Source organism: Nyctereutes procyonoides, unplaced genomic scaffold (genome assembly GCF_905146905.1).
Source record: "Nyctereutes procyonoides isolate TBG_1078 unplaced genomic scaffold, NYPRO_anot_genome, whole genome shotgun sequence".
Classification (NCBI taxonomy): Eukaryota; Metazoa; Chordata; class Mammalia; order Carnivora; family Canidae; genus Nyctereutes; species Nyctereutes procyonoides.
The window spans coordinates 38,899,655-39,188,012 of NW_026575051.1; the positions used below are offsets into that span (position 1 = coordinate 38,899,655).

The following is a 288,358-nucleotide window of genomic DNA, read 5'->3' on the forward strand; positions in this document are numbered from 1 at the left end:
AAGTTCAGATGTGAACTCTATAGGATAAAACTATTTTGAGTTGTGGAAGTTGTTATCTTTTTTCTCATGGTGAACTTCCATGGTAATTCTAATTCCTTTCCCATACTTTCTCTCCCCACTTCAAAAGTTATAGGCCATTGAATGAGTATATCACAATTTGTTTATCCATTCAAATGTTAATTGACATTTTGGTTGTTTCCAGTTTTGGACTGGGAACATTTTTTGTGGCAAGATATACATAACATAAAATGTATCATTTTAACCACTTAAGTATACAGTTCGGTGGCAGTAAGTACAGCCACATCATAGTGTAATCATCCCCACCATCCATCACAAAAACTTTTCATCTTCCCAAACTAAAACTCTGCACATATTCAACAATTATTCCATTTTCTTCTGTCCCCTCAATCCTTGGCAACTTCCATTCTAATGACTAATGACTACTCTAGATACATCGTATAAGTAGAATCATACAATATTTGCCCTTTTGCAACTGTTTTATTTGACTTGGAATAATGTCTTTGAAGATTGTAGGATATGTTAGGATTTCCTTCCTTTGTAAGGCTAACTAATATTTCATTGTATGTATTTACCACATGTCATTTATCCATTCTTCTGTTGATGGATGGTTTCCTTCCACATTTAGATTATGTGAAAAATGCTAGTGAACATGGATATACAATTGTCTGGTCAAGTCTCTGTTCTCAGTTTTTGGTATTATGTACTCAGAAAAGAAATTGCTGAATCGTATGGTAATTTCATTTAATTTTTTCAGGAAATTCTATTTTCCACGGTGGCCACACGATTTTACATTCTCACCAGTAATACACAAGCGTTCTAATTTCTCCACAACCTCGCCAACATTAGTTATTTTCTATTTTTATTTTCATAATAACTATCTTAATGTTATTAAGTATGAGATAGTACCTCATTATATTTTTAATTTGCATTTCCCTAAAAAAATAACAGCAAATTGCATTTCGTAGTGGTTAGTGATGATAAGTATCTTTTCATGTGCTTATTGGCCATTCACTGATCTTCCCTGGAGAAGTGTCTATTCAAGTCCTTTGCTCATTTTTTTGGTAAGGTTTTGCTTATTTTTCTTGTTGGAACTGAAGACTTTTGGATTTCTTTCTTTTTTTTCTTATTTTTATTTATTTTTATTTTTTGGATCTCTTTCTGCAAGGGTAGAATATTTTTTCTTTACCTCTGTTATTTCTGTACTTATGTTTGTATGTTTCCTTTCATTGTTGATCTGTGAAAGTATTAATCTTATTTTAAACACAGTAATGCATTTTTAATGTTCTTTTTTAAACTTGTTACCCACTATTGTTATACATTTGAATCAGAGGAAGAACTGTAGATTATTAACTGCAAAAAGTTGAATTAGAATTTTTTTTCCACATATAGTTTTTGAGGGATTTGAAAAACATATTTATTATGGTCACTTTAAAAAATATTTGTATAAGTAAATACTAAGGAAATAAATATCCAATACATGAATATGAATACTTCTAAGTGAACATAATCTAATTATTCCAGAGAGATCAGTAGTATATAAGAAAAGAACAGAACATCTGGCAGAGATGTCCAGATAGAAAGGTGGGGAGTGGTGGGGAGTGGTAAGAGATAAAGCACACTGGCTCCACAAATACTCAAAGTGTTGTTCTATTTTATCAAAAATCAAAAAGCTTTACGGCAAGATTTCTCAACCCCAACCTTATTGATATTTTAGATTAGATAATTCTTTTTTTTTTAAGATTATACTTATTTATTCATGAAAGACATACACAGGGAGAGAAGCAGAGACCTAGGTAGAGGGAGAAGCAGGCTCCTCCACACTGGAAGCCCAAAGCGGAACTCAATCCTGGGACCCCAGGACCACGTCCTGAGCCAAAGGCAGATGCTCAACTACTGAGCCACCCAGGCATCCCCAGATAATTCTTTATTATAAGAATGTCCACCAGTGCCTTGCAGGATATTTATCAGTATCCCTGGTTTCTACTCAAGAGTTTATTTATAGCATTATCCTCCTAGACATGACAATCAAAAATGGCTAAGGATGTTGCCTAATGTGACCTGAGGGTAAATTTTTCCTGGTCAAGAACCACAGCTTTAGGGCTGTGTTACTTTAGGGTATGAAGTATACTTAGGTGATTTCTCAATAGAGAGAAAGTGGGTTCCCATTGGCCAACATCACATCACACTCCGGTCATAGGGTAATGTAAGGTATTTAAGCCATATAGACCTTTGCTTGAATGATAGATGGCACTACAGCTTTACTCAACCATGTTACCTTCCAGGCTTTTTTCTTTAATTACTACAAACAAGGATAGTAATGCTGTGTAACCACTCTATATATACATGCTAAAGTACACAGAGAAAGATCTAGAGAAAGTGTAATGGAAAGACTTAGAAAAAACATCTAGTCAAATTAAGTAGGATATTCTAAACTAAAGGACACAGAAGAAGTTAATATGGTGATGACACCTGGAAGATTAACATCATCTAGGGCAGAGAGATACTTCACCCTAGAGGTAGGTTGGGAGACAATCTGGTGGTGATGGAACTGGTGGGAAGATACATATCTGGGGTTGATAATACAAAAAAGGAATGAAGTAACATCAGAACTGCAGAAGGCCTGAGTTCTTTCTTACAGATGTAGCCTTACATATGTACGGTTGGGGTCATCCTACAAATAGACTTGCCAGAAAATATGCTGGAAACTTTTTACCTGAGCCAGATACCTGTCATCAACCCTAGAATTATTTTATGCATGATATATAGTCAGGCTTGAATGAACTTATTTATTACCAGCCTCCCCAAGCTGCCAGAGCCTGGTCCAAGTAGATTCAAGAATTCCTAGGTATGGAACTAGAACCAAGGCAATTTACCCAGAAGTCTATAAGAGTCATGCTAACAGATCTTTGACCTACAATTGAATCTCAGAGAGTTTTGCTTTGAGAATTAAATAGAATTAAATGAAACAGTGTGAGGGAAGTTTCTAGTTCATGAAAAGTAGCTTAATTATTATCATCATTACTGTTATCATATTATTGTTGTCTTTAAAGTAGTACAGTGCAAACACTTGGCATCAAGATTACTGGTGGAAATGGGTCCCCAGCACTGACTACTGGACTGTCTTTAGCAATAATCTTGTAGAAGATCAGAAATTAGACTGTCTTTAGCAATAATCTTGTAGAAGATCAGAAATATTCTAGAGAATATTATTTTATTATTTTAAGATTTTTATCTATTTATTTGACAGAGTGCATGTGTGCACAAGCAGGGGGAGCAGCAGAGGGAGAGAGAGAAGGTAGCCCACTGAGCAGGTAGCCCAGTGTGGGGCTCCATCCCAGAACCCCGAGACCATGACCCAAGCCAAAGGCAGATGCATAACCAACTAAGCCACTCAGGTACCCTAGAAGAAAATATTTAATGAATTATTTCTGCTTGACAACTTTTTAGCATGTGTCCAGCAAAGAAATAATTGGGGAGTAAGAAAATCTGGATAATTTAAGGAACAGAGCAAGATTTTAAAACTAAAAGAAATAGAAGTATCATTTAGGTCTTTAAAAAAATGTTCAGGAACATGTGTACTCTGATAAGTTTAGTGATTTCTCTTTCAATATGTTCCTATGGTCACTAAATTTCTTAAAGCAGATTTTTAACAACATTTTGAGTAGAATTACTTTGAGAAAGTGGAGGAAGATGATTCAAGATTTCTTCTCAGAATTTTAGTTCTGCAGTTTGTGAAACTCAAAGGATGAGAGGCTGTATAGTCACACTTCGTTTTAAACTATGACAGCTATAGTTAAAAGTACTATGTGTTTACTTTGTGTAAACGGCTAATTAACATGACATGACTTGTTCTATACTTTAAAATACTGTGTGTTTACTTTGTGTAAACCGGGCTAATTAACAGTAAGTGATTTGTGAGGTTTTCTCCAGAAGTTGCTGATAAATATCAAGGAAAATGATTTAACTTAATCTTCATGTATCACTTGCAAATTTCAAGATTATCTTTAGCACCTTCTTTCTCATCTGGTCACAAACTAAAAATAACAAATTGCTATAAAATCAGGGGAAAATGAAGAAATTATGACATTTCTGCATTTAATGCTAATGAGCTATCAGAATCATAAACTAATTTTGTTAAAGTAGATACAATTGATCTGTCTTAACAACTTATTCCAAGAACGTGGAAAGGAAGAAAACTAAGATTGTCACAAGAGAATTAATCATGAAGTGTCCAAAATGGAGTAAAACAGAGGTATGTAAAGTCACTTAGTGTTGCATAGTAGGTCCCAGGCCAAAGAAAAAACATGTGTCATTTGGAAAGAGGGTGAACAAACTAGGAGAGCTGAAGAAGAGGTGAGATGGAGAGCCTATACTAGCTGTGTGTACAGGTCATTGCTTCCCAAAGTTGGGATGTCTTGGCCCAATTCTTCTGGCATCTCTGCCCTGCTAACATGTACCTACTGTGAAGGCAACTATATATTCTATGTCATCCAGTATATAATTCATTTATCTAATCCCCTTTGCTCTAATTTCATGTTCATCAAGCCACTATTTAATTATAATCTGGTATTATAAGCATGCTAGTGTGAATACATGGATTCCTGTGAGAACTGCAAAGAATAAATTGTGGTTCTATCTTACACATTACAACTTGTGAGCTTGAGAGACATAGATTTGCTCCTAAAAGATGTATGACCCTCCTTCAGAGACTGATAGATCAAAGTTCTGATCCTGAATAGCAGCAATCTAGCCTCCAATCTGTGGTGGATTCACTAAGATTAATGCCACTTGGTAATGTTTCTTGACAGCTTCCAGGTGGTTTCCCTAGGTTACAGCCAACTTTCCAACTTCCTGAAAACATCTACACAGTATATTAGCAGTTTTCTTCAGAGAAACTAAATAAACAGGCATATTGATATTACTCTGTATTCATGAGTACTGATTGCAGTTTAGCTCCCGAGACTACTTTGGTACTTTTCCATGCTTCTCATATCAGCTCATTCTTCCAATTTCTCAGGGAAATATTTCCCATCTTTTTCACTCCCCAACAAACATCCCTTATCAATCGCTTTCTATGGATAACCTTCCTTCACACTCTCCAACAAAAACAGAAGACACTGGCAATTTACTCATCTTCTCATTGCTTAATCCACAAATTTATCTTAACCTGTGGCTATTTCAGAGGAAGGGGTCTTCTATTCAGTCTCAGAGGTGCAAGTCTTTCTACCAGGGGTCAAATTTATATGTTCTTGGATTTCATCCCAATCAGCATTCTTAGGATTTTTGTTCCATCAAGTATCCTGCCTCCTTTATATCAATCTCTGATGGCTCTACTGGGCCCTCCCTATCAACATTCAAATATGCTTTCTTTCTAATTAAAAACAATCGAAATAAATAAATGAATAAATTAAGCGATAAGCTTATCTCTGCACCCCATATGTCCCACCAAACCATTATATGGTCTCTCTCCTTGCTTTCATAGCCAAGCTTCTCCAAATAATGACCTTGGATTCTATCCCTCTCCATTTCTTGCCTTCCTTTTATGCCTTGACCCATTATATCATAACATCCCGATTAAGCGCTCACCTTGTATAGTTAACACTGACTTCAAAGTTGTTGCATTTAGAGAAATGTTATGTTTTTCATAACAAGGGATGCCACACTATTTAAGACAGTGAATAAACCTCCTCTTGGGATATTATTCCCTTCACTCCTGTGCCTCTCCACTCTGCTACTCCTCTGGCCCTGTTTTTAGGCTCCTTGTTTTGTTTTGTTTTGTTTTGTTTTCTCCTCTACCAATATTTAGAAGCGAACTAGAGAAGATGGACTTGAAGTCTGAGCTAATTGAGATTAATTCCTAACAACAGCAGTTGAGTGGAGGTTAGGGCCATTCCTGAGATGGGAAATACTAAAGGAAAACAAAAATTCTTAGAAATGGAAGGAGGAGCCCTTTACAATGGATTTTGGTCATATTGGTCAGCATGTGAAAAAAGGGATTGGAATTCAGAAAACAGAGTGGAGATGGATAAGTGTAAAAATTTTCTGCTGGTAGATAATGTTTGAAAGTCTGCAATTAACAACATTATCTAGGGAATGAGTACATGGTAGTGCCTAGTAAGATGGCCTGATACCCAGTTCCAGGACATTCCAAAATACAAAGTTTCATAAATGGTATTTAGAGACTGGAAATGGATAAGACCACCTAGGCAAAATATAAGGATTCTAAAGATAAGATGCTGAGGATCAAGTCCTGGACCCAGCAAAATTTAAAGGCTGAACAAAAAAGGAGACTCCTGAAACAGAATGAGAGAGAGTAGCCAATGAAGTTTAAGTATATCTTGGAGATTGAAACTTCAAGGAAAGAGAAGGAAGTGTTTCATTTGAGGAAGGAGAGGGTGGAAGGAGACGAAGGAAAAGAAAGAAGGAAAAGCAGAAGGGAGAGAGGGGTGTTATAGTTTGATTTGCGTCCCCAGAAAAGATATGTTGAAGTTATAATCTCTGGTACTTATGAACGTGACCTTCTTGGAAAAGTCTTTGTAGATGTATGGAGTTCAGCTGAAGTCATAGTGGGCTAGAATGGGTAGCTTAGAAGGGGAAATTTTGGACCCAAACGGAGAGGGAAGACAGCCATGTGAGGAAGAGGCAGAAATTGGAGCGCTGTTGCCACCAGCCAAAGATCTCCAAGGATGCTCCAAAGATTGCTGGCAACTACCAGAAACTAGGGAGAAACAAGGGAGGACATTCCTCAAGTGCCTCCAGAAAAGAGTGTGACCCTGCCTACAAATTAAAATTCCAGCCTCCAGAGGATACTGTGAGAGGATACATTTCTGTTGTTTTTAGTCCCTAAGTATATGTTAATTTGTTAGATAGCATGAAGAGACTTGAGTAAGGGAGAGGAGAGGCTAGGCAGGGGAGAGACAGGTAGGGGGCAACTCGACTAGGCTCATGCTGGAGGCTCTGTAACCAGGTTCACAGAAATCCCAGATGTGGAGAAATATTACAGACAAGATATTAGCCAGAGAGAAGGGAAGGTAACAAATCCACTTTGTTTGTTCTGAATATAGATGAGATATATTCATAATATTTACAAATCCACCTTGTTTGTCAAATGTTATAGACAAGATATTTACTAAGTTCTCTGGTCAGTGTTCTATAAGACTAACCATAAAAGCCCTCAGTGGCAACCCATTTGGAGCCCCTCTAATTCTAAAGAGCTCCTTTTTTCCCCTTTCTGTTCTCACATTCCCTTAATAAACTTTTACTTTCCTTCACCTATTGTCCAGGAGATTCATTCTTAGACTTAGTGAACAAGAACCCTGCAACCTTGCAACAAAACTAATACAGCAATGGAAGAACATCAAGTTGACGTTTACAATGTAACAGCATTGACAAAATTTTTCTCTCTTTGCAGGGAGGGATACAAGTTTTTATTTGATTTCCTGTATATAATTATGTATTGTGTTTTGTAGTCATTGGTTTTCTTCCAAAAACTTCAAAATTTCCTACATTTTAGTGAATGTTAAAATAGAAATTCTTTCTTTATGTCCTTGAAACAAAACTCATTGCAAAATAAAGTACATTAAGTAAATCAGGGGAAGAAGAGCATGAACTCTGTATTCTCTAGATACTAAATACATTTTATTTTCCTTTTGTGCATCATTCATGCCATGTTTCACAGACTTCATGAAGACCCACAGTTTTTGAAAGTGTTCAAGAAGCGTTAAAGGATGAAAAGATCTTATAGAAAATAACAATAATTATGACTTTCTTTGCTTTTGCCTCTCATTTTCTGCATTGAGGAGGAACTCAAATTATGTGTAGTTACAGGAATGCTGGTCCTGAATATGAATACTAGCAAAGAAAAAACTCTGATTCACTTTTTTCAAGTTTAAATTAAGAGCAATAGTCATTTCCAAAGAGTAGTATGTGTTTCTGATTATAAATGAAATGCATGACTGTTAGATGCAATTTAGAAGTCCAGATAAGTACAGAGACAAAAAGGATGATCATTCACAATTCCTACCACGTTAAACAAACTCTATTAACAGTGGAGTGTTAGCAGTGTTTCTAGTACTTTACCTATGCACATAATTTTTACCATGGTTTAGTTTACACTGTATATTTACTTTGGAGTCCTGGGTCTTCACTGATAATATTGAATTCTAAGAATTTTTCCATATCACAAAAAGATTTTTAAATCATTTTGATACAGGAAAGCTAGGTTCTTGTCTCACAGAGTCAAAGAATGAATCTCGCAGACAACAGAGAGTAAGCAAAGTGACAGAAGTTTATTAAGCAGAGAGATAAAGAAAGCTCTCAGAAGTGAGAGGGGTCCCGACAGGGTTGCCACTGAGGGCTTTTAGTGGCAATCTTTTATTGAGAACCTAGCCAGGGAGCCCATGGCCTTCAGATTCTTGTGCAGTCTTGGTTTGCACAGGGACTATTGGTAACACCTTAATGACATATTTGTGGTCTGGTGAGTTTCTGTGATTACTTAGTAGCCATTAAAAGGAGATACTCCCTAATATTTTGGAGCTAGGAAGCCAGGTTTATTATTTTTCTGTTTTTACTGTCTTTGTTTTCTTGGGATGAGTAGGAGCCTGACTTTGGGCCTTTTGGTGTCGGGTTTATGGCAGCCCACAGATTCCTGGGAGCCTGATTGCGACCTTTCCCTGCCTAGCTCCATCTGCCCCTAACTTGTTCCTACATCAATTTTTCATGGTGGAATAGTATTCTATGGTTTAGGGCTCTCATAATTTATTTAACCACTCTCTATAGTAACATATTTAGGTATTTTGTTTTGTTTTTTACATTATTAAACATGTTGTGATGAGTACACGTAGATATTTCAGTGCCCACATATTTTGCTATTTCTTTAGATGTGGAATTATGGCTTTGATAGTAATAATATGTTGAATGACAAGTATATTAACATTAAAAATAAAAATAAAAAAATTCTTAATGGCTTTTATTTTGAGGAGATATATATATATATATATATATATATATATATATATATATATATCCTAAAGTTTCCCAGGAATCAATGCCAATCATTAGCTCTCAGTAAAGAACTTCTGCACAAAGAGCTAAGATACTCCTCCACCCCCATTTCGGAATGGCAAAACAGAATACTCTGGAATCCACAGGCACTAACTGATGAAATATTGTCATCTTCTATTAATTTAGGAAATACCATTACACATGGAATTTCTCCATAACATGCCATTACAATTACAATTGAAACTGGTTCTTATTTCTCTTGCTACCAGAGTAAGCCACTCAGCTGGGATGTCTAAATTATTTGTGCAAAAGGAACTGTGGATATGTGTATATAATTAAACTATGAACTTCCACAACCATTGAAGAATGTTTTTAATTATAATCTCTGGGTGATTGCTTTGCAAACCACATAAATTATTTAATTTGAAAATGCATGAATGACCTTAGACAAATCACTTGACACTTTAGTTTCCTGAATGTAAAACAAGTAAGATAATAATTTGTGAGGGGCAAATGGAAACATGTGAAAGAATTGACTCATTTTTAAAGTTCTCACTCCTACCATTATAAACAAATGTCTAATTATCATAATTTGAATATTTAGAATTGCCAGTTCTTCTAAATTCTATCTACTGTAACACTACTTCTAAATTGTTTTATTTTTTCCCCATATTCTTACATAAGAAGAGAGAAAGTGCCAATAACATATCAGTTATACTTCGAAATTCATAAAATCTTTATGTGAAAAAAAATCACTGAAGCAGTACTACAGGGATATTACATTCTGGGCTACTGTTAATAACTCGTGTGGAATATTGGAATATTCAACAAATATAGCATATCAAATCCATAATCATTCCCAGAGGGATTGTCAGAGTAGTTTTTTTCCCCATCAGTCTAATAAAGTTGACAGGAAAAAAAGCTAAATTCATAAAACATCACAGTATAAACTTTCCAGTCTCCTGTAAACATATTTTAAAAACAATTTAGTAGTTTGTTTCCAATCAAATGATAGAATATTTATCTGATCTTTGGAAATTTTATTCAAGATGACAAGATTTAACTTAAACAAGAATCCATAAATTGAGAAAAATATTTTGTAGAAAACTCCAATAACTTAAGTGATTTGATTGACATAAACATAGAATCTGTTATATTGGCAAACAAGCAGCTATAATGTCTCTTTTTTCAAAGAAAAGTTCTACCAAACAAAGTTATTGTGTCTTAATGGCAACTATTCTATTGATAGAAACTTTAAAATCTGCTACATTCCTTAGGTGTTGTGCTGTTATAAACAGGTCTTTATTAACAAGTTTAGTGAACAGTAATCCCAAACTATCTTGATTTACATTATTCTAGAATATTATTTAGAATATTAGAATTTAAAATGTGACAGTTTTAAAGCTTTCCTACTACCTTTGTCTTTTTTTCCTTTAATTTCTATTGTTTTTGTCATCTCTACTATTTTTTCCATTCAGTAATCTGGTTGCTTACTTTGTGACAGCTAATCTTCTAAACTAGAAGTTTTAAAGCAAATCTTTTAAACCAAAGCTTGTAATTTTCTCATTTGAATTGCTTTAATCACAACTCTATATGGCCCACATTAATTTTACCCTTATGAGTCTGACTTCTTTCAGCTATATCACATGAACAAAGTTACATGTCGTGTGTTTGTCCATAAATGAAAAAAAAAAAAAAGATTCTACTCAGTTCCTCTTCTCATCTTTCCCACCCATTCATTATTGTTACTGCCTTCAAGCAAGCAAATCAGTGAGAACCTTTGATCATTTTTCTTTCATCTCACTTGGCTGAATTTACTTTTCCCTTCAGGAAACTTCTAAAATTTATCCTTTCTCTGTAAAGCTATCGCTGGGAAAAACCTCACATATATTTTAATGTTACGGTTTTGGTTCTTGCAAATTTCTCCTTCATGATATATATCCTATCAAACCCCAGGGTGGATAAAATATCTATGTAAAAGTAATTTATTTCCATTAAAGTAATCATTTAATGCATTCTCTCATTCTTTCAGATTGCATAACTATTGCATTTTTTTTCATTCTTAAGTTGTTTTTAATTGTACTCTTGCCATTTGTTTTTTCTAATCAATTTCTTTATTGGTTTTGTTTTTCATTTGGTATGTATCTCATTTCTCTCTTCATACCTACTTATTTCTGCTGTTAAAGCAATGAAGACAGTTTGGGTGGTACAAACTTTATTTAACATTGTATGAAGTAGGACAGTCTCCCTTCATAAAACTGCCAGATGAGGCAAAGGCAAGAATCTTTCATAAGGTGAACAATAGCAAACAAGGAAGAAGCAAATAGAAAATATCTGATTGACTGGAGCGACAGAGTCAACCTTGCATTGAATCTGTAGATTGCTTTGGGTAATATAGACACTTTAACAATATTTGTTCATCCAATTCATGAACATGAAATGTCTTTACATTTGTTTGTGTCATCTTCAATTTCTTTCATCATGTTTTATAATTTTCAGAGTACAGATCTCTCATCTCATTGGTTATGTTTATTCGTAGGTATTTTTTTTGGTGTAATTGTGAATGGGATTATTTTCTTAATTTATCTTTCTACTACTTCATCAAAATAAAAAGCTTCTGTACAGTGAAGGAAATAATCAAAACTAAAAGAGAACTTACTGAATGGGAGTAGATATTTGCAATGACACATCTGTTAAAGGGCTAGTATCCTTTAAAAATATGTAAAGAACTTATACAACACCCTAAAAACAAATAACCCAATTAAAAAATGGCAGAAGATGTGAATAGGCATTTCTTCAAAGAAGACATGTAGATGGTCAACAGACAAATTTAAAGATGCTTAACATTACTCATTAGTGTTAAAACAAATTTTGGGGCCTGAGATGGAGCTGCCCAGATAGCCATGTTAGGCACTTAGATAACTTTTGTACTTCTGTAAATGCTTCTCCTGATCATAAATGTAGCATTTTCAGTCATCCAATCCCCAAACCACAAGCCAACTCTGGGTTCTATACTTATTTCCTCATTCCCTCTCATCCCAAACAAAGTAGGGTACAAGATGGACAACAGACAAATGTAAAGATGCTTAACATCACTCATTATCATGGAAATGTAAATCAAAACGACAGTGAGATATCACCTCATACCTATTTTTTTTTAATTTTTATTTATTTATGATAGTCACAGAGAAAGAGAGAGGCAGAGACATAGGCAGAGGGAGAAGCAGGCTCCATGCACCAGGAGCCCGACGTGGGACTCGATCCCGGGTCTCCAGGATCGCGCCCTGGGCCAAAGGCAGGCGCCAAACCGCTGCGCCACCCAGGGATCCCCACCTCATACCTATTAATATGACTAAAATAAACAACATAAGAAAAAAGTGTTGGCAAGCATGTGGAGAAAAAGGAACCCTCCTGTACTGATGGTAGGGAATGCAAAATGGTGCCACCACTGTGGAAGACAGTATGGTAGTTCCTCAAAAAAATTAAAAAGAGAATTATCCAGTATTTTCACTATTGGGTCTTTATCCAAAGGATATGAAAATACTAATCCAAAACATATATGCACCCCTGTGTTTATTGCAGCATTATTTACAATAGCCAAATTGTGGAAGCAGCCTAAGTGTCCATTAATAGATGAATGAATAAAAAAGATGTGGTATATGTATACAATGGAATATTACTTAGTCCATAAAAAAGAATGAAATCTTGCCATTTGCAACAACATGGATGGACCGAGAGGATATAATGCTAAGTGATTTAAGTCAGTCAGAGAAAGACAAATACTAAATTATTTCACTCATATGTGGAATTTAGGAAACAAAACAAAGAAGAAAAAGGAGAAACAAACCTAAAAGCAGACTTTTAACTAGAGAGAACAAACTGATAGTTACCAGAGGAGAGAGGAGGTTGGTGGGGCATGAGTGAAATAGAAGGGGATTAAGTGTACACTTATGATGAGCACTGAGTAATGTATAGAATTGTTGAATCACTATATTGTACACTTAAAACTAACATAATACTATATTTTAACTGTGCTGGAATTAAAATTTAAAACAAAAAGAAAAAAAGAATAGTACCTATTTAATAAGATTGTTGTGAAAATTAAATGAGAGACTAAGCATAGATGCCAGAAGAGGTTTTTTTTTGGAAGGCATCTGGGAAAGATCTTCCTTAATCTTAAATGAAAAGAAGTCAACTTCTTCCTAGCCAGTCTTGAACAAGAAACTATGTAGCCCCAAATCTTTATGACAGCTGGTTGATAACCACAGGATCTGGCTGAAACTGACACTAGGGAGAGGTGAATGGAGAGTTTGAAAGAGTCTGGTTCCCTCAAGACATTGCTCAGCTGCTGTAACAAATAATTCTGAAATCTACTCTAGTTATGAACATCCTGTCATGCTATTTGTACTTATTTTTTAAGACAGTTTGAGTTGAGGTTTCTGTTTTTTTTTTTTTTTTTCAAATGAAGACATTTTAACTAAGCATATTTGGTGAGTTAGAGAATTCACAAGGAACAGAAGTGCCATAGGCTATGGGGGCATAGGTCAGAGAGAATCCAAGTCAAAAGTGAGCCCTATAGATACCTGGATTACCCAAGTCTGTGGACCACTGGAGGCCAATGCAACCCAACTCTTGGAGCTAGCCCAATGAGTCCCAGGAGGCATATTGCAATGCTTCAAAAAATAAAATCAGTAATACAGTAACAAGATTATATTATTTTAGTAAATTATTCTAAGCCTAACCTATTCTCTGGTTCTTAAGAGCTATGCTGTGGGGACTGGTTTTGTTCTTATAAATGAGAAATTTTTATTGCTAGCAGTTAGTAATGAGGATTGAGGCACATATAACAGAAGAAAAGTATTGTTATAATTTTAGTTCATGAAGCTTTGTATTTATACTTTTATCAATAAAAAAGGAGAATGGACTTTAACTTCAAAGAACAGGGGCACCTGGGTGGCTCAGTGGTGGAGCATCTGCCTTTGGTTCAGGTCGTGATCCCAAGGTCCTGGGTGGGATCAAGCCCCACATCAGGCTCCCCACAGGGAGCCTGCTTCTCCCTCTGTCTATGTCTCTGCCTCTCTCTGTGTCTCTCATGAATAAATAAATATATTCTTTAAAAAAATAAAGCAGAATCTGGAAGGTTTGGGTTATCAAGGGATGAACTCTTTAAAGGACATTTAAAGGATGTATTTTTTTCTTTTGCTTACTGTATCTAACATAGATATGTTAAGCTTATAGCTATTTGTTGAATCAATGAGTAAAGAGGATTATAAAGCGAGGATCAAAAGAGCCAAACTTGTGAAGCCATAGAACTGGCAAAACACAAAAAATGAACAAGCAAGCAAACCTTGTATTCAGACCGCAGTTAAGTGTTGTGTCTATTAGAACACTATGAGCTACTTACACTCAAACATGTCTTTGGTAAAAAGATAATGGACACATGCACTGATGTTCTGAAAAATCAAATCTATTTCTATTATAAAGAGACAGGAAACACTTGCCAGCAGAAAAATCATTTGACCTAATTCAAAATTTTAATGTATTTCTTTTTTACTTTCAAGTTTCTCTTTTCTGCTACTGCTCAAAAGTAGTCAGACTCCCTACAAAGTATACAGCATTTTTGGTAACTATATTCAAGGCCTTTGCTACATTGAGTGAATTTGATTCTCCTTTATCTTCCCTGGAGCTAAGCCAGTGGTAATATTCTACTCAATAGTCTACTCTGGAAAGAAAAAAAAATTCAAAAAAATTTGGATAAAATCATTATCCAAACCATTTATTATTAAAAATTCAGGAACAGTAAGTTATCTCAGCAATTTTTTTATTTCTCCTAAAAAATGTCTTCTAAGATTAATACTTTCTGAATGATTTTTCCCTTGTATCCCAGGCTTTCTTTTCTAAATGTGATGAATAACTTTGTGTGAGTCTTTTCACTTTACCTGTAACAAAGCTGCCAAATAGCAAAATAGAATTGATTCAAACAGAAATGCATTCTTTTGCTTGCATTCCTATTTTGAAAAGCAAATATTGTATAAAGGAAGTGCATTTTTTATTAAGCTTTCTTTCTTTCTTTCTCTTTCTTTCTTTCTTTCTTTCTTTCTTTCTTTCTTTCTTTCTTTCTTTCTTTCTTCCTTCCTTCCTTCCTTCCTTCCTTCCTTCCTCCTTCCTTCCTTCCTTCCTTCCTTCCTTCCTTCCTTCCTTCTTCCTTCCTTCCTTCCTTCCTTCCTTCCTTCCTTCCTTCCTTCCTTCTTTCTTTCTTTCTTCTTTTTCTTTTTTTGTAAGCTTTCTTTTGATAAGCCAGTATGAACGGATGTTGGTAGTGGAAATTCATATCAAAAAAAGCAGCTCGTCTGTGCTCGATTATTAAATTTTTTAGACTTTGTAACATGCTTATAATAATGCCTGATCACAGAGCATGTGCTCTGTATGGAAAACAAACAATATAGACACAGTAGCAGAGTCATGGATGTATGGTAATGAAAGGCCTAAATTCAGGGAAAGAACCATAAATTTCTAAATTTGTGATATACTAATCACACGAAAAAATGTTATTTTTATTTACTTTTGATAACAATTTACCATATAATGTTATTTATTTTTACTTCCATATATATATAAGTATTTTTTTATTATTTGTCTTTTAATTTTTAGCAAACATTATGTCTCTGAATTCTGTTCCAAAAGAAAAGGATGCCTTGGCTCCCCTCATTGATGCTACCACTAATTCCTTTCCTCATCAGTCATTAATAGAGACTCTAAGAACTAGCCATTCTCAAAGGTTAGTCTGCATAAGAACCACAAGGGGTAGGAGCACTTCTTAAAATATAGGTTCATTCCTCTTGACAAGACGGGGTTTAATATGGGTCCAGTTTTAAAACTTCCCCAAACAGCCTCTCACCCTTAAATAAGACACTATCTTTATTCTTAACTATTCTTTAATCACCTCTAATTATTCGGAAATTCGTTCTGTGTACTTCAGTTTAGTTTAGCAAATATTTAGTAGCCATCTACAATGTACAAGACACAACCCTAATACATCCTTATTTTGTTTACACTATAATGGAAACATTTTTCATTGACTATTTGTATTTTGTCTTAATCTACAGTTCAAAGCAAATGAAAGAATTATAGCTTATCAAATTTGATATTAAAACATGACTATTTAATCATATTTCATATTTAATAATCTGTACTTTTAGATTGATTCAGCAAATTAATTAGCTACTTAGGTGATATAAAACTTTAATGTGTTGAGTTATGAAATTTTAATATAGCAATTTTTCTGTTCATAGTTATTGTATGCTTCTGGCAATAATTTTCAAAGTACAAAACACTTGTACCTAATTTTCTCTTCTGTTGTTCTGTCCTAAATTTAAAAATAATATTTCAAATCCAAACTTCTAAAATAAGTTGAGCTTGTGGACATGGTAAACAAAAGTCACAATCCAATGTATTGCCCAGAAAAAAAGTTGAATACAGTATCATAGATGGTCTAAAATTAGAATGATACTACCTACTTTCCCCACTAATACACATACATTCATTCACCCTGACATTATTCACATATTACCGATGGCTCTAATGGACAAGCACCACAATCATTCTGTAGGAGTCTTGAATATAGTAGGGGTATTAACATGTCTTATTTATCTGTTAATGGCTGTTAACATATTGGACATTTTCTGTGTGCTAGACTCTTTGTTGTGCTTCAAGTGAATTATTCTCATCCAATGTTCACAATAACACTATTAGCACTTCATTTTGTAGATATGAAAAGAGACTTGGAGAGGCTAAGTTTTCCAAGATGGCACAGCCAGTGAGAGGCAAAGCTGGCATTTGCATTGAAGTTGTCTGACTCTAGAATTTGCAGATCTACTACAATGTTGAAAGGCATCAGTACCTTTGAAACTCTCAACTCAGTTGGTGGAGGGTGAGTAATTAATTAGGTAGAAGATATGTGCCTTGATCTTAAAGCAGGATTGGATTTCAAATAGGATTTTCCATACATCCCTTAACATTCTCACAAGGCATGTCTGTCTTATTATTCACATTCTAAAGATGTCTGGACAAGAGTTCATATAATCGACAGAAGAATAAACTAGTTCTTAATATTGCAGCTTACCAGACTCTTCAACCTCCACTGTTATCTCTTACTATTGTATATAAAAACCTGAGTGACTTTTTTACTTTTTATCAGGACTCACTACATTTACTTCATCAAAATATTTCAAATGGAAATTAGATGTTTTAAAAGACATGAACACCTATTTGGAGCAACACATTAAAATATTAATACTTGCACAGATTTGATTTTAAAAGTGGTTTCTAGAATATTCTTACTCCTTAAGTCTAAAACACATGCATAAATATTTCAATGAACATTTTCCTGTTTTTTTTTTTTTTTTTTCCTGTCCTCTACAGAGATGCTAAAGTAAAGCTGTGCACGGGGCTTACAGCCAAAGCCAATATGCTGGGCCCCTCAAAACTGGAAAAGATCATTGTAGATGTCAGAGACTTCTTTAATAATGCACAGAGACTTAGCAACTCTATGAAGTGTTAGGACAGGAACAATTGTAAATGAAGTTTTAGCTCTTTAAAAATACGTTTTCACATTGTTGCTCCATCTGTTCCATTAATATGCCCTATCAAACTGAAAACGAACAAAAGGAGAGGATTTGCTTGAGGATGGATTTAAAAGCAAGAGCAAGAAATGGATGAAGACAAAAAGCTTCTGATGAGTTTACCATGGAAGCAAACACTCACCTCCAGCTGGGATTTTAACATTTGTTTATCTGGATGAGGCATTAGATAGTATAAAAAGCAATCCTCAATAGGGTAGCATTTCTAAAAGATAATCAAATAGTGAAATCATTGAGGACAAAGAGCTTTAGTTATCTCAAGATACAGTATCAGACCTTCAGTTTTAACTCTTAAAGTGAATTATTATTCATGAACAAAAGCTACTGATTTTTCAGCCTACCGAGAACATCTTGAAAGGACAGGTAAGAATTAGAATAAATAAGAATACTATAATTTCTGATGAGCCTACAAGTGCCCAAAGATCTTCGCATAATAAATAATTGGAGACAACTTTTGTAGCAGGGAACTGACTACTAAGTAAGAAAATGAACATTTAGATGTTAATTTACCACCATTGCTCAGTTTATTTTAATAGCATATATCAGGGATATGAATTGAAAAGTTTTGGGGGATTTTGTTTGTTTGTTTCAAAGAGATAGCTATTTAAAATTACAGTAGATACACTTTGACACAAAACCAGGTATACTAGACTCCATGAGGCCTAGCACTTTCTCCCTTGTTTCTCTTCCCTTGGCATAACTTAGCTTGTCTTATCAGAATTCACTTACGATATTGTCTTTTTCTAAAAATAGCCACTTGTAACTCCCTCTCCCAATCTCAGCCTGAAGTCCATTCCTGTGCTGCCCACAACACCTAGTGTCTGCCCCACTAAAACACATGCTACACTGTGGTGCTTGATAACTGTGTTCCCTGAGAGGCTGTGAGCTCCTCATTGGCAATTTCTTCATTGTTTGCCTAGTGCTTTGCATGACCCCTTACAGGTGTTCAGTTTTCCAGTACTGGTCACCGAGAACTGAATATACAGTGTTTCTAGTCTCTCCAAGGCCCCATGGCACAGCAGTTTTGTATATATTCCAGGAACAACTAAGGCAGCCTGATTATTAGAAGCAATATGCCAAAACACTTCAAGAGCAGTAATAAATTAATTACTTAAATTCTATTTACATTCTGCATTGTATATTTATCAATTTTTCTTGTAATAAGGTCATATGTGACTTTCTCTTTTTTAAAGATTTTATTTATTTATTCATGAGAGACACAGAGAGACAGAGAGGCAGAGACATAGACAGGGAGAAGAAGCAGGCCTGATGTGGGACTCAATCCAGGGACTCCAGGATCACCCTCTGGGCCAAAGGCAGGCACTTAGCTGCTGAGCCACTCAGGTGTCCCTAACTTATTTTTTAAACAAAGACCGTGGAAACTTTTTTTCCTAGAAAAATAGTGGGAATTGTAGAGGCTATGCAGAAGGATAAAGAGACAACTTCAGAAATTTGAAGCAGATTGAAAATTAGTAATATGGTCTGAGGTGCGATTAGAATTTCAGGGCAGAAAGAAGTTTCTGAGGTCATCTTACCCAAATCCTTTATTTTACAGATAGGTAAAGTGATTTTCCCAGGGTCACAGTGCAATAAATAGCAGAATATAGATGGAATTCCAGGTGCTCTGACTCTAAATCCAATGTCTTTTCCAGGATATCACAGACCCTTCAGCAGTAAAAATAGAAACTGCGAGTTTCTGGCTTTAAGTCAGCAACCAGACCAACATATGTTTATTGCTTTGTATAATGTAAATGAAGAAAACATCTGTTGCCATTTGTGATGCAAATTCCTTCCACCATAATAAAGCAATACCACTGGAATCAAATGAATAAGTCTTTACATAAAATCATTTGGAAGAGGATATATAAATGAATGAATGTGGGCCAACTACTAGAATACATAAAGATATGGTTTTAAGGTACTTTTTAAGGTACAGTTAGTTTCAAAAGTCACGCACAGGGTTTGTGTGTGTGTGTGTGTGTGTGTGTGTGTGTGTGTGTGTGTGTGTGTGTGTTTGGGTTTGGGTTGGAGGAGGTGGAGGGGCAATTGTTATTGCTGGAAGAAGCCAGATTGTGTCTACTCAGAGAAGCAAAGGGAGGGTCAGAAATGGGTTGGACCCTTAGTTTTGCTACTTAAAATGCCTGAGTGGCTTTGGGTATGTCACTTCACTTCTGTGATTTGTTAATGGAAGGCAAATTAAATAAGAATATCTATTTCATAGGGTTGTTGAGAAGGTCCTTAGTAAAGAGTTAGGCATCAATAAACAATACATAGTGTTGTTACTTGTGATTGTTTTCATATTTCAGATTTGCAGCTTAAACAGTCTTGGTTGAAGTTTGTACCCAGACAATGAAGCAAAAGTAATATGTATAATTTGTCTTGAACATAATAACTATGTAGATTCCTTTCTTCCTCTTCTCTTGGGCTGTATATCATATAAAAAACTTGATACTGTTGGTTATCCAAGCTTCTCTCTGAATAAAAAACTGGATTTTAGATAATCGTAGCAGAGCTCTTTAAAATTTATGCTTTGAGGACACAAGAAAGGTTATTTGTAGTGGTTGTGTATTTTTTCAATTTCTACTCCACTTTCTAAAACGAACCTTATTTGGAAGAGATGTGCTCAAAGGTAATGGTTTTCCATGTGATTTTGGAGGCACAAAGCATAGGCAAGTAATTGGGAAAACTTTACTAGAAAAATTGTGTTCTTTTGGGAGACCCAAATTTACTTATGAATTCTTATTACTGAGAATAAAAGGAATTGAAGATTTTCTTTTGGATAGCAGTTTTCTGTACTCATTTGCTAATGCACAGAGAAAACACTGCAATATGAATTACAGTAATCTATTTACTTTTATATTTGGAGCTGGTAAAAAATCTCTATGTAAGTAAGGTAGAAAAGAAAGTGATAATAATAGCTAATACTATTTAAAACAGTGTGTGCTAGGGTGCTGGAAACTGAGATGCTATGTAAGAATTATATCATTTATTATGAGTACAATTATCATCGTCTCCATTTTATAGATCAAGAAATTGGGATCTTAAAAGCCAAGCAAATTTACCCTGGGTCACTTGCTACTCAGAGGCAAACTAGTGAACCAAACAGGCAGTTTCCATTCAGAGCCCATACCTATAATCACTACATTGTATGATTTCTATCAATGTAAAAAAAAAAAAAAAGACATTCATCTCAACTGAGGATAAAACAGATGTATTGCTAGATAAAAAAATATAAGAGATGGGCTTTTCCTCAGTGAGTTTAATACCTATCTTCCCGACTCCTTAGGCAGCTTATATGTCTTACTGTAGTTGTCTATGTAGTCCATTCTACACTCCTCCTCCAGGAGATTTGCCACTACTCTGCTTTCTTTCTTCCCAGAATATACGTTTTTCTTCTTTCAAATAATCTTAATGTTCCTTTCTTTAATGTTACATCTGAATTGTTTTACACAGATTAATATTTCTATTATTAAATAAGATCAGAATATTGTCACTTTAAAATTTTCCCATTATTAAATCATTTTTGTTTGCATTTTTGACTTACTAGCATTCAATTTTGAATATTTCTGCCTAATTCTTATATTTTGTTCATTTAAAATTAATGCTTTAAATATGCATCTATTTCATAGCACCTATTTTGCCTTAACTTTCATTGCTAGCGTGTGTCATCTAGTCTTTCATTAAGTCACTCAATGGCAACAGAGCAGTCCACGCTTTTGCAAGCTTTCTTTCATTTTCATAGAAGCCTTTCTTTTACGTGACTCTAAAGACCCTTTTCTAAATTGGTAACATGCTTAAATGATTTCTAAGATTAGCCCAAACTCCTTTTTTCACCTCATATTTTCATAGAGCATCATTTTTTCCCTAATAGACCTAAATCCCTTCCATGGTGTTTTTAATTCTGGTAGATTAGCCTAATTTGTTTTTTATATCTTTTCACCAGTTCAGGTGGTAAAACTGTGCATCCTTTCAATAAAAAAACCCACAAAATACTGAAATTCACTAATATTTCCTCAGAGGAGTACTCTGAGGAAAAAAAACCCCTAAAACTGAGTTTGGAATCACATAAAATAGAAATCAATATTCATATGAAAAAGAATTATTCACTTTACACATAGATTGGGGGGGGCATATTTCTTCTAAAAACCTAATATTCTCTGTAAATTCAAAATATAAATTTTCTATAAAATACTTTTAAAATTCTTCTTGAATACAAATGTTTAAGTAAAGTTAACATACTTTAATTTGGGGAATAATTATTTTTACAGTATGTGATTTTAGGTATGTTAAAGAGATGTTATTCATAGTTGTAAAAGCTTCCTTTCCTCAGCCATATTCTTAATCTTTCCACTTTTCTATAATTCTATACTTTAAAATACAAAATTAAATGCCTTAAAAACATATACTGGTTATTTTTTTTCATGAATTTGATGTGGTTTAATCGTCTTAAACACTTGGAAACTTTTATGGATTTTGTTCTTCTTAAAGTAGATACTAACCATTTTGACAAAGGTTGGGAAATGCTATAAACTGTTATCTGGACTATGCTAATAATTATATAAATAACAGTATAAATTATTAATTTTGTGTTAACAGTAATTGAATTATTGAAGGTAATGATAGGCAAGATTCATTCTGTACTATAATGTTAATTCTAGTGACCATGAGATCATAATCTGCTGAATATTATGTTAGGGTATTAGATCAATTTGAGAAAAATTTTGGCCATAGAATAGTGAGTGGTGACAAATGTGGATATGAAATTAAAGTAGGCATTAAAGTTGTCAGGTAGAAGTCTAACCAAAAGACCTGGCTCTAAAAAAGTCTGACACAAAAAACTCATAGAATTAGCTGTCCCAGATACCACTGAGAATGTTAAGACATTAGTGGATAGAACACTCTGAATAAGGACTAGAATTAAAAGCAGCAGCTAAAGAGGGACCCAGCTAAAGAGGGCTTCCTCGTTGGGCTAGAATAAAAGGATTAAGTTTATTCACTTTGGAGTATGACAGGATTGTGTAGGAGTCCTAGCTATCCTGTGTACAAACTGAATGTTGTTGGATGAATGAACCAACCTAAATTTTAGTTTCCTCTTTATAAAATAAGGATTAAAACCAGTACTTGGCCCATAAGGATTTTGTGAGGATTAATTAAATGAGGTAACCCATGATTACCTGGCATATTGGGGTTGTTCAGTTTGCTACCTATCTTATCTTAATGGTAAAATTTGGCTTCCTTACTAGACAGCAAGACCATTAAGGACAAGTACTTTTTAATACTTGGTATGTAATATGATAAATGTTTCTGGAATTACTGAATTGAACACAGCTAATAATTTTCTCCTGTGTAAATGGGTGTTGACCTAGGGATTATTGAAGTTTCTGTTTCTTGATAGAAAGGCTTACTACTGTTTCCATAATTGTATAAGATAATGCAAATTACTTTTCTAACAATAACATTTTCTAACAATAGTTTTTTAAAAACATACTTTACATTCTTATTTGAAATTTTCAGATACTCTGCTCTTTATGGTTAAAGTAGTCATTTAAAATTAATATTGTTTCTTGATTATGTTTTTTAAAAGATTTATTCATTTATTTTAGAGAGAGAAAGGGCAGGTGAGCATGGGTGAGGAGTGGCAGAGGGGGAGGGAGAGACACACGTGAGCAGACACCACGCTGAGGGCAAGTGGGATGTGGAGTTGGGATCTCATGACCCTGAGAAGACCACCCAAGATCTTGACCTGAGCTGAAACCAAGTCTGTTGCTCAACCAGCTACACCACCCAGGCACCCCTCTTGATTACACTTTTTGCATTCACTTTATCCATTTTACTTATTTTAGATTGACATTAAACTGGCTAATAATAGCTTAGTATTCTCCATTTAAGGTTTTATATTTTGCATAGAGGTAAACCATTTTCTATGTTTTTATATGGATCCTAAACATTTCTACATAGGTACCATTAATCTTTCCTCTGCTATGGATGGATTGGCATTTAATGAGCTTGTTTTATTGAAAAAAAAAAACTGTGACATGAGAGAAACATAATTTTCTAAGATTCTCTGCTGTCTCTTTACTGAAGCCCCCTTCAAATATTCTGCATTTACCTGCAGTGAACAACAGGAAGAGATAAGAGAGCTTAGATACATCTTTACACATTTTCACTTTACCCTTCTTTATAAACTCTTTTAGAAAAGTTGTTTGGGCCATGGCACACATAGCTGAATTGCAACATTTCTGGAAAAGTAGCTGCTAAAAGGCACAGATTAAATATCTTAAGATACTGGAAATCCATTTATTTCTTTATTCAACAAACATGTACTGATCATTTATTATATATTCCCACTAGGGATGAGTAACACAAAAACTAGTATGAAACGTTGCACAATTTTCATGAAACTTATTTCCCATTATACACTTTTGTAAGATTCATAACCACTCCATCTTCAGAAGCTCAAAGAAAATTGTAAATATACTCAGGTTAATAAATATCTATGTAAGGCTTAATGAGAAAGGGTACACCTTTATTAAAACTGACTGTAGTTTTCCAATAGGATTTCGGTGATTGCACTATATTTTGATAGTTTGTTTACCCATTTGCTTTAATTACCACACTACACTTGCAAAGGGCAATAATCATGCCTCACTCAGTGCCTGGCAGAAGGTAGTTCAATCCAATTTGCATAATGAATGAATGAGTGGAATTGATGCGCATCTCACACATGCAGTACACAAGGCAACTTTGCAACATTTCCCCTTTTGACTCTTGATTATCTCTGTGATAGATGAACTAGGATTGGATTTTACATTTCTCAAATAAGAACTGTAAATGCAGTAAATCATTAATCTAGTGTTCATTAATTTGGAGTTCAAGATAATTCAGTCTGGGCTTACCTGAAATTTACCTCTGCAGGACTGATGAGGACTGATAGATTAAACTAATTACAATAGACTTAAAATCATGGACTCCTTTTAATGGGCAGATGGTTAGAACAGTGATGCTTAACATTTTAAAGAAACGTACAGGGCAGCCTTGGTGGCTCAGCTTCGGCCCAGGGCGTGACCCTGGAGTCGCAGGATCAAGTCCCACATCGGGATCCCTGCATGGAGCCTGCTTCTCCCTCTGCCTGGGTCTCTGCCTCTCTCTCTATCTCTCATTAATGAATAAATAAAATCTTTAAAAAAATTACAATAACGGATCGCAGGCAAATGTATGTCTTATTAAAAAAGGTTCATCCACTTAGGAAAATAGGCTCAACAGACCTCCACGTAGAAATGATCGATAATTGATTCTATAAATGTGTGTTGAAACTTCTACCCACTAGCCACCACGCACTGTGTGCAATACTAAAGAAGACTACAAAAAAAAAAAAAAAAAAAAAAAAAAAAAAAAAAGCCTGTCCTCAGAATACTTAAAATCCAGTTGGGATTCTAAAATAGGTAAGAATGTTAGATCGAGGTAAAGGAAAAAGTGACTTGAGAATATAGATGAAAAATACAGCATAAAAGGTAAAAAGCGAGCAAATTCACTCTGTACTAATCATAACTTTCTGTGAAGAACAGAAGTTTAATTTCACCTTTGGAAAAAAGGACCATTGTCTCGGAATTCTATCTTTTCCTCAGGTCCCGGAGGTGCCCCCTCCCCCACCCAGGCGACTCCTTCCACCACGAGTCCCTGTGAGGATCTCTTCTTCTTCACGGTCGCGATTCCACCACTTTCCGGCCAGCAAACCCCAGGGGGCACACTCCTTCGCAAAACGGCGGGGCGTTTCCTCTTCTTCCGCCGAGCCCTCAGGAAAGAAGTCCGCGACGCCGGGCCGAGCCTGCTCGGGTGAGCGCGCGCCCGTCCGCGCCCGTCCGCGCCCGTCCGCTCCCCCGGGGCCGAAGCCCGCGGTTGCCAACCAGCAGCCAACCGCGCGGCGGGCCGCGCGGGCCGCGGGGCCTTCTGGGACTTGTGGTCTCTGGGCCCCGCCCCCGTTCGCCTGCCCCGAGGCTGGAAGGCAGCGCGAGCTGGGCAGCGTTCCAGGCTCCGGGTCTGCGTCTGCGCCCGGCCGCGAGGGCAGGCGCTCGGGCTCCCCCGGCCCCTGGTCAAGCGCTTCCTTCCCCGCCTGCACGGGCTCCCCGCGGAGGGCGCCCTCCCTCCTCTGCAGGAGCCCCGAAGGTAGGTGGGGAAGCGCCCCGCACACCTCCGCTGTCCAGCCTGGTCGGCCTCGCCCTCCGCCCAGGTGGCCCGGCCGTGACCTGAGTTCGCGCCTCTCGCACCGCCGTGTGGAGTTGCGCACACACTTGGGGTTTCTCTTCACCTCATTACGTCGATCGCGCCTGCACCGGAGCTTCCGGGGCACAGAAATTCGTGGGTGTCTGTGGCGTGTTCCACGCCTCTCAGCGTATTTAAGTCTATTTGACCATCAAAATAGTTCCCGAGGCTTCAAGGAGAAGGCAGGGCCTGTGTTTAGAAGCCGTTGGTGGAGTTGGCAAATCCATTCAGTGAGTAGATCTTTGGTCACCCGCTTTCTGTTGGAGGAACTGTATAAAGTGCTGTAGGTGTCAGAGATGGCGCACGCACGCCTTCCTCGCCCCAGGGCCTCACAGGCTTGCGCGAGGGAGGAGCAGGTGATTGCTGAAGGAACCTTCAGAGGAAAAGGTGACGTTGCATGAGAAGGATCTGACAAAATGCTGTGGGACACAGAAGCTTCGTGGAGAAGAGAAGGCGGCACTTGAAGGAGGCAGAAGTACCAGATATTTGGGAAATAGGGGAAGACGTTAGGAATTCATTACAGATGAAGGGGTTAGTAAGAGTAAAGGCAACATGGAAAAAACAGAATGTCTCAGTGTGTCTGGACTGTTAGAAGTGGCAGGAAAGAAGACCGGAGAAGTAGTTTGGACTGAGTTATGAAAGGCTTCAGGTAGCTTCCTAGTCTGGAATCACAGAAACATGTGGACTTGAATTTCATTAGGGCCTATAGATTATATAAGGAAAGGTATTGTTTAATATTCACAAAATACTTAAAATGAAAAAACACATAGTGACGTGGACTCTGTTCATGAGCAGGATATATTTTTTCAGTAGCAATTTTTTAAAAACGATTTTATTTAATTATTCATGAGAGACGGGGGGGGGGGCATAGGGCACAGGTAGAGGGAGAAGCAGGCTCCCTGCAGGGAGCTGTGTGGGAACATGATCCCCACCTAGGATCATGGCCTGAGGCGGAGGCAGATGCTCAACCTGCCGAGCCACCCAGGCGTCCTAGTAGCGGTGTTTTTGTCAAATTATTTACACACACACTGATGACTTTCTTGGGCTTGTTTGTATTGCCTTTTTCCTATTTAAAATCCTGAGAGGGGATCTCTGGGTGGCACAGCGGTTTAGCGCCTGCCTTTGGCCCAGGGCGCAATCCTGGAGACCCGGGATCGAATCCCACATCGGACTCCCGGTGCATGGAGCCTGCTTCTCCCTCTGCCTGTGTCTCTGCCCCCCCCCCCTCTCTCTCTCTTTCTCTCTCTGTGACTATCATAAAAAAATTATAAGAAAATAAAATAAAATAAAATAAAATCCTGAGAATTTACAGTGTATCATGTGGCCGCAATGAGATTCAGTCACTTGGCAAAGATTTGTGAGCTGCTATCCACTCTTCTTGTTTTTATTTTGGAAGACTTACTGCTTTAAAAGGGTTTTAGATCAAGTGCGATAAAGAACGTGTTTAATTTGGAACATGTATAATCTGGATGACTTTTTTCATGAATGATGGAGGGAATACCAGTATTTGGAACTGGCTTTCCAAAACAAGTATTTTGGAGGCTTTGTGAAAGCTTAGAAAATGCTATCCTAAATATGTTTTCTTTTTGCGTATATAAAGATGTTAGGAGTCCAGTATATCGTGGGAAAGATCAGAGAGAATAGTTTAGTTCTTTCGCGGGGCAATTGCATGTCACCTGTATGTTAAACTACTTGAAAAAGATACTTGAAGTTGAAGGTCAAGAGTCACAATTTAATAGAGCCAGTTAAATTAGGCCTGGTCACTTTGGAGCTTTATTGAGGGAAGTGCATGACTCTGCACTGTGAAGAATAGATTGGAAGGAGTGAAGAGATCAGTCAGAAGGTTGATGCGGTAATGAAGACAAGAGGTATTAATGGTTTGAGGAAAATATAGACACATCTTTAGATTCGGTTATAGAATTGACAGGGAATTGAATAGAAGGATAATTAGGGGAGAAGTGCCACTAAAGTTAGAGAGCAAAGTGTTTTAAGAATAGAGGAGTGGCCAATAGGGTCATATTAGTGGTCTGATGGTGCTGAGGAATAGAATGAGGATTTGTGAATAGACATAAGGTTTAGCAATTATGATGTCATTTGTGACCTTGGTAAGAACAGCTAGGTTCAGCAGGGGGGTTAAAGAGGGCTTCTTTTCTTTTTTAAAGCTAGGAGCAATCTGAGCTTGGTTGTATGTTGAGAGATAAAAGTCAGTACAGAAAAAGAGATTGTGAGAGCAGAGAGATGGTTGGTAGAGATGATAAGGATTGAGGTGCAATTAGGGTACCTTCTTAGAATATTGTGTATGGTGTGTAAGTACAGGAAGATGTTGATTTTTTTTTTTTGAGGAACATATCAAAGAATAACCAGAGCTTTCTTATATGCTTGCACAGTACCTAGGATCCAGCTTGCTAACCTATTGATTCATTCATTAGGTCAGTCATCTGATATTTTTTCAGATGTATTAGGTGTAGGGATTTCTCCTATGAGCAGACAGATAATGAGCTCAACGGAACTTGCTTGTCACTGAGGGATGTAGACATTAAAACTAATTAAAGAAGGAGTTATCCAGTTGTAGTTGTGGTAACTGATGTGAAACAAGAGTATAGGAAGTTAAAAGTGTATGTATAAGAGGGAGTTGCCATGGTCTAAGGAAGGCATTTTCAAGGATAGAAAGGTACCTAAGAGATCTCTCCTCCTTTCCCCATTCTCTTTCTGGTGTCATCTCATTCTTGGTTCTCTGTTTGTTGTTGGGCTCAGTCTCTTTTCTTGAGCACTTGATGTGTATTTTATCAGTGGCTTGGTGGGGTGACAAAACTTTCAGGAACCAAGGCTTTGCAAGGATCTTTCTCAGTCTAGTTTTTGCTGCGTTATAGTGACTAAATGTGAACTAAGTGTCCGTTTAATTTTATTCATGCTACATTGATTACCATTAGGGAAAGAAGAGGGCTTTTGGAATGGCAAATCAACGGTCAGCCACAGCCACCACTGACTTAGCCTCTTAACATCTTTTGGAGGAACCACAACCAGTATGGATCCTGTCACTTATTAGAAGTTTTTGGTAACAGCCAATGAAAGCTAGGTTTTGTTTTCTTTCATTTAAAATGTTAATGTTCTCTGGGACAAGTGATTGGAGAAAAAGCATCCATTTATGTTTCCGTCTGTAGGAAAGTGAAGGTACTATTGTTGCTATGATTTTGCATTTATATAGCATTTGAGTGTTAGCTAAGTGATTTTCCTTTTTTTTAAAAAAAAAAAAAGATTTATTTATTTATTTGTGATAGACATAGAGAGAGAGAGAGAGAGGCAGAGACACAGGAGGAGGGATAAGCAGGCTTCATGCTAGAAGCCCAACATGGGACTCCATCCCGGAACTCCAGGATCATGCCCTGGGCCAAAGGCAGGCGCCAAATTGCTGAGCCACCCAGGGATCCCACTAAATGGTTTTCCAATCAGTTTTTTTGTTCAATTTAAAAGATAACCTAAAGTCACCCTGGTCCAAATTTGTTTGGTATTATTTAGAGAAAAGGATCTTTTGTAAAAAAAAAAAAAAAAAAAAAAAAAGGGCCTTCTATGATATGGAAAAACTCTGATCAATCAAAAGACTAGATATAATCTAAGACAACGTGGACATTATCTGAAGACAGCTCTCAATAGAAGACATTAGCCACATGATACCTTTTTTTACAATGAAAGAAGACAAATAAAAAACAAAAAGAAATAAAATCCTGCAGGAAGCCAACCCTCTCATGATTTGGTTTGTGACTACAGTATTCAGAGATGTTTTATGAGTTCTTACATCTATGTTCTTAAAGCATTAGGTTTTATTTAGAGCAAATGTTGGCAAACTTTTTCTGTGCAGGGCCAGATAGTAAATATTTCAGACTTTTCAAGGCCATGCTGTTTCTGCAGCAACTGCACAACTCTGAAGTTGTAGTACTAAAGCAATAGACAATACATAAGAGAATGGCCATGGCTATTTCAATAAAACATAGTTTATACAAACAAGGCCACCCAGATTTGGACTGTGGGCCATCGTTTGCCAACCTTAGATCTATAGCACTTCTGAGGTTCTTTTACTGACTAGGGTGTTACAGATTGGAATGATTGATAATCATCTCAAATCTCTATGAAGGCAGAGATGGACTTGTCGTGCTAACTGTTGTGTCCCTGTGTCTAGCACAGTGCCTGACAGGTAAGACATAATTAAACATATCTGTTGAATGAAGGAATGAGGAACAAGGCTACTGATGGAAAATTGCCTGACCAAGTTTGGGTAGATGGTTCTATATTCATATTTTCAGGTTCTGTAACATGTATTCTATGGTACTACAATTTTGGGTACAGCAAATATGTTGCAGCTGAGTGCTTAGTTCAGAGAATAAATCCAGGAGGATGCCTGAAGAATCAAAAAGAGCCAGTGATACAAAGTGATGGTAAAGAACAGTAGGTCTATGAGTCCACCAATAAAAATGAATACTACATCCTTTAGAAGGGACCTGAGAGAGGGACTATATTCCAACTTCTTACCCAGGCTAGGGCTTTCATTGTTTTCCCTGTTTTGTGTGCCTTGCTAGCATTTGTGCTGTATATTCTCCTCTGGTCCTCCAGATTTCTCCACTCCTCCATCCTGCAGGTTCATACCAGGACCTGCTCCCTGCACAGTCCTAACAATGATCCTATAAGGTTGTCCTTTCTCCACCATACTCTCTCTCCAAGTTCTGGTAACTGCTTCCTCCTCTCATCCCTTTAAGGCCTAGAGGAAATGAAGGATGACTTTGCCCCTTTCTGTTGTTGCTGACTCTCAGGTTATTGTGTTACCCCCTTAAAAGTTGCCCACACTTTAAGAAACAGTCCCTTTATTAAACTCTCTTCATATTACCCTAATTGTGTTACTTTTAGCTTTCTGTGTGGACCCTGTGGTTATGGTGTTCATACCACTTTTTCAAAGGTACCTATCATATGCAACTGAATGACTTTTAAGCCCTCCATAGTCAGTGACTATGGCTTTTATTTCTTATAAGCATAGGATCTCAGGGTGAAAGTGGTCCTGGAAGGTGATCCGTTTAACTTCTCTGTTCAGTTTGGGTAGATTCAGCTCCATTCTTATCAGAGTTTGTAGCACCTGAGCACTTTCCACAACAAGGAATTTACTCCTAATGTTCTCTTACATGTCTTTAGACACATCTGACTGGTAGGATTTGCATATATAACTTCCACACACTGTCCTTGTCTTGTTCCTTGGGGTTTCATGGAATATGTCCAATTTCATTCCTCTGTTCTTCAGACAGCAGGTTTTTGAGTTCCTTTACCATCTCTGTTTACAAACAGGGTGCCTAGAACAGAATCTCTTTTACTACATGCTGTCTGAGCTTAAGGATGATAACTTTCTTGGAAGGGTTGCCGCCTCCAATGAATAGGAGAAGCATTAATATGTCCTCTTTCCTTGCTTTGCAGATATAAGAGGGGATGTGATCTGACTCCACTGCACTGCACTCCACACTCCCCACCTCTGCTAATTTAAGTGTTAAATGTCATACGAACAACTGTCTTTGACAACAGCTTAGCTTTTTCCTTTACTGAGTTTATATTTAAAAGCTATCAAGGGAGTAATTTACAAATTGTAGGTCTTGAAAAGGACTACGTCTACTATCCAGTTTTCTTTTGCTTTTCTTTAAATCTCAAAAGCACACTGATCATCCTTTAATTACTTTAGGGGGCATGATTTGAAATATTTCACTGAACTTTTTATTTAGGTTTCAAAACTGAACAGCATATATCAGAGACTCACAGATCTTTTAGAATTTTGTCCCTTTTTTTCTGGGCATTCATTCTCACTTATGCTCATTGCTGTATCTCTTGCATTTGGGAAATATAACAAAATATATTGAAATGCAGTATTTTCTGGTTAATAATCAAACTGACTTTAAGGAAATGTTCTGAAGAAGGTTCTTAAGTATATCATTCATGTATGTCAATTTTTATAATGAAAGTCCAATTTATTTTTTAACAAGCTTCCAAAATATCGGTCAGCTTAATTCTTCCCTCTGACTCATTCAGTGAGTTCATTCCCCGTTTCAATTTTGATTAGATTGGTTTCACCGTGACAGAACTCAGGAAAATAAATCCTCTTATATTTAATGTGTGCTTTGGTTTAATCTGGATGAAGAGAAAAATGAAAACAACCCATTAGAAAGTAATGTTGATTGTTAGAGAGATATGACTTTCTTAATCTTTAATATAATTGTCTGGAAATAATATTTCAGAGGCTGCTTGCTGATTGCTTCTTTTCCTATGCCTTTCTTCTGTTTTCGCGAGTATCTGTTTCTTACAATATTAAAAAACAAAACATACTTGTGATTCTTTTCAGATTCTTCAAATGGGTTTTACAATAGTTGGTTGTTTATGATCCATTTCTTTTTATCTTCTGGAACAATGGTAGGAGAAAACCATTCTCTTCTGATCTGTTTGTGTACTTTATCTAAAGTTCTATTATTCATGCATTAGCTTGTATTTTATTTATTTTCTTATTTGTTTGCCTCCTCCAGTAGAAGAAAGCTCCTGAGGGAAGGGGCATACTTCTCTCAAATGCCTGGCACAACCAATAAATGGTGCTGAACGTTTGTTGGCAGAATATAAATTGATCATGGCCAATCCAGCATTTTCTTATAAAAGAAAGAGGGAACAAAACACTTGTGTAGTTCTCAAGAAGTTGCTGCTTCCTAAAAAATTATTTCTCTTATAAGTATGGCTCTTAAAGAATCTCATTTTTATAAAGATGATTTTGTCTTTTAATTAAAAAAAATCATTCACCGGGATCCCTGGGTGGCGCAGCGGTTTGGCGCCTGCCTTTGGCCCGGGGCGCGATCCTGGAGACCCGGGATCGAATCCCATGTCGGGCTCCCGGTGTATGGAGCCTGCTTCTCCCTCTGCCTATGTCTCTGCCTCTCTCTCTCTCTGTGTGACTATCATAAATAAATAAAAATTAAAAAAAAACTTTTAAAAATCATTCACCATCCATTTATTTGATAATTATTAAGTACTATTTTGTGTATATAATGAATAGATTTTAAAAATTATGTATATTCCCAATAAGCTCGCTTCATCAAAATCAATTTCCCAAAACCAAAATTATGTACTTTAAATGCTGCATCCATGCAAGTAACTGTAGTATAACCGTGCATTGCAAATGAAGGAACCGTTTCAGCTCAAAGACCCCATAGTGCATTTCATACTAAATTGCTGATGGTAAATAATAGACAAATTCCCAGTTTCCTAGTAAACTCCAAAAATAAGACTCCTGCACAAAATTGCTGAGAAAGGCACTGCTTCAGAGTACATAGCAGGAAGTTGGCTTCTTTAATTATTAATGTGCTTATCTCATTTCCATCACTCATTGATAAAAAGCTAAGATTCAGTATAGAATTAAAGCAACGACTTCAGAGAATAGGTCATATTGTCTGAGTAATTGTGTTGTCAGCATTGTTTTGTACATATTGTACTTCCCAGTAATTTCGGTACGTAGTTTTGACTGGGGTCCATTCTTCACCAGCCATTCACCACTAATACTGGAATTGTATTGAAGTCTTCCCTCACTTTGTCTCCCCATCTCCAGTCTGACAGCAAACCCTACCGTTCCTCAAACATCTTTCAGAGCCTCTCGTCTTCTGTGTGCTTACTTTCAGCATCCTGGCCTCATTCTCCTTCCAGCCCTTTGGTGTGTGATGAAAGTAGTCCCGAACTCCTTCCTACCCAGGACAGTCTTCTTCCTGAGACCCCACTGGGATCATTTCACTTACCCACTCAGAAGACTACACTTCTTTCCATCTATCCAGTCAGCCCTTCCTGACTAACTCTCAAGATCCCAGTTTCCCTATCTTATATTATTTCTGTTTATTCCTTGAAATGCCATATTCTTTAGCCGAGGAGATCCATGTCTTCTCCTGTAAATACATATACCATTATCTGCTGTATGCTCTTACTGTCCACTCCATCTGAAATGCTCTTGTGCCCCCTTTCCCTCTCTGAATTCTATTCATCCTTCAGATCTCCCAGACCTGCCCTAGAGGTCCTTTCTCTTCCTGTTCATGTTAGCCCACGTGTGTCTCTTCTCTGAGCTTTTAATAGATTTGTGATCAGACCTATGGAAGTAAAGACTTGGGAAACAGTGGGAAACAGTGGGTCTGGGATTGAATCATGGCCACATACTAGTCTCAAGTAGAACAAGCATTGCATTGAGTGTTACTTGTGTACCTTATGAATTCATCGGGGTCATATGCCTTAACTAGTTTCATCTCAGTAACTTTATACATTAAATCTATCTTGATTCCCATTTTACAGATGAGCAAACTGAGGTACAGAGAGGTTGAACAACCTATCTAAAGTCACTCAGCCACTAAGGGGCAGAGCTGGAAAGCTTGGCTCCTCAACCTGCTCTCCTACCTCTATGCTATTCTTGCCTCATCAAGATATATTTGAGATGAGTTTTGATGGGGATTTTTAGGGTTGACTGATACTCATATTAGTCTTTCTTGTCTCACTGGTCAGTCTTTGGAGGAAAAAATACCTTATCTAACAGAGTTAGTGCACCTGTGTATATATATGCATATATATATATATGCATATATATATATATATATATATAGTGTGTGTGTGTGTGTGTGTGTGTGTGTGTGTGTTTTGCTGAGGTGGTGACAAGCTGAGATGGGCATTGAGGTAGGTACAGGATGACCAGAGGACCATTCAGGAGGCCTACTCCAGGTTACACTTAATTCCTACTCCCAAGCCCAGAAACTAGATTGTAGAAAGAAGGCATGCAGAAAGATGAACATTAGAAAAACAGTTTTTCCACTTGTTAACTAGATATCCTTGAGAAAGCTGCCCTCTCTGAACTTTAATTTCCCTAGCTCTGAACAGTGATACTAAATTGTACATCAGAGAAATATTAAATGAGATAAGGAAATGAAGAAATTAAATGAGGTACTGGATGTAAAGTGAATGCATGGTGTCCAGTATCCAGAGGTCTCTGAGAGATATCTATGTTTTCCTTTGAGGCTTCATACTCTAGCCAGGCTTATGGATTTCCTCATCCCTGCTGATGCTCTCCCCTTTGCCTGTATAACCAAACAGGCCCTTATTTCCACATTGCTAAATCTTCTTAACTTCTGCTATCTTCCCTTAGGTATTGTCTTCTTCATGAAACTTCCTGTGATCCCTTAGCTGTCATAAATTTCCCCTTTCTGTGAAGTATTTCACTTCCAACTCTTTATTATAGTCATTCTTGTACAGTATGGCTTAATCTTCCACACTGAGCCCAGCGTTAGAAATGATAAAAGGTGAAGGCATAGTCCATGTCTCTGATGAGCTCAATTGCTATCAGGTAGGGGAGAGAGACCCCCATGACTGTTGATACAACCTTGTGGTGAGAACATTTCCAGAATGCTATGGAAATGCAGATGAGCGTACAGTTAGCAGAGCCAGGATGAGGAAGGAAGGAACAGGTAATCTAGAGGATTTCAGACTAGGGCAGTTTGACTGGGCCTTAATGGATGAGTAGAAAGTCTGCAGGCAGGAGGTGGGGAGAGGATGTTTCTGTTAGAAAGCAAACATCATGGACAAAGGCGCACCATCCTGAGAGTATATACTTTGGAAGCCATAGAGTCCTCTGTGGCTAGATTGCCCACAGGCAGTGGAGAGAAGTAAAGCTAGAGAGTAGCAGCATTTTTGGTTCTTAACAAATCAGTTGCATGACTAGAGATCTAGCTTAAAAGTAATTTTGAAAAAGAATAGATTTTTAATTGTTTCCTCATTATGCCCATTTGAACCATCATAGAGCCTGACTGTTCAACAACATATACTATTGTGGGCACATTAAGAGAAAGGTTCAAATGTTGTGAATGATTATGTTCATTGCCAAGTTGGAAGTTAAATGCTGGGTGTCACTGAAGAGGGGTTTTGACCAGTCAGAGAGTAACCAAAGGAAGCTATCAGAATGATAAGAGGCTCAATATTATGTTATGTATAGGAGACTTTACGGGTTTTTGCTTGCTTCAGATCTTTGGAGAGTGATTCAGAGAAGTGGGCTTTATACTGTTTTGCTTCCAAAGGTGGACCTGGGATTCATAAGCAGAAGTTACATCTGGAAGGAATTTCTAAGAACTGATTATTAGGTAATCCAATTTTTAATACTCTAATGTCCATGGAGACTAGATTGGACTCCTGATTCTGTCATTGGTTGACAGACTGGATCATTTCTTCCAGCACCAAGCTCTTGGGAATCTGTGACACATGTTCAACATAGCTCTGATATTAAATAAATTTTATTATACTTAAAATCTATTAGAATAGATTATCTATGTCAAAGTATGCTAATTTAATGTGTCTACATGGCAGACAATATAGAAAGATAAAAGTTTTAGAGTCAAATTGTATCTTCATTTCTTACTATGTAATTTTGAGCAAGTTACTCCCTGAGCCTGTTTACATGTCGATGAAGCAGGGATAGGCTTATTAGAAGGATCAAATACAATGATGGATATGAATCTATATACTGTATACTATATATTTGCCTCACGCAAATACTATTTTTAAAAGTATATGTCTTACTATGACTTTCTAACAGCACTGAGCATCCAGAAATAAAATATAGTGACATTGTCCAAGTATTTTCTTTAAAAAAAATTTATTTTTTTATTTATGAGAGACAGAGAAGGCAGAGACCTAGGCAGAGGGAGAAGCAGGCTCCTCGCAGGGAGCCCAATGTGGGACTCGATCTCAGAACTCCAGGATCATGCCCTGAGCTGAAAGCAGATGTTCAACCACTGAACCACCCAGACATCCCACCCAAGTATTTTCTAAAGTGGAGACTTCCTTTTATCATTGAGGTCCAGTCTTCAAAGTTTTCTCAATGAATAATAAATGTCAGTTTATCCAGAAGGACACAAAAGTAATGGCAAATTAATCTAAAATCATAACTCACTTTATACCATTGCGAAGCATCTCCAGATTCCAGCAGATGGACACAACGTTCTATGGTTATTTCTCCTTTATTTTCTATGAATACAGACATTTATTCATAAAATACTTGGCCCAGATAAGAAATATCTGGAATACTTGTGCTCACTAAGAAGTAATTTAAAAGTAACAATGAGTTTCATAGTTTAACTCCTTAATTTTCACATAGAAAGCATACATAAATGTGAGTGCATGTGTACGTACACATGTACACTTGGGTACATACATATACACACATTAAATAAAAGTGCATATTGTTAGGTATTCTTTCTTATGCTGAAGACTAAACTTTTTATTATTTCAATTAAAAAATGTTGATTTTTCTTTCATTAATTTTAAATTGGTGTATCAGCTGTATAAAAGATGAACTTTTCTGTATATTTCCTGTTAATAGAGACATAATATGAAATTATTACTCTAAGAAGCTGACTGTTGGGATCCCTGGGTGGCGCAGCGGTTTAGCGCCTGCCTTTGGCCCAGGGCGCGATCCTGGAGACCCAGGATCGAATCCCACATCGGGCTCCTGGTGCACGGAGCCTGCTTCTCCCTCAGCCTGTGTCTCTGCCTCTCTCTCTCTCTCTCTCTCTCTCTCTCTCTCTCTCTCTCTCTGTGACTATCATAAATAAATAAAAATTAAAAAAAAAAGAAGCTGACTGTTTAAGTATTCATTATTACTGTCAGTTTCATCATGTTGTAATTTAATATGCTGTTACAATTCAGCTTTGGACATTGAACTCTTCTTGCTCATGAATAAGAATAAAGATAGAGATGGAGAAATTTGTACACGTTACATATATATAATATATATACACACACACACATATACATACACATTTTCTACACAGGCTCTCCAGTATATGTACCTGCATAAGCTAAATATCATTGAGCTTTTACTGTCTGCCAGGCACTGTGTTCAGTACTTTACATGGATTTTATCTCATTGAATTCTCTCAATAACCCCTATGAAGCAGCTTCTGTTATTTGCCTCCTTTTTCAGATAAGCAAATTGAGGCTTGCCAGGGGTTAAGTGCACAAAGCTTAGAAGACTGGATTTTAGAGAAGCTGTCTGATTTCCCAGCTGGAAATTTTCACTGTACACTGCCCTGCCTGGTGCTTGTGTAATCACGGACTCAGAATTGAGTAAGACCAGTCAGTCCACATAGCTTTCACATCAGTTTTGAAATCTGTCTTCATCTCAGAAAGATAGCCATTCAGCCTCTGCTTGAGTAACTCCAGTAATTGGAGTTTTATAACTTTGCAAGACAGCCTGTTCCATTGTTGGATAGCTCCTGCATTGGATATCTTATTCATCTATTTATTGGAAACTTGTCTCCCTGTAATTTCCATGTATTAGTCCAGGTTCTGCCTTTTGGTGGATTATTGAGCTCCTCTCTTCCCTCTTTGGTCTAGCATCCTTTCAGATGCTGTGTGCCTGGAGTCTTCTCTGGCAGTTTGGTGGTCAGTCTCCAGAACCCTTACCCTTATAATCACACTTTCTGACAGTCCTGTCTAATCAATTGTTGCCGACAAGTTGTGGTACACAGAATTGGACACAGCAGTGTGGCAATTGGTAAGCTGGAAAGACTTTTGGACTGAGAGGTAACCCTAGGTTAAGGTATCAGCACTGTTAACTGTGTGACATTGGGCAGGTGGCAATAGAACTGAGCTTCACCTCATTTGTAACACAGGAATAATAACTGCCCTACTGTACAGCATTAAATTGAGGGTCATCACCTTCCCAGTGGTGCCAAGAAGGTGGTCTGTACATAGCCCTTGCCTCAGGCCTGTTAACTGCCCTCTATTTGGCCTGCTCTTCTGTGCCCTTCCATGTTAGCATAACTGCTTCCCCTCACTTCCCTTTGCATCTTCGCTCAAAAGTCAGCTGCTAATTGCGGCCCTTCTTGACTACTGTATTTAACATTGTAACTAACCCCTTACCTTCTCTCTCCATCTTACCTGCATTAGTTTGCTCACCTGTGTTTTTTGCAATTTCACATACATGTATTTTACTTACTTAAGTCCTGATTCCTCCCACTAGAATGTAAGCATTGTGAGCTCAGGAGCTTATCTGTTTCCATCACTGCTTATTCTCTGGACATAGCAGGCGATCAAAAAGTACTTACTGAACAAATGAATAGATTACCATCATGCTTCTGTTTCTGATGTGGTCTGACCCTCAAAAAAGCACAATGAGATGCTTCCCAGTTTTTTTTAACAGAAGAAAAGTGTAACTGGCATATTTATAAATTGTTCTTTTAATGTTTCAATTTCATAAGTTAATTGGTCAGTTAATTTCCTTGTGCTACAAGGGTATTTTCTGACAAAATAGTTATCTGAGCTGGACTCCTGGGGTGAAATATTAGAATTTTCAAATTAAGAAATGTTATTGAAAGTGAAAAAAAATGTAGTTTATCATTGTCTTCAATTTCTAATGAAGCAGGATCACAGTTTGGTGGGTATGCATTTTTATTTTAAAGTAACAACAGCTCACTGAATTTCCTGTTTCTGTGCTCACTGTAGCTATTCACCATCCTGATTTCTGATAGTGTAACTTAAAACCACAAGACCTTTGTCTCAAAGTAATCACAGCCCTAACTAAATTTTTGGCTGTTTCTGTGTTAATATGGGTTTTTTGAGTTAGTGGGTGAAGGGGAATTAACAGGACAAAGTAGGCAGAAATGCAGATGTTTTTAGGCCCTACAAATGGGAGAGAAGGGCAAGAGGGATGCTGGGATTTCAGCTTGCCTCCCAGCTGGAAGAGAGTCTAGGAAACATGTTACCTACTCAGGGTTGAGTTAGGAAAACTTCATTCATCTATTTAAAGTAGATTGTGGGGTTAAGACTACTGGGGTTGCAAGGAATGCCGAATTTCCAGAATGATTGCTGTCTTTTGTGGGTTAGTGACTTGCACATGATGCTCGTTGGTTGCCTGCTCTTAATGGACTGAAACACCTGAAGTCAGCAAAACGTCTGTAACAGGTGATTTGTCTATTGGCAGGCTGAAGAGGGAAGAATTTCCTCACAGCAGAATAGTGTCGTGGGATATGGGGGGGGGGGGAAGATACTCTTTCTTTACCCAAGAGAGTTGACTCTAGATCTATGAATTATTGACATGCTTTCTTGTTGTTGAACATTTGCACGTCTACTGAGATCAAATAATACTGTCACCAGTGAGTACTTTGTCAAACTGTTCTGAATTTAATCTGCAGAATCATTTTTGATAAGAATGCCTGAAAAATCCCACAGCTTCTTATTTAAACTTACTTTCAATTTGCTTTAAAGTATATTTTAATCACAAAGGAACTTTCAACAGAATGCTATAAATCTATCATTCCTAAATACCGAAGTGTTGCAAGTATACTTGGCATGGGAGAACAATGTCCAAATGAATGGATTTTATTTATATCCCATGTTTTAAATGAGAAGGGGGATATGTTTTAGAAAAATCTGTATTTGTGGTAGATCTATGAAAATGTCTTTATGATTTTACAAAATATATGAGAATTAAACAAAATAATTCCACTAGAGACACCATAGGTTCAAGGCCAATGTAAACTTAATTAATAACAGCAATCATGAAAAAAGCTTTTGTTAAGTGAACAGTTACCCTTGCCTAGGGAAGTAAGCATTTTGGGCACAGAATTGACTAATTGTTTTTCTGGTTATATCAGAAGTGCATTTGGATTCAAGCTTACTAATTGAGTGTCAAGGAGGACATTGATCAATGGAATGGTTAAACTAATAAAATTAGGAGAGCACAAAGTTAGGAATTGTGTGGTTCCAAGACTCATTTCTCCCCTCCAAATAAGTAGTAATGTGATAACATAACTACAATAATAGTACCACTATCAGTAGTGGCAAAAATAACAATGCTTGAGTGCTTACCATATGCCAGGTGCTCTCTTATAAGCTTTACAACCATGTCTTACTTTAGTCTTTAAACAGTCTTATGAAAATGTTATTAATGTATTTTTAGTTTTATGGGTAAAGTTAGATGTGGAAATTACTTTGTCATTCAGCTGGCAAAGGACAGAGCTGGATTCAGCTTGCAGTCCCTGCATTCTGAAGTCTGGGCCTAAGGTCCTCTGCTACTCAATCCAACCGAGTTCAGACCTTCTTGTTTGGAATGGGGGAGTTATTGGTGGAGGAGTGAAAAAGGGGAAGGCAATATAGTCCATGAGTTCCAAGGAACTTAATCCTACAGGAAAGGAAAGACAAAAGCAGATGGGTACTGATTAAGAGCCAGCATCAGTGTTTCAGGTGACAGGTACTCCAGTTGTTGAGAAAAGGGAGAATCATGGGCAAAAATAGGGAAGGCCCTCTGGAAGAAGTGGCCTTTGGCTTATGCCATAAGTGAGGTAGCAGCTTTTTGCCACAACACATTGTATTCTTTGGTGTTAAAGTTCTGCTAAGAATTATATGAATGGCTCCCTAATCGATTTTTAGCTTTGTTTATCTTTAAAGGGGTTTTGGGATCCTTTAAGAAGTTAGTTCTAATATGTGTGTATGGTTGACCCTTGAACAACGTGGGAGTTGGAGGCACTGATCTTGCCATACAGTTGAAAATTTGCATAGAACTTCCAACTCCCCCAGAACTTAACTATGAATAGCCTACTCCTGTTGACTAGAAGCCTCACTGATAACAGTCGATTAACACACATTTTATATGTTATATACATATTACATGCTGTATTCTTAAAGTAAGCTAGAGAAAAGAAAATGTTATTAAGAAAATCATAAGGAAGAGAAAATGCACTTAGAGTACAGTGCTATAAAAAAAACCATGTGTAAGTGGATCCATGCAGCTCAAACCCATGTTGCTCAGTGGTCAGCTGTGCTTTCAGTGTTGCCGTTCACTTCTGAAAATGGGTACAATTTATTGCCTATCCCTTCTAAAATGTGCAAGCAGATAATAAGCTAATCTTAGTATTAGCGTCTTAGTACCAGCTCATTCATGTTGTCTTCTGTATAGATGTGGAAGAAACAGTTCAGCGAGTTGTTTAGGAAGAACTGGAAGTGTTCTATAAGATAGAGCAATGCTGTATAAAGACAACTTTGGATATTTCAGGGTCACACCGCAATAAATACTTTCTTCAGCAATTGTGTTGGGCTGACTGTATTAACTACATGAATTCTTTATTCAAATCATATCTTTGGGCACTTACTTTAAAATCACTATAAGATCAATAATCCCAACAGAAAATAAAATCTAAAATACATATATGCTATAACATCTTAAGATATACAAAAAAGAATAAAGAATAATACAGCAAACATCAGTATACTCAACTTCCAGCTTAAAAAACTAGATTTTTACAAGGTAGAAGAAACCCTTCCTCTTTCTGATTTTAGCCGCTCCTCCCCGGCAGAAATAATTATAATGTTAAATGTAAAATGTATCTCCCAAATTTCTTCGTACTTTTTATACATAGTTATATTTCTATATATAGCATTATTTATATTAATTATATCAAATTATATGCATTTTTAATTCTTGCTTTTTTCTTTTACTTAGGAGACTCATTCATTTTGATGTGTATAGTTCTCCTTCATTCATTTTTTATTGCTCAGTAGTACTTGATTGCATAAATATACCACAACTTATTTAGCTATTTTTCTAGCAAGAGATATTTAGATTCTTTATAATTTTTATTATAATAAAGTTTGAAGAGTTTTGAACATGTCTTTTTGTGAATGTATGTGACAATCTTTCATATATTTGCAGACCATTTTCTTTTTTTTTTTATTTTTTTTTTTTTTTTTAGTGTGACAAATGTTTATTGAGAGCTCACTAGGTGTGAGACCATCTTAGAACGCTTGGCAACCACCGACAGACCCAGCCACTCCCCTCAAGGCTCATACAGCCCAAACCACACTGTGTCCAGCCCAACACAGGGCCTGGTGTGTCCACAGTCCCTGACCTCACTGCCAACTGCCAGCCTGGTGGCTCTTCCTTGGGGTCCCAAAGGCCCCTAAAAATCAACATGAGTTAAACTTGTCTTCTAACTGGTCACCAAAACTTCGCAATTCTACGTCTTAAAAAGCTATCTTGTTTCATCCTTCCCCCTACCCCCGACCCCATACCCTCACTGCCACCACCCAGGTTCATTCCAATTGACAGGATCCATGTGATTCTCCCCATCTTCACGGTCACCACTCTAGACCAAGGGACATCAATTCCTGCCTGGACCACTTCAGGAGCCTCCCGCAGCTTTCCGGGCTTCCTCCAGGACCAACCTCCCATCCATTCCCCACAGAACAGCCAATATCTAGGGACTCAAGTCCCATCATTTCCTTTCCCTTCCTTTTTTTTTTTGCAGACCATTTTCTTAACTTTTCTGTGACTTGCTCATTTATCTCTTTTGCTCATTTTTTCTTTACTGACTCACAGTCTTTAGATGTTATGATTATTCACCCTTTATTGACTGTATGTGTTGAAATTTCTTTTCCTAGGCTGTGGTTTGTCTTTTAACTTTTTTGCTGTTCTTTTCATGAACAGACTTTTTAAATTTTCATATAGTAAAATTTGTCATTTTTTTCCTCATTATCATTTACTATATGTCTCTAGTTTAAGAAATCTATATTGGGGAAATAAAATTTAATTTAAAGGTGCTCCTTAAAGCTAAAGATGAAAATATCAAGAATGGCCTTCTTAAAAAAATGAGAGTCGGGGATCCCTGGGTGGCGCAGCGGTTTGACGCCTGCCTTTGGCCCAGGGCGTGATCCTGGAGACCTGGGATCGAATCCCACGTCAGGCTCCCGGTGCATGGAGCCTGCTTCTCCCTCTGCCTATGTCTCTGCCTCTCTCTCTCTCTCTCTGTCTCTGTGTGACTATCATAAATAAATAAAAATTAAAAAAAAAATAAAGACTTAAAAAAATGAGAGTCAAAATTGGGTCACATGAAGTTAACATATCTTTTATCCCAATATCAGTTTATCCAAAACACATCCCACTGTTTTACCATATCTACTAGGTATAAATTTTCTGTTCACAGTTAGTGTTTTGTTTTATAAAATGAGAGTTAAGGAGGGAGAAGAAGCCATGGATAAAATATCAGTATTCACAGAATTCTGATTATCAGTGGATATATGAATAAAAACATTTCACCTACAGTAAAGAGATCACTCATATATGTGCATGTTCCTTTGAAAGCACGTAGTATGAAAGCTCATGGTAACCATGAATAATTCAGATGGGCTTTTGCTAACCATGATGGAAGAGGAAGCAGAGGCTTTGGATACAATGTCAGTAAAGTAATCCTGAGGTTTTCATTCTTATGGCTGTTTTCATGGCCTTTCCAAGCTTCTCTACTTACTCATCATCATCTTTTTGATAAGTTTGATCTTGTGTAGTGATTTAATGACCTTAGTTACACAGTCATGGTCTAGCCAGGCCAAATAGAGCTATCAACCATGCAATTTAGAAGCTAAACTACCTTGACAACTTGGGTTGTCAATATCCAGAATTCCTGAAATCTTTTTGTCTTTCCTGAAACCACTCGCAAATACAAGGACTTTTAATGGGGAGATCCTCATACAAACCATTGTTTTATGTCTTGATATCTCTTAATTTACCTTTCATCAGGATAGCAATGATTTATCTTCATTTTTATCATCACTGGTCATGAATTGTAGCTTTGCTTCACTATGAAATGGTTGTTAACTATTGTAATGATTTACTGTTAATAATAAAATTACTGCTGATTTCAAAAGAGGGTAAAAAACTCCAGTGAAGAGTGATATTTACATGCTTTGTAGTAAAACAGTGATGTGGTTTGGATGTTGGCTTGGGGTATTCCAGGCATTCTCTTTCTTAGAAACTGTTGAGTATGATTTAAGAATTTTTGAGTAGAGAGCCTAGACGTTAGGATGACCCCATGGGTGTCATCCCTTATACTCTGATTTTATGATTTTTTAAAAAGATTTTATTTATTATAGAGAGAGAGAGAGAGAGTGTGTGTGTGTGTGTGTGTGTGTGTGTGTCAGAGCGTGAACAGAAGGACAAGGAGAGGGAGAGGGACAAGCAGACTGTGCTGACTGTGGAGCCTGACACCAGTCTTGATCTCATGACCCTGATCATGAACTGAGCCGAAATCAGGAGTTGAACGCTTAACCTACAGAGCCACCCAGGCACCCCTATACTCCGAATTTGGTTAAATCTCTTATCAGATTGAAGTATGGTTAATTTTTAACTATCCTCTGCCCTTTATCCCCTCTTCCATTATTATGGACGTTAAAGAAAGCAAGGAATACATCTAATTCATCTTTGTCTAACCAGATTCTAACACAGTTTTGGCTTCCATTCTTATATATACTTAATTTGTTTGTGGAACTGAATTGCTGTCACTGAGTTGCAGTTGCCATACAACAAACAGAATGGTTGTTAAAAGTCTGACCGCATGGTAATCTTTATGTGTAAAAATATAAGGTTAGGGGTCTATAGAATGGCAATTACTTAGGCTTATGGTAAAGACCTTTGGGTCCCTTCACTTTGCTTACCCAAGAAAATTCTATGAGAAATATTAGGAGGCTTATCTTAAGATAATTGATTCTGGGGATATAATGTACAGCATGGTGACTATAGTTAAAATCTCTGTATCATATATTTGAAAGTTGCTGAGAGACACGTAGGAAACACTTATTAAATGTTGGGTATTATCAGTTTTGGGGTTGGGAGGAATGAAGCTCTGGTTAAAGTAGGTTTTTACAAAGTTGCGCTTTACAGGATATGAAGCATCTCTCCTTGTCAGCAGTCTAGTCAGATATGTATTGTTCATATTCAAAGTGGAGTTTAGACCTTTTCATTTAACAGAGTATTAGGGTGCAGTTCCAGTATGGGTGGGTTATCAACAGCCAAGGCACATGGGAATTTCAGGGGTGGCTGCTGATATACAGCAAAGAGTATGTGCCCTGATATTAGACTTGAGCTGTAGGATTAAGGATGAGTGTATAAAAACAACTTTTTGAATTTCAGTTTCCTAGTATGTTAAAATTGAAAAAAAATATGGCATAGAAGAGTGGAAGGTAGAAATACTTCACAAGTTTATGGTGTAATAAAGAATGAAACTGCCTAAAATAAGAGCACTTTCCATTGTTTGTTTTATTCTTGCTTTAGGGCTGACAGTCATAGCAGTTGGGAATGGACCATTCCTTAGAGAAGGTAATTAGAACCTTTTGAATGTGCTGTTATTTTCAGGGATAAGATATGACAGTGGATCTTCAAGTGTAGTCTTCAGACCAGCAGCATCAGTATTACCTAGGAATATATAAGAAGTGCAAATTAGGGCTAACTCTAGACCTGCTAATTTAGAAATTCTAGTGGTGGAACCTGGGAATCTGCATTTAATGAGTCCTCCAGGTGATTTCAAGGCAGGTTCAAGTGTGAGACCTACTGAAATAGGATAGAATCAGAGGAGGAAATACTCATTCTGTTGTTTTTTTTTTTTTTTTTGGACTGCTTTTTATGCATTCATGAAGAGCCACGTTTCTGTGTGAATTATCTTTCTACCTGTTGCTTTTTGTTGGCCGTCCAGTCTCTGAAATGTAGCAATAGATACATGTGGTCAAAGTGGTTAGTTTTTTTACTTAGCCTTTTGTCATGTTCTTCCTTTAAAGGATTTTTCCACGGAGGGGGACACTTGACGGGATGAGCACTGGGTGTTATTCTGTATGTTGGTAAATTGAACACCAATAAAAATTAATTTATTAAAAAAAAATAAAGGATTTTTCTTGTCATTTACCATTAGGTGGTAGAAAAACATTGGGGCCACTGCACTTTGGATTATTTTCTTTCATATATACACAAATCAGTAGCCAAAATTTTGAGGGAACCTCTCTTCAGATTTCCAGAACTCTTACTCTATATGATATAATAATACTCCACCCTGACCAATTCTTCTATGTCTGACCTCTGAATTCCCATCTCAGTCTTAGTTCACTGAGATAGTCAGGATCTGCCTGGGTTCCACCTCCTTGTATTGTGGCGTGCAGACTGCCTTCAGGCTCTCAGCTGGTGCAGTGTGGGACTCACCTTGTTCGTATGCCTTCTGTAGAAGATTATTATCCTGCACTGCTTTCTGTCCAATATTTGAAAACTGTTGATGGTGTATTTTTTATTTTGTGTTTAGTTGTTTTATGGTAGAGTTTAAATCTGGTCCTTTTAAACTCCATCCCTGTAGAAATCCCGTGTTTCATCAAGGTAAAATTCACATACAATGGAATGGAGAGTATTATGTGTACCATTGATGGCCCTGACAACTTAGCACACCTGGGTATCACACTCAGCCTCATATCAAGATATAAAACTTTACCAGAACCCTGGAAAATCCCGTCAGCCTTCTTTCCAGCTAATCCCCTTGCCCTTCCCCATCTTCCCATAATGAAACATTATTCATATTTTGTCTGCCATTGATTAGTTCGTCCTAGAACTTCATTTAGATGGAAACTTCGAGTATGTACACTTTTGTGTAAATCATTATTTACTCAGGATAATGCTTTAAGATTTATTTATAGTGTTAAATGTATCAGTAGTTCATTCCTTTCTATTGCTAAGTAGTATTTCATCGTATGGGTATACCAAATTTGTTTATTCATCCTGTTATTGATGAACATATGGGCTAGTTCCAGTTTTTACCTATTATGAATAAAGCTGCTATGAACATTCTTGTGTAAGTCTTTGTGACATATGTTCTTATTTCTCTTGGGTAAGAGGGTATTCATGGGCTATAGGGAGATGTATGTTCAACCTTCTAAGAAACCTTAGAGTGGAAGGTGAAACCTTTTCCAGAGATGGTTATGCCATTTTGCATTTCTACCAGCTATAATGAAAGTCCCAATTGCTTCACACGCTTTTTACTTTTAGCTCTTCTTGTGGATGTAAAGTGGTGTCTCACTATGATTTTGATTTCTGTTTTTCTTATTGGATAAGAATAATAATAGTGTTGAATACTTTTCTTTATGGTTATCAACTGTTTATCAAACTATTTAGTTTCTTTTATGACATATTTACGTCTTTTGACCATTTTTTAGTTGGATTGCCTCTTTTCTTAATAATCTGTTGAAGTTCTATATATAGTTGTATCCAAGTTCTTTGTCAGGTATAAATAGTGAATATTCCCTCCTAGTTTGTGATTTTGCTTTTTGTTTTCTTAATGATGTTTTTTGATGACTAGCAGATTTAATTTTGAGGAAGTCTGTCAATGTTTCTATACTGATTAGTGCTTTTTATGACTTTTCTAAATCGTCTTTTCTGCCCTAATTTACTCTGTTTTCTTCTGGTTTTAGTGTTTACATTTAAGGCTATGATTCAACTAATTGTGTGTGTGTGTGTGCGTGTGTGTGTGTGTGTGTGTGTGTGTGTAAGATCTGAACAGATGGCAATGTCATTTTTTCCATGTATTTAATTGTTCTGGCATTATATGTTAACCATACTTTAAGCTTTACCAATTGCCAAGGTGCCCTTATTGAAAATGAATTGACTGTGTAAGTATGGATCTAGTTCTAAACTTATTTTATTTCATTGATCTGTTTGTCTGTCTTTATTCTAATGCTACCTGATCTTGATTCCTTTGCCTGTATGTTAAGTATTACAACAAAGCAGTTGTAACTTTTTCAGCTTTGTTCTTTTTCAAGCTATTCTACAATAAAATTTAGAAATAATTTATAAAGTTCTACAAGGAAGTTGATTGGAATTTTGGTTAGGATTGTGTATAGAGGTCAACTTGTGGAGAATTAAGATCTTAGTAATATCATATCTTCCAGTCCATATATATATATAATTTACTTAGAGCTTTAGTTTTCTTGGACAGTATTTAATAGATTTCAAGGTAGAAGTCTTTCGCATCTACTGTAAAATTTAATCCTAATTATTATTTTTAAAATTGTAACTTAAGTTGATTTTATGTAAACATATAATAGATTTCTGCATATTGATCTTGTGTCCTGAGACCTAACTAAAGTCACGCAATTCTAGTAGTTATTTCTTTTAGGATTCCTGAGGGTTTTCTGTAGACATTCATGTTGTATGTTAATAATAGAATTTTACTTTTTTCTTTCCAATATCCCTATATTTTTCGTTCTTTCTGTATTTCACTGTTATCTCTATTAAAGTATTTAGTAGAAATGAGAAGAGTGGCTTTCTCTGCTGTGTTTACAGTCTTAGAGGTAAAGCATACACTGTTTCATCATTAAGGATAATGTTTCCTGTGGATTTTTATAGGTCTTTCTGGAATGGCCTGCAGCTTCTTCTGATATTCCTTAATTGGTTAGGGGTTGTTGTAGTGGTACTCAGTGGGACGGGAGGTAGGTAACATGCATACGGTCGAATTGACAGGTTCTTTGTGGAGAAGAGCATTGTATTGCTACAGGATGCACATTCTGTGGTGCCTCTGTCTGATTCTGGAGGATACAATGCCATAGTACTAGGTTTGGAGTCTGGGCAGAAGCCGGTGGGAGCACACTGTTGTAGTGAAAGCTTGAGGACCAGTTCTGAGTGATGGCTTACCTACAACAAAGACTATATTGCCTCTGTGTATTCGTTGTCTGGGACAAGGTGAGGAGCTGAGATTAAAGGGATAAAAATTCAGAGGACATCATGTGCTAGAAGATGTCGAGAATCAAAGTGCTCAATATTTGTGAAGTAGTCTTTCTCTTTTAGTAAGCTATTTTAGGCTAGTAAAAAGTATAATTCTGTTTTATTAAATGTAAATCTAAGTGGAATGTAAAAAATATATTAGATTTATTTGTAAAATGAAGCCGTATTAGAAGCCATGAAGCCTGGGGATCCCTGGGTAGCGCAGCGGTTTGGCGCCTGCCTTTGGCCCAGGGTGCGATCCTGGAGACCCGGGATCGAATCCCACGTTGGGCTCCCGGTGCATGGAGCCTGCTTCTCCCTCTGCCTGTGTCTCTGCCTCTCTCTCTCTCTCTCTCTCTCTCTGTGACTATCATAAGTAAATAAATAAAAAAAAAAAAGAAGCCATGAAGCCTTGTCATTTGCTCTCTGAAATTCATGGTGGTCACCTTGGTGAGATTTAAATGAGAAATAGATGAGAAGATTTAGGGTACTTTTTCTGCCTTAAAGAAAATGTTTCTGTGGGGCTGCTCCTACTTTCTGGAGTTCATGTCTTAGGGGTACATAGAAGGGAAATAGAATAAGGTATTATGTAATAGTAGTTAGAAAGCAAATCTTCTATCCTAATGTGTCATTTATAAAATAGGACTTCTTTGAATAGGGCCATTTACTTTTTCCAGGGGACTCCACCTCACCACGTCTCCTCCTTGGTCTTCTGTGCTTCTTGCACCTGGGGCCCTGGCTCAGCTAGTCTCCAGAAGCCAGCTGTTCTTCTCCCCTGAATTGGCTGAACCTCTCTCAGTTTCCTCTTCTAGTTGTTTCTTTGGCTTCCAGTTTCATCCTATAGGCTTCCTCATTTTATGACACCTAATTTTTCCATTTCCAGGGTGAAGCCTCATAAAAATTCCAAATTTGTGAAATTTCTGGATTTGAGTTCTGTAGATCATCAGATGTTTTCAAATATCCTGTGAGAACAAGATGTTTGTTTTTGTGATAAGGATTATGTCCATGTCAGTGTGTGAAATACCAGTGTAACTAGGAAACACATAAAATTCTTCTGAATTATATTTTAAAGTATGTGTTAGTAGGAGATACCAGGTTCTTTTCCTTTCTCTGGATTTACACAGTGGAGGAAGATGATTGAGGATTGTGCTATATGTACATGACTTTGCATTTCTTAATCAGTGTACTTTTTTGCTGACTTATAAAATGTGATGCACCCTTTCCACGTGAAATTCTGCAGCATTCCTTGCTAGAATCCAGAGAAAACCTTTCCTGTGACAAAAAAAGAAGCACTGAGGAGTCAAAAGGGAAGGTGGGGATTTACATAAAAAGAAAACAGTTGTTAAGAGATTCTGTAAACAATTAAAATCTATGATTAATTAACTTTTTAGCACGAGGAAAATGATAGGTAGTTAGCCTGTTTTGATAGAAATGAAAAAAAAAAAAGCAAGTGTCCTTTTATCTTTACTAGCCTCTTGTCATGAAAAGATTCTCTTTGCTGGGAAGGATTTTAAAGGCCCCTTAATAATTAAGTGGAAAGATTTGAAATCTTGAGTAACTCCTGATTCTTTTATGTAAAATTTCACATGATGTTAATCTGCTGAGCACTTCACAGTACAGTGTGTGCTGAAACTGTAACAATAATTAGAGAATTTTTCAGCTGGATCTAATCCAAAAATCAGATGTCAGACCTTGTCCAAACTTTACTGAAACTAATTATCCGAAAAGTCTTATAAGTATCTCACTGTTCAGGCATTGCCAGAACTCTGCTGTACCCCAGAGTGGTATTTGATAAATGCATATTCTATCATCATAGCATGTAGGGACTTCATCCTATACTCATTTTGTCTTATCATATCATTTTAATGATTTAGGGAATGTTCTTCAGTTTCTTGCTTAATGGGCAAGACAAGTATTTCTTGTAGGGTTCACATGAGATAAAATCTGGCTTTTTCCCTTATAGCTTACTCTCTCCTGTAAACCTGTATATGAACTAGATTTTATGTTTCTTTAATTTTCTTAAGAATTATTTTGGTGAGAGCATTTGACAAAATACAGCATCCATTCCTGATCAAAACTCTTCAGAGTGTAGGGATAGAGGGAACTTTCCTCGATATCTTAAAAGCCATCTACGAAAAGCCCACAGCAAATATCATTCTCAATGGGGAAGCACTGGGAGCCTTTCCCCTAAGATCAGGAACCAGACAGGGATGTCCACTCTCACCACTGCTATTCAACATAGTATTGGAAGTCCTAGCCTCAGCAATCAGACAACAAAAAGGCATTAAAGGCATTCAAATTGGCAAAGAAGAAGTCAAACTCTCCCTCTTCGCCGATGACATGATACTCTACATAGAAAACCCAAAAGCCTCCACCCCAAGATTGCTAGAACTCATACAGCAATTTGGTAGTGTGGCAGGATACAAAATCAATGCCCAGAAATCAATGGCATTCGTATACACTAACAATGAGACTGAAGAAAGAGAAATTAAGGAGTCAATCCCATTTACAATTGCACCCAAAAGCATAAGATACCTAGGAATAAACCTAACCAAAGAGGTAAAGGATCTATACCCTAAAAACTATAGAACACTTCTGAAAGAAATTGAGGAAGACACAAAGAGATGGAAAAATATTCCATGCTCATGGATTGGCAGAATTAATATTGTGAAAATGTCAATGTTACCCAGGGCAATTTACACGTTCAATGCAATCCCTATCAAAATACCATGGACTTTTTTCAGAGACTTAGAACAAATTATTTTAAGATTTGTGTGGAATCAGAAAAGACCCCGAATAGCCAGGGGAATTTTAAAAAAGAAAACCATAGCTGGGGGCATCACAATGCCAGATTTCAGGTTGTACTACAAAGCTGTGGTCATCAAGACAGTGTGGTACTGGCACAAAAACAGACACATAGACCAATGGAACAGAATAGAGAATCCAGAAATGGACCCTGAACTTTATGGTCAACTAATATTCGACAAAGGAGGAAAGACGATCCACTGGAAGAAAGACAGTCTCTTCAATAAATGGTGCTGGGAAAATTGGTCATCCACTTGCAGAAGAATGAAACTAGACCACTCTCTTGCACCATACACAAAGATAAACTCAAAATGGATGAAAGATTTAAATGTGAGACAAGACTCCATCAAAATCCTAGAGGAGAACACAGGCAACACCCTTTTTGAACTTGGCCACAGTAACTTCTTGCAAGATACATCCACGAAAACAAAAGAAACAAAAGCAAAAATGAACTATTGGGACTTCATCAAGATAAGAAGCTTTTGCACAGCAAAGGATACAGTCAACAAAACTCAAAGACAACCTACAGAATGGGAGAAGATATTTGCAAATAACATATCAGATAAAGGGCTAGTTTCCAAAATCTATAAAGAACTTATTAAACTTAACACCAAAGAAACAAACAATCCAATCATGAAATGGGCAAAAGACATGAAGAGAAATCTCACAGAGGAAGACATAGACATGGCCAACATGCACATGAGAAAATGCTCTGCATCACTTGCCATCAGGGAAATACAAATCAAAACCACAATGAGATACCACCTCACACCAGTGAGAATGGGAAAAATTAATAAGGCAGGAAACAACAAATGTTGGAGAGGATGTGGAGAAAAGGGAACCCTCTTACACTGTTGGTGGGAAGGTGAACTGGTGCAGCCACTCTGGAAAACTGTGTGGAGGTTCCTCAAAGAATTAAAAATAGACCTGCCCTACGACCCAGCAATTGCACTGCTGGGGATTTACCCCAAAGATTCAGATGCAATGAAACGCCGGGGCACCTGCACCCCGATGTTTCTAGCAGCCATGTCCACAATAGCCAAACTGTGGAAGGAGCCTCGGTGCCCATCGAAAGATGAATGGATAAAGAAGATGTGGTTTATGTATACAATGGAATATTACTCAGCCATTAGAAACAACAAATACCCACCATTTGCTTCAACGTGGATGGAACTGGAGGGTATTATGCTGAGTGAAGTAAGTCAATCGGAGAAGGACAAACAGTGTATGTTCTCACTCATTTGGGGAATATGAATAATAGTGAAGGGGAATATAAGGGAAGGGAGAAGAAATGTGTGGGAGATATCAGAAAGGGACACAGAACATAAAGACTTCTAACTCTGGGAAATGAACTAGGGGTGGTGGAAGGGGAGGAGGGCGGGGGGTGGGGGTGAATGGGTGACGGGCACGGAGGGGGACACTTGACGGGATGAGCACTGGGTGTTATTCTGTATGTTGGTAAATTGAACACCAATAAAAATTAATTTATAATTAAAAAAAAAAAGAAAAAAAAAGAATTATTTTGGTGAAATTTTAAGGGTATACCATAGAAAGGTGTAAGTTTAGAGGGAGTAGATTCACTGGAAGTAGACAAGAAAGGATGTGTCACAGAGTTAAGAGAGACTGATGTAACCTTCAAGTTAACTATTTAAATTCCCCTCCTAATCCATTCTCCCACTAGTGCCATGCTCCCTAGTATGTAATTGATAAAAACTTACTAATGAGAACCTGGGTAGCAACCTTCTGTGACTGCCTGACCTATATCAATATATTCATTCACTCACTCACTCACTCACTCACTCACGCGCTCGTTGACGTATTTAGTTGCCAGTCCACATTCATGGCATTGGGAATACAGTGGCTCGTAGCTTCCTGGTTGCTCATATTGGACAGTTTTTAAAGTTTTTCAGCCACACCTTCAAAATCCACTGTGTCCTTTGCATTAGTGGAAGGAACACACCAAACTTATCTGAATAAAGGAGCATGCATCTATTTGATGACATGAAAAGGCCTGAAGTCCATAGGCTTTGTGGAATTTGGGGAAAGCTGATCAAGGATGGAGATTAGAGAATTTAGGGGACGAAATTCTCATTCCATTGGGCCACCTGGGTGGCTCAGTGGTTGAGCGTCTGCCTTTGGTTCAGGTCATGATCCTGGAGTCCTGGGATCGAGTCCTGCATTGGGCTCCCCATAGGAAGTCTGGTTCTCCCTCTGCCTATGTCTGCCTTTCTCTGTGTGTCTCCCATGAATAAATAAAAATTAGGGGAAAAAAAAGAATTCTCATTCCATTAACTGTGTTTCCTCAATTCTGTAGACACTCTTGACAGTTTCAAATTTATGAGTATGTTGAATGTGCAATTATTTCATTCTTACCCCACACTTCTTCCAACCTGGAGTTGAACTGATGGTGTGTTTTACAGTTGAAGACCTTCTAGAATTGGGGACGTGAGTGCTACAGGCTGGAACTTCTCATCACAACCATAAAATGACTTGAGGCTTCATTCAAAACTCATCTTCATTTTCCCTATAATTTGTAATTTGAAAAATATAGAATAGGGAAAATTTCTGTAGGATTAGTATTAAGACAGTTTTTCCTATTGTATATAGCATGTATATAATGTTTATCATGGAAAACTTGAAATTCTAGAAAAGCATAAACAAGAAAATGAAATCAGACTTCTTCAACTCATAGTCAGTGTTTTGTTTGTATTTTGGTGAATAACCCTGGTCTTTCTCCTTCCCTCCTCCTTCCCTCTTTCTTTTCTTTCCCCCTTTGTTTTCCTCCCTGCTTTGTATCTCTAAATCTATCAATATATCAATCTCTGTTTATGGATCCTCCATTCCCCCAAATTTCCTAGTTTACTCTATTTATTGTTTTATGACATCATGAGGGAAGTATTTTCCCATAGTTTTAAATATTAAAAATTTTTTTTTCAATTTAATTGTATATTACAATTTAATGCATCTCTATTGTGAGATATTCAAGCTGGTGACAGATTTTGTTTTGTTTTGGTAATTACAAATATTCCTGTAAGATCATCTATGGGCATAGCATTTTGTATCTAGCCCTGGTCATGTTTTTAATATCTTAGAACTTGTATTGGTGGTCTAACAGGGGATAAGTATTTTGAAGGTGTCAGATACACATTAGAGAAATACTCTTCTGAATGGTTACCTAATTTAAATTTCTTATATAGGAATGATCTGGAGTTTTTAAGTTCATGGAATTTTAATCAGTGATCTTGGAGAGGAAAGAATTTAGAATTCAGGATTATAATTCAAAACAGTTTTGATAGTTTAGAGAATTGGTTAGTTGATACAAATTGAAATTCAATAGGGGAAAATGAGGTTAAGAAAAATAAGGTAGATAAAAATTGCCCAAATACTGTTTGTAGAGTATCTATTTCTTCATGCACTGCCTGAAGGAGAATACAGGGGTCATAAGGAATGTGACTAGATTTCTCTGTAGCCCAATGGGGACGTTGGCTTGTTCCCAAATGTAAAGAAAAAGAAAGCTCATTCGAGCTAATGCTGTATTCTAAAAAGACTGTTAAAATTTTGTGTTTTCTACTGTTAAGAATTCAAAGACACTAAATACCTTCTTGGGGAACATTTAATGTTCATTTTAATTATTTATGTTAATCATTTGAGCATAAATTGAATTTTAAAAAGACTATCTGAAAGTTACTACTGATCTTTCCTCAATTAAGTAGAGAATATGTTTAGGAAGCTCTTATTTTTTTCCATGAAATTTCAGGGGAAATAGAATTATCTTTACCTTGCAAATGGTACTTTGAGGATAGGAATGCTATTCTTAGATAAAAATGGCACGTGTTTATAAACACACAGATATACACACACACACACATACACACTCTAAAATACAAGGAAGCAGTTTAAAATGCCTGCTTCTGCTTGGTTTAGGTTATAGTTCTATATCTGTTTTGAGTGTAATTTATGTGGTCGAAGGCTGTACCAACATATGTATTAGCAATCATTTCTGTTCACTTGTGATACAGTTCTAATTATTGTTCAGACAAGGGACCTTGGGATAGTTATAATCCAGAAGGACTTTATATATAATTTGATCTTTTTTTTGTTGACTGACATTCAGAATGATTTTAAGACCCTAAACAAATCATATGTGATGACTTAAAAATCAGAACATTTAATTAATCAGCTTGCTTAAATCAATTAATTAAATATCTTTGCAAGATGACAGGGAGTTTGCTCTGTTTCTGTTATCCAGAGAATTTTGTCCTCTTATGCTAATAAATAGGGTTTTTTTCTTTTTAGTTTTTAGCCTAGATTTCTACCATTGATAATTGAAAGTCAGATCCTTTTCTAACCAAACGACTTTAAATTCACTACTTATTATTTTCATTATTGTTATTATTGTTATTTTTAGTGCTGATCCATTTAATGGTAGGCTTACTTCTCTATCAAGAGGGCCATCTGTGCTCTGTGCCCTCTGCACATAGGTGCTTTCCTAAAGTATTGAGAGGCAGAGAGTCTTGGCTCCATCACTGACAAGCAGATGAGGGATGAACCAGACAAGTGACATGGTTGCTGTGAAAGCCAAAATAAGTGCAGCTATAATTTTAATTAGTTTGTTCATCTTAACAGCATCTAGTCCTGGGTATCTTATACAGCTGTGAAAGCCTAAAAGTGTAGCAGCCATACTTTGCTTTTGGAAATCTCTTCTCTTTTTTTTTTTTTTGAAGACTTTTTTATTTATTCATGAGAGACATACAGAGAGAGGCAGAGACATAGGCAGAGGGAGAAGCAGGCTCCTTTAAGGAGGGCTTGTTGCGGTACTTGATCCCAGGACCTGGGCATCACAACTTGACCCAAAGGCAGACATTCAACCACTGAGCCACCCAGGTGTCTTTGGAAATCTATTCTTGATGAATTTTTTTCTAATTATAATTTGGTATATATTTCATTGCCAAAAATTAGGAAAATTTAGAGAAGTATCTGTAAGAAAATAAAAAAATCACCAATAATTAATGTAGTAGAGATAGATCCTATTTACACTTTTGTATATCCCAATTTTTACATAATTGGGATCCTACTATACACATAATTTTTTGTCCTCACTGTTTTTCCACTCAGCATATCATTAGTACTTTCTCATACTAATAAAAAATATCTCCGAAAAACCCTATTTTAATAGATAATATTCATTTGAGTGGTCATACCATTATTTACTTAACTGGTTGTTGGTCCTAGTTTTCAATTATAAATTATTTTGTGATGAACATTTCATACATGTTTTTGAGTTGATCTCTGATTATAATAAGACAGTATTATGCTTCTTCTTAGGTTGTGTATTTTCAGTGCTAAACTATAGAATATCAGATAGGTACACAGTTCTGTAGGTGGTAATAAACCTGAAAATATTTAATATGGTGGTATATGAACTGTTCTTTGAAGAATGCGCAGCCAGGGTTTTGTCAGCTATGAGAACCATGGTATTACAACTGGGGAAAATTCAGGAGCAGAGATGTGGATGGGAATGAGCTTATTACGCAGTGTGCATCTGCTTGTATGAGCATGATTTAACCACAGTGGAAGGAAAGGTTTGAGTAATTGAAGAAAATAAAGTTTGAAATGTGGAGTAAAGATTTGAATTTGTTAGAATAGATGTGGCAACCAAAGGTCCTAAATTTTCTGGGACCATTGTACTATTCATAACCAATTTTTATGTAGCACATTTTATGTGCAAAGCTCCCCCTTGTGGAGGCCCACATGGGGTTTATACTTCAGTATGAGCCATAGTATTCATTCAGTGAATGCAGTGGTCTGTCATGTGTTCACAAATACATTTCTAGAGTAAGACTGGGATGCAGTGCTGGTTTGGAAAATCTGCTCGTGGTGGCAATTGGAAATCTTTGGAGGTGCAGAATCAAGGCACAGCCACAATTTAAATGATGCAAATATTTTAAAGATTGTTCTTTAGTATAGATTGGAGGGGCCTGGTTAAAGGCAGGAATAGTAGCAAATAGGTCATGGTTCATGAAGGAATGCAGGACTGAGAAGCAGGGACTACAAGACTTTAGCAAAATGGGTTGGAGGAGAAGGGTTTACATTTAAATGATTGAGTCTAGTGGTTCTGATTACAGAGTTGACTCCCTTCAAAATGTAAAAGCCTCAGTGCCCTTCCCAGATTTGCTGGATCTGAATTTTGGGGAGATGGGACCAGATATATACATATGTATTTATTTTAAAAGCTTCCTTAGAGACTCTGATATGTGCCTCTGGTTAGAAAACACTAAATGAATTAATGTGTGTTTTTTTCCACCCCAAGAATTTGTCAAATTGCCTGAACTGACTCTTTTCAATTTAGTACACTTAATATGCATGTGCATGCATTTTTGTTTTGCATATTTTTTCATACTCTCTAGTTCCTGAGAAATTTTTTTGCCGTTATTTGGTGTCAAGTTGTATTACAAACTTATTAATTAGTGTTACTCTGCAAAATCAATTTTGAGCAAGTGAAATGCACTGCAAAAATTAAAAGAAATTTCTACAGCTTTTTTTCTTACTAACTGATAGGGACAAAAGCCAGGATGGATGATCAAACATGGTATTTGAGAACATCAAAGCTGGCTCTGGCCTTGGCAATTATCCGCTCAACACCAGCAGACACAAGCAGCAGAGAATACACAGAGCACCTTGCGAAGGTGGTGTCTGAGCAGGAGTCAACGTGGAGATCAAAAGTCCAGGTCTTGGAAGCTGAAGTTCTGCAATTACGCCACAAACTTCTTCTAAGCAGAATGTGTGCAGAAGTGTTTAAGAATGGTGAGTATATATGTATATAAAAAAAAATAAAACAAAAGAGTGGTGAGTATATGAAAATGTCTTTGGCAATATATTATTCTGGGTTTTTAATTTTTTTTAATTTTTATTTATTTATGATAGTCACACACACAGAGAGAGAGAGAGAGAGAGGCAGAGACATAGGCAGAGGGAGAAGCAGGCTCCATGCACCGGGAGCCCAATGTGGGATCCAATCCTGGGTCTCCAGGATCGCGCCCTGGGCCAAAGGCAGGCGCCAAACCTCTGCACCACCCAGGGATCCCTATTCTGGGTTTTTTGTTGACTTTTTTTTTTTAAGATTTATTTATCCATTTGAGGGAGGGACAGAGGGAGAGGGAAAACATCTCAAGCCGACTTCACCTGAATGTGGAGCCCAGTGTGGGGCTGGATCTCATGACCCTGAGATCATCAGCTGGGCTGAAATCAAGAATCGGTAGCCCAACTGACTGACCACTCAGGTGCCCTTTTATTGTTTACTTTTTTAATTTAATTTTTAAAAGATTGAGTATAGATGACACACCGTGTTACATTAGTGTTAGGTATACAGTTTAGTGATTTATTTTTTTTTTATAAATTAATTTTTATTGGTGTTCAATTTACCAACATACAGAATAACACCCAGTGCTCATCCCATCAAGTGTCCCCCTCAGTGCCCGTCACCCATTCACCCCCACCCCCCGCCCTCCTCCCCCTCCACCACCCCTAGTTCATTTCCCAGAGTTAGAAGTCTTCATGTTCTGTCTCCCTTTCTGATATTTCTCACACATTTCTTCTCCCTTCCCTTATATTCCCTTTCGCTATTATTCCTATTCCCCAAATGAATGAGAACATACACTGTTTGTCCTTCTCCGGTTACTGTGGCCAAGTTCAAAAAGGGTGTTGCCTGAGTTCTTCTCTGGGATTTTGATGGAATCTTGTCTCACATTTAGATCTTTCATCTATTTTGAGTTTATCTTTGTGTATGGTGCAAGAGAGTGGTCCAGTTTCATTATTCTGCATGTGGATGTCCAATTTTCCCAGCACCATTTATTGAAGAGACTGTCTTTCTTCTAGTGGATCGTCTTTCCTCCTTTATCGTATATTAGTTGAGCATAAAGTTCAGGGTCCACTTCTGGGTTCTCTGTTCTGTTCCATTGATCTATATGTCTGTTTTTGTGCCAGTACCACACTGTCTTGATGAACACAGCTTTGTAGTACAACCTGAAATCTGGCATTGTGATGCCCCCAGATATGGTTTTCTTTTTTTAAAATTCCCCTGGCTGTTTGGGGTCTTTTCTGATTCCACACGAATCTTAAAATAATTTGTTCTAAGTCTCTGAAGAAAGTCCATGGTACTCTGCGCCTTTTGATGGGGTCATTAAGCCCATTCACGTTCAGAGTTACTATTGACAGATATGAGTTTAGTGTCATCATGATATCTATTTAGTCCTTGTTTTTGTGGATTGTTCCACTGACCTTCTTCTTAAAGGGGAGTTTTAAGAGTCCCCCTTAAAATTTCTTGCAGAGCTGGTTTGGAGGTCACATATTCTTTCAGTTCCTGCCTGTCTTGGAAGCTCTTTATCTCTCCTTCCATTTTGAATGAGAGCCTTGCTGGATAAAGTATTCTTGGTTGCATGTTCTTCTCATTTAGGACCCTGAATATATCCTGCCAGCCCTTTCTGGCCTGCCAGGTCTCTGTGGAGAGGTCTGCTGTTACCCTAATATTCCTCCCCATGAAAGTCAGGGACTTCTTGTCTCTTGCTGCTTTAAGGATCTTCTCTTTATCTTTGGAATTTGCAAGCTTCACTATTAGATGTCGAGGTGTTGAACGGTTTTTATTGATTTTAGGGGGGGATCTCTCTATTTCCTGGATCTGAATGCCTGTTTCCCTTCCCAGATTGGGAAAGTTTTCAGCTAGGATTTGTTCAAATACATATTCTGGCCCTCTGGCCCTTTCGGCGCCCTCGGGAACCCCAATTAAACGCAGGTTTTTCTTCCTTAGAGTGTCATTTATTTGCCTTAATCTGTCTTCGTGGTTCTTTAATTGTTTATCTCTTTTTTCCTCAGTTTCCCTCTTTGCCATTAACTTGTCTTCTATGTCACTCACTCGTTCTTCCACCTCGTTAACCCTCGTCGTTAGGACTTCTAGTTTGGATTGCATCTCATTCAGTTGATTTTTAATTTCTGCCTGATTGGATCTAAATTCTGCAGTCATGAAGTCTCGTGAGGCCTTAATGCTTTTTTCTAGAGCCACCAGTAGCTGTATAATGGTGCTTCTGAATTGGCTTTCTGACATTGAAGTGTAATCCAGATTTTGTAACTCTGTGGGAGAGAGGACTGTTTCTGATTCTTTCTTTTGAGGTGAGGTTTTCCTTCTAGTCATTTTGCTCAGTGCAGAGTGGCCAAAAAGAAGTTGTATTGGAACACGGGGGAGTATCACTGGTCCGTCCAGCTGGTCTTCTGGGGGAGGGGCCTGCTGTGCTGATTTTCAGGTGTTAGCACTTGGGGGAGCTGCTCTGCCCCTGCCTGCTGCCGGGCTCAGCGGGGGTTGTTTACCCCGCCAGGCCCCAGGAGGAACAGCAGCAGTTGCTACGGCAACTCTGGAAGCCTGGATTCAGCCTCCGCAGGAACTACGGGGCTCGGGCTCGGGGCTCTCGGCTCTCCGTCCGCAGGGCCTGGAGGCTCCGGGGCGGGGCCGCTGATCTGCTCAGCTCGGGGCAGGAGCGTCCTCGCTGTCTCGGGCCCTCCCGGCCTCTGCCTGTCCCGGGGGAGGCCGGATCCTGGGCTGTGTCCCGGCGCCCTGTGCTCCGGGGCCTGCGCTGTTGGATTCGCGCTCCTGCCCCGCAGCCCCCTCCGCAGAGCCGCCGCCCGAGCCCCTCCGAGCTGCTCCGGTCGGTCCCGCCGTGCGCGCTGCAGCCCTTAGGGAGCTCGGCGCACTCTCCCGGGGCGCAGGTGTCTGTTAGTGTCCCCGGGAGCCCGAGGGCATCCCCGCCCTCCTGGGTCCTGCTCCAACTCCCTGCGAGCCCCTTTCCGCCCGCCCGGGAAGGTTGGTGCAGCTCCTGCTCCTCCGGGACGGGGCTCTCCTGTCCTGGGGACACTCGCCCCGGCCTCAGCCCGGCTCCTCCGGGGCCCCTCCCCCTCGGAGGCCTTTTGTTTCTTTATTTCTCTTTCCCCGTCTTCCTACCTTGATAGAAGCGCGAACTTTTCTCACTGTAGCATTCCAGCTGGTCTCTCTTTACATCTCAGGCCGAATTCGTAAATTTTCAGGATGGTTTGAAGGTTATCTAGGTAACTTGGTGGGGACAGGTGATTTGGGGACCCTGCTCTTCCGCCATCTTGCCCCTCCCCCCTACAGTTTAGTGATTTATATGTTATGTTGTATTAACCAAAAGCATGGCGACCATTTGTCCCATTATGTTGCTATTACAATATCATTGACTGTATTCCTTATGCTGTGCCTTTTATTCCCAGGGCTTAATCATTCTATAACTGGAGGACTGTATCTCCCTCTTCCCTGCACCCATTTTGCCTAGTCTCCCAGCCTCCTCCCCCTCCTCACAACTTCCTCCCCCTGGGAACCATCAGTTTGTTGTCTATATTTATGAGTCTGATTCTGCTTTTTGTTGGTTTATTCTTTTTCTTTAGATTCTGTTTGTGATTGGAGTCATAAGGTATTTATCTTTCTCAATCTGATTTATTTCGCTTAGTGTAATACCCTCTAGGTCCTTTCGTGTTGCCTAAAATGGCATGATCTCATCCTTTTATATGGCCATGTAATAGTCCAGAGTGTGTGTATGTGTGTGTGTGTGTATGTGCATGTAACATTTACCTTATCCATTCATCTATTGATGGACACTAAGGTTACTCCCATGTCTTGACTATTTTAAGTAAAGCTGCACTAACATATGGGCGCATATATCTTTTCTTGTTTGGATTTTAGTTTTCTCTGGGTAAATATACAATAGTGGAGTTACTAAATCATATGATATTTCTGTTTTTAATTTTTTGAGGAATCTCCATACTGTTTTTCACAGTGGTTATACCAATTCTGTTTTTTTTTTTTTAAGATTTATTTATTTATTTATTCATGACAGACACAGAGAGAGAGAGGCAGAGACACAGGCAGAGGGAGAGGCAGGCTCCATGCAGGGAGCCTGATGTGGGACTCGATCCCGGGTCTCCAGGATCACACCCCGGGCTGAAGACACTAAACTGCTGGGCCACCAGGGCTGCCCACCAATTCTGTTTTTATTTCATCTTCACAATTATTTAGAAATTGTTTAGTTTCTTAAACCTAGACTTCTTCTTTTTGCCCTATAAAGATTTTTTTACCTATAGTCATTCATTAAAAGTTTATTGTTACTACCCAATGAATGAGGCTACATTAGATGCTGAGATGAAGAGTGAAAATATCTAGATGTGAAGGCAATAATGTTTAAGCTTACTGGATACAATTTAAAATCTCATTACTGAACCTTACTATTTTACTATGTATGTTATGTTGAGTTTATATTAAATAATTCATCTAGCAGTCATATATCAAGTACCAGCTATGGACCAGATATGCAGTGGGTGATGGGACCCCAAAAAACACATAAGAGGAGGTGCTGTCCTTGCCATTAAGTACCTACCATTTAGCAGGGAAGAAAGATCTATAAATAATTAACCCAGCAAGATAAATGCTTTAATAAAGATATTGACAAAGCAAAGAGCAAGAAGGCATTCATTCTGCCTGGTTTTTGAAAAGACTTCTCAGGTCTGGTCCTCAAGGATCTATCTACTAGTTAGTGGTCACAGAGCATGCAGCAAGAGGCAGGAACATGACCAAAGGCAGAGCAGTAATGTTCCATTTAGGATACTGCTAGCATTACTTTGCAGAAGTGGCCAGAACACCATGAGGGAGAACAAAGAGAAGTGAATTGGGACCAGATTCAGAAGGGCCTTGAATGTCAACCTAAGGACCATTTTAGTTTATTTCCTATCAGTAAGTTGATGGTACACATTTTATTGTCTCCCTAGGACCTTTGTGAAAGTGAAAATAGGGAACTGTAAGTGATTATACTAGGACAACAGGACTCACCTGAGCATGCTGGAACATGTGGTCACTCCATTCATCAGCAATCATATAACTTTTTTGATGCAGAGGATTGACTCTCATATTGGGATTGGGGAATAATTCTGGTGATTTATCAAGAATGTAAACCAGATCATGTGACTCCTTTGCTGAAAACCCTTCCCTGGTTTCCAGTTATGTTTCACATTAGATTCAGGCTTGTGCTCATGGCCTGTGATGCTGTGGATGATTTCACCTCTATTTACCTCTCCCACTTTGTCTCATATGACTTCTGCATTATTTACTCTGCCCCAGCCACCATGGGCTTCATTCCAGCCTTAGACCTTTGTTATGTTCTTCTCTTTGAATGTCTTTGTGGCTGGCTTCTTCCCTACCTAGAGATCTTATTCTAAATGATACCCCTCAATGACCATTGTATATACATAGCACTTTCCACTAGTTTTTCTTTACCCAAACATCCCCTGTAGATTATTTGTTTGTTTATATAATTGTTACCTTATCTCCTGAGCTAGAGTTTAAGTTCACTGAGGAGTGGGTTTTGATTTGCTTAGCACTTTCTACTCAGTGCCCACCCCAAAGCCTCACACACAGCAGGTGCTCAATAAATATTTGTCACATGGAAGTGGGGCAGAGAGGATGTTTCTGACCATAGCAGTGATTGGAGACAAGGAGACCAGTTTTAAACATACTTACCAAATCCCATATGAAGAATGATGGATTGAAATTGATCTATGATAGTGAGAACTAAAAGGAGGTCAGACATATATGCATGATTTTTAGAATAGGCCTTCAGATATTTGTGAATGGTTTCAGAGAATGATTAAGGGACATAGAGGCATTTGGGATAATGAGGTCTCCATTCTCAGTTTACTGAATTTATTGCAATGCTTTGAATCTGGATAGTGAACACTGAAATAAATTTATAGGATAAAAAGTTCAGGTTTGTCTGAGTGTAGGCCATTCCCTCAATATACAGGGATTACATAGAAAGAAGGTAGAGGGATGGTCCTTAAAGTCAAAAGGGATGTGTAGGCTGTAAGTAAATATATAGACTTAGGATCCACTGACATTTAATTCATAGTTGAAGTTCTAGCTAAAGATGAGACTCACGGGGAGAATTGAGCCAGGGGTAGGAGCATTGGGGATCCCAACATCCCAGAGGTGGGCAGAGGAAAAGCAGCCACGGAAGGAATATGATTATCACATTAGGAGTGTGCAGGTGTGGTACACAGATGATTGCTGTGGTAATAGGGTACTCACTAACTTTAATTTTGGGTATTATTGGGAAATATCAGCTAATCTAATACCCAGATATTACTAAAATCTCATTATTATGTGAACAAAAATGGTGTTACACAATTCGTAACCACATTTTGGACTCTCTGGAGTTTTTCTAGGTAATGGGCTCTTTTTATTCAGTGAATGCAAATGCAATCAGTAATTTTTAATTATTTTATGTGCAGTTATATGATTAATATAATGCCTATACACATAATACTTTCCAGTGATTTTAAACAGACTCTTATAAACATCTGTGATATCAGAACTGTTGTTTACTGTCAAGGGTCTGTTTATACCCCTGCTCTAGTGGTATGGATGATTGGTTAGGAACATGAACATGCCTGACAGTGAGAGCCTAGGTGCGAACTCGTTCTCACACTGAAAACTTGCACTTACAGTGCCTGTGAGAGAAATTTTCAAATACCCTACAATTGAAATCAGTTTTACTTGTAGCAGGAGCAATAGGTAAAGAGTTTCTGTGCAGATGTTTGCAAGTTACTTGTCTCTCCATCTGTTTGTTAACTTAAACTTAAAAAATGAGGAATAAATAGATTAAAATAAATAGAGTCACTATTAAAGGGGAAGGAACAAAACCTGACAAGGGGGAAGATATTAGATTGAGAAAGAAATAAAGAAGGAACACAGTCATTATTCAAAGATAGGTAATTTGAAAGACTGATGTGGCTTACTCTAAGAAAACTCCATACCTGAGAATCAAAACTATATTATAGATATATTTATATGATTGATTATTTTTGTCTGGAATTTTCAGAGTTGCTTTGCATATGCAACCTTTCTCAAGTGTTTAGACCCTCAGTAAATGTTGAATGGAATGCTTCTTGACAGATTGAGGGGGTGGAGAACTTAATTTACAGCATCAACTATCCATTGAAGTAACTGAGCCACCCAGAATTCAATAAAGCAGAGCTGAAATGGCAAAGTAAACAAATAAAAAATTATGATGTAGTGTATATACAGCATTTCAGGAACTCAGCTATTTCTTTATTCTGATTTATTCTACATCTTCTTAGAAATATACTTCTTTATTGCATTTATTAAAGGAATAGACTATACACAGAAAGGATAAATATAACGTGCTCTTAGAATTATGCCACATTGTAATTTTACTTACATGCTCCTTAGTAATGGGAGAAAGGATCAAGGAAGCACAGACAATCCAGTGACACATTTCTCAAAATCATTTTGGGTGATGTATGGCAGGCACGGTTAGTTGTCTGCTCAATATCTAGCTTCCTACTTCCTTTCTAAAGCACTCCAATTTTATTTTGGCAGAGATGTGCTTATTCCCAGTGGGTTAATCCATGAAAGGCTCAGATTTGTTTTGCCAATATTGTTCTAAGGTTGGGCAGGGGCCAATGAAAGGTAAAAAGCAATCTTCTGAGCCTTTGATAAAGATTTGCCTCTTTGTATAAAGAGATTGGTACTCATAAGAGAGAGCAATTAAATTTTTTTTTAACCTCAGCTACTTGTTTTCTGCATGCAGCACTGCCAATTGAAAATAAAATGCCTGGATCTGGGGTAGTCAGTTTGCAACTGTGAGACAATATTGACAAATTAATGCCAGCATGCTAAGGATAGTGAAATAGCTGGATGAAAAGAATGTGGGTCCTTCTTGATATTGCTGAGCAATCAGAGCAATGCTGGGATTATTTTATTAGGAAAGTTTTAAAAAGACGAGGGTGTAAGCCACTGTAATCCATGTGTTCCCTTCCTTGTATCTGAGCACATCCTAATTTGTGGAGGTGGGGGAAGGGGTAGGGGTCATGAATCGTTTAGAACCGCACTATACTTTTTTTTTTGCCAAGAGTCTTCTTGAACTATAGGGGAGAAAATGAGTGAGAAAAACTATGTTCTTTAATCTAGAACAGCTTCCTGTTAAAGGCAGCCTCATAATATTGGCAAGAGTTTCACCTGTGTCTGAGTAGGTAGGCAAGGGAGACCCAGAGCATCGAGATTGGCCAGGAAGAGGTTATTGGCTGTTCTTAAATGTTGACTAGGGATTGAATGAGACATGGTGTTGGGAGCAGGGCCTTGTTAGTGGGTATAATGGTACAGAACTTCAGTGAGCAGATTTAGGATTAAAACGAGTGTGTGTATGTGTGTGAGAAAGTAGGGCAGGCAGGGGAATCTGGACAGTTACAATTAAATAGTAATTTAGCATTCACAGGAAGGAGGTATATAGATGAAGTGTCAGGTCTGTGCTTTTTCCCCTACAATTTTATGTATTCAGTGTCTTCATAAATGATAGACTACTGGGTAAACAACTGGCTAGAGTGAAAAGAAAGAGAAAATGAAACCAAAATAGTTTAATGATTTCCATGTTTATTTAGTAAATGTTCATCGAATACAGGGCTAATTGTGGAGTGCTTGGGGATGGGTGGTGGTGGTGTGCACAGCAGCACAATTATTTTCAGCTGGACTTAGCTCTTCTGTGTTTTAGGTCCTGGGAAATAACTGGCCACATGGCTTTAGGAGCTTCCCTCCCCTCTAGCTGACAGTGCTTAAGTTTATCCACCTCCTTGCCTGTTGTCCCTTTTATTGCCTTATACTCTCAGGATCAAATCCTTAGCATTTGCCTGCCCTAGTCCCTACTTCTCATGTTGTGTGAATCTGGATTCAGGAAAATGCTTTTAGCCAGATCAGTGTTAACAGGGGTCAGCAGGGGCTGGCTATCCTGGTTGCCGGTGTACACCTTGCCAGATCCAGCATGGAGCTCATCTTTGTCTCCCAACTAGTACTTTTCTGGTCCAGGCCCACTCAGCCTCTGTCCCACCCCACCCTGTCCCGAACCACATACTGAGGAGACATCACAAATAACTGACCTCCAGTCATAGTTTTGGAGCTCAGCGTTTATATGTTGGGGCCTTCATTGTTCTACAGGTGCTGAAAGAACATGGGAAATGAATGCATAAGCATTTCCCGTCTTAGTTTTTACATAAGCTTTTATAACAAATTGTCAAATAGGATGAGGATTTCCTTAAAATTGCAGTTGATTTAAAACATACATGCATAATGTACATAAACATCAGGAAACATACTGTTAAATTAATATGGATTCTAATGAAAGGTTTCAAATTTAAAGTATAGTTATAAGGCAGCCCGGGTGGCTCAGTGGTTTAGCACTGTCTTCAGCCAAGGGCCTGATCCTGGAGACCTGGGATCGAGTCCCATGTCAGGCTCCGTGCACGGAGCCTGCTTCTCCTTCTGCACCCACCCCCCTTCTGTGTGTGTCTCTCATGAATAAATAAATAAAATCTTAAAAAAATAATAAAATAAATTTAAAAATATAGTTATAATTACATATAAGGCATGCTTTACTTGTTATATATAAAATTGAATTAATCTTTTGATATGAGAGACCATTAACATACAAATAAACGAAAGTTAAGTAGTTAAAAAAGCTCAGAATCTTAAATGGCTTTGATAGTGACAAGGCAACTGTTTAGAAATGTAGACATCTCAGTTATCATAAGATGAGCTGGCTCTGGTAGGAAGGGTGGGTAAGATAGGGAGTGGGAAGGGCCACACATGTACCAGCTAGGTCCTAGGCCTGGAAGAGGCAAGCTTCAGAGGTTGGACTCCGGTGAGGGCAAGTTCCCACAGTGTGCAGTGTTCCAGATGGACATTGTCAGCCCTGCCACATCTCTTCCTGGCACCCCACTCTGAGTCCCACTGTGTGATACAACCATCTTTTTCTCCTAAGCTGGCTTCCCAGAAGGTATCTTGAATGTCCAGGTAATCTAATTAGGGCACGTCTACTTCTTATGTATCTGTGGATTCTTCAAACTTCTGTCCATTCCACCACCACTCCCTTGGTCCTTCCTGATTTATCTCAATTAGACTCCATGTTTACAGTTGCAGCCTAGACACTTTCAAATCTGTGTTGCAGCCCAGACTCAAGTCTTCTCATTTCTTTTAGGATTAATAAAAAACTCTTAAAATAAGCTACGAACTTCTCCACAATTTGATGCTTGCTCCTTCTCGAGCCCACCCTGTCATCACTATGTCCTCCACATTCTGCACTGCAGCACATGAAATGTCTTTCACTTACTTGAATCTACCTTGTTCTCTTCCAGCTCTAGGCTTTTACACCTGTTGCTTCTCTCTGTAGGAGATAGTCTCCCAACCCCCTTTGTCTGGTTGTGCATTATTCTTTTTTTTCTGACAGTTTTAATACCCTTTCTGCCTTTGCTGACTGCCTTCTTAGACAAGATTAGATTCTCCTGCTGGGGGAATCATACTATTCTGTATTTTTCACAGCATTTGTGAGCCAAATTATAATTGTTTAAGCAGTCTGTCTTCCCTGTAGGACCTAAACTCTGTGCTTGCAGGAGTGTGCTTTTCCTCATCACTGCTCTCTTTCTACATTAGCACAGTGCCTGGCATGGGGTGGCAGGGTGCTTGGGGTTATTTGTTGAATGAATAAGTTTAGACATGGTTTATCTGAGTGTTAATACCTGGAACAAAGGGGCCTGGCTGATCTGTCATTTCCGGGGATCTACAAAACCTCTACAATGCTGGGAGGAGGATCAGGAGGGCAAGACCAAAGCATACTAGGGAAGGAGCACTAAGGTGGGATGAGTATCAAGGCTCCTACCTTTGAGAGCCATGTATTCATACTGTAGTTTAGTCAGAATCGAATAAATGAAGAAATGAAGAGTGACAATTTTGGGTTCTCACCTATGGAACAAAAGCTAAAACTATTCTAAGTTCCTTTGCATTCCAGGATCTTTTCTCAGTGTAATTTTTTTAATAGTTTAACATGTAGTAAAGTTTAATCTGTTCCATGTACTTAGGATTATATTTATTTTTTGCAGGTTTTGTCTACATGTTTAAATGCCCTGCTGTTTGTATGTATTTGATTTTTTAGATTCTGTTAGAAATCTAAAGGTACCATTGAGGATTTTGAATTTGATATTTGAATCCTAAACATCTTAATTTTTTTTTTTTTAGAATACAGTGTGGAGTAGAATCCAGTCAGATAGCTGTGGTCTGTAGTTTAGACAGGGAAAATTAATGGAGTAATATCAATTCCATTATCAAAGCAAGAAGGAAATCAGGTAAATAGGGTAAACAGGAGTAGGCTTGAGATCCTGCAATACTGATAAGCTCCCAGGTGATGTTGATACTGTTGGTCTGAGGACCATAGTTTGAGTAGCAAAGACTGAACTCTCTTGGGGTGGAGTTTGTTTGTGAGGGAAAGAGATAGGGTGTTAGTTGAGGAGGAGGCAAGGTGGAGAGAAAGTGTTTTTGTTGTTAAGATGGAAGAGATGTCCGCACACTGGTACTTTGGTAGGAAGGAATCAGCAGAGAGAGGAAAGTGAAAGAATTGAATGGGAGAGGATACTAACAGAACAGAGGGGCTTGGGACCTGAAACCCAAAAGAAATACAGAGCACAAGTGGTGGGCCTGGCCCTGGACCTCAAGCCGGGGATGATATGTTGTTTTGAGACTCTTTTGAGGAGTAGGAGTAGGTGCTTCTTTATTCATGCTCCTGCTGAGTTCATCCCTGGCAGCTGTCCTTCAAAGTTCACTTTTGTTCCCTTCTCCTCCTCCAGTGTCCCTTATTCTTAAATCTGACTATTGTTTTGTTGTTGTTTCTAGCTGCTTTTTGATTTTCATTCTGGCATTACTTTGCGTGCTGCTTCAACTCTTATCTGAGCCATCCCCACCCCCTGCCTAGGTTGTAGAAAAAGAAATGAGGAAAGGAGAGTTAAGTAACATGCCAAAGGTTAAAAGAGGAGGATGTGGAGTGGAATTCTTGTAAAATGCTAGAACTCTCTAGTACTTTAAGGTGCTTTCTTAAACCAGTGGTTCTCAAAGTGTGATCCCCAGACCAGCATCATCATCATTAGGTGAGACCTTGTTAAAAATACAGATTCTCAGAGCACACCCTTTACTCACACAATCAGAAACTCTGGGGGGGGGGGGGTGGGGTGAGGATCCCCGGGTGGCTCAGCAGTTGAGTGCCTGCCTTCGGGCGTGATCCTGGAGTCCCAGGATGGAGTCCCACATCAGACTCCCTGCATGGAGCCTGCTTCTCCCTCTGCCTGTGTCTCTTGAGAATCACTGGTTGAAACAAATTAAAGTGAACTATATATTCAGAGAACATAGAAAGACTTCTCCAGAAAATGAGTTGATAAAGACCTATCCCCTATCTAAACTATTTGAGTGACAAATCAAGAGGGATTTGTAGGCCAGCCTCTGCAAGATTTCATAATACCAATGGATAATATTTGACCCTGGTTGCCAAAAAATTGAGAAAGTGTTCTTTTAGAGCCTAATAGAGCTGAGGCAGAAAGTAGAAATTAGAGAAAAGGTGTAAACAAAAAATAGTAACATTAACATCATCCTAACAACTATGTTTCATACCATTCAATGAAGGGTGTATATAAATATAATAGGATTCCAAGGAATGTGTACGGTTGATTTTTGTTCTAGGAAAACTTCTCTTCCCTCTTTGTCCCCCTTCCCCTCTCTCCCTCCATCTTTACTTCCCACATCCCTTCCTAATACACACTGATATGCTCTGTTACAGAGGAGCCTGGATATATATTTCCTAGTATATAAGATGTGCAGTGATATAAGACAGCCCCTCCCCTTTCTGCAGAAGAAACATCCTTTTGAATATCTATTTCAAGTAATTTTAAAGACATCTTGTAGGGGAAATTTTGGGAATTAGAAATGCAAGAGGTTGTATCCTAAAAATCAGTAGAAAATCTTAAATTCTGATTAAACTATACTATTTTACCAATCCTTAAAAAGTACATAAAGTAACATAGCTAAAAAGAAATATATTGCTGTAAATGAATGCTAGCATGCTGTAGGCAATAAGACAAAACACATTTACTCATAAAGTTTTGTATCATGCCCATGGAAATATAAACACACGTACTTGCATTATATTCTGGGTCCTACCGAGAACTAAATAGCTAACTTCGGTACAAAATGAATTTGAATGAATTCCTAAATTGACTGTGAACATGAAGCAAATGTCTCAGTCAAAGTGGCAGAAAACCAGCAGCAAAGTGCAGTGCCTGGGAGTATGTGTAGGGGAGGTGCCATGTACTTGGGACCCCCTTGGCTCTTCTGTGATTTCTGTAGTAGCACTCATTACAAGGAGGGGCAACATTACTCTTATCTCATACTTCAGGGAAATGGTGGTCTTTTCATTCAAGTTTCCTGTTTTGGAAACATCATTTATGTGAATATTAAAGTTTAAATTGCTTGTTAGCATTTCTTTGAGTGTGAGAAAATGCATCAGAGAGTGCTCAGCTTAGGGTATGTGTGCTGTGAGGGAGACACAGGTTGTGAGCTGTTCTCAGCCTTCAGCGAGTCCATTGTTTCACATCAATTATTTTATAGTCAGTGTGTGATAATTTTTCTTGTTTTCCATCTCTCTCATTTCTCTTAGAGTCAGAAATGTTGCCTGTGTATCTTTAATACATCCAGACCATGTTTGCCAAGTTTTATGCTTGAAATAAACAAGGCAAAGATTGTGTCCAGAGAAAGATGGTTCTTAATGCTTGCACAAGCCTCGCTATAAAAATTCCTCATTACTCTTTTGATTAGTAAGTCACGTGAAAAACAAAGGCTGTGTTGCTTTTGTGCCCTCCCTTGGTGCTTGATTCAGTGAGATCTTTTACACAGTTTTTCAAAGTTGTTTCTGGGCTTGATAAGGCTAAGTTGTTTCTGGGCTTGTTTCTGATGAGGCTTATAAATATTTGTAGCAGAAACAATTTTCATGAGCTAAGGCAGGCTTTTCTATGTAAAATGCAATGTAAGATGTGAAATGTCAACATTTTGTATCAGTTTGACAAATAATCACATGGTAAGGAAGTAACTGATGAAAATTGAACAATGCTTCTGATCCTTCTATATATTTTTTACTGTATTTGAAGTTTTTCTAATTCATCAGTAAAGCAGATCATGTAGAATTTGGGCATCTTTCCTCCCTCTCATCATTATGCTAATAACAGATTCCTTTTCCCATGGAATTTAGTGTCATTTATCCATTCTTTCTGTAAAATAATATTTTGAAGAAAATAACCTTATTTTTCAACCCAGGTCATACAAATTAGATGGCATTTCTTGTATTTTAATACTTAATTTTGCTAATAATTGTGCCTTTAATAACTCCAAAGTTATTTCCACCTGTGTATTTTATGAAGTGTTTATCCTCATCTGATTATTTTTTATCCTATGAACCGCAAGGTATCTCATCATATCTGTAATTTCCAAGCAGGAGTTAGTCCAAAGTAGGCCAAGTCTATGCTGGTGGGCTGCTTTGTGTGGCTGTGCAGCTCTCTGATGTCTGATGGGGCGAGTGATACAGCAGGAGCTGGACCCAGAGAACTGTATGCCTCAGTGATCTGTACTTTTCCAGTTCCTCTGAAATTTTTCTTTAAAGAAGTGCCTTGACTATGCACAGGCATCTATGATTATGAACACACTGATAATAAACTTAGCCGCTCAATTACCTTTTTAACAGCAAATCCCATACAAATCTAGGCCTTTTGTACCTGTAGGTCCATGTGATAAAGAAAAGTATTAACCAGAGTTGAACTTTTAATTTAAAACTTTATTTTTGTTTTTAAAATGTCTTTGTGTGTGTGTGTGTGTGTGTGGTTTAAGATCATTTTATTGAGGGGCAAGAGGCAGGGAGAGGTGGGGGGCAGCTACAGCCCCCCGGCCCAAACAGGGGGAACAGACCTCCTCCCCACCCCCTGCCCTGCACGTGGCTCCCTCTATACTATGGGGGGACTTTGTGCAAACTCTGCCCAGGGGCGGGGGGAGGGTGGAGGGTGGGTGTGAAATGGCAGTGACTGGGGCTGGCAGCAGCGCTACTGGCCACTGGGTGGCTTGTAGGGCTCCAAGAGGAGGGCAGAGAAGGTGTTGACCTTGTCCGCCCCTCTGCACCTCGTGGGGCAGCAGGGGCAGCTTCATAATGTGGAAGTCTTCATACAGGTCCTCCATCTGGTCCAGGTACGTGGCCTGAATCTTGTGGTGGGCCTCACACATCTTGCAGGGCTTCTTGGGGTCAGGGAAGACGAGGTGGTTGACGATGATGTTGTGGGTATCGATCTTATATTTGGTTAGCTCCTGGATCAGCCTCTCTGTCTCGTACAGGGACAGGAACTCAGCAATGCACATGCAGATGAAAATGGTCTTCTCAGGGTCCTTGAACTGTTCACCGACGGAGCGGATGACAGGCAGTGTCTCCTCAAGCTTGGAAGCTAGTTGGTCTGCGTTCATGTCCCCCAGGCCCAGCATGTTGCACATCTGGGAGATGAAGGGGCTGATCTGGTTCTTGATCTGCATGAGGCGGTCTAGGCCCCGCTCCATGATGGTGGGGAAGTTGAGCAGCCTCAGCGTGTGGCCTGTGGGCGCCATGTCAAACACCACCACTGAGAAGTTCATGCCCTTCACCAGCCTCATGACCTCTGCATAACTCATGGCCTCATCAATGCCAGGGAAGGTGCTCATGGCCTCCTGCATCATCTTCTTGCCCATGCTTAGTATGTTGTCCTCTTCAAAGAACTCGTCGGGCAGTTCAGCCACACCAAGGCTGGGGTCAATCTCCATGGCGAAGAGGTTGTCATAGCCTTTGACCTTGGAGAACTTCTGGTCAAATGCATCAGAGATGTTGTGGGCTGGGTCAGTGGAGATGATCAGAACACTCTCCTGCCCCTTGGATAGCTGGACGACTAGGCTGCAGCTGCAGGTGGTCTTGCCGATGCCACCCTTGCCCCCGATGAAGATCCACTTAAGGCTGTGCTGCTCGATGATGTTGCTAAGCATGGGCTCCAGTGGCTCCACATCAGGTACATCCTCGAACTCCTCTGCCTCAACACCCCACCCGGCCATTCCTGCCGCCATCTTGGAACCCTTAAAATGTCTTTCTGAAAGGCTTTGCCTCCTTAGTGTTGGTAGACATAGGCTAGAGTTCTAGGCAGTGGCCCTGAACCCTAACCATACACTAGAATCACCTGGGGGGCTCTTAAAAATCCCAATGCCCGGGTTTCCCCCTAGGTCAATTATATCAGAATCTCTGGGGGCTGGACTAAAGCATCAGTATTCTTAGACTGTCTCTAGGTTATTCTAAAGTATAGCCAGGATTGAGAACCACTGGTTTAAGGCAAACATTTATATTCTGTATTTAATTCACATGCCCTTATTACTAGTTTTCATTGTTAATCCCACCTAGTTTTAATTCCCTTATTTTACTAGGGTTTTCTCTGTAGTATGCTGCAATCCTTTATTAGAAAGAGTAGAAGACCTTGGTTTTGGCCCTTTGAGGGGAAACATCTGATTAATTTCCTGTAGTGTCCTTTAACGTGAGATTTGAGAGCATGGATGGCTGGTGCTGGTGAGAGGGGATAGGGGTCTGTGGACAGCTGGGGGAAGGGTCTTTCTTTAGTTGTCTTTGGACATGTTTGGATGTGCTAGTGGCATGGATGGATGGGTTTAGAACTTAGTTGTTATGCTATAAACCTTGAGGTAACATGGTTGTAATTCATGATTCTGATTTTAATACTGTTAACAACTTTACCAAGATTCTCAGCTGTTGGGGCATCTGGTTGGCTCAGTGGTTTAGCATCTGCCTTTGGCTCAGGTCGAGATCCTGGGGTCCTGGGATCAAGTCCTGGATCAGGGGCTCCCCTGCAGGGAGTCTGCTTCTCCTTCTGCCTATGTCTCTGTCTCTCTCTGTGTGTCTCTCATGAATAAATAAATAAATTTTTTAAAAAAGAAGCTATTAAAAATTACTTAATTAAGAAAATATCTTTTACATCTGTAGTAAATATTTTTTTTCCTCAAACTACTTGAAATTTTCTATATTTATTGGAAAGTAGCAGACACTCAGTTTTTATGGTATGATTATCATGGAATTACTGACTTACCAAAAGACATCTTGGAAGTAAATAGAAATGATGTGATTGTAACCACCATTTTGACACATACACATTTGAATAAGGAAAGGGCAATGCCTAGAGCACCCTGCTTAATATAAAACAATTTAATGCACGACTGAATAATCCTTACCAAGGTCAAGCATGCAGGAAATGCTCAATGTTTAATTTAAGAATGCACATTCATAAATGAAGGAAGAAAGATCCAACAAAGGGAAAGGAAGTAGTGTTGATGGGAAAGGTTTTGGATGATGATGAGAAGGATAATGACAAGCAGATGAGGTTAATGGGGAATGCTTGGCACCAAGCTTCCTAACACATGTACAAAAAATAAATACCAGTTTCCTTCCTCATTGGTCCTGATAGTCCTTTTTTTTAAATATTTTATTTATTCATGAGAGACACATGCAGAGAAAGAGAGAGAGAGAGAGGCAGAGGGAGAAGCAGGCTCCATGCAGGGAGCCTGACGTGGGACTCAATCTTGGGTCTCCAGGATCAGGCCCTGGGTTGAAGGCGGCACTAAACCACTGAGCCACCTGGGCTATCCGCCCCTGTAGTCTGATGGGAATTGGCTTTGATTGCTTAGCAGCAGAACCTTTTTTTTTTTTTTTTTTTTTAATTTTTTGGACGTGAGGATTTTGTTGTTTAATTCTGTCTTTCAAAGACCTGGATCTGTCTGGTTTAGCAAATTATACCAGGGGAAAGAAGAGAACAAAGGTTTAAGGGTGTGTGAGGGCTTTTTCCTCCCAGTAGTACAATTGTTCTTAGTTCCAGTCCAGTAGCAGAAGTGGAAGATCCTCAGGCCTGGCAGTCTGATTTCTTTTGGGAGTAAACTGCTCAGAAAATTTTGTAGGAATTCAGCTGATATCCTGTTTAATTATTTTGAGAGATACATTAATAGAACTTGATTTTCATTCTCTGTGTCTGTATTGTTACAGGAAATTCTAATCTCCTGTCTGTCCCGTTTTGACTTCTCAGTCATAAAATTTTCAGTGTTCTCCTTCCACAATGGACCCTATGATTTCTCTCTTGTGAGGAAAACATCATTGCTCCTTGACTGTTTCGAGAGCTTTCTATAGGTCTATAGGTTGCCACTTTATTTTTTGCCTCTGTGATTTTTCCTAAGATCAGTTAAAGTTATATTTTAAACAGTGCATAGTTTTCTGTTGTCTGGGAACAGGTTACATTCAGATTCTTTTCCATTGTGAACCCAGAATCTTTTGTCAGCCCTGTACCCTACTCTCCTACACCCCTGGTTTCCCTCTGTTCTAGCTATACTTTTCTGAGCCATTGCTCAGGCCTCTCCTTCTGTGCCCTTGTTCATGCAGCTTCCTGGTATGAAAGGCTGCTCCAGTGAAAGCACTGTGATCCCATGATACCTGTCCTGTAGGAAATCTTTCTGGCTTTTCCCCAGTTTGAACTAATTCCTTTGTGTTTCTATCCCAAATGACCTGTACCTCAATACCTCTTCTTCCTTTTAAAGATTTTATTTATTTATTTATTCATGAGAAACACAGAGAGGAGAGAGAGACAGAGACACAGGCAGAGGGAGAAGCAGGCTCCATGCAGGGAGCCCGACATGGGACTCAATCCAGGTCTCCAGGATCACGCCCTGGGCTGAAGGGGGCGCTAAACCGCTGAGCCACCGGAGCTGCCCTGGGTACCTCTTCTTGACACTAATGCCTTTTGCCATTTAGTAGAATTATTTGTTGGGCTGCCTTTTTTTTAGTTCTTGGATGTTAGGAGGCATACCAATTAAGTATATGACTTTTGGCCTTATCTATATGTTCTTATTTACCATTTGGGTCCCCCTAGCCCTTATTCCAATGCTTTTACATTGGAGCGTTCAATATAGTAATGTAGTATGTGTTCTGTGAAATCATCTATTCTGACAAGGCAGAATTTATTTTGTTTGGTTTGTTTTCTCCCTGAAAGGTGTGTCTTAATTTCATTTTTAATGTTGAGATTATGTTGTCCTTTGGTCAAGTTTATTTAATTTCCTAGGCCACTGATTTTTACAATAAGTGATGGGTGAATGAACCATAATACTAAAGCTGTGCTGTACTGCTTTATAACTTGGCCTCACAAGTTATGAAAACCAGAACCCCTGAGAATGGACTTTATTTTCAGGATTATCGCAATAGTAAAAATCAGTGGAAATGAGTTTTGCTTGGTTGGCAATAAGGTGTCTGCAGAAAATTGACTCTGAGCTCTCCTTTTTTTCTACTCATAAGACTATATTTCAATCGTAATTGACAGTATAATTGACTACTGAGCTGTCTCTGACTATGCCTCTTTTTCAGAATTAAGAATATTTTTACTTTGTCTCCTCATGCTAGAGAACACACTGTATGGAATTAAGTGTATGACTTTTGGCCACATCCATATGTTCTTACAAAGTTGTCATTTGTGGCTCTACTGACAGACTATACTTAAAAATAAAATGTTAGCTGTGGGAATGCATATGTCTCCAGACTGTTGTATGTGAGTGATTCTTGGTCTTCATAACAAGCCTGTAATTAATTCATATACTTAAGGCATATGATGAGCTATTTTTTTTAATATGATGAGCTATTATGTCATCTGTCAAACATTGTATTCCATGTGAAATGAAAGGGACCTAATTCCTAGACTCAAAATTGGCCAATTACAGTATTTTTCTATTTCAGGACTGTCAGTCTGAGAGTATTATCAATATTTTCAAGTCTTGTGAGTTTTTAAAGGGGTCATTTATGTGATTCTACATTGAAATCTTTTGCCTCTGAGCTTTCATGATGCTTTTTTTGTAATGGTTTTATAAAATTCATTTAGCAGAAATGGCTGATTATGAGGTCAAAAAGTATTTTGCAATAATTTCTTTTTGGTACCTGCAAGATTCATTGTCAGATTTCTTTTGGAGTGACATCTCTGTATGAAAAGGAGTGCTGATTTCTGAGCCTTCAAAGGTCAGTGAGGGTCCTGAAGCAGGTTCCTCTCACCTGGGTTCTCTCACCTGGGTTAACAGACATGATGGAGACTGCTAGCACTCTGAGAAGATCGACATCAAGGCTTTGAAAGGCATCCTTTGAAAGGATGATAGGTGTGTGTTATGGCTTAGAATCTCCAGCACTTGAGAGAAACATTATCTTTAGTCACCAAAGCTGAAAATTAAAGGGGATTGGATAAATGTTTTGGGGAAGCCTAACTGTGTGAAGCTATATGTTTAGCATTACCTGGGAACAGACTGATTTAATGATTCTGAAATAAATAAGAAGGGGGTATTATAAGGTACTATTTCCCCCTCATGGGTATAAATAGTATTTTAAATGAAACTAGCAAAATAACTGTGATTGCCTCAATTTTGTGTTTTATTTACCTCTTTATCATAGAAAGCAATTTCCTTAGGATCTATGATCATCAGTAATGTTTTAGAGTAAAACACTGATTCTAGTCATGCACAGTATCTATTTGATAGTTATTTTTTTTTAAAGATTATTTGGGAAAGAGAGCATGCACACAGGGCCATGCATGAGCAGGGGTAGGGGCAAAAAGAATCTTCAAGCAGATTCCCCACTGAACATGGAGCCTAACATGGGGCTTGATCTAATGACCCATGAGATTGTGACCTGAACTAAAACCAAGAGTTGGACACTCAACTGACTGAACTATCCAAGCACACCACTATTTAACAAAGCCTAGACTTCATGGACTGGTTTCAATATATCACATGTAAAAATTAATAATAATAAAATCTTGAAACCAAAACCCATAACCATGAGCCTATACAAGGCAGGCTTTAAAAAACATTCTAGTCAGAGGAAGGCCTTATTTCCAGAGATGCAGTTAAGGCTCAGGCTTAGACCATCCCTGGAGCACTTACCTGGTTGAGATCTCTTTCTGCTTAATCTGAACAGATGTACATCAGTTACACAAAAATATGTTTGACTCCATATTAGGCAGTTCAGTGGCCACATACAGGCAGTGCCTGTAATCATAGATTTACAAGTTGCATGGTACTTTTTAAGATGGGTGTAATTTAGAGAATGGAATTGAAACATGAAAAAATTGGAGAGGTGAATTAAAATGAGAGACTTCTCGTTATGCTTATGCAGGTGTGATATAGTAAACATTATAATTTAGATGTGGATGCTTATGGGTCAGAAGATTACAGGTAACTGAAAGTCAGTTTAAAAAACCAACTTATCTTTTTCAATACAATATTGAGGATCTTCTAAAATAGCTCAAATAGTCAACAAGTAAGTACTTAAATATATGATGTCTACTCAGTACTGTGCTTGACTTTCAAGGTTGGAAAAGAAGTAGTTTACTTGCTACCTCTTGTGAGTTTACTATCTGGTTAGAGAGGCAAGATCTCCTGAGGTAGACAGATAGAAGGACACTACATATTATGTATATAGTTTCATTTGGGGTTATATTTATTCATGGTTTTTCATTCATTAGTTGATTCATTTCTTCAACAAAAACTGCTCTCTGGGGGTTGTGGTAAAAAAGAGAAGAAACAGAATCGATATTTCTGTGGAGAAGTTAGACAAAAACAAACAAACTGACAAGCAGGAAAAGTTCTGAAGAAGCTGTGAAAAAAATAAACCAGGTTGAATGCCTGTGGATGGGGCAGGGCTGCTAACAAACTGGGTGGTCAGAGAGATTTCATTGAGAAGGAGGTTTTTGAGCAGGGTCATCTGAGTGGCCCCTGAGGCAGGAACTAGCTTGTATATTTACTGAGCAGACAAAGAGCAGAGGGAGTGAGATGAGACCAGACAGAGGCCAGGAGTACAGACTATGCAGAGCTTGTTCCAGTAGGTAGGACTTGAAGCACAGTGGGAATCCTTTGGTGAGCATGAAGCAGGAGCTTTGAACTTTTTGCTGTGGTTGCTGTGTGGAGAATGTAAGTGGGAGGAGAAGCAGACTGCTGTGTAGGAGTCCAAGGCTGTGGTCCATAAGGGATGTGACACTGGCTTAGATATGGTTGGAAGGAGACAGCTAGAATGTATAAGGCTCTACTTTTACAAAGTAGAAAATACAGTGGCAGGGATGTCCTTGAAAAGGAAATAGAATACCAGCTGAACCCTGAAAGATTAAATGTGAATTAAACATGAATAGATAAAGAGGGAAATAGACATTTCTGGAAGATTTGAAGATGTCATGAATGATCCACACACTCCTCTGCTGTCCAAAGAAAGCAGAACAAATATATATATTAATCTAAGATAGTGGTTCTTACACTGCAGTCACCTGGGGAGCTTTAAAAAATATTGATATCTGGGTTCTACCCGAGATTCTGGCATGATGCTCAGCATGGAATGTGGTCTGGTATTGGAATTTTGAAATGTTCCAAAGTCACTTAAATGTGCAGGTAAGGTTGAAAACCACCACTGTAAGATCTCATAAGTAGGAGACCTGTAGCTCAGCAAGAAACACGTGAAGCAGGCTGAGTGCGTAAGTTTGGGAGTAGTGCAAAGCAATGTTCTTGAGGTTTACTCAATTATGAGACTCCCCTGAGATGTTTATTTAAAATACAAGTTCCTGGAGCCATCTCCTGGAAACACTGATTAATTGTACCTAGGAATACTTAATTTTAATACGTTTCCCCTATGGTGCTATAGGTTGGGAAAAATTGCACTGGATAAAAGATCCCAGTGATTCTGATTTTTGATAGAGTAAAGTAGATAGACACATCAGTGAAAATGAATGCCAACCTCAGTTGTCTAGCAGGGTGGGCTTGGGGGACCATGCTGGCTTGAAGGTAACATGTCAACAGTACCCATGTGAGCTGTTGGAACTCTGGTCAAGAGCTGAAGTCAAAGCAGTGACATCAAGGGCTCAGTGTAAACAAATTCAGGCAAATTCTTTCAGAAAGAGACTTGGTCAAGGGGAGCTTGGAGATGTGTATGATCTCAACAGGAAAGCTAATAGGGATCAGATTGTAAACTGCTGTATCATTGGGCATTCACAACATTGGGAAGCCAGTGAATGGGGTGTATTGCTGATGTCCATGATTGTATTGTTTTTACCAGCTCTACTTGGCATTCATAACATCTACACTGATGAATGCAAGTTATGCAGGTGGATTCATTGGTTCATGTGGTAAAAGGTTGAATTTTCATGGGTTTGATGTTATTCTGTAGGTCTGTAATATATGTGTTCATGGTTTCTCAACATGACATTTCCTGTTTGTTAGGAAATGAAATTAGGACTGCTTTTTACTTATACTGCATATCTTTGCCCCCAAATGACTGAATCCAAAGAGAAATTGCTTTTTCTTATCAGCTTCTAATTTTGTCCTAAAAACTCTTTCCCATTAGAGTGATTCTGTTGCTCATTTATTCAGCCCCTTTTTCTCTAGTAGCTGTTCAGTATAAACAATGTGGAGAATGTAGAGAGATAGGTGCCCGTAGAATCAGACACTCTATTGGGAGCAAGATCACATCACTAATTACACCCAACGAGACTATGGTCCAGAGAAAGATAGTGATGTGTAGAGGAGAGAGAGTGATTATTTTGACTTAAAGAATAGGACTTTTGAAAGTCTTTTTGGAGGATGTTGCTGATTTGAAGGATGGGTAGGATTTAGAAAGCTATGAATACTAGGGTATTTCAGGCAAGAGGGAACAGTGTAAAGCACAGACATAGGAATCTGCTGGCAAATGATCTAATTTGACTGTGGCATACAGAGCATGAAGAGGTGTTCTGGAAAATAAGATGAAAAACTAGGTTGGAGCCTATTAAGAGGTGTGACAGTGGAAAACATGCTTTATTCTGTAGGCAGCGAGGAGCCTTTGGAGATTTTCCAGTAGGAAAATAGAAGGAAAACTAGCATTTATTGGGTGTGTGCTATATATGTGCCAACCAGTATGCTTTCTGAAAGTGGTTCCTTTAGGTGATCTGACACATAGGTTATTTGGGCACAGTAATTGGGCATTGGGTTTAGGGTTGCTTGGAGGAGGGAGGAGCTGGAGACAGGAACAGCCCAGTCATTGCCCGTATCTTACATGTAATCATTTTGGCATGGGGAAAAAGGAGATAAAATAAAAAAGGTGTTTATTGATATAATAAATTTCTTTTGAGATCTCTCACTCAGTATTCCAGGTTCTGAGATATGGTAGTAATAAACCAGTCAGTCCAAGACTGTTGTGGAGTGCAGATTTTGTGGGTGGGACAGGTTATACTGGTAAGAAATGATCAGGTAGTGACAAGTGAGATTTAGAGAATTAAAACAGGGAGATGTGACAGAGACTGGTGTGGTGGCTTCTTTAGATTGGGTGGTCACATAAGGTCTCTCTAAAGAAGTAACATTTTAACAGATACTGAAATGATAACGAGGAACCAGCCTTGAGAAAATTGGGGTTCAGAGTGGGGAGAGCATCCCAGGCAGAAGGAATGGCCCTGAATGGGAACAAACTTAGTGAATCTAAGAACAGAAGAGTGAGGCAGGATCAATATTACTTGTCATTGGAATGTACATGGGGATTTAGGAAGGAGTCAGTGTTGACCCTTAGGTTACACATGATGGAGACAGGAAATGGTAGCGGTGTTTTCAGGGAATTGGGCCAAGTGGAAGTGAAGGATGCAGTTTCTTTTGGACTTACGTGTTTTAAAGCGCTGAGACCTAGGGACTTGAGCTTGGGAGAGGAGGTAGGATTTAGAGGTAGAAATTTGAAAATCATCTGCCTGACAGAGTTCTTTTCGGCTCTAGGAATGGTAGGGGCGCCCATGAAGTTGGAATAGGAAGAGAAAGTCAAAGACAACAATGAGGAAGGTTTAAATTGGCCAGGTCAGTGGCTTGGGAGAGAGAGATGGGGACAACCAGGAAAACTCAGAGTCTGGGCACTCAGCATGGGAGGAATTGCACTGTCAAGTAGTCCTGGACCAAGCTGACACACAAATGCAGTGTTTTGTCTTGTGAACGTAATGCAGTGAAGACAATTCTGTTAAGATGAATCATTCCATTGGCTTATAATTTCATGCATTTGACATTGCTGTCTCTCTTGGTATTCAAAACTAGAATTATGATGCCAGCTGCTGGAGTGGGATTAAATAAAACTGCAGGCTTTTCTTTGTCAGCATTTCTCAAATGTGCTTTGCGATATGGTAAAATACATCCTTCCAGAGGCAGAAGACAAACAATTCCTTCAAAGTGAAACATTGTCATTTCAGAATTGTGTGGTACTTTAAAATAGCAGTTTCTGTTTGACCACCAGGTGGCGTGAACACTACTTTTAAATTGTTTGGTTCATCAATACATATGAGTGACTATTATTAATACCAAAAAATCATAGTTGGTGTTGACAATTTATATATGCCTGAGATAACATTTCAGTTCATTTGAAGAGATGCAATTTGATCTCACTTTTTGTTAATATATATATATTCTACATATTCACACCACCAACTATGTAGGAGGGCAGGCATCAGGCAATAGAAATTCCCAGATTAACAAACTCTGTGTCTGTCTTCAAGAATCTCTCCCTTCCAAGAACAGGTTGATGAGTGCAGTAATGGAAGTATGTGTAAGGTCCATGATAGCCCAGATGGGGAATGATTTCCTCTGCGTAGGGCAGAGCAGGGAAAGTTTCACAGAGCATTTGAATCAGGATTTGAAGAATCAGTCCATCTCTGGGTTATTGTATCAGAACATATCAGTGGGAACACCTTGTGCAAATGCAGAATTAGATGAATTAGTTTGGTGTTTTTTTGTAAACTGTAAGGGTTTCATACTACTTACACATAAGTAAGAGTGAGGATGGAGACAAGGCTGGAAAAGTAAACAGGGTCCACACAGTGAAAGAATCTATGGGCCAAGCTGAGGATCTGAGAGGACTCTTATCTGGTAAAGGAAGCCTTTGGAAGGTTTTAAGGATGATAATCCTGTGATCAGATTAGTATTTCAGCAGGATGACTCTTAGGTCAGTTTAGAATATGGCCTAGAAGAAGACAGAATCAAAGGCAGGTCGATCAGTTAGGCAAGGGTGTTGCAGTGATCAATTCAAGAGATATGATGGTGTGAACTAGAGCAGGGGAGGGGAGAAGGGAAGAACAGGTTCACATATGTAATGATGGTTAATTTTATGTGTTAACATGACTGGGGTCACCTAGTGCCCAGTATTTGGTCAAGTGTTATTGTAGATATGTCTGTAAGAGTATTTTTAGACATGATGAACATTTGAATAGGCTGAGTAAAGCAGACCACCTAGCCTAGTGTGGATGGACTTGATCCAATCTGTTGAACTCATGAAGAGAACAAAAAGGCTGAGTAAGAATGAATTCCTTCTTCCTGACTGCTTGAGTTGGGGCATTGGTCTCTTCCTGCCTTTGAACTTGACCTGAAACATTGGCTCTCCTTGGGGCTCGAGCCTTTTGGCTTTCAGACTGGAACTTACACTGCCAGCTCCTCTTTATAGGCCTTTTTAGTCTCACTGGAATATAATGCCATTGCTCTCCTAGGTCTCTGGCTGGCTGACTGCAAATCTTAGGATTTTTCAACCTCCATAATTACGTGAGCCAATGCCTCATAATAAATTTCTTTTCTCCCTCTCTTGTGTATATATCCTATTGTTTCCATTTCTCTGGAGGGTCCTGACTAATACAGGTACAGAAGGTAGAATCAGCAGGACATGGCATTTCAGTCTATGTGGATGGTGGAAGAAAGTTGCCCAGGGTGATCCCTCAGTCGGGCCTGGTGATTAGAAGAATAGTTTTGCTCTTGGCTGAAATTGGCTGTATTATGCTGTACAAACAAGAATTGTATGTTTATGTGTGCAGTGCATGAGATGATTTGTACAGTTTTATAAACAAAAAGTTGATGGAATTTTAAAGGTGTATGGATGTTTTTTAGATAGCTGGTTCTATGGGTCTAAATTTATAACTAATGTAGGGACTGTAGAAATGGGTGACAAAAGGCATCAAGAATTGATGTGGATGTGACAATTTGGGGTGCAGCAGAAAATACATTTGATTCAGGGGTGGGATGTGTAGCTGGTGGGCACAGCTCTGTTTTGTTGAGTATGCTTGAGATCTACTCATAAATGGTAAGTGGGATTAGGATGGAATTTAACAATTGGAAGAAGATGAAGAAACAAAGGTCCAGTGAAATGGAATTGTAAGCCTGAGGTCCGGGGTATAAAAGAGGGACTATAGGGTATTTTAGACAGGATCTGTAATTTTAATTGATATTTTATGCACTTTTATATATGATGTCATGCTTTAGCATAATTTAGATTCTTGGTATCTATTATCATTTAAAAATAATAGATAATATTTCTGAGCATTTAATATGTGCTGGACTCTGATCAGGATCTGTGTATATGTACTTTACTGTCTCTTTAAATCTAATGACAAATATGTTAATTAGATTATCTCCAGTAACTTGGAGAGAAATTACAGTCCTCAGTCCCTTCAGCCCAATAACAAATTAAGAGAGAAACATCATTTGACTCCTGCTTCACCTTAGTCCCTTCTGGAAAAACAGAAATTACAGAAAGTTGCAGTAGCATGGCTTCATTTTCTCTTCTCTCCTTTGGGTACAATGCTTTGTTAGTCAAGCTTCAAGATTTATTTTGAGAAAAGTCATCCAAGCAAATGAGTAGAATCTGAGTAGAATGAGTTCTGTAAGACCCATTTAAAGAGCCAGGGGTATGTACAGAAGCTGGCATGGGAACACACAAGCCTTTTGCTGTGGTTAGAAGATGATTGGACTTGGAACCGAGTAATTGGTTTCACTTCTCCCTCTGTGGCTTTTCTTAGACCTCTTAATCAAGTTGAGCCTGCATTTCCTTATTGGTAAATTAGGGATAATAATAACACATGTTCAAGGGTTGTTGGGAACAATTGAATTATTTGATGTGAAAGTGCTTTGTAAAGTGAAATGTGAATATGAGATTCTTCTATTAATTTTGACCGAGTGACTTTAATACTGTAAGCCATATTGCATGAAGGCTCACTGTGGTCCTTGCTGGTGGAGTTTATGCATTACTTTAGGGCACCGAGAGGACATTGCTCTATGTGTGGTTTCCCACATTGGCATCTTCAACATATGCCCTCATCAGTCTTTTCTGCAGGTGTAGAAATGAAGCAGCCAGGGAGTGTGATGGTCAGTGTATATTCCTATGCCCAGAATACATGCACTTGTAGAACTATTCCTGGCAAATATGTACCTATCAGCACTTGAAGGAGATGGGATGGAATGGTTATGACTTGCCAGGAGATAACGCCAATGAGGAGTAAAAAGCAGAAACAAGAAAACAGCTTTTTGCTTCCCAGTCTAGTTGTTGGTAGAATTTATTTTATGTCTTCTGTAAAATCATCATCCATGAAGTTCAGCTTACCTTGATGGAAAGTTGAGTAGGTTCATGAAATATTTAAACTTATGTTCACTTCCTTAGTGAAGAACCATTTTGAATTCCATGAAAGAAAAATATAATCTATCTAAATAATTACTGTAATCCCTCACCCTTTTGTGAAGGGTGAGAAGTCATTTCAAATACTTATTCTTGCTCATAAGAAAAAGAAATTGTCTGGTGGCTTAAAATGAGCAGGCTGTGTGCCTGTTTTAGTATAGAAATAGTCACATATAGTTAAATGCTTCACCAATAGTTCGCCGTTTGGGTTACCACCACATTTATGAACTTACTGCGTTTTCCCCTTACCACAGAGTACAGATACTGTCGTGATAATTAGCAAGCACATAGTTGCACATTTCTGGTGGTTATAGCAGACATTTGTTAATTGAATGAACTCTAAATCAAAGCCTGATCTTCTCATTTTGCTTCATCATCACCTTCTATTTGTATTGAGGGACAAAAGAGCAACAAATCAGATTTCCAATGTAAGATGAGGAGGGTTCCTCTTATCATTCTTCCCATGCCCTGATCAACCAGTATCCCCTCATCTCTAACTTTAAAAAATGACTCTGGTGAATCTCCTTTAACTTCCTGTATGCTAAGGGTATTTTTTTTGTATTCTTTTTTTACATCTCCTATACATTTTCATTCTCTTTCTTTTAGCCTCAAAGGAAAAAAAATTACTTCTGCATCCTGTATCGTTAAGTACAACCTATCCACTCGGGTCTTTGACTCAGTCTCCCCCTGCCTTTTCCAAGGCCAGGCCTCACCTGGCTTTTTAAATTTTTCTTATAACTCCAAATTTTGCTTCTGTGTTGTTTTTTTCTTCTTAGTCTATAATTGCTCAAGCTTCTCCTAATTTGACATGCCACATTTGCCTGCAATTACTCTCCCATTTTATATTTTCCTGATCCAACTCCTCAGAAGCCTCGGCCAGTCTTCTCTGACTTTCTGCCCAGTCATTCCTATTGCCTTCTGGCCTCTGTCCACCACCCTGCCTGAGCAAGGCTTTTGTGGATCCAATCACTGGTGATTTTCTAATGAGTAATTCCAACATATTTTTTTTTTCAGCTTTGTATTTTATGGACTTCTCTACTGCATGTAATTCTCCTTGAAACTTTGCCCTTGATTTTCATAACACAGTCATTTTTATTCTTTTTGTACCTCTTTAATTGTTCCTTCTCTGTCTCCTTAATTATTTTTATTCTCTAGTCAGCCCTCAAATATTGATACTCCTCAAGGTCCCTCTTTGATCTGTTCTAGTCATTTCTCATGCTCTTTCCAAGTGATCATAACCATTTTCATGATTTCATATACCACCTACATACTGATGACTCCTAAAAATGTGTTTTCAGTCTGGACTTTTTCCCCACCCTTAGGCTCATGGGACCAATTTCTAGGTCAGTCTCTTTGCCTAGAGTTTCTCCAGTTGCTTCGCAGTTTATAAGACCAAACCTGAACTCCCATCATTTCTCCTAAGCCAGTTTTTTTTGTCTGTGTTTTTACCATTTCAATTAGTAGTGCTGTCATTTACCTGGTCACCTGAGTCAGAAACAAAGGAGAAATTTATTCCTACCTCAACTTCATTGCCCATACCTAATCAGTTTGCTGGCTTCTAGATTATATTTTGATGTTTTATATTTGTTTCCTTGGTCAGCCCCTTCCTTTCTTTTCCACAGCAACTGCATGGTTCATTTCTTTCATCATCTGATATTACGACATCCTTCAATGTCTCATTGTGTCCTCCTCAAATCTGCCTTTCATGCAGCCAATAGAGGGAGTGATCTGTGAAATGAAAAATAAAGCCATTTCTCTTTCTTGCATTACACTATTTAGTGTCTTTCATTGCTGGCAGCAATATTTCCCAGCCTTGGTTTCATAAATATATGCATGTACTTTAGAACATTCAATGAGAATTTCTCAATTTTGTGTGTATATTTTACTGATAATCATTTTACAGACAGTAACCTTATTTGTGTTTATGATGGCATCTCTGTCAAAGAATGACCTAAAATTACTAGGTTAGCTTTAACTGCAGTATCTCTCAGTCAGTATCAGAAGATTCTGATCCTTCCAAGGATCTATGAGATCTCACTCTACCTATCCATCTATTTATCTCTCTTGATACAGATGTAGGTTTGCTTGAATAATTATAAGTACACACACATATGTATAAGTTGTTTACAGGTACTTATTTTTATATATCAGGTATACATGTGGATGTGTAATTTTTCCAAAGGGGTCTTACATTATTTAAGTTTGAATTACATTCACTCTTCCTATATTCTAAGCCTATTATATGCCTTCTAAGATCTTTGATGAGCTGACCTCTACATATTTCTTTCTTTTAGTATCTTGCTTCATATTTTCTGTAAATGAACATCAAACTACTTATGGCTCCTTATACACACAAATGCTTTTATTTTCCTTAAGTCTATGCTTTAGCTCTTACCTTTTGGTATATGGAATTATCTTCCTGCATTCCCCTAACTTTTAACTTGGAATGCCTACATTTGCTTTATAAACTAGTTCCACCATCACCTCTTCTAAGGTGCACTAATCCAACCAGGGCACGCTGTTCGGTGGTCCTCCTGTTTTCCTAGTGCCCTGAGCACATCTCTGTCTCTGTATACATCTTATTGCCCTGTAGTTAGTTACCTGTTGGAATCTCTACCAGTTACCTCCTTCAGGTCTTGTGGTTTCTTCTCTGTGTCTTTCAAGAATGGCACATAGTTGGATGAGAGATAGTGACCTGAAAAAATATGGGGGAATCACCTTTACTTTCTACTGGAGCTCATTCTATAGTCAGCTTAAGCAATTTCTTTCACAGTTTTTCCTCTTTTTGATTTTTATGCTACTAGTTTTTAAATGTTTAGTAGGTTTTTCCATGCTTCATTTAGTATTTTAAGTATTTTAAGTTAGAAAATATGTCTAGTTTTATTGTTGTTGTTGAGAAAGAACAAGCACAAGCAGGGTGGTGGGGGGAGAGGGAGAGACTCCTAAGTAGGCTCTACATTCAGCATGGAGCCCGACATGGGGCTTAATCTCACAATCCTGAGATCGTGACCTGAGCCAATTTCAAGAGTTGGACACTTAACCAACTGAGCCACCCAGGTGCCCTTCTCTAGTTTTTATATGAAGAAATTGACAGATAGATAACACTTATTCCTTTCTGTTTCAGGAGACTCAACTTCCCAGTTGCAGGCTCAGGAACCTGGAAGTTCTGAAAATACATTAAGTCAGCTGGAAGATTCTGGGTGTGATTTATCAAATGAGGAGAGGAGTGAACCTTCAGAGATGCCCCAGCATTTTGTGGAGAGCTGCACCCCCACACCCTTTCTGCCCCTGCCCATTGTGAAAAGACATGGTGCCACTGTGGAAAATCCTCTGTTTTCCCACATGCAATTCTTGCAACGTCTACTTGAACTGAAGAACTTGACAGAATCAGGGAGTCTGAAAACAGACTTAAGCCACTTTGAAAATGACTTTTCCACAGTATCTGATTCTGTTTTTCAGTTGCTGGATGGCCTGATCACTTTTTACCGTAAACCCAAATTTCCTTTTTCAAGCTTTTGGGCAGATGCTGTTGATACTTTAGCTGGATTGATCAGTGATTGTCACTTATCTAATCATATTCTTAAAAAGTGTTCCAAGAAGTTAGAAGAATTTGAGAAAACCCTACTACAGGTTATTTTAAGGAGCAACCATTTAAATCGGGTAAGTATTAAATCTCTTATTTTCATGAAATAATATGCCAATAATTTTGGTAAACATTCCCATTGGATGTTGATTGCTGTCCCTTAAGACTTGTGGTTCAGAGGCTCCAGGTAGACCTTTTGCAGCCATCTGTCATGCCCCCTTCTCTGGCCTCTGCTGCAGCATCGTTCTATTATCCATAGATGGCTCTGCTTCCAGCTTGTGCTTCTCTACTTAAGTTATCTTCCCTGTTTTTTATTGCTGTCCTTGAATTCTTATCTTCTTTTTCCCCCTTGCCTATATTTACTTCCTATTGCTCATAAAGTCTCAATATTTTTCAAAAAACCACTAGCATTTAATGGTTTCCCAATCTATAACTTCTATGAGTGTTAAATTCCTCATGATGGATTACCTGTACTGTATTGAATTTGTTCTTTTTCTGGCATTAACTACCAGATGCCTGGAGGTCAAAGAATATTTTTCTTTTCTTTTAGAATTTCCATTGTAAGTGGCATAATGCCCCACGGACCCTCTGCAGTTGTGGATTAAATGAGTAAATCGGCTGAAGAACACTAATATAGGGCTTTATTTTTTTTTTTCTTATTTATTTAAGGTAACTTAGTAAGGTTGACTCAGGGATTCTTTTTTAACAAATGACATTGAGGTAACCTGCTGTTGTTTTGCTGTTTGACTTGAGACATAATGGATAGTTTCTTTTTTGTATTACTTCCTATCTTCCTTAGTATCTGATCCTTTGTTTGGGAAACTCCAAATGTATTCACATTTTAATTCTTCTAATTGACTACTAAAAATATCACGAGGAGACTAAAAGGTCTATCTTAACTTATTAACCGGTGTTTCACTGCAGGAAAAAAATTGTTAGACCTTGTTTCTTTTGATACATCATTGTCAAGTGTTTGTCCTTACTGCCATTATCTGAATTTTGTATGGTGTAGGCTTTACCTGAATTTTTAAAACTAACAAAATTTGATCTAATACCCTAATTTGTTGCATATACATTTGTTCTTCTCTGTTAATGTATGGTTTGACCAGTATTATAGAAAACATTATGATTAAGATTTTGGCATTTGTGAAAGGTGAATTTTCTGTCTGGCAACCTGAAATTTTTTTCTACCTGATATGATCAATCAGGAATTATATATCAGATTTTTCATAGTAGTATCTGAGGTATATAATCTGTTTTCCTCACCATTAATAAATATCTCATATTTAGGGACGCCTGGGTGGCTCAGTGGTTGAGCGTCTGCTTTTGGCTCAGGGTGTGATCCAGTAGTTCTGGGATCGAGTCCCTCATCAGGCTTCAGGCATGGAGCCTGCTTCTCCCTCTGCCTGTTTCTCTGCCTCTCTCTCTGTTGTGTCTATCATGAATAAATAAATAAAATATTTTTTAAAAATATCATATTTAATGTTTAATCTTTTTGCATATTTTTGCTTTCTTTTAAAATTACTTTAAAAAGGTTTTATGTTGACTTGGAGCCTTCCAGGTACTGGCATTTATATTTTTTATCAGTTAACAGATTGATGCATATATATTTTTCAGTCTATTGTCTTTCACTTAAGGATTAGAATACCCATAAGTAGCCTTGAGACTTGGATGGAGGGAGTATGTAGAAGCTTGTGATGGTATGGGTGGATCTGAAGTGTATGTGCTGTACCCAATTTGCCTTGGTGCAAGCTGTTGTTGAATAGTTGGTCAGCAGTGGGGGAGTGAGTGAATGAAGGGCTTTGGTCTTTTTCTGGAGAAGTAATTGTTGCATGTAGTGAAAGTAGAATCATAAAATTGCTCACTGCATTTAAAATTAAGATGGTGATTCATAAATAAGTTTTAATGATATTCTCTCTGGGAATTTTTTTTTCTTACCAGTAAAAGCTTCTTAGATTAAATCATACAAACTTTTGTTGTCTTTATTACCATCATCATCATCTTCCAGATATGTTCACAAAGCTTATTTTTTTAAAAAAATGACTAATGATTGCTCTTTGTAAGTGCTTTTTTCTGTCTTTTTTTTTTTTAGTTTCAAGAAAGAATATATTCTGATATGAAATATAGGATAGCTCCTATTGCATTTTTTATTGTTACTATTTTTGATTAATACAAAATGCCATGGTTTAGAAAAAAAATCTGCTTCTTTGGGAAAACCTTGTTTCCATGATTGGAAATGTTTAAATTGTATTGCTTAGAAACGCCAACCCTGCTATTCATTTTGTTAAAGTTATGTCTGTGCAATGTGCTAGGAAAAGTTGTGGTATGAATATTTAATAGTCTGACAGGGATTTCATGTATTTATAAATCATCTATAACCAGGTTTTAAATAAAATATATATTTTTTACATATTCTCAATACATTTAGTAGTAAAATTATTATGGCCATAGCTTAGTTTTTCTTTAACGATCAACAAGAAGTTGGCGTCTTTCAGAATCTTAAGGTTATTAGTGGGAATGTCAGTTATGTCAGGGCTATATATATTAAGGAGATAGAGGATTGAAATGAGACACCATGGAAATTGTTTTGAAAAATTCCCTAATTATAGTTTGTTTGAAATTATTAAGTTTTGGGGGAAAATAAGTTTTGGGAAAATACATGTATGATTTGTGATTTTTTCAGATTTGGATAAATCCTATTTATTTTTGTGCTATAGTATATGCTATCTTTACTTAATAACAAATTTTTAGGAGTTGTTATCTTAGTATTATGTCTATATCATATTTTTAGGATAACTGTGAGTGTGGAACTAGAAGGTAAAATCCACAATGACATATTTGACAGGTGTCTTGGAACCATATGGCTTACAGAGGTCTGCACTAGGCTTGCTCTGGGGGTCCTGGGAAGCAGTCTTGACTTCACTTGCCTTCTGCTTATAGGCCCTGGTATGGTATGTTCTTCTTTTACCTGCCTCCTTGCCTTGGGGTCAGGAATGTTTGCCTTTGAGATATTTAATGCCCTTTGTTTGATAGCCTGACCTTTCCTGTATTTCCAGACCTCAGAAAATGCTTATTTCTACGATCAGTTATTTCTTCCACTTATTTTTTCATAAGCCTGGATACTGTCATAGAAGTTAAGCACCAGAATGATCCTTATGATTCTATTTAGATTTTGCAGGGTCTCTGCTTAAATTTTAATTTGTTTTGAAGAGACAGGAAAGATTATATTAAGTTAAATATGAAAATCTATAGTTATCTTTGAGCTTTTAGGTACTTAGCATATGTCACTAAATCTTACAGATACACTAGTGAGTTACTTAGAAAACGTTCTCTTCAATTTCTTATTTTTTTTAAATTTTATTTATTTATTCATGAGAGACAGAGAGAGAGAGAGAGAGAGAGAGAGAGAGAGGCAGAGGCACAGGCAGAGGGAGAAGCAGGCTCCATGCAGGGAGCCTGACGTGGGACTCGATCCCAGGTCTCCAGAATCACGCCCTGGGATGAAGGCAGGTACTAAACCGCTGAGCCACCTGGGCTGCTCCAATTTCTTATTTTTTAAACCATAAAACAACTCTTGGACATATTAGTTGTGAAATTGAAAAAAAAATTGACTCCCAAGCAGATATTAAATTAGAATCTTTTGTATATATGGTAGTCAGAATAATGATCTGCCAAATATGTTCACATCCTAATCCCTGAAATCTGTAAATATTTTAAGTTACATGATGGGATGAGGGTGGAAAATTAAGGTTGCTGATCATGGGATGAGGAGATTAGCCTGTGTATCCATGTGGACCTAGTACTCACAGGGTTTTTGTAAGTGAAAGAGGGAGGCAGGAGAGTCCATGTCCGAATTGGACAGAAACTTAAAGATGTTGGCTTTAAAGATGAAGGAAGGAGCCATGAACCAAGAACTGCAGATTGGAAAAGGCAAGGAACTGGATTTTTCTTGAGAGCCTTCACAAAGAATGCAGGCCTGGCAACACCTTCAGACTTCTTTTGGCCCAGTGAGACCCACTTCAGACTTCTAACTTCTAGAACTGTGACTAAATAGATTTATGTTGCATTATGCCAGTGCAGTTGTGGTAGTTTGAAATGGCAGCAACAGGAAATAATACACGGTGCTTAATACTTTTACATCCATTATGTCATTATATATTTATAAACAACTCTGTGAGATAGGTATGGTTGCCATTTGTTAGATAAGAAAAATGAGGCTCAGAGAGATTTGCCCAAGGCCTCCAAACTAGTTAGCCCTGTGAACACTAAGCACCTACTGTTAGAGTTGAATGTGGCACTGCTTTCCCTTTTCATTCTTTCTTCTCAAAAACCTCAGATTTGGTAAAACTGAACCAGATTATAGGATATATGCAGATATTGCTTATATAATCCCCACTGCTATGGTCTGTATGTTCATCCCTTCCTGTCTGGATTCCTGAAAGGAAATTAATTTCCTTTCAGCTTCCTGACTCACCTGATCCTCCTCTAACCCATTCTCCTCAGCACTGTCAGAGTGATCATTAAAAAATGCCAAAGATCCTTTAGGGGCTCCTCTTGGACTTACAAGAAAGCATGCATTCTCTTGATGGGCATTGAGTAATGTATGGAACTGTTAAATCATGGTGTTGTACACCCGAAACTAATGTGACACTGTAAGCTACACTAGAATTAAAGAGAGAGAGAGAGAGAGAGAGAGAGAGAGAGAGAAGACGGAAGCAGGCAAGCACACATTCTTCACCGCAGCCCGCAAGGCCCTTCTCTGCCTGGCCCCTATCCAGCCTGTTTGACATTGTCTTTCTGTGTTCCCTCCTAACCATTCTTCACTCCAGTCAGATGGAATTATTTGTAGTTTCAAGTACTTTCTCTTCTCTTCCTAGTACCTGTCAAGTCTCTTGGCCTGGGACAGCCTTCTTCTCTCTGGTTAGTTCTACCTATCCTTACAAATTGAGCTCTAGGGTTAGCTCCTCAAAGAAGCCTTCCCTCCCACCCACCTTCCAACTTCTTTTCCTTTTGCAGGTTAAATATCTCTCATGTAAAATCACCACAGTGCGCATAACACTGTCCAATAGCTACTGACTTGTTATTCTCCTCCACTAGAATCTGTATTTGTGGCTATATGCCGGGCCTTCCTCCGTTTAGATCCTCAGGGCTCACCTTGGTGCCTAGCAGTGGGCTGAGGGCATCTCATTATAGCCTGGAGAGGGTGGAAGTACTAGGCTTCCCAGTTGGCCTTTGCTCATGTGAGTGGGGTGGGGCACAGTGTTTTTTCTGTGGCGTTTGGCTGTTTGTTTGGAGATTATCTCTGAAAGCCTTCCATCCTGCTAGGCAGCCTCTTCTCTGCCCTTTGGCTTTTGTTGTTGTTATTTTTGTTTTGTCCATGCCCATTAACATTTCTAGGTCGTTGGCTTTTTTCACTCCAAATCTGGGACATATGAGGCAAAAGGAAAACCATGGAACTTACCATTTTGTCCTTTTGTCTTAAGCTGGTCTGTTAATCTTCTCAGGTTTGACTTATAGATAATGTCCAGAGTTTTCAGTTGTACTTAGTGAGAGGAGTGGAGATAAGTAAATCTACTTCCCAGGAGTGGAAACCTATGAATATATTTTTATTTTTTTTCTTTCTTTCTTTCTTTCTTTCTTTCTTTCTTTCTTTCTTTCTTTCTTTCTTTCTTTCTTCTTTCTTTCTTTCTTTCTTTCTTTCTTTCTTTTTCTTTCTTTTCTCTTTCTTTCTATTATTTTTTATTTATTCACTAGAGACAGAGAGAGAAAGAGAGAGAGGCAGAGACACAGGCAGAGGGAGAAGCAGGCTCCATGCAGGGAGCCCGATGTGGGACTCAATCCTGGGTCTCCAGCATCAGGCCCTGGGCCAAAGGTGGCACTAAACTGCTGAGCCACCCGAGCTGCCCTATGAATATATTTTTAAAAGTCAGACAATATTCTATACTTACAACAACAAAGAGCTAGTCCTGTGGCACACCCCCTCCTTAGTATCACCCCTCAGAGACCAGCACTACCAGATCTTGACTCCCATTCTGCCACCATTACACCTGTGTTTTTAAATAAAAGGGGTACCCTGCTGTTTCTCAGATTTTCTCTTTCTTTCTTTCTTTCTTTCTTTCTTTCTTTCTTTCTTTCTTTCTTCTTTCTTTCTTTCATGTATGTATGTATTTAAATTTTTATTTTAGGTAGGCTCTACCTCCAATGTGAGGCTTAGACTCATGACCCCGAGATCAAGTGTTGGATACTCTACCAACTGAGCCAGCCAGGCACTCCAGTTACTCTCCTTTTTATCTGTTCACTTTGTATCATGGAAGAGAAAAATTTATGTCTAATGTAGCTGCCCTCCTCTACCTACTCTCCAGACATAGGTTTTATCATAAGTTTCAGCTAAATCAATATTACATATTTATGCTATTATAAGTATGTAATTTTATTAGCATGGAGATAGATACTACACAGTGATTTCATTTCCTATTTGTACAACTTTTTTCTAAAGATAATTGCTCAGAATTACTTTTTTCCCCCTATTTGCTTAGTTTTCTATGTACCCATAATTGATTCTTCTTTCAATCACTGTGATAGGGTTATAAACATCTTCTCAGTGTGGCCAAACAAATTAAACCATTTATCAGGTCCATCTCTGTTTAAAGAAACATGTCCAGCAGCCCTCCATCTTCCTGTTCTAATCTGGGCTGATGTTCCCTATGTTTTCTGCTCAGCATTACGCCAGGGGCTTCTTATCCTTTAATTGCCACCTTGGAATTCTCTGCTGCTTACTTGTGTTGGATCTCATAGTCCTGGATTTCATATATTCTGTTTCTTGGTTTATAACTTCATTTGGTGATGTATATTCTTTATGAGCTAACTTAATATGGGTTTATGGGTTATAAACTTTTAAAATATTTGTTTATTTAAAATATTTTATTCTAACTTTAAACTTTATTGATGGATTAGAATTGATTTCCCGGTTGGAAATCAATTTTCCATTTTAAGACATTTTTCTGCTAACTTCTATGTTCGGGTGTTGCTAATGAGAATTCCACCATAACTGTGACTTTAATTCCTTGAATGTGATTTAGTTCCCCACCTTCCTGTATTCCCAGAAGCATTTAGCATCTCTCTTATTTCCATTGTTTTGTAACTACAGGGTGGTGTACCTCAATATGGGTCTTTTAAAACTCCTTTTCATGAGTTCTTGGTGGGTTTCAGAGTCTGATATTTCATGCTTTGGTTCTGATTTTCAAAAAATTTTCTTGTGTATTTCTTTTTTATTTTTTTTGTATATATATTTTATTGGAGTTCAATTTGCCAACATATAGCGTGACGTCTAGTGCTCATCCTGTCAAGTGCCCCTCAGTACCCATCACCCAGTCACCCCAACACCATGCCCATCTCCCTTTCCATTTCCCTTCCCAAACCACCCTTTGTTTGTTTCCCAGAGTTAGGAGTCTCCCATGTGCCGTCACCCTCACTGATATTTCCCACTCATTTTCTCTCCTTTCCCCTTTAATCCCTTTCACTATTTTTTGTGTTCCCCAAATGAGAGAAACCATATAATGTTTGTCCTTCTCTGATTGACTTATTTCACTCAGCATAATACCCTCCAGTTCCATCCACGTTGAAGCAAATGGTTGGTATTTGTCATTTCTAATGGCTGAGTAATATTCCATTGTATACATAAACCACATCTTCTTTATCCATTCATCTTTCGATGGATACCGAGGCTCCTTCCACAGTTTGGATATTGTGGACATTGCTGCTATAAACATTGGGGTGCAGGTGTCCTGGCGTTTCACTGCATCTGTATCTTTGGGGTAAATCCCCAGTAGTGCAATTGCTGGGTCATAGAACAGTTCTATTTTTAACTCTTTGAGGAACTTCCATACAGTTTTCCAGAGTGGCTGTATCAGTTCACATTCCCATCAACAGTGCAAGAGGGTTCCCCTTTCTCCGCATCCTCTCCAACATTTGTTGTTTCCTGTCTTGTTAATTTCCACCACTAACAGGTGAGGTGGTATCACATTGTGGTTTTGATTTGTATTTCCCTGATGGCAAGTGATGTGGAGCATTTTCTCGTGTGCTTATTGGCCATGTCTATGTCTTCCTCTGTGAAATTTCTGTTCATGTCTTTGGCCCATTTCATGATTGGATTGTTTGTTTCTTGGGTGTTGAGTTTAATAAGTTCTTTATAGATCTTGGATACTAGTCCTTTATCTGCTATGTCATTTGCAAATATCTTCTCCCATTCTGTAGGTTGTCTTTTAGTTTTGTTGACTGTTTCTTTTGCTGTGCAGAGGTTTTTATCTTGATTAAGTCCCAGTAATTCATTTTTGCTTTTGTTTTCCTTTCCTTTATAGATGTATCTTTCAAGGAGTTGCTGTGGCCACGTTCAAAAAGGGTGTTGCTTGTGTTCTCCTCTTGGATTCTGATGGATTCTTGTCTCAGATTTAGATCTTTCATCCATTTGGAGTTTTATCTTTGTATATGGTGTAAGAAAATGGTCTAGTTTCATTCTTCTGCATGTGGCTGTCCAATTTTCCTATCACCATTTATTGAAGAGACCATCCTTTTTCCAGTGGATAGTCTTTCCTGCTTTGTCAAATATTAGTTGACCATAGATTTGAGGGCCCATTTCTGGGTTCTCTAGTAGGTTCCACTAATCTATGTGTCTGTTTTTGTGCCAGTTACCCCACTGTCTTGATGATCACAGCTTTGTAGTACTACCTGAAATCCGGCATTGTGATGCCCCCAGCTCTGGTTTTCTTTTTTCAATATTCCCCTGGCTATTTGGGGTCTTTTCTGATTCCACACAAATCTTAAGATGATTTGTTACAACTCTGTGAAGAAAGTTCCATGGTATTTTGATAGGGATTGCATTAAATGTGTTAATTGCCCTGGATAGCATTGACATTTTCACAATATTAATTCTTCCAATCCATGAGCATGGAATATTTTTCCATCTCTTTGTGTCTTCCTCAGTTTCTTTCAGAAGTTTTCTTTAGTTTTTAGGGTATAGATCCTTTACCTCTTTGGTTAGGTTTATTCCTAGGTATCTTAGGCTTTTGGGTGCAATTGTAATGGGATTGACTCCTTAATTTCTCTTTCTTCAGTTTCATTGTTAGTGTATAGAAATGCCACTGATTTCTGGGCATTGATTTTGTATCCTGCCACATTGCCAAATTGCTGTATGAGTTCCCGCAATCTGGGGATGGAGTCTTTTGGGTTTTCTATGTAGAGTATTATGTCATCGGTGAAGAGGGAGAGTTTGACTTCTTCTTTGCCAATTTGAATGCCTTTTTTTTCTTTTTGCTGCCTGATTGCTGAGGCTAGGACTTCTAGTACTATGATGAATAGGGTGAGAGTGGACATCCTTGTCGTGTTCCTGATCTTAGGGGAAAGGCTCCCAGTGTTTCCCCATTGAGAATGATATTTGCTGTGGGCTTTTCATAGATGGCTTTTAGGATGCTGAGGAATGTTCCCTCTATCCCTACACTCTGAAGAGTTTTGATCAGGAATGGATGCAGTATTTTATCAAATGCTTTCTCTACATCTGTTGAGGGGATCATATGGTTCTTGTTTTTTTTCTTGTTGATATGATCTATCACATTGATTGCTTTACGAGTGTCGAACCAGCCTTGCATCCCGGGATACAACCCACTTGGTCATGGTGAATAATCTTTTTTTTTTTTAAAAGATTTTATTTATTCATGAGAGATAGATAGAGAGAGAGAGAGAGAGAATAAGATATAAAATGTTTATGTCTTCTTTGTTCCCTGCTTTGCCTCTGTTTTCTTCTGGTCTTGATTTCCCCATCTGGTTGATCACCATTTTTTTCATTTTTAAGGCTTTTTGGTGCCTTGAGTGAACCTGGGAAGACGGGTAATATGTAAGAGAGTCACGTGACAAATAAGTTGTAGAAGCATGCTGAGTGGTATGCAAGCTCTTCCAGAAGAGGCAGTGAGGTAGGAGGAAGCCTGGAGAGCCCTGGAACAGGTTTGCTTTGGGAAGGAGTAGAACTTAGCAGTGAATGAGCCTAACTGATGGAGAAGGGCCAGGTCATGAAGGCTCTTGATGTTATGTTAAGCACTTGAATATCTTAAGATATACAGTTTAAAATTGCATGCATGATTTTGTATGTAGAAGCCTATGCTCTTTTTCCTAAAAAGTGCTTATAGTTTTTATAGAAGGATATTGTGATCCTCAAAAGTAACAATGTCTGGGAAATCATTAGAACTGGTTGACACATCCTGCTCAAATAAATCTTTTTTTCTCATCTAAGTTCTACCCAAATTCCAAAATATGGCTCAAATTTCACTTTACTCTTAAATTATTTCTTATCAAACTGATCCTGAAATGGGCTTCTCTTCTAAACTTCTGTGGTGACTATGGTCTACATTATTCACTTTTCAATTTGCCACACGCTGTTTTATTTAAGCTTATCTAGTATGGCTTGGATATTTAACTTTTCATATGTTTTCATCAGAGAGATTAACAGGTTAAGTTAGAATCCCCAACTTTTATTTACTAGCAGTGACCTGAGACAAATTAACTCAAGTTCCACATCTAAAGATGAAGATAATAAATATGATTATTTCCTAGGGCTGTTGGAGATTTTCGATGGGCAAATGCAAATGAAGTGCTTGGCCTAATATTTGGTATCATATAAGCAGCTAATATATATTTCTTGTTGTTACTTGTATCTTGAGGAAGGGTCGAATCTTATTCTCTTCATTATTGCTAGTACAATGCTGAGCTCATGTTGGAAGCAAAATGAGGCATTTTTTGTATTGAAAATAAGACGCTGAAAGTAAATGACAAGTTATGGTTCATATGTGCCTATAACTTAAATACCACCTTCTGACTTTTGGTCAAATTTTTGTGTATAGTACCTTCCTTAGCAGCACCTCTGTCTTACTGGCACTGTAATAGCATTCCTGAAGTGCTTCTGTGTACCAGGTAGCTAATATCATCTGGTGATGTCACTAATTATCCATCCACAGTTGCAGCTTCCCACTGACTGATGAGCTGAGTAGACATCGTGGGCTTTTTTTCTTTCTATATTAACTATAGAAAATCCATTGTACATTAATTATTTGAGTGTCATGGTTTCACCTACCCTTTGCATCAGTCCCTTCCTGTAGAGCTATATTGGGTTGCATCTCTCATATTGTCATTGATTTTATAGTTGACAAGTCCCTCTTAGACAACCATTTTTGCTTAGCTCACCAATGATGCGGCCTTCAGAAAGCATGGGGTAAATCAGAAGATACATTTCATGAAATCAAGTATCTTGTTTCACCAGTGTGAACCTCTTTAAGTTGTATTTTAAAGCTCATTCATGCCATGATTATATCAACCAGTAGAACATACTAACTTTTAATTTAATTCTGTTCAGGTAGCAACATTTGTTATCTATTTCTCTGCTGTGAGTTAGGACATCATTTTAGTAATGACGTAGGCTTTTGCTCCTGAGCTGACTTTTCCAAAGAGCCTTATGTTCTGCTGCTTTTGTTTTGTCATAGGTGTTCATCAGTTTCTTGCTGTTTGCCTTAAGGATTTTAAAGGCTACTCACAGTGTGTTTTGTTCTCAGATATTCCTGGGGAAATAAAAATGGAATTAAAGGTTAAGGCTCCATGCTCCATTTCATCTTCATGCAGAGCTGTATTTAAATAAAAAAATAAAAAAAAAGGAAAGAAAAATCTGGGCTAATGTTCCTGCAGTTGTACTTTAATTTAATAAGCATTTACTGAAACAAGTTGTATCATAAACTCAGATCTTAATACTTATTTTGACCACTGCATCAGTGTATAAATCAAACATTCTTTGGATTTTCAGAAGTGTTTGACTTTCAGTGCACACACAGAGGAAGGAAGAATAGACAGAGCTGATCTCTGTTCAGTTAAGGTATACTTGATATTCCAGTATCTCTTCCTGAGATCATTAACAGCAGTCTACCTTCATATTATACTTTATAGTTTGTAATACTTTCACCTGGGATTTATTACTGGTTCTGACAACAACTCTGTGTCCTGGTTGTTATTATTACCTTCAACTCATAGGTGAAAAATTTGAGGGCAGGTGGGTTAAAAGACTCACTGAAAGCACTTAATTAACCAGTCATGGAAGACCTGGGTCTCAAACCTGTGTGTCCAGCCACAAATTCTTCCCTCATTCTACTATATCTCATTTCCATCTTAACTGAAAGAGTAATTTTTGTATACTTTTGTCCCAAATCCAAAAGAAATGAATTGACTTCTATTAATGAGTTAAAAATTATTAGAAATCAAAGACCTTACCAATATTTATCATGATTTTATGAGAATATTTATAACTTGCTTGGATAAGTTACTGCATTTTATTTTGTGCAGAAATTTATGTTTACAGAAAGTGTAAAAGAAAATAAAGTACTGTGTATTACATTATAGGATCAGCTGTTCCTCATTTTCTTTATTGGCTATAAATAACAAATCTGTTGAAACTTTATAATCGCATGTAGAATCTAGTTTCTAATTGAATATAAACTATGTGCTTTTGCCTGTGTCTACATAAAAATACAAATGTTTTCATCTCTGCTTTAACAATATTGTGAAATACACTTTAAATGTTCTAGAAGCTTTATAAATGGGATTTTGAAGCTATCATTTTTTAGTTCAGTTTTTCCATTGAGTTCAAAATCTGCTTAGAGTAACCCCCTCCCACTCTGCCTGTATTTATCAATAGTTATGAGTTGGGAAAACTTAAATCATAGCTATCAGATGTGAGGCCTGGAAAAATCAAACATTTCTGAGAACATGAAATTGCCTCTCATTTATTTATAGATGTAATGGTTTTACAGCAGAACATTTTGAGCATACAAAGATTAACCATTAACCCACTTACTTGTTTTTTTTCCATGGTACTTTTCTAGGGCTAGGTCTCTAAAGTAAAGGGATTCCTCTCATGTGCTGGGTGCTATCATAGATGCTAGATATAGTCTGGTAGACGAATGGGATTAGTCCCTGCCAAAGGGAACTAATGATCTAGATAGCCACTGAATAAATGAACAGGTAATGTAAACTGATACAACAGGTATTAAAAAAAGAAAGAAAGAAGAAAAAGAAGGAAAGAAAGAAAGAAAGAAAAAGAGAAAGAAAGAAAAAGAAGAGGGTACAATGGGAGAATAAAAGAGAAGACCTAATTGAAATTAGTGAGACTTGGAAGGTTTCATGGAGGAAGTAGCTTTAAAATAGAAGGAGCAGGAGTTTGGGGTAAGGACTTTCAAGACAGTGGTCATAACTTGTTGCTCAGACAGGATGAATCTGAGTAATTTCTTGAAGGGGGGCAGTGTGCTCAAGTTATGAGAGTGAAAGGCAGAGAGCTGCATAATGCATAGAAAAATACAGACTGCAATGTATTGATAGGTTGCCTGCTATATTAATTTCTTAGGGGTGCTGAAACAAATTACCACAGACTTGATTGCTTTTAAAACAACAGAAATTTTAATTTTTACCCTTATAGTCCTGGTGGCCACCTCTGAGGTAAAGGTATTGACTTGGCCACGCGCCCCCAGAGATGCTAGGGGAGAAGTAGTTCCTTGGCTTTTACAGCTTCTGGTGGCTGCTGGTATTTCTTGCCTTGTGGCTACATCTCTGTTTCTTCCTCACACTCCCTTTCCTACTGTGTGTCTAATCTTCTTCTGTCTCTATCTTCTAAGGATCTAAGTAAGGGCATTTAGGGACTATGTAAACAACCCAAGATTATGTCTTCCTTTCAAGATCCTTATCCTAATGGCCTCTGCAAAGACCCTTTTTCTAAATAAGATGGTGATATTCACAGGTTCCCCAGGACTTGATGTGGATATCTTTTGGGGACCAGTTTTTACCCTACCACAGCTACACAGCGTTTATTTTTCACTCTTACCCTATGATTTTATTAAAATAGCTATCCCTTTCAGAAAAATATAAAATACCTATCCCTTTCTCCATACAGGAGAGAAGTGCATCTACCCCCATAAGCCCTTGGTCTAAGGCTAATTCTAATTTCATCTCCCAAGCCAGGAATAGGCTTCTAGGCATTTCAGACCAATGAGGCACCACAAGAGTCTTCTTTTAGGCTTCTGGAAAAGTTACTCCTCATTTTCTGAGAGATTCCCAAAAGCAATTCTCCATCTTTTTCTCTGCCTAGTGTCTTGTGAGGGCATAAAGCTAGAACTCTTACAGTCATCCTGCCCCCATCTGAAGGGCAAATATAAAAGGAAAGTAAAGCCTAGAGAATCACAATAAATCTGAACCAGACCCAGGTTAAGTCAGTCGTGCAGCCAACTCAATCTCTGCATTTTCAACCAGAGGAGTCAGTGTATTTTGTTAGCATTTAAGATGGTTTGAGTTGGAGTTTTTGCAACTTGTAGCTCAAAACCCCTTTTGGATAGGCCCATGGTAAGGGTATGGATTTTGTTTGATATATAATGGGAAGTAATTGATGTAGGTTTCAGAACCTCACTTTGGATACAATTGGGATAATTGATTAGAGAGACAAGAGGTGGAATTAGAGAAACCATATAAGTCATGTAGTAGTTCACAGAGTGTGGATGGTGGTTTAATCTATGATGATAGAAGTAGAAATGAAATGGATGTACATATTTGAAATCTATACTAGAGAAAAAAATATATATCCTGGAAGATTTCTCATTAAAGTTGATAGATTGAGACAGACGTCTGATTTGACTACTACCATAATTAAAACAATAATAAAGGACTTGTCTTTAAAAGGCATAGCCATGGAAAATGAGAGACCAAACTACAGCAACAAAATATTACAAACTAGAAAGGACTGGGACAAAATAGGTAAATGCCTTATCAGATCCAAGAGAACAGAATCAAAAGGAAGAGTTAAGAAAGCTATTAACCAACCCAATTTACACAGTAGAATCTATCAGAAACTCAGAAATTAACTCTACTTGTTACTTCCAGAAAGGAGGTCAGGTATGGAGGATAAGGAGGATTGGTCAGAACTGTGCCTCAGAAGTACTTAGAACCCTGGATCCCCTCTCCTACTTCATATAGCAGGGGTATGCCCCTGACACAACTGAAAAAAGACTAAAGATTTGGTTTTTGTAAATAGTTTTTTTTTAAGGTATTTAATTGGAGAAATTACACAGAATAAAGGGTGAAGGTACTATATTTTAAAAGTGGAGATTGGGCAGCCCAGGTGGCTCAGCGGTTTAGGGCCGCCTTCAGCCCAGGGCCTGATCCTGGAGACCCAGGATCGAGTCCCACGTCGGGCTCCCTGCATGGAGCCTGTTTCTCCCTCTGCCTGTGTCTCTGCCTCTCTTGCTCTGTGTCTCATGAATAAATAAATAATATCTTAAAAAAATAATCATCACTAAAAGTGTAGATTAAGTGAACACGTATGTACAGTTGCTGATACTTTCCCAACTTTTTCCCCCTTTTGGGCTCCAGACACTAGCAACAATCTTTAACTCTCAGACAGCCAACAGGGAGTCTTTTCTGGGAAAATTGAATATCCCAAGAGGAAAAACATAAACATACTGATGTCAGAAGTTCTCTAAAGGAAACAAAGCATCCAAATCTTATATAGCCACCTAACATGCATTAACCCCTACACAAAACCCAGTGGCCTTAAGATGCAGGAATAGCAGATTTCTGAGGAAAGCATCTAACATGAAGGTTAGATCTTGAAAACAACTTAGTGGAACCAGAAAGCAGAGATGGAATGTATGTGAATATAAATGAATATACACTATATACACATATTCTCAGAAAGATAGGAGCGTTTTTGTAATCATGAAAAAAGAAAATGGTGCTTTAAAATAAAATTTTTAGGGGATAAAAATACTGTTTTAAAACTTAAAATTTGATAGTAAATAAAGGTTTGGAAGTCTAGGTAGGAAAATCTTCCAGAAAGTAGAAAATATGAAAGCAAAGAAATTAAACTAGATGGCCAACTTGGGGAACCCAACATTTGAATAATATATGAGTTACCAAAAGAGAGAACTAAAAGAAAAGAGGAGGAAATCTTTGAAGATACAATTTAAGGAATTTCCCAAAAGTGCTTTTATAATCAAAGTCTACCAAGTGCCCTGTCCTTGGATGAAAATAGACTTATATTAAGACTATCGCTGTGAAAGTTCAGAATACTGGGATAAGGAAAAGATCCTATATGCTTCCAGAGAGAAGAAAAGAAAATACAGTTCACAAGCAAAATATCAGGAATGCAAATATTTCAGATTTTTAAAAAGCAAAACAGTGGAAGAATTGAAGACAATGGAACCTTCCCAAATAATTTTCAGGAAATTTATTTCCAACTCAGGATTTGTTATCTAATTAAACTATCAAACAAGTATAAAGAAAGGCAAGTGAAGATACTTTTAGGCATATCAAGTCTCAGAATGCACCACCCCTGTACCCTCTCTCAGGACACTACTAGATGATCTTCTCCAACCAAATGAGCTAGCAAACCAAGAAAGAAGACATGAGATATTGTGAACAGAAGAACAACACACGAGAGATGGTGCTGAAAGGGAATTTCAGGATGCCAGCTAAACCTGGAGAACAACCATTCTAATTTGGAGTAAGTCAGAAGATTCCAAGAGAGATGCTTCAGGAACATGAAATTAATAGAATACAGACTATGTATGGACATCTTCAGAGCAGACTAAGACAACTAATGAAGAGTTTGAGGGTAAATTTTTATTAGGTGCATAAAAAATTAAGCCAGTGAATAAAACAAGACAATTACTAGTTTCAGGAAAAATTTGTAGAAAAGGAAAACATATATAGTAATCTACATGGTTTGGCTGCACATAATTATGTAGTTACAATAATATAAACACTGAGCAATGATCCACCCAAAGTTGTGGATGGAAGTGTGTGTGTGTGTGTGTGTGTGTGTGTGTGTGTGTGTGTGTGTGTAAGAGAGAGAGAGGGAGCATGTAAGCGAGTAGATGAGTTCAGGGCAAAGAAAGATAGTCAAATCAAAACTTCTATTGTGGAAAATAAATACTTTTTGAAAATTACGTTATTTAGAATAATGCAGGTAAATACCCAAAAAATCTACTAGAACTTTCAAATGGAAATAATGGTGGAAGGGGGTAAAGTACCACCAACTTTAGGATAAATGCTGTAAACCTATCTGACAGTATATATGCCTGAAAAACTTTAATAAAAATAAAAATGAAAAAAATATGTTGGAGCATCCATAGGATTTAGATTTGGATTCAGTATGAAGGAAAAGTAGACATCTAACATATTCTAGGTTTCTGGTCATTAACAACCCAACCAGGTGAGTAGTAGTGTAATTTACAGATTTGGGGAGGACTGGATAGGTGCAGGCTGAGGGAAGGCGGGGAAGAGTAAGTGCCCTTTCAGGAGTATGGAGTTTTATGATGATTGCAAGATGACTATGACATGGGAATGCAAAGCAAGGTAGTTGATCAGTCTGGATCTCAGAGGAGAGAACACGCCTACAAATAAATTTAGCCCATATCAGCAGATAGAGATTTATAAAAACCTATGAGAAAATAAGCCACAGGTAGTAAGAGAAGAGGACCCAGGACTGTAGGCCTGCGGAGCATCCAAATTGGAGTGGAGCAGAGGACAAAAAGAATTAGAAGACTGGAAGGTAGGATAAAAAGTAGAAAGTACTGTCATGAGAGTGAAGAGGGTTTTTCAAAAAGAAGGAAACTGTTGGTCTTGCTGTGTGTTACTCAGAGATCTAATAAGGGGAGAACTGAAAAGTGTTCCAAGTCATAAGCATTTCATATTGTCAGTATGTAATGGTGGTACAAGATCATTTGGTACTGTTGTCATAAATTTGCTGAAGATACTTTCAAATCTTAATGTGCTGGGGTCATAGTATTGCTTACCCTTTGAACAGCTCAATTTTTTTAGTATAGATAACCTAAAAAAATAATTTTAAATTGTGTCTTCTTTTAAAATATTTTGTTAACATATTTAGATATAATTTTGGGTGGCCTTAAGACAGATAAACCTTTTGGTGGTTCTTTCCTTAGTGAGTAGGGAAGGATGTTACTTTGTTTTTACTATAGCTGTCTTTTTGTTGTTCATAATTTTCCCCTTTCTTGGGTTTCTGTCTTTCAGTTCTTTGTCAAAATGCTATTTTCATTCCCCCTTAGTTCTACAGTTTAATTCCTTAGTTTTGCACTTCAGTTCAGAAACTTTTAGAAACAGACAACAAAAGAATATGGCATTGAGATGGCTACAGTTCATGTTCATACAGGGGAAGTCAACCAATAGGGATGTTTAGGCGGCAGCCAACCAATAGGAATGTTGCCTGGAAAAGAATAGGCATTCCTTGCCTAAAATGCTCCTGAAAATTCTGATTCCCAGTCACTCCCAAATAATTTCAAATAGCTTTCATATCATCTCAAAATAGTCATAGGTGTTTCTTCATTAGAGTAAAATAGAAATGTGATACCCACATGTGTGATATCATATGATAATTCCTAGATTGCTTTTATAAAACTAAATAGACATTTCCTTCCCTTTACTTTGCTTTTTTTCAAATGCCTATGATCTGTCCACATCAGTGTAGTTTTCCTAAATATTGTGTGCTGTTGTCTCTCCTATAGCACATGAATGCTTACTCCTATATACATTCAAACTTTACTACTTGAAATGTGGTCCAGAAATCAGCCATGTTGGTATCATATGGGAGCTTGTTAGAAATGCAAAATATCAGACCCCTATCCCAGATCTACAGAGTCTGATTTTGCATTTTAACAAGATCCCCAGGTAATTCAGATACACATTAAAGTTTGAAGGACACTGCATTGAAAGACAAATTTTGATTCTGGCTCCGCACTAATTACAGCCTACATTTATTGAGTTCTTGCTGAGTGCTTTGCATAGATCAGTTCACTTAATCCTTATAACAACCTCAAAAAGTATTTTTTATCATCCTTCTTTTACGGATAAATTGACACATAAAGAGGTGACATCATTTTTCCATGAGCACAGCTAGGCAGACCCTCGATCTAACTCAGCCAGTCCTATTCAAGAGGCTTTCTTCTCAAACAAGGTAGTGGCTGCCTTTCCAAAGCTATGGTGTCCTTACTGCCAGCTCCTAGGAGCCCAGCACTTTGCGTTCCACTGGTGTGGGTAATCTGTCCTTTAAACTCAGAGAATCTCTTTCTTCCCCAAACCGTAACTGCAGAAATCTTTGAGAAGAATATTCCCCACCTGCCTGCCCTGGTTACTGGATTGTTTAAAGCTATATGCGTGGATTGTATATTTGTTGCATGTCAGCCCTGCAGAGGCACAGGCCACTGGGGAGGACTCAGAATGGGGTTTGGGAGAGAGAAGGATGTGATGAATGCAACCTGGATTCTGAGATTTGGAATTCCTTTAGGAAATAAAAGTCAAACTGCCAGTTAGGATTAAGGGAAAGGTGAGAGAAGAAGAGAGACCCTGAGCTCTTTTGTTCTAGACACCCTAAACAATGAAAATAGGTAAATCTTCAGTATCAGCTTAGGACCTCTTGTGAGTTTAGACATAAGGAAAGGATCTTCATCTCAGAAAAAAAATATTTTCTTCATTTACTCAGGTTTTATTTTTTATATATTTTTTTATTTACTCAGGTTTTTAAAGCAGCCTTATTGAGTGATAAAATATACTCATTGCACATACTTAAACACGTTGGTCAGTTATCATCTCAATTTTGTTTGAAGTTTTTTCATGGAAGGAAATTTTTTTCTCTTATACTACAGAATGCAAAAATGAAACTATGTAGGGGAGTTTATAACACCGTGATTGAGATTTGGCCCAAATGATACTGATCTTTTGAAAATTAAAGTGTAATTGGCATACGATATCATACTAGTTTCAGGTGTACAATATAGTATTTGATATTGTTGGAAAGTGGAGATTTCCCTCAAACTAAGAAGGCACTTTAAGGCCGGAAAAGAGCAATTGCATAGAGTGTACACAGACTTTAATTCATGGTAGTTTTATTGATAGGGAAGATTGGACAGAGCATGATCTGGCCAGCTGTGCAGCTATTCTTCCCAAAGTCCAGACCTTATTCTACAGACTTGATAGAGTGAGGGGATGTGCAGGGGGATACTGTAGTGAGATCATAGCATTCACATACACTTCAGAGGGTCTGCATGCACCTGGCATGCAGCTAGCATTTAGCGGACCTGGTGGTGCTATCTGTACATAAGGAGGGGAAAAGACTATGTAACTAACAGATAGATGGGGGGGGTGCAAAGCAAGCCTCACCCTGTATTCTGGTCTTGGCAGGCATTTCTAAGGTATGTTATTAATCTCCAAGGGGCCCAGAACATGTAGCCCCACGAGGGGTCACTGAGTGGTCATGAACAAGATGGAGGCCAACTATGGAGTTGGCTTTGTCAGCATTCCTACAGTTATTTATATATATTACAAAATAATCACCACGATAAGTCTTGTCACCATCTGTTACCATATATAGTTTTAATAATATCACTCAGTATATTCCCTGTGCTGCACATTATATCACCATATCTTATTTAATTTTAAAACCAGAAGATTGTACTTCTTAATCCCTTTACCTGTTTCATCCATCCCCTCCATCCCTCTCCCTTCTGGCAACCATTAGTTTATTCTCTGTATCTATGAATCTGTTTATGTTTTATTTTGTCTGTTTTGCTTTTTAGATTCCACATCAGTGCAAGGGAAAACATACTGCATTTGCGTTTCTCTGTCTGACTAATTTCATGATACCTTTAGGTCTACTGTGTTGCAAATGGCAAGATTTCATTCTTTTTTAAGGCTGGGTGATATTCCATATATATACACTACATTTTTATTTATCTAACGATGAACACTTAGGTTGCTTTTTATCATAGCTGTTGTAAATAATGCTGTAATAAACATAGTGATGCATCTGTCTTTTTAACATTGCTATTTTTGTTTTCTTTGAATAAATACCCAGAAATAGTATTCCTAGGTTATACAGTAGCTCTAATTCTAATTTTTTAAGGAAACCTCATAATGTTTTCCATAGTGGCTGCATCAATTTATATTCCCACCAACAGTGCAGGAGGGTTCCCTTTTCTCCACATCGTTGCCAACATTTGTTAATTCTTGTCTTTTGATACTAGCTATTTGAACAATTTTGACGTGATGTCTTATTGTGGTTTTGATTTACATTTTGCCAAAGCTTAGTGATGTAGAGCATCTATTTTATATGCCTGTTGGCCACCTACATGCCATCTTGTTAAATTGACCGTTTTATCAATAATATAGCCTGCTTTTGTCTTTTGTTACAGTTTTTTTTTTAAAGTCCATTTTGTTTTATATGAGTATTGCTACTCCAACTTTCTTTTGGCATGGAATATGTTTCCATCTCTTCACTTTCAGTCTGTATGTGTCTTTAGATATGAAGTGAGTCCCATATAGTCAGCATAGAGATGGGCCTTGTCTTTTGATTCATTCAACCAGCTTATACTTTGATTAGAGAATTTAGTCAATGTACATTAAAATAATTATTGATAGGTATGTTCTTTGCCATTTTGTTAGTTGTTTTCTGTTTGTTTTGTTTTTCTCTATTCCTTTCCTTTCTTCTTCTCTTGCTCTGTTCCCTTGAGGTTTGATGCCTTTCTTTGGTGTTATGTTTGGTTCCTTCTGCCTTATTTTTGTGTATCTATTATAAGTTTTTGTTTGTTGTTACTATGAACTTCGTATATAATAATCTATATAGCAGTCTTTTAAATTGATGGTCGCTTAAGCATGGATGCATTCTAAAAGCATTTTCTCCATACATCCCCTTTAGTTTTATGTTTTTAATATCCTATTTCACATTTTATTTTGTATTTCCCTTAACCGATTATTGTAATTGTAGTTGATTTTACTACTGTTGTCTTGTAGCCTTCATATTAGTTTTATAAGTGGTTGATCCATTACCTTTATTGTATGATTGCCTTTACCAGTGAGATTTTTTTCTTTGATATATCCTCTTATTTCTAGTTATGCCCTTTTCTTTTACACTTAAAAATTTCCTTTAACCTGTACCATAAGGCCAGTTTATTGGTGATGAACTTCTTTACCTTTTGCTTGCCTAAGAAACTCACTCTCCTTAAATTCTGAATTATAACCTTGATAGGTAGAGTATTCTTGTCTATACATTTTTTTCCTTTAGTATTTTGAATATACTATGCCACTCCCTTTTGGTCTAAAATGTTTCTGCTGAAAAATCAGCTAACAGCCTTAGAGGGATTCCCTTGTACATAACTAGTTGTTTTTCTCTCTCTTGCTTAAGGTTCTCTTTTTATCTTTAACTTTGAACATTTAATCATAGTATTTCTTAGTTTGGATCTTTTTGGGCTTATCTTGTTTGAAATTCTCTGGCCTTCCTGGACATAGATATGCATTTTCTTTTCCAGGTTAGGGAACTTTTCAGCCACCATTTGTTCAAGTAAATTTTTTGTCCCATACTCTCTCTCTTCTCTTTCTGAGACCCCTATTATGAATATTAGTATGCTTGATATGTCCAGAGATCCTTTAAACTATCTTCATTATTTAAAATTCTTTTTTTTCTTTTTGTTATTGTGATGGTTTATTTCTACTACGTTGTCTTCCCAGTTACCAATCCATTCTTTGGCATCTTCTAATCTGCTGTTGATTCACTCTGGTTATTTTTCATTTCATTTATTGTCTTCAGCTCTGAATGATAATTTCTTATATTTTCTATCTTTGTTTAAATTTTCTCTGTCTTCATTTATTCTTCTCCCAAGTTTTGTAAGTATCTTTATGACCATTACTCTGAGCTCTTTATCAGTTAGATTGCTTATTTCCATTTCTTTAAGGTCTTTTATGGAGGCTTTGTCTTGCTCCTTTGTTTGGAATATATTCCTCCGTGTCCTCATTTTGCCTGACTCTGTGTTTTTTTTTTTTTTTTTTTTTTGTCTAAATATTAGGCAAATGGATTACCTCTCCCTGTCTTAAAGATGTAGCCATGGAGCATAATAGCCCCTGGTCACCAGAAGCATAATATCACAGGCTGCCTCCAAGGGGAAAGGGAAGCATGCCACTGAGATTTGGATAAAGAAAGATTGGGGCAACTTCCCTAATTTCCCTGTTTTAGCCTCTTTATTATCATCTTTAAACAAAATAGTTGTATAAAGCTGTGGTTGAACTGGATGTGTGATAATTGCTTATATATGCTCTTCCCAGAAAAGTAACAAATTGAATATGAGCTTTGAATAAATAACTTAGTGAAGACATGTAAGATTGCTTACTTTTTTAAATCAAAAGCCTAGAAACTTCATATTTAGAGCAGTCTGTGGCTAAATACATCTATTGCTATAGTAAGCTCCCATTTAAGCTGAGTTAATACTCCTTAGGGGATTTACCTGAAATTCAGAAGGAGTCATTAAATTTCTTTGTAAATCTGTCCCCCCACCACTTGTCTGGTGCTTAGACACTATGCTTAGTCTGTGACAAGTCTATACCTAAGGGCATAAAAGGGACAAATGGCAAAATAATTTTTAAATATACCTTCCTGGGATCCCTGGGTGGCGCAGCGGTTTGGCGCTTGCCTTTGGCCCAGGGCGCGATCCTGGAGACCTGGGATCGAATCCCACGTCGGGCTCCCAGTGCATGGAGCCTGCTTCTCCCTCTGCCTGTGTCTCTGCCTCTCTCTCTCTCTCTGTGTGTGTGTGACTATCATAAATAAATAAATAAATAAATAAATAAATAAATAAATAAATAAATACCTTCCTTCATTATAGATAGCTTGTTTTATTTTTCAGATATGTTCTTTTTATTTCCACAAATCTTAATAAAAACCATGAAGAATCTGATGAAGCTGATATCTCTACATGACTGTAATAGTTTCAGATGCTAAGGAATATAGGAAAAAAAAACATAATATATATTCCATTTTTGGCCTTGTAAATAATTAAAACCAGAATAGCCCTAGAAAGGTCTCTAATTTCCTTCACTGGGAGTTTTACCTTGTACTCTGGAAGTAAGTTGTTCTGAAATATGAGATCAATTTTTTTTCTAAAGTAAGTTTTCTTTTTAGTCATTTTCATGAATATTTCTGTTATTTTATGATAAGCACTTGTTCTTGAAATTCATGAGATTGAACAAAATACTAGGAAGTAAATGTTGCCAGTCTGGTCTTTTTATTGCTTCTGAATAAATTCAAATAATAAAATTAGAATACTTAAACACTAACACATGCTATATTTAAACCAAGATTTGTATGTGGTTAGTTGCAAATCCATGTTTATTAATGTTTACTTGGTTTCAGTCTTCTTCCAGGAGATGAATTCCCTAGAAAACAGTACTGAAACTTCTTTTTTTTATAGCAAACTAATCGTAAATAATTAAATTAAGAGAAATCAAGTTGGACAGAGTTATAGAGAACTTGAGTGTAGAATTTGTCTTCAAATAATATCTAGTAATTGACATGAAATTAGCAGTATTCCTTAGCCTTTTTTAAAAAATATACTGGTGTCTGAATCCTCTACCAGATCTATTGAAATGGAATCTTCAGGTGTCTCATAGTTTTAAAAGTTTCACAGGTGATTCTAATACTTAATATGATGGAGAACCACTGAGGTATGGAGGCAATATATTTAAAAAGCAACACACACAACTGAAACAACAAAATGTCTATTATTTAGATGACTTAATGTGGGTCCTGAGGTTTTCAAATGCTGGAATGAGTGCTGATCTTTTAGTGTGATGTTTATGTGTCTTCTGGCTTAAGCTGTTATTGAGGAAAAGCTGTTAGCTGAGCAGCCATCTTATTGCTCATGCTGGTTGTTTTGGCAACTTGGGTTGACATAACCTGACTCAGCAACCAGGAAAGATTTTCTGTTTATGGACAAATGCTATTTAAAAATAGATTAATGTATCTCAATGCATTTCTAATCTATGAACATGAAGTTTTATTCTTCAGGAATTAATTAAATACTGGGGGAATTAATACTGAAGAATACTGTAGGAATAAATACTGTAGGAATAAATACTGTAGGAATAAATACTGTAGGAATAAATACTGTAGGAATAAATACTGAAGAATTCTTAGGTATAAGAGTGTCAATTAAAGCTGTCAGAACAACAGTTCAATCACAGGGATTATTAAGAAGCTCTTTTAAAATTTGCAGTCTGGAAAGTAACAGCATATGACTAGATGCTGATCATTGTTAAATGTAAATGTCAAATTAAATTGACTTGCCCTAGGTTGGTTTCTCAGACTGTCATACTTACTTGTATAATTTCTCCTTTTATACACCATGATAAAGAAAGAAGAAAATAGAATCAGCCAACTGGGTTCTGTTTAGTTGCCATTCTAGGCAACCCTTATTAGTCCTATTTCTCCTTCTTCCTAATGAGCTACTTGTACAGAGTTTCCAAGAAATCAGCTGCAAGGCACATTGCTTACATGGCGATTAAGGCTTATTAGAAGCTGTCCATATTTCTTTCTCACATCCCAGGTACTCTTATGAATAACACACTGGCACTAAAGTTCCTCAAATAAACATTTGAGTTAAGATAATATAGAATATAAGAAATCACTAGGGATTTGGAGTGGGAAGTGAGAGTGTTTCACTTACTAGTAAGTCACATAATCTCTGTGCTTTTGCATTTTGCCAAATGAATTAGGGAAGACAAAATGATGTTTTTGGAAGCACTGTAAATTTTTGAAGTTGTATGCAAATACTATTTATTTATTATTAAACTCTGTGCTCTCTAAAGTGAGAAATGATATATAAAGGCCACATTCTTCATTAAAATCCCAACTACAGATCATAGCTTAGAGATAATAGGCCTAAATTGGTATCCAGAAGTATCATATTTTACATATTTGCAGTAACCACTAGGGAATGAGAGAAGGCATAGTAGAAGAGTAATAGGCCACTGAGAAGGAAAATAGTAGGACACAGACTAGAAATACCTCACATTTCACTATTTCTTCATTCTTATCCGATTCTGCTGCATTATTCTGTAAAGGAGTTAGATAGAATGAACAAACAAAACCAAAACATTATGGAGGGGATTGTATACGCATGTGCCATTGGACATTTGCTGTTTTATTTATATGAGAATGTGGGAGAAATTGCTAGCACTATATTTTGGGGGTGGGGGAGGTGAGTAGAGCTTTCAATTCACTTTTCTTTATAAGGAAAGCCTTTGTCCCAGGGTTAGAAGAACCTAGCAAACAGAGCTTTAAGAAAATGGATAAGGAAAAAAATGGAGAAAGAAGCAGCTAGATAGAAATGGGGAACTTAAGCAAGGAGCTGCCATTCTCTCTACTATAGTTGCATATAGTAAGTAGTCATCAGTTTTGTTGGTTTGTCCAGAGATCCTCAGTTCTCACTAAATATCAGAAGTACCCAAATAGATCCCATTAGATTTATAGTGTTAGAATCTTAGATGGCACCTGTGGCATATTTCAGTATAATGAGTAGCATCAAAACATCTTAGGCACAGCCAGTGTTTAATCTTGTTTTTTTTTTTTTTTTTTTTTTTTTTTTTGCCTTTGATAAATCTCTGTCCTTTCAAGTATCCACTATTTCTGTTTCAAAGTAAAAAGAATTTAAAAAAAAGAGAGAATCACATGAAAATTATTTGGTTAAACGGTTTTCTTATTTTTTTTTTTTTTTTTAAGTTAGAGCTGTGACAGAGAGCTCTGGCAATTCCCTTCCCAGGAAAGGAATTCACTAAGAGGGGGGAAAAAGAAGAGTGGGATTGAAAAAGTTTTTGTTAGCAATGTATAAATTAACCAAATTTTGTGTGATTGTCACAGTGACAGCTGACAGTTCATGAATGGTTATTTAATTATTAACAAGGTCTCATTAAGAGAAAATTGTAAGCATAGTAAACTTGGTTGTATAATATGCAGAATAACATATGCAGAATCAATGCCTTTCTTTGAGGAATCTGAGTAGGGACCAACTATGTTAATAAGCACCCCAGCATTGCTACAAGTAGACATGTTAGATAATTACTTTCAACCATTCCTATTTTAGAGTAAGACATCATTTTTCCAAAGAAGACATACAGATGGCTAAGAGACATGTGAAAAAATGCTCAATATCACTCGTGAGAGAAATGCAAATCAAAACTACAATGAGATATCACCTCATACCTGTCAGAGTAGTAAAATCAACAGAAGAAACAATAAACGTTGGTGAGGATGTGGAAAAAAGGGAACTCATGTGCACTGTTGATGGAAATGCAAACTGGTGCAGACACTCTGGAAAACAGTATAAGGTTCCTCAAAAAAAAAAAAAAAAGAAAAGAAAAAATAGAATTACCATATGATCCAATAATTCCACTACTGGGTATTTACTCGAAGAATATGAAAATACTAATTCATAAGATATATGCATCTCTATGTTTATTGCACATTACTTAGCCAAATAATAGTGAAATTATGGAAGTAGCCCAAGTCTCTACAATAGATGAATGGATAAAGAAAATGTGGTATATGTATACATATATACATGTAATGGAAATTATTCAGCCATAAACAAAGAATGAAATCTTACCATTTGCAACAACATGGATAGATCTAGAGGATATAATGCTAAGTGAAATAAGTCAGAGAAAGATAGTACCATATGATTTTACTCATACATGGAATTTAAGAAATAAAATAAATGAACAAATTGAAAAAGAGACAGGCATAAAACAGATTATTAACCATAGAGACCTGATGGTTACCACAGCAGAGATGGGTGGAATAGGAGAAAAGGATTAAGAGTACACTTATCATGATGGGCACTTAGTAATATGATACAATAAAACAAGAAAAATAAGTGTTGAGGATTAAAAGAAATAGGTAAAACTATTTGTGTCCATATTTGTGGTTAATATAATTATATACTTAAATCCAAATCTATAAATTTAAAAATAACAGAATTTAACAAAATTCTTACATGAAAAGTCATTATTCAAATTCAAGGCTTTTTAAACCAGTAATAACCAATTAGAAAATTGGATAGGAAAAAAGTTCACTTAGAGTAGCAATGAGAAACATACAGAGATAAACCTAGAAAAGGTATCTAAGATCTCCATGGGGAAAAAATTAAGAATATTAACAAAGGACATAAAGTGAGTAAACAGACAGCTGTGCCATGTTTATGAAAAGGAAAAACAATAGGATGAAGATGTACAAATATATATTTATTTATGGTGTGTATATAATATGTGTGTGTATGTATGGTGAAAATTTATGTTCTGTGAACTAAATGAGTTAATTTATAAAAGATTTCAGTCATAAAGTTAGGGGAAGCTTCCTACTTCTGATAATGGAGCTTTTTTATCCTCTGCATAAAATATCTAAAATTGATTAAAAGAACCCAGAAAATTAACTTACACATGGAGGAAGATAAGTGAACTATAAATAGGATAAATTCAAGCAGAGACATACCTAGAGACAATATAGTAAAACTACTGAGATCAAAATCAAAGAGAAAAATATTTAAAGCATCAAGAGAAGAAAGACACTATGATAAGATGAACATCTAGCTTTTCATTAAAAACAACTGAACCAAGAAAGGCACTGGAGTGACATAGTCAAAGTGTTGAAAAAAAAGAAAAACAGCTGATAACCAAAAATTCTATTTCCTGCAGATTTACCTTTTAAAAATTAGGGCAAAATAAAGACATTTCCAACTAACTCCAAGTGGTGAGAATTTGTTGGTAGCTCACTTGCATTTCAAGAAATAATGAGAGAAGTTCTTTAGGCTGAAAGGAGATGGGTGCAGATAGTAAGTAACATGAATCCAGGGAAGAATGAAGAATACTGGAAGTGGCAAGTATGTAAGGAAATACATTTTTATTTTTTCTTCCATTCAATTCTTTAAAAAATTATTCTATAAAGTAAAAATTATAGACACACACGTATGTACAAAATACTATGTTGTGGGTTTATAATATAAATAAATATACCTAGTATTATAGTGGAAGAAAGGTAAATATGCTAAACTGGAGTAAGCTTACAGTATTTTACTGGAAATAAGTCAGCACTAACTTGCAAATTATGAGAAATTAAAGATGCATATTGTAATGCCCACAACAATGCTATGAACTTACTCAAATAAATATCACCAAGCAAATCACAGATAAAAAATACACATTTGACATGAATGAGGCCATGAAAGAGGAATACTAGACCAAAAAGTGAGACAAATACAACCAAAAAGGCAAGATGGCAAGCCTTAATCCCAACATACATATAATCAGGTTAATAGTTATTTTTATATGTTGCATATTATTTATCTAATCAGTAAAATAATTAAATATTAGTTAATAGTTGAAATGCATTCCATGTGGAGGACTGAACATTCTAATAAAATACAGAGATTGTTAGATTGAACAAAAATGTAAGATACAATCATATGCTATCTAGAAGTGAGGCACTTTACATTCAGACAAAAATGTGTTGAAAGTAACAGATTAAAAAAGAATCACATTAATAATAAGCATAAAAGAGCTAAAGTGTGTACGTTAATATTAGACAAAATAGGTTTTAATAACAATACTAGAAAGAGGGGCATTTCATATTGATAAAAGTGTAAAAGTGTCAGAAAACTTCAGCCAACAGCAGGATGCACATTCTTTTTTAAGAATACATGAAACAGGGATGCCTGGGTGGCTCAGCGGTTGAGTGTCTGCCTTTGGCTCAGGTCATCATCCCACAGTTCCAGGATCGAGTCCCACATCGGGCTCCCTGTTGGGAGCCTGCTCCTCCCTCTGCCTCTGCCTCTGTCTCTGCCTCTCTCTCTCCCTCTCTCTCTCTGTATCTCTCATGAATAAATAAAATCTTAAAAAAAAAAGAATACATGAAACATTCATGAATATAAGGTATACACTAGTCCCTAAAAGTATTTGCTTGTAAAGAATTTTTATAACAGCTTCATTTATTATAGCCCCAAATTAGAAACAGCCCAAATGAACATTTGCTGCCTGTGTGTGAATAGATGAAATATGGTATGTCCAGACAATGAAATACTATTAAACAATAAAAAAGCACAAGCTACCTCTATATATTATAACATAGCTGAGTTTTATTTTTTTTTCATAGCTGAGTTTTAAAGACATTATGCTAAGTGGAAGATAACCAGACAAAAAGGATTATGTACTGTATGATTTCACATACATGAAATTTTTAGAAACTGTAGTGTCTGACCAGTGGCACTGTTGGTAGGGGTGTGTGGATTGAATGCTTCATATCTTTAACAGAATTATTTGGAGTAGAAATTTGGAGTTAGAAATGATCATTTTGATACTAGACAGTGATGAATTTTATAAATAGTCTTTGATAGTCATTATTTAAAAGTTCAAATCAGTGGAGCCTAGTCTTATTGATTTACTCCAGTCCTCTAACCCCCCAACTTTAGATCACTTTTTAAAAATTGACTCTGGTTATTTCATAATATGCATGCCTTTTAATTTTCATTTTGGATCAGGATTTTACAAATGTTTATTTTTAATAGATTATTTTGTTTTTATTTTTATCATAGTTAAAAATTTATCATAGTTCCAAATTTAAAATAAGAGATGAGTCAGATTGAAAAAAATCTGGTTCAAAACATTTTTTAAGTATTTTGGAAGAAATTTCTTTAACAGAATAATCAAATTCACTTATCTCCCAGCTTTGTTTCTTTTTACTACTTTTAAGTGTATAGCTTAAGGGTTGTCTTTTTCCATAATTTAAGATTATTCCCTAGGGATGTTTAGATTTTAACACTGACTTTTATTCAGGGTAATTCTATTTACTTCTTAATGAAATCAAATTGGCATATTAATACTGAAAACAAATTGCTGAAAATTGCTTGGAATTTACTATTTCTGTTTTGGATATAAGAAATATGGAGGTGGTAAAAATTTCATGCCATATTTTCCAGGGATTATGGCTGTGCATTTAGCTACAATTCAACCTGAAAATAAGACATCAGCCTCTGTCATATATTTCTTATTTGACAAATGTAAAAAGAAATTCTGATTTTTAGTGCAAACTTGAAAGGACAAATGGCCATTTAGGTTCTAGTTGCAGAAATATAGCAGTGCCTGTGCTACTCTGAAAAGAATATGAGTATTAAAAATACTGCTAAATAACATGAGTGCTTATTTCCTAGCTATTTAAGCGATAATATGAGATCATCAGGTTAGTTACATATTCTATCAGGAATACTGCTTATGGACTGGACAATTGTTTGGGCATAGCTCTCAGGATATCCTCTTAAAATACCAGGAGTTAGTCATATCTGGACCAGGCATTTCACTAATTTTGTATCTTAGTATGTTCTGGTATGGTAACCGAAACTAAAAATGAAGGAAATAAGTGTGGATACCTAAGCATCTGGTGGAAAACCTGGAATACTACCACCTGGTCAATAGAACAGCATTCCAGCTCTTTTTGATGGAACTTTCTGCAGTGATGGAAATGTTCTGTACTTGAGCTGTCATGGGGACTACATGAGCATTAGTGCAACTAGTATACCAAAATTACAGCCATTCTGACTTCATGCTAGCCCTATTGGACTTGAGTTAGGAGGAATTGTATTAACAGAACATAAGCAGAAGAAATACAAGCAAAATAATTAAGCTAGAGGCAGTTGACACTTGGTATAGCTTAACTACGGATGGACCAAAATGGAATTTTGCCTTTTGAGCTTGCACAGTCCAAGTACTTATACATAGTGTGTACTCTATGAGTTTTAGAGTCAGACGCAAATAGCAAAATTTGGTGAAGTAGACAAACTCAATCTGGCTAAACCAATATATTCAGAATTGGAAATAATCCTCAGATTCCAGTTAATCTTTTTAACATCACTTAAAATGTTCCCCTATCCACAGATCATGCCCGAGGGTGGATTTAGGTGGCTATATTTGAATCTGCTTTCTTCTTGGTTACAACTAATAAGTTTATCAGAGAAGGGTGCTTAATTCAGACAGAGATAGATATGCTCTCCTAGGGATTTAGAGTTGAAAAAGAGCCTGAGTCCACTGATGGCAAACACTACAGCTTCAGAGTTAATACAATCCAGGGATTGTATGTTATGTTATATGCTATATGTTATATGTTATATGTTATATGTTAAGTTGTGGGGAAAAATGATGGAATCCAGATTTTTGAGATGAGAATGGAGTGAATAGAAAGGTAGAAAATTAAAATAACTGGTTCCTAAGAGAGGCAGAGAAACTCACCATTGATGACTATTTCCCATGGGCCTCCCTATTTTTTCAGCACATTTGCCCTAGCCATACATTTATTCCTTTCCTGGAAAGCCATTTCCTCTTCCTTTTTTATTCTTTCTCTCTTTGTCTCTGTTCTTTCGTTTTTTTCTACATTTTTTTCTAGAAAGCAAGATCTTTTTTATTAAATAAGTTTCAGGTTATACCTTTGTAATTCAGCATCCATATACTGTTTTATATTTAATGTTGTAATGAACATGGAGGGTGCATATATCCTTTCAAATTTGCGTTTTTGTATCCTTCAGATAAATATCCAAAAGTGGAATAATTAGGTAATATGGGGTATTGTTGTTAATTTTTTTAGGAATTTCCAGACTGTTTTCCACCAGTTTATATTCCCAAGAATGTATAGTTGTTCCCTTTTCTCCACATCTATTCCCATGATTTTTCTTGTCTTTTTGATAAAAGCCATTCTAAGCGGTGTTAGGTAATATCTCATTGTGGTTTTGATTTTCATTTCCCTAATAAGTATCTTTTCATGTCCTATTGTCAATATATATGTCTTCTTCGAAGAACTTTCTAGTCAGATCCACTGCCCATTTTTTAATTGATTTTTGTTATTATTTTGTGTTGTAATAGTTCTTTATATATGTTAGATATTAAGCTCTTATCAGTTATTTGGTTTGTAAATATCTTCTCCCATTCAGTAGGTTGCCTTTTCATTTTGATATTGGTTTCATTGCTGTTTGGAAGCATTTTAGCTTGATATAATCCCATTTGTTTATTTTTGCTTTTGTTTTCCTTGCTTCTGGAGTCAGAACTACAAAAATGTTACTAACACTGATATTAGGGAGCTTACCACCTATATTTTTTCAGAGGGTTTTATGGTTTCAGATCTTTCAGTCAAGTCTTTAATGCATTTTGAGTTAAATTTTTTTTTAATTTTTTTATTTATTTATGATAGTCACAGAGACATAGGCAGAGGGAGAAGCAGGGTCCATGCACCGGGAGCCTGATGTGGGATTCGATCCCGGGTCTCCAGGATCGCGCCCTGGGCCAAAGGCAGGCGCCAAACCTCTGCGCCGCCCAGGGATCCCATTTTGAGTTAATTTTTGTACATACTGTAAGACAGTGGTCTAATTTCATTCTTTTGTGTATATATGACTGTGAGTTTTCTCAACACCATTTATTGAAGACACTGTCTCCATTGTATGTTCTTGACTTCTTTGCCATAGATTAATTGTTCATATGTTTAGAGTTATTACTGAGCTCTCAGTTGTGTTACACTGATCAGTGTGTCTGTTTTTGTACCAGTACCATACTGTTTTGACTACTATAGCTTTGTAATGGAGTTAGAAAATAGGGAGCATGAAAACTTCCAGCTCTGTTGTTTCTCAAAATTGCTTTGGCTTTTCAGGATCAGGATCGTTTGTGGTTTTAAGTAATTCTTAAAATTTTTGAATTATTTGTTCTAGTTCTGTGAAGTATGCCAGTGGCATTTTGATAGGGATTTTATTGAATCTGTAGATTGCTTTGGGTAGCTTAGACACTTTAACAAAATAATTCTTCCAATTCATGAGCACAGACTATCTTTATATTTATTTGTTTCTTCAGTTTCTTTAATCAGTGTCTTATAGTTTTCAGTATACAAGTCTTTCACCTCCGTAGTTAAATTTATTCCTAAGTATTTGATTTTTTCAATGTCATTATAAATGGGATTGTTTTCCTATTAGTTAGATAGTTAGATAGTTATTGTATAGGAATGTAACAGATTTTTGTATTGATTTTGTATCCTGCCACTTTATTACTTCTAACAGTTTTTTGGTGGATTATTAAGGATTTTCTATATATAGTATCATGTTACCTGCAAATAGTGGCTTTTATTAATTTTTGCTTTCATATATTTTATTAGTGCCATTTCTTTTTGGCTTAAAGAAGTCCCTTTAACATTTCTTCTAGGGCCTATTTAGGGTGATGAGCTCCTTTAGCTTTTGCTTATCTGGAAAGTTCTTTATCTCTCCTTTAATTCCAAATGATAACCTTGTTAGGTAGTATAGTGTAGATAGTAAGTTTTTGGTTTTGTTTTGTTTTGTTTTGTTTTGTTTTTTCCTCTCAGCACTTGGAATATATCCTGCTATTCGCTTGTGGCCAGCAAAGTTTCTGCTGATAAGTCTGCTAGGTAGCGTACCGGGGTTTCCCTTGTTCATAATAATTCCTTATTCTCTTGCTACCTTCAGAGTTCTCTCTTTATCCTTAACTTCTACCATTTTAATTAGAATGTCTCTTGGTGTGGATTTCTTTGAGTTCATCTTATTTGGAACTTTTTGGTCTTCCTGGACCTGAATGTCTGATTCCTTCCCCAGGTAATGGGAAGTTTTCATCTACTATTTCTTTAAATAATTGTTCTTATCCTTTCTTTCTCCTTTTTTTTTTTTAAGATTTTATTTATTTATTCATGAGAAACACAGAGAGAGAGAGAGAGAGAGAGGTGGAGACACAGGCAGAGGGAGGAGAAGCAGGCTCCATGAGCCCGATGCGGGACTCAATCCCAGGACCCCGGATCACACCCTGAGCTGAAGGCAAATGCTCAACCACTGAGCCACCCAGGCCTCCCTCTCCCTTTTTTAAAAAATATATTTTATTTATTTATTTGAAAGAGAGAGAGAGAGAGAGAGAGAGAGAGAGAGAGAGGGAGCATGCACAAATGGGGGGGAGGGGCAGAGGGAGAAGGAGGCTTGACACTGCGCAAGGAGCCCCACACGGGATTCAATCCCAGGACCCTGAGATCATGACCTGATCCAAAGTCAGATGCCTAACCAACTGAGCCACCCAGGTGCCCCTCTTTCTCTCTTCTTTTTGTGAGGCCTCTATCATGTGAATGTTGTTCCACATGATGTTGTCTCAAAGGTTTTTTAAGGTATCTTCACTTTTCTTAATTCTATATTCATTTTGCTGCTCTGAGTTCCATTGCTTCATCATCCAGCTTGATGATCCAGTCTTCTACTTCATCCAGTCTGCTGTTGAACCCCTCTAGTTTATTTTTCATTTCATTTATGACTTCTGTTTGGTACTGTCTTATATTTGTTATCTCTTTGTTAAAGCTCTCACTGTGTTCATCCATTCTTCTCCTGAGTTCAGTGAGCATCTTTATGACTGTTACTCTGAATTCCTTACCTTTGGTTTGTTTAGTTATTTTTTAGTGGTTTTGCCTTATTCTGTCATTTGGAGCATATTTCTCTATCTACTCACTTTGCCTAACTCTTCATGTTTGTTTTTATGCATTAGTTAAGTCAGCTACTTCTCTCAGCCTTAAAGGAATGGCCTTCTGTTGATGTCCTGAGGTGTCCAGATGTGAATTTCCCTGGTCATCAGAGTCTGGTGCTCAAGAAATATCCCTTATGTGGATTATGTGTGCCCCCTGTTGTGGCAAGACCACTACTATAGTGTGTTGGCAAGTGGGGCTGGGTAATGAGTGGGCCTAGGCCCTGGCCTGGCTCCTGTGTGTAGCCACAATTATTGGGGCATATTAGGAACCAGGGCTGGTCCCTACCCCAGCTGGGATCCATCTGCTCTGATGATTTGGTGGGTGGGGCTCCCGTTGGAGCTTCCCTGCTGGTGCTAGCAGGTTAGAGGAGAATTTTTAAATCTCCCTATAAGCCCAGTATTTGTAAAGTAGACTAAGATCATGAAAATGGCTCCTGCTAGTGTCTCCATCCCTGGAGATGATTTCTGCTGTTTCCTGCCTCTCTAGCAGATGCCTTAAGGTTAGTAAATGGGTCTCCTTTACCTATGGTCTGTGAGCTTGTGTGTGTGTGTGTGTGTGTGTGTGTGTGTGTGTGTGTGTGTTGGTTTTTTGCATTGAGGGAATCTGTGCATGAGCCTTTAAGAGTGATTTTCCAATCTGTACAGTTTTACAATTTTCCTGAATGTAATCTACATTGATTTTCAAACTTAGCTGTTTTGAGGGTTTGTCTTACCTGTGTAGGATGTGAGGTTTGAGGTGTTTCAAACGGAGCTTGAATCCCTTGCTCCTCAAGGAAGAGTTTCATGCCATTGATATTCTTCCCAAGTGTGACTCACTGCAGCTGGGATCTTTTTTTCCCTTGGAGTATCTGTATTTCTGCCTCTTTTTCTGTCTCCATGCTGTTCTTGTTGTGGGAGGCTTTGTTTATTCAATGTTCAGGTCCTTTTCAGAGGGACTCATTCCATATGTAGTTGTAGATTTATTACATCCATGGGAGAAGGTGGTTCTGGATCTTGCTATGCCACCATCTTGAACCTAACCTTCCTTTTTTGCATTTCTAATATAATTTTCTCTCTGTTATCTAGCCCCATTAGTGGTTCACATCACTTGCTGTGTGTTAGAATTATTTGGTCAATTTTTTTTTTTGGTCAACTTTTGAACATACTGATGTCCAGGACCCACCCCCAGATGGATCAAAATATATAGGTGATGAGATTGAGGCACTGTATAATTTTAAAAGCTTCCCAGGTGATTCCAAAGTATATGCAGCTTTGAGAATCATTGCTCTGTACGTGATAGTTTTCTAGTCTTCTGAGATGAGTCATCTGTTAATTTTATTTAATAGAATTTTATTCACATGCATGCTTTAGATGTCTTAATTTTAGCACGATATGCCAATCAGATATATTTTATGGGTCATTTTGGTCAGCAAAGGTTTTATCTGTACTTTCAGCATCTCTATTAGGCATATGACACTTTAACTGTAAAACAATTTGAAATCCTATTTGGCAATGTGTTTTTTTTTTTTTTTAAGATTTTATTTATTCATGAGAGACACAGAGAAGCAGAAACACAGGCAGAGGGAGAAGCAGGCTCCATTCAGGGAGCCCGATGTGGGACTTGATCCTGAGACTCTGGGATCACGCCCCGAGCCAAAGGCAGATGCTCAACCACTGAGCTACCCAGGCATCCCGACAGTGTGTTATTTGTAACTTTTTTTTTTTTTAAATACAATGAAGTACAACAAAACAAGAGAAGATATTTTGATCCTGGATGAGAAAGATAAGATTGTTCTATTAAAGAGAAATTTTCTTAAGTTGGAAAGGTAAAGAATAAGTAAAGAATGAGAAGACCTAGACTCAATTCCTTCTATCCATGCCATCTCCTCAGCCTTCTGATTAAATTGATCTGTAGTGCTTTGAATATGAATGAAATGGTATTCTGCAGACTATCAACATTCCCTGGTATATGTTCTTCTTATGCAAGGTGAATCATTACAATTTTATGAGATTTCAAACCTCCTACTTTAGATAACACTATGTTTATTTATTTTCAAGTAGGTGTTATTATATAAAAATGGATATTTGAAGAATCTTCTATGTATGATTGGGTTAAAAAACTTTGTTGGAGGAACATTACTGTTCAAAGGCTAAGTAAAAGATAGGTGAATTTTGAATTCTAATTTTTAAATTCTATTTAATAATTAGAACTTTACATTCTGGCGAGTACTTCCTATTTTTACAAAACAAAGGGAAAGTAAGTCTCTATAAGCAGTTATTTAGCACTAGTAGATTAGACCAGAAAAATAAATATTTGGAATTAAATACGTTGCAGGTTTGAAACCAGGATTACTGCTTCAGAAAATGAAAATTCTAAAAGAATGAAAGCAGATAGGTTTCATGAAGTTTTTAAACATATTCAGGTCTCTTACGTAGATAATAAATGCTGTTTTCCATCTCTCCTGAGAACAGGACAAGAAAAAATCATTTTATTCTATAGCATAAGGGACTTATAAAAATTATTTTCTGACAGCAAAATTTGTTAGGCATTAGAATAGATTACCAGGGGAAGTTGTAAAATCTCTTTCTCTTGAGGTCCCTAAAAATAGAATCATTTCTCCTTTTTCTTGGTATGTTAAGAATGCTTCTTCCTAAGAGAAGAAGGATGAATAGCTTGACCTCTAACTATCCCTTTTATCTGGCCTATGTCAACTTGCTGTGTGTGAGTAGAAAATATGGTCAAAAACCTCACTGGGGTCTTGAGGAAAAAGAAAGACTAAGGAATAACTTTAGAACAAGGCATGTACATAACATGCATATAACTCATGCTGTTAATTTCTATGAAGTCCTGTTTCTGAATATTTATTGCTTTGGACTTTAAGATATAAGTTTTTATTAGTACTATTTAGTTGTTTTTTTCCCTAGAAGTATAATATCTACTCTGAGAGGCTGAAATGACAGTATTCATGGTAACTATGCTTTTCGGTGTTTTGTAGCATCCAGAAATCCCCTCAGTAGACCATTTGATTATAGGTCAGCAGGGTCAGTAATGATAGGGACATAGAACTTAGAGAATCTGTAATACATGATAATTACCTTCATACTATTTTATACATATATCTATGGGGTGGTGTTAACACTGCTAAAATTCAGGGTAAGCATAGCATTTAGAGAAGGCTTCACCTACAGAGTTATATTTGTTCTGGGTATTGGAGTATTAATATGTCCTCAACCAAAGGTTTACCAAGTCTGTGGCAATGCAAAAAAAAAAAATATGGAAGAGCTTCAAGAGCATGGGATTTTAGTAGGAAATACCAATATAATAGTGGTTTAGGGTCACATTAAGTGCTTTGGATTACTATTTTAAAGGAATTTTGTGATTAAGAACCCTGGATTGCTGTTTTAAGGAATTTGATTGTTAACATAATTCAGTGGTTGGAAAATTGTGCTAATGGGTAATATCCAGCCTGTCACCTGTTTTTGTAAATACCATTCTATTGGAATACATCTATACACATGTGTTTATGTATTATCTATGGCTGCTTTTGACTACAGTGGCAGAATTGGATAGTTGCAACAGAGACCTTATGGGCTACAAAGCCTAAAATATGTATTATCTGACTCTTTACAGAAAAAGTTTGCGCACTTCTGTTATAGATGATAATTTTGCCTTGTTCTCCCTGGGGAATGATCTGATCAGATTTATGATTTATGTAACTGGCTTGGCAGCACAGAGAAGATACTGGTTTCTTATTATCCGAGTTCTTTGCAAGTAGGTATACTTCATAAAGATATTTTGAAGAATGAATGAGTGAATAAAGGAATATATTCATTAGGACATATTACAGGATCAGAATTAAATTCATATTTCAGGTGGAAAACAATAAAATTCTGAAATAAGGAGAGTGGCAAGAAAGATAGGAAAGAGAGAGTCTACACTAAAATTATTTGAAAAATAGAATTAGCTATACTTGTCTTGATCAAAATTTTAGTAAACCAGTCGCTTGTTTTGCCAATGGCTCTTATTTTTTAAGTTTTTGGTTGTCAAAATTTTAAAATATATGCAAAATAGGGAGAAGAACCATGTAGTGACTTCCAAATCTCAGCAATAAGCAACATTTGCCAATCATATTTTTTCTATCCTCACTCCTAAGAAAATACTGGTATGGCTGGAGTATTCTAAATCAAAATTAAGCATTAATCTAAGGGTAGTCCATAATGGTAATAAGCCTTTTGATACTTTTGCTGCAGGTAAGAGTACATAGTCAATGTTAGTTGTTTGCCCATTTATCTTAAAAAGTGGCTGCAGCAGTTCTTGTCATAGAGTAGCACAATGATTCTCACCCTGGGAAGGTTTTCCAAATTATACATTCCTGGGCTTATCCCCAGACATTCTGATTTTGTGGTTCTGACATGCTGATGAGCACCAAAGGTTATGAAGCACCAAGTCAGTCAAAAACCATGGTTCCATGAGCTACCTTTATGGGTTTTACAGAATGTAGGTGCTAACTTTTTGACTATTACATCATTTGGTACCTGTCAGTACTAAGGCTGTGAACATTAGACTACGTATAAGTCTTCTTTTTTTTTTTTTAAGATTTTATTTATTCATTCATGAGAGACACAGAGAGAGAGAGGCAGAGACATAGGCAGAGGAAGAAGCAGGCTCTGTGCAGGAAGCCTGATGCGGGACTTGATCCCGGGACTCCAAGATCATGCCCTGAGCCGAAAGTAGACGCTCAACCATTGAGCCACCCAGGCGTCCCGTGTAAGTCTTCCTATACACAGTATGAACATATATGTCTCCAGTTGTCTGTTTAGTTCTGATGATTGCCTGTTGTCCTGGAGTAATTGTTAATAGCACTTGGTTTAACTCTCAAAAGGATACCAATTGGGGTAACTGATTAAATATGAAAAGTGATCATTCAGTAATATGAAAAAGTATCCCGTGGACTTTTAAATCATGGGAAATATATGAATGTTTATCTAAAAATATAGTGGAAAGCCACTGAAACAGAAGAATAATGTGGTTCAGTTTATATTTTTAAAAGATTAGTGGCCAGAATGTTGAAGAATTGATTGAAGGGCAGCAAGGGTGTTCTGACTTTCAGAGGATGGCACCAAATGGGGATGCCATTCAAATGAACTGTTGGCTATACAAGTGTGAAGTTGAGAGAGTAGTATGGATCAGCAATCAGTGTGGGAATCATTAGTTTCCAGAAATACTGACATGCCTGAGATCAACTAAGAGAGTGTATAAAAAGATCAGAACTGGCTCTGGGTCAGTCTAGCATCTTAATGTTTGTAATAAGAAAACAAAGGACTGGCAAAGGATGAAAACTTTGAGAGGAGATTGTTTCAAGGAAGGAGTTTCATCTCTGTTAGATACTGTTGTGAGGATGTCACAGGTTGAATTCCTTAGGAAGTAGTTTCTTATTACAAAAAGTGTAATATGCAGGATGTTTATCTAGAAGACCTCTGGGATCAATATCTGTGGAAGAGAGGGTTGGAAGTAGAATTAGCAGGAGAAATGGATCTGCATTATAAGCCCAATAGTAATGGTGGCCGACACCCCCTCCCCCACTCCCGCCCCAGGGAGCTCTGGAGCTAGAATGGTCCTTAAGAGCTGTCCTGAGTTGGACCAAATGGGCAGCTCATTATATTCCCATGAGAATGTGAGTCACCCTAAACAGGGGTATGACTTTGAGTGAGGTGGCTCTCTACAGCTGAGGAAATGTCTGAAGGAGCTGGCAATTGAAGGATATTCATTTTATAAGAAAAAATCCTGGAGTTCAGAGAGGCTAGGGGATAAACTGAGAGTAAAATAAGGCTAAGAACCACATCTTTTGATATATTTTGCCCTTGTCTTTGCATCAAATCAAGCTGACCTACTAATTGGCTGATAGTAGGGAGGCCTTAAATATCTGATCAAATTCAAATAATCATAATGTTGCATTATGCAACATAGAGTTGCCAGATGAAATATCTCAGACATGCTTATACTAAAAACTTATTCTTGTTTTTTCTGAAATTCAGATAGTCTGTATTTCCTGTATTTTAATTTGCTGAGTCTGGCAGATCTAGTTGTATGACACAGTGAGTTTCAGCTGCCTTTGTAGTTTGTGCTAATAAAAAGAAATAATCTCCTGATAGCATGTGCAATTGACAACACTATAAGACCTGACCTGCTAAATATAAGATCTATATTGATGGGCATGAATAAACGAATGTAAGTTAAAGTGAGCTAAGTCAGTACATGCTGAGCAGGTTTGGTGTATGTTGTATATGTTACCCACTATCAGATATGGAATTTTGTTAATGTCCACCCAATCTTCTAGGTAGAGAAGAGACATGACAAGATGGCTTTAATGAGTGTGGAGGTGTACCTGGCAGATGGTATAGCATTTTGTAGTGACAAGCAGCAAAAATCTGGTGTTAACCACTCAAGTGGTTAACACTTGAGTGGATCTTCAAATCTTCCTCTTGGCCACCTGTTGGGGACTCTAAAAGCCTGCTTAGGCCTCAGAGTGGTAAATGTTCTGGAAAAAAGGGAATAGGAGCAATTTATCCCAGTTCACCATGGTTAGATACTGATCTGTAGGCCAGCTGCTGTCCAGAGAAAAAAATCTTTAAGAGTTTGATCATGGAAGTAAAAGTATTCGTGAGCTTGGACAAGTGGTAAAGAAGATATCTGCCTGGTGTCAGAGAATAAAAGGTAAAGGTAAGTTATTCAATACATTTCACAAACATTTGTTGTAACAGCAGTGTTCATGTAAACCTTATATTAAGCCCCCAGACTATTATTTTAATAATGTAAAACATAATTAAAACTGAGGCTTTGGGGACTTTTTTAGTATTCAGTCCTATAAACAGAATCTTACTATTATTAAAGGGAAATACATGTCATAGACACCCTGAATTCTTAATCAAAGTTTAACACATAAATAGATCACAAAATATAGAAGGAAGTGTCCACAAGTGAAATTTTTTACTGTTATATAAACAGCAGTATCTGTCCTTATTTGTATTTTTTATTTTGGATATATAAATGGTTTCTTTTTATATTGTATGAATCCATGATCTGTCTCTAGATTAATGCATTTGAATATATCTTCTTGATTAGGTCACTTGCTGGGAATAGAAAGAGAAAGGAAAAAAATCTGCTTAAAATCAGAACTGCTTATATTGAAATTGATTGCATGATTGGATATTCAAGAATATTTAATTAAAGCGCTGTTGTACTCTAATTTTATTTTAACAATTGATTAAAACTGTGTAAATAGATATCAGAGACATCATTCCATTGTTTACAGATGTATTCCAGTGTTGGAAAACAAATTTGTTTAAGCATGCATGTGTATTTGGTAGTTTGGCATGTAGTTAAAAATACAAATTTGTATCAGATTGTGAAATGGTCTGGATTTGAGTCCTAGCTTTCCCATTTATTTGCTGTGTGACCTTGGGAAAGTCACTTCACCCTTCTGAACTGCAGTTCCCTAATCTTGTAAAAGAGGATGAATAAATGTGTCTATTGGGATGCCTGGGTAGCTTAGCAGTTGAGCATCTGCCTTTGTCTCAGGGCGCGATCCTGGTCTGGGATCCATTCCTCATGGGGCTCCCTGCAGGGAGCGTGCTTCTTCCTCTGCCTATGTTTCTGCCTCTCTCTGTGTGTCTCTCAGGAATAAATAAATATAATATTTTAAAAAATAAAATAAATGTGTCTATTTTGTAAGGTGGTTTTGAAAATTCAGAGTTAGTCTAGAGAGAATATTTAGAATGCTGTCTAGCTTGATAAACTCTAAAAAGTATGTTTTAATGTTATCATATGTTCATAAAACTCTTTATGATAAGGTTTACAGCTTCTATGGGTGATGAGGTAATTTTGAGATAGTTCATAAAAGAGCATTTGAAATAGGTCACCTTAGAAGTAAATCTTAGTACATTTTAACATTTTGATAGATAATAGGAAGGTACTTGTATACATGTAAAGATATGCAACAGTTAGCTATATATATATATATATATATATATATATTTTTTTTTTTTTTTTGCTAATTTTGGACATTCACAGTAACTATTTGACATGTGTACTTGATTTCAAGATCTTTCTTTCTGGCACTTAATAAACTCTTACAGTATATTAAGTCATGTATTTTAGGATCCTGAGAAATGCATCTTCTTGAAAAGAAGGTACTTACATAATGGTAATGAACAATCTTTTTTTTTTTAATTTTTTTTTATGATAGAGAGAGAGAGAGAGAGAGAGAGAGGCAGAGACACAGGCAGAGGGAGAAGCAGGCTCCATGCACCGGGAGCCCGACATGGGATTCGATCCCCGGTCTCCAGGATCGCGCCCTGGGCCAAAGGAAGGCGCTAAACCGCTGCGCCACCCAGGGATCCCCGAACAATCTTTTTCTATTACAGCTAAAACATACTGGTTATAGGTTCTCTTTCATTTATTTTCTGACTAGTTGGTTTTTAATTTGAGGTTAATAATATTCATGAATAATTCTTGAAAAGCTCAATACTGAAATATACAAAAATTGTTATAAATTCATATCAGTATTCTTTGGGGTTGTGAACTCATCAATAATTATTCATTGGGGAATTCACAAACATTCCATATTCCTTAATTATTACAAGTTTATGCAAAATACTAAATATTTGAGTATACAGTTCATACTGCTCAGTGATTATTAATGTATTCATTTTGGTAAGAAAAAGATTAAGCAGGTAGAACTTGTGATGGAGAAAATAAACAGATACACTAAACTGTCTGCATAGATTATTCTGTCGGGAATTGTGTCAAGCTGTTATCCTTGATTTCTCCTGTAGTCAGAAAAGGCAGAAATGACCTGTTCTTGAGGTTAGACATCTACTGGTGACACAAATTTTGACTCCTTGGAGGTAGGTGGTGGGTGAGTTTGGAAGCAAGATATAAACATGAGGATGCCTTAGATGGGACAGATCTCTGGTCAGTATCCTCAGAGCACTGCAAAAGAGTGTTTGTGTTGCCTAGTCTCTGGATCTTTCCATGCAGTGGTGCCTACTCATTAGGAGAGCAGGAGACACATGGGCTGTTGATTCTCAATCCCCTAAAAGATTATCAGAATAAAACTGTTGATAAAGCCAAATTTTCTGAACATCCTCTTGCAGAGTCATGTAGTATTTCCAAATGAGAAAATTAAAGAAGGTTATTTGTCATTTACAAAACTTTAGAGTCTGAGTCATGATTTTCAGGTGGGTCTTGGCCAAATGTGGAACTGATTGGGACTGGAAGTAATTTGTGATGTAATAGTTTTAGATTGATGGGTATAGATAGGTGAGGATCCCAAAACAAGTCTTCTCAGGCAAATTATTTTGATTGATCACAATCTTATCTCCCAGAACCAATTATTTTCTGGAATGAGCAGTTTTCAAATGCCTGGACTTGGTATTTTTTTCTTATAGGGACAGAAAGGAAATCTTTATACTGGTTGTTTAACATAGGGGCAGGAAAAAACCCTTGGTTTTAGTTTTCCACATCAACCTAGAGATAAGGTCCCTTGCATTTGCCTGCTTAAATTCACATGTATATACAAACCTACCCCCAAGACAAACAAACAAACAAAAGAATTATACTCTTCCCCCTACACTTCCTTTTTTTTTATTTTCTGCTCTTTCCAGATGCAGGCCCAGTACCTTCTTTTGGACATTCTTATGGGGCCACCCACTTTGAAACCTTACAGAGCCCTTGAATCCTGATTCTTTTCATAGTCACATCATCAGAATATGAAAGAGCCTTGATTATCAGAGTAACCTTCTTTGTTCCCTGCCTCCAGAACCTCTTCCTTTGAACTAGACCTCATAGTGGTTAATTCTGAGCTCTACAAATGATTTTCTCTTTTTGCTGTCCTTTTTAACCACAGTTGGTGTTAAACTTTTCTACTCATACTTCCAGCAGAGGCCTGTTCCTCTTTATGTGTTTGTTTTTAAAACACCATTGGATTTACTTGTGTATTTTATTTAAGTGTGCATCAGAGTGATAAATTTTAATAACATTTGTTGAATGGACTCAAAAGTGAGACTAGAGAATCTCCTATCTTTGAGATATTTCAATATGAGAATTTTCCATGAGATTTTCACTTTAAATTATAGAAACCCATTAGCCAAAGACCACCAGATTACACCTACAACCAAAGTTAGGGGTATTCTTGCTATAGTTTACCCAAGAGGAACCTTTGGGTATATTGCAAGAAAGGGGAGTTGGGAGAAAAATTTTTTTTTTTGGGGGGGGAGAAATTTTTATATAGGGTTTGGGTTTGGCTATATGACTCTATGGAGAAATTAGGAAGTGAAAACCAGCTCCAGATTTGAATACTATCAAACAGCCCAGCACAGTTCAGCAAATGAGAACCTCAGGAATCTTTGGGGAGGAACAATAATTCTTTGTTTAGGGAGAAACAGAGCAGGGCCCAAGATTCATAGGTCAGAAAGCAGAAATTATGCAAAAGGGGGAACTGTAAGTCATTTTACAACTATGCTATGACCTGGCTACATCCTGTTAGAAAATTGTTTTTGTTCTGTTGGAAACACTGTTATGTCTGATTGGCAGCTGGGTTTATTTCTGATTCCTCAAAGTGTAATCATGCTGTTAGATGATAGATAACATGTATAAGATATTTATATGTATATTGTGAGGATTGTACAAAAGAGGAGTTCACTTCTTCCTCCTCTTAAACCCCTATGCCCCCTGTTTTGGCCTAATTGTCTCCAATGGTGTTACTTTTTCTACTCTTTAACAAACTTTCCCTCTCATTTTCCTCCTCTCACTTTATATCCACTATCCTTTGACTCCCTCCAAATGGGCTGCATAGTGGAATGCTCTTCATTCTGAGGGTTATATTGCTAATTATGATTAACCAGAAGCTAACAAGAGGAACAAATTTAGGCAAATAAGCGCCAATATTCTAGGTCCATCCCTTAAAAAAGGAGAGTACTTGCAGCCGTGGTTTGTAAACACTGGTGGTCTTCAATTGTTGATCTGTTCAATCAAGTAAATCAGTGTAAGTTAAGAGACTAAGATTTAGTCCTTATTTAAAACTTTTTAAATAAAAGCTTTATTTTTAAAATAAATTTTGAACATTTATTTTAATGTTATAGTAGTCAATTTGAGTAACTGTTATATAATTTAATAATTTAATATACATAAAACATCATCATCTTGATCTCTATATAACTCCTGCATATAGAGTCAAGAAAAAATAAGTCAGGGATCCCTGGGTGGCGCAGCGGTTTAGCGCCTGCCTTTGGCCCGGGGCGTGATCCTGGAGATCCGGGATCGAATCCCACGTCGGGCTTCTGGTGCATGGAGCCTGCTTCTCCCTCTGCCTGTGTCTCTGCTTCTCTCTCTGTGTGTGTGACTATCATAAATAAATAAAAATTTAAAAAGAAAAAATAAGTCATTGAGCATTTTTGAACATTTTTGGAAGATGATTTATTTCAATTGAGGTATAATTGATATACAACATTACATTAGTTTCAGTTGTACAACTGAATTCAATATTGCATATATTGTGAAGCGATAACTGTAATAAGTCTAGTTAATATCTGTCATCAGACACCATTCCAAAATGTTTTGTTCTGGGGCAGCCAGGTGGCTCAACACCACCTCGGGCCCAGGGCATGATCATGGAGACCCAGAATTGAGTCCCACATCGGGCTCCCTGCATGGAACTTGCTTCTCCCTCTACCTGTGTCTCTGCCGCTCTCTCTCTCTCTCTATCTCTCTCTCTCTGTGTGTGTGTGTCTTATGAATAAATAAATGAAATCTTTTAAAAAACAAAAACAATGTTTTTGTTCTTATGACTGGGTCTTTTAAAATTTAATCTTTCCGATATGTAATATGTGATACATGTTTTCTTATTAACTATAGTGGCCATGTTATATATTACATACCCATGACTTATTTAGCTAGAAATTTTTACCTATAAACTCCCTTTACTCATTTTGCCCATTCCCCACCCCCATCTCTAAAAACCATCAATCTATTCTCAATGAGCTTGTTTTTGTTATTTAAGATGCCATTTATGAGATCATGCAATATTTGTCTTTCTTTGTCTGATTTATTTCACCTAGCATAATTCTTCAAGGTCCATCCATGTTGTTGCAAATGGCAAGGTTTCCTTTTTATGGCAGAATAATATTCTATTGTACGTATATATAACGCATTTTCTTTCTCTGCTCATGCATTGATGGACACTTGGGTTTTCTCCATATCTTTGCTATTGTAAATAATGCTGCCATGAACATGGGGGTACATATATCTTTTTGAGTGAGAGTTTCTGTTTTCTTCAGATAAATATCCAGAAGAGGAATTGCTGGATCATATGGCAGTTCTATTTTTAATTTTTTGAAAAATCTCCATAGTGTTTCCCCTAGTGACTGCACCAATTTATATTTACACTGACAGTACAAAAGGGTTCCCTTTTCTCGAGATCTATGTTAACATTTATTATTTCTTGTCTTTTTAAATCATAACCATTTTAACAAGTGTGAGGTGATACTTGATAGTAATTTTGATTTGCATTTCCCTAATCATTAGTGATGTTTAACATTTTTTTCAAGTACCTGTTGGCCTTCTGTCTGTCTTTGGAAAAATGTCTATTCAGAGTCTCCGCCTACTAATCAGATTGTTTTATTGCTGTGAAGGTGTTGGGAGTCTTTATAGATTTTAAATATTAACCCTTTAAGCAATATAGGACTCGCAAATATTTTCTCCTATTAAATAGGTTTTCTGTTATTTTGTTGATGGTTCCCTTTGCTATGCAGCTTTTGTAGTTTGATGTAGTCCCACATGTTGATGTCTACTTTTGTTGCCTTTGCTTTTGGTGTCAAATCCAAAAAATCCTCACCAAGACTGATATCAAGGAGCTTACCATCTATGTTTTCTTTTAGGGGTTTACTAGTTTTGGTCTTACATTCATGTTTTTAATCCATTTTGAGTTAATTTTTATATATGGTATAAATGGTCCAGTTTCATTCTTTTCCAAGTGCTGCCCAGTTTTCCAAACACCATTTATAGAAGAGACTATCCTTTCCCCATTGTATATTCTTGGCTCCGTTGTCATAAATTAGTTGAACTATATATACATGGATTTATTTCTGAGCTCTTTATCCTACTCCATTGATTTATTTGTCAATATCATATTCTTTTGATTACTGTAGTTTTATATCATAGCTTGAAATCAAAAAGTGTAATGTCTCCAGTTTTGTTTTTCTTTCTCGAGATTGCTTTAGTCATTTGAGGTCTTTTGTGGTTCCATATAAAAACTAGTATTTTGTTGAGAATTTTTACATCTGTATTCAGGGATATTGACCTGTGATTTTCCTTTCTTGTGATATCCTTGTCTTTTTTTTTTTTTTTAAGATTCTATTTATTTATTCTGTGTCTCTCAGGAATAAATATCTTTTTCCATACCATTACTTTGATTTTCCTTTCTTGTGATGTCCTTGTCTTTTTTTTTTTTTTTTTTTAAGATTCTATTTATTTATTCCTGAGAGACAGAGAGAGAGGCAGAGACAAAGGCAGAGGGAGAAGCAGGCTCCATGCAGGAAGCCTGACGGGGACTTGATCATGGGTCTCCAGGATCATGCCCTGGGCTGAAGGTGGCACTAAACTGCTGAGCCACCCAGGCTGCCTGTCTGGTTTTCATAGTAGAGTGATGCTGGCCTCCAAAATGGAGTTTGGAAGTGTTCCCTCCCATTCTGTATTTTGGAAGAATTTTAGAAGGGTTTATATTAATTCTGTAAATGTTAAAATTCACCAGTGAAGCTGTTTGGTCCTGGACTTTTGTTTATTGGAAGGTTTTTAGTTATTAATTCAACCTCCATACTAGTAATCATATGATCAGATATTCTGTTTCTTCATGATTCAGTCTTGGAATGGTTATGTTAATAGGAATTTACTTCTTTTAGGCTGTCCAATTTGTTGACATATGATTGTTCATAGTAGTCTCATATTGCATTTCTGTGGTGTCAGTTGTAATGTCTCCACTTCATTTTTTATTTGAGTCCTCTTTTTTCTTAGTGAGTCTAGTTAAAGGCTTATTAATTTTGTTTATCTTTTCAAAGAACTACCTTATTTTCATTGATCTTTTTAGTCTCTATTTTCTTTATTTCAGTTCTGATCTTTATTATTTTCTACTAGCTTTGGCTTTGTTCTTTTTTTTTTTGTTTGTTGATGTGTAAAGTTAGGTTGTTTGAAATTTCTTTTGTTTCTTGAGGTAGTCATTTATTGCTATTAAATTCCTTCTTAAAATTGCTTTTGCCATTTCTCAGAAGTTTAGTATGTTGTATTTTCATTTTCATTTGTCTCATGGTATTTTTATTTCACTTTGATTTCTTTGTTGACCATTGGTTGTTCAGTAGCATGCTGTTTGATTTCCAAATACTTGTGAATTTTCAAGTTATCTTCTATAATTTATTTCTAATTTTATACCATTATAGTAAAAAAAAAGATGCTTGATATGATTTCAATCTTAAATTGGTTAAGACTTGTTTTGTGACCTAACATATGATCTGTTCTGGAGAATGTTCCATATGCAATTGAGAAGTTGTTTTTTTTTTTTTTTTTTCTTGCTTTTGGATGGAATGTTCTGTATGTATCTCTTAAGTCCACCTGATAACTGTCATTTAAGCCAATTTTCTGTCTGGATTATCTATCCATTGATATAAGTGGTATATTAAGTTCTTCTACTATTGTATTGCTCTTTCTTCTTTTAGGACTGTTAATATTTGCTACATATATATTTAGATACTCTTATGTTGGGTGCATAAATATTTACAAATATTGTGTCTTCTCTTGGATTGACCACTTTATCATTTATGTAATGCTCTTATCTTTTATGTGTTTTAAGACTATTTCATCTGATGCAAGTGTAGCAACCCCAGCTTTCTTTTGATTTCCACTTGCATAGAATATCTTTTTCCATCCCATTACTTTGAGTCTGTGTGTGTCCTAACGTCTGAAGTGAGTCTCTTCTAGGCACCATATTAAGGGTCTTATGTGATTTTTCATTCAGCTACTGTGTGCCTTTTCATGGAGAATTTAGTCTATTTACATTTAAAGTAATTATTGATAACTATATGCTTACTGCTATTTCGTTAATTATTTTCTGGCTGTTTTGTAGCTACTCTGTCCCTTTCTTCTCTTTCTTTCTTCCTTTGTAGTTTGATGACTTTTTATATTGCTGGTTTAGATTCATTTTTCATTACCTTTTGTGTCCTTTTGTATGTTTTTGCTTTGTGGCTATCCCAAGACTTCCATATCAAAATTTATATTTATAATGGTCTGTTTTACGTTGACAACTTAAGTTTGGTCCCATTGTAAAGTTCAACATTATTTCTTACCTCCCCCACCATGTTTTATTTATTTTTTGATGCTATATATTACATCTTGTGCATTCCTTAATTGATAGAAGTATAGTTATGTTTACTACTTTTATCTTCCAACCTTCACAATAGCTTTAGAAGTGATTGATCTACTACCTTTCCTATTTACCTTTTCCAGTGATATTATTACTTTTGTATATTTTCTTATTAATTAGAGCCTCAGTTTAGAATAAATTCTTTTAACATTTGTTGTAAGGTTGGTGCAGTTGTGATGAACTCCATTAGCTTTTACCAGTCTGGAATACTCTGTCTCTCCTTCAATTCTGAATTATAACTGCTGGGTAGAGTATGCTTGGTTTAAATTTTTTTTTCTTTCAGTCCTTTGAATATACTGTGCCACTTTCATCTGGCCTGCAAAGTTTCTGTTTTTTTTTTTTTTTAATCTATTTATTTATGATAGTCACACACACAGAGAGAGAGAGGCAGAGACACAGGCAGAGGGAGAAGCAGGCTCCATGCACCGGGAGCCGGATATGGGATTCGATCGCGCCCTGAGTCAAAGGCAGGCGCCAAACCGCTGCGCCACCCAGGGATCCCAAAGTTTCTGCTTTAAAAGACTGCTTTTAAGACTCTCTCCTTGAGTTTAACTGTTGACATTTTAATGATAATATATCTGGTGTGGGTCTCTTTGTGTTCATCTTTTTTAGAACTCTCTGGAATTCCTGGGTCTGGATGTCTGTTTCTTTCCCTAGATTAGAGGAATTTGTAGACATTATTTCTGCAGCCATTATTTCTTCAAGTAAATTTTCTGCCCCCTTCTCACTCCTACCTCTGGGACTTTATGCAAATGTTATTCCTCTTAATGTGTTTTATAAGTTGCTTAGGCTATCTTAACTCTTCCCCCCTTTAAAATTCTGTTTTCTGCTCTAATTGGGCAAGTTCTGCCCTGTCTTCAAGTTCATGAATCCTTATTTCTTCCTTATCTTGTCCTCTATCGAAGCATCTAGTGTTTATTTCAGTACAGTTATTTTACTCCTCAGCTCTATGACTTCCATTCGGAACCTTCTTATGTTTTCTATCTTTTTGTTGAAATTCTCACTCTGTTCACCCATTCCTCTCCTAAGTTCAGTGAGCATCTTTATGGCCATTCCTTTTAACTCTTTATCAGATTGATTCCTTATTTCTGTTTCATTAAGGTTTTTTCCTGAGGTCTTATCTTGTTCTTTTGTTTGAAAAATACTCTCCTTTTTCTTTATTTTGCTTAACTCTTCTGAGTTGGTTTCTTTGAATTAGATGACATAACCACCTCTTCCAGTCTTTTTTTTTTTAAATATTTATTTATTTATTTATTTATTTATTTATTTATTTATTTATTTATTTATTTATGGTAGACACAGAGAAAGAGAGAGAGAGAGAGGCAGAGACACAGGCAGAGGGAGAAGCAGGCTCCATGCCAGGAACCTGACGCAGGACTTGATCCTGGGACTCCAGGATCATGCGTTGGGCCAAAGGCAGGTGCCAAACCGCTGAACCACCCAGGGACCCCCCCACCACCACCACCTCTTCCACTCTTGAAGGGTTGGCCTCATGTAGGAGATGAACCTTATTGTTCAACTCTGTCCTAGCTTTTGGTTGACTCTCAAACACTGTGATTATCCAAGAAGACTATTTTATTTTTAATAGCTCCTGGTAGTTTTAAGTATGCCAAGACTGGTGTCCCAAAGGGAAGGATCTCAGTTAGCATCTTGATTCAGGTTTCATTGAGTGAAACCCAGACCCTCAGGTAGAAGTTTTTAAACAATGAAAATATACGTAGTCCTGTGGGAACTAAAGCATAAGGCCCACTGGTCCCCAGAGCCATATTATATGAACATGTCCCTTGGATGGCAGTCACAAAAATCCGGGCTCCACATGAGCATATATGCTTTTTTTCTGAGAGGTACTGGTGAGCTGTAACAAAGCACAACGAGAGTCCAAAGATGGCATTCCTTGGCCCTACATTTCTGAGAACATGACCATGGCCCCTAGATGTTGGTCAAACCTGAAGTCTTCCCCTAAGGCCAAAGCTTCAGGACTAGCAAGTAGGTCTCTTTCACAGAAAGACTGATGGTGTTTCAGTTTGTTATCAGTATCCTAGGGCTGGTAGCCCGCTAAGAACTGTCTTTGTGATCGTAGTCCTTTCTCTTCTAGTCCTATGAGACCCAGGAATGCCAGTGCCCCTGGCCACCAAAGCAAGGCAGTTCAAGGATTATCCCTTGGCAGCAGACTTAAAAACTGGGTTCTAGATATGTGTAAGAGCTCCCCTCTGAAGGATGCTGTTACTCTGGTGACACACAGCAGAGGGATAGTGTGAAAACAGTGCCTGCCTTCTAGTGTCTCAGGAAAGGTTTACGGTCAGCCCTTAGATGTATGTTTAATTAGAAGCCTGCTCCTCTGGCTGCAACTGTGAATTTAACCTAATAGGCCTCATTCACAAAAAGATTGAGCTCCTGACTCTGTTGCCTCTTGCTGTGCTCAAGATTGGTAATCACTTACAAACTCTTTCTCTGTTGGTTTCCGTCCTGTGGGATGTATGAGCATAAGCCCTACAATCCACCAGAGCCAGATGACTCAGAGGTTTCCCTGGATAACAGCTACTAAAATCAGGGCACTAGAAAGGGGTATAAGATCCTTTCTAGCAAGGAAGATACTAGCAAGCTGGAGTGAGGCAGAGAGAGAGCATAAAAGTTATGTTCATTGGCCTCCATTCTCTGAGAGCAAGTCTGTAGGCCCCTACAAGTACACCAAACTAGAAGCCTGCTCTCAGTCCAAAGGTCCTGAACAAGCAAATAGGCCTCTTTCTGGAAAGGGTTAGGGGTGTATTTCAGTCTGTTATCTGTAGTGCGCAGTGAGTAGCAGTCTGCTAAGAATTGAATTTCCAATTGTTACAGTCCTGTGTACCCAGACACATAGGCTCCTCAATCTCCAGAGCCAGAGGTGGTAAAGGGGCAAGTTTGGGTGGCAGCACAAAGACCAGTTCATCATATGTAAATACCCAAGCAACACGTGTATAGCAGCTCCCCCCTGGGAGATACTGGTGCTCTGATGTGTGGCAGACAGGGTTTGCAAAAATTACACTGACTAAAAAAATGGGGGAAAAAAAGGGAAGGGAAGGGAAAGACATTCACTGGTCTTGTTAGCAAGGCAGAGAGAGAGCAGACAGATGGTATCCACTAGCCTCCGTCCACAGAGAATATCTCAGCAAACTTCTGTTCCTATAGCCGTGCTTCAAAATTAGAAAATGAGTCTCTTTTACATAAAATCTGAGCACTTTTCAAAGGGTTGCTTCTGCACTGAGCTCTGGGGCAGGTAAGTCTCTAGGCTCTCTACAAAATATGTCTTAGCTCCCCATAACCTTGTGGGTCTTATGAGCAGGAGCCCCACTGGTCCTCAAAGCTGGATGTTTTAGGGACTTGTTTCTCAGGTGACAGACTTAAAAGTTGAGGTATCCAATGTAAGGTAGGAACCCTTTGTTCTTCTGGGAGAAGCTTCACGTTTTGCGTTCTCTTCTGATTTTGGTTCACAGGGTGTGGGGGTTTATGGTAAGATTGTGTCTCCATCATTCCTGCTGCTTCAATATAATTTCCCTCTTTTTTACTTGAGATGAAGGGGTCACTCTGCCTATTTTTTAGTTATTTTTAGAGGAAGTTGTTCCTTAGATAGATGTGGATTCACTGTGTCCATTGGAAGAGGGACTTTCAGGATCTTCCTGTGTCTTGAACCAGAACCCCATGCTTTTGTTGTCTTTAGCTTTTTCATGGTGAAAATAAGCTCTGTTTAGTTATCATTAGTGATTATGTTTAAAACTAGCTCATTTTGTGTAAAATATATTAGATTGAGATACCAAAAGCTAATGTGTTTTAAAAGACAGTTTCAAATTTAAAGAGATTTCCTAGTGACTGGTATCTGGCATTCAGTACAGATTTTCTCTTCAATGCCTAGATATTATTATTTCTGTTATGATTTCTGTTTAGCAAATCATCCCATAACTTTCTGGCTTAAAATAATCATCATCATTTTATTATCTCGCAGAGTTTCTGTGGGTAAATAATTTGGGAAGGTCTTAGAGGAGTCTTCCATAAAATTGCAATCAGACATGGTGTGGAGATGGAACAGATGGTTACTGCTCTTCATGTAAACTTGTGGTCTCTCTTTTCATGTTGTCTTGAGTCTTTCTATATGAATTCTGCATGTGGTCTAGTTTAGACTTTCCCACGGTATTGTGACCTAATGGCAGCTGAACTGGTTACATGGTAGCCAAAGTTTTCAAGAGTGAGTATCCAGTGACTAAAGCAGAAGCTATATGGCATTTTATAATCTATCCTTAGGATTCACATAGCAATACTACTTCAACTGATTGGCTAGATGCAGCCTACCCGGTTTCAAGAGGAAGGAACATAGGAGTTGGCCTCTCAATGGGAAGAATTTCAGAAAATTTGGGGCCACCTTTTTAAATCACCACAATTATGCACAATGGTTGTTAAGGCAAGTTGGTGGAGTGGATTATAGTATAATGTTTAAAATGGGTTAATTCCTTAAGAATAGGGAGAGGCTCACCCTTAGAACCTTTTCAACTATGGATATGTGAGAAAGAATGAAGAGAATTCAACAGCAGTCATTGGCAGAACCTTTTTTATTTTTTCTATTGTCAGCCTTATTCCCTTATTCCCTTGGTTTAACTCATATTTAGGATAGTAGAATATGTTACTATGTCCCTTTATATTCATTCTTAAAAGATTTGATACCCAAAACCCCGGTATAGTCTTGCTGAACATTTAATTTTGAGCAATGTAGTTGCGTACAAATATTATACATTGTTCTAGCAGATGTGTATCAGTCTAAAAGCATTTGATGGATTAGTGTCTGGTTTTGGTTACCTTTGATCAGTTACTCCTATAATGACAAAGGCTAGTACCAGTGAAAACATTCATCAGTTTTAAAAGATAAGGTCACTTAGGGTACCTCAACCTTCCAGGTGGGGCAGATTCTTGTCAGCAATTAGATATTTGAGCACCTGCAGGATTCTCAGTCTTTCTTTGTGTTATGATCTGTAGTTCGAGTGGAAGGCTGCAAAAAACCTGTTATTGTGCAGGTCCATCAATTCATAGTCATGTAATTAAAATTTTAAAGCAATCTTCAGTAACTTAAAATACTTTATGGCAGCCCTGGTGACTCGGCAGTTTAGCGCCACCTTCAGCCCAGGGTGTGATCCTGGAGACCCGGGATCAAGTCCCACATCAGGCTCCCTGCATGGAGGCTGCTTCTCCCTCTGCCTGTGTCTCTGCCTCCCTCCCTCTCTCTCTCTCTCTCTGTGTCTCCCATGAATAAATAAATAAAATCTTAAAAAAAAAAAACTTTAAAAAACCCCATAGTTATTTGGTTAGAGTTCTTCATAACAAAGTAGAAAAAATGTGATATGATTCATATAAGAATAGGTTGACTGGGTGTGATAATCCCCAAATCTCCGTAGTTTAGTGTGATGTAAGATTTTTCTTTGGGTCTAGATTCTAGGCAGGTGTTTTTGAGCAACTTTACAGATGGTTCTTTAGGAACCTGACCTTCTTTGTTGTTGTGGCTTCACATCCCCTCAGTTCTTGGAGTTCTCTGCCAGATTCTCTCCATGCAGCCAGAGGGAAGCGGAGAGGTGATATTGTGGCGTGTTTAATGGGCTGGAAGTGGTGAGCATAACATCCCCACTGCAAAGGAAGTTGGCAAATGTTGTCTAACTCTGTTTGGAGGAAAAGAGAAGTGATTCGGTGATCAGGTAAGCAGTTTCTGCCACAGAATTCTTCATTTATCTATTTCAAAGGAGTTTAAGTTCTAATGAATATTCTAAAGACATAATAACCATTATATTCATATAATAATGCCCAGAAGTATAATGGTGCCTAAAGAACAAAGTCAATATTTATTTTTTACTCTCTGTAGTCCTACTACACTACTCCTTGTAGTGTCCTTGATTTTGTATGAAAAAGAATTAGGCTGACTTATAGCCTGAAGGGGTAAGCAAATGTAGTCTTTAAAAGATAAATATGATGATGGTGGCATTCAGGTGATGGCAAGAATATCATCAGGACAAGTTGGAATTGAACATTAAACAACAGAATATTCCAAACAGTGGTATTCACAATTATAGTCTGTTTGCAACTCAGAACATCATTTAAGAATTAAACTGTTCAAATGTGTCCTTGAAGTCAAGTTAGAGTACTTACATTAATAATCCATCTTTGGCTCTTATTGGATCTGAAGCTTTGACTTAGTATTTTTAATAACAGAATCAAACTGGATTGGATTAAGTATGAATCAGTTTCAAAATTAAAAATGTTAAGCTCAAAAATTGCCAGTGACAGTTTAATTGTTTAATACTATTAATAATAATTTAAAATATCTACTTATAAAATATTGAATAAAAAGTCAGGTAGAGAATTAAAACATGTAGGCAGGGTAGTGTTTCAGTTTAATATAGCTACTTTCATTGTTTACGAAGTTACATTGTACTTTCAGTTAAATGCCACTCCAAGGGAGAAAAACAACATACATTGCTACAATACTAGTCAGGAGGAGAAAATAAAATTGACACTACCTAGATGAAGACAGCAAGATTGATATTAGAGATTTTAAGAATGAAAAGGAATAAGTGATCAGTTGTTACTCTAGAATAAGTAGATATCAAGGGCAAAACAAAGCAAACTTTTATAAATAAGAAAAAGAGAACTTCCTAGTCTAAAATGTCAATAAAAAAAGAATCAGTAACCCTTTTTTGTTAATAAAAATGTCTTGGTCATAAAATATTAGCTCCATACTTCAAGTGTTCAACAGAAGTGACATAAAAGGTATTAAGGAGACGCCCTCAAGGGCTCTGAGCCAGTGCTGTATATAGTGAGGGCACATTTGGAAATTAGTTTTGGCCTCTGGTGGACAATAAATCTGCCTCAGCTCCATAGAAATCAGCCCATAGACCAAAGAAAAACGAAGACCCAGAGGATGAGAAACAAAATCAAATCAAGCCCTGGGAGTTAGAGGAGATCATCCTGAGGCATTTCCAAGCCACTCTCCTGACATGGCCTCTCAGGCATTCTCTGCTGGGTACCTGCACACACTGTGGAAGCCCCTGACCCCAGACTCTGACTTGGCTGCATCTTCAATGCATAAAAGATACTTTATTGATACTTTAGAAAAGCCACCATTACTTCCTGTTTCTATAATCACCATCATTTGTTTTTCTTGTGTTTTCCCAATGTAAAAGTACAAGGGACTATATACAGAGTCCTGATGAAAAGATAGGTGGGTTCTTGGAAACAGCTGGGTCCTAACCCAGCTGTAAACAAGTCCTCAGTTGCTGCCTTTCTCTGTAGGATGGGGAGGGGGCAATGGAGTATCTAGGTGAAATAACACTAACACCATGAGGAAAATGTGTTTGAGAAGCCAAAAAAACATGTCCTTGAGCTTCAAATTATATTTGAACATGTTTATACATGTTTACTTTTCCATGTAGTTTCTTAGGATTCTGCTCCTAGACAGGATTCCTGCTTTATTCTCCTCATTAGAACAGCACTCAGTATCACCTCGCCAGAAAACCCATTGTTGAATGTGGTGGAGGCCTGAATCTTCTACCAAATTTCTTATTGAAATCTTCTTATAAAGACCCGTAACTTCCTGAGCTCAATATCTGTCATTTCCTTATGTGTTTACAAAAGTAGGATGACTGCATTATTAATTATTAAACCTCTTTATTACAAAATATAACTTGTACAGAGAAAAGTGCTTTGTTACACATTCATACATATATTGCTAATATATTATTAAATATATTTTCATCTATTGTCAATATATTAAATATTTTTTAACAAATATTTAAAAAATGAACACCACTGCAACCCTCTCTCTAAATGCTTTTCTGACTTTTATGCTAATAACTTCCTTTTTTTGAAATAGTTCTATCACTTATGTGTTTCTCAAGATCATAGTTTAGCTTTGTCTGTTTTTTTTTTTAATTTTTTTTTATTTATTTATGATAGTCACATAGAGAGAGAGAGAGAGAGAGAGAGAGAGGCAGAGACACAGGCAGAGGGAGAAGCAGGCTCCATGCACCGGGAGCCTGACGTGGGATTTGATCCCGGATCTCCAGGATCGCGCCCTGGGCCAAAGGCAGGCGTCAAACTGCTGCGCCACCCAGGGATCCCAGCTTTGTCTGTTTTTGAACTTTTATTCTTTAGTGTCTTGCTTTGCTTTGCCAAATGTTATATCTGTAAGATTCACTCAGATTCAGTGAAGCTGTGATTCATCTTGTATTCACTACTGAAAGACACTGGGTTTGTGTGTATGTTTTGGTTTTTTCTTACTTTCTTAAATATTCTTGCTTACCAACAGTTTACCTATAGCTTAATTCTGTCCTTAGGTGTACATATGTTATCCTTGGTATAAGTGAGGTACTGGAAAAAAAAATAAAACAAAACTCCAGATTAGGTTCAGAGAAGTCCCCAGAAAGAAACTTGACGGAACCTGTCTTTCTCTGCTGTACCCTTTTGAAAGATGAAACTCTCTGTGAGGATAGAAATAGGAAAGTTCCATGAGTGGCAAGGACCATCCTTGAGTTTAGGATCCTTGGATTTCACTTCTTACATTCTGGGTGGCCTGAGCTGCCTGATACCGAATCTTCATCAGAGTTGTCTTTCTGTTTATACCTTTGTTGACCAAAGTTCTGCTTGTCACTGATGGCAAGTCACATTGTCTCTGGACTTTGCCTGTGCTCCTTTCATCCCCCATAAATCTGAAGGAAGTTTGCCACATAGAGAAAGCAATTATTAGCCTTTATATACCATAAAATCTTATTTCTCTAATCTTCCTCCTATTACTCTTAATTATTTTTTTTTATTCTTCTTCAAAAATTATTTTGTTCTTTCTCTCTCTTTTTTTATAGTCCAGCATGATGCAGACAGACTAACCCTTAGGGCCCAGGTATCAGGTGAGAGAGAGATCCCATATATGCCGTGGCTTACCATGTCTTTTAGTGCATCATTCTGTAGTGCTTCTCTTTCTTTCTCAAGCAGGTCTGTTTGGCTCACTGTCCTTACTGTACTGATACTGACTTGAACTGCATTGCACATGGATTGCAGATCTTAGCCTTAGACAGAGTGTAAGAACCTACTCCTTAGTATCTGTCAACAGAGTCATCGATGCTAACAGATCAAGACTTTTTCAAAGTGTTATTGGGGCCTTTTTAAAAAAAATATGATTGCCATACGTCTGGACAATTTATATTGCTCCATAGCCTCTGTTTCAGGATATTCATTATATTTTGGTACTTTTATGTTTACTGCCTTTTCATTTGCTATTAATGCTTAAAATTAGATATACAGTAAACTTTTCTAGAGTCACTAATTTTCTTTTAGATCATATCTGAAAAGCAGTAGAGGATCTTTTAACTTAGGAGCTTTACTTTGCAAATCTTTTCACAAGGTAAAAAAGTGATGTGTCTCATTAAAGCATAATATATGAGTTAAATTTATATCAGTATAATTGGTTTCTTAATTCATGTTTTCTTTAAACAAATACCAACATCAATACAACTCTAAAATTGAATTAATTTTCACAATCCTTCTTCTCCAGAAACTTAAAATTTCCTCCCTGCTCTTAGAAAATATACATATATTTTTCTACTTATTTGTGAAACCATCACTTGATATTTTTATACCTTTATTTTTTTATACTTTCTACTGTATATTATAATGTCAGTGTTTTATGTTATTACATAATTGTGTTTGTGATATTTAGTGGATGCAACCTAATTTTACCAATTCCCACATTGTTGGATATTTAGCAGTTTAAAAAATAAAATTTCAAGGATGCCAGGGTGGCTCAGCAGTTGAGCATCTGCCTTTGGCTCAGGGCGTGATCCTGGAGTCCCAGGATTGAGTCCTACTTTGGGCTCCCTGCATGGAGCCTGCTTCTCCCTCTACCTATGTCTCTGCCTCTCTCTGTGTGTCTCTCATGAATAAATAAATAAAATCTTTAAAAATAAAATAAAATTTCAATGTAAATATACAGTATTTTTATTCTTTCATATTATTTAAATATTATGTTCCAATTGAATAAATATAATACAATCTTTTTGAAATTGTGAAATCTTTTTAAAATTGTTTATTTCCTTATTTTGGGGTATAGAAGATTTTTTTCATGTATTTACTATTTATGTTTACTTGTCTGTGAAATGCCCATTAATGTTTTTTTGCTGTTAATCTATTAGGTGTTCAGTAATGTTTTAACTGGTTTAAATTTTTTTTTTTATTAGCACCATTGTTGGTGGGGTTTTCTTTTTGTCAGATTAGTAGGTTTTTTCCACACTTTATTATTTTTTTTTTTAGTTAATGTTTTGGCACTATAGCTTAAACTTTTCATATTCTTTGTCATATTCATTTTAGTTCTCAAAACTTAGAAAAATTATGACCTGCCCAGAATCCTAATGGATATTAGTTTTATTTTCTGTTATTATTTCTGGGGTTTAAAAAAAACTTAATCCCTTAATCTACTTAATTCAGTTTGATGTGAATATTATGATTAACCAGTGAACACTCCAGATTCTTTCCATCCAAAGTTTTCTTCACTTTGCCCTTTTCTTCCCCCAGTAAGTACAGTAACCTATGATGTGGGAAATGCTTATAAGTGATCATGTAGAACTAAAATTTGGTTCATAATTTTCCTGAAAGAGGTCTAACAGTTAGTGCCTTAGGGAATAATAAGAGTCTTCCTTTTAAAACTTGGGATTAGTATTTCCTAGATATGTTTTTGTATGTGTGTGTTGGTTTCAGTGTATCAGTTTTGTTTAAAACCTGAAGAAGTCCTTCTGTTTTCTATATCCGATCTTTTTTGGTTCTAGGAAGATTACTTTGAGCTTTGAGGATTTATTCTGCTTCATTTGTTATATTTTCTTCTTCAGGAACTTCTGATTTTCAGGGCACCTGGGTGGCTCAGTGGTTGAGTGTCTGCCTTTGGTTCAGGTCGTAATCCCAGGGTTCTGGGATTGAGTACTGCATCGGGATCCTCACAGGGAGCCTGCTTCTTCCTCTGCCTGTGTCTCTGCCTCTCTCTGTGTCTCTCATGCATAAATAAATAAATAAAATCTTTAAAAAAAGAATTTATGATTGTCACAGTATATAACTTTTATGTGAATCTGCTTTTCTTTCTTTCCTTCATTTATTTATTTCATGCACTGATTACATTATATATATATATATATATATATATATATATATATATTAGAGAGAGCATGAATGGGAGGAGCAGAGGGGGAGAGAGTCTTAAGAAGACTCCGTGCTAAATGCCGAACCTGATGCTGGACTCTGTCTCACAACATTGAGATCATGACCTGAGCTGGCACCAAGAATTGGATGCTTAACTGACTGCACCACCCAGGGGTCCCTCTGATTACTTTTGTGTTAGCTTTTTATTATGCACTTTTGGAGACTGAAACCTTATTTTTTCCTATTTTTTTTTTCCCTCTCACTGCGCATTCTAGTTTTACTAACACATGCAACAAACGGCAGTTTCGGAATATATCTTTTGATGTAGATTAAAATGAAATATAAAAGTATGTCTAAAAAAACCTCAAAACAGACATTAGCAAAGGAAACAGGCCTTTTCACAATACCAAATAATAAAAGATTCCTGGGACCATTTTCCTCTTGTTTTAACCTTTAGAAGCCTCTTCAGTATGGCTTTAGAAGCATTGAATTAGCTCATGTTTTATTCATTACAAAATGGCTTATTTTCTTTTGTTCTTGAAGAGCAGTTCTGCTAGGTATACAATTATAGATTAATGCATATTTTCTCTAAATATTTCAAAGATAATATACCAAAGACTGTGACTTTTATTGTTGCTATTGAGGAATTATGTTGCCAGTCTAATTTTTCTTTTCTGTTAGTATACATTATGCTTCTCTTATCTGTGAAAGAGAAGTTCTTGTTGTTCCTTAATCCCAGAATACTTTCTTCCTTTATATTTTTCTATATTGTTTCTTCTCCAGATGTGTCTCTCTAAAAAAACTCTGTATAAACACATATTATACCTTCTCATTCTATTGTCTAAATCTCTTAACCTCTTTTTTCTTTCCTACATTAGAATTTCTTTATATCCATCTCCAGCTTATGACTTTTCCCACTCCCTGTCACAAATCTGATATTCTCTCATTCACTGAATTTTTAACTTTAAATTTTTTATTTCTTAGTTCTAGTTGCTTTCATCTTTTCAAATCCCCTTGTCATTTCATTCATAGCTATTTGATGAGCCTAATTAATACCTGATGTATCTGGAGATCCAAGCTTGTTCTTTATTACACTCTTTGGTTTTTAAAAAGATTTGTATTATTATTTATTTTAATTATAATTATTATAATTATAATTTATTATGGTGTTTAACAGATGATGGCTTATTTTCAAGTTTAATATTACCCCATGTTGGGATCCCTGGGTGGTGCAGCGGTTTAGCACCTGCCTTTGGCCCAGGGCGCGATCCTGGAGACCCGGGATCGAATCCCACGTCGGGCTCCTGGTGCATGGAGCCTGCTTCTCCCTCTGCCTGTGTCTCTGCCTCTCTCTCTCTCACTGTGTGCCTATCATAAAAAAAAAAAATTAAAAAAATATTACCCCTTGTTTCTCTGAATTTTATCTGTGGATATTCTGAAAAATTGGATGGTTTTGCCAGGGCTTTTCTGGTGAATTTTACCAAATATTTATAGAAGAATCGGGAAAGAAACCATAGGAGCTCTTAAGGATAGAGAACTAACTGAGGGTTGGTGGAGGGAGGTGAGTGGGAAATGGGCCAGGTGGGGGATGTGTATTAAAGAGGGCACTTGTGATGAGCACTGAGTGTTGTTGTATGTAAGTGATGAATCACTGAATTCTGAATCTACTCCAGAAACCAATATTATACTGAGTGTTAACTGAGTAAAATAAAAAAAAATAATAATGCCAATATGTTTTGGAGTACGTCAAAGAAAAAGGAACATTTTCAAACTCATTATACAAGGCTACCACACCCTGATGCCAAAGATGCTACAATAAAAGAAAACTACAAATCAATATCACTAATAATTAAATATGCAAAATTCTCAACATATATTACCAAATTGAATTCAATAGCACGTTAAAAGGATCATACACCATGATCAAGTGGGATTTATTCCTAGGATGCTAGAATGGTTCAACAGACACAAATCAGTAAATGTGATACAGCACATTCATAGAATGTAAAATACAATATGATCATCTCAACAGATGCAGAAAAGACATTTGATATCATTTCATCTAAAAAACTTTCACAAATTGGATATAGAAGGAACATAACTCAAATATAATAAAAGCCATATATGACAGGCCCACACTTAATGGTAAAAGTTTGAAAGCTTTTCTAAAATCAGGAATAAGATAAGGGTGCTAACTCTCATCTTTGCTATTCAAAAGTCCTAGAAGTCCTAGGCAGAGCAAGTAGATAAACAGAAATAAAAGGCATCCAAATGGGAAAGGAAGAAGTAAATATTAACTCTTTGGATATGAAATGATCTTATATTTAGAAAATCCAAAACAGTTAGTACTACATTATCAATATACAGAAATCAGATGCATTCCTATACACTAACAACAAAATGTCTTAAAAAAGAAATAAAACAATCCCATTCACAATAGCATCAAAAACAATCAGGACACTCGGGTGACTCAAGTTAGGTGTCTGCCTTTGACTCAGGTCATGATTTCATGTTTCTGTGATAAAGTCCTGAGTTGGGCTCCCAGCTCAGCAGGGAGTCTGCTTACCCCACCACACCTCCCCCTCTGCTCATGCTATCTCTTTCACACTCTTTTTCTCAAATAAATAAATAAATTCTTTAAAAAAAAAACAATAAAATAATTAGGAAAAATTTAACCAAGGAACTGAAAGGTCTGCACATTGTAAAGTACAAAACCTTGATGAAAAAGATTGAAGAAAAAAATAAATGGGAAAATATCCCATATTCATTGATAGGAAGATTTTTTTATTCTACTCAATCTGTCCTTCCCTGCTCCCCTGCAACCATCAGTTTGTTCATTATATTTATTGGTCTATTCCTGTTTGTTATTTTGTTTTTTGAGTTTACACATGTAAGTGGAATCATGCGGTATTTTTCTCTGTATGACTTATTTCACTTAGGATAATATAGTCTAGGTCCATCCATGTTATGGCAAATGGAAAGATCTCATTCTTTTTTATACCTGAATAATATTTCATGGTATATAGAAATATGTTTATTGAAGAATTATTTATAACAGCCAAGATATGGAATCAACTTAAATGTTCACTGATATTAGCTATTCTGATAGGTGTAAGGTGATGTCTTACTGTGGTTTTGACTGCATTTCACTGCTTATTAGTGATGTTTCGCATCTTTCCATGTCTGTTGGCATCTGTGTGTCTTCTTTGGAAAATGTCTAATCAGGTCCTCTGCCCATTTTTAATCAGATTATTTGTGGTTTTGTGTGTGTGTGTGTGTGTGTTGGATTATATAAGTCTTATAATATTTGGGTTATTAACCCCTTATCAGATATATCATTTGCAAATATCTTTTCCCATTCAGGAGGTTACATTTTTGTATTGTTGATTGTTTCCTTTGCTGTGCAAAGGCTTTTTATTTTGGTATAGTTCCAATAGTTTTTGTTTTTGGTTCCCTTGACTAAGGAGACATATTTAGAAACACATTGCAAAGGCCAATGTTCCAGAGATTACTGCATATGTTTTTGTTGAGGACTTCTGTGGTTTTGTGTCTCACTTGTAGATCTTCAATACATTTTGAGTGTATTTTTGTGTATTATATAAGAAAGTGGTCCAGTTTCATTTTGTTGCATATAGCTAGCTGTCCAGTTTTCCCAGTGCCATTTACCAAAGGGACTGTCTTTTCCCCCATTGTGTATTCTTGCCTGTTTTGTTGTAAATTGACTGGATATGCATGACTTTATTTCTTGGTTTTCATCCTGCTTATGTGTCTGTTTTTGTGCTGCTGCTATACTTTTTTGATTACTATATCTTTGCAATATAGCTTGAAATCTGGGATTGTAATATCTCTAGCTTTGTGCTTCCTGAAGCTTGTTCTGGCTATTTGGGTGGATTGGAAGAATTGTTAAAAGCTACCTGCAGATTCAGTGCAATCCATATAAAACTGGAATGGCATTTTTCTCAGAAATAGACCCCCACCCTCAGCCACTCCGCAGCCTTGGCTCTTCCATAATCTCTGGGATAGCATCGGGTATGTGCACGTTTGCATTGCATGTGTCCAGAAGGAGAAAAAGAAAGAGAAAAGGGCAGAAAATTTATTTCAAGAAATAAGTAGTGGCTAAAAATTGCCCTTACCTGGGGAAGGCAACATGTACAGGTCCAGGAATACAGGGAGTTTCAAAGAGAATACCAAGACACATTATATTTATATGTTAAAAGTTAAAGAGAAAATCTTACAAAGAACAAGAGAGAAACAACTAGCTATATGCAAGGGAACCTCTGTAAGGCTATTAGCTGATTTCTCAGCAGAAAGTACAGGCCTAAAGGAATGGCATTGTATATATATTTAAAGTGCTAAAAGGTGCTTTTAATGTGTGTAAAAATAAGGAACCGTGAACTTAAAATACACTGATACACACACACACACACACACACACACACACACACATAGGCTGTTATACATGAAACTCTTGGTAATCACAACCATAAACCTATAATAGATACACAAAAAATAAAGCAAAAGGAATCCAAATATACCCCTAAGGAAAGGCACAAAACCACAATGGAAGAGAGCAAAAGAAAGAACAGAAAACTATAAAACAACCAGAATATAATGAATAAAGGGGGATAATTACAATCTTATTAGTAATTACTTTGAATATAAATGGATTAACTTAAATTATCCAATTAAAAGACATAAGGTGACTGAATGGATAAAAAAATATGTTTTCTATATGCTGCCTACAAGAGACTTGCTTCACATCTAAAGATACAGACTGAAAGTGAAGATACATAAACAAATATTCAATGCAAATGGAAACCAAAACAAAGCTGGGGTAACAGTACTTGTATCACACAAAATGGACTTCAAAATAGACTGCAACTGAAGATAAAGAAGGGCAATATATGATAAAGTCAATGCAACAAGAGAATACTAGTAAATGTTCATGTACCAAACATAGGGAGCACATAAATATTTAAAGCAAATAATAACAGACCCTCTGGGATGCAGCAAATGTGGTCCTAATAGGGAAGTATTTAGCAATACAGGCCTACCTCAAGAAGCAAGAAAAATCTCAAATAAACTCACCTGACACCTAAAGGAGCCAGAAAAAGAACAAAGTCTAAAGCCAGAAAAAGGAAGGAAATAATAAAGATTAGGACAGAAATAAGTGATATAGAAATTAAACAACAACAACAACAGAATAGATCAATGAAGCCAGGAGCTGATCTTTGAAAATTTTAATAAAATTGATAAACCTCTAACCAGACCTTCAAGAAGAAAAGAGAGAAGACCCAAATAAGTAAAATTACAAAAGGGAGGAAAAATAACAATGAACACCATTAGAAATACAATTATAAGAGAATATTATGAAGAACTAGCAACAACAAATATGCTAACAAATTGGACAACAATTATAAGAGAATATTATGAAGAACTAACAACAACAAATATGCTAACAAATTGGACAACCTTGAAGAAATGGTTAAATTCCTACAGACATATGAACTATGAAAACAGAAACAAGAAGAAATAGAAAACTTGAACAGACTGACAACTAGCAAAGAAATTGAATCAGTAATCAAAAAATTCCCAACAAACAAAATCCAGGGCCAGATGGCTTCACAGGAAAATTCTACCAGACATTTAAAGAAGACTTAATAATTGGGATGCCTGGGTGGCTCAGCGATTGAATGTCTGCCTTTGGCTCAGCATGATCCTGGGATTGAGTCCCACATTGGGCTCCCTGCATGGAGTCTGCTTCTCCCTCTGCCTCTCTCTCTATCTCTATCTCTCTCTCTCATAAATAAATAAATAAATAAAATCTTAAAAAAAAAAAGACTTAATACCTATTCTCAAACTAGTCCAAAAAATAGAAAAGGAAGGAAAATTTCAAAATTCACTCTGTGAGGCCAGCATTACCGTGATACCAAAACCAGATAAAGACTCCACTAAGAAAGAGAACTACAGCCAATATCCCTGATGAACATGGATGCAAACAATATTGATAAAACACTAGCAAACCGAATCCAACAACATTTACAAAGTCATTGGGATTTATTCCTGAGTTATAAGGGTAGTTCAATATTCACAAGTCAATCAATATGATATACCACATTAATAAAAGAAAGGATAAAAAAGGTATGATCATTTCAATAGATGTAAAAAAAAAGCATTTGACAAAGTACAACATCCATTCATGATAAAAACCCTTCAACAAAGTAGGTTTAGAGAACACATACCTCAACATCATAAAGGCTATATATGAAAAACTCACAGGTATTACCATCCTCAATCAAGAAAAACTGAGAGCTTTTCCTCTATGGTTAGGAACAAGACAGAGATGTCTATGATCACCACTGTTAAGATGGTACTAGAAGTCCTCGCCACAGCAATCAGACAACATAAAGAAAAAGGCATCCAGATCAGCCAGGAAGAAGTCAGACTTTCACTATTTGCAGATAATATGATACTCCATATAGAAAATATTAGCTACTCCACCAAAAAACTGCTAGAACTGGTAAACAAGTTCAGTAAAGTGCAGGATAGGCTAATATCCCTGATGAACATAGATGTAAAACTCAACAAAATATTAGCAAACTGCATTTAACAATATATTGAAAGGATCACACTACATGATATTATGAAATTTATTTCAGGGATGCAAGGATAGCTTAACATCTACATATCATTCAAAGTGATACAGCACATTAACAAAACCAAAGTTTATAATCATTAGATCATTTCAATAGGTGCAGAAAAAAATGACAACATTTAACATTCCAGTTATGATAAAAACTCTCAACAAAGTGTTTATAGCAGAACATACCTCATTTTACAGCTAAGATCATACTTAATGGTGAAAAATGGAAGGCTTTTTTATTTTTTTCTAAGATAGGAGCAAGACAAGGGTGTCCATTCTCTCTACTTGTATTCAACATAGCATTGGCATTTGTAGTCATAGCAAATTAGGCAAGAAAAAAATATATAAAACATTGAAATTGGAAAGGAAGAACTAAAACTGTCAGTCTTTGTTGATGACATGGTACTATTCATAGAAAATCCTAGAGATAGAACAAAGCTAGAGGTATCACACTCCCAGATTTCATACTGTACCACAGAGCCATAATATTCAATAATAGTATCCTGGTATAAAAACCAACACATAGATCAATGGAGCGGAATAGAGAGCCCAAAAATATGCCCATGCTTATATAGTCAATCTATGATGAAGGAGGCAAGAATATATATTGGAGAATAGGTAGTCTCTTCAGTTAATGGTGCTGGGAAAACTTGACAGCTACATGCAAAAGGAGGAACTGGACCCTTTCTTATACCACAAAAATAAACTCAAATTATCTTAAGGACTTAAATATAAGACCTAAAACTGTAAAACCCCTAAAAAAAATACAGGCAGAAAGTTTTTCAACATTAATCTTAACAATACTGTTTTAGATCTGTCTCTTCAGTCAAGGACAACAAAAGCAAAAATTTTAAAATGTGACTACATCAGACTAAAAAGCTTTTTCACATCAAAGGAAACTATCAACAATATAAAAAGGTAACTGAATGAATAGGAGAAGATATTTGCAAATGATACATTCAGTAAGGAGGTGACATGCAGAATATACAAAGAACTCCTACAACTGAATATAAAAAAAATGTGCTGTGAAATTGGTAGAGGACTTAGACATTTTTCCAAAAAAAAAATTCAGATGGTCAACAGGCACATGGAAAAATGATCAAATCCCTAATCATTCAGGAGATTCAAATCAAAGCCACAGTAGATATTACTACACCTCTCAGAATGGCAATCATCAAAAAGACAAAAAAAAAAAAAGGCAAATTTTAGGCACTGTTGATGGGAGTGTTAAGTTGGTGCAGGCACTATGGAAAATGGAATGGAGGAGGTTCCTAAAAAATTAAAAATAAAACTACTGTATTGTTCAGCAGTACCATTTGTGAATATGCATCTGAAAAAGATGAAAACACTAATTGGAAAAATATATTCACTCTGTTCATCACAGCATTACTTACAACAGTCAAGATACAGAACAACCTTTGTGTAGAATGGAATATTGGTTGGCTGTTAAAGAATGAAATTTGCCATTTTGCAGCTACATGGATAGATGTAGAGGGCGCTATGCTACGTGAAATAAATCAGACAGAGAAATACAAATATTACATGCTTTCACTTAAATATGGATTCTAAAAAGCAAATCAAATGAACAAATGAAGCAATATAAAGATTCATGGATACTGAGAACAAACTGATGGTTATCAGAAGGGATAAGGACTGGAGGCTGGAGGAAATTGGTGAAAGTGATTAGGAGGTACAATCTTAATTTATAAAATAAATAAGTTACGGGGATATAATGTACAGCATAGGGATTATAGCCAATAATACTGTAAAAACTGGTGATAAATGGTAACTAGACTTGTGATCATTTCACAGTGTATATAAATATGAAATTATGTTCTATAGTGAATATAACTATATATAGTTATATAATCATATAACTAATATAATAACTAATAATATAATAATTTCAATTATTATTAGTATATATTAGTTGATATACTAATATAATATTGTATATCAACTATAGTTTGATTAAAAAAAAGACAGGTAGAGATGGAACTGGGACTGAGCACCTGCAAAGCATACAAACAAAAACCAAAGCACAAGCAATAAAAGCAAAATTCAACAAATGGGGCTTCATTGCACAAAAACGCTGCACAGCAAAAGAAACTATCAGCAAAAGAAAAGGCAGCCTGCAGAATGGGAGAAGATAGATAACTCTAACAGCTCTATCAAAAATATAGTCCAATTTTAAAAATGGGCAAGGGAACTGAATAAACATTTTCCAAAGAAGATATACAAATGGCCAACAAGTCCATTAAAAATACACTAATTCTCAGGGAAATGCAAATCAAAACCACATTGAAATGCCACTTCACATCTGTCAAAACAGCTGTCATCAAAAAAACAAGATATAACAAATGTTGGTGAAGATGTGGAGAAAAAGAAACTCTTGTGCACTGGGAATGTAAATTGGTGCAGCTACAATGGGAAATGGAATGGAGGTTCCTCAGAAAATTAGTAAAGTTAGAAGTATCATAAGATTCAGCAATTCCACTTCTAGGTATATATATCCAAAGGAAGTCAGGCTCTTGTAGAGATAGCTGCACTCCCATGTTCATTGCAGCATATTCACAATAGCCAAGATATTGAAACAATTTAAGTGTCTATCTGTAGGTCAATGGATAAAGATGATATGGTATATATATATATATATATATATATATATATATATATATATATATATATACAGTGGAATTTTATTCAAACTTAAGAAGGAAATCCTGACATTTACCAAACACGAATGTAACTTTGAGAGCACTATGTAAAAAATAAGTCTGAGAAAGACAAATACTGTGGATATTACTTCTATGTGGAGTCTAAAAAAGCTGAACTCACAGTAGAATGGTGTTTTACCAACTCTGCGGGGCATAGGAAATGGGAAGATACTAGTCAAAGGGTACACACTTCCAGTTATAAGATAAATAAATTCTGGGGATCTAATATACAGCTCGGCAGTTACAGTTAATCATACTGTATTATGTATATACTTAAAAGATACTAAGAGAGTACATCTTAAAAAGAAATTATGTGAAACGATGGCTGTGTTAACACTGTTGTGTAATCATTTTACAACATATAAGTTCTCTAATCATCATTGTACATCTTAATATCATATGCCAATTATATTTCAATAAAGCTGAAAAAAAGTGGTTTTGTATTTGCATCTTCCAGTTGCAAAGAGAAAGTTAGCTTACTTTCTCAGCTTAGGGTCCTGGAGTACTCAGTAGTGTAAGTTTGAACTGCAGACTCAACAGAGACCTACCTGGCTTTGCACATTCTTAGAGGCAACTATTACTAGTCCTACTATTGGTATCCTTATTACTAATCTGGAAGTTTCTTTTGCTGGGACATAGATGTTTATCAGCACATCTTTCATTAGTACTTTAGCTCTCTAAGTTTAACCTAAGGAATATTAGACTGTTTCCCACTTTGGAAGGATCCAGGCATTAGTTGAGAGTCCTGTGCAGCTAATATTATTTACCAACAAGACAACTTCTGTGTATCCATTTCTGAAAGTTAATTGTCTGATTTTATCTTATTTTTATTTCCCCTTTTTCTTTTGGCCTCTGAGAATCCCCTTTTCTTTCTGAAGAATTCAGTAATTAATATATTTACCTTACCTAATGTTAAGAGACATTAGCAAGATCCTATAAATAAGGCAAAATGTTGGTTGCTTATCTTGATAATTTAGGGCATTATCTAACAGGCTAATCCAAGGATTATTTAGATGTCTGAGGATGTATTTTGTCATATCCCTGATTTTGTGAAGTTCCATATTAACCCATAATTCCTGCTGGTATAGATGTAAATGATTTCTGTACACAAAAATTTTGTACACACACATACATACACACACAAGTAGAGGATGTTTTAGGGTTTATCCTGTAGTATATTAACCAGATTTTTATCTAACATAACAGTATTATTCTCATATTTTTTCTTTAAATCCACTCAGTTCCCAAATGTTCCTTACTGTCATTAATAATGTAAATACACTTTTGACATGTATTCACTCTAAATTAGCATGAGAATTGCATTTTTAACTTTTGGAAAGCATACTTTCACACCAGGATCAAGCTGGATTGCATTTTGATAGCTTTTTAAAGTATCTTGCCAATCATAAGCAGAAGTAACTACTGAAGCTAAAGTAATCTTATTTTATTCTTCATTGAATCTGAGTGACAATGGGGACCAGCTCAGTCACTGGCACATGGACTACACTCAGTCAGTATTTGCTATAAAGAAATGAATGAATGTATAACTATTTACTTTAGGCTATGATAGCTTTAATTTTGTCATGTCTTATTTAGAAGCATGGTTTTTCATGAATAATTTGCTACTTCATGAGAATCTTAATACACCTAGTTATTTTTAAAATATCATTTCATGTAATTAATTGCAGCAGTAACTTTTACTCTAAACTATGTAATGTATTTACTTTTATATCTATACTTTTTCATATAAATGAGAGCTTTTGAAAGTTTTTTTTTAATGATTTACTTCCAATGGAGTCTGGGTTGTTAACCTTTACTCTTAATGCACTGAAGTTTTAAGATCTTTGTATAGCAGGCTCTGTTCTACAGCACAGAACAGCTCTCTGATCCTGAAGAGCTCCTGCTCTGATTCAGAAGGGCTAGGGGAGTGGCAGGGCCCTTTATTCATGCCGGGTGAAATATAATGTTAGATACTTTAGAAAGTAGGGAACACTTAGTGCATCGTCTACCCAGATTTAGGGCTGATACCATCTGTCCTTGTATATCTGAGTCTCTTTTCCCCTACTGTTCAGCTCGCGTCCAGTGCTGGTCTGTTAACAGAAATTGATGGTGCACAGTCTAGCAATTGTGTTTCCTTAATTCACTGTGGTAATTGATAAACATTGTTTTCAGAATCTGGAAAGTGGTTGCAAATTTTCCATAAATGTTCCTGGGAGCTGTCCAAATTTGTATGTCTTCATGAGAGATTGGGATATGATGGCTTTGGGAATGCAGTAGTTAACAGCACAAGGGGATTCTCTAATTCTTATGTGTATTTGATCTAACTTTGAACAAGTTACTTAGGTCCCTGTTATTTAAATTGAGATTATACCTCCTCACAGGGTGATTTTTAAGGATTAATTCATATAGTATGTAAACACTGAGCACTGTACACAATGCAAAATAAAAGCTTAAACATTATAGTATATTTATATTGATATTGTTTTCTGCTACTCCAGTGTCACACTTTCATGTAGGTTTTACTTCACTGGCAGCAGAGATAATAAAAAGTTAAAAAAAAAAAGATTTAGATCTAATGATAGACTCTGGCTCTCACAATGTGAATTTAACATTTCTGAGTGTCACTTGCTTCAATTTTAAAAATGGAAAATGTCATGATCAGTGTTGTTGGGATACTAGATGGAGGATCTCAACTCTTTTGTCTAAATTTTTAGGCAGAAGAAACCAGCATAATTCTGATTATTCCAGTAGTTTTTAGTTGGTTTCACTTAGTTTCATTCATTAGTAGTTATATGAATAGATAAAATGGAAATAGAAGAAATGGGTCAGTCTTCTAATGCATATCCAAAGGCAGTCCTTCCACATACCAATATTTGTCACTTGTTCAGTGATGATTATATACCTTTGACCTGAAGTTGTTTTCTTAACATTTATTTCATAGAATTCATTTGTGAACCTGTGAGCACTCAACCTCTTTTCTTCTATTCTTTTGTTAAATATGATTTGATTTATCTAATATTAGTGATGCATGTACATCTTTAACCAAATGTCAGTGACTCAACAATAGAAACCACTTTGATTAAATGAGAAAGCATATGGTTTCTACAGCCCCCCACATCCTTTTGACCACATAAAATGTCACATTTTTATTATTTACTTTTGACTTCCACTCAAATGTCACACAGTTGCCAATAATAAGGAAATGAATTTTTTTTCTATTTGTTGCCTTTGAGAAGTATTTCCATGCATTCACTCATTTATCTTTCAAAACAAGCCTGTGTAGCTATTTTTATCCTCATTTTACAGGTGAGAAAACTAAGCTACAGAGAAATATAGTAACTTACCTGTGGTCCCATAGGTAGTACATTGCAGAGGCAGGCTTGAACAGGCAGTCTGAGCTCAGCTCTTAATAACTACATTATCCCACTTATCAGAGATAGGAATAGTAGTAGTAATAGTTGTAAGAATAGTAGTAGTAGTAGTAGTAGTAGTAGTAGTAGTAGTAGTAGTAATACCAGCAACAGAGAGATAGATAGGCAAGGTGCATCAAGTTTCGGAGTCTCAGCTCTTAATAACTACATTATCCCACTTATCAGAGATAGGAATAGTAGTAGTAATAGTTGTAAGAATAGTACTAGTAGTAGTAGTATTAGTATTATTATTAGTAGTAGTAGTAGTATTAATACCAGCAACAGAGAGATAGATAGGCAAGGTGCATCAAGTTTTGGAAGCCTCCTGATAAGTATTGAGATAGAATTCTTGGAGAATATATGGATGATTACAGAATTGGTGTATTCCAAGTATTCATGAAAATGCTATACAGCAATACTATTTTGATAATGATAATTCTCTTAAAAATTTCATTTCCAGGGGGATCCCTGGGTGGCGCACTGGTTTGGCGCCTGCCTTTGGCCCGGGGCGCGATCCTGGAGACCCAGGATCGAATCCCACGTCGGGCTCCCGGTGCATGGAGCCTGCTTCTCCCTCTGCCTGTGTCTCTGCCTCTCTCTCTTTCTCTCTGTGTGACTATCATAAATAAATAAAAAAAAAATTTAAAAAAATTTCATTTCCAGTGTTTAGTGGCTAGTGGTAAATTTTTTTTAAGCAAAATGGAATTGAAGGGGATGCCATATGTTATGTTTTTACTTCTCATCTGTAACTTAGGTTTATTGTTTTATCTTATTCATTGTAGGAGGAAAGTATAGTTAATTCCATTGTTTCCAGTCCAGGGTTTTGCACATGTTTAAGAGACTATGTATGTACTCAGGAATGTTAAAAAGTGATTGATCTTAAAATTAAGATAATTCTATTTATAATAGCATGCAAAATAACAAAATCTTTGGAATAATTATCTGAAGTAGTATAAGATATCTTTGCAGAAAACTACAAAACATTGTTGAAAATAATTAGAAAAAATATTCCATGTTTATGGAGTCTAAGATTTAATATTATTAAGATGAAAATATTTCTCAAATTGATCTAGAGATTCAACATAATCCCTATCAAAATCCCAGCCACGTTTTTTTTTTTTTTTCCAGAAATCAACAAGTTCATGCTAAAAATCACATGGAAATGAAAGGGACCCAGAATAACCAAAACAATCTTTTAAAAAGAGAAAAAATTGAGAAAAAAGATTCACATGTCCTAATTTCAAAACTTACTGCGATCTATGGCAATCAAGACATTGTGGTTCTGGTCTAAGGAGAGACATATATATTAATACAGTAGAACTAAGACTCTATCAGTAAATCCTCACATTTATAGTAAGTTGTTGATTTCAACAAGGGTGCCAAGGCAATTTAATGGAATAAATTCCTTTTCTCAACAACTGATGCTGAACAACTGGACATCCACATGCAAATGGCCCTTCTACCAAAATTAACTCAAAATGGATCATAGACCTAAAGAGATAAAACTATAGACTCTGAGAAGGAAACAGATGAGTAAATATTTGTGATCTGGAGTTAGGCATCTGTTTCTTAGATATGCCACCAAAACCCAAGTGCCAAAAGAAAAAAAAGTAGACAGACTTTTGTGCTATTAATGATACCATCAAGAGAAAAGACATTCCACAGAATGGGAGAAGATATCTGCAAATTATATATCTGATATATAATTATCAGATATATAATCTGCAATTATATATCTGATATCTAGATATATCCTATATCTAGACTACATAAAAAAACTTTTACAACTCAACAATAAATAAATCTACTAAAAATAGCTAAAGAATTTGAATGGATATTTCTGTAAAGAAGATATCCAAATAGCCAATAAACTCATGAAATGATACTCAAAAGTACAAGTAATTAGGGAAGTACAAATCAAAACCACAGTGAAAATCCACACCCAGTAGGATGGCTGAAAAGGAAGGAAGGAAGGAGGGAAGGAGGGAAGGAAGGAGGGAAGGAAGGAAGGGAGGAGGGAAGGAAGGAAGGAAGGAGGGAAGGAAGGGAGGGAGGAGGGAAGGAAGGAAGGGTAAGCGAGTGTTCATGCAGAATGAAAATATGGAAAAATTGCAATCATTAGGGATATCAAATGGTACAATCACTTTAGAAAACTGTCAGTTCCTCAAGAAGTTAAATTCAGAGTTATGTTATTAGGTAATGCTACTCCAAAAATGTGTATCCAAGAGAATTAGAAATCTATATCTACCCAAAAACTTGTACATGGAAGTATTATTCCTATTAGCTAATACATGGAAACAACTCAAATCTCCATCAATTGTTGAGTGGATAAACAAAAGTGATATATCCATACAATGGACTATTATTTAGCATTTAGAAGGAATGGAGCACTGGTATATGTTACAAAAATATATGAACTTTGAAGAAATAATTATTCCAAATGAAAGAAGTCAGACACAAATACCACATACAGTGTAATATCATTCCATTATATGAAGTGTCCATATAGGCAAATTCATAGAGACAGAATGTAGATTAGTGGCTTCCAGGGAATGAGGGACTGAGGGAATGGAGAATAGATGTTGCTAATGGAATTTCTTCTTGGGATTCCAGAATTACATAGTAGTATTGTGTTGACTATGCAATTCTATTAACTATATAATATGTATATCTTTCTATAGATAGTGCATGTGTGAGCAAGAGAGAGATTTAGATTTATTTATATATTCATATATAAAATCAAAAAAGGTATTATTTAAACATGATCAAGTTGCAAAAGTCCTTGCTGGTTGATCCCCCAAGCATGCAATCTCTAGAGTCTCAAAGGAAACTTAACCTCTGCTTTCCAGATAAATTAAGACAAGACATGGTGAATGATCAATTACTTTTGATTTTAGACTTTTTGTCCTTCATAAGTATTTAAAAGCTATAAATTTGCTTCTAAGAACTTCTTTAGCTACACCACAAATGTCAATATGTTGTATTTTTATGTAGCAGGGTTCAGGTAATCAACAATCAGTGGAGTGAATGTTCAGAGTGCACAGTGTCCAGTGCAGTGGGGGCTGCAGAGAGATTGACCCTCCAGGTCACAGGAAAGCCATAAGGGAGGTGGCATCTTGGTGGGAACACTTTGGGCTGCAGGTGAGCCACCCTGATACCTGTAGGAGTGGGCAGGAAGACTTCAGATTGCCAGTTTCTATGTAGAGAGGATCATGGGAGGGTTATGCCAGGGCAGGCTAAGTTTACAAGGTCTCCAAGAGACCTAAAGTTCTGGATGGGCAGCGGAGGGCTGAACTCTGACAGATGTCTTCATGCCCATACCATTCACCCATTGTGCAACATCCAAAAAACAGAGGAAAACCTCTTTTACCTATAATGCCCCTTCAGCATCCTCCACTGAGAAACCTAATATGTTGCTCATATAGAGGAGAGATGCTTTAAAGAATGCTGTGTATTATGGAAGATCATATTTTGACAGGTGAACTGGGAGCTGAGAGGTAATAAATTGATAACTGGATTATGCCTCTATTTCTTATACTCTCATTGTCATATGTATCACATCCATATACAAGACATATTATATATATTTTTAACTTTAAGCTGTCATATGTGTTTTAAAGAAATTAAGGAGAAAATAATCCTTTATATTTACTCAGTTACTATTTTTGACACCCTTCATTTCTTCCTGAATATTCAAATTTCCCACTAGTATCACTTACACTAAGCATGAAAAAATTAATTTCAGTATTTCTTAATACTATGGTTTGACTGGTTACATTTTCTTAATTTTTCTTTTATCTGAAAATATTTTAGCTTCTTTCTTGAAGGATTTTTACTAGTTGTAGAACGCTGGGTGACATTTCTTTTCCTTTCAGCACTGTAAAGGTATCAATCCAGTTTCTTCTACCTATCATAATTTCTTATGAGAATTACACAGTTATTTGAATTATGTTTCCTAAATAGAAGGTATAATTTTTCTCTAGATACTATTAAGTTTGTCTCTTTATCTTAGATTTTCAGGAATTTGGCTCTGATATGCGTAGGCATTTTTTTTTTCATACTTATTGTGTGGAGTTCATTGAGATTTTGCATTGTGTACATTTATGTCTTTTTTTAAGATTTTATTTATTTATGAGAGACATGGGGGAAGAGAGAGAGACAGAGAGAGAAAGGCAGAGACACAGGCAGAGGAGGAGCAGGCTCCATGCAGGGAGCCTGATGTGGGACTTGATCCCGGGTCCCCAGGATTACACCCTGGGCTGAAGGCAGTCACCAAACCGCTGAGCCACGCAGGGATCCCCAACATTTATGTCTTTCACTGAATTCTGGAAGTTTTTAAATATTTTATTTCTTCAATATTTTCTGCCTATTCTGTCCCATTTCTTCTGGATTCCTATTATGCTTATGATAGACCTTTTTTTATATTGTCACATATGTTTCCAAGATTCTGTTCATTCCTTGGATTGCATAAATTCTGTTAAACTATATATTCAAGTATTCATCTTCATTCTGCTCTTAAGCTCATTTGCCTTGAATTTTTTATTTCACAAACTCTTGACTCTCTGGTTCTTTTCAATGGTTTTTCTCTACTGGTAATTTTATCTTTTCAGTCACTATTAGCCTTAAGCACAGTTCTAGTATCTATCTTAAAATCTCTTTTTGTAAACCATACCACAGAATCATGGTTGCTGCTGCTTCTGCCATAATTGAGGCAGCAAGGAAATAGAAATTTCCAAAGCTGTCAGTCCCCAGAATTATAGCATTTCATCATCATGTCATCATCAGGCATTTCCTGAATCAGGAAGACTCTTCCACTATAGCTGTTCCAGAATCCTGCTGCATCTCCTACAAACTGTATCATTATTCAAAAAGCATGCCCTACAACCTGCCTTTGACTCCAAATAATTTTATGTCTTATATAAGATTGACTGATTAGGAAAATTTAAATTATATCCAGAACCCTCTCTGAAAGACACGTTTAGAAATAGTTTTAGCTGCTTTAGCACAAGAAGCTTGCTTGAAGAATACTCAAATGGTTACTCCAATATGTCTGCTATAGACTACTCTTTTATTATTCAACATTGTGTATTCCCTTTTTCCCTTATTCAGACCTCCCCAAAATATCAATAGCAAAAACAATGTACTTTGAAGACATAATGTACCAAAGCTCTATAAAAACAAAATTCTATAGATCTCTTCTCAAAAGGAAGGAGTCAAAGTCTCAATCATTTCATGTAATATGATATGACTTTATGTGATGATGTGATAATCATGCCTTTGCTAGTTCCATCACAATTCTAGTTTGATATGTTGCAGTTCATGAACTAAATTGTAAAGTAAGCCACTGCCAAAATATCCTACCCATACACACATGCTCACACACACACACACACACACGAAGAAAAAAAATAACCTTTAGGGGCCTTCTGCGGTTATAAGTTCACAATTTGTATTGACTGTCTTCCTCCGTTGCCAATTACATTCTCCCTTTGTCCTTAGCCAGAACCTCAATTAGTTGGATTTACCCAGGGTTTCATCACCCCTGAAGGATTTGGCCTTTTGATAGTCTTGTTTCCTGAGTTGTCTATAGTATGCTATTTATTTATACTAGTTGCTCAGTAATACCAGGCAACCCCAGGCTTCCGAATAAAATATTCTCTGCTGCCATTGTGTTTTAAATTCTGTTTTCCTCAACCAGAGACCAGTTGCTCCAGTCTACACAGGAGCCCCCTTTTTGGCCATTGGCAGAGTTGTAAAAGAACTCCATATAGCCAGGTGGAAATCTCAACCTCTGGTTCATGAAACAATTGTTGGGTCCTTTTGTAGGAACCATTTTTACTTTCTTATTTAGACCTCTAAAACTTAATCCTGGGGATCCCTGGGTGGCGCAGCGGTTTGGCGCCTGCCTTTGGCCCAGGGCGCGATCCTGGAGACCCGGGATCGAATCCCACATCGGTCTCCCTGCATGGAGCCTGCTTCTCCCTCTGCCTGTGTCTCTGCCTCTCTCTCTCTCTCTGTCTCTCTGTGACTATCATAAATAAATAAAAATAAAAAAATAAAAAAAATAAAACTTAATCCAGTGTCACAGGGTATGAAGAATACTTTACCAGTGAATCATTAGATATAATATTGAGTTCCCAGGCTCTTTTATACCTTGGTTCCTGAATTCATATATTCTGGCTATCAGGGAAAGCACATCATATATTGGTCATTGGTTTAGAACATAAATTTCCTATAATTCAACCTTATAAAGAGTAGTATTCTAGTTGGAGCTAACTGCTCAAGCAGTGAGCAGTTTCTCGTTTTATTTCCTGCTTGATCACAATTTCATATATAGTACATTTACTTGATGATGGAGTATTGCTGTGTATACCTGACACTGTTCAAATGAGCAGCTTTGGGCATATAATCATTTGATGTCACATGATGAGGCAGTCATTTAATCTCCAGTAGTGCCAAATTTTATATATATATATAAACATGTATAACTATATTATATATATAAAATATGCATAACTGTATTATATCTCTTTATAACAATATATATATGTTTAATATATGTCATACATATATATAGCATAGTTATAACTGTTATATATAAATATATAGTAAATATATATTTTATAAATATATAAATATATAAATATATAATATATAATATATAATATATAATATATAATATATAATATATAATATATGTAAATATATTTATGTAGTTGTATATACAAATATATGTAATGAATATACTTACATATTAATATATATACTATATTCACTATGATATAACTATTTACTTGTCAAGAAAGTTATATATACGGGGGTGGGGGTGAATGGGTGACAGGCATTGAGGGGGGCACTTGGCGGGATGAGCACTGGGTGTTATTCTGTATGTTGGCAAATTGAACACCAATAAAAAATAAATTTATTATTAAAAAAAGAAAGTTATATATACAAATAGATTTTTAATGAATATATTTATATATATGTAAATATCTATATCTATATATATATATATAATGTTATATTTACTTGTCAAAAAAGATTTGACTTTCTCCCCAAACCAAGGGTTCTCCTTTGTGATTTTCTCATTAGGGTCAACTGCAGGCTTCATGTAGTTACTGATCAGCTCCAAGAACATTGGATATTATCAGTCATAAGGTCCAAGTGGCAGAGCTTCTCTTCAGCTTAGACCAGCTAGAGCTCTTTATACTACTCTGGGCTCTTCTCAGAGTTTATAGACATGATTTACTCAATATGTGCATCCAGGTGGTAAACCCAAATGAATATATGTTGCCTCACATATACACAAATGCTCATCACTTATTATATATTTTAATTACTGATAGGAAATATACATTACAGCAACTTCTGTTTCACTTTGGAAGTGGTATTCCAACATGTATCAGACCCAGAAATGTCCCAAGTGTATCAGGTACTTGAATCCTGGGGTTTACTTTATCCTAATATATGTATTTTACCAGTGCCTTTAAAATAATTGCCATATCAATATGATATATATATATATATACACAGTACACTACCATAGTGTCCTGTGGAACATTTTGATTGATCAGAATCCTATGAAACTAAATAATGACACAGAGCCAGCAAATTGACATGGCCTTAAATAGGACAGAAAAGTATACTGATACCTCCTAAATGAATGCACACTGCTTCATTTTATCCTTATTGAGATAGTAAAAAAGAAAAAAATCCCAGATTAAGACCTAACAAATATCAGAAGCAGTGTTGATTATGCCAGGAAAGGAACTACAACTAGAATATCACTATGAATTAGAAACACCCTTGATGAAGTTTGTGCTTATTCACTGCCATCCTCCAAGATCTTTCTATCTTCTACACAGGTCAAATAGACAATACAACACATATGTATTGAGCATGTGGTAGGAATCTCCGTCTCTGCATATTTCAAGACTGGAACATCAGCACTGGGCTCTGTGAATCCTCCAGGGGAGTATGTAAATGTAGATCAAAGCACATTTGGTTTGGCTGAGTTTACAGGTATTTGAGGAGGCTGAGTTTATAGAAATGACTCCCTAAACCACTGGGCCATCAAGGTAGCATGCTACTGCTTCTGTCAGGATTAAGAACTTGCAAAAGCAGGGAGCCTCTAAACCAGCTGCAAGATAAGCCAGAACCATGTTATCTCTGCCACAGTCTGCATCAACAGAATGCATACCATGTGTACTGCTTCTCTTTTTCAATAATGCACTTCTAAATCAAGGTCTCAAATGAGTACTTCTGATTGGCAGAACTCAAATAATATCCAAAATTCGAACTGCACAGGAATCTGGGGAAAATTATTTTTAGCTTCCAGTCCCCGCAATCATGGGAATATGAGCTAGAACAAAAAAAGATGGCACGTGTGTTGAGTGAGACCTTCCATGTTTCTACCACAGTAGCCTCTCCTATAACATTGTAAGCCTTAGCTTCCATGCTACCCTCTTTCAAAAGTTCCACTGTTTTTACAAAAGGGCAAGTGTCAATTAAAATGTAAGGAAGAACAGAAGCCATTTTTATAAAAATGTTCATATAATTTTAAGTTGCCTTAACAGTTATATACTTAGTCTTTGTTCTCTTATGAACTTCAGTCATACTGGGGAGACCATAACAATTCCTATCTAGATTATGGAAACGGTCTTCATGATGAACTTTTCTTTTGAGCAGTGTTCTCTAATAGGATTATATTAACCCTAGGAAAACAGATTTTATTTCTAGTATTTAACTTTCCAGGGTTCAACAAATTAAACTCCTGTAACCATCAGTGCTTTCTATTACCAATGTACATTGTATTAACATGTAACACTTATTGAATACTTACTAGGTGCCTGGTACTATGCGCAGTGGAGCTAAGATTTGACTCAGGCAGTGTTAGATTCCAGACTCCACAAACTAACCCCGTGACTACCCTCATAATTTTATTCTCACTCTCTAAAGTACCTTTTATTTTACTGTGAATTTTTTCTTGACTTTATCTCCCAAAGACTTAAATATTAAGAAACGAGGTAAGTAAACAACTAGAGCATCAGAGAACTACTCAACAGATTTTTTTTTTTTTAGAGCTTAAATAAGGGTATTCTTTTTTCAGGTTCAAAGAAAAATGTAAAAAATCTGCAAAAAAGTGGCACTGGAGAATTACAGAGGGTATGAGTCTTAGCCAGTTACATTATTAAAAAGCAACAATGAAAATAACTGTGATTTCCTATGGTAATAGATTGATGAGGTTATTTAGGATTAAGTTGACAAATTGACTTAGAAAACTATTATTAAGAACTAGTTATGCACATCCAGATTTATAAGAGAAATTTCTTTTGAACTTTATAATCTGTTCACTGTTTTGTTGTCATTGATTAACTTTTACATTAGTGAAGTATCAATTTGAGAAATATCTACATTAAATGTTTATCTTAAAGGACACAGGTGGCATTTCCTCTTTTCATGTGGCATTATTTAGCAATGTCATTTAAATTTTATATACAAAAGCAGTGTCTCCTCAATTTTATTTTGATCTCATATAGAACAATGGCAAGATAGGTGCTGTTTCTTTGTTTCAAGACACTTTTGAAGCCTATCTCTAAGATATTTTAAGGGATATATTTAATGAAGTTCCAGCTATGAGTTATACACACCTTAATGTGATTAATAATCAAATGGCCTTGGGCAGCCCCGGTGGTGCAGTGGTTTAGTGCCACCTGCAGCCTGGGGCGTGATCCTGGAGACCCTGGATCAAGTCCCACGTCAGGCTCTTTGTATGATGCCTGCTTCTCCCTGTGCCTGTGTCTCTGCCTCTCTCTCTCTCTCTCTGTCTCAATAAATAAATAAAATCTTTAAAAAAATAATAATCAAATGGCCTTTCTCCTAATAATTATATGGGATATAGTTTATTGTCTCCCATTGTCCTTTTACATTTATTTAGTGGTGAGTACTTTTTGCTGCCTCTAGGTGAAAATTTAGAGTTCTGCATTGTTTTCTCCTCTATCTAAAGTGCCTCTCCTTTGACTTAAGGAGAACAAAGAAGTCCTTCCCACCTGTCTCTAGTGTGGAGGTGGAATTCATAGTGCGCCAATATCTATCCCAAAAGATATCCTCAAACTCCATTCTTTTACCTTTTATATATATCTATACCTATACTTATATCTAGTGGGTAAGGGCTTAAGGGTCTTATCTACTTAATCCATTCTCTATATGGTCTATCTTCTAAATATAATTATTTATTTTGATACTTCAACTAAAACTTCCATTTCAGCACTTTGTGATATACTTCAAAATATTAACTGCTATAGAAAATTTTATAACTTACATAAGTTATAATTTGTCTATTTCATAATTTGCTTAAGAATGATACAGAATTGGGATCCCTGGGTGGCGCAGTGGTTTAGCGCCTGCCTTTGGCCCAGGGCGCAATCCTGGAGACCCAGGATCGAATCCCACGTCGGGCTCCCGGTGCATGGAGCCTGCTTCTCCCTCTGCCTGTGTCTCTGCCTCTCTCCCTCTCACTGTGTGCCTATCATAAATAAATAAAAATTAAAAAAAAAAGAATGATACAGAATTATGCTGACACCTTTTGTACTCCTGACACTATAGATTTAGTAATAAAGTCTTAGAAATTGACCACTAAATATATTTTGACTTGACTTGATAGTAGAAATCTATTCATTTGTATCTTTAGTTTCAGGTGCAGCATTTTGTGTCTCAGAGTCTGGTAACCCTGGGAAGTTGCAGCTTGTTGAGAAAATCTATAATATCTCTGCTTTTATCAGAAGTAAACAGCTTCACTGATGTTCTGGCTACCATCAATCAGGTACATGTAGCCTGAAACTGTAACTCTTATTTATGGTTAATGCAGCTATAGACTTTTCTTTCTTTTTCTCCTCTCTGTGCTTCTTGCCAGTTTGATATTTTAGTTATTACCTTTTTTTCCTAGAGTATGTGAATACTATTACTGTCTACTAAAATTATAAAGATATTTTCAGAAAAATACCATCTTATCATCCCTACATGGATACGTATGCCAGAGGTGCCACTGATGACAAGGAATGGTTAGATGAATGGCCTGAAATCTAATTGGGCAGCATGTTCCTAAAGCAAAACAGTGAGAAAAAAGTGAATGGGAGAAGATGCTAACTAGAAAAAAAAGCCTCTCACCAGTGGTTTTTATTTTTAATTGCTCATGAGAATCATCTGGTTAACTTCTAAATATCCCATTGTGAAGCCATATGTTAGTTCAGTTAAATGGAGGTCTCTGGGTTTAAGATGCAAAGTATTAGCATTCTTAAAGCTCTTCAGGTATTCCTTGTGCAGCTAAGGTTGAAAACTCATGCTCTAGGCCTCTCATATCAATGCTGATATTGTGTTTAAGGAACAGACGTCATTCTCATATTTTAATGTTGACCCTGGTATATTATGTGTTCACTTTGTCAACTGTTGTAATGGCATTACCGTCTCTGTGATAGAATTAAACACAGTTAAAAGAAATCAGAGACAGGCAAAAAATGTTTTGGTAAAGAAGAAAAAATTAATTAGAAAAGATATTATGTATATAATTTTAAATCGTGTTTAACCAATTACCTACATCTAAGTTCCCTACATTTAACAATATATTCCAAAAATATTGTATAATCTAATTGAATTCAGTGAATGACATGATAAATCATCTAGGCAGCAATTTTTCAAGGGATTACAAATGGTGAACTCTCTTTAGTACCCCGTGAGATATTTTTAAGTAATTGTTACTGATGTTAAGGAGCTAAAAATCCATTTGAGAAATAGTGAGGTGCTAAAATACTTGACGGTGTTTGTAGGCTCTGCCATCAAGGAAGTGATCAAGGTAGTTTGCAGTTCCCTAAGAGGACTTGATGGAAAAGAAACAACTTGAAGCATCTATATGAAAAGCAGAAGATAACCGACTATAGAGGCATTGGGTGGAATTTTTAAAATGTGTGGCCAGGGATGCGTGCGTGTGGGTGGCTCAGTCGGTTAAGCATCCAACTCTTGGTTTTAGTTCAGATCATGATCTCATGGGTTGTGAGACTGAGTCCTGAATGGAGCTCTGTGCTCAGTGGGGAGTTGGCTTGAAGGCTCTTTCCCTCTGCCCTTCCCCCAACTTATTCGTGCTTGACTGCTCTCTCTTTCTCTCTAAAAGAAATAAATCTTTTTAAAAAATAAATAAAAGGTGTGCCCAGCATTCTAAAAAAGCAAGGTAAGGTCATAGAATTTAAAAACAGGAAGCAGTGTGGGAAATGACTTTGATGAAGTCAGATTATTTGTGTGGAAAGTAACAAAGTACAGACAAGAAATTTTATTTACATTCTCATTTAATCTTTACAAGTCTCCATGAAGTAGTTGTACTTTTTGCCTAGTATATAGATAAATCAAACTTTAGAGTGTTTAAGCAACTTGACTAAGACTGCAGAAAGAACATATTTTAAATCTGTAATTCAAACATAGATATTTTGATTGTAAAATTGCTTGAGAATAAGAAGAACACAACAATAACTATTTTTTGGCAGGTAATAGTGTGTTAACATGCTTTAACAACTAAAAGGCAACCTACGGTATTACATCTTTGCAAATGACATAGCAGATAAAGGGTTAGTATCCAAAATACATAAAGAACTTATAAAACTTAACACCCAAAAAACAAGTACTCCAGTTAAGAAATGGACAGAAGACATGAATAGACATTTTTCCAAAGAAGCTATACATCAGGTAGCCACCAGTCACATGAAAAGTTGCTCAGCATCACTCATCATCAGGGAAATACAAATCAAAACTACAATGAGATATCACCTAACACCTGTCAGAATATCTAAATTCACAACACAAAAAAACAACAGGTGTTGGTGAGGACACAGAGAAAGGGAAACCCCTCTGTCTGCACTGTTGAAGGGAATGCAAACCGGTGCAGCCACTCTGGAGAACAGTATGGAGGTTCCTCCAAAAGTCAAAAATAGAACAACTGTATGACCCAGCAATTGCACTACTAGGTTTTTGCCCAAAGAATACAAGAATGCTAATTCAAAGGAATACATGCACCCTGGTGTTTGTAACAGCATTATCAACAGTAGTCATGCCTTTTTCCATGTCACCTTTCCACATAAACAGGACACTCTACTTTTGTTAAAGTTTAAAAATAAAATACATTGATAAACTAGCTTTCAGTAGTATAAAATTTTAGTAATTCCTGATCAGTAGGCTGATTCTATAAAAATCACATACCATCTAGTTATCTAGAGAAATCTGTAAACTTATTAACAAACTTCTTATAAACAAAACAGAAAACTTACTAGAACCATGTCTGTTGCTTTTGATAGAGATATTCATCCCATGGATGCTTTGTAACTATTTTAGTTTGCTGACTGGCTTTTCCTAGATGATAGCTGGTTGAAGAGGAGGAAAACCACTCAAAGGAATTACTCACAAAGCTTTACAACACAAGGTCCCAATGGCATAATGATTGAGAAATTAAAATCAATATCTTGATTTTGTTCTCAGTTTTGAACAGCCAAACAATGCATGCCCTTAGAAAATAAGTCAGCAGTTTATGGAATCCTACAGAAGCTACTTTTTCAAAGTCTTTTCAAAATAAATAGAAAACCAAGGTGATTATGTCACAAGATGGTAAATATACAGTCATCATGATAAGAAAAATCTGTCACTCCAAATAAAAACTCTTAATTTTAATCAGTTGATAAAGACTCCAAATAGGTATACACAAAATATATACTTGTCAAGATTTTATGAAAGTGTTGTCCTTAGCATCATATAACAATTTTTTAAGACCAAAGAGAACTGCATTTAAGTAAGCATAGCTATAGAAAAGGATGGCAAGATAAGGATGCAAACCCACTTTCTCAAAAATCTGGTTCACAGATTATGGAAGAAGATATTAAAATTAATACAAATATATTATCTACTCTAATTTTACTTAAGTAAAAAATAAGTGGGACAATGTGCATATGAGTTGCAGAGGACAAGTTAATATAAAACAATGTCAGTGAAATGAAAAGAACTCAAATGGTCAGGTAGTAACAGAAAATATGACACAGTTGATCTTCCAGACTCTGGAGTCAGACTTTCTGAGTTCAGTAATTGGTGCTATGCTGACTGTGCCTATGGGCTGATTACTTAAAGCCTCTCATCTTAATTATCCTCTTTTGTAAAATGGGAGAAATACTACTTCATAGTGCAGTTGGGAGAATCAAATGACATGACCAGAAAATTAAAATTAGTAGCTATCTATTATAAACAAAAAATATATGTAAAAGCCTTGGAGAAGTATAAAATGTTTAAAATAGTGTTTGCTACATAACAAGGCTCCATAAATACCTATGGTAATAGTTATTAGATTTCTAATTTTTATGCAATAGGATCTCTCCTGCATCTGACATACTAGTTCATTAGAAGTTGAATCAGATACATACATATTATTATATTATACTATATGTTCATTTTGCTTTAGTGATTATTTAGAAAGCTTTCCATCATTCGAAACTAAAACTGTTTTTCATACAGTTATTGGTGACAGCTTAGCATTCATTATGATAGGAACAAAAAGAAATAGTCTTTAAAGTGAACTAAACAGTGTAAAATCATTGAAAAAATTGTATCATTATATGTACTTTGAGTTCAGATTTTAAAAAAGAGTGTACATAGCATTTTTAATTTTGAGTGTCAATCTGGAAATAACTCAAATTCCTACTCACAGGAGAATTAATAAATAAGTTATCTTAAACATATTCAGTGGAATGCTGAATTCAGTATTCAATCAATGATATATATATAATAGCATAGATGAACCTAAAAAATACTAGGCTAAGAAAAATAAGTCAGACATGGGGCACCTGGTTAGCTTGGTCAGTTAAGTATCTGCCTTCAACTCAGATCATGATCTTGGGGTCTTGGGATAGAGCCCCATGTCTGGCTCCCTGCTCACTGGGGAGTCTTCTTATCCCTCTCCCTAACCCCTCCCCCCTCCCTGCTTATGATCTCTCTCTCTCTCAAGTAAAAAAATAAAATATTTTTTTAAAAGAGAGAAATAAGCCAGACACAAAAGAATATATGTGGTATGACTGCATTTCTGTGAAGTTCTAAAATTAGGCAAAACTAATATATGGTGAAAGATATTGCAGTGGTGGTTGACTTAGGGAATGGGCCTGGGATTGACTGGAAAGGGGCATGCAGGACTAGGTGTGAGTGTCTGGGTGTTTGCAGTTGTCACTGTTCATCAAAATGTGCATTGAAGATCTGGGCATTCCACTGTGTGTGAACTATACTTAATTTAAAATATGTTTTTTGAAACATATTAGCAATTCTGGCCACTGTTCAGTGCATTACTCTGATGACTGACAATATCGTGCATTATTTGTGTATTTATCAGCCATTAGTATATCTTCTTTTCTGTGTTCAAATTTTTTGCTTGTTTTTATATTGAATTGTCAGTCTATTCTTTCTCAATTGGATTATCTTAGTTGTGTCTGAGATCAATTAGCTATATGTGGATGGATCTATTTCATGATTATCTGGTAGCTTTTTGGTAAACTAAGATTTTCTGCATTCCTGATCATATTGACTCTAAATACAGTTTTACTTCTTCCTTTTTTTTAAAGAAGATTTTATCCATTTGACAGAGATTCCTTAATTTCTCTTTCTACTCCTTCATTATCAGTGTAAAGAAATGCAACAGATTTCTGTACATTGATTTTATATACTACAACTTGACTGAGTTTGTGTATTAGTTCTAACAATTTTTTGGTGCAGTCTTAGATTTTCTACATAGAGTATCATGTCATCTGCAAATAGTGAAAATTTGACTTCTTCCTTGCCGATTTGGATGCCTTTTATTTATTTATTTTTGTTGTCTGATTGGTGAGGTTAGGACTTCCAGTGCTATGTTGAATGGCAGTGGTGAGAGTGGACATTCCTGTCATGGTCCTAACCTTAGGAGAAAAGTTGTCAGTTTTTCCCCACTGAGGATGATATTACCTGTGAGTCTTTTGTATGTGGCCCCATTATGTTAAGGTACATTCCTTCTATCCCTACTTTCTTAAGGGTTTTTATCAAGAAAGGATGCTGCATTTTGTCATATGCTTTATCTGCATCTATTGAGAGGATCATATGATTCCTATCCTTTCTTTTATTAATGTGGTGAACCAGAAGACAATCCAGTTAAGAAATGGATAGAAGACATGAATAAACACTTTTCTAAAGAAGACATCCAGATGCCTAACAGACACAAGAAAAGTTGCTCAACGTCATCATCATCATCATCAGGGAAATACAAATCAAAACCACAATGAGATACCATGTCACACCTATGAGAATGGCTAAAATTAACAACTCAGGAAACAACAGATGTTAACATGGATGGGGAGAAAAGGGAACCTGTTTGCACTGTTGGAGGGAATGCAAACTGGCACAGCCACTCTGGAGAACAGTATGGAGTTTCCTCAAAAAGTTAAAAATAGAACTACTCTATGACCCAGCAATTGCACAAGTAGGTATTTATGCAAAGGACACAAAAATGCTGACTCAATGGGGCACATGCACCCCAGTGTTTATAGCAGCACAATAAACATAGGCAAATTATGGAAAAAGTCCATATGTCCATGGACTGATGAATGGGTGACGAACATGTGGTATGTATACACATACACACACAGAATATTCAGTGATCAAAAAGAATGAAATCTTGCCATTTGCAACAATGTGGATGGAACTATAATGTATTATGCTAAGCGAAATAAGTCAGCTAGAGAAAAGCAAATACCATATGATTTCACTCATATGTGGAATTTAAGAAACAAAACAGATGAAGATAGGGGAAGGGAAGGAAAAAAGATAAAAAGAGGGAGGGAGGCAAAACAGACTCTTATAGAGAACAAACTGAGGGTTGCCTGGAGGGGAAGTTGGTGGAAGATGGGATAAATAGGTGTTAAATAGGTATTAAAGGGAACACTTGTTGGGATGAACACTGGGTGTTGTATGTGGGTGATGAATCACTGCATTCTGCTCCCGAAACCAGTGCTGCACTGTATGTTAACTAACTTGAATTAAAAAAAAATAGTTTCCCACATTTACTTCAGATTCTGTATTTTTAAAAGACTATTTAAGAGTATGGATATACCAAAAGACGATCTTGTGTGGGCTTTGTGTGCAAAATTTTTTGTATATAATTTTCAAAACCTGTATATTTGGGTAACTCTGTTCCTTCAATACTTTGTTCTTCCTTATAACTTGACATTACAGTTTTCAAAATCTATCACTGTTAATACATGAAGACCTAATTTATTCATTTTAATAGCTATATTCATTTTTGATCTAGACTATCCAGCCATCTTTTACAAATGGGTGCTGTTATTTCCAATTTTTGGTTATTACAAAAATGTTAAAATGAGCACAGAACTCCTTTGTCCAGTAGCCTGCTATATCTTAGAAAATACACATCTTTAGCTTTACTCAGTGACAAATTTCATTTCTCCACCTAATCACTAACACCTGATGTTGTTAATTGTTTTTTAGTTTGTGTCAATATATTCAGTATGAAACATCCTATTGCTTTTTAAATTTTCATTTCCCTGTTATTGCTGAAGTTCAACATCATTCATGTCAATTTTCCTTTCATGTTTCCTCTTATATTAAACTGACTTTCATGTTATTAGCCCAATTTTCTATTGGATTGTTTATCTCCTTTTCTTATTATCTCCTTTTCTTATTATTTCTTAAAATTTTTCTTATTATATAATCCTAGTATTCATCTTTTATTTTTTTATAAATTATACAGATTTATTGGGGGAATATCATAAACCTGTTTACCATGTCATAAGCTGAAATACACCTTCATAATGAAATTTTCTTTCTTAGCTGACTCAATTTCATAAACAATTCTCTTAGCACACTGAGGCCTCAGGAACTTGACAGTGAGTTAGGAGGAGGAAAATAAAGCTGCTGGTTCTTACTGGGAATATGCCAAAGGGGAAAGAAAATAAGGCTGATGACTAGATTTGTCTCCTCTAGTAGGCCTCCTGGCATTTGCTGTTAGGGGGATATTTTATTCTATTTAATGTCCTTAGTAGAAAATTTCTAGCTAAAGAATTACTTATACTAAAAAGACTGAATCTAGGAGACATGGCTTCTTGAAGATCATCATATTACCTATAAAATTCTCTGGATTATGAAATGGAAATGTTTACCAACTTAAAACTCCTACTGTGTGAAAAACCTTGTAAAATCTCACTGGAGGACTTTATCTGTCATTCAAAGACAGAGAAACATGTCTCAAACAATGACCCTGTGAACCACACAGGATATTCTATATCCCTTTCTACTTCATCTGTGCCCTCTGATTGTCTATATGTTCAAAATTATTTGTAATGCTTGTGTTGAATAAATATATCTCTCTGATTCATAGAATTCAGTTTGGTAGTTCAATCATGAGTTTGTTCACAAATGTCAGCAAATGTTTTGCCAGGGCTAACACTGACCGCCCCCCCCCCCCCGCCCTCCACTGGACCTCTACATCATTTACTCTCTGTCTTGTTTTGGCATTCTCTCTGTGCCTATCTGATTTTACTTGGCACTTCATAGAAACTGTCTTTTGGTTGATTTCAGCTTTATAAAATGTTCTCTTTGCCACCTTCCTGCTTATCCTCATATCAAGGTCAGCAGTCGGTTAATAGGGCCCAGTTTGGAGCTAGATTGGAGTTAGGATTCTTTAACATTCATATAAAGTATAAACTAAGCATTTATACCTCTTTATTTTCTTTCTTTTTAAAAATTTTAAAAAGATCTATTTATTTGGAGAGAGATTGAGAGACAGAGTGCAGGGATTTGGGCCAGAGGGAAAAGAATGAGAGAATCTTAAGCAGACTCCCTGCTGAGCATGGAGCCCAGTTCAGGGCTCAGTCTCATGACCCTGAGGTCATGACCTAAGCCAAAATCAAGAGTGGGGCACTTAACAAACTGAGCTACCTGGGTGCCCCCCATTTTTAGTTTTATTTAAATTCCAGTTAGTTAATATAGTGTACAGTGTTTCAGCATTTCATAGTATACAGTGTTTCAGTGTTTCATAGTGTACAGTATACTAGTTTCAGAATTTAGTTACTCAGCACTTACATACAACACTTGGTGCTCATCATAATAAGTGTGCTCCTTATCCCCATCACCTATTTAACCCATCCTCCCACCCACCTCCCCTCTGATAATCATCAGTTTGTTAAGAGTCTGTTTCTTGGTTTTCTTCTCTCTTCTCCATGTTCATTTGTTTTGTTTCTTAAATTCCACATATGAGTCAAATCATGGTATTTGTCTTTCTCTGACTGACTTATTTTTATTAGCATAATACTCTCTAGCCCCATTCATGTCATTGCAAATGGCGAGATTTCATTCTTTTTTATGGGTAATATTTCATTGTATATATATTCACACCACATCATCTTCATTGGATCAATGGATATTTAGACTCTTTCCACAAAAATATACACATAGCTCAGTGGAACAGAGTAGAAAACTCAAAAATGAACCCACAAGTATATGGTCAATTGATCTTTAACAAAGCAGGAAGAAAATACTCAATGGGAAAAAAAATCTCTTCAATAAGCAGGAGTGGGAAAACTGGACAGCAACATGCAAAAGAGTGAAACTGAACCACTTTTTTTACACCATACACAAAATAAGTTCAAAATGGATGAAAGACCTAAATGTGAGACCTGAAACCACAAAAATCCTAGAGGAGAACACAGGCAGTAATCTCTTTGACATCGGTTATACCAACTTCCTACTAGACATGTCTCTAGAGGCCAGGGAAACAAAAGCAATAATGAACTATTGGACTTCATCAAGATAAATAACTTCTGTACAGCAAGGAAACAACAAAACTAAAAGGCAGCCTATGGAATGGGAGAAGATATTTGCAAATGACATATCAGGTAAAAGATTAATATCCAAAGTCTATAAAGAACTTATCAAACTCAACACCCAAAAGACAAATATGAGAAACTATTAACAAGCATTGAAAATATATAGTGGACTCAAGAGCTATGCTTTTTGTACTTGTGAAATACTTTTATGTTGAAAATCTTTCAGAATTAAAAATATAAAACAGGGGCAGCACCTGGGTGGCTCAGTGGTTGACTGCCTTCAGCTGTTTGTGATCCCGGGGTCCTGGATCAAGTCCCACATCGGGCTCCCTGCAAGGAGGCTGCTTCTCTCTCTCTACCTATGTCTCTGCCTTTCTCTGTGTGTCTCTCATGAATAAAATCTTAAAATGTATATATATATATATACATATATATATATGTATATGTATATATACAGATTCTAAAATAAAAGTCTCCCTGGGTTTCAGAACTGTATTGATTTAAAATGAAACCTCAGTTTTTAATGGCTTTTTTACAGAAATGTTTTTCTCCTTAGATACAGTTCATAATTCTAATCAGCATGTTGTTGGGTGTAGTAGCCAAGCTATTAAAAATTAATAATGCTTTTGGAATATTGATAAAGATGGGGTGAAATCTGAATTTAAAGTATTCTGTACATATTAAATACTTCAGAAACCTAATGTTTACAAAGTAGAAATTTCTACAGGACAGTATTTTTTTTTTAATTGGAAGGAAAGTATATTAGCAGAAGAAAACTCAAAAACTTTGCTGCCTACATCAGGGAGCATTTTTACTATTCAGATGTCTGTTTAACTAACTTGTTAAATAAAATAAAAGCTAATCAATTCATTTATAAAAATGGAACATGCAAATTAAACATTCTGAATCTGTAATGAGTTTGTACATACTTTCTCCAAAGTAAACTCATTTTCTTTATCAGGGCAAAATGTAGCAACAAAATAAGCATTGTTTAATAAGATAAAGAGAAAAGTAATCATAGCTCTGAGCAACAAACATCTGACCTATTTTGGTTCAACCATATTATTTTCTGAAATTTTGCATATTTTGATCATATCTAAGATCTAGGAAGCCTGGCTCTGTAAGTAGTCAGTCCATTAGGGAGAAGAATTTGCATCAAACTGTGTTTAAGTGGACAATATAGAGATTAGGGGTTCTCAGCACAGGATTTTCCTTTTCATTTTGGATTGTTTAACAAAAACTTACAAGAAATTCCTGATAATGAACTCTATTTTAGATTAATGCTGTTTCTCCTTTACCAGTGTTTTTGATGCAAATATTTAAATACTAGGTAAGGATGGAGCAAGGCGTAAAATTCTCCAAAATATGGGCAGCCTAGGTGGCTTAGCAGTTTAGCACCACCTTCAGCCCAGGGCCTGATCCTGGAGACCCGGGATCAAGTCCCACCTCGGGCTCCTGGCATGGAGCCTGCTTCTCCCTCTGCCTGTTTCTCTGCCTCTCTCTCTCTGTGTGTGTCATGAATAAAATCTTTTTAAAAAAATTCTCCAAAATACACTGTTGGCCTAAATATTTCTACATGCTGAATGACTTTTTGAAGCTGGTGTTTATGAAGAAAAACTTCTGTGAGCTCAACTGGCAACAAATTTGAAAGTTAGCTGGAACATTTGCCACACATAGGCTAGATCTTTTTAAAAGAGGTCACCAAGTGTAAGCTAAATCATTGTGGCTAGGAGCATGAGCTTTGGAATCAGATGCCTGGCTAAAATGGCATGTGATCTCTAAAGTAGTCTCTTTTGTCACCAAATCAAACCTGAAGGCTCTAGAATGAATTATAAACTTAAAGGCAATACAGAAGAGAGGAATATGTTAAATTAACCATGAAGATGCAGTTGATAAAATCCAGACTATGTAGGAAAAATAACTCATCATCTTCAATAGATAGACTGCATTATAATGAGAAAGTGGACAGTGAGATGGGCAGAAAAAGAGGAAGAAAGAGCCTGTATTTTAAGAGAGTAACCTATTGCTGTATATCAGAGATTGATGAACTATGGTCTGTGGGCCAAATAAGGCCTGCTGCCCGCTTTTGTAAGTAAAGTTTTATTGGAACACAGCCATTCTTATTCATTTATGCCTAGTCTATGGCTGCTTTTGCACCAAAACAGCAGAGTTGAGTAGTTGCAGCAAAGACCATATGGCCAATAAAATATCAAATATTTACTATCTGGCTCTGTACAAAATGGTTTGCCAATACCTGCTATGTATAAATCTTAATTATATACTGATTTGAACAAACTAAAAACATATAATAAATTAGAAGACATTTGGGGAAAGTTGAACACTATATAATTATATTAGGGAATTGTTAAATTTTTTAGATGTGATAATATTGTGGTAATGTTTTTAGAAGATCCTTATCTTTTAGAAGTAAATATTTAAGAATTAAATAAAATAAAATAACAATACTTTTAGGCCTGAATATTTTTTCTTAAAATAATGACAGCAGTAGTATCTATCACATACATTTTTGTGGATCTCATTAATAATCCATATTTGCATTTAGCATATAACACTATGTGTCCAGTGCTGTTACCTGCTGTTATTATTACTATTCAACAAGATATAAAACTTAAAATACAAAACTCCTCTGACATTAATATGCCTTTATAAAATGCATGATATTAGAACCATCTTCAAGAGCAGTTTTTCAGGTATTATGTTTGACAACTGATGGTCTCTAAACCATTTTCTGTGGAAGACAGGCATGGGTAACTACAAAGATTGTTGTTTTACTCTTTCTCCTGAACATAAACATTGGACAAATATTTAAGAAACACTTTGAAGAGGTGCCAAATTAGTCTGGTGGTAATGTTTGAATTTCCTTGTGTTGACTACGGCACTGAGGACTGAAGAGGCCTGAAAGATTTATCACAGGAGGCCAGAAAACACATTTTTCTTGCTTTATGATTTTGCTTTTGCATAACGAATAATACTTTAAATTCTTAAAGTTCAAAATCCAAAATGTGACTTACTTTGCATTGGTGGTATAGTGTGAGCATAGCTACCTTCCAAAATGTGACTGGATGAGATGGGATATGTCATTACAGTCTATTTCCTCCTGATTGAAACTTAAAAACAACTACCTACCTGAGGACTCTAAAATGTAAAAAACAATAGTATGTGAATTGTTAAAGAGGGTAATTGTTAAGGAAGAAAAAAAACATGCAATCTGTTCCCTTTTTTTTCCCTCTTTTATCTCCCAGATATGATCCAAGAGTAGCCTCACTCAAGTAAACAGTTCTTGAGAGTATCAAGAGCTTGGACAGAAACATAGCTTTCTGGCAGGCAGACTGGGAACAGAGCCTTTATGAGTTGGAGACTACAGCAGGAATCCTTGAGATGCTCAGTTTTGCTTTTGTTTTCTCTCTAGTCTCATCAGTAGTGTTCATGGTCATTTAACTGTGCATAAGTGGCAGGAATGGTTAAAACCCTGAAAGAAACCAAAGCCTTTCTGGCAACAAATAATAAAAAAGAGAAGGAAATGATGCATTGGGGATATAAATTCTGGTTATCTTCTAGAACATTAGGCATCACTTTTTTTTTTTCCTGTTTTGAGGCTGATTTTCACAGAATTGACTATCACAAGTTTGTGGGGGTGGTAGGATGTTTATTTAAAAAATTGCCTTTTAGAAAACTTTTGATGTTTTGGACAATGTGCTTACTTCAGATAAATGCTTTAAGGTTGAATGGCATGTAAATGGTGTCTATTTAAAGTAATCCAGCAATTGCATTACTAGGTATTTACCCAAAGAATAGAAGAATATCAATGGAAAGGGACACATGCACCCTGATGTTTATAGTGGCATTACTGACAACAGTCAAATTATGGAAAGAGCCCAAGTGATGTAAAGATAAAGAAGATGTGATATATACATATATATAATGGAATATTACTCAGCCCAGAAAAGAATGAAATCTTGCCACTTGCAACAATGTGGACAGAGTTAGAGTATTATGCTAATCAAAATAAGTCGGTCAGAGAAAGACATATACCATATGATTTCACTTGTACATGGAATTTAAGAAACAAAACAAATGAGCAAAGGGGGAAGAAAGAGATAGAGAGAGGCAGACCAACTGTAGACAGAACAAACTGATGGTAAAAAGAGGGGAGGTTGGTGGGGAGATGGATGAAATAGGAGATGCAGATTAAGGAGGGCACTTGTGATGAACACTGATATTGTATGGAAGTATGGAATCACTAACTTCTACAACTGAAACTAATATTGCTCTGTAGGTTAAGTATCTGGAATTTAAGCAAAAACTTTTAAAAAAAGAAAGTGAGACACCATCACAGTATTTCTGTGGAGTACAATTTTCACTTAAATGATTTTGCTGAAAAGTTAACACTGGAAGTTTTATTTTTGTCTAAAAGTAAAATTTCCTTAGATCAATTAAAGATGCCTTATTTTGCACAATCTTCTCTATTACCATAATATTCTCATTAAATGTTTGATAATTTTAATTACCCTTCTTTCTGTTTCAATTCAAAGCTACAGGCCTGTTAAAAAAAAAAAAAAAAAAAAAAAACAACCAAAGAGAAAGCTGTAAAGATGTAGGCAGACATTTCCTTATAAAACCTATTAAAGAACAAGTAGTTCAGACTAACCATTCAAATTTCTATCTAGTTCATGCTAGAGGGCATAATCAATCAAAGATAAAGACCAGGATGATTTATCATTCAAGGTCATACATTACTGTATACTTGTGGATATTATAATGGCCTCTGTGCCCTAATTTCAGAAGCCATATCTGAAGGGGCTGTGACAGTGCAACTCAAAATATGAAAATGAATTATTTTGATTTCTTAAAAATGACAAGCTGACATTTTAAAGTAATTATTAATTTATTCATGATTTGATCGTGGGTGAAGACAGAGATATAAAAGAATTGGCAACATGGGTGGAAAGAGAATGGAGTGGCAGTTGGAAACCTTGGGTTCTATTCTAGCTCTGATATTAACTAGTTTAGCAGCTTTGGAAAATTCACTGCTCTGAGCCTAATTCTAAAATCAAATGGTGTTGCTCTTTGGTGGTAGGCATATATATTTATCCCAGGGAGTTGAATCAAAGACTTAGGGTAGCAGCCAACCCAACATATGGTTCATGGGTACTCTTTAAACATATTGCATCATGATCAACCCACTATTCTGGCCATCTTACCATTTTAGTTTGAGGAATGTCTCCAGGGTTACATAGAGCAGATGCCCACACAAAGCATAGCGACATTACTAATGCTTGCTTGAATGGCTCATGAAGCTGTTTGTCTTTCTCCTGACACAATCATTATCCATAGCTTTTTGAATCATGATACTAATAACTCCTTAATAGTAAAGTTTGTGATCACAAAGCATAGCCTAAAATGTAGATTTGGAATTCCTGATTAATTTTACACCTGCAAACAAAGGCTCCCTGCTACATTGAAAGGTCACAGTGAAACATCTTCCAAAGCCTTAAAAACATACCAGAAGCCTTCTAGCAATGAGTGAATGCAATGGGGTTAATTTTCTTTATCTTGAAGATCTAGAGTAGTCATTTCTCTGTGAATTGATTAAACTTTCTCAGTTCTCTAAATTTCTGCTTATTAATTCAAAAGTTTGTGTTGCAAATTGAAATCTTTATGTTAAAGTATGATGGGGTGAATATAAAACACTAAATAAATACACAAATCAGTAATTTGGCAAATTTTTTATTCCAAAATTTAAATTATGTAGTGAATATACCAGAGCATATTATTTATTATTATATTTGTATCAGTAACCATGCCTGAATGCATCCCCTAATCCTTGCCACATTTGAGGAAAGGCATTAAAGGCAATGGTTTTGTGTGTGTGTGTATATATATATATAGTATATATATGATATATATCATATATATGATATTAATTTATTCCAATTTATATTTTATGAATATTGAAAATGAAAGGGAGTCCAAGGTCTCCAAACCCTATCCCTAGCTTCTTAGAAAAAGCATTACAGGGATCCCTGGGTGGCGCAGCGGTTTGGCGCCTGCCTTTGGCCCAGGGCGCGATCCTGGAGACCCAGGATCGAATCCCACGTCGGGCTCCCGGTGCATGGAGCTTGCTTCTCCCTCTGCCTATGTCTCTGCGCCTCTCTCTCTCTCTCTGTGACTATCATAAATAAATAAAAATTTAAAAAAAAGGAGAAAAAGCATTACATACAAATGGTTTTATTACCTATGACTACTTAGCATACAAGACATAAGACCAAACATCTCACAATTTAAAATAGGTATGAGCTGCATCTCCAACCTGTGTAAGGGTAGGTTTATGACTCAAAATGTTTCGAAAGTCCTTGCCCTTTTTTCCTATCCACTGGGAACCAGGTGAAGCAGGTGGGAATTCACACTTCTGCTCTTTGTGTGGGGTTTTTCTTGCAGTTTACGTATTCACAGAGACTTTTGAGGGCTTCAGCCTTATGTGGATGCCTCAGTTCCAAAGTCTCATCTTTCCTTTAGAATTTTAGTTAGCTTATGATTTTTCCCCATTTCACATTCCACTTTTTTTTATAATTCGATATGTGTATCTTTTTATCTTTTATTGGCTTTCACCTTTTCATAATGGTGAGCCAGCTTCCCTCTGTTTATTCTGGTTTCTAAGTAAGTCATTTTCAGCCTTTTCTTCCTCGTACTAAGGGATACTACGCATTTTTCTCGTATCATTTCTCATGTTATCTGTGTTTTTGTTTGTTTAATTGCCTTTTTCCTCTGCCTTTATCTTCTGATGAGAAAAGTATTATTGAGTCTGAGAGATGCCCATGGTGGTTGCCCCTGTCCCTGGTCGCTGTGCATTCAGGTAACAGAAAATCTCCCATTCCACTCTTCTGCTGGAGAGACTGTGGCACCCGTTCAGTTCTTTTCTCTTACCCTGACACGGAATCCTGTGTCCTTGGCCATAGAGATGGTGAGCTTCTAAGATCCAATAAGACCAGAGTGCTAAACATTGACAATTTCCAAAGCTTTTGTTCCACCTTGCTGTCTATCCAGTATCCAGTATCCCCAGCCTGTTGTCTGGCAAGTACAGGAAAATTTTTGGAAGGCTATGAACTAGGCTTCTCTGTCCAACTCAGTCAGTCTCTGGCATAGAGTTTCTTTAGTGAAAACTGGAGGACTCTTAGAGAAACCATTTTTAACAAGAATTCCTATCACCTTTAAAGTTTCTGTGCTCTTACCAGAAGTTGAAAGGAGTTAGGGAACATTTCCTTCCTTATTTGTTTATTTTGGTGAGTTAATAAAAAAAGAAAAATATGCTTAAATTTAAAAAAAAATTGGTGGTATTCTCTCTCTGAGTTCTGAAATGGTGCATAGAATCATTATATACAGGATCAAACAGTGGTGGAAAAACCAGGTGCACAGTTCGTGTCACAGTTCTGTGCCTTAGATTATAATTAATTCAAGAGAAGTTTTGAGCAGAAAATAAAGCCAATTATTTCCTCTGCATTTGGCTGTGGTAACAACAAAATGTCAATTAAGTATGATTAATTTTTACTTTTTTTCAATAAGCATGAGAATGTGTTGCTGCAGTTTTAATGGCTGTCATGATGAGGTCTATTGGAACTGAAAGAAATCATCAGAGTCACAGTAGTGTCATGAGAAAATTCCAAATGTATTTCAATAAAATATCTTTTCCTGATTGTTTTTCTTTTGCTCCCTGTGGCAAGTAAAATTATATTTGTTCTGAACAATTTTCTGACACAATTAAAACCTAATTCCTTCTGTAACCTAATCATCACAGCAAGAGCACCTATCTCCTTCCTCCTAACTTTGGTAGAGATTCACACGTTTTATTGGAAATAATTATGGTGCTGTATTGTTTTCACGTCTTTCGCTTTGGACTGAGGTTGGTGCAAATGTCTTATCCATAGTTTTATTTCTACAACTCACTTAATGAAAAGAAATGTGTTGACTGAATGAGAATTCTTCACTTTAAGTAGAAACAAAGCAGCCAACAATCAGCAATTGTCACTGACCCTGAAACTCACATCACTTGTTTTGTAACTGTAGTTCACTCAGAACTGAAAAGGAAAAAGGAAAGAAAAGAACATTGGAATTTGTCCTCACCATGTCCACTTTATGCAGAAATCCTTTGCCTCAAAAGAATGATTTCAGGAAGAAGACTAATGTGTGGCTATCAGTATTTTTCTGAGAAGGTAGGCTATGCATGGCACATATTTAGTACATTAAAAAGTACTTACTAGAGGAATGGAAAGCAACAATTTAACAACAAAAAGCAAAAACAAATAAGTGGGACTACATTAAATTAAAAAGCTTCTGCCCAGCAGAGGAAACCATCAACAAAATGAAATGGCAACCTATGGAATGTGGGAAAATATTTGCAAATCATATCTAATTACGGGTTCATATCCAAAATATATAGGGAACTCATATAACTTAACATCAAAAATCCAAACAATCAAATTAAAAAATGGGCAGAGAAACTGAATAGACATTTTTTCCAAAAAAATCTATAGATATGTAGTGGGTACATGAAAAAGTACTCAACATCACTAATCATCAGGGAAATGATCCACACCATAAGGAGAGATCACCTGTTAGAATGACTTATCATAAAAAAGACTAGAGATAACATGTGTTGATAAAAGATGTAGAGAAAAAAGAATTCTTGTGCACTATTAGTAAGAATATAAATTAGTATAGCTACTATGGAAAACAGTATGGAGGTTCCTCAAAAATAAATAAATAAATAAATAAATAAACAAACAAACAAACAAACCACCATATGATTCAGCAATTCCGCTTCTGTGTATATGTCCAAGGGAAATGATATCAGGATCTTGAAGAAATATCTATACTCTCATGTTTATTGCAACATTATTCATAACAGCCAAGACACGGAAACAACCTAAGTGTCAATCAGTGGATAAATAAAACATGATATATACATACATACACACACATACATTCACACCAACACACACACACAGTGGAATATTATTCAACCATAAAAAGGATTGAATCTTGCTCTTTCCAACAACATGATTGGACCTTGAGGCATCGTTCTATATGAAATAAGTCCTATTATATGTTAAATCTGAGAAAACTGAACAGCTTGCCAGAGATCGGAGTCGGTGAATGGGGGAAGCAGTCTAAAGGTACAAACTTCCAGTTATAAATAAGATAAATTCTGGGGATATAATTTACAGCAACGTGACTGTAGTTAACAATACTGTATATTTGAAAGTTGCTGAGAGAGTAAATGCTAAAAGTTATTATAAGAAAAAGAACTTTGTGAGGTAATAGATGTTAACTAAACTTATTGTGGTAATCATTTCATGATATGTACATATATCAAATCATTATGCTAAACACCTTAAAGATACATGTCAATTATATTGCAATAACATGGGGAAAATGAAAGCTTTTTAAAGGTATAGTGATAGAGGTGTCCTGGATGGCCTACAGGTGTCAAACAAGTCGAGTGAATAAAAGAATACAGAAAAGGACAGCTATATTTTGCCTGTAGAAGTTTAGAATTTAAGGTTTTAGAATTGAGGCACTTCCATTTGTTGGTTATATGGTAGGTGTCAAGTTCACTGTAAGGTGACTAGGCCAAGACATTGTTTGTCAGGGGGCCCTAGTTGGTTCATCCAACAGGTATAGGAATCAAGATGACAGCAGCATGTAAAGCAGAAGGAATGGGCCTGAGAGACATGATCACTACCTACAAGAGTTCTGGGCATATATTATATCAACAAATAAGTGAAAGAATGAAAATTCTTCGTACGGGAGGTCAAAAAGAAACATTGGTAGAAAGATTTATACCTGCTGTGGGCAATGGGTTCAAATTCTGCAATAATTTCTGGGAAGCTGAGCTTGGTTGGTTGTGATACAGCACACTCAAAACTTCTGCCATATTGTCCAGTGCCCTTCCCAACTAGATTGCCACCTTCTAAGCTCCTCTCACAAGGAAACTCTAGAATTGCCACAGTTAAGTGCAGAGCCAGGTTTCTGTGAGGCCAAAGTGTCCAAAGTTAGTCTCACCTGTAATCATGATTTGCGATACTAGTTAGAGTATTTCTGCTCTCATTTATTAAGCACATTATTGAATATGAACCATAGATTCTTTCAAAACTATATTCTTGTCATTATTATTAATCTCATATTTATTGAGCTGTTACCATGAGGCAGGTCTTGGTACTGAAAGCCCTGGGTGGTAAGGCATGTAGGACACTCACAGTTTAATTGTGAAGAGAAATACTTGTTTCAGCATCCATACCAAAGTAGGCCATGAATAAGCATTTTGAATGAGCACATAAATAAAACAATTGTTGAAGGAACAGGTCTGCATCTTATTTAATATATTTATATGGAGAGATAATGTTAATATTTTAATATAGAAAGCAAGTCCAAAAAGATTTAAGAAAAAAAATATGGTGGCTGGACACTCCCCTTATAGGCTCATGGAGAGAAAGGATTTAAGGCCCTGAAGTGAGGATGGGATTGAAGAACATTTCAAGTCAGCTGAGGGTACTGATGGCACAGCACGAGGCCTGGCTATGTCAGAAGGATGGATTGGCAGAATGAGAACTGCATTCCTGTTCACTCTGGGGAAGAATCATATTTGATGTTTTTGCTGATGCTTTCCTTGGAGGTTATAATTTTAACTATAATCCATAGTTTATAGGTTTTTATAAATATTTTCCTGAAAGTACTCAGATGTTCAAAGAATGCAAATAGGGAAAAATGAGGCCTCCAAAGACATTTACAAAGAAAGGCATCTCCTTTATAGTCTTGGTGATTACAGATCCATAGTGCATAACACAGAATAGACTAGGGATCCGGTGGTGCTTGGCATACCAAAGTGATAATTTTATGTGACTCTCTGCAGTGGTACATGAAAACCTCTTTGACTCTCAGTGTGTGTTTATTCCTAAGAATCTGATGTTTTTGTGGAATTGCTCTTTTACACAATATTACATTAACATTTGAGGCAGTATTTCCATAAACATTCATCCTATGTGGGAGATTGATTTTAAATCCTTCACCAATGAGCACATCTAATGTTCAAATGTGAAAGCAGTGATAGAATTTAGTAAAAAGTAATAGCAATTTTATTTCCATTTTCATCTTAAACATACACAAAATGATTAAGCAGCTAAGGAGATAACTGTATTATATATTCTATTTTATTTACCCTTTACAAGACTTGTATACTGAAAAGCACCTACAGAAGTTGAAAGCAGGGATTTGGGAAAGGAGGAAATACTGATAGCTTGTAAAACTCTGAGCATTATTATTATTATTATTATTATTATTATTATTATTAAATAAGAGTTGGTTAATCCTTTAATGGCCTAAACATACAATCCAATTCAAATATTTCTTAACTTGCTTATTTGCAAAACAGCCTAGGATATTTTTTTAAAGATTTTATTTATTTATTCATGAGAGACACAGAAAGAGAGAGAGAGAGAGAGAGGCAGAGACGCAGACAGAGGGAGAAGCAGGCTCCATGCAGGGAGCCCGACGTGGGACTCGATCCCGGGTCTCCAGGATTACTCCCTGGGCCAAAGGCAGGCGTTAAACCGCTGAGCCACCCAGGCTGCCCTGGCCTAGGATATTTTTTAAAAAAGAATTGAACATCTAAGTTCTATTCGTAAGTGGACTAGATTAGGTATTCAAATATGTAATGAAGTTCCATCTTCAGAGGTTTAATCAAGTTCTCTCCCTTGACGTGAGTCTTATACTGTTTTGTTTCTTTTCTATAGAAATAAAAATGCCTTCTCAGGTTGGTGGCTTTATGGCAATAGCCTTCTGTTAGGAAGCTGAACCTTGGCTGCCTTCTATATCAGAAAACCTCAGAGATTCATGGGATATATAGCAAGTGTTTAAAAAAAAAGGCTTTGAAAATAGAAATGCATAAATTAAATCTTACTTTATTATTACATCTTTCTTCAGATGGTGCTATAATCATCCTAAGGACAACCTTATTACTTAAAATATTCATGCTATAAAACAAAGAAAGCTTTTAAGATATATTTTTATTCAGAAAAAGCTGGCACAGTGCTTTCCTTTTTTGAAAATAAATGAGTATGAATAGCTCCAGGTATAGACCAGTTTAGATTTGGCTTACAATATATGTGACTTAGAATTTAACCTGAATCAGAAAGTATGTTTTTAGTGCATCCTACATGCAATGATCTACATCAGATGTCTGTGACTCATGAAACAGAAAAACACCCACTGTCTGTGGTCAAGGAATCAAAAAGTTCATTGCTATTTGTATTTCTAACAGGCATCATGAGTGCATCTAAAAGATGCTTCTGAAGTATCCAAGTTGCTGTCATTTTTTTATGTTGATCTAGAAAAGATCTAGAGGAGCAAGCCATCCTTATTCAGTAAAAGTCAAATAATTCACTTATAAGAAGTATTAGATGTAAAGCGTATATATTGTCCTAACAATTGTGTAAGTTTTGATTCCATTTTGAATCAAGATGGGATATAAATAAATACCAAAGAAATTATTTAAAAAAAACTTTTTTAAAATAGAATTTTTAAATATTCATGTTTGAACTACAGATGGGAAGCAAATGATTCTTCATTATGCTAGAACCTATCTAGCAGGTGTTCAAAGGCCTTTAAAGTCTTCCTGAGCAATGAAGTACATATACTGATAGCATAGAACTGATATAGACATATCAAGTTAATGCTGCCTGCAGTGTGAAGTAAGAGAACACAAGGGATTGGGCTGTCATGGAGCCTTTCCAAGTAGAGAGTGTGCAAGTGGCATTTGTGTCCTCCAGAGAGAAATATTCCATGCACCTTTGAATCCTCAATACCTTGTAAGAAGTAGGCAACAAATACTTGTTTCTTAAGATTTGAAAGATTTGGCTTATAACACAAATGAATACATATTTCTTAGTATATATCTTATATCTAAGATTTGATGGACTTTAAAGAATGAAAATAATATAGAGACAAAAAATGGGAGAGAATTGTAGAAATAGAGAAGAACATGAGCAAAGCAGATGAGAAATTATTCTGGGTGTCAACTTATTTGAAATCCTAATAATGACTTTTCATATTCTGTTATCTTAAAACCCATTGGTTTAGCTTGTACTTTGAATGGACCTTTTATTCATCCATTAGTCACTTGGAAAATAATGGTTCATTGAGTGATGTAAATATTCTAAATGTAGACACATTCTATTGCACAATATCTAAAAAGAATCACAACTCTTAATATTACCACTGATCTCATCAGAAAAGTCTTTAAATATTAGGAAAGCTTCCGGCCCTTTGTGATGGATACAAGTTTTTCAAACTTCCGATTTTTACTATTTTTACTTGAAAGCTTCAATTTATCATTGGTAACAAATAGTATAATTTGTTTTCTTTGAAATGACTGTTTCACTTCATAGTTTTCTGTTAGCTGTTTTTCCAAGTAGAAATGGCGGTCCAGGGCAGCCCCTGTGGCGCAGCGGTTTAGCGCCACCTGCAGCCTGGGGTGTGATCCTGGAGGCCCGGGATGGAGTCCCACGTCGGGCTCCCTGCATGGAGGAGCCTGCTTCTCCCTCTGCCTGTGTCTCTGCCTCTCTGTGTGTCTCTATGAATAAATAAATAAAAATCTTTAAAACAAATTTAAAAATGAAATGGCATTCCATATAAAAAGAAATTAATTTGGCTCACAGTTCAGTCACCCAAGTCATGTTTCTTGTGAAAACCATCATACTTAAGCATGAAGCAGAGTGCTTTATACATACTGTTTTATCACAAACATAAAAAATTGTTCATTCAAGAATTGCTTTTTAATAAAATTAATATTTTTCACTGTCCTATCTAAGACGTTCTTGAAACTGGCATTTTGTTATTTTGTTTTGTTTTTTTTATTTGTACACTTTTGTTTTACATTCACACTAGGTGATAAAGAAAACAATACCTACTTGTATAGTTTGGTACCACTGCCTTGATTTGGTGCTAACATGCCCATGATTGATCCATTATTACTTTCATACAATCAGTAAAAATTATTTGTCTTTTTCACAAATAGTGAAAGACAAATATTTTTAAAATTTTATTCTTACAGTTTTAACCTCATGCCCCATCTCAAGCGGTGTATGGGCCCCCAGCAGTTTGTGAACCACACTTTGAGAACTGCTCATGGAGAATAGAGATAGGTAAAGCCAATAAGAAAGGTTAATGCTAACAAAAGCAAGGTTCCCTAATATTTAAGTATTAGGGCCCTAGAGCATTGTGCTCTAGAGGGTATAGCTCCTAAATCATAGAGCTGCAAAGGAAGGGAAAGACCATCTTGACTCATCCCTGCATTTTTACTTGTGAATGACAACTCCAAGGAGGTTCTGTGACTAGCCCAAGGTTGCTCATTTTACCAATAGCAAAAATTAAAGTACTGTGCTAGCTCTGCAATGTCAAAGTTTTGTGGCCTTGGGAAAAAAAGCCATCTGATATCTCTGAATCTCAGATTCTTCGTTTTAAGTCAAAGATAACAAATATCTACACTACAGACCTTAGAAGGCTATGAAAAGCATATGAAACAGTGGGTATCAGGAGGCTTTGAAAACTATACTGAAACTCTATGGCAGATCAAGGTCAGGGGAATTCTTATTCTCTGGAAAAATACTAATGTTCAGTGTCTTTCAGAAGAGTTAAGTTCAAAACATGACCTTGCATGTGTCATGTGAATTTTCTGTATCAGGACAATAAAGTTCTTTTAGAAGATGACAGTATGAAATAATGAGTATAATCTAAAAAACTATAAGAAGATCTGCTTTTGATGACTTCCATTCTTCAAAGACTAGGCAAAATTTTGTTGGAATATCCAAGTAAAGAGCTATCCTGTTTTTTTGTTAATTGGATTTTCTATTTAACTAATAACATAATTAAGTATTTTCTGGACAGTCTTTGAGAATGCAGTACTTGTGAATGTCAGTTCTCACTGAACTTCAGCTGAATTAAAAAGACTGCATTGAGTGATTCTGTGTGATCACAAACTCCTTTTTAAAAAATAAAGCCTACTTTCTTCCAATTCTTATTTTCACATTTTTCCCCAAAGCACAATATCGGGGGTGGGAAGAGTAAGTTAATAGAAGGTTGTAAATCATTTGGATTCTGGTTAAAGTTTTTATTTGAGAATTTGCTCTATTAAAAACATACTATTAAATTTACCCTTTAAATCTAAACAAGAGATGGTATCACTCAAAAACTCTTTGCTTCAATTTTTCAGGTTAAAAAGTTGGCCAGTGTATTTAGTATAAGACTTTGGTCTGGAAATATTCTTCTTTTAAAATCAAATAAACAGATATTAATATAAAAAATGACTAATGTGCAATGCAAAGTTAGTATCAGCAGTAGTTGTAGAGTGGTAGACTATGGATGATTTTTTTTCACGTTGTTAGTCTAAATTCTCTAAATTTTCCATTATACTAAGTCTTTTTTAAAATAGACTCTATGTTTTAGGGCAGTTGTAGGTTCCCTCCAAGATTGAGAGGAAGGTACAGAGAGATTTCTCATAAACCCCCTTGTTTCCACTTACATGTAGCCTACCCCATTATCAACATTCCCTCACCACTGTAGTAAATTTATTACAATTGATAAACTGCACTGACACACCATAGCACCCCGAGTCCATAGTTTACATTAGGGTTCACTCTTGTTATAGTACATTCTGTTGGTTTAGACAACAAATGTGTAATAATATTTATCCACCCTTGTAATATCATACAGTATAGTTTCATGCCCTAAAAATCTTCTGTGCTTCACTTCATCCTTCTCCTTTCCCCTAACTCTGGCAACCATTGATCTTTTTTACACTCTATAGTTGTACCTCTTCTAGAATGTCATAGAGTTGGAATCATACAATATACAGCCTTTGCAGATTGGCTTCTTTCACTTAGTTATATGCATTTAAGTTTCTTCCATGTCTTTTCATGACTTGATAGCTCATTTCTTTTTAGCACTGAATAATATTCCATGGTTTGGATGTTCCATTGTGTATTTATGCATTCACCTTCTGAAGAAAATCTTGGTTGCTTTCAAGTGTGGACAATTATGAATAAAACTTCTATAAATATCAATATACATGTTTTTCTGTGGACATACGTTTTGAAGAGCTCTTTCTATATTTTCAATAGCAGTCCTTTATCAGATGTGTCGTTTGAAAATATTTTCTCCCAGTCTGTAGCTTATCTTCTTCTTTTCTTGACATTGTCTTCTGCAGAAGTTTTTAATTTTAATGTAGTCTAGAGTATTAATTCTTTCTTTCATGGATCATGCTGTGTGTCTTTTTCAATAAGAAAAAGTGTTTTTTCTTTAAAGATGAAAAAAATTGTTGGAAACAAACATAATGAGGAAAGAAAGGAAATAATTTTGGCCAAAATATGTTTGCACTAGTAATAGCCATTTTCCAGTAGCTTATGTGAGGAGGTTTATTTAGACTGACATTTTGGTCTGGCTTGTTATACTCATGACCAAGCACAGAGGAGGGTACTAATCATAACAGGGGAAAGTGGTAGCATTGATGGCCATGGTAGTATAAATATGCCCTGACTGCCTGCTGTGTGCCAGCCCTAAGCTACACACTTAACTTATGTTGTACCTTTTAATCCTCAAAACAACCCTCTGGTGTAGGTATCACTTTTTGCCATTTTATAGGTGAGATGATAAATAACTTCTGAGATTAGGAACTAGTATCCAAGCTGGAATTCAAACCTTAGTGGTTTCAATGCCTCATGATTTTAAGTATCAACCTGTGCTACCTCAATAATAATAAAAATAATATTAAGAAAATAATAATAGCATCTATTGTTTTTTGAACCCTTCCTATGTGTGGGACCTGCATTAGATACTTAAGAAAATTACTGCATTTAAACATTACAAAACTCTCTGAAAGAGATATATTATTTATTATAGCTCAGGAGCTGAGGTTCAGTGGGGATAGATAAATGACTCCAAGTCACATGGTTAGTAAGGCTCAGATCTATCTGACTCCAAATTCTAATTCCTTACCTGGTATACTCTATTCTTGGAAGAGGAACAAAGCAGATAAATTTTAAAAGTTTTTTATGCTTTGCGACAGTGATTGGATTTACAGAGTAAAGATTAAATGGAGGAAAACCCTTCTATTAATGAAAAGGTAGTTCCAAAAGAGTCTCCCGATTTCCACTATGAAAACAAATTGTATTATTAAGGAAACACAACTGGGTTGGTTTATTCATCTCAGTAGAACAGGTAATGGTAATTGAGACAGTTGGCTTAACTAAAATTTTAACAAAGTTCTTTAACAAAGAATTAAAATTCAAAATATGTACTGTGCATTCTTATGAGTAGAATTTGCTGTCTTCTTCTTTCAGTAGGTTTTCATTCTTCTAATGATTTTACCCTAGATATCAATCAGTTCTTCACCCACCTCCCACAGGACTTTATCAAAAATGTTTCTCTTCCAATTATTTCCATTCCCTGGCACCTCATTAGTTATGGGGTAAAATGCAAACTTCCTTTCATGATAAATAAAAGTCTATGCACTGGCCCCATCTACCTTTCCAGCCTTGTGTCTCACAGTGTGCACTGAAAAACAGTATTCTCTTTCTTAAATGTGAGCTTTGGTTGATCCTTAACCCCCGCCACACACACACCTTGAGGGCCTTACTTAACTTCAGCCTTGATTGCCTTTGTTGACTTCTCCTCATCCTTCAAATTCAACTCAGGTGCCTTCCTGGCCCTCTTCATACTTTGTTGCGTACCCCTGTGCTATGTTCCAAAAAAAATCTCATCTATATATGCCATTGTACACATGAAAAGTTACCGAAATTTATTAGGAAAGACAGGTTATGTGAAATTAGCATTGTTACCTTCTTGATAAATGGAGAAATGAGTAAGGGAAACAGACTACTGAGAATCCATTTAGGGTCATGAGCCCATAAGCATGTTTGCCATCAGAAGATAATAAAATGCCCTTTGACTTCCAGCTGTGTGAATCAAGGTAATAATCCCCTAGACTCCTTCATGGCTACAGAATGTAGAGTACATGAGCATGGTTAAAGCCTGGCACTGTCACTCACAGTCAGATAGATTTGGGCAAACCAAACTTTGAGGCTATATTTATAAGGATGATGATATTAATGTACCTATCACATATGGATATTAAAATCAGGTATGAAAAAGAACATTGGAAACTCTACAGTATGATGCAAATAAAGGTCATTAGATATAAAGAAGAAAATATATGGCAAATAGTGAAAATTCAGTAAATGAATAGATGTATTACTTATTCACAGTATAAAGAATTCAAAGAAAATACTAGTCTTGATGTTTTTAGAATATCTAAAAATTATTTTGTATAATAGATTAGTAGATTACTATTGTTGCTTTTACATTACAGAGAAAATAACAAGTGTCTCAAACCGAATTTTAAGTGCTGTGCTGTCTTTTTCAGTCCAGCTGATTTGTCATACATCTGATGGGCATCATAAAGATTTCTAGGACTCTGCGGTTACGTGACTCATGTTCTATCCATGTATTGATAAGTTTAATTTCCTCTTCCTAGTGCAGTTTACAACCAACCTGGTGAAATTCTTAAAGTTTTATCAAGATTTTCACTAGGATTACAGTGATTCTTTAGTTTAATGTCATGAAAATTTTTCCATAATTTTACGTGGATAGTGACTAAAATTATAAGAGGAATCACCTTCAATTCAAGCATATTTTTAGTTGTAATATATATACTGCATGAATGATCTTACCTAAAATTATAAAGTTACTTCAGTTATCTAACAGAAAGCACTTTGTTTAGGAATCTTTATCATATCAACTGGAAAGAACTGTCATTGGATGAGAAATAATATGACTTTGGTTTCCATTGATATGTTGTTTTTTAACAAAAGAATCAGACCTAACTTCTTTTCTTTACCATCAGAAGATAATAAAAATAAATAAATAGGTCACCTGATAAATGTACCTGGTGCTAGATAATACACAAAACTTCCCCACAGATGAATATACTTACTAATGATCAGAGGCATATTCAATTCTTCAGAACATTTAAAATTAGTCAGCATTTTAGTAATATTGTTAGAGGAATAACTATAAGGCCAAAAATGATCATGTATTAATAGTCAATTTAACTTATTTGGTATAGGAGTTTAAACCTATATATTTTATTTTTAATTTATTTTTATTATTTTATTTTTGAGAGTGTACTCACACTTGTGCATGCATAAGCAGGGAGGTGGGGAAGGGAGGAGGGGGAGGGAGAGAACGAACCCTAAGCAGACTTTATGTCCTGCATGGAGCCTTCCATGGGGCTCAATCGCACCACCCTGAGATCATGACCTGAGCTAAAATCAGGAGTCAGATGCTTAACTGACTGAGCTAACCAGGCATCCTATAAACCTATTTTAAAGCAATAAATTTATATATGCATATAGTAATTGGGAATGTTTTCTTATTCATTGAATTATAATACTTAATGATCCTACTAGATCAGATTCCCATGAACATTTATTGACTGACCATAGTGTTTGAAAATACCAATTACCTTTCCAAAGAAATTAAGAAAGGCTTTAAGGGACTGCACTTAGGAAGAAATGTTTACTCAATATAAGAATCTTTTTAAAAGTCTAATTTAGATCTAAGAAACAAGTAACATCTTTGACTAGCTGGTAAAATTTGGTCTATAGCATGTTTCTTTCTTTTTAATTCCTTTCTCTGTATTTCCAAGGCAAGTTATTTTTGAATTTCTAACAGCATCTCTTTCTTCTGCCTACTGGAAGGGAAAGCCTTGGATTCAGTATAAGCAGGATGAATTTTAAGTTTTTGGTAATCCCTCGTAACCTAGTATTCTGAATTCTTAACTCTAATGGGAAATAAGTAGAATTCTAGTAGACTTTGGTGAAGGAAGAATTTTTATTGAGGCTACCCACACAAAAGAATGAATCATGGAGAAAGCAGTCTCTTGATTTCAGCTGATCCATTTCAAGATCCATTTCAAATACAAGACTTAGAGATCCCATACCCACATTTTAGAGATGAAGCCTTTGGGCCCATCTTTCTTTGGTATTAGTTTACTTGTGATCCAGGCTGATCATTACATCTCATATATGCACTTGCTCAGAAGCCAGTGCCGATCCTATAAACATGAATTGACTCTACCAACTTTTATTCCATTTAATATCAGTGCATTATTAAACTCATATACTTCCAAGAAGAATAACAATACAGAATAACCATCTTAAAATTTCCAAAATTCCTTTTACATCACTTAACTAATTGGATTCTCACAATAATACAACCATGTGTAGAACAGGCAATGTGATTTTCACTTTGCAGACAAATAAACTGAGACTATATCCCTTATTAGCAGCAGAAATTACGTGTTTCTAGATTTTCTGACCCTATTCACTCCACTGTTCTATTATAATATATGCTTCCCTAAAAGTGATTATGAAAAGTCTGTGAAATGAAATTTGAATAAAGTTGGAAGAGGATAGTTGATAGCAGCTGCTCTGTGTACCTAAATCTGTTATTTAGCTGACTTATGATTCCAATGAAAAATAGAGCCATAATGTTGTTTAGAAAGATTCAGCAAGCATTTTTGTCAGTCTTCCTTATTTAAAAACCTTCTGGAGGGGTGCCTGGGTGACTCTGTCATTAAAGCCCTGAATCTAAGCTTAGGTCTTGATCTTAGGGTTGTGAGTTTAAGCCCTGCATGGAGCTCTATGCTGGGTTTGGAGCCTACTTAAACAAACAAACAAAACCCTTCTGTTCACACTTAGATCTGAGTGCTAATGGGGATCATCAAGATGGATTGAAATGCTATACAATTATTTTACTTAATAAAGAATCATCTTTTCATTATAATAAACTATATCTCTCGTCCCAGGCAGTTTCTAACAATGCCTTTTATTATATTTCATAGCATTATATCAAACCACTTATAGAATGAGAATTTTTGTTTCGCATTTAATGATGCCTCCATGACCCTGTTAAAATGTATGTACATAGACACACATATACAGTGTACATATTATATACATCTATATTGAATATCAGTATCTCCAAAATAGTTCAAAACTTTTCACATCTTACCATCTCCTCTGTTAACCACCACCATAGCACATGCCACCCTGCGTCACATGGATTACTGAAATTGCCTCTCCAGAATGCTCTCATATTGTCTCTCTTTTCACTATAAATATTTTTTCTGTTCCTTCTCTTTTTTTGTACATGTTCTTTAGTCTTCACTGAGGATTTTCTTTTCCTGTTCTTCTATTTCTTTTTCATGTTGTGTGCATTCCTACTCAGCATTTTTCCTTGTTATTCCCTGTGTTTGAATGCTGTTTCTTCATATCTCATCATGTCCACTGCTCCTTGTCTTTCACATTATTACTCAAATGACAGTATCACCAGCTTAGAGAGAGGGCTGTCCTGGAAGTAGCATCTGATATAGAATTCTTCTCAATTCCATTACCCCTCCAGAACTTATGTGAAGTCATCTTTATATATAGTAATTGTCACTTTATCTGTAGGAATGGCCTTTGCTCTTTCATAATGCTATCTCCATTTGTCTGTCTTGCTCCATAGTTCCCTTTTGATTGGTTGCAAATATTTACATGGTAACAGAATTATCTGCCTCTTAAATAAGCTCAATAAAATTTGCCTATAAAACTGTCTAGGCCTGGTTCTTTCATTAAATTCTTTTTTTTTTTCATTTTGTTCTTCAACAGCATCTCTTACTTTTTTCATGGCTGTTGGGTTTTTTAACTACTTGTTATGTCAATTTGTGTCAATTATGTCTTCCTGTAAAAATCGGTCATTTAATAGAAATTTTAACTTTTGTGCCACAAAAATTTTTGTAATGTTCTCTTGAAATTTTAATACTCTTCATTTATTTTGTTACATGTGCTTTTCCTTCTTAGTTTTAGTTATTTGTTTTCTCTGAGCATCTGCATATATAATCATACAAATTTGGGTTCTAGAGTCAGGCAGACAGGAATTCAAAACCTGATGGTGGCACTTATTAGTAAATGAGTAAACATAAGCAAGTTAATTATATTCTCTAAGATTTGTTTTTTTCATCTGTGAAAATTATTAGATTACTTATCATAAAAGTTTATTGTGAGGATTAATTGGTGATATACATACAAACTAGTCCAGCAAACTATTTACACACAGTAAATTTTACCTAAGTTAGCTCTTGCATCGTTTTGATTCTAACTAGAATATTTATTAAAATAATTATCAGTATTTTAAAATTACACAGTTATTGTGCACACTTCAAAAAAAGTATGTTAAATCTGTTTTTAATTCTTTAATTCATTAATTTTTACTTTTGACTTCATTTTTCTTGTTGCCTGAATTACATTTCTTTTGTTTTGTTTTGTTTTTTTTAAGACTTGTATTGGGCAGCCCGGGTGGCTCAGCGGTTTAGTGCTGCCTTCAGCCCAGGGCCTGATCCTGGAGACCCGTGATCGAGTCCCACATTGGGCTCCCTGCATGGAGCCTGCTTCTCCCTCTGCTTCTCCCTCTCTCTCTCTCTCTCTCTCTGCCTCTCATAAATGAATAAATAAAAATATTTTAAAAAAAGACTTGTATTTTAACTTAAAGTTCCTTTCAAAGAAAGAAAATTCTATTTTCAAGAGTTTAGGAGACAGTATAGGATAGTGGTTAAGCTTAAAGTTTTGACATAAGACTTCCTAATTTTCAATGCTAGCATCACCTCTAACCGGGCTTCACTTGTACTCTTCATCTTTAATATACAGACAATAATAATTAGTACTTCAAGGGGTGGTTGGCAGCATTAAATTAACAAATATAAGTAAAATGCATAAAGCGGTATTTGTAGTATTTTAATCTTAACTATTATATTTTGGTTATTTATATTTTTATTATTAATTACTATTTTATTGAATTCTGGTGAGATCATAGGGCCTACATGTTTACTTAATATATCAAGTTTTACATAATATGTAGGATCAGCTTTTATAAGTATTTGATAGACAGTTGAAAAAAAACTATATTTTTATAAGGCTATTTTATAATTATTTAAAAAAGCCATAAAATGTTATAATATTCACATTATATATAGCTCTCTTTTGTTTGAATCCTCAGTACCCTGTCCTATAGCTTGCATCATCATCTACCAGTTGGGACTCTCCAAGCCTTCCACACCCCTCTTCATCTTGCTAGTTAGAAGAGGATATTCCTCATTTGTATTCACCTAGAAATGAAGTTTGGGAGAATTAATGAACCATCTATGTGATTTTTTTGCCATATTGGCATCCCAAAAATATTTACTTATTTTTTCTTAACTTTTTTTTTTTTTAAAGATTTTATTTATTTACTCATGAGAGACACAGAGAGAGAGAGTCAGAGACACCGGCATAGGGAGAAGCAGGCTCCTTGAAGGGAGCCCCACGTGGAACTTGATCACTGGTCTCCAGGATCACACCCTGGGCTGAAGATGGCACTAAACTGCTGAGCCACCGGGCTGCCCAAATGTTTACTTTAAGGAAGACTGAACCTATGATATGTTAGCAACTGTGTTTCATAAGTGAAGCTTCTCTTTCTAGTTGTGGTTTGTGATGGACATATATAGGCAGAAATGGGAGAAATCCCTAACTTCTAGGAAGTGCATGTAAGTTGTAAGGCTTTTTCCATGAACATTTAATGAGTTTTCACTCTGTATCAGGCATTAGACTAAGTGATTCTGAAGCTTTATCTCATTTATCCTATCATCACCCCCATTTTATGGATATTAAAGCTGACGACTAATGCAGTTGTAAGTATCAGATGGGAATTAAAACCCAGGTCTGTCTGATTGTAACCTCATGCTTCTAACTTCTGTACATGCCGCAGATGATGAGAAAGGAAGATAAGAGCACACCTGTGGAGTTGTTCTCTATCATAAAGTCAAAAGCAGACAAAGCTTTTGAACAAAGCAATCTAGAGAAAGAATCTAAGACTGGATAAGTAATCTAGTCTGCTCTGGAGTAGCTGTGTGCACCTGATCCTGTAATCGTCCTTAAGAGTCCAACCAGCAGTGCTCAAATGAAGCACAGCATGGCCACTGCAGTGGAAACAAAAGGGATTGGCAATTGGAAGAATAGCACCTGTGCTTCATGCAGCCCCTGCTCTTGTTTGAGATCTGCTCCCTTATTCTTGGAACATGTCTTGCTGTTGGATGCATCTGCCTCTTGACCTAACCCAGTACCTTATGCAGAGGAGATCCTCAGAAAAGTTACCCATTCATCCACCATTTACATACTGAATGGCAACCCTATGTCAGAGACTGGTTTACATGGTGGAAATATTGCAATGAGCAAAAACAAAGTACTTTCTAGACTTTACATTCCAATAGAGGGAGCCAGAAAAAAAAGATACCTATAAATACAGTCAAATAATAAGTGCTATGAAGAAAAATAAGTTGCAATGAGGAGATGGAACATTATGGAGCCATGTCATTAGATAGGGTGGTCAGAAGTGACATTTGAATACTAGCCTGGATGAAGTAAGGAAATAGACTCTGAATAGTTGATGAAGAAGATATCAGGAAAAAGAGGCTGCAAACACAGAGGTCTTGAGGCTGCAGAGTGCTTGGAATAAATATTTGATAAATGCATGAATGACTGATTAGAAGAGTGTGAGTGGGTACATAGGAAGTATCTGTTGAATTGGGAGATACAGGGGTGAATAGACTTCCCACCAATCCTCCACCACTCCTGGACATTCTGTCTTTTCAAGTCCCTGGAGGACAGGCTGGTATAAATGTGGTACTGCTTTAAACTGATTCCCTTCAAATATAAACATTTTAGTGATTTAAAATCCACATTTTGAATGCCAAGGAGAATGAACAAAAGAACCATCAATTAAGTTTTGAATAGTTACACAATACTGCTAAATGTCACTTTATTTCATAGAGCAATATTCCAAACTATAAAGTTAAATGGATGTAGCTTTTACTTTCTTTAGTTCTGGAATAACTTTTTAAGGCACTTAACAGAGAGGTTTAAGAAGAGTATTAGGAGAAAATAGGTAATTACATGTCATTCAAACTGTGTACAAACATGAACATTACAGAGCTAGTAAAACTGTAATTATACAGAGTGAAGCTGTTTTTCATCCAGTAGGTACATTTTAAAAGTTTTTTTTTTTTAACAGCAAAGAAGTATAGTTTCTAAAGGAAGCTTGTATCTTGAATTTGTAATGAATATGTGCTTATCATATTGCATTCTAATAATAAATTATTGAACTATTCCTTTTAAAATAAAGACTACAATACAGTTGTTTTAGATTAAGTTTTGAACTGTGGGTTTGGTTTGAGGTTAATTAGCATTTTTTGGCAAAAATTTATGAATTATGTTTAAAGAGAACTTCTATAGTAATCATAACACATCTCCTATGCATATTTATATATTATATGCTTATTACCATGAGTCCAATTCCTTAACATTCAAATAGAACCCTACCTTGTTTCTTGATAATCACAATTTCATAGGTGGAGATGGTTTACAGGATTTACATGCCCCTCAGCCAGTTTTTCTTCTTACAAACACAGAGACAGAACTCAAGGGAGAGCAAGGATTTGTTCAGGATCATACAGCAAGTGACAAAGTCAGGACTAGGACTGGAAGCTTTTGACCTTTGGTGTTCTTTTGTCCTATTTTAAAAAATAAAGAAAGAAAGAGCCATAAGTCCTTTTAAAAAAAAAAAGGTACTTAAATTATAATCATCCTGTAGAATATGTTCATTTTGAATTTATGTAATTTGGTAGATTTAAATACAGATACCCCAACACACTAGAAACAGTTACTATCATAGAAATGTTTATGTAGGAAAGCAAAATTGCTTTGTGAGCCCTGAAGAAGGCAGGAAGGTAGATACCTTGCTTATTTTCAGTTTGCCTACTTTAAAGGCTGAAGGGCCATACCTAAAGGATGGGGGTTCAAATTATGCATGTGTACACATGGACCCAGTCATCCAGTCCAATTTGTTATCCTCTCTGCCCAGAGTGCTTTGCCCACTTCCCTTCTCAAAGGTGGCTCCTCCTTAGGTTCTCTATTCCCCTGATGACAAAGCCATGGGTAACTCCCATCTCCTGATTTTATTGCATTTATTATTTTATAGTATTCACTCTTCTGTGTATACATATGTGTGTGTTTAGTTGTTTATTTTCTTTCTTATTTACTAGACTACTTACTAGACTGTAAACTCCAACAAGGCATGTTCTATTTGGTTCACTGCTAGTTAGAGGGTCTGTGCTTTAGGTAACATACAGGAAGCACCTAGGAAATGTTAAATGAATGAATGACTGCATGAATAAATGACTTCGTGATTAAGTGTGAAGGAGTTGTGATCAAAGTAGTTAAAGAATGGCTTTAGTTTTCTGCCATACTTGACACGACTATAAAAGATGTAGAACCCTCCATGGCATATTGTAATTCTCTGAAATTGTAGAACAAACTTTGAAAATGTCTGTCAATTGGACGAAGAGTAGTTTTAGCCAGTCAGTGATTTGTAGTGCTTCAAAAGATCAGAAATTCTGAATCCTGAGCAGGAATTTTCTTTAATCACTGAATCAATATTGCTTCATATTGTTTTATATTAAATCAACGTCTTATGGCAACAGAATTTAACACTTTATGAATGTGTAGAGAATTGAGAATGCATTAAAATACATATTTTGTGATAAAATGCACATGATACAGCAAGAGAGATACATATAACAATCTGCATTTGGGGGAGCTCTAGGCCATATGGAATTTATCAAATGATAAATTTGATATTACAGGGATAATTGAATTGAGATCCTCATTTTTGACAAACTGTAATCCAAAGAGATTAGCTGATTTACCTATTTCACATCCTTTTTCTGGAATGTGATGATATAAATTAATACATAACTAACTTTTCTTACACCACCTAGATACTGGAATTTATGATAACAGAACACAGGCTTCAGAGCCATAGAGACCTGGAGGAAATCACAGCTTCATCATGATCCAGATTAGCTTGATGGTTTCTTTATAAAATAGTGATAGTATTGCCATCTAATCCATTACTGTTTAACTAAAAATTCCTATGTCAAGTACCGAGCATATTGTCCAAACTACAATTGGTATTCAATAAATATCAGTGTCCTGGGACTCCTGGGGGGCTCAGCAGTTGAGCGTCTGCCTTTGGCTCAGGGCGTGATCCCAGAGTCCTGAGATTGAGTCCCACATCAGACTCCCTGCATGGAGCCTGCTTCTCCCTCTGCCTACGTCTCTGCCTCTCTATGTCTCTCATGAGTAAATAAATAAAATCTTTTTTAAAAAGTTAGTCTCTTCTACCTTTTCTTAAATGTCACTTCTTTGATATAATGTCTAATATAATAGGAAATCCACAGTGTTGCGGCAAGACAATCTGTTTATTGATCAATTAAACCTATTAAAATGTCAATTATCATGACTTAGAAAAATGTAAGAAAATACTATAACAACTCAAGTGACAAAATGTCTCAGGGAATGGTTCTGCAATTAAAAAGAGAAATAGAAAAAATGTGAAATAAAGGGAGGAGAGGGAGGGAAAGAAGGAAAGAAAAAGGGAAATGCAGCATGAAAATTTCAAATGTTAGCATAAAATATAATCACACCTAATGTTTAATGTTACTAGCTACAAACAAGAGCTTGTATATATATATATATATGTATATATATATTATATAAAGTTGACCCTTGGACAACACAGGTTTGAACTGGGTGGGTCCACTTATATGAAGTTTTCAATAAATACAGTACAGTACTGTAAATGTATTTTCTCTTCCTTGTGATCTTAACATTTTCTTTTCTTTAGCTCACTTTATTGAAAGAACACAGTGTATAATGCATACAACACATAAAATACGTGTTAATCAGACATTTATGTTATCAGTAAGGCTTCCCATAAATAGTAGACTATTAGTAGTTAAATTTGGAGGGAGTCAAAGTTATACTTGGATTTTAGACTGTGCAGGGGATCAGCATCCCTAACCCCAGCATTGTTCAAGGGTCAGCAATATATATCTCCTTCTAAGTCTCTTATGATCCTTCCAAGTTGTATTGACAACAGCCCCTTAATACATGGCTTTGCTCAGATTTCCATGGCCAAATATTTCAGAAGATAATCTTTTGATAGTTGAAATGCCAGTATTTAGAAGAAAGAAAAGGTCTACCATTTTCCATGTTATCCAGTTGATGGTGACTGACAAGGGAAGATTTCCTCACCCACTTAGATTTGCCAGCCTTTTTAGTTCACATCCATACCAAATAATGGCTCATAGTTCAGACTTGAATAACTATCTTAAATATTAATTAACCAGAAATGTCAACTCTGGCTATTTGAAAAATGAGTGTTTTTAAAATATTGGGTGCTGTGACTGAAAGAAGCATTGATCAAATCTGTTTTCCTAATGGTTTTATTTTAGAGAGGGTAAAAAATGCTGTGCTCTAGGAACCAAATAGTCAACCATCTTTTTTTGGAAAACTCTCTTGAGTATAGAGCACTGGAAAAGGCACTAGAAGTTGTGAGAATGATTCTTTCTTTCTCTCAAAAATCTTGCATTCTTGGCACACACACACACACACACACACACACACACACTAAATGATTTTAAGTAAGAACAAAAAGACTCCTTGAAAAAGATAATCCATGGGACAACTTTTCTGAAAACTGCATTGTGGAGGTAGTCCAAGATGGTGGCCCAGGAAGAACCTGAACTCACCAGCTCCCAATGACAAACCAGAACTACAGCTACATATGAAATAATTCCCACAGAAAAAGAACTGAAAACTAGCTGAACATCTCTTTCCACAAGGGATTAAAGGACCACACTGAGATGAGTGGGAGAGGCAGAGGCACAGTCTCACCAAAAATCCCACTTTAGACACTCAGACCACAATAGGGAGGGATCTCAGGGGGTCAGAGCTCACTCCTGAAGAGTGACAAGTTTGTGCCCCACATTGAATGCCCTTGAGACCTGTGACCAGAAAGAGGAGGATCAAAAAATGTCTGCCTTTGGAAATAAATAAACAGAGTTTATATCCAGGAGACTCAGGGGCCATGAGGATCTCAGATAGTCTCAGGGCTCATGCCTAGACTCAATTTCCTGAGACCCAGCACAAAGGCAGCAATTTGAGCAGTGACTGGAATATATGTGAGATTCATTTGCTGATAGTAAAGCATCTTCCAGGGGGCATAGACCAGGTGGGACTGACTTTGGGTAAATAGGTGCTGGTGAGCACCATTTTTGTGCTTTCCTTTTACCATGCTAGTGCTGGCAGGTATGCCTGGACACAGCTTTGCTAAAGCCAAGGGTGTGGCCCTGCCCCAACATCCTTTCCCTACATTGCAAAAGCTACAAACATGGCAGCCCCCAGTCCTTTTTCTTGGGATCACTAAAGCTATGGGTTCCCACTCCCAGAACTCTTCCCTAGCCTTTTAAAACACCAAGTGTGCTACACCCCAGTGTTCTTCCCCTGCATCACAAAAGCTGCAGACATGCCCTGCCCTCAACATTGTTCTGCAGCATTGCTAAAGGTGGTGGGAAAGCACAGTCCATACATGAGATTCCCCTCAATTACCTGGCTCTTGTGGCCAGAGGAGCTTGTGTTCCTGGGCCCCATGGAATTAACAATTGGAAAGACCATTCTGGTCAAGATAATCATACCCAAGATGGTGCACAGACAGCAATAGAAACATCTCCAGTCTGTCTTTGAAAAAGGCCCATTTGTCTTTGAAAAAGGCTTCAACCTGAGAGATGGGCTTTAGCTTTGCCACATATTTGGAGGCTACAGAGGTACTCTGAGGGAATATAGGCAGACAGACACCATTATTGTACCTTCCATTGTCCCTGCCACAGTTCACTGCCCAAGTCCTCCAGAAAGCTTATATGCTACCACAGTCTTCCAGAAAGTAGCATATACACTCAACTGAAGCCCTGATTCTTGCAACTGTCATCCAGGTGATGCCTTCAGATCTCATGATCTGGAGTACAAAGGGTTTATGATTGCTATTCCACATGACTTTGTATATTTGCATTAAAAAAAGATTTTATTTATTTGACAGACAGAGAGAGAAAACAAGCAGGGGGAGCATTCGGCAGAGGGAAAGGGAGAAGCAGGCTCCTGGCTGAGCAGAGAGCCCAATGTAGGGCTCAAACCTAGGATCCTGGGATGGTGACCTGAGCTGAAGGCAGACAACTGACTGAGCCACCCAAGTGCCCTATATTTCCGTACTTTAAAAGCTGCTGCTTGAGGATCTGGCTTCCAGTCAGCCTGAAATTAGGTGCAGAATGAGATCCCACCTTTGGGAACAAGGACAGGTGGTGGCACACCCTAAACAACTGAGAGCTATCAAGAATAAATCAGGCTACTCAGTCACATAGGTTTGAGAAACAACCAAGAGGTAGGGCAAGGTTCAATAGCAAGGTTTATTTCCATACAAGACCACTTCTTCAAGACTAGGAGAGGTAGCTATTATACCTAACACATAAAAAATACAGGGAGTCAAGTAAAATGAGAAAACAGGAACATGCTCCAACAAAAGCACAAAACAAAAATTCAGAAAAAGACCTTAGTAAAGTGGATAAGCAATTGATCTGATGAAGAGTTCCAAGTAATTGTCATAAAGGCGCTCACTGAACATGGGAGAAGAGTGATAACTTCAACAAAGAGATAGAAAATATAAGAAAGTACCAAACAGAAGTCACAGACCTAAAGAATAAATAACTGAACTGAAAAATTCACTAAAATGGGTCAATGGCAGACTGAAACAGAAGTTTCCAGTGACCTGGAACTCACCCAAGCAGAACAGTAAGAGGGAAAAGAGAATTAAAAAAAATGAATACATTAAGTGGAATAACACTCATATTTTAGTGGTCCAAAAGGAGAAAAGAAAGGGAAAGGGGCAGAAAACTTATTTGAAGAAATAATGGCTGAAAACTTCCTAACCTGAGGAATGAAACAGATACCATATCCAGGAGCATATAGAGTTCCAAATAAGATGAACCTAATGAGATCCACACCAAGACACATTATAATTAAATGTCGAAAGTTAAAGATAAAAGGAGAATCTTAAAAGCATCAAGAAAAAACAACTTGTATGTACAAGGGAAACCCCATAAGATTATTGCTGAGTTTTCAGCAGAAGTATTGCAGACCAGAAGGGAGTGGCATGATATATCAAAGTGTGAAAGGAAAAATCTTCCAACCAAAAATATACCTGGCAAAGTTATCAGTCAGAATTGAAGGAGAAATAAAGAGGTTTCCAGACAAACAAAAGCCAAGAGCTTATCACCACTAAACCACTCTTACAAAAAAAAAAAAAAAAAAAAAGTTAAGAAGACTTTGTTAAGCTGAAAAGAAAAAGTTACTAATAACAAAAAAACATGAAAGTAAAAATCTCACTGATAAAGGTGAATATAAAGTAAAGATGGTGGATTAAACCCATATAAAGCTATTACAAAGGTTAAAAAACAAATAGTAAAAGTGATTATAATTATTGGCCAGACGATACACAAAATAAGATACAAAATATGACATTAAAAAATGAAAGGGGATAGTAAAACCATAATTTTTTAAATGTATTCAATTTTAAGTTGCTACCAACTAAAAATAGACATATGTATATATAGGCTGTCATATATGAACCTTATGGTAAACACAAAGCAAAATAGTAGATACACTAAGGATAATGAGAAAAATATAAACATAATACTAAAGAAAGTCATCCAACCACAGGGAAGAGAGCAAGAGAACAAGAACGGGACAGAGAGTAATTACAAAACAGATAAAAAAAAATTTACAAAATGGCAGTAAGTACATACTTATCAATAATTCAATAATTACTTTGAATGTAAATGGACTAAATTCTTCAATCAAAGTGGGTGAATAGATTAAAAAGCATGATTCATTTATGTAATTGCTTATAAGAGACTCACTTCAGTTCTAAGGACACATACAGACTGAAAGTAAAGGATAGAAAAAAATATTTCATATAAATGGAAACTAAAAGAAAGCTGATATAGCTACACTTATATCAGACAAAATAGACTTGAAAGCAAAGATTATAACAAAAAACAAAGAAGAATATTATATAAAGGGTACAATCCAAGAAGAGATCATAATATTTATAAAAATTTATGCACTCAAATTGGGAATATCTTAACATAAAGCAGATATAAATAGACCTAAAAGAATTGACAGTGATGCAACTAAAGTAAGAAGAAATATTAATGTTCCATTTACATTCATAGATAAGTCATCCAGAAGAAAATCAATAAGGAAACCCTAGCTTTAAAGAACACATTAGACCAGGTGGACTTAAAGATGTATATAGAATATCCCATCCAAAATAAGTGGAATACACGTTTTTCTTGTGTACATATGCAATATTATTTGGAATAGGCCACATATTCAGCCACAAAACAAGTCTCAATAAATTTAAGAAGATTGAAATCATTGCAAGCATCTTTTCTGACTACAGTGGTATGAAACTAGACATCAGTTATGAGAAGAAAACAGGAAAAAGCACAAATATGTGGAGATAAATCATGCTGCTGAACAACAAATGGATCAATGAAGAAATCAAAGAAATCTAAAAATACCGTAAGATAAATGAAAATTGAAATACAATTCCAAATTCATGAAATGTGGCAAAAGCAGTTTTCAGAGGGAAGTTCATAGCAATAGAGGTCTACCTCCTAAAACAAGAAAAATCTCAAATTAACACTCTAACTTTATAACTAGAAGAACTAGAAAAAGAAGAACAAATGAAGCCCAAAGTTAGTAAAATGAAGGAAATAATAAAGATCAAGGGGAAAATAAATGAAATGCAGACAAAATAAAACAGTAGAAAACATCAGTGAAACTAAGAGCTGGCTCTTTGAAAAGATAAACAAGTTGACAAATCTTTATCTAGACTCACCAAGAAAAAAGAGAGTGGGTTCAAATAAATAATACTGGAAACAAAAGAGAAGCTGCACACCTGCTATTACAGACATAGAGGATAATAAGAAACAACTGTGAACAGTTATACAGGAACAAAATGGACAATCTAGAAGAAATGGATAAATATTTAAAAACATACAATCTTCTAAGACTGAATCACGAAGAAATAGAAAAATCTGAAAAGACCAGTTGCTGGTAAGAGTATTGAGTCAGTAATCAAAACCTCCCAACAAACGAAAGTTCAGGACTCTACAGTTTCACCGGTGAATTCTACAAAATTTTCAAGTAATAATTGAATACCAGTTTTCAAACTCTCCCAAGAAATAGAAGAGGAGAGAACTCTTTCAGACTCATTTTTTCTTTTTCTTTTATTTTCTTTTTTTTAATAATATAGTGATTCAACAATTCTATAAATTATACAGTGCTCATCATGATAAGTGTACTCTTTAATCCCCATCCTCTGTTTTACCCATCCTCCCTCCCACCTCCTTGTGGTAACCATCAGTTTGTTCTCTATAGTTAAGAGTCTGTTTCTTGGTTTGTTTCTCTTTCTTTTTTCCCACCTTTGCCCATTTGTTTTGTTTCTTAAAGTCCACACATGAGTGAAACCATATGGTATTTGTCTTTCTCTGACTTATTTTGCTTAGCATTATACTCCCTAGCTCCACTCAAGTTGTTGCCCTTCCAGACTCATAAGGCTACCATTACCCTTATTCCAAAACCAGGCAAGGATACTGCACCACAAATTACAGGCCTATTGCCCTGAGGAAATTAAATGCAAAAATTCTCAACAAAATATTAGTGAACTGAATTCAATGTATTAGCCCAATTGTACACTATGATCAAGTGGGATTTATTTAGGCATGCAAAGAGGATTCGACATCTATAAATCAATATGATATACCATATTAACAAAATGAAAGGTAAAAATCATAAGATCAGTTCAATAAATGACAAAATTCACCATTTATAAAAAGAAACAACTTCTCAGTATGGTGGATATATAGAAAACACACTTCAACATAAAAAGGGGCATATATGACAAAGCCACAGCTAACATTGTACTCATCAGTGAAAAGCTGAAAACTTTTCCTCTAAGATCAGAGTAAGACAGTGATGCCCATTCTTAACATTTTTATTTAGCATAGTACTAGAAGTCCTAGCCAGAGCAATTAGACAAGAAAAAAGAAAAGATATTTAGATTGGAAAGAAAAGAAATAAAACTGTTCTATTTACATGTCACATACTATATATAGAAAACCTTAAAGACTCCACAAAAAAGAAACCTGTTAGAATAATAAATGAATTCAGTAAAGTTGTAAGATGCAAAATTATTGTACAAAAATCTATTGCATTTCTATAAACGAATATGAACTATTATTACAGAAATTAAGAGAAAATCCCCTTTACATTGCATCAAAAAGAATATACTAACCTAGGATAAATTTAAATGAAGTGAAAGACCTGTACATTGAAAACTGTGTAAGACACTGATGAAAGAAATTGAAGATGGCACAAATAAAAAGAAAGATATTCTATACTCACAGATTAGAAGAATTACTATTTTCAAGCAATCTACAGATTCAGTGAAATCCCTATCAAAATTCCAATGCCATTTTTCACAGAACTAGAACAAATCTAAATTTTGTATGGAACAAAAAAATCCCAAATAGCCAAAGCAGTCTTTAGAAATAAGAACAGTGGTGCCTGGGTGGCACAGTTGATTAAGCATCTGACTCTTGGTTTTGACTCAGGTTGTGATCTCAGGTTTGTGAGATCGAGCCATGCATTGGACTCTGCACTCAGAGTGGAGTCTGTTTGAGATTCTCTTTCCCTTTCCATCTGTCCTTCACAGTACATGCACACATGCTCGCTGTCTCTCAAATAAATAAATATTAAAAAAAAAAGAGCAAAGCTGGAAGTGTTACACTCCCTGTATGACACTTCAAACCATATTACAAAGTTATAGTAATTAAAACAGTATGGTATTGGCATAAAAACACACCAAATGAATGGAACAGAATAAGCAGCCCCGAGATAAATCCATGAATGTGGATGGATTTATTTGCTATATAATTTATGACAAAGGAATCAAGAGGGACTGTCTCTTGAAGCACTTTGGGAAAACTGGGCCAGCTACTTGCAGAAGAATGAAACTGGGCTACTGTATTTACACCATACACAAAAAAAAATATGGATAAAAAACTTGAACATCAGATCTGAACTATAGAACTCCTAGAAGAAAAAATATTCAGTAAGCTCCCTGATAGAGGTCTTAGAAATAATTTTTTGAATCTGACACCTAAGACAGAAGTAACAAAAACAAAAATAAATAAGTGGGACTGCATGATACTAAAAAGTCTCTGCACAGTAAAGGAAGCCATCAACAAAATGAAAAGGCTACCTAGTGAATGGGATAAAATATCTGGAAAACATATACCTGATAAGGGGTTAATGTACAAAATATATAAAAACCCATACAACTCAATAGCAAACCACTCCAAATAGTCCAATTAAAAATAGCAAAATATCTGAATAGATGTTTTCCCAAGAAAATAGACAGATGGCCTACAGGTACATGAAAAGATGCTCAACATCACTAATCATCAGGAAAGTGCAAAATAAAATCTCAGTGAGGTATCTCTTTACAATCTTCAAAATGCCCATTCCCAAAAAGACAAAAATAACAAGTGTTAGCAAGAATGTGGAGAAAAGGGAATCATAGTGCACTACTGAAGTAAATGTAACCTATAGAACTACCATATGACCCAGCAATTCCACTTCTAGGTATAGAGAAAATGAAATGAAAACATTAATTTGAAAAGATATAAGCAGCTTCATGTTTATTGCAGAATTATTTACAGTAACCAAGATATGGAAACAAAAAAACAATGGATAAATGGATAAAAAAAGATGTGATATGAGGGGAAAATCTTACGAAGTTTATATTTTTGTGACTTCTGGGGATCCCTGGCTGGCTCAGCGGTTGAGCACCTGCCTTCAGCCCAGGGTGTGATCCTGGAGTCCCGGGATAGAGTTCCACATCATGCTCCCTGCATGGAGCCTGCTTCTCCCTCTGCCTGTGTCTCTGCCTCTCTCTGTGTGTGTCTCTCATGAATAAATAAATAAATAAATTTTTAAAAGACGATATTTTGTGACTTCCTTAGATTATCTGCATACCTTCACATAATTTGCCTTAATTTCAAGACATATGAGTATATTACAATCCAGTTTAATTTTCTGGATTAATTACATGAATTAGTACAAACCCCCAAGAGCTGAAGGTATAGTCCCCATCAAGACTGTCCTCACTTCAGACGCCAACCCCAAGACCATGGGCCTCCAGGTTGTCTGTGTTTTTTTTTCATGGAGTGTGAATACAGCACCCTTTTCATTTATCAATTTGGTTACCAACAAGGAAGATCCACCTGGTATCACTTTCAAGAGTTTTTACCAAAGAGTCATTCTGTAGAAATGATTGAATTGCTGGACACATGACAGAACTGTCTCTATCCTCTCCCCTCCCTAGAGGTCAGCCTGGCTCAATGCCCCAATTCTCTAAATACATGGTTGATGTTTGAGATGATAGCTCCTGTTCTTACTCTTCTTGTTAGCATAATCTCAGGTGGGAGCCATGGACTCACTATGAATGACAAAGACAGTCCTGTCACTAAGGAAATTCAAAGGATTTAGAGGTTGTCTCCCAGGATTGAGGTACAAAGACCAAATTTTTCACTACACAATGCATGCTTACTAAATAGTTTTACTACACTTTTATGAAAAATAATATACCTTTAAGCCAAAGTTCTTTTTTTTATGAGAGCCTATATAGGTTTTCCCATAATTGTTTCAAAACTATGTATATAAAATGTTATTATTGCCAAAATATACACTCTCATGGATCATGAAAATAAATAATTATGGGCAGCCTGGGTGGCTCAGCAGTTTAGCGCCACCTTCAGCCCAGGGTGTGATCCTGGAGACCTGGGATCAAGTCCCATGTCAGGCTCTCTGCATGGAGCCTGCTTCTCCCTCTGCCTGTGACTCTGCCTCTCTCTCTCTCTCCTCTCTGTGTATTCTCATGAATAAATAAATAAATAAATCTTTAAAAAATAAATAAATAAAATAATTATGTCCATATTAATTATATGTGATTATATACGCACATAAATATATTTATTCATGTGTGCATGTGTATATACACACACACACACATTTTCCTAAAATAGTTTGGGTTCTCTTTTTCTCTAAATGAGTTTTCTAAAAACTATATCTTTGAAAAGATAATACTAGTATACTTTCTAGTATACCTGCTGAGAGTAACTGTTTTGTAGTAATTTTCTATGGATAATCCCCAGAAACATATTCGTTAGGCTCAAGTAGGTAATGTTATTTGAGAGTATGTCACATCATCTAACATCAGTAGAAAAATTAAGTATTCTTCATGAAAAAATTTACCACACAAATAAGATACTTCTTAAATTTTATTTTAACATTTTAATGGAACTCTGTGGTATGTTTTGACTACTTACTAAATAGAGCAAATCAAGCATCACTTATGCATTTTCCAGATTCATCATCTGTTTTTGAATTGTGCTGGCTGTTACATACTTGGCAACACATTCAACTCAAGCATATTGAACTCTTTTCCCATTCTAAAAGATCCAGAAATGATCATGTCTGAATTTTAGTTTTTTCTAACTTCTCCTTTGCTATCAATTCTTGCTCTTTTTAATTTCCTCTGGTAGCATTTCCTGCTCTGCCCTTGTTACCTTAAGAATTAGCTCATAGTGTGAGCTGAGGAAATAATAAGTGAGGACCCAGTGACTCTCCCTGTAGAGTCGCATGCAGTCTACCAGGAATAGTTTCCTGGTAGCTGTTTCACTGGCTCAAGAGACTAAAATTCTAAGATGTTTGACGTTTGGAATTTAGACATCCAGATAAGTGAGACTCTATTCCCAAAAAGTTATTTTACAAGGAACTACTGTATTCTTTTATATATGTAACATTATGAATTAGAATACTAAAAAGCTTTTCAATTGAACATTCATTTTTTTCTTACTGAAGCCACTTTCCTTAAATATTTGGAGGGTTTTTGTTGTATTAGTAAATATATCATCTTATATAAAACTTTAATATCGTTGTTATATCAGATCCAGAGTTTTTATTTAGGATTGAATTTAAATAAGGAATATGTCACTCTTCTAAAGTTACCATCATAGTTTCTTAAAAAGGTAAAATTTTTTGGAATTTCAGACTCAAATTAAGAAACAAATATCATTACATTTAAAATGTAGTTAATGTTTATTTTAAACATCTTTGAAATTAACCAATGATAGTCAATTTATTGGGCACATTTTTTTTTCTGAAAATAACTGCTTATAAAGTATATATCCAGGTCTATATACTGTTGGTTAATTAAACTAATTGATACGTCTTTTAAATGTATGTATCTCCCCAGAATACTTGATTTTATTTTTTATAGGTATCTGAAAAATATATTTGACACCTGTGTATTATATGCATACTAAATTGTTCTACTTGCTTTGTTTTCGCTGCATTTAAGTTACTATATGAATTTCCTATCATGTATTTCATTTCCCTCTAAGCCATTGCTAGTTTAATTTTCCAAAACAGTAACATTTAGAATTTTCCATTGAGATTATTTGCTGAGTGCATTCATCATGCTTTTTTTTACTGTTATCCATTTAGCAATGCCACTATAACACTGTAGACATGACTCTTACGATATATATCACAATATATTGTGATTGTTTGCATATTTAACCTCACCTTAAATTGTGATGCCTAAGGATATGAAGCCATACTTCTGTAACTTTGTGTAATTTCCATCTCAACCTCATGGTTGGCAGTAGCTAGGGAGGAAATGTTATTTGAATGAGAGAGCTAATGGAAGCCTCAGTTCTCTCTGGTTCTATACCCCCTCCCCCCTTTTTTTTCCCTTTTTTTTTTCAGGTAGGGACTGTCACCAGCTCCTAACATAAGAACGCTTTCTCTGGGAGTTACTTAGCATTTTTGTGACAGATTCATTTCCCTAGCAGCATCTCAGCGTTAAGATAATGAAAATAGTTAAAACCAGAAAAGTTATCTCATAGTTTGAAGTCTACTTGCTTCTCCTAACCTTTTGGCATTACCTACAGATCTTGTCTTTTCAAAAATTTCTCTAGAGTACTTTCAGATAACAAAATTAAAGTTAAGTTTGAAGAAGTATTTCAGGTAGTAGTGAAAACAATTAAATGTATATATATTTTAATAAAAAAAATACCTAGAGAAAAGGTAACATTTAAAATATTTTTAAACATGGGATCCCTGGGTGGCACAGCGGTTTGGCGCCTGCCTTTGGCCCAGGGCGCGATCCTGGAGACCCAGGATCGAATCCCACGTCGGGCTCCTGGTGCATGGAGCCTGCTTCTCCCTCTGCCTGTGTCTCTGCCTCTCTCTCTCTCTCTCTCTCTGTATGACTATCATAAATAAGTAATAAAAAAATATTTTTAAATAATATCACATGGTTATAGTATGATTGCTCTTTCTTTAATCAGATATTATTGTATTATGACATTTCCTTGTTCTTACAAATAATTTATCAAATTCATAAAACTAAACACTTAAAATGGGTCCATCATACTATAGATCAATTATATCTCAAATAGACGTATTTTTTAAAAAGGAGAGATAGTGGTTGGTTCATTTTTAAAAGAACAAGAATGTATCAAGTACCTTGCTCTCGGCCTGGTCTCTACAACAACAACAACAACAACAACATAAAATGTTTTTAAGAACACAGAGTTTTAGTCCATTGTGTTTCCAAACTTTTCCATATGTTGTGCAGTTTATCAAGCTCTGATAAAGTGGTTTCATTATTGAATTACTGGTGATACATGTTGAAAATAGGAAGACAAAAGGGACAAGCATATTGACTTTTAATTTCTGTGATTCCAACCCTATTTAGTTGGCCTTTGGGGGATACTTGGTAGATTATCTGAGACCATTCTGATTTGGTTTTCAGTTTCAAACCAAAATTATTACAAAGGATCTGGTCACTATGTCGTCTTTGATTTTAGGCTTTGGATCCAGTGCTCTTAAATACATAAACCTTAACACAAACACACATTTCTCACTTAATTTGTCAACTTTATCAAAAGTTAGATACACAGCCTCTAGGAAATTATTTTAACCTCTGGCTTTTGCCTAGCTGGGCAGTCATTGATGCTACTCCAACAAATCTGGCTCCTGCCTTCTGCCTCATTGGGCAGCTTTTGATGCTGTTTTGGATAATCTTTATTTAAAGTCCTGAAGAAGAATGCTTCATGTCAATTTTACCCTCATTGGCTATTTGGGCATTTGTTTTCCATCAGTAATGGCCATCTGGATCTGTTTTTAATATGTATCAGATATTTCACCACTTTTGATTTCTTTTCTCAAGCTCTGTCTTAATGACATGATGGAAATAGTTTAACTTGGTGAAATAGTACATTTTCTCTCAAGAATACTACTTTTGTGTGTCATGATCTGTGTCTTCCTTCAGGAAAATGAGTATTAAACATTTAAGTGGCACAGACCTCAAGGAACCAAACACATGAGTCCATTTAGTCTGGTTCCACTGCCTTAAAGAATCCTGAGGTGTGGGATATTGTAGAGCTTGGTGACATCTTTCCCCACACCTCTCTATGCTCTCTGCCTATCCTTCGCTTCAGTGCATTTTCACCAGCCAGAGACAGAGGCCCTTGTGGTAGTAGCCAAACAGGTGTTTTACCCATACTGATAAAAACTTTCAAGTCTTCTCTCCAAAACTATCCCACCATTCCCCTAGGACTAAGTGAGCCTGAAATAGCCCCACTCATGACTAAACTAATTTCCTGAAATTTAGCATCTTCTCACACCCTAGACTCAGTTCTCTTTAGAATTGTTTTATCACCCTTACAGGTAGCATGCACTCTGCATTGCCATTATTTATGTACTTCTTTGTCTTCTGAGGAGTATACTAGGAATTCTTATATAGGTAGGGATCTTGTCCTATTCAGCTCTGCATTGCCAGAACTTACCACAGGGTACAGCACATGAGAGTACCAAATAAATGCAATAGGAGAGAGTGAGGGTGCAAAGCATGCAGAATCAAAATTTTAAAGTGCTAAGTACTCCTAGTTGAATTAGTGCTAAAGGAATTTAGCTGCTTTTATTCCAGTCTCTCAACTGTCCTTTCACTTAATAGACTCTTATATGATAACCAAATTATCTGGTTTGTACTGCTTTGTCAAGAACTACTGTGATGGAAGTCCAAACTAGTAAATGATCTGTTTGCTTCTCAAATAAATGTACTGGAAATGGATTTCCAGCCTTAGATGAAGTTTCATATTTTGGTATAAAATGGTGAAAATTGTCCTATGAGTGGGATTGACAACTCTATAATGAAGAGTACAGATCCTGAGAAAGCAGTGAAGTTTCAGTGTAAAGCTGTTTAAAGTTGGCTCAGGAAATCTATTAGAACAGAAAAATGCTGGGGCAGCCCGGGTGGCTCAGTGGTTCGGCCCAGGGCAATCCTGGAATCCTGGAATCAAGTCCCACATCGGGTTCCCTTCATGGAACCTGCTTCTCTCTCTCTGCCTCTCTCTCTGCTCTCCCTCTGCCTGTGTCTCTGCCTCTCTCTTCATATCTCTCATTAATAAATAAATAAAGTTTTATTTTATTTATTTTACCAAAGTTTCCTTGGTACAGAAAAATGCCATGTCCACGTATTAGGAAGTCCCTATTCTTTATGTGAAGAAATCTGAGAATTAGAGTCTGTGTGGAATCTATCTTACCATATCCACCAGTCTGCTTATTCTGATGACCAAGAAAATGATAAATAGGAGTCAAAGCGCAGGATATTTCCATGGAGAAAAGTGCAGATATAAAATTTGTAAGTACTTGGGATTTAGTCTATGACATTATCATGTTTGTTACCAGAAGGACAAACTATTAGGAATCAAACTCATTTTTACCAACTTGCCTCTAGGATAGACTTGAACAAGTTGATCTATTTCACACTAGTCAGATAATTAGAGGATATAACATCATCAGCAACAACAAAAGACAATCAAGCTGGTTGTATAGGTATCATGTCTTGTTAGGGAATTAGAGGCAAGGACTGAGCTGATGGACCATTTTACAGTTGTACGTATCACTTAAGACTGCATTTAATGCATATGGACACTATCTGCATAGCCTTCTAATTTCAGAAAGGCTCTAAAATAATTATCTCACATTTTAGTTTCTCAGCATCACCTTTCTATACAAAAAAAGAATGCTCTGCTATTGTTGTCTCTTAAGGATTTCCTTGGTACAGGAAAGTAGATGAAGACACATCTTTAGGTTCTTCACACAACTCTAGGTGAACAATTTCCAGCAAGCTTGAAATGCTTTCAAAAATTGACCACAGTATAATACTTGAGTATAGCAGTAGCCTTCCTCCAGGTGCAGGATTCCTTTTAGATAGAGACTATCTTTTTCACATTGGGTAAAAATATAACGATAATGAGGTACCTGGGTGGCATAGTCAGTTACACAACCGATTCTTGGTTTCAGTGCAGGTCATGATCTCAGGGTCCTGAAATCAAGCTCCATGTCAGGCTCTGCTTGAATTTCCTTCTCCCTCTAACCCTCCTGCTCATTTTCTCTCTCTCTCTCTCTCTCTCTAATAAATAAATAATTCTTTAAGAAATATAACAATGATTGTGATAATAACAGATAATATATAATGTTTATTTGAAAATGTGCATGTTTTAATATGTAAATATGTCTGTGTCCTGTGCTGGGTTTTGAACATGTAATTTAGTCTTTTTTCTCTCAGCAACCCCAGGGAGGAGTTAACCTATGTTATTTCCAAATTTAAATAAGGAAAGCTAGGTTTAGTGAGGTTAAATAACTTGCTTAGCTCACATAGCTAGTAAATGGCACAGCTGGGGTTTAGTAAACAATGAATGTGTGTTCAGTTGATGGCCTTCCTTTACAAAACAAACAAATAAACAAACAGGAAAAACAACCTTGCTTAATAAGATTCTATTTTCTCAAAGATTTCAACCAACAGGGGCCTCTGCCACACCTGTTCTTTTTTTTTTTTTAAGATTTTATTTATTAATTCATGAGAGACACACACACAGAGAGAGAGAGAGAGAGAGAGAGGCAAAGACACAGGCAGAGGGAGAAGCAGGCTCCATGCAGGGACCCTGATGGTGGGACTCGATCCCAGGACTCCAGGATCATGCCCTGGGCCAAAGGCAGGCGCTAAACCGCTGCGCCACCCAGGGATCCCCCACACCTTTCTCATCTGTAGTCTCAGCCTAGATATTTTTGTCAAACAAATACAAATCACCCTTTCCCTTTCCGTGATCCTTGTCCAAACTCCTTGCCCACTATAGGCCATTTTCTTTTTCAGTCTGTTCATTTTATTACTTTATTATATAATTTCAGCCTTAAGAAACAGATTTGTGAAAAATAGGTAAAATTGGCTAATGAGAAAGTCATTATTTTTAGACAACGCTCATAAAAAACATTTAAACTTTTGTTATGTATCTTTCATGAGTAGCTTGCATCCTTGAATTACTTCCCATATGAAACATGGCAAAATATCAAAATTACAAATGTTAGTAGTTTCAGTAGTTTAGAACTTTTCATCTAAGCAACCCAAATTAAACATAAGCCTTTAGAACCAGTCTCTAGGATTTAATTTCTTAGGCAGATAATCATAGCATTATCTATATAAGGCAAAATGGATTAATACCCATTGGATCCTTTTTTATTCTTCTTACCTGTCAGTCTGATCAAACGATGATTCACCAGTCTGTACGCCTTACTCCTTTTGAGCCCTGGCTCACAATTCATCTTAAGAAATTTTTCCTAATTATCTATACTCTGCTCTGATCAGCCTTTTGCTTTATACACCTTTGGTATGGTTTGGCATCCAGGTTATGGGGGACAGAAAAGGATATAACACCATTTTTGCAGAGACATAGTTTTAAATAGACGTATGCTTCTATTGCAATCATAAGTGCACTGATTTTAAATATACATGCATGGGCACCTGGGTGATTCAGTCAGTTAAGTATCTGACTTTGCTCAGGTCAGGATCTCGGCATCCTGGGATCACATGGAGCTTGGCATTCAGTGGAGAGTCTGCTTCTCCCCTTCCCTCTCCATCTGTCCCTCCCCTTTTCTCTTGTTTTGCTCTCTCATATAAATAAAGCCTTTTAGAAATAAATAAATAAATAAATAAATAAATGTGCATTATTTATGATGTGCATATGGTTTTCCTACTCTGTTCTCAAGCACTGTGGGTAGCATGGTCATGCTCAAGATTGTGATGGGTCCCAAGCTAAGCCCCTGCTTATTTGGTAGTTCTTTCAGGGCTTTCTCCTGTGCTTGAGAAGCTGCAAGCTGCTTAGTAAAGTGGTGATAGAGGGTTAACTTCATCTTCCTCAACTCCTTCACTGAAATCTACTGCCTTCTTTGCTTTCTAGTAGATTAAAAAGGCTAAGTTATTAAAACTCAGGGATAAGTTTCCCACTTAATTATCATGATGACAACTGACCTTTTTCCTGTAAAGTATTATGTTTAATTCATTCTTTTAGAGACTACTAATTTAAGTTGTATCTTACTTATTGCTTCTGTCCAATAAATTCTGGCATGGAGGATACTAAGCCAATGGTATATTTATATTCAGTGAACATTTAATTTAACATTTGGGTTATTCGCCTATACTCTTTGACTTGATTTTCTGCCCTGTAATGATCCAATTTTTTCCTTCTCCTCTTGCTCTTGTAGCAATAAGAAAAACATTGTGTTGTGTTTTCACCCCTTCCATAACAGCATGCATATTTCTGAAAGTGTCAGACTTCACCTTTGTATGCCTTTGGCTAGCACACATAAATTATCAAACTGTAGAATTTAATGAACTATCACATTTTTTGGTATTAAATATGAACATCTAAACTGCGAGCTACATCTCAAATGTATAGTACACTTCCTTACATTATCTACTGTCAAGAAATGTGACTTTGTTATTGCACTTTATGCATCTCTGTCCCTCCTATGGTAGAGACAGCAGAAGGCAGCACCCTCTCAAAGCAAAGAAACCCTTAGAGCCCCCTTCCTGCCTAGCTAAAGTCTCAGGGTTCCAATTTTAAAAGACCAAAATGGAAGAAGGGGATCTGGGCATAGTGCAGGAAGGTACAACCATCCTGCATAGGTATATTGAGCTGCCTTATGCCTCCAGAATCTGGCCCTTCTTACTGACACATGGGTGGCCCTCACAAGCCTCACAAGCTCACAAGATGGCTACTCTGCCTCCAAGCAATGCATTGGTATTTCCAAGCAGAAACAATGGTGAAGAGGGAAGGCAAAGCTGCCTTCTACCAGCCTTTGCCTACTATTAAAGAGCTTCCCCAGAAGCCCCAAGTGGTTACTTTTATTTCCATCTCTTTGAACAGAATTAGCCTCAAAAGAGACTGAAATAGACATTTTTAGTTGATCTATTGCCACCCTGAGCAAAACTGGGTTTCTTTTGATGAAAAGGGAGGAAGAATTAGATTTGGAATAAGCAAGTAGCAGTGGCTGCTTCAAGGATAATAAGTCTCTACAAAAATGTCCAGTTAACCTTGACTGAATCCCAACTAAAACAATAATTAGGAAATTGGCATTATGAGTCGATAGCCTAATTTCAGAATATAAGTTTTAAAGTGAAATTTAGCAGCATATAAAGAAAATATTTTTCACCACTGAAAAAAAATATTTGGAGATTTTAACTTTCTGAAGCCTAGCTTTAAGAATAGAAAAATAAATGTTTTGATTCTGAAAATACTCTACAAAAATATCTGGTGATTCTTCTACCCAGAAAGCATTTTCTCTTTTGAAGGTCCCCTATTATATAAAATGGGATTAGGTAATAATAAGTAGTCATGGGACTCTAGCAGCTTCATCTCAAGGTTCCTTCAATTCTTAAAGACCTGGACTGAAAGATAAGGTGATAGCATTTTTTTTCAGATATATACAGCCATCTTGCTCAGATTTAGGGGTCATTCAGTCTTCCTGGCAGGATGTTCAGGCAAAACATTTGATTATTTTCCTGGTAAGCATGTTCCACCTGTGTTGGGTATTTTCCAATACTGATGTGATTCAATCGAGTTTGATGCTTAGTATAAAAATAACACCAGCATACAGTAGACTATTACCTTACTAACATTTATTTTTGTTTTTATTCAGTTTATTCACTAATTCAGAAAGTGTCTGACCATATGATTAATCAGAGCAGGCAGCTGCCAGTGTGATGAAGTCTGGGAACTACGGGAAAGAGCTCCCCCACAGACATGCCATTTTAGCATGTTGAAAGGAAAGGGTGCTAAGGCACATGTTGGTTAAGTGCATACTGTCCCTAAAGAGAGAGAGTTAGTTTCAAATTACCCTTCTATAACTGGTAAGATCTTAGAGTAAAAGAATGTATCAAATGATTTAGTATAGTCATTTAGGATAGTGGCAGATCCCAAGACAGATAAATTCTGGTAAGAGTAAAAGCGAAGTTCAAAACAGCATAGAGATAGGGCACTACAGAGGGGCTCCCAGCCCACCTGGAAGTAGAGCTAAACATACCCAAAGTAAGAATCTCAAAGCCAATGGAAAGATACCAAGACACACTCTGCCTGCTTCACACTCTTGCCCTGAAATTGCTTGGAATGCAATGGCATTTATCAGAAAGGAGAAATTCCCTTATTCTGTGATAAGCACAATTTGACAACTTTGTATTGTTCATAAAATTATGTTATACTTGAATACCAGGGTTAACTAAAAGTTAATCTAAATCATTTCAAAAAAGAATAGCCATTAGCCACAAAATGCTAATGTATTTTAAGAGCCCAGTAGGATAAATGCTGGAATATATAGCTAATATTATCAATAGAAACCTAAAACCATTGCAACACTCCTGCCTAGATTATCATTATACAGACAGTACCCTGTTGTAGTTAAAGCTTCAAAGTGAATGAAATAAATGTGCCTTTTTAGAATAGAGTTTGTATTTCACTGCCACCTAATAATAATGTTAATGTCTAAATAGGTTGAGCAGGTATGTTTATAACAATAGTTCCAAGGAAGAATTATCTGTTAACTCACACAGGATTTGGACCATCTGTGGTCATTAGTGAGCAGGTTGACAAGTATTTAAGTATTGCTGACATGATCGGGTTAAACACATTTTTTAGTGTTTTTTTGTTTTTGTTTTTGTTTTTTTTTTTGTTTTTAGTTTTGAAAAGGAAAGTATTTGAAAAGTACTTTAATAATGAAAAATGTCACTGTGATTCTCCTTCAGATAGTAACCAGTATGTATCTATAGTGGTTCATTTTACATTACTGTAATCACTGTTCAATTCAAAACAACAAATGTATATTGAGATCTACTATTGGCAAGAAAGACATTGTTTTAGGAATCATAGAAACTATAGTGATGGGAACACATATACTTGCTTCTCTTAAGCATGTTTGGAATCTAAACGGGTGATGAAATAAATATAACCAACTAAATATAACCAACCAGAATGTAAGGCAAATAGTTCAAATCTATAAAATTGAGGGGCTCGGGAAGGGCTCAGTGAATATGTGGCATCTGTGACAGGCACTGAAGGCCAATCAGCATCCTAGTAATTAGAGATTGATAATCAAGGCCATTCTAGATTAAGAGAATCAGCACATAGATATTAGGTATATTCACTTAAGAATGTGGAGTCCACATTCTTAAGTGGACATACAGGCAGTTAGGATGTAGTTCTTATTACAAGCACTTTAAAAGAAAGTGTCAAATAGAAAAAGCAATCCTAAAATATGTATGAAAACAGAAAAGAACCTGAATAGCCATAGCAATCTTGAGAAAGAAGAACAAAGCTGGAGGCATCATGCTTCCTGATTTCAAACTATATTACAAAGCTGTAGTAATCAAAACAGTATACCAGGATGCCTATTACAGTATGGAATAGGCATAAAAACATGTACATAGATCAGTGGAGCATAATAGCTCAGAAATAAACCCACATATATATGATCAATTAATTTATTACAAAAGAGCCAAGAAAGTACAATGGGGAAAGTAGCCTCTTCAATAAATGGTGTTGGGAAAACTGGACAGCCACATACAAAAGAAGGAAACCGAAACACTACTTAAAATCATACAAAAATAACTAAAAATGAACTTGAATTAAAATTTAAAAAGACTTGAATTTAAGATCTGAAACCATAAAATCCCTAGAAGAAAACATAGGTGGTAAGCTCCTTGACATTGGTCTTGGAAATCAGTTTTTGGATTTGACACCTAAAGCAAAGGGAAAAAAAAGAAAAAGTAAAAAGAAACAATTGGCATTACATCAAACTAAAAAGCTTCTGCACAAGAAAGGAAACCATGAACAAAATAAAAGGCAGCCTACTGAATGGGAGAAAATATTTGCAAATCAAATACCAAATAAGGGCCTAATATCCAAAATATATGAAGGACTTACACAAGTTAATAGCAAAAACAATCCAATTACAAAATGGACAGAGGATCTGAATAGACATTTTTCCAAGCAAGACATATGTATGGCTAACAGGTACATGGAAGGATGCTCAACATAACTAATCATCAGGGAAATGCAAATCAAAACCACAATGAGATATCTCCTCACACCTTTCAGAATGCTATTATAAAAAGAGAGAAATCATAAGTGTTGGTCAGAATGTAGAGAAGAGGAAACCCTTGTGTTCCCACTATCAGTGGGAATGTAAATTGGGGAAAATATGGAAAATATTGTGGAGATTCCTCAAAACATTAAAAATAGAATTACCGTGTGATCCAGCAATTCCAGTTCAGGGTATTTATCCAAAGACAAAGAAAACACTGATTCAAAAGTTTATATGTATGTCCATGTTCATTGCAGCATTATTTACAATAGCCAAGATATGGAAAGAACCTAAATGTTCACTGATGGATGAATGGATATAGAAGATATGGTGTGTGTGTGTGTATTTAAATATATATGTATATATTTATATATGTATTGTGCACATACACACACATTACAATGGATTATTATTCAGCCATAATGAAAGAATGAAATCTTGCCATTGGTGACATGTATGGACCTGGAGGGCAATATGGTAAATGATATAAGCCAGACAGAAAAAAATAAATAAATGCCATATAATGCAGTTATATGTGGGATGTTTAAAAAAAACAAAACCAAGCTCATGGATCTAGAGAATGGATTTTTAGTTGCCTGAGGTGAGGGCTAGGGGGTGGATAAAATGGGTGAAGAGAATGGAAAGGTACAAATTTCCAGTTATAAAATGAATTTAAGTCATGGGGATATATGGGGATCCCTGGGTGGCTCAGCAGTTTGGTGCCTGCCTTCAGCCCAGGATGTGATCCTGGAGTCCTGGGATCAAGTCCCACGTTGGGCTCCCTGCATGGAGCCTGCTTCTCCCTCTCCCTGTGTCTCTGCCTCTGTGTGTGTGTGTGTGTGTGTGTGTGTGTGTGTGTCATGAATAAATAAATAAAATCTTAAAAAAAAAGTCATGGAGATATAATGTAGGTATGGTAACTATAGTTAATAGCATTGTATTGCATATTTGAAAGGAGCCAGGAGAGTGGATCTTGAAAGTCCTCATCACAAGAAAAAGGATTTGGTAACTATGTATAGTGATAGATGTGAACTAGTCATACTGTGGTGATCATTTTGCAATATATATAAATATCAAATCATTATGTTATACCTGAAGTTAACATGTTAGGTCAACTATAATTCAGTAAAAAGAAAGTATATATTTAACTGTTTATAGAATCTCCTTGTTATGGAACACATTCCTCTGAGCTCTATAAGAATGTTTCTTTTTATTTATGTATTATTAGAGTGAATAGATTTGGGGAATGTTTCCAATACATGTCTTTTTTTAAATTTTTATTTATTTATGATAGTCACAGAGAGAGAGAGAGAGAGAGAGAGAGAGAGAGGCAGAGACATAGGCAGAGGGAGAAGCAGGCTCCATGCACCGGGAGCCCGACATGGGATTCGATCCCGGGTCTCCAGGATCGCGCCCTGGGCCAAAGGCAGGTGCTAAACCGCTGCGCCACCCAGGGATCCCTCCAATACATGTCTTAATAAGCAAATGATAAAGCCAGTTTACATATTTAATTCCTGTATCATGTTATGCTTTCCATTTCCATTTTTTTAGCCCTTCTTTTTTTAAGATTTTATTTATTTATTTATTCATAGAGACACAGAGAGAGAGAGAGAGAGAGAGAGAGGCAGAGACACAGGCAGAGGGAGAAGCAGGCTCCATGCAGGGAACCTGATGTGGGACTTGATCCCAGGTCTCCAGGATCACGTCCTGGGCCGAAGGCAGTGCTAAACCACTTCACCACCCGGGCTGTCCAGGCCTTACTTTGATTCAATTGATTTTCAACCTTCTAGGGCCAAACAGTAACTTCTTAAGACACATCTACATTTTTCCTCAAGATCAAGTATGTGATTCCACACAATCTAATCCTATTCCTCATTGATTTGTATAGTCTTAGAATAGATAATGTCTGGTCTCTTAGAGATCATAACCGAGTAATATACATTGAAACAAACTCTTAAAACCCTACCTCAAAGATCCTTATGTTATTGGCAGGCATGTCATCCACTGGAAGTCTTTGCCACGACCCTGAATTCAACACACAAGACACCGTCAGGTATTCTCAGATTCATCTGAGTAATGAATTATAGCAGTGAAACAGAGATAGGATTTTGATCTCTAAACCATAGAGAGAAAAAAGTCATTCACTAAGATGGCAAAGTTTTTGAAAGAAAGTAAATGTTCTCCTTTGTTCTCCCTCCATCCCAAAGGAATAGGAAGATGGACAGTGTTAATTATATCAACAGTAATTTAATTTTGTCCAAAAATTTAATATCTTTATTTGACTATTTCTGAGCTGAACTACAACTAATATGTTTTTAAAGAAGTTTGTTGTTTATTTGCAGGTGCAAGCCAGTTATGTGACACGCTATGAAAATATTTTCTCCCTCTTCTGGGTTCTGGAGCAGCTTCTTCAAAAGGAAACCAAAGAAGGCAACACTTCAAGTGTAGTGCATGATGACCAAGAAATCAAGAAATTTCTTCAAAAGCATGATGAAAATATTTCCCAACTCTCTGATGCATTTCCTTTATTTACTCTTTATTTATGGAGGCTGGGCATTCTCTTGAACTCAGTAGAAACGGTTGAAAGTAAATCACTTCCTTAGCAATTTACTAAATGTCAGAAGCATACTGAAGTATGAAGATCTTCTGCTTAAAAGATTTTCAAGATTTTTTAAATGACTGTTTTAGGGACGCCTGGGTGACTCAGTGGTTGAACATCTGCATTTGGCTCAGGGCGTGATCCCAGAGTCCTTGCGATTGAGTCCCTCATCAGGCTCCCTGCAGAGAGCCTGCTTCTCCCTCTGTCTATATCTCTGCCTCTCTCTGTCTCTCATGAATAAAAAATAAAAATAAAATAAAAATAAAAAATCTTTTTTAAAAAATGAGTGTTTTAAATGGATTTCCTAATATAATCATTAATTCAGTAGTTTTAAATTGTATATAAAAGATTATGAGTCATATTTCTATACTAAAATCAGCCAGTTTCAGTTGAGAATGTCCTTATTTCCGTGTAACTGTTTTTTACCATAGTTACTCAATATAGTCTAGTTCTATTCTCTATAATGGACCATTAATTGTCTATCTCATAAACAATATTTACATTTTAAAAGATTTATACATAATAGATACTAAAAGGCAATGGAAGAGATCTTAAAAGTTTTGTTCATCAACACAGTCTTTAAGTGGTTATAAATGGAATTTTTAAAACTTTTCTTACAGAGTTGCATTTACAGAAGATCATTGTCTGTCTTCTTAGAGGATGACTCTTTAACATTTATAAACCTAATAGCCCTCAATTTCATAAAATCATATTTGTCAAGTTCTTTGAAAGTACTGATTCATCATTTAAAATGTTTGGTTTTCAAGTGTTTGTTTTCATTCTGTTTATCATGTGTAATACTTCTGTTATTGTTAAAATGTAGTTAAGTCATTTATAATTAAATCATTAAGGATATTTTTACAAATCTAACATCTGCCCAGAAATGTACTCATCAAAAGTATATTTATACTTATTAAAAATATTAGTTAAATATTCCAGTTACACAGTTTCATTGACTTTATTTCAATTATCAAATTCATAACAAACTAGCTTAATGAGAACACATTATGTATTTTCCTATAGTGCAATTTAGGGCACAACAAATATAGATTTACTTTGTAAATTATGTGTGATATTGTTTCATAAGTTAATTACCATTCCTAAATGCCTTTTTTAAAAAACAAATGTATATAAAATCATATCATCACCTGCCACAGGTTTTTTTGGAATTATTTCTAGCTTTCTAGAAAAGAAAGCCTTTTTAAAAATAAAACTTAATGTGTAAGTCACCTATTGTGATGAAACAAATGACTGTAAAATCCCAGTGGCACACAGCAATAAATATGTTTCAAGTGTCTATGGGTCAGTCACTTGGGGATTGAGGCATCTGACCTGAGTTCTGCTGGAAAGCTCTGCTCAGGTTGCAGATCCCACAGGGGTAGGCTCTTTATAATATATTGGGCTTTCATCTCTTCCACTAGTGGTCATTCAGGGACCCAGGTTGAGAGGGAAGCAGCTACTCAGGGCAGTTTCTGTGGCAATGGCAGATTGGCAAAAGGAAGAGGGCTTAGTTGAGAAATGTTACACTGTGATTGTCCACATGCATTAGCCAAAGTACATCAAGTGGTCAAGCCCAGAGAAAAGAGGCAAGGAAGGACCATCCCAGAATGGGAGAACTTGCAAAGTTACATGGCAAAGGCCATGGATACAGGAGAGAATGGAGAGTTGGGGCAAATAATTTACTGTAGCATACATACTAGTCAAACATGAGAAGGGTATTCCAGATCCTGAATTAAGAGAAATTTTTATAGTATTTGATTCTTGGGATTTGTATAGTCGATGACACCACACAAAATGACATCTCCCCACCCTCACTCTTAATGATTAGACAAAGTTGGTAAATATATAAGCAACAGCAGTGGCCCTTGACCCACTGCAGCCAGCCAACATAATGATCCTAAGAGGTCTTTTGTAACTAGAACAGATTTCTTAATTCTAATAATCTTCAAAGCTTCATGGTCTGAAAATTAGTCTAGAAAATGTATTTATTTTAGAGGGACAGACAAGATGTTGGGATCATTGTTCACATACAAAATGGAGATATATATTATTTCCATCTGATACTATTTTTTTAAACACTTAACTTTTTTTAAGATTTTATTTATTCATGAGAGACACAGAGAGAGAAAGAGGCACAGACACAGGCAGAGGGAAAAGCAGGCTTCATGCAGGTAGCCTGACTCAGGACTTGATCCCAGATCCCCAGGATCATGCCCTGGGCTGAAGGCGGCGCTAAACCGCGGAGCCACCAGGGCTTGCCCTTAACTTTTAATCTATTATATGACACCTAACCCTTAATTATCCTGTGTTTCAGTCTCTAACAGTGTTAACTGTGCAGCACATTTAGTATTGAAGTCTCAATCTGCTGGTGAAAAACAAGATAAAAGGAAACGTATCAATTTCAAACAAGTGATGTATGATAGAGAATGAATGATTTAAACTAGAATTAAAATGATTGAAGAATGTTGTAGCAATTAAGATTTGATTAATGTCAAACTCTAGAATTAAAAATAAAGAGGACCACAAGGTAATCCTAAAAATGGAAGAAATGATAAAAATGATACTAAGTGCTGACATTCACATAATAAACCTATAACACTCATGTAGTATAGCTATAATAGGCGCCAGGCAGTGCCGTAAGTGTTTTATGTATATTTACTCTTTTTAATTCGCCCAACAGCCCTATGTGATAGGTAGCATTATTACGTGCATTTTAGAGAAGAGGAATTCTGGCAAAGGAATGTGCAAAGGTCACACCACCAGGACCTGGAAGACCTAGATTTCACCCCCAGGAATTCTATCTTCCAGTCCACACCTAATTAATCTGCTACACTTCCTGTTCATTATACTGATACTTATAAAAATTTCACAAATACCATCTCTTGGCAGTTGTCATTGAAGCTTTATATGCCCTTAACTACAAATCTTACATCATTGCAGTTACGAGCAAGCTGGCTTCTTAGCCCCTGCAGAGCGGCTGTCCTATCTACCACCAACTCGGAGCAACAGCAGATTTGTTCTTTTCTACATTGTAGCATTTTATTATAGTAAAGACTTTTCAGGTAAGTTACAGATCCTCTTTGATCAATTATGTTCTAAAAAGTACAAAGCTCTCTTTAAAGATGGGGTAGGTGAACTATCAGGCTGCAGTGCTCAACCCAGTGGGGGAGAAAACAAATCAGATTTTTTATCCTTGGATCTATAAAAAGATATTGGTGTTATCTATTGCAATCTTTTACAAACTTTTACTTTTCCATTATACTTGTTGGCATCCTATAGATAAAAGCAGTTATCTGAGAGAGGCAAGGAAAAAAGGCATTTACATTTCCAAATATTTATGTGACTTTGAGGATTTTTAAAAAATACTGATGGCTCTGGCTTATAATAACTATGTTTTGTTTATTCATCAAATATTAAACACCAACTTTGTGTACAAACCAGTTATTAGCACATATAAAATAAATATAATAAATTTTAGCTTTTATCAAATTTATAAAGCAGAATTTTGTTTCAGCGGTCACTATAATGACCCAACAACATCAATAGCTTGTATTTGCTGAAGGAGATAGAGTGATAACATTTACCTAATTTAAAAAAAAATAAAAAGAATTTTTGTTATTGAAAGCCAATTCAATTTTAAAAATTACTTATAGAATTAGACAGCACTAAATTCATCTGGTCAATGAACTAGCTGCTCTTTTAAGAACTACCACTCAGAAAAAAAAAAAAAAAAACTGCCACTCAGGGACCCCAAATTTGTTACTCATTTTAAATGAATCAGGAATAACTGAATTTCCCAAAGTCTAATACTTTGAAATTTTAAGGTACATTGAGAGAAAACTAAAAAAAAATTGCAGTTAAGTAACTTGGGATGATTTAATTTCTACTTTCTGAATAATTTCATATATATTAAGTCCTCCTATTCAGCAAAAAACTTGATGGTATTTTTCTTTAAATTATTACAATCAACTTTATGAGTTTATTTATACTTTCTGCATTAGTCCTGGTATAGAATGATGAACATGCAGAGAGATGCAGACATGATGTTACTTTACTCTTAAGATACCCCCAAATAATACCAGAATGTTCAACTTCTTCCCAGAGTTCTGTTTTTATAGATGAGGTAAATATAGCTTAGTTATAAATATATTATTCTATTTCTCAGACCTAGAGATGAAATCCCACCTTCTTTAAATGCTTCTGGAATATGGTGTGATAATAAATAAATAATTAATTAATGATTGCTTATTCTCAACTCTTGTGTTTAATTTACTTCTACCATGTGGCATCCTTACTACATTACTGTGAGCTCCAAGTTGCTTAAGGACAGCACCCCTAACATACTGAAGGAATAGAGCTATCACAGCTTTAACTTTAACGACATAACTACTAAGACATTTTCATGAATGATTAAGGATTTCAGGAGCATTAGAAATGCCAGACACTCAACCAGCAGGGAGAAGCATGTATTTGTTATTTCCCTCTCACACACTGAAATTCAACATTCATTTTGTAAAAAGAGATTCAATCTTTTGCAACTAATTCTAAAATTTGGGGGGGGGGCGGGCAGAGGGGTCTCCTTTCTTATATTTTACCTTGTGATCTTTAAGGGATCCCACCACAAACATTGGCTACATCGTTGGTGCCTTTTGCCCTAATTTGCATCAGGGATATGGAGCAGGCCCCAGAACTGCCGTGCCATGACCATCCTCTCTTGGAGAGCTCCAGTGAGGGTGTTCTGAGAAGAGTAACCTCAGGTCTCTAAAATGGGTGGCTCCTTCACTTCCACAGTGGCCCAGGAGCAAGAAGTAGAGTTCACCACAGCTGATCAAGCACCTTATCTTGCAACTTGATAACATCTAAGAAAGAGCACGTTTACTCCAATTATGAAACAAAACAAAAAAACTGAGCTGGAAATAACTCTATAGAAATGTGAGGATATCTCTAACTCCAAATGAATACTGATATAATTCCCATGTGTAAACTTAATAATTTCTGAAGCCAGTATGGTCTTGGTTCATGAGGTACTTTTTAAAAAATATTTTATTTATTTATTCACGAGAGACACAGAGAGAGGCAGAGACACAGGCAGAGGGAGAAACAGACTCCATGCAGGGAGCCGGAGGTGGGACTCGATCCCGGGACTCCAGGATCATGCCCTGGGCCAAAAGCATACGCCAAACTGCTGAGCCACCCAGGCTTCCCGGTACTTTTCTTTTACACAGAATCTCTTCCACATAATATCATATAATCCATGTGCCTTTGTGCCATCACTTTATTAAGGCTGGTAATTAAAACCGGCATACTAAAATTGGCATGTGCTAGGCATGCCATCAGGTTCTTTAAGTTATTATTTTGCTTATAATCCTTCTAATGATCTTTGAGGTTAAGTATATTATTATCTCCAGGTAGATGGGGAAGTAAGCACAGAACATGTAAGTAATTTGCTCATGGTCACAGGACTGGGGAAAAAAAAAGAAATCAGAGCCATGATTAAAATAGGCAACAATAGTTGCCTATAGCAAATACATGCTTCTCCCTGCTGGTTGAGTGTCTGGCAAAATCAATAGTCTGTACTCTCAGCACTCAGGTACCCACAGCTGCTGTGCCCTAACTGCGCAAACGTAGAAACTTTTGCAGAGAGCAGAGAATAGTTACTCTGATAGTTAAACTCCAGTTTGCATCCTTTTTAAAGAGTTCTTAGACATAGGCTTCATGTACTTATGATAATTATAGTAGTGGGAAATTTACACTCTATTAACTAAAATTGGATGATGGAAAATATTGTTAAGTTTGGTAGAATAAAAAATGCAGTAAGACCTAGAGATTTCCAAATTGGCATTTACTTAAATGCAACAGATATAAATTCTGCTTTAGTATCTGATTGTTTTGCAAATCAGTGTAACACTTTCTAAGTAAATGGAAGTTAAATCTTCCCAAGTGCAAGGATCAAGATCAGACAACCATGTATGGATTAGAGTTAATTCCTAAGTCTTAGACATGGAAATAAATAATACACATGAAGCATAATTTCTCTTTACGCTCCAAAATCATACTTTTTTGTTGTGAGTATAAAGAAAAATATCTCTATTTCCTGATTAGAATTGATCAGTATAATCCTGCTGACAATATTTGACATTTCTGAAGCATCTTATGATGTAGAAAGAAAATGTCTTTATAACTCTTTACATCGCAGGGGAAAAAAACCTATAAATAAATAATGAAATAAAAACATCTCAGGGATATGTCCTCAAAAGAACTTTAGGCAGCTCTTATTTACTCATTTTCCTTCATTCTGGGGAAGAGAGATGTGAGGATTTTCCTTGCACTCAGCCTTGTCAATCAACACTACATCCCAATTTCATTAGAGAGGCTTTCTGTTTTTACCATATTGAAACAACAGCAAAGCCCAGAAGAGAACAAGTTGTAAAAAGGCAGGGTGTAGGTTGTGGGGGTAATGGAAGAACAGAGAACAGAGGGCCATTGTGGCCAAGCCATATTGTGACTTAGGACAACTAATTTCATACTCTCGTGTTCTCATTATAATATAGAGCATTTGTTTTTCAGTTTTAAAGTGTCAGGAACAAAGAGTTCCTTTGTATTTCTTCTCCGAAATGTGTTCCTTCAGAATGTATGCATAGATGATTAGAATAAAATTGTTAAATGTAACTATGCATTATTACTAAATGTTATTGCCAAGCACTGGGAGTTTTGTCTCTTTCCTGTTGTCATGGAGATCTTTTGGTGATAAACTTTTTTACACATCTTACAAGGTTCAATACTTGAGAGTTAAAAGATGAGGATATCACTCTATCCTTGTTATACAAATAAAACCTCAATCGCTTGTTAATTTTTTTTTCTTTTTGAGAGAGAACACATCCATGAGCACATGGAAGGCAGGAGAGGGGCAGAAGGAGAGGGAGAAAGAGAATCTTTTTTTTTTTTTTTAAAGAGAATCTTAAGCAGGGTCCCCACCCAGCATGGAGCTGGAGATGGGGTTCCATCTCATGACCCTGAGATCCTGACCTGATCCTAAATCAAGATTTGGATGTTCAACTGACTGAGCCACCCAGGTGTCCCTCTTCATTGCTAATTTTAAAAAGGAAAACCTCATCACATGATTATTTGTGTGAATGAAATGAAGTAATGTGAAAACCACTCTGTGAACTCTGAAGTAAAAAAGTATAGTGTTATATAATAAACACCATATAAGTATTTATCTTTATATTATTTTCTCAGGGTTTTTGGGTTATTTTCTCATTTAATCTTCATAGCAACCTACAAAATAGGTAGTACTATCATACCTATTAGTCTCCTAATACAGATGAGGAAACAGGCCTAGAGAGGTTAAGTGACTTGTCAAAAGCCATAGAGGTAGGAATAGAGATAGTGTTAAATAACACTTATTCATTCCTAGTTCCTTCTATTCCAAGTCTTTTACATTAATTATAAGTGAATTCATAGCTGAGTCATGCAGAAAATTAATCCCTGCCTGAGTCTTTCCCCGTTCAACTTAAATTTAAGGGTGACTATGATGGTTATGATAATCAATAAATATTAGCCATAATTTCTGCATTCTAGAAACTGTGCAACATGCTTTATTAGATAATTTAATTTGATGACCTGCCATAGAGAAATCAGTCTTTCAGGGGTCTTGATTCAGTAAGACATAGTGGTATATTTAAGAAACCTCTTTCCTACCAACCAGAGAGCTCAGGAATGAATTTCATAACTCTGTATCTGAGGCAAACAAATTATTTGTACATTGTTCATGCGAGACTTTGCACCGTGGCTCTTGATTGTTATTCTGGTTCCCCATTGACTGAGGATTCTCATCCTGAATGGACCAGGACAGTGGATAATAGTTCTTCTTCTGGAAATAACATCTTAATTTCTTTTTGTGTCCTATGTCCTTGCCCCATTGTGCACAGTCTTTAATACTAAAAAATCAAGATGCCTTTTTCCTAGCTGAAAGGTATTTGCATGACACCAGTTAAGCCATTTGGAAATTCCCTCTCTGAAGTCTGAATCCTATGCAGAATCACTGAAATCAGCTGTAGCTTATTCATTATGGCAGCAATAAATAATGAGATTGTTGAGCAATCTTTGCTGCTAGGCTCCCCAAACTGCCTGCTTTCTGCCTCTCTCTAAACCTGATCCTTTAGCTTTTCAGTTGAATCTTTAACCTAGCAGATTTTCTTTGTTTTTCTGTTTATGTTAACCAGAAATGATTTCTGTAGCTTAGAACTGCTATCCCTAATTAATATGCCCATTGAACTATGGTCCTGTTACCCCTGTTTGTTCCTATGGGTGTTCTCCATAACATGGCTGGACCATTCTTCCAGTATTTTTCTCTTATAGTTCCTCTAGCATCTAATGACATTCCAGCTATTGGCTAATATCTACATCAATCATAACAGTTCCTGTAACTATAACTTTGGTAAGTTACTTCTTACTAAAGACCACTACTCCTTGAAACATAAGCTACCATGCACCCATCATCTTCCAATCTAACCTGCCTGATCTGAACTCTAGTTCTGCATGTCCCATTGACCTTGTGATTCCAAATGCTGATGACTTCACTGGCAGTCCATTCTCCTTCTGCAAACAGACACCATTTACCTATGAAACTTACAATCTATGAGCATAAAAGAGCTTATTAAAGAAATGCACCATTCACTTCATTGAGCCCTCATTCATACTTTCTAGTTTGTGTATTTAAAAATGTTCTTGAAATTTTTACTTAAAAGAATCTTGATACTCTCTAGTTATTGCCCTCATTTTATAGATGACAAAGCAGATATTAGAAAAATTACACAGTAAGACCAAGCCACACATAGTTGACTTAGTTGACTGGCTGAGCTAGAACTGCTTTGGTACACTACACTTTGAACACTTTGGGAGAGTCTTTCAAAATATAGACCCCGGGATGCCTGGGTGGCTCAGCAGTTGAGCGTCTGCCTTTGGCTCAGGGTGTGATCCTGGGATCTGGAATCAAATCCTACATTAGGCTTCCTGCATGGAGCCTGCTTCTCCCTCTACCTTCGTCTCTGCTTGTCTCTGTGTGTCTCTCATAAATAAATAAATAAATAAATAAATAAATAAATAAATAAACAAATAAATAAATAATTTTTAAAATAAAATTTAAAAAATATAGACCCTGATGTGTAACACAGTTAAATACTATATTTCTGGCAAGTAGTAAGTGATCAATAATTATTGACTACATTGCTGTATTGTTTATGAGTAACTATTGATTTCCTCATTCTCTCTCACACATGAACATTAGAAGCCTTGGAGAATATTCTGCAATGGCAATCAGTGTCCCAAATTGTGAATGATGTAACTCATGTAGATGAGTGAATAAAAGACTGAAGCACCGATTACCATTTCAGTCCAGGAAACTCTCCTTTCCTTTATTTCAGAGTCAATGGCCTAATACAGAAGTGCAATCTAGTTATATGGTTAGGTGTACTCTCCGATGTAGCTATCTTATTTTGAAATGTTGTTGCCTAAGTAGAAAATGAACTGAAATTTAGAAAGTTTCCTTAGGGAAAAAAGAATGTTACCAATTGCAAGTAGGTATAACTCCAATAACAGTACGTGGTACATTGTATTCACCTTGGATTAATATGACTTTTTTTTCCCTGATGAAAAATCTTTTCTCCATGTATAACATAATTTTTGTGCAAAATATCCCACTTTCTGTTAACCTTATAAGTGAAATTTTGTGTCCCAACTACTTTCTATTGTATAGACTGTCAAAAGAAACTGAAATTTTCCACCCTTAACCATCAGTTATTACAGTTTTTAACTAGGTTACTAAAGAACATTTCTACAACAAGAATTGTACAGCTATCAGTGACAAAGTATCATGTATTTCTTTTTCCAAAAGACAGTACTGTTTAGAGAAAAGAATGTTTTAATGAAAGTTATATATATTGCACAGACATAGTGAAAAAAGGATATAGGACTTACATATTTGGCTCATGTAATTTTGATTGACTACTGAATAAATGAATGAACAAAAATAGTGGCATATCACTTATTAATTCATGTGAGGTAATTTTGGTGGTAAGAAAAAAGAACCAGTAAGCCAATACTTACTTTTTCAGACAATACTGATTTCTACATTATTCTTTATATTTGAAAGTACATTAGGGCTCTTACCAGCTCAAGAAAATGAAGAAGGGGGTTAACCAAAATGGGCAAGAGCATCAGTATATGAAAAACAAGAATGTGAAGTAGGGCTTAGTCTGCTTTTGCTTCACTTTCTACAATCACTCTTCACTGTTGGCTGCTTCAACTCTTTAATCATTCAAAAAACATATAAACCCTTTTTGCTCAAAAAAAAAAAAAAAAAAAACCCTTTTTGCTCATGGACAATTCTGCTGACAGTGCAAAGGAAAATTCATAGCAAATATTAATGTGCATTCAAAAGGATTATACACAAAAATATTTTATCTATATTTTCTCCTCAAAATGGAGCAAGGAAAACATAGCAGTTAATGTGATCAATTATGGCAGAATGATGGCAGAATTTATTAATAGTCTGAAGGACTATCATCAAGTCAAGCTGCTACTTAGAGGTAATGTGGAAAATCCATTAGAATGTCAAAAAGCATATATTGTTGAGGCAATGTTTACAAGCAGGATACACTTCTGAATAGGCAATTACATAACGAAAACTAGATTTGATCCCTGTTGCCAGAAGATTCAACATAATTTGAATTTCAACAACTTCATTTTGAACATAAAATTACTGGCATCCTAGTAATTATGAAAGTGATTAAATGGGTAGAAATAATATAAAAGCATTTAATATATAACATTTTATAAACTATTGAAAATCTAAAATGCTAAAATAAATGTTAATAAGGAAAGAAGCAGTACAATTATGAGTACAGAGGTCTTTGCTGAAAATTGTTTTTTATGATGGAGTAAACATTTTAAATATTTCTAGATATAACTGATTTTTGTTTATCCCCTTACAGCATCATACACCTGTCAAATGTTGAGTTATTACTGTGCCAGTGTAACACTTGATTTAGAATTAAGATGATCTACTTCTTAGAGACTACAAAAAAAACAACCCAAAAATATCATGACAATGAGATTCACAAAGTACAAGAAGGCCCATTTATAAGTAATTTTGCTACATTCATCTACATCTGAACTCTTTCAATCCATATATAGATCATGGTATTTTAAAACACCATTGAAAAAAAATTAAAAAAATAAAACACCATTGAAGAATAAATCATCTTTCTATTTCTTTTATTTTAGTAGCTTTAAAATATAAAAACTAAAACCTGACAATATTCAAAATAAATATAAACAAATATCTTACAAGTATCCCATGATGTGCTAATTGTATTTCTAAGTATATACCCAAAAGAAACCACTGTATTTGGGCAAGAGGGAACATTTATTAATTCAAGAATGTTCAATTACACTGTTTGTAATAAATAGCAAAACCTCGAATGTTCCTATATTAAGTGGGTAAGTAGTGTTGTCTTCACTCAGTGGAATATTATCCAGCAGTTAAAATAAGAGAAATACATTAATATGCACTAATGTGCATGAAAGTAAAGTCAAAGATTCATCACTCAAGGCTCATGATTACATATAACATGAAAGCCTTTTTGTACAATTAAAAATAATTAAAATAAAAATATGTACTTTTATGAATGCATATATACAATAAACTATATAAAAATTTAAATTTAAAAAATTTAAATTTTTTTAAAAATTTAATTTATTTTAAAAATTTAAATAATTAAATAGGATTCAGAACAATGCTTAAGAGAAAGGCATTAAGCAAAATAAACCAAATAGTTACAATACAGACTATTGTCAAAGACTTCTTTGGTTTGTTTTAGATTTGTAAATGGTTTTTCTAGTATAAAAAAAGATAACTAATGAAATAAAGAAAGGAAGGAAGGGAGGAGTTAGGGAGGAAGGAAGTCAGACAGGCTATGAAAGGGCCAACAAGGACAGTGTATCATAACCCCAGAATCATGATTGATTTAATTCTGTGCATCTGCAGAACAGAAACCACATACAAAAGCAACAATAGAACTAAGATACAAATTATATATATATATATATATATATATATATATATATATATATATATATATATATATTTGGTTTTTGGTATAAGACAGTGCACTTAATTCTTTACCTTATGCAAATTGAAAAGACCAATAAATAAATCTAATTGTATACTATCATGTGTATTTAACCAGATAAAGAAGGAATTTAAGGAATAATTTCAAATTTTGTATAAAGTATGTTAGGTAAAGCCTGCTTTATATTAAGCGGATTAGGTCTCATTTAATTATTCATATTAGGTAATAAGCAGCTCAGATACTTTGACCACAATTCAGGGCTACTAGCTGACCTATGAAGTAGTCAGAGTTATTCTAACTTATTAACCTAAGCTAGTTAGGAAGGGATTTATGTAGGCATGCAAGAAGGTAAAATTAAGTTGCATCAGAATCTCAAGTGGGAGCTAATTGGGGATAAATAAATACATCCTTAAGTTAATATGACATAAATAGAAAGTTTGCTGAGAAACTCCTCAGTCTTTCTATAAAGACCTCTTTGCTTTTCCTAGAGCTTTGGACTGAAAAGCATGCTTCAGATTTGGTACACCTTTAGTGACATACAGAGCTACTCCCCGGAACATAGGCTGTGGACACTTATCTTGGTGCTTTCCCTCCGCCTTGCTCCAGCTTGCCAGTATCACACAGAAAAGATCTCATACACTCATCTGGAGTCCAATTTTTTGACTGCCACCCAGGAGACAACCTTAAAATCACCTGAATCTGGTTAAGAGCAGGCCTTAGAGTTATGGTCCACAGGAATGTAGATATTTGCATATATTTATTTATTTTTTTTTAATTTTTTTTTTATTTTTTTTATTTATGATAGTCACAGAGAGAGAGAGAGAGGCAGAGACACAGGCAGAGGGAGAAGCAGGCTCCATGCACTGGAAGCCCGATGTGGGATTCGATCCCGGGTCTCCAGGATCGCGCCCTGGGCCAACGGCAGGCGCCAAACCGCTGCGCCACCCAGGGATCCCGATATTTGCATATATTTAAAAGGAGGGGTATAAAGGTTTAGCCAGAGTAGTCAGCCTGACTCTAAGTGCTGAAATTCTACCGTTAGGACATTGACAGGTACTGGCACATCCTAAACTATAGGAGCTATCAAAAACTAACACACTACTTGAACAAGCACACAGGTTTGAGACACTACAAAGAACCGAGGCAGAGGTGAATGAAAAGGTTCATCTCCTATATGAAGTCACTTCTTCAAGACCAGAAAAGGAGGTTGTTTCATCTATTGAATAGAAACCAACACAGAGAGTCAAGGAAAATGAACAAACAGGAATATGTTACAAATGAAAGAACAAGATAAGACCTTAGAATAAAAACCTCAGTAAAACAGAGTAAATAATATACCTGATAAAAAGGAATGGTAATGAAGATGCTCAACAAACTGGGGAGAAAAATAGACAAAAACAGTAAGAACTTGGGGCAACCTGGGTGGCTCAGCGTTTTAGCACTACCTTCAGTCCAGGGCATGATCCTGGAAACCCAGGACCAAGTCTCACGTTGGGCTCCCTGCATGGAGCCTGCATCTCCCTCTGCCTATGTCTCTGCCTCTCTCTCTCTGTGTGTCTCTCATGAATAAATAAATAAAACCTTTAAAAAAAGAAGAAAGAACTTTAAAAAAACAGTAAGAACTTAAATAAAAGTAAAAAAAAAGTATCAAATCAAAGTTACAAAGCTGAAGAGTACAGTATTGAACTGAAAAATACCATACAGGGGTTTAATAGCAAAATAGATACAGCAGAAGGATCAGTCAACTTTAAGACAGGGCAGTGCAACTCATCTAATCAGAGCAGCCAAAATTTACAAAGAATGAAAAAAAGTAAATAGGTCAAGGTACTTACTAAACAACATCATACAGACTAACATTTTCATAATAGGGGTCCCAGTGGGAGAAGAGAAAGAAAAGGGCAGAACTTTGTAGAAATAATGGCTAAATGCTGAAAACTTCCTAAACTTGGGGAAGGAAACAAACATTAAGATCCAGTAAGTCCAGACAGTTTCAAATAAGAGGAACACCAAGATATGGTATGATTGAAATGTTAGAAGTGAAAGACAAGGAGAGAATCTCAAAAGCAACAAGAAAAAAACATATAAGGAAACCGCCTTAAGACTATAAGCAGATTTTTCAGCGGAAAAATTGCAGGTCAAAAGGGAGTAGATCAATATATTCAAAATACTGAAAGAAAACAACTTGTACCCAGGAATAATCTACTTGGCAAGGTTGTCATTCAGAAGTGAAGGAGAAATAGAGTTTTTGACAGAAGTAAAAACAAAGAGTTGATCAACATTAAACTGGTGTTACAACAAATGTTAAAATGACATCTTTAAGCAGAAAAGAAAGGTTTCTAATTAGAAACAATAACATGTATGAAAAAATATATCTCACTGAAAAGTTAAATATTTATTTATTTATTTATTTATTTATTTATTTATTTTTGATTATTCAGGCAATGTCCTTTATTTTTTTAATAAATTTATTTTTATTGGTGTTCAATTTGTCAACATACAGAATAACACCCAGTGCTCATCCCGTCAAGTGCCTCCCTCAGTGCCTGCCACCCAGTCACCCCCATCCCCCACCCACCTCCCCTTCCACCACCCCTAGTTCGTTTCCCAGAGTTAGGAGTCTTTCATGTTCTGTCTCCCTTTCTGATATTTCCCACTTATTTTTTCTCCTTTCCCCTTTATTCCCTTTCATTATTTTTTATATTCCCCAAATGAATGAGACCATATAATGTTTATCCTTCTCTGATTGACTTCTCTGATTGACTCAACATAATACCCTCCAGTTCCATCCACATCAAAGCAAATGGTGGGTATTTGTCGTTTCTAATGGCTGAGTAATATTCCATTGTATACATAAACCACATCTTCTTTATCCATTCATCTTTCGATGGACACCGAGGCTCCTTCCACAGTTTGGCTATTGTGGACATTGCTGCTAGAAACATCGGGGTGCAGGTGTCCCAGCGTTTCACTGCATCTGTATCTTTGGAGTAAATCCCCAGCAGTGCAATTGCTGGGTTGTAGGGCAGATCTATTTTTAACTCTTTGAGGAACCTCCACACAGTTTTCCAGAGTGGCTGCACCAGTTCACATTCCCACCAACAGTCCAAGAGGGTTCCCTTTTCTCCACATCCTCTCCAACATTTGTGGTTTCCTGCCTTGTTAATTTTCCCCATTCTCACTGGTGTGAGGTGGTATCTCAATGTAGTTTTGATTTGTATTTCCCTGATGGCAAGTGATGCAGAGCATTTTCTCATGTGCGTGTTGGCCATGTCTATGTCTTCTTCCTCTGTGAGATTTCTGTTCATGTCTTTGCCCATTTCATGATTGGATTGTTTGTTCCTTTGCTGTTGAATTTAATAATTCTTTATAGATCTTGGATACTAGCCCTTTATCTGATACGTCATTTGCAAATATCTTCTCCCATTCTGTAGGTTGTCTTTTAGTTTTGTTGACTGTATCCTTTGCTGTGCAAAAGCTTCTTATCTTGATGAAGTCCCAATAGTTCATTTTTGCTTTTGTTTCTTTTGCCTTCGTGGATGTATCTTGCAAGAAGTTACTGTGGCCAAGTTCAAAAAGGGTGTTGCCTGTGTTCTCCTCTAGGATTTTGATGTAATATTGTCTCACATTTAGATCTTTCATCCATTTTGAGTTTATCTTTGTGTATGGTGCAAGAGAGTGGTCTAGTTTCATTCTTCTGCATGTGGATGTCCAAATTTCCCAGCAAAAAGGTAAATATTTAGTAAAAGCAGTGGATTAAAAACTTATAAAGCTTGTCTGAGCATTAAAATGCAAAAGTAGTAAAATTATATCATTATAACAGTTAAGGGATACACAGGATAACAAGATATAAAATGTGATATCAAAAGCATAAAACATGAAGGGGTAATAATGTTGAGCTTTACAATGGGATCAAACTTAAGTTGTCATCAACTTAAAATAGATTATTATAGGTAAAAGTTGTTAGATATAAACTATGTTAACCACAGAGTACAAACACATAAATACAAAAAGGAGAAAGAGAAAGGAAAATAAGCCAAGCATTAAAGAAGGTCATCAAACCACAAAGGAAGGAAGAAAGAAAGAGAAAAAGAAAGGAATGGAAAGAACTGCAAAACAGCCAGAAAACAATTAATAAAATACTAAGAAGCACATACATGCCTCTTAATTAATTTAAATGTACATGGGATAAATTCTCCAGTCAAAATACACAGACTGGCTGAATGGATAAAAACACAGGATACTGGGACACCTGGGTGGCTCATCAGTTGAGCGTCTGCCTTCAGCTCAGGATGTGATCCCGGAGTTCCAGGATTGAGTCCCGCATTGGGTTCCTGCATGGAATCTGCTTCTCCTCCCTCTGCCTATGTCTCTGCCTCTCTCTGTGTCTCTCATGAATAAATAAATAAAATCTTTAAACAAACAGACAAACAAAAAACCACCACAGGATCCATCTACCTACAAGAAACTCACTCTAGATGTTAGTACACATAAAGACTGAAAGACAGGGTCAGTCCGGGTGGCTCAGCGGTTTAGTGCCATCTTCAGCCCAGGGTGTGATCCTGGAGACCCAGGTTCGAGTCCCAGGTCGGGCTCCCTGCATGGAGCCTGCTTCTCCCTCTGCCTGTGTCTCTACCTCCCTCTCTCTCTCTGTGTGTGTCTGTCATTAATAAATAAATAAAATCTTAAAAAAAAAAAGAAGACTGAAAGACATACTTCAGATCTAAAGACACCTGGAGATTGAAAGTGAAGGGATTGAAAATATTTACATGCAAATGAAAGTGAAAAAAAAACCTGGGATAGCAATACTTATTAACAGGTAAGTTACCTTGAAAACAAAGACTGTAACAAGAGACAAAGAAGGACATGGCACTACATAATGATAAAGGGAATACTCCAATAATAGGTTATAACAATTATATATTGTTATAATATATATATATATATATATATACCCAACATGAGAGCACCTAAATACACAAAGCAAATATTAATGTATAAAGGAAGAAATTTGAAGTAATTCAATAATAGTAAGGGACTTTAATACTCCACTTACATTAATGGATAGATCATCCAGACAGAAAATCATCAAGAAAACAGTGGCTTTGAATGACACTTCAAAACATATGGATCTAACAAATATATTCAGAACATTTCATCCAAAATAGCAAATTACATATTCTTTTCAAGTATATATGAAACATTCTCCAGAACAGATCACAGATTAGGCCACAAAACAAGTCTTAGTAAATTAAAAAGGTTGAATTTACATCATGCATCTTTTTCAGTCATAAAAGTATGAAACTAGAAATCAGTCACAAGAAAAATCTGGAAAGATCACAAATACATTGAGGCTAAATAAAATGCTATTAAACAATGAATGGGACAACCAAAATATCAAAAAGGAAATAAAAATATACATGGAGGTAATGGAAATGAAAACACAACAGTCCAAAATTTTGAGGATGCACCAAAAGCTGTTCTAAGAGGGAAGACTATAGCAATACAGGCCTACCTCAATAAATAAGAAAAATCAAACAAATAGCTTAACTTTACACTTAAAGGAGCTAGAAAAAAAGCCCCACACTTATTAATAAAAGGAAAGAAAAAAATATGAATCAGAGTAGAGATAAATGATTTAAAGACTAAAAAACAGAAGAATTAGATCACTGAGACCAGAAGCTGGTTCTTTGAAAAGATTGACAAAACTGACAAAACTTTAAGAAGACTCATCAAGAAAAAAAAGTGATTAAATAAAATTTTTGAAAAAGTGCGAGGAGTCAAATATATAAAATTAGAAATGAAAGAAAAGAAATAACAACTAACATCACATACCACAAAGGATTATAAGAGAATACTATGAAAATTGATATGCTGGGATCCCTAGGTGGCACAGCGGTTTGGCGCCTGCCTTTGGCCCAGGGCGCGATCCTGGGGACCCGGGATCGAATCCCACATCAGGCTCCCGGTGCATGGAGCTGCTTCTCCCTCTGCCTATGTCTCTGCCTTGTCTCTGCCTCTCTCTCTCTCTCTGTATGACTATAATAAATAAATAAATAAATAAATAAATAAATAAATAAATAAATAAATAAATAAATAAATACTTGATATGCTAACAAATTGGACAAGCCAGAAGAAATAAACTTCTAGAAACATGCAATCTTCCAAAAATGAGTCAGGAGGAAATAGAAAAATTGAACAGACTAATTACCAGCAATGAAATAAATCAGTAATAAAAAAAAAAACTAACAAATGTCCAGGACCAGGTGGCTTACTGATAAATTCTATCAAACACTTAAGAGATAATACCTATCTTCTCAAATTATCTCAAGAAATAGAAGAGGAAGAAAAGCTTCAAAATCATGTTATGAGGCCATAACATGGATAGAAAAAACAGATAAGAACACTAGAACAACATCAAACTACAGTTTAATCTCTGATGAACAAAGGTGCAACAATTCTAACAAAAATATTAACAAATTGAGTATAACAATACATTTTCAAAAATCACTCACTATGATCAAGTGGTATTGCAGGGATGCACAAGTTGTTCAATATTTGTAAGTCAATCAATGTGATATATCACATTAACAAGTGAAAGCATGAAAACTATATGATTACCTCAACAGATGCAGAAAAAGTACCTGACAAAGCACAACATACATTCATAAAAGTAGCTTAGAGGGAAACATACCTTAACATAATAAAGGCCATCTATGAAAAACCCACAGCTAACATTATTCTCAATGATGAAAAACTGAGATTCTCTCTTCTAAGATCAGGAACAAGTCAAGGATGTCTATTCTCATTGCTTTTATTCAGCATTACACTGGAAGTCCTAGCCACAGCAATCAGACAAGTAAAAGGAATAAAAGGTATTCAGATTGGTAAGGAAGAAATAAAACTTTCATTATTTGCAGATGATAGGATACTATATATAGAATACCCTAAAGTTTCCACCAAAACTACAATAACTGATAAATAGATTCAGTAAAATCACAGGATAAAAAATTAGTATACAGATATTGGTTGCAATTCGATACACTTTCTGCTAACAAAGACCTGTTTGAACAGCTGCTATCAAAAAGACAGGATAAAACAAGTTTTGGTGAGGATGTGGAGGAAAAGGAACCCTCATGCACTGTTAGTGGAATACAAGCTATTACAGCCACTGTGGAAAACAGTATGAAGGTTCCTTAAAAAATTAAAAATAGAGTTACCATATGATGTAGTAATTCTACTACTAGGTGTTTACCCAAAGCAAACAAAAACTAATTTGAAAGGATATATTCACTCCTATGTTTATTGCAGCATTATTTATAATAGCCAAGATAGGGAAGCAACCCAGTGTCCATCCACAGGTGAATAAAGAAGTGGTGTGTGTATACACACACATACAAACACACACATGATGGTATATTATCCAGCTTTAAAAAAAGAATGAGATTTTGCCCTTTGCAGCAACATGGATTGGCCTAGAAGGGTATAATGTAAAGTGATTTAAATCAGACAGAGAAAGACAAATACCATATGATTTTACTCATAGGTAGAATTTCAGAAACAAAACAAAGAAAGAAAGAAAAGAGAAAAACAAAAAAAAAATTTAAGTACAGAGAACAAGCTGGTAATTGCCAGAGGAGGTTGGGTGAGGGGATGGGTAAAATAGATGAGATTAAGAGTACACTTAATGTGATGAGCACTGAGTAATGTATAGAATTATTGAATCATGATATTGTCCAACTGAAACTAATATAATATTGTATGCTAATTATACTTCAGTTAAAACTTTAAAGTTCTATAGAGCCTGATATTTTGAAATAGAGGGATGGAACTCACAATTATAATAGCACCTATCTCTTTTTCAAGGATGTATCTCTGATTGTGAAATAGTTTGGATATCACTAATTCATCATTCAATGAGTGAATAAATGATATCATTAGAATATAAAGATGACAATTCTGGGTGACAAATACTCTCTACTTAAATTGAGTCAACAGATTAATTGAAACAGCCATTATCATATCAAAGTAATCAGTGAAAATGGCTTCTGCCTGGTATGATCTGGCTTGATTGCAAAATTAATGAGGGCTCTGTAACATACATATATTCTCCCTCCCTTGCTCTCTCTCTTATAGCCCATGAAACTGTGGCATCAAAAGCTACTTTAGAGATTATCTGTGGCCATATTTGTTATAGATTCACAATGTAAAAGATTCTCCATTCATTTGTCCTTGCCACTTTACTTCAAAGTTGTAGAAATATTCATAGTTTTCTACTGAATTATACCCTCCTTCTTCCATAACATCAGGAAGAGGATTTTAAAGGATATTTAAATGTATTATAAATCAATTTTTGGAAGTAAGGAAAATAAAATGTGATACTTCCAAATTTTTGGAGATTTATTTTATAACAGGTGATGATATGGGTACAATTTGATATCCCAACATATTACTCACAAAGATAGCCAATTGTATTTGCTCTTTGAACCGTCTGCCTTTAAAGAAGAAGAAAAACTAGCACATATTAAGTGCTTGCTACAATACTATACTAGGTATCCTACAAATATTCTCATTTTATCTTCACAGAAATTCAATGACATAGATATTTCATTGAATTCTCAGATGATAAAACTGAAGCTCAAGGAGACTAGAGTCATAAACTAAACAGTGGTAGAGCTACAATTTAGTATCTTAACTGCCTTACTTCAAAATTCATACTCTTCATAAAAGACAGAGTGGCTGAATGGATAAAAATGCAAGACTTATCTATATAAGGCCTATAAGATGCTCACTTCAGGTGTTACTACACATGCAGACTGAAAGTGAGGGATTGGAAAAAGATATTCCATGCAAATGGAAACAAACAAAAGAAACTGTAGTATCTACACTATACTTACATAAGTTAAAAACAGACTTCAAAATACTGTACTAAAAGAAAAAGGGCATTACATAATGATAAAAGTGTCAACCCAACAAAAAGATATAAAAATTGTAAATATTTATGTACCCAACATGGGATCACTTAAATATGTAAAGGAAATATTAATACACCTAAAGAGGGAAAATGACAGCAACAAAATAATAAAGGACTTTAATACACACTAATATCAATGGATAGATCACCTAGACAGAAAGCTAATTAGGAAACAATGGCCTTAAACAACACCTTAAACCAAATTGACTTAACAGTATTTATACAACGTTCCATCTAAAAACAACAATACACACTTTTCTTAAGTACACATAGAATACCCCCAAGACAGATCATATGTTAGGCCACAACACATGTCTTAATAAATTTGAAAGGACTGAAATTACATCAAGCATCTTTCCAGCAATGGTATAAAAACTAGAAATCAATTATTCATGCCCGTGAAGTAAATCCCACTTGAACATAATTTATGTTTTTAATGTTCTGTTGAATTTGATTTGCTAATATTTTGAGGATTTTTGCATTTATGTTCATCAGAGATACTGAGCTATAATTTTCTTTCTTTGTGGCATATTTGGTTTTGGTATCAGGGTAGTATTGGCTTTGTAAAAAGAGCTTGGAAGAGTTCCCTCCTCTTCTAGTTGGCTTTTTCTTCTTTCTTTTATTTTTTGGGGGAAGAGTTTGACATGCACTAGTATATGTTATTCTTTGAATGTTTCACAGAATTTACCAGTGAAGACATATGGTTCTTTTTTTTTTTTTGTATGTGTTTTTATTGGAGTTCGATTTGCCAACATATAGCATAACACCCAGTGCTCATAACACCCAGTGGTCAGCCTGTCAAGTGCCCCCCTCAGTGTCCATCACCCAGTCACCTCATCCCCCTGCCCACCTCCCCTTCCACTACCCCTGTTTGTTTCCCAGAGTTAGGAGTCTTTCATGTTCTGTCACCCTCTCTGATATTTCTCACTCATTTTCTCTCCTTCCCCTTTAATCCCTTTCACTATTTTTTATGTTCCCCATATGAACAAAACCATATAATGTTTGTCCTTCTCCAATTGACTTACTTCACTCAGGATAATACCCTCCAGTTCCATCCACGTCGAAGCAAATGATGGGTATTTGTCGTTTCTAATGGCTGAGTAATATTCCATTGTATACATAGACCACATCTTCTTTATCCATTCATCTTTCGATGGACACCGAGGCTCCTTCCACAGTTTGGCTATTGTGGACATTGCTGCTAGAAACATCGGGGTGCAGGGGTCCCGGCGTTTCACTGCATCTGTATCTTTGGGGTAAATCCCCAGAGGTGCAACTGCTGCTCGTAGGGCAGTTCTATTTTTAACTCTTTGAGGAACCTCCACACAGTTTTCCAGAGTGGCTGCACCAGTTCACATTCCCACCAACAGTGCAAGAGGCTTCCCCTTTCTCCACATCCTCTCCAACATTTGTGGTTTCCTGCCTTGTTAATTTTCCCCAGTCTCACTGGTGTGAGGTGGTATCTCATTGTGGTTTTGATTTGTATTTCCCTGATGGCAAGTGATGCAGAGCATTTCCTCATGTGCTTGTTGGCTATGCGTATGTTTTCCTTGGTGAAATTTCTGTTCATGTCTTTGGCCCATTTCATGATTGGATTGTTTGTTTCTTTGGTGTTGAGTTTAATAAGTTCTTTATAGATCTTGGATACTAGCCCTTTAACTGATAGGTCATTTGCAAATATCTTCTCCCATTCTGTAGGTTGTCTTTTAGTTTTATTGACTGTTCCTTTTGCTGTGCAGAAGCTTTTGATCTTGATTAAGTCCCAATAATTCATTTTTGCTTTTGTTTCTTTTGCCTTCGTGGATGTATCTTGCAACAATTCACTGTGGCCGAGGTCAAAGAGGGTGTTGCCTGTGTTCTCCTCCAGGATTTTGATAGATTCTTGTCTCACATTAGACCTTTCATCCATTTTGAGTTTATCTTTGTGTATGGTGCGAGAGAGTGGTCTAGTTTCATTCTTCTGCATGTGGATGTCCAATTTTTCCAGCACCATTTATTGAAGAAACTGTCCTTTTTCCAGTGAATAGTTTTTCCTGATTTGTTGAATATTAATTGACCATAGAGTTGAGGGCCCATTTCTGGGTTCTCTATTCTGTTCCACTGATCTATGTGTCTGTTTTTGTGCCAGTACCACACTGTCTTGATGACCACAGCTTTGTAGTACAAACTGAAATTTGGCAATGTGATGCCCCCGGCTCTGGTTTTCGTTTTCAATATTCCCCTGGCTATTTGGGTTTTTTTCTGATTCCACACAAATCTTAAGATGATTTGTTCCAACTCTCTGAAGAAAGCCATGGTATTTTGATAGGAATTACATTGAACATGTAAATTGCCCTGCGTAGCATTGACATTTTCACAATACTAATTCTTCCAATCCATGAGAATGGAATATTTTTCCATCTCTTTGTGTTTTCCTCAATTTCTTTCAGAAGTGTTCTGTAGTTTGTAGGGTATAGATCCTTTGCCTCTTTGGTTAGGTTTATTCCTAGGTATCTTATGCTTTTGGGTGCAATTGTAAATTGGAGTCACTCCTTAATTTCTCTTTCTTCAGTCTCATTGTTAGTGTATAGAAATGCCACTAACTTCTGAGCATTGATTTTTGTATCCTCAACACTGCTGAAATGCTGTATGAGTTCTAGCAATCTCGGGGTGGAATCTTTTGGGTTTTCTATGTGTAGTATCATATCATCTGCCAAGAGGGAAAGTTTGACTTCTTCTTTGCCAATTTGAATGTCTTTTATTTCTTTTGTTGCCTGATTGCTGAGGCTAGGACTTCTAGTACTATGTTGAATAGCAGTGGTGAGAGTGGACATCCCTGTCGTGTTCCTGATCTTAGGGGAAAGGCTCCCAGTGTTTCCCCATTGAGAATGATATTTGCTGTGGGCTTTTCATAGATGGCTTTTAAGATGCTGAAGAATGTTCCCTTTATCCCTACACTCTGAAGAGCTTTGATCAGGAATGGATGCTGTATTTTGTCCAATGCTTTCTCTGCATCTATTAAGAGGATCATATGGTTCTTGTTTTTTCTCTTGTTGATATGACTGTTGGTTGCTTTACAAGTTTGAACCAACCTCCATCCCTGCATCCCACCTGGTCGGTGAATAATCTTCTTATTGTACTGTTGGATCCTATTGGCTAGTATCTTAAGAATTTTTGCATCTTTGTTCATCAAGGATATTGGTCTATAATTCTGCTTTTTGGTGGGATCTTTGTCTGATTTTTGGAATTAAGGTGGTGCTGGCCTCATAGAACGAGTTTGGAAGTACTCCATCCCTTTCTATCTTTCAGAACAGCTTTAGTAGAATAGGTTTTGCTTCTTCCTTAAACGTTTGATAGAATTCCCCTGGGAAGCCATCTGGCCCTGGACTTTTGTGTCCTGGGAGGTTCTTGATGACTGCTTCAATTTCCTCCCTGGTTATTGGCCTGTTCAGGTTTTCTATTTCTTTGTATCCAGTTTTGGTAGTTTGTGGTTTTCCAGAAATGCGTCCATTTCCTCTAGATTGTCTAATTTATTGGCATATAGCTGCTCATAATAAGTTTTTAAAATGGTTTGTATCTCCTTGGTATTGGTGGTGATCTCTCCTTTTTCATTCATGATTTTATTAATTAGAGTCTTTTTGGTTTTTAATAAGGCTAGCTAATGGTTTACCTATCTTATTAATTCTTTCAAAGAACCAACTCCTGGTTTTGTTGATCTGTTCTACAGTTCTCTGGTCTCTATTTCATTGAGTTCTGCTTGAATCTTTCTTAAGTCTCTTCTTCTGCTTGGTGTAGGTTTTATTGGCTGTTCTTTCTCCAGTTCCTTTAGGTGCAAGGTTAGCTTGTGTATTTGAGTTCTTTCCAGTTTTTTGAGGGATGCTTGTATTGAGATGCATTTCCCTCTAAGGAATGCTTTTGGTGTATCCCAAAGATTTTGAACAGTTGTATCTTCATTTTCATAGTTTCCATGAATCTTTTTAATTTTTTTCTAATTTCCTGGTTGACCCATTCATCCTTTAACAGGATGCTCTTTAACCTCCACGTGTTTGAGTTTCTTCCAAATTTCTTTTTGTGATTGAGTTTAAGTTTCAAACCATTATGGTCCGAAAATATGCAGAGACAATCCCAATCTTTTGGTATCACTTAAGACCTGATTTGTGACCCAGTATGTGGTCTTTTCTGGAGAAAGTTCCATGTGCACTTGAGAAGAATGTGTATTCAGTTGCATTTGGAGGTAAAGTTCTGTAAATAACTGTGAAGTCCATCTGGTCCAGTGTATCATTTAAAGCTCTTGCTTCTTTGGAGATGTTGTGCTTAGAATATCTGTCATTTGCAGAGAGCACCATGTTAAAGTCTCCCAGTACTAATATATTATTATCTAAGTATGTCTTACTTTGGTTATTAATTGATTGATATACTTGGCAGCTCCCACATTAGGGGCATAAATATTCATGATTCTTAAGTCCTTTTCTTGGATAGATCCCTCTTATCTCTTACTACAGTCTTTGGAATAAACTTTAATTTATCTGAGATGAGGATTACTACCCCTGCTTTCTTTTGAGGAGTATTTAAATGGTAAATGGTTCTCCAACCTTTCATTTTCAGGCTGGAGGTGTCCTTAGGTCTAAAATGAGTCTCTTGTAGACAGCAAATAGATGGGTCTTGCTTTTTTATCCAGTCTGAAACCCTGCGCCTTTTGATGGGGTCATTAAGCCCATTCACTTTCAGAGTTACTATTGACAGATATGAGTTTAGTGTCACCATGATATCTATTCACTCCTTGTTTTTGTGGATTGTTCCACTGGACTTCTTCTTAAAGGGGAATTTTAAGAGTCCCCCTTAAAATTTCTTGCAGAGCTGGTTTGGAGATCACATACTCTTTCAGTTCCTGCCTGTCTTGGAAGCTCTTTATCTCTCCTTCCATTTTGAATGAGAGCCTTGCTGGATAAAGGATTCTTGGTTGCATGTTCTTCTCATTTAGGACCCTGAATATATCCTGCCAGCCTTTCTGGCCTGCCAGGTCTCTGTGGAGAGGTCTGCTGTTAATCTAATATTTCTCCCCATATAAGTTAGGGATCTCTTGTCTCTTGCTGCTTTAAGGATCTTCTCTTTATCTTTGGAATTTGGAAGTTTCACTTTTAAATGTCGAGGTGTGAACAGATTATATTGACTTTTTTGGGGGGGAACCTCTCAATCTCCTGGATCTGAATGTCTGTTTCCCTCCCCAATTAGGGAAGTTCTCAGCTATGATTTGTTCAAATATTTTTTTTCTGGCCCTCTGTCCCTCTTGGCACCCTATGGAACCCCAATTATATGTAAATTTTTCCTTCTGAGGCTGTCATTTATTTCCCTTAATCTTTCCTCGTGGTCTTTTAATTTTTTTTTCTTTTTTTGCCTCAGCTTCCTTCCTTGCCATCAACTTGTCTTCTATGTCACTCACTCGTTCTTCTACCTCATTAACCCTCGTCGTTAGGACCTCCAGTTTGAATTGCATCTCATTTAATTGATTTTTTTATTTCAGCCTGATTAGATCTAAATTCTGCAGTCATGAAGTCTCTTGAATTCTTTATGCTTTTTTCCAGAGCAACCAGTAGCTTTATAATTGTGCTTCTAATTTGGCTTTCTGACATCAAATTGTAATCCAAATTCTGTAACTCTGTGGCAGAGAGTATTGTTTCTGATTCTTTCTTTTGTGGTGAGTTCTTCTTTCTAGTCATTTTGCTCAGGGCAGAGTGGCTAAGAACGAATTGTATTGGAAAATGGAAGAAAAAGAAAAAAAAAGAAAAAGAACCAAAAACAAAACAAAACAAAACAAAATCAAGGAGGGGTATCCTCTGGTTCTATATAGTGTAAATCCCTCCACTTCCCCTGGAGCTTTCCAGTTTTGCCTGGCCAAGAACTTGCTCTTCCCCTGTCCTTCCAGCTGGTCTTCTGGGGGAAGGACTTACTGTGTTGATTCTCAGGTGTCTGCATGGCTCAGTGGCGGCCCCACTCGATCCCAGGCACAGGGTGACACCAGGAGGAACAACAACACTGGCAGCGGCCAGCTCTCCAGGTCTGGCCTCAGCTCCCTCAGTAACTACCGCAGTCTCTTAGTCTGCACTGGCTGAGGTGCTTCCTGGGGGCGGGGTCGCTGATCTGCACAGCTCAGGGGTGCCTGGCTGCAGGAGTGTCCTCCCTGTCCTGCGCTCTCCCTGCCTCTGCTTCTTGTGGGACCACAGGATCCTGGGCTGACCCCCAGCGCCCTGGGATCCTGGGTCTGTGCTGCTGGAATTGTGCTCCCAGGGTGCTGGCTTCTTAAGGCAGCAGGGCGCAGCCCCCTTGCCCAGAGCCGCCCCCTGAGTTCCTCCTCGAGGCCCTACCAGGCAGGCTCCAGCCCTTTACCGAGCTCTGCCTACAGTCTGTAGCATGCTCTCCTCCAGGGCATACTTCCTCTGTTAGTGACCCCAGGAACCTGGAGGCCCCACTGCCCCTCCTGTGGTCCTGCCTGGTTTCCCTGCTAAGCACCTTTCCATCCGGGAAGAATCCGGTGTGGATTTTTAAAGTTCCCGCTTCTCTGGGGCTGGGCTTTCCTGTCCTGGAGGCTCTGGCCCTGGAACCTTAGCCCGGCTCTTCACAGGGCCCCTCCCCCACTTGATTCTTTTTTATTTTTTTCTGCCTTCCTACCTTGTTAGAAGCGAAAACCCTTCTCTCTGTAGCTCCAGCTGTTCTCTCTTTAAATCTCAGGTTGAATTCATAGGTTTTCAGGATGATTTGAAAGTTATCTAGGTAAGTTGGTGGGGACAGTTGACTTGGGGATCCTATTCCTCCACTATCTTGCCCCGCCCCCTGAAGCCATCTGGTTCTTTTTTTTTTTTAAGATTTTATTTATTTATTCATAGAGACAGAGAGAGAGAGAGGCAGAGACACAGGCAGAGGGAGAAGCAGGCATCATACAGAGAGCCTGATGTGGGACTCGATCCAAGGTCTCCAGGATCACGCCCTGGGCTGCAGGCGGCGCTAAACTGCTGCGCCACTGGTACTACCAGCCATCTGGTTCTGAAGTATTTGTTGGAAAGTTTTAGATAAGTAATTCAATCTTTTTACAGTAATTGATCTATTCGGATTTTCTATTCAGCATGATTCAGTCTTGATAGGTTGTATGTTTCTAGGAACTTATCCATTTCTTCTAGGTTGTCCAATTTGTTAGTACATAACTATTCATAGTGGTCTCTTATGATCTTTTGTATTTATTTGGCATCAACTATAATATCTCCTCTTTCATTTCTTATTGTATTTGAGACCTTTTTTTGGTGAGTCTAGGCAAATATATGAAAATTTTCTTTATCTTTTCAAAGAATCAGCCCTTAGTTTCATTGATATTTTAATTGTCTTTTCAGTCTTTATTTCATTTATTTCAGCTGTGACTTTTGTTATTTCCTTCCTTCTACTATATCACTTTTATTCAATAGTATTAGAGGATCCAGCCAGAGCTATTAGGCAAGAAAGAGAAATAAAAAGGTATCCAGATTTGAAAGGAAGAAGTAAATCAGTCACCATTTGCAGATGGCATAATATTATATGTAGGAAATCCTTTTTTTTTTGTTTTTTTTTTAATGTAGGAAATCCTAAGGACCACATCAAAAAACTGTTAAACTAAACAAATTAAATTGCAAGTAACAAAATCAATATACAAAAACATGTGCTTTTATACAGTAATTATGAATTATCAGATAGAGAAATTAAGAAAACAATCTTGCTTACAATTACATTACAAAGAATATAATACCTGTCACATTAATACCTGTATATTGAAAATTTCAAGACTTTGATAATGGTGAAAGACACAAATATATGAAAATACATCACAAAAAATGGGTAGGAATTATTATTATTAAAATGTTCATATTACACTAAGCAATCTATAGATGTACTGTAATCCCTATCAAAATTCCAATGGCATTTTTCACAGAACTAAAACAAACAACCCTAAAACTTATATGGAATCATAAAAGTCAGACTAGCCAAAACAATCTTGAGAAAGAAGAGCAAAGCTGGAGGTATTAAGCTCCCTGATTTCAATCTATATCACAAAACTTTGGCAATTAAAACAGCATAGTTTTGTCATAAAAACAGACACATATATCAATGGAAAAGAACAATGAGAAAAGGATAGCCTCTTCAATAAATGGTGTTGGGAAACTTGGATAGCCACATGCAAAAGATATTGGATTTCTATTTTATATCATACAAAAAAAATTAACTCTAAATGAATTAAATTCTTGAATATAAAACCTGAACCATAAAACTCCTACAAGAAAAAATATTCAGTAAACACCCTGACATAGGTCTTGGCAATGATTTTTTGAATGTGACACCTACAGCAAAAGCAACAAAAGCAAAAATAAACAGGTGGAACTACATCGAACTAAAAAAATTTCACACAGCCAAAACTATCAATAAAATGAAAAGGCGACCTACTGAATGGAAGAAAATATTTGCAAATCATATATCTGATAAGGGGGTAATAACTAAAATACATAAAAATGAATATGACTCAATAATGAAAAAACCCACTCAATCATTTTAAAATGGGTGGAAAAGTAGATATTTTTCTAAAGAAAACAGTTGCTTGAAAATATAATGTCATTAGTCATCAAGGAAATTCAAATCAAAATCACAATGATTCTTGCAACCAGCAGGGCTTAAAGCCTGGAGTTTTCAATTTTAGCAGGTTTTTTTTTTAAGATTTTATTTATTTATTCATGAGAGACACACAGAAAGAGGCAGAGACACAGAGGGAGAAGCAGTTTCCATGCAGGGAGCTCAATGTGGGACTTGATCTCAAGACTCCAGGATCATGCCCTGAGCCAAATGCAGATGCTTAACCACTGAGTCACCGAGGGGTCCCTCAGCGGACTTGACAGGGATAGAACTCAGAGCGTATTGCACTGTTCTTAGAGACAGGGCAAGGAAACAACCTGGGGGTGGACAGTGTGGAAATAATCTGGGGAATGCCTCGGACAGGGGTGGTGGTGGTGGAGGTGATGGATTGTTTGTTTCTCTTGGAGTGTGTCCCTGAGAGGCAATGTTTATAAAAACGCCTCTCGAGGAACAAAGGAATTGGTTGGTACCATTTCCTTCCCCATCACTCAGAATAAACACAGAGCCACCAGTGAGAAGCACAGCACTGACACTGGCTGCCTAATTTGCATACACCAAGCTCCACCTCCTTCTCCCCCCCCCCCCATGTTCTGGCATATTGCCTTTCTCAGTCAAGCTTGCCTCCTCAGCACGGAGGGCCCCTCCCCTCTAACACCAACATACCCCCTGCCCATACAATGTCTCCCAACCAGAGAGTTCTGCAGGGCCTCAGTTCTGGTGGAATTGGTGTCAGGTCTCATTTCATAAGCAGAACAGAGCATATATTCAGGCCAGGGATCAAACACTGCTCACAGCAGGCAAGGAGAGCTTCTGCAGATGCCTGACTTGAAGTACAGAGCAGCCAAAACACAACAACAGAATGTACACAGCACACACCAGAGACACTCTCTGAAGCACCAGGCCTTGGGCACTACTTAATATCTTCTTCATAAGGCCATTAACTTTCAAGAGCAGAAGACATAACTGAATTTTCTAAGAGGAGAAGGCAGAGACTTAGACAAAATGCCAAGATGGAGGTATCTATCCCTAATGAAAGATCAAGACAAGGTCATGGCTAAAACTCTAAGCAAAACTGATATAAGTAATATGCTTCACAGAGAATTTAAAGCACCATCATAGGGATGTTCACTTGGCTTAAGAAAAGAATAGAAGACATCAGTGAAGCTATTATCATGGATATAAAAGAATTAAAAAAATAATCAGAGTTGAAGAATGCATTAAACAAGATTAGAAACAGTCTTGGTGCAATGAACAGCAGGCTAAAAGAAGGAAAGGAATAAATCAGTGACCTAGAATACAAAATAATGGAAAATAACGAAGCAAACAAAAGAAAGAATAATTATGCCACACAAGAAGAGACTTAGGGAATTCAGTGATTTCATCAAATGTAATAACATTCATACTCTATAAGTCCCAAAGGAGAAAAGGGGAGAAAGAAAAAACAAGGGGCAGAATATTTATTTGAGGAAGTAATAGCAGAAAACTTTCCTAATCTGGGAAAGGAATAAGATACCCAGATTCAGGAGGCACAGAGAACTCCCACCAAAATCAGTAAAATCAGGCCAACACCAAGACATATCATAATTAAATTTGCAAAATACAGTGATAAAAAAATCTTAAAAACAGCAAGACAAAGGAAGTCCTTAACTTACAAAGGAAAATCCATAAAGATAGCTGGAAATTTCTCAACAGAAATGTGGCAAGCCAGAAGAAAATGACATGATATATTCAAAGTGATGAATGGGAAAAATCTACAACAAAAAAATTCTATACAGCAAGGCTATCATTCAGAATAGAAGGAGATATAAAGAATTTCCCAGACAAATAAAAATAAAGGAGTTCATGACCATTAAACCAGCTCCACAAGAAATATTAGAGGATATTTTGAGTGCAAAAGACCAAAAGTCATAAGACAAGAAAGGATCAGAGAAAATCTCTGGAAACAATGACAAAACAAATAATGGCAATAAATACATATTTGTCAGTAATTACTTTGAACATAAATAGATAAAATGCTTCAATCAAAGGACATAGGGTGTCAAAATGGATAAACAAAAGAAGATCCATCTATATGCTCCCCACCAGAGACTGATTTTTGACCTAAAGATACCTGAAGACTGAAAATGAGGGAATGAAGAAACATTTATCACACGAATGGATGTGCAAAGAAAGTCAGAGTAGCAATATTTATATATTAGACAAATGAGACTTCAAAACAAAGACTATAAAAAGAGACCAAGAAGGGCATTATATAATCATAAAAGGGACAATCCAACAAGAAGATATAACAATTTTAAGTATTGATGCACCCAACATAAGACTATCCAAATAAATAAAACAATTAATAACAAACATAAAGGAACAAATTGATAACACAATAACAGTAGAGAACTTTAACATCCCACTTATATCAATAGATAATCTAAAAAGAAAATAAAAAAGGAAATAGGCTCTAAATGAAACACTGGACCAGATGTACTTAACACATATTCAGTATATTCCATCCTAAAAGAGCAGAATACACATTCTTTTCAAATGAACATGAAACATTCTCCAAAATAGATCGCATATTAGATCACAAATCAGGCCTCAACAAATACAAGAAGAATGGCATCATACCATGCACCTTTTCTGACTACGACAATATGAAACTAGAAGTCAACCACAAGGAAAAAAAATCTGTCAAGACCACAAATATATGGAAGTGAAACAACATGCTACTAAACAATGAATAGTTCAACCAGGAAATGAAACAAGAAATAAAAAAACATAGAAACAAATGGAAATGAAAACACAACAGTCCAAAACCTTTGGAATGCAGCAAAAGCAGTCCCAAGAGGGAAGTATTTAGTAATACAGGCCTACCTCAAGAAGCAAGAAAAATCTGGGGATCCCTGGGTGGCGCAGTGGTTTGGCGCCTGCCTTTGGCCCAGGGCGTGATCCTGGGGACCTGGGATCGAGTCCCACATCGGGCTCCCGGTGCATGGAGCCTGCTTCTCCCTCTGACCTATGTCTCTGCCTCTCTCTCTCTCTGTGACTATCATAAAAAAAAAAAAAAAAAAAGAAGAAGCAAGAAAAATCTAAAATAAACAAATTAATCTTATGCCTAAAGGAGCTAGAGAAAGAACAATAAACAAAACCTAACGCCAGAAGAAGGAAGGAAATAATAAAGATTAGAGCATAAATAAAATATAAACTAAAAAAAAAGAACAGATCAATGAAACCAAGAAATGGTTTTTTGAGAGATTGGATAAAATTGATGAACTCCTAGCCAGACTTTCAAAAAGAAAAGAGAAAGAACCCAAATAAATAAAATCACAAAGGAGAGAAGGGAAAAGACAACCAATACCACAAAAATACAAATAATTGTAAGAGAATATTATGAGGAATTAACTATAGGCTAACAAATTGGACAACCTGGAAGAAATGGACAAATTCCTAGAAACATATAAACTATCAAAACTGAAACAGGAAGAAATAAACAACTTGAGCAGACCCATAACTAGCAAATTAATTGAATCAGTAATCAAAATCTCTTAACAAACAAAAGTCCAGGACTCTTGTCCTAGCTTCAGTGGTGAATTCTACCAAACATTTAAAGAAGACTTAATACCTATTCTCAAACTATTCCAAAAAATAGAAGGGGGAAGGAAAAATTCTAAATTTATTCTGTGAGGCCAGCATTACCCTGTCACAAAATACTAGGTAAAGATTCCACTAATAAAGAGAACTACAGGCCAATATCCCTGATGAACATGGATGCAAAAATTCTCAAAAAATTAAATCCAACAGTACATTAAAAGAATCATTCACCATGATCAAGTGGGATTTATTCCTGGACTTCAGAGGTGGCTATAATATTCACAAGTCAATCAACATGATATATACCACATTAACAAAAGAAAGGATAAGAACCATATGATCTTTGCAGTGGATAGAGAAAAAGGATTTGACAAAGTACAACATGCATTCATGATTAAAGAAAAGTCAACAAAGTAGGTTTAGAAGAAGCATACTTTAACATAATAGAGGCCATATATAAAACACCCACTACTAATATCATCCTCTGGGGAAAAACTGAGAACTTTTCTTCTATGGTTAGGAACAAGACAAGGATGTCCACTCTCACCACTATTATTTAACATAGTACTGGAAGTCCTAGCCATAGCAATTAGACAACACAAAGAAATAAAAAGCATCCAAATCAGAAAGGAGAAAGTCAAACTTTCACTAATTGCAGATGATATGATACTCTATATTGACAACTAGAAAGACTTCACCAAACAACAACAAAAAACCCCAAAAATCCAAAAAGAAAAGAAAAGAAAAGAAAACAAAACAAAACAAAAAACCTGGCTTGAACTGATACACAAATTAAGTAAAGTCACAAGATACAAAATAAATGTACAAAAGTCTATTGCATTTCTATACACCAATAATGAAGCAGCACAAAGAGAAATTAATGAATCAGTCCCTTTTACAATTGCATCCAAAACAATAAGATACCTAAAAATGAGCCTAACCATAGAGGTAAAAGACCTGTACTCTGGAAACTAAAATGCTAGTGAAAGAAATTGAGGATGACACAAAGAGATGGAAAGATATTTCATATTCATGGGCTGGAAGAGCAAATATTGTTAAAATGTCTAGTATCCAAAGCAATCTACACACTTAATGCAAATCCTATCAAAATACTATCAGCATTTTTCACAGAGTTTGAACAAAACAATTCTAAATTTGTATAGAACCACAAAAGACCCCGAACGGCCAAAATAACCTTGAGAAAGAAAAGCAAAGCTGGAAGCATCACAATTCTGGGCTTCAAATTATATTACAAAGCTGTAGTTATCAAAACCCAATGGTACTGGCTCAAAAACAGACACATAGATCAATAGAACAGAATAGAAAACCCAGAAATGGGCACACAACTGTATGGTCAATTAATCTTCAACAAAGCAGGAAAGAATATCCAATGAGGAAAAGACTCTAGTTTCCAGAGTATAGGTCTTTTACCTCTATGATTAGGTTCATTTTCAGGTATCTTATTATTTTGGGTGCAATTGTAAATGGGACTGATTCATTAATTTCTCTTTCTGCTGCTTCATTATTGGTGTATAGAAATGCAACAGACTTCTGTACATTTATTTTGTATCTTGCAACTTCACTTAATTCAACAAATTAATCTTCAACAAAGCAGGAAAGAATATCCAATGAGGAAAAAAACAAATGGTGCTGGGAAAACTTGACAGCAACATGCAAAAGAATGAAACTGGACCACTTTCTTATGCCATATACAAAAATAAATTCAAAGTAGATTAAAGAGGTGAATGTGATACAGAAAATCCTCAAAATCCTAGCAAAGAATACAGGTAGCAGCCTCTTTGATATAAAACGTAGCAATTTATTTCTAGGTATGTCTCCCAAGATAAGGGAAACAAAAGCAAAAATGAACTATTGGGACTTCATGAAAATAAAAAGCTCTGTACCCAAAGGAAACAATCAACAAAACTAAAAGACAATCTACAGAATGGGAGAAGATATTTGTAAATGACATATCCAGTAAAGGGTTAGTATCCAAGATATATAAAGAACTTATAAAACTCAACACTCAAAAAACAAATAATACAGTTAAAAAATGGGCAGAAGTCATGAATAGACATTTTGCCAAAGAAGACATCCAGATGGCCACTAGCCACAAGAAAACATGCTCAACATCACACATTATCAGGGAAATACAAATGAAAACTACAATGAGATATCACCTCACATTTGTCAGAATGGCTAGAATTAACAACATAGGAAACAACAGATTTTGGCAAGGAGATGGGAAAAGGAGAGCCCACTTGCACTGTTGGTGGGAATGCAAACTGGGGCAGCCACTGTGGAAAACAGTATGGAGGTTCCTCAAAAAGTTAAAAATAGAACTACCTTATGATCCAGCCATTGCACTCCGAGGTATTTACCTAAAGAATACAAAAATACAAATTCAACAGGATATATGCTCCCCAATGTTAATAGTTTATAGCAGCTTTATCTATTCCATAATAGCCACATTATGGAAACAGCCCCAGTGTCCATTGACTGATGATGGATCAAGAAGATGTAGTATGTATATGTATATATGTATATATTCCATATATACAATGGAATATTAGCCAGCCATAAACAAGAATGAAATCTTGCCATTTGTAAGGACATGGATAGAGCTAGGGAGTATAATGCTAAGAGAAATAAGTCAGTCAGGGAAAGACAAATACCATATGATTTCACTCATATGTGGAATTTAAGAAACGTTAAAAAGTACAAAATGAAAAAGAGAGAGAGATGTAAACCAAGAAACAGACTCTTAACTATAGAAAACAAACTGGAGGCTAACAGAGGGGAGGTGGTGGGAGATGGGGAAAAGAGGTGATGGGGACTAAGGAGTGCACTTGTTGTCATGAGCACCAGGTATTGTTTATGCAAGTGTTGAATCATTATATTGTACACCTGAAACTAATATTACACTGTATGTTAACTAATTGGAATTTAAATAAAAACTTAAAAAAAATGCACAGTAAGATATTGCTTCATATCTGTTAAAATGGCTATTATCAAAAAGACTAGAAATAACTTTTGGCAAGGATGTGGAGATAAAAAGGAAAAAGGAACCCTTGAGTACTGTTGATGGGAATGTTAATTGAAGTGGCCACTATTAAAAACAGTAAGGAATAAATTTCTAAAAAAAAAAAAAAAAGTTATCCTATTACCCAGCAATTCTACTTCTGGATATTTATCCAAAGAAAACAAGAACACTATTTCAAAATCCAGCCCCCATATTCAATGCAGCATTATCTATAATGGCCAAGATATGGAAACAATGTAAGTTCCCATCATACACAGACGCACACACACACACACACACACACACACACAGTCACACAGAGGAATATTCAGTCACATGTGAAAACAAGGATAGATCCTGAAGGCATTATGCTAAGTGAAATATGTCAGACAAAGACAAATACCATGCAATATCTCATGTATGCAATCTAGAGAGATAGATAGACATAGTTACAGAGAACTGATTAGTGACTAGTGGCTGCCAGAGGTGGCAGGGGAAAAATGGGTGAACTGTCTTTGTTTAAATAAATAGAACAAAAAATTTAAAAAGTATAAAGTAAAAGAAACTGTGTCATTTACATTTAAAGGCCATTAACTTTCTGTTAAAACACTTAAAAGTATTCTCTAAATACTAACAATAAATGTGATCTAGTTTCACTGTTCATAAAAGAAGAAAACGTAAGTGTGAAAATACAGGATACATTAGAAACTACATAGATGAAAATATTTCAGATATGATCTCACAACTTCTCTAAGTGTTTGCAAATATAACTTAATATCCATTGAAAATTATTTTACTTTCTCTCTGTTACCTTTATCACTTTAAAGTATGACCATTTTCCAGACAACATAACTGATACCCTTTATCATAATGGCTTTTGGTAATAGGAATCATCATATAAAAGTACAATACTGATATGCTCAGCACTAACCTAACACTAGGAAGTAAAATCCCTGCATATGCAGAGAAATATAGTTTTTTTTATTTGTTTGATTTGTAACCTTGATGGCCTGGGTCTCTGTGAACACAGTAAAACCTTATTTGTTAATCATATCAAGATACTAGTTATTGCTTGATACTAGACTGTAATGTCTTGAATAAATTGGCCTAGACTCCCTATTTAGTTATAGTATCAATGACAAGATGGCAATACAAGATTACTAAACAACGTGAAGTGAATTTGCAACCCTACTTTAATAATTATTTTGCAAGAAATATTTATGAACCATTTTCCTACATTATTCAGAATGCTGGAGTAGATTATTGAAACCAAGATATTTTTACACAGCTTTGCCTTTGTCCTGAGTACTCCTCCACCTCACATATATCCTAATTCCAAAATCTTCCAAGCATTCAACAGAAAGGCCCCTTCCCTAAGAAACAGTCCCCTGTTACGGCTGGTCAGTTTCTGCTCTTGCCTTCTCATGACCAGTACTGAGTTTTATCATAGCATGTGCATATGTATGTCCCACTGACAAAGACAGTGGCAGGTATCTTATATCTCCTAGTCTCTGAATCAGGATGAGAGCAGTGAGCCATCTTCTGCATCCTACAACCACTTGTTGAGCATTCCTGGAGAAAATAACAAAGGAAGACCTAATTGTGCCATTATATATTCATTGTTATCAATTTCAGCATACCGTAACACCGAGTCTCTTCTGTTTTTCTCATTACTTTATTCTCACCTCTGCAAGAACTCTTCCAAAACACCTCTTCTTTCCTCTGATCTCTGAGGTCTCCTCATTTCCTCTCATTCTCAGCAGATCGCCTTGTCCTGTACCTTACATAGAAATTAGAAAATACAGGAATTCCTTTAAATTCCTGCTACCAAACACAAACCTATCACATACAACCATATTCTTTTTACTAACTTTATAATAAAAAACATGCGTTTGTCTCCTCCTCTCAAAGGTGATGAGGTTACCTAAATTTTGCACCACATTCTATGTCCACAAGAAACCTGACCCATATATCATGTCCTTTATCTTTATACTTTCCCAATTTTCCATACACAAACAAAAAGCCTCACTGAGCCCCACATCTTCCTCCAGCCAATATTCCACTTCTCATCAAAATTAAATAGTTTGTCTATAGTGCCTCCATTATTTCCCTACCATCCTCATTTTTTCAATTCATGGCAATGCCTCTCTGATAGGGTTCTTATAATGATGAGATGAAGTAATCAAGTAAAAAACATAATAAAAGATCATTATTATTCACCCACTGCTTTCAGGAGCATTCAACAGGATGACCATTCTCCTCTTGAGATACATACTTTGGATGCAATGATCCATATTCTCTGTATTGTTTCCCTACATTTCTGATACCTCTTAATCCTGATCTCTTGTTTTTCTTATGCCATTTTCTTATGGCCATGTTGTGCCATGTGAAGTTCCTCATGAGTCAGTTCTCAGATCTTTTTTTCATGCTACACTTTCTATGAGAAATATTTATTTCCCATGGTTTCACTGACCACAATTTTGCTGTATAGGTCAGAGTACCTAGTTGCAAACAGCTATATACAAACTAGCTTACGTAGAAAAGAAATTTATCCATACTAGGATGCTCAAAAAATCTTAAGGAAGATTAGACAGGTTGTAAAGCTAATCTTGGAAACAGTACCTATACTAGAGAGATGTGTTAGTGAAAATACTGTGGTTAATTCTGGAGAATGGGAGGCTTTTACAACTATGCTTCCCCTACTACACACAAGTTCCTCACATTTCTCATGTATATATCCAAGTGTCTCAAAGTTGTGTCTGATTAGAGAAACTTAAGTTATGTGGCTATTGGGATGCCTGGGTGGCTCAGTGGTTGAGCATCTGCCTTCGGCTCAGGGTGTGATCCTGGGATCTGGGATTGAGTCCCATAATGAGTTCCCTGCAATGAACCTGCTTCTTTGTCTGCCCATGTCTCTGCCCCTCTGTCTGTGTCTCTCATGAATAAATAAATAAAATCTAAAAAAAAAGAATTGTATGGCTATCCTCACTCAGAAGTATAAAGAGTTAACAAATGTTGAATTTTCTGATTCCTAGCTGAAGAAGATAGGATTTATAGAATGGAGATCATAGAAAATAGGGTGAGTATTCTAAGATATTAGATGATCAGAAATGGCAAAAGCCCACTTCAGTTGCTCTTATCTATCTGACATTAATATATATCTTTCTTCCCAACATAATCTTTCAGATAACAATTTGCTCCCACCTATCTTATTGCAACTACCTATGAACAAATATATCATCACCTTCTCAAGAAGAAAGATAATATTTCATCAATCATAGTATTCATGGTAGATCAGTGAATTTCATGACAGTTGGCCAACTGATTAATTTCTTTTACTGAAAAAAAAGAGTTCTCAGGCAAAAATGTATGAAATATCTTAACAGTGAATATGAAATCCCATAAAGTCTGTGAATGGTGTTGCTGTAGGAAGTAAGATGAACATGAAGGCAAATATAAATCCAAATGAGGCATTTATCCTACTAAGGACAAACTATTTCTAGTCCATAATGTAAGTAACCCCCATGTAATTAATTTACTGCCAAGAAAGATACCTTTCCTGGAGTAGAACCATATGGAAGGTTTAGGATTGTTTCCTGCTGTGGGTAAATTGGGTAATCAGCAGTCATATGTCCAAGAAAGCCTTGTTGTGGGAAATCTATGTAAATCTGCTGTCCTTGTCACCATGGTCACTTTGTTATTGAGTGTACTGGGCAAATATTGCAGTGGCTGGGAAGGAATCAGACCTACAACCATATATCAGGTCATTTTGTTCAACTGATTATTGAGAGCTTGTTCCACAGTGAGAATCTTTGACGGAGTATTCACTTGGGATGCAAATGTTGTCAATCTCTCAGCCCATTTTGAATTAGTCCATAAATCTAATCCCAAATCTTTAAGTTTGTTTCATCTGAATGCAGACCACCTGATCAAACTATCTCTCATGAATCAGTATAAAGCTAACCTTCAGTCATCTCTCTCTCTCTCTGTAGACTAAACAGAAATCAGAATATGTCCCTTCAACTTCTATATTTTGAGAGGATTTTCCTTTTCTACCAACATTTATGGCCACCCTGCATGGGTTTAATGTAACAGCAGTCCAGTTCTGATTACTGTTAGCATATCATGCTGAGTAAACTTAAGTTAGACTCAAATTATCTCCTTCTCGGTCCATTTATTATAGGACCCCCTCAAGAGCCACACATGTGAGTTGACAGAGGAGTGGCAGAGTAAAACAGTAGGACACTGGGAATATGAATTGACAAAGAATCTCTCCTTGACCAAACTCTAGTCAGGTCCTCTGAGCCCTCTTCTTGCTGAGGCCTCAACTTTGGCAACAAAGATTACAGACTCTCAGCACAAATTATTTTGTCCACCCATTACACACACATACACACACACACAGATACACGTCCCACATTAAAAGACCTGAACAAGCACTAGCATAATTTCTAGCATAATTTCTAACAGCTCAAGGCAGTATCCTTAGGATGACCCTAACCCCGTTAAAGTAACTGCTTGCAAGAAACCTCAAGGCTGCCAAAAGAATTTTTTCCATTTTCTTTCTAGTCAATACATCATCAGGTAGGCCTCTGACCTTCCTTTCTTAGAGCATTTGCTAACAAAGGCTTACCATCATGAATTCTTCCTCTGTCCACATGTCTCCTACAACTCAGGATTGTCTTCTCGAGGGTCTAAAAATCATTCCTTTGAAATAGTATCATCAGGAGGGATACTCCTAGACTCTGATAGGAAAAAAATCCTAATTTCAACAATTGATGACTAACAGACAGCTGGCCTAATTGCATTTACATTGGCCAACATTTTATAATTTTTCACCTCTCTGGTTCTGCTCAAGCCTCCTTCCTTCTCCCACTTTACTCTTTCTTTTCTTTTCTTTCTTTTTTTCTTTCTTTCTTTCTTTCTTTCTTTCTTTCTTTCTTTCTTTCTTTCTTTCTTTTCTTTCTTTCTTCATTGGCTGGGTATAGTCTATTTTACTGATGGTACACGACAAAGTAGGGCTCTCCAAGCTCCTCCCATTCTTCAGGGGATCTGGGATGGAAACTGATAGAGGTCACTATTCACATAGAGATTCTGTGTTTTGGGGAATGACTTGGGGCAAGGACTCCTCAGCAGCTGAAGGCCTCTCTCTTCCTCTTGCTCTCACAGGAACTGGTGGTCCAGAGGGTTCTTGCTCCTTGGAGATCATAAAGCCTACCACCTAGTTGCTATAGCCAAATTCATTGTCACATCAGGAAATGAGTTTAACAGAGTGGTTTTTGAGAGCAATGCTAGCATCAGCATCAAAAGTGGAAGAGTGTCACTGTTAAAGTCCTCAGTATAGCCCAAGATGCCCTTGAGGAGGCCCTTTGATGCCTGCTTCACCACCTTCTTGATGTCATCATATTTGGCAGCTTTCTTTAGGTGGCAAGTCAGATTTACAACTGACACATTGGGCTTGGGGACACAGAAGGCCATGGCCAGTGAGCTTCCTATTCCACTCAGAGATGACCTTGCCTGCAGCCTTGGCAATAGCACTAGAATCAGAGATTATGTTCTAGGAAGCCCTTTGGCCATTATACCACAGCTTCCCAGAGGGGCCGTCCATGGTTTTCTGGGTGACAGGGATGGCACAGACTATGGTCATGAGTCCCTCCATGATATCAGAGTTTCATGGATGACTTTGGCCAAATGGGCCAAATAGTTGATGGTGCAAAAAGCATTGCTGACAATCTTGAGGGAGTTGCCGTCCTCTCATGGTTCATATCCATCACAAACATGAGGGCATCAGGAGAAAGGGCAGAGACAATGACCCTCTTGGCCCCATCTCTCAAGTGAGCCCCAGCCTTCTCCATGGTAGTGAAGATCCCAGTGGACTCCACAACATACTCAGCACCAGCATCACTCCATATTGGTGGGATCTTGCTCCTGGAAGATGGAGATGACATTTCCATTGATGACAAGTTTCCCATTCTCAACCTTGACTGTGCCATGGAATTTGGTATGCATGGAATCATACTGGAACATGTGGACTATGTAGTTGAGGTCAGTGAAGGTGTCATTGGTGGTGACAATATTTACTTTGCTAGAATTAAAAGCAGCCCTGGTGATCATACACTCAATATGGGCAACTGTTTAGTCTGACCTTCACCATTGTGTCTCAGGGGTGCAGCTGGCACTGCATCAGAAGATGTGGCTATCAAATAGGGAGGATTAGAGCTGTCATTCTTCCTTTAAAATGTCCAGTCACCTTTGTAAAAATTGAAGTTGAGCTTGATTTACCTTGTACCACCTTTTCCCCTATTGCAATAGTATATTCTTAATTAAAAACTCTTCTTGCCACTTAAACCACTGTCCAGTTTTGTTTATCTTTGATGAAAATATCTGCTCATGCAATTTATTTGTGCTTCAGGATCTGCTTGAGGTCAAACCTATTTACATGATTTCTAACTGATGGATTATTGCTGGGTATAACCAGTTATATAGTTTAAACTAATACCAAGTTAATTAGTTAATTAACTAAACCAAGTTAATGAATGTAAGATCAGGTAATTTGTTGCTCTACTGTCAGGTGTTCAGTGCCTATAATGATCTTGCTTCTACTAGAAAAACAGAAACTATCAATCAAAAGGAGAACAGTTACTTGCAAAGTGGTCACATATTTGATCCAAAACCTTAGATACCTGTTCTATGATTCTCCTAGTAAGGCTTGACACAAGCTTTATACCATCTCCTGCCACAGATACTTTGGGCACAACTGCATCAACTGTCATAAGGCCCACTAGGAGGGTTGCTTTCATGGGTTCTGGTCCAGTTGAAAAGCCTTTTTTTTGCTCAGTCTCCCTTAAAAATATCATCATTTTGAGTCACATTGCAAATAATCAGTGATCAACCCAAAAGTAGTGTTAACTTTCTCCAATATTCAAAGAAACCCATTGTAGCTCTTTCTTAGAAATTTATGGGACAAAACATAGCAACTAGCCTTTCATTTTGAATAGTATATTTTACCATGTACTATACCACAGAATATTCAGAAACTCCATAAGGTGGCAGACTCTTGTATTTTCATGGGTTTTATTGCCCAAACTTCAGCATGCATACATGTCTTACCAAAGAAATCTAATGTACTTACTCTCCAATTTCTTTCCTCATGGTGTTATTAACATAGTAAAACTGGATGATGCTCTCTGACATTGTGAGATCAAGGCCCTTCTAGAATAAATATGGCATAGAATCATAGACATAATATAGTTTTGAGGTGAGTTAGTAAGGGTCTACTATTGTTTATACTAGAGGAAAGCAAATCACTTTTGTTTTTGTCTGGTTATTAGAATAGAAGAAACCTGTCAATAGCTGCATTCCACGTGCTATTCCAAAACTGTTTAGATTTCCTCTTAAAATAAAACTGAATCTAGACAGTAGTTGAAATTAGAGGTAACACCTACTTAAATGAAGGAAAATCTAGTGTTACTTTCCAAGGCCTATTTCCTACTGTGTAGGTGATACAAGCTAACTGAATGAGGAAGGGAAAGGTATAACCATCCCTTTGGTGGGAATATGAATCCCTATTATTCCAAGGAAGGTATGAAGACAACTTTCATTTTTAATTTTTCTTCATTTTTAATTTTAAAGGCAAAGAAAAGGCCCAGGAACATCCACTTAGCCAACCATAATAGAATTGGTTCATGCGTTATGACTCCAATCCATGAATCATTCTAGTTACTGATTTTAATCATTTCAACTATCAGTAGGAACTAAGGAAATAGCAAAAGGATGTGTGTATAAACTCCCTGGGTGTACTTTGAGTACACTCACAATGAACCTCCATTGTTAAGGACTGAATGTATCCTTCCCCAAATTCATATGTTGAGGAGCTAACCCCATGCCCCACCCAATATCATGGTGTTTGGAGGTGGGATCTTTGGGAGATAATTAGGTGTAGATTAGGTCAGGAGGCTGGGCTGAATCTGCTGGCACCTTGATGATCTTAGACATCTTGGCCTCCAGAATTATGAGAAGTAAATCTCTTATTTAAGCTACCCATTCTATGTATGATATATTCTTTTTTTATAACTTTTTTTTAAAGATTTTATTTATTTATTCATGAGACACACACACACAGAGAAAGAGAGAGAGAGAGAGAGAGGCAGAGACACAGGCAGAGGGAGGAGGCTCCATGCAGGGAGCCAGACATGCGACTCGATCCCGGGTCTCCAGGATCATGCCCTGGGCTGAAGGCAGTGCTAAACCACTGAGCCACCCGGGCTGCCCATATGTATGATATATTCTTATAGCAGCTAGAGCTGATCTGACTAAGATAACTATTAATCACTTGGCATCCAATAACCCCAGCATTGTTAGTAAATTACAGAAATGGTTTAGGCTCAGCCAGCACTGTCAAACCGGAATTAGGATCCAATACTTAATGAAATGTTTAGGTATTTCTCTTTCCCTTTAATATACAGTTGGCCTCATAAATGGTGCAAGTCTCTTAGAGAAGAGTAGCAACAGTCAAGAATTATTGACAGCTTAATATATTCAAGGTACTTTTCTAAGTGTTTTACACATATTACTTTGTTTAATCCTCTTATCCAATGATCATATAAACTCCATTGGAATCATAAAATTGCATTTTAAATGCAATGTCTCAAAGGTCTACCAAGAACAATCATTGTGCTTTTAAATAACACTGAGTCTCTCCTTCCCAAATATTTCAATCAATAGCTTTTTGCAGTCTTGTGGGTTATATCAGAAAATCAATTTAGGAGTTAGAATAACCTATGATAAATTCACTAAAAAATTTTTCATAATTTTTTGGATTTATCTTCTACTTTATTAACTCAAGGAATAATAACATCTTTACCTCCTTCAGCATAAGCCAACCTTATGTATGTTTCAGTCAAGAAACCAAGAAACCAATTACAATTTCTGACTGACCCTAGCTGTTGATTATAGGCAATAAGGAGCGACAAGAAGGGGCATAGGAAAAATTTGCTCCCTTTGCAAGGTACTTATCAAAGGGGTCCTGAGGCAAGGCCTAAATTGGGACAGAGATTTTGTTTTGCTGCAAAGACACTCCAGGATGTTAGGATGTTCAGGGTTCTCCAAAATGCCTCTTTTTAAATTCTGGTGTTCTATTCTTTTCCATTCAACATGCTGTTACTAAGAAATCTGACAAAGACGTAAATTCAACCTAATCTGAAATTCAGCAACCCAGAGTATCAGATAGGATATTTTATTCTTGGGTATGTCAGTCCTGCTTTTGCAACAAAAATTTCTGACACAGACACAGAAAGTCTCCAATTCTCCAATTATCCTTCTCTGCCTAGAGCAAAGAACTTAAAACTTGGATCTTATAATTTCCTTTTGCTAAGCTCTGCAATATAACTAGAAGGACCAGCCTTCCTTCTCTTCCTTGTAATCCTGTCTTTCCTACTCTTTCTATATCAACAGCTATCTGTTTTTTTCAAAATCTTGTCTTTAATAGCCATTTTATTTTACAGGATAATTTAAGTAACTCATTCACATATTGTGTCATTAACTACCACAGTTCCCGGCTCTGAACTAACTATATCTTCAGTGCCTTCAAACCCAATCAGCATAAACAATCCATTCACAAATTTTTATTTCCTTGATGGCCTATTGTTTCCTGTCACCAAATACCATATTGGTCAGGAGTCTTAATTGCAAACATTAGAAAATATTCTAACTTAAGGAGAAAATTAATATTTAAAGGGATATTATAGAGCTCATATAAATTAGAGAAGGGCCAGAGGACAAGATTCTGAAGATACAGGAACGATGACACCACAGCACAAAGGCTGCTCTGAAAGAGGTATCATGGCCATGCCACTTCGAACTGACTGCCCTTAGAATTAGATGCCTGATATACCACTCCCTTCCTTCCTCCAACCATGAGAAAGAACCAAGGTGTCTGTCATTACATGTGCCAGGGTGTGTATTCCTCCTTTCATGGCCAACTTTTCACAAAGATAGCTTTCTAATGTGCATTTCAAATGGGTTCAAATAATTGGAGAAACTGAAGTCACATGCCTGCATCCAAAACTGCAAGAAAGTCTGGAATATAATTATTCTGTTCTCTGCCTTGGAAAGAAAGGTTAATAATATGAAGAATTACCAAAATATGGAGAATGTATTGAACCACATTAATTGACAAATATCTACTAGATGGGCCATATGTTAAAATCACCTAAAATGATAGCATTAAGCCAGTGGTAGTCAAGACTTCACTCAGAGTATTTCTGGATCTCTTTCTCTTCTTTGATAATAATTTGAACTACACTTACCTCCCTCTAGAATTCAGCAGAGGTCAAATAACTTATCCTGGCTGATGAAGTGTAAATGGAAGTGACAAGTGTCACTTCAAGACAGAATCTTTTTGAGCTGATATGTTTCTACATACTCTCTTGCCCTGCCACAGTGAACACAAAAGACCCCAATAGATATGGTATCTATAATACCATATGATATCATAACAAAATAAGGAGGCTTTGACCAGCTTGGGTATCTGAGGGAATAATCTGAGAAAGTTCCCTTCTCAACCTGCAATGGACGTGTAGCAAAAGCAAAAATAAAACTTGTTCTAATTTGCTGAAATTTTGCTGTAATATGCCCATGCTGATTGATAAGAAGCTCAAACCTCTCTTCAATTATACTTTTTATATTATACATTCCTAACAGCTTGGAAGTCATGACACAGGGCTATCACAAAAGCTCTTAATTCAACATGTCCAAAACTGAACTCATGAACTTCTCTATCAATTATTCTTCCTCCAGCATTTACTGCCTCAATAAATCCAACAACCATGTGTTTGCTCAATCTAAAAACGTAAAAATCTTTCCTGATTCTTCCCATTTTCTATTACTTATATGCTATCAATTTCCAAGTATTATGATTTCCTCTATTTCTATAGTCTTGGACCCCACTTCCAAAAGCCCAGTCCAAAAAACCATCATCTCTTCTATGATTTAATGAAATAGGCTCAGATCAATTTGTGGATATTTATCACTGCTTTACAACCAAGCCTTCACACTATAGCTAACATATTCTTTTGTTTATTTTTCAATATATTGTTCAATATTTAAAATTTCCTCACTGAAACCCATCAATAACTTCTTATGTCTTTTAGTATAACGTTGAGATTTCTGACTGGGATCTTTAAGGTTCTGGATGGTCTAGACTTTTGCTCATCATGGTTTCACTCTCTCCTCCAGAATTACTGACTGGCATTCAGTTCTTAAGATGTGTCATCCTCTTTCCCACCTCATAGCTTATGTTCCTATTATTTCCTCTATCTGAAGACTTTTCTCCCCAACTACTTCATTACATCCAAAACTACTGTGACCATTATCTTGCTACATCCACCCACTCTCCTTGCTAATGCCCATGCATTTCTTAAATCTTTGCTGAACACTATTGTCTTAGGAAACATGCCTTTATTCTTTGATCCTCCAGTTATATTCCTCCGAAGAAGTCCATACTTAATGTTCACTCTTGACCTCCTGTTGTTATAATTCATTCAGGGTTTGTTTTCCACAATAAAGTTCCACAATAAGGAAAAAGTTGCACAATAAAGAAAACCTTGGCTTGTTTGTCATTGTTTCTTCAATGCCTAACACAGTACAGGTAGGTCATTGGTATTTTTTTGAATGAGGTCATTTTTTGAATGAGGGTTCAAAGTTGAGTGAATGAATGAATGAGTGACTTCTAGAAGATGCTTTCACAGCCTTACCATACTTCCAGTTTCTTTTCTTTTTCTTTCTTTTTTTTTTTAGCTTTTTTAACTTGGAAGATTTTTTAAAATGTCTTGTTGTTTGTTGTTTACATCACATTATCTGCCCATCTGTTCTTTATTTTTTGCATTTGTTCTACTTATATTCAGTTTACTGCTTACGTTGAGAATCATTTTGGTTTCAATCTTCTTAATTGTTTGGAAACCAGGGATTAGTCTGTTTATTTTTCATACCTCATGCTGGCACAAAATGCTGTTTTTTTTTGGCTGCAGGTATTTCAAAAACTATTAAATGTCCTTTATATCTGGGGAGATAGAGAAGAAAACCAGAAATTCTGATACTTTTTTTTTCCCTCAAACTAAAAGGAAGCCTGTTTTGGAATAAAAATATTTGCAGTTTAATCCATGTGAATGTTATAACCCTTACATCCAGAAAGTATTTCAGCAAATCATTCAAATATTAAAGCCTAGATTTGAAATAACATCTATTGAAAATCACTTTTAGTATTTAATGACTGATAATGTCTCATTAATAAAAACTCCATTGTTTAAATAAATTCCAGCTACTAATCTTTTTATTAAAAATCTAAGTAATGAGACAGAAAGTAGAATAGATAAATTTTCATATAGATTAAGTTGGGTGCATATGTGTCTGAAGCATAATCCATTGATGCAGTGTAGGAGAGGATATTTAAAAGCCTGTTCAAAGTGTAATTTATGAATTTTCCAGGATATTTGGTCTCCAATCAATAAATCATGAGCCATTCGGGTTTCTTAATGACTACCATGTTTGGGAAAGATAGTAGCAATTTGGCAGGCCCACAGATGATTTTTTTTTCCACAGATGATTTTTTAAAGTGAATCCAAATTCTCCACAGATCCCTTACCTTCCATCACAGTGTTTCTTTGAAAGGTGCATTGGAGTTGTCATAATGTGTTCTCCCATATGTTGTTGAAGAACTGAGAAAACTGCTATAAAATGCAAGTTTAAGGGCATTAATGGATTTTCTCTTGAAGCTACCTGGATATTGTTCAGAGAAATAAAGCAATAACATGTATTGTGGCAGACAGAAGGAAGAGGACTTAAAAAGTAATTGCAGTATGGTGTTCTGACATGTTTTAAAATAACACTTTGTTGTAATTAAATAATGATCTGCAATGATTTATTTTTCTATATGAAGAGAATTTTAGAAGACATAAATTTAGGGGCAAATATATGAGTTGGACATCACTTGGATTTTTATTGTGGACAATACAATTTGTCTAGCATCACACCCAGGTCAAAATCTTTTCAAGTATTTTATTCCAAGTAAAGAGGTTTACAGCCTGGCAGATTCCATAGTATCATAGTTATAATCTGAAACCTCTTAAAATCTCTCATCTATTGAAAGAAATTTAAAATCTCTCCAGTATATCTGCTTTGCTTATTGTAGTTCACACTCAGGGAAGATTCATTTTGTGCTTCTTCTGTTGGGATATGTGTCACTATCCAGCGATGTGAACTCTTCTAGAGACAGGACATAAGTGTCGATATCTAAATTAACCATATATCTCTGATTCTTTGATTTCTGGGGCCTTGCTGACCCTGGAGAGACTGCTCCTCCCATGGCTAGCCAATTCTTAAAGATCATAAACTACCTACCTGAGAACACATCTTTTCATATGCAAACCAACTAACGCATATCCCCCACAGCCTCCTTTATGTGTTTTTCACAAGGCTTTCTCACTCCAGGCCACTATCCACCTGTCCCAATCACCCCAAAACTAGATACTCTATACCCTAAGGCCTGTGGAAATTATTCAAACTAGCCAATCCTAAATCTACTTACTCTGTCTCACCCATTTCTTATTATGGAAATCACAATGAAGATTATTACCTATGTTTTCCCCTAGTCCCTCTGCCTCCTACCTGACCCTGGTGCTTCCCTACACAGCCCTCCATGGCGTGATAATTAAGTGCCCTTTCCTCTTGGGTTCTGTCAATTTAATGATTTTTTCAAGTGCTATTTTTCTTTGGTGTGTTGGCCTCACCAACTTGAATAATAATAAATCCTATGTTTAAAAACACTATCCCAGGTTGTACAATATTCCCAGAGATACTAATGGTCATTCATTTTGGTCTGAGTGAGCATTTCCATTCTGAGTGGTTTGAAAGGTGCCGACAAGTTTTCGAAATCAAACTGTGCCCAACCTCCTCAAATTTATACCAGTCATTTTAACTAGATAAAGGAATGATATTATTTGAAAGAGGTAAGAGAGTTATCTTCCCTTAGCCATGTCTCATAAGAAAATCATCTCAACTCGTAGGGGTCTAGCAGAACAGAGGTGTAGAGAAGAATGGGCTGTAACATGTGGGTCTATTTATGAATGAGGAAGAAGTAAATATCCTGAAGTGTGAGCCCTCAGCAGCCAGGGGGCTAACTAGCAGAGGAAGGAGATGAAAAAAGAGGGTAAAACCCTTCTGACAATTTCACAGTTTTAAATGAAGCTCAATCTTGGCAGTATGTTATCTCCAGGCTTTTCCTCTTTCACAATTTGATATTTTCCTAAAATCATTTTTTTTCATAGCACAACCATCTGGGTTTTTGTTTTTTTGTTTTGTTTTGTTTTTTAAGATTTTATTTATTTATTTATTTGAGAGGGCAACAGAGAAAGCAGAAGCCGGGGGATGGGGGGAGGCAGAAGGAGAGGAAGAGGGACAATCAGACTTCCCGCAAACAGGGAGCCAGACTTGGGGCTCAATCCCAGGACCCTGAGATCATGACCTGAGTCAAAGTCAGACACTTAACTGACTGAGCTCCCTAGGCACTCTCACAACTATCTGTTTTGATTAAAAGAGATATTTTACAATTGGTACATTTTGATTTGCTGATCTACTGTGCCTTACCCTCACTCA

At 36.4% G+C, this 288,358-nt stretch overlaps 2 protein-coding genes and 1 pseudogene across 4 annotated transcripts; 1 reads left to right on the forward strand and 2 right to left on the reverse strand.

Moving 5' to 3' along the window:
• The first annotated feature begins 25,605 nt into the window (after positions 1-25,605).
• MEI4 (meiotic double-stranded break formation protein 4) lies at positions 25,606-238,235 on the forward strand. Of its 3 annotated transcripts, none has more exons than XM_055330348.1 (5): positions 25,606-25,826; positions 58,864-59,109; positions 90,910-91,445; positions 176,886-177,017; positions 237,122-238,235. In XM_055330348.1, exons 2-5 carry the CDS (start codon positions 58,878-58,880, stop codon positions 237,380-237,382), a joined length of 1,161 nt encoding a protein of 386 aa, XP_055186323.1. In that variant the 5' UTR covers positions 25,606-25,826; positions 58,864-58,877; the 3' UTR covers positions 237,383-238,235. The 3 variants fall into 3 exon arrangements, with proteins under 3 accessions (XP_055186323.1, XP_055186321.1, XP_055186322.1); XM_055330346.1 differs by having other exon boundaries at positions 25,753-26,152; XM_055330347.1 differs by lacking the exon at positions 176,886-177,017 and having other exon boundaries at positions 25,753-26,152.
• Positions 74,326-75,361, reverse strand: LOC129512804 (ATPase GET3-like). Its single transcript, XM_055330349.1, is given in 2 exon segments — positions 74,326-74,397; positions 74,399-75,361. Coding segments are annotated over 2 exon segments (1,035 nt in total).
• Positions 238,236-279,259: 41,024 nt separating the features above from the next.
• LOC129513022 (glyceraldehyde-3-phosphate dehydrogenase-like) lies at positions 279,260-279,736 on the reverse strand (annotated as a pseudogene).
• Between the last annotated feature and the right edge of the window lie 8,622 nt (positions 279,737-288,358).

What these genes read in the sequence shown, in the direction of transcription:
- MEI4 (XM_055330348.1), top strand. Translation starts at nt 58,878, where the DNA reads ATGGATGATCAAACATGGTATTTGAGAACATCAAAGCTGGCTCTGGCC. An exon ending in TGCAGAAGTGTTTAAGAATG is followed by an intron (nt 59,110 to 90,909) that starts GTGAGTATATAT and finishes TTTCTGTTTCAG; the next exon opens with GAGACTCAACTTCCCAGTTG. An exon ending in TTCTGGCTACCATCAATCAG is followed by an intron (nt 177,018 to 237,121) that starts GTACATGTAGCC and finishes GTTTATTTGCAG; the next exon opens with GTGCAAGCCAGTTATGTGAC.